This window comes from Rhipicephalus microplus, chromosome 1, assembly GCF_043290135.1.
Source record: "Rhipicephalus microplus isolate Deutch F79 chromosome 1, USDA_Rmic, whole genome shotgun sequence".
Classification (NCBI taxonomy): domain Eukaryota; kingdom Metazoa; phylum Arthropoda; class Arachnida; order Ixodida; family Ixodidae; genus Rhipicephalus; species Rhipicephalus microplus.
In genome coordinates, this window is record NC_134700.1 from 104,614,681 (window position 1) to 104,858,473 (window position 243,793).

The window sequence follows — 243,793 nt, forward strand, 5'->3', positions numbered from 1 at the left end:
GGTGACTTGCCACCTTCAGGTAGTTTGGCACTGGGGTCGAAGATTTCATCTCCATGCGAACGTACCGCGTCCCAGTGGTCACGGTGGGACGCGTCCCCATACGTTTTCTGGTAACGTTGAGTAATTTTAGGCTCGAAGCTCCTTATAGCGGCACCCGTTCGTCCCTCGTGGCCGTAGTAGTAGTGTGTATCAAGTATTACATTTTGACCTCCAAGGTGGTGCCGGTGAGAGATTTCTTCTATGCGTTGTTGAACAATAAAAGATAGTGCTCAATGTACATGCCTATGGCTGCTAAGGGGGAATGAGAGACAGGAGAATTCGGCGTTTAGTTAACGCGCACGCTGCGAATTTTTTATTGTTCAACAACGCACAGAAGACAAGAAAGGGTTGCTACGCTATACTCGCTGGGCGTAACCTCCTAGGTTTTAGAAAGGTTTAGCGAGCGTTGGGCCGCAGTGCAATGAATACAGTGAACTAGTATATACCATGAACCACATACCGTGGTTAAAGCTGGGAAGTAGACACGAAGTGCAAGCCATAAGAAAGTGTGCGTGTGCCTCCTCTCGTTCAGTTCTTGGAATGTCCGCTAGATGGCGGTGCTTCCATTTGAGGAATATATGATGAAATGATGCGAGATGGTGGTACTTGGAGTGTTGAATAGGTGGACGAACGGACACACAGACAGATGCATGGGTGGACGCCCGGATGGCTGCACGTACGGATGGACGCATGGACGTACGCAAGAGCGGATGAATGAACGAAAGCAGGGACAGACGCACAGATTAACGTGCGGACGCACGAACAGACGCACGCGCGGACGGGCGGATGAACGCACGCGTGGCCCCACAGACGCATGCATGGATAGACGGAAGCAAGAACAAATGGACGGACGATGCTTTTTCAGACCAGAGGAAAACGCACGCGCATCTGTGGTTTTTCTCGGGGCAAGATTATGTGGAGAAGACACAGACATGCGAAACCGTCGGGCGTCGCAGACTTGTGCTTCAAACAGATAGGTACTATGAGCGATGCCTACGCTTAGAATAAGCTTCACCTTGGGGGTGTATTAAGACGTTGGCGACGTTTCACTTTTCTTAGCGGAAACGCACCGAATGGAATGGGCGCTCAGAAACGACGTGTTGAAGGAAATAATGGTGAATGATACGGTCACGGTGCATTTGTGCACTTTACCGAGAATTCTTAGAGAAGAAAGTGGTAGATACGACAGGCGCGTTTTTGAACTCTATGAAGTTTGAATCATTGATGCAGTGGAAAGCGTGCTCAATAGTTGTCCTGAATCGAGAGAATCGAGAGAACATGGTTTCAAAACTCAATGGCAGAATTTTATTTTGTTTTCTAGCCCGTTGCATTTTTTCAATGCCATTTCATTGACTGGAAAAGCCTTAGTAGACCCCGGCAAAAACACTTTTGGATTGAAAAAAAAATTGTAGGGTCGCTAAACGCCACACACTTTTCGCTGCCGGATCGTAAGCGGTTGCAGTTGTTGTAGCCGACAACGGCTCAGTTATCCACCTATCTGGAAACTGTAGGAATTCTACAGCCATGGCACCTCTAACCTGGTGTCCGCAAACAATTAGAGCTCTATAGACAAGCTGAATCTTGCTCCTACCTAGTTCATACAGTGCAGTGCTCACATAACTGCTTTGATGCTCACATGTACATGCGTTGGAGTAGTATGTCCTTCAGAAGGAGCATCCCCCGATATGAATAAGAGGCCATTGTCAATAAGAGTCCAAGAGTCAATAAGCGTGCATTGCTCCACGTATACGTTCCACACCATTACAGATGTCCGATGTAGCAACTTCACTAAATTTTTCGATAATTATCAACCAGCCACTGTAAAAAATGTTTGGAGTGAAAATGTTTCAGCATACATAATACTGAGGCTGCTGCAAATCTGATGGAAATTGCCTACTCAGTACTCAGTTGACGACAAAGAGAACACGAACAATATCGCAGCCACAATCGATAATTGCGAAGTGATTAAACGTTTTGTCTATAGTAATAAGGGTTGCAGCACAAGCACGAGGGTGCTAGAAGAAACGTGCTACGAAAAGCGAGGCGAGGAAAGCAAAGAAAACAACACGAGCGCTGAGTTTTGTGTATGATTTCCAGAACCCTTCCGGCTTTTTGTCCTGTAGACGCCAAAGACAAGTAACGTATTTTGACGAGCGAAGAAACGAGTAATGGCGGTGCTCAACACAGGAGAGGAAAGAGAAGGGCTTAAAACATGTCAGAATGTGGCAAATTATGCGTATTGCCTTCCAGATCACTTGTTAGTATTAGTTAGCGAAATAGGTAGACTACGTCACAAGCCGCCGATTGTGGTCAGAAATAGCCACTGCTTCCTGTCACAACATTAGTGCATATCATTACACTTTCTCTCACGGGGCAATTCAGTTTTTATTGCACTAATAGCCGGTTTTTGTACACTAAAAATAGGAAGAACTGATGCAGTTTTCCCTGCCGCGGTGGTCTAGTGGCTAAGGTACTCGGCTGCCGACCCGCAAGTCACGGGATCCAATTCCAGTTGCGGTGGCTGTTCTCGAAGGAGGCAGAAACGCTGTAGGCCTTTGGGCTCAGATTTGGGGCATGTTAAAGAACCCCAGGTGGGCTAAATTTCTGGTTCCCTCCAGAACGGCGTCTCTCGTACTGATATAATGGTTTTGGGGCGTTAAACCCCAGATATAAATTAGTATCAGATGCACATATTTTCTGTAACCACTCTTTTACGTGTGCAACCGCACTAATGAAACAAGGTGTGAGTCAGTTTGTAGATAAAATACCAAGCTTAAGAGAAAAACTGTTAAGGCAACAGAATCAAAGTTTTTCTTAACCAACCAATCGGATGTCCGAATAGAGTAGTAGTTGGGAACTGTGGTTAAATGTATAAAGAATAAAGAGTACACAAATGTGGGAATAGTTTTTTCAAGCGACCGTCCAACCTTTTTAATTATTCTTCCGGAGATCTTAAGACAAACCGAGATTCCCGCCAAATTCGATTTAACGTTTTTATTCACACGCAGCATAGGTTGCCAGATGCGGCTCGCACCTTTGTATTTTGAGCCGTTAGTGAAATAATAACTATTCAAAATATTGGAACAAAGTTTTAATGTCTATTCAAGGCCGCAACAGTCTACCTTCACGGTGTACTTTAAAAAAATTGTAAAAGCTTGTAACCACTAGCAAAGGGTTAGTAACAGGAGCTGTTGCTAATTTTCTTGGCCACCTAATATTTGTGACGTTTTAAATGTGAGGCATTTCTTAGCAAACTTCGGCAACTTTGAGCGTATCTATCTATCTATCTATCTATCTATCTATCTATCTATCTATCTATCTATCTATCTATCTATCTATCTATCTATCTATCTATCTATCTATCTATCTATCTATCTATCTATCTATCTATCTAGCCGCCTACGACTTTTAGCTCATCTAGCCGTCTCGATAATGGTATCTATGCCAAACTTGACTGCTTGATTGATTGATATGGGGAGGTTAACGTCCCAAAACCATCATATGATTATGAGAGACGCCGTAGTGGAGGGCTCCGGAAACTTCGACCACCTGGGGTTCTTTAACGTGCACCCAAATCTGAGCACAGGGGCCTACAACATTTCCGCCTCCATCGGAAATGCAGCCGCTGCAGGCAGGATTTGAACTCGCGACCGGTGGGTCAGCAGCCGAGTACCTTAGCCACTAGACCACCACGGCAGGGCAATACCAAACTTGGTATGGCATAACATGACTGTACGAAGAACATAGTTGGCTAGTCATAACATGAAAATCATGACATGTGTGTCATGAATGTAATGATTTACAATTCAAGGTCCTGGAGCTCTTGGGGTGGTTTCGTTCTTATGGGATGCTGAAAAACTGGTATGGTATGACATGATTGCATTGAGAACGCAAGCGACAGACCTTAACATGAAAATCATGACATTCGTATCATGTAACAACATGACTACATGCCGCGCTCATCATGCGCTCGTGGCTGTTTCGCTAGCGTCACATATACCAAATTTGGTATTACGGTACGTGAAGAGATGACGAAGATATGTGACTGGTACAAACATGATAATCATGAGATGCGTGTCATGTAATAACATGACTATATGCCACGCTCATAATGCGCTGGCGGCCGTTTCGCCCGCTTGACCTATACCAAATTTGGTGTTACGGTACGTGAATGGATGACTAAGGTATCATACTGGTCCAAACATGATAGTTATGAGATGCGTGTCATGTAACAAGACTACATGCTACGCTAATGATGCGCTCGTGACCGTTTCGCTAGCTTCACATGTAACAAACACGGTATTACGCGATGTGAACTTACGACACAGGTAAATGACACATTTAAACATGATAATCATGACATGCGTGTCATGTAAGAACATGACTAAATGGCACACTAATGATGCGCTCGCGGCCGTTTCGCCAGCTTCCGATGTGCCAATTTTTCTATCACGTGACGTCAATGATTGGAGAAGGTATGTGACTGGTGCAAATATGATAATCATGAGATGCGTGTCATGCGAGAGCATGACTACATGCCACAGAGCTTCATCGATTTACACTTCCCGGACGGCTCCGGACGGCCCCGGACGCCGGCGCCGCTTTCGTTTTTCTCGAGGACCAACTGGAAGCTCCGCCCACTGCTCCGGGATCGCTCGGACGCATGTTCGTTTTTCGCGTGCCTAGCGGTCTGCGGGCGGCCCGGGACCTCCCGAACAATTTCTTTCGGGCAGCTGGCAGACGACAGCGCAGTGCGCATACATTGCGGCCATCTCAGGTTAGACACGGGAAATTTTCGACGCGCTCTTGCTCTCTCTTTGCTTTTCTGTCCACTTCTCGCATCTTTCTCGATTTCGCATTGTTTGCGCACCCAGTTCTTGTCATCAGTGTTTTGAGCCACGTCGAGAATGTGCGTATTCCCGAATGTCGGGCAAAAGCGTGTTATACTCGCTAGGAGAAACAGCGGTAGAACGACCGCGCCGGTCTGCTCGAGTAGTTCACTTACAGTAAGTTGCATCACAACAGAAATAGGTATAATTCACTATCTAACTGCTTTTGAGGTTGGAATTGGGTCAGCGTTGCGGCCTGTGTCACAGCTATGGAGAGAGCAGACGGCATAGCCTGGCATAGCAAACGTCACAGCGGATGCAGTCAAGCGCGCAGATGGCCCGAGCCCACTCGGGCTGGCTCGGGACATTTAGATCACGTGCATGTGACGTAGCCGCCTGTGAGCCAAGGCGTCCGCGGGCCGTCCGCGAGTGATTCGGGACTCGGTAAATCAATGAAGCTCACAGTCAAGGCGCCAATACTTTTGCACGTCACGCGGTGCGTGTGCTCACCGGCGTTCATTTCGTGGCGTCATGCCGGCCACGCCAGGCGACGGTCCTGCCATATACTAGCAGACACGCGCCGTGCTTTGTTGCTTCGACGCATGTGCGTTTCAGCGCGTGAGTCAGGAGACGCAGTGTTGTCTGGGTAACGCATCGGTGCGAAATGCAGCATGTCGCATTTCTTGCCTGTTGCCGTGGGGCCACGCCGGCGAACGCTGGTCGCGCCTGGCGACAGGCTATAGAGTGCTCGTGTTTTGGTAAGTTAGCGTTGCTGTGCCCAGCGTGCGCTTGGGTCAACGGTACACGGAAATACGTTGGGCCATTCATGATGCGCTTGTGGGCGTTTTACGAGCTCCACGTATTAGAAATTTGGTTTTAATGACGTCAATAAATGGCGTAAGTACATGACTTGTGCAAACATGATAATACTGACATGGGTGTCATGTAAAAACATGACAACATACCAAGCTCATAGCGTGCTCACGGCCGTTTCGCTAGCTTCAGATATACTAAATTTGGTATCACGTTACAGGAATAGATGACGAAGGCAAACGACACATCTAAACATGCATGATAATCATGACACATAAGTCTTGTTCAGCATCTTTTACCTCAACCTCGTAACAATGTGCTGATTTTGAAGAGACATGTCAAGCTTTCTCATCCGTGCTTCGTATATATCATCGATTTCCACTGTACGTGAGGTCTACCAATTTTTTCGATAACCAGTTTCAGACGCTTCAATGTTGGAACGGTTCTCGTGCACTCTGTTACGAACGTTTATAGCGAGAGCAATTATATGGACACTCTCGGCTGGAATTGGCCACCGTAGCCCACATCGACGCTGGTAACCAAGGTCATTCTTTGTATATGTACACGTTCCTACATATATGAAAACGCAAGAAAGAAAATAATCCAGAAAAGGTCTCCGTCGCGCGGGAATGAGCGTCCGACCTTTTGCTGGTGGATGCGTGGCATTAGACACTGAGCCACAATGGAGCGCCTTCTGCAACGTTGAAACAGCAATCTATTCATATATACCACTTACCGCTGTCGATGGCAATATCTAAAGCCTATCATCTTTCCGGCATTGCCATCGAGATGGTGCAATGAGCACGCATCGCCAGATTGGCACAACGCCACAACGCTCGCTGATGCGTTCATGTACCATGCGTACTATGTCCCACGGAATGGGGGGTAGACGCTCACGCGCGCGCGCGCTTGGGCTTTTACTGGAAAGAGTCTGTCACCGTTATTGGGCACAAAAATGTTACTACACGTTTGCACTGTCTCTGTTTGTGAAAAGGGCACGCTTTTCAGACTCATAAAAATAACAACTGAGACACTTATTTGTGTCCTTCTGTACCTGTGAGTGCGTTTCGTGCCGTCATTTGTGCGTGAGCAAAACGGGGCATGTTTCGATATGCTTGTCATTTTTCGCTTGACATTCCAATTTTGTTGCCATGAACCGTTTTCATGACTTTGTCGAAGCCATATAGGTTAATATTACGAGCGTCCAACCACCTATGACTGGCTTGGAGATCCGTTCAATTTCAGTGGTGTGCTATATGTAAGCTTTGTTATCCCAAGGAGGTTGACAAATTGGCATTTCTTCATATGGGGTCTTGCATATTGTACATCTCGAGGCGGTATTATGCAAATAAAACATAACATATTGTTTGTATAATTATTTCAATAAAGGTCTGACGCTAACTTACTTCGACCATTTCATATGATTGTACACTGTGTAAATAAAGAGGAAAATTCCAATTAATAAATATAAACATAGCTGCCCATCGGCCCCAGTAGCGTTCCCCAAACGAAGGGCTGTGGGTGTTCCTGGACGCGTCTATGAGCTAAGCGTGTCGCGTGGAAATTTAGGCTTTATTCTGAGTTGTAGCGGTCTATCAATTTACGCTGACGCTATGCGGTGAGTGACGCAAATACGTCATTACTTTCGTACAAAGTTTTCTTCCTTTCACCACTTTTTAGAACTAGAAAAAATTCAATCTGCATCCGTTCATCTACTATTCCATGTTATTAGGCTAGCCGTAGATGTATTTATTATTACGTATATCTGACTACTAACTGGGGACCACTGTGTACTACTATATCTATTTACAGGTGCTTTACTTACTGCTGCAAAATGCCAACAAATATGATAAAGCCTTTAGGGCAGTGCCAGTCTATCATTTAGAAGTTAGAAACATTTCGCGTTTGCTTTTTATGCTCTCAAACTACCCGTGACGTAGACAATCAATGTAACAATGGCATAAATGTAGCCAATTAGTTCTCAAAACAAGAGCGCGCAACTCGCCTCTTGCCAGAAAACGTCAAAGTAGGAGTGCCGCCTCTCGAAATAAGCAAAGCGTCGACTATAGGAAGAGTTTTAAATCAACAATGCCAAAATTGAGCAACACAGTAAGAAGTTAGTAGAAGATAAACGTGCGAGAAGGAAACTCATCAAAAGCACCAAACCGGGCTAAGGTCACACGCTCCGTTCAAAACTACGCCGAGTATTTTCTAGCAAGTATGGAGTGTTAAATAGTTTAAAAAAGGTTAGACGAACTACGAGTAGTGTGAAGTTGAGAACTGACAAGCGATCAGGTGGTGTTGATAGGCGATCAAGCGGTGAAGTGGTACTTAACCTTACTTAGAGATAGTGCAGCAGCCTAGCATGAACTGACTGAAATTCGGTTCGAATGCGAATACCAGACCATTCAATGTATATTTGCCTAAAACACGTCATAGAAGTGGTTAAAAAGAGACAAGAGAAAAGGTCTGAGGTGCGGCCTCACTGGCGGCCACCTGCCGGTAATGCACTCCCGCATCAGAGCAGGATTGGCCACCCTAAGGCAGTCGTTGGCCACTATCTGCCATAAGAACACAGTAAATAACTTTTGGCCCTCAGTTCTCCGTGGCTGCAAAACAACCATCCAAGGCGGCAGTCAAACTACGTCGTAGTAGAGGGTGCTTAAAATCTCTGGGTCCGGACCGGCCACCATTGAAATCTGAACTTGGCTGCGTTTAATGCTAGAATGCTATTTAGAGAGGCCAGTCCAGCTGTACTATTTGCAGATTTAGCTGGTCTGCAATGGGATGTATTAGGGCTCAGTGAAGCTAGGAGGACCCTTGAGGCATATAGAGTGTGGAAGAACACGCACTTCCTATGGTATCGTGAAATAATTGACAGATAAGAACAAGGGTAAGGTATATTATACAAAAGAAAAGCGCTAGAAACATCGATGATTACTACAGCGTCATTGAGGGAGTGACAAGTATCGCAGTTAGTTTTTAACAAAAGCTACATTAGGAAGATGGTACAGGTCTACGTGCCTACATTGAGTCATAAAGATCATTTGGTTCGACGCTTTTACGAAGACATAGACTCAGCAGTTGATCAAGCAAAGACACAGTACGCAATACTGAAGGGTGACTTCAATCCCAAAATAGACAAAAAACAGGGCGGACACCATGAAGAGGTGGAATATGGCATCTTCTCTGGAAATGCTCGAGGGGAGTTATGAGTAGAGCTCGCAGAGCGTAATAATTTACTGATCTTGAATACCTTTGACAGTAAATGGCCGAACCGTAAGTGGCCATGGCGAAGTCCTAATGACGAAACTAAAAATGAGAAAGACCACTCTGTGTGCACACCCAAACATTTACAGGATTTAGAAGTAGTTGACAAGATCCGATGCATTTACCTTCAGTGTAAGAGCTGGTGTTCACCCAGATTTAAAAGGTAAATGCGATAACCAAAGCACAAGAAGTTAATGACTGAACTAGCGGTGAAACAGGAAGTACAGGAATTTGGGGTAGCATAAATTCAAATCTCTAAAAAGGTAACCCACGTTACCGTTGGCACAATGAACGATAATCTTGCTAGTATCCTCACAAAGTGTTCAAAAGATGTCCGAGATACAGTCACTGAATATGACACTGGCGCAGTATCTATGAAGATGATAAACCTGATTAAGAGACGGCTAGCCACAAAATCCGCAAATGCAACCAACAAATTAAAGCTAGTAGAGCTTTCGAAGTCAATCAATCACCGTAAGGTAGCGGACATCAGATGGTACAACATGGAGAGAATTTGGAAAGCTATAAAAAGCGGCTGAAGTCTGACAGCTGCAAAGGCAAACTTGTGCATAGGCGAAAATTGGTTGTTAATAGAAGACGAAGGGAATGTCATAACCGTTTTAAATAGGATAGTTCAGGTGGCGAAGCAGTTCTACAGAGAGCTATACCGAAGTCAAAACTTATAGTGTGATATCGTAGGAAGCAATTAGAAGTTCTATTAGTGTTGCCATGAAAAACTAAGGCAAACCCTCGAAGGAATGCAAAAATGTAAAGCCGTTGCTGAGGATAAGGTAACAACGGACCAGCTGAAAGATGGCGGAGAAATTGTGTCTAAAAAACTGGTCCTCGTACACACGAAGTGTCTCTTCACGAGAACGGTGCCAGAGTGTTGGAAGAACACCAACATCATCTTAATCCATAAGAAAGCATACGACAATGACTTGAAAAATTATAGGCCGATGAACTTACCGTCCGTTCTCAACAAATTATTTACAAAAAAAAAACAGCTAAGAGAATTGAGACGACATTAGAATTCAATAAACCAAAGGACCAAGCAGGATTTCGTATAGGCTCACTCACAATAACCCATATTAATACTAGCAATCGGGTAATGTAGAAAAGTACCGAATACAACGAACTACTACATATCTCTCTCATGAATTATGAAAGGCGTTTGACTGATTGGAAACATCAGCAGTGATGCAAACACTACCAAATCAGGGCATCCAACAACCCTACAAAACAAACTGCAAAAAATCCACAGCGGATCCATATCCACCGTAGTTCTTCATGAAAGAGCTACAGAATCTCAATAAAAAGGGTGGCAGCAACGGAGACGTGATCTCTACAATGCTATTCACCACTTGTCTACAGGAAGCTTTTCGGGCCCTTGATGGGGAAGAGTTAGGGATAATGTTAGTGGATATTACCTAAGTAGCCTGCGATTCACTAATGACATTGCCTTGATGAGTAACTCATGGAACGAATTTCAGCTCATGATTACTTAACTGGACAAGGGAAAGCACAGGAGTAGGTCTAAAATTATTACGCATATAACTGAAGTAATGTGCAACAGTTTCGACAGAAAACAGTGCTTTGCGATATGTGGAGAGTCGCTTTGAGTTGTAAAGGAATACTTCTAATTAGGACAGGTAGTAACCGTGAAATCCAACCATGAGAGTGAAAAAAACTGGAAGTATATTGAGAGGGTGGATCACAATAGGCAAATATTCTCAAATAATAAATGGTAATCTACCGCTAACCCTCAAGAGTAAGGTATATAACAGCCACACTTTGTCAGTGCTTACCTACGAGGCAGAAACCTGGAGGGCAACACAAAGGATTCAGCCTAAATAAAAGACGATGCAGCAAATGACGGGGAAGAAAATGATAGACTTAACCTTAAGATACGAGAAGAAAGCAGAGTAGAGGACGGAACAATCCTAGTGGAAGGCTATCATATTTGAAATCGAGAAGAAATTAGCATGAGACCTGCACATAGCACGTAGACAGGATACCCGAGGGTAATTATGGGTAACAGACTAAAAGTTAGGTGGGCCACTGAGCTTAAAAAGTTCGCAGTTATAACTCTGCGGCAGAAACCACAAAAGTGGTTTGGTTGGCTGATGATGGGAGACGCCTTTACTATGCAGTGGGCGTAGATATGCTGCTGTTGATGATGATCATGATGAAGCTCCCGTGTTGAAAACTGCATCATTCATGTTTTTTGGTTATTTTCATTGCTAATGGTCATTGACCACGCAAGTAAAGAAACAGTAAAAACAAACCAGCCTGAACACAATAAAGAGGTGATAGTTTCATTTGCGCATTCCGGTATAAGCAGAGATATCGTTGCTGTGTGTTACTAAATAACTCAAGTTTGTAATATGCATGGATTACACAGTTGCAGAAGTGATGCGCATTATTAAAATATGTGAATAAATTGGCAATGTTTCTCATTTTTCATGCTTCCATGAAGTGTTATTGCAAGTATTTACGAAAAAGGGGTGAGCACACTTTGTGGAAGCATTATTACCTGCATTAGCTGATAGAAAATGCAGAATGACATATCACATCTTCCTTTATAGCACCCACCTTCTACATCACATGGAAACATTAGACGACAAAGAAGATCGTGACTTCATGGACGCCTATCTAAGAAAATGCAAAGAACATGACCAGCACTCCGCTTCAACCCACAATTGTGAGTTTCAGTTTTTTTGCTCTTTATTGTTTCCAACGGGGCCCATGCCATGCGCACCACTGCTGCTTCGCATCTCTTTAGGGCTACCTTTGGGTAGGTAGTTCATAGTTTTTTTATGTCAGTCTAGCTGAACGAGTCGTGCAGTAGATTCGTACTGGTCAATTACGCCTAACCGAAATGTCAAGTATGGTCTTTGTCTTAAATACCAAAAATATGTGCTAGTGGGGACCAATATTGCATAAATAGCTGGATGTTCTTTTTTATCGGCAAACTGAAACGCAATGTAAAGAAACGTGACAGTTCCTCAGAGTAACGGTATGGATAGTTATATCATGGTACTAATTATTGCGGTGTGAAACCATAAACGTGAGTTTCAAAACTATGCTGCATAACGGGGGTAATAAAAGTTATCGCTATAAAGCCTGCAATGTATTCTAAGGGTATACGCAGGAAGCTGAAAGTTAGTTCTACCTTTTGTTAAGAGTTTTTATTTTCTTTCGTAATGTTATAAATGACTTTTTCAAGGACTAAGGCTGTATAGAATTACTGATTTGCGCAAAGGTTGGTCCCGATGGTTTACAGAAGTCGGACTAAAATAGCAGCCATAAAGAAAGCTACATTTGTTACTTTTTCTTACTATTTGTTGCATGAAAAATATCGATTCGAAATTGCATAGTTTTATACTGAATCAATACAGAAAGACGTGGGTTGCATATTGATGTTTCAGTTCAATAAATGTTACTACTTAACACACGTGACAATTTTGGTTTGTGCCTGAAAGTTCGCAAGGAAAACTACACAAACCTTTCGAAAATCCAGCTTTGCGAAAAATGCCTAAATCACGCTGGAGTACACCTAAATTTCCAGATGTGTTAACGAAACAAAACAGACCCCACACTTTTTTAGAAAACATGAGTATCGAATTGTGATGATAATTATGACAGATAAAGACATTTTCTCCAAGTTTGAGACGCAATCCCAAAATACAATTTTTAACCAAAAGAAGGCTTATGCCACATAATACTTTCACACGCGCTGTATTTCTTCGATGAGTTAAATTACGTGATCAGGGCTTCCCAAGCTACATAGTTTTCAAGGATCATGCATTTTTCTATGCAAGCCACAAGTTGAAACACTACCACTTCGTAAAAATGTTTTAATGCTCTTGAGAAACACTATTGTCCCGTGGAACCTTCGTATAAAATGCTCAACAATCAAAGCAATCTGCCTAACTAAGCGTTAGGCACCAATCGGTAATAGTAGAAGTGGCCAGTTATTATATATTTTGCTTTGGATACATCAGATGCTTTTATCTCCATTGGGCGACACAGCTTTCCGCTTTTGGGCAGAGTTGCCAGTTCTGCTTATTATAGGCGGACTTGGTCTTCTCTTTTTGTCCACTGAATCAAAGCATTTTTCAGCCACTTGTCCAATTTTTCGCGCTTAGTTGCATTTTCCAGTAGATATGGTCATTTTAGTGATCATCAAATTTCTCAATGAGCGTTTGTCGATGACTTTGAGTAGCTGAATGTTAGAGTTAAGGGCATTAACCAGTATCGCTGATCGTGCCCGAGCAAACGTGCATGCATTCAACCGAATTGGGACTACCCTGAAGAGAATGTCAAAAATTTATTGTCTGCTTGCTTCCTAGTTTAGGATACATTATCAGGAAATATAACTAGGAAATTTTATCAAACTATCTTCCATGTTTGAGGTGGATGTTCTTTATATTAATTAGAATTGTTTTCAATAGTGGGCAAACTATGTTGTACCCGCTTCTGTTGGGCATTTCATAGTGAACTTAGGCGACATTGAGCATATCTATCTATCTATCTATCTATCTATCTATCTATCTATCTATCTATCTATCTATCTATCTATCTATCTATCTATCTATCTATCTATCTATCTATCTATCTATCTATCTATCTATCTATCTATCTATCTATCTATCTATCTATCTATCTATCTATCTATCTATCTATCTATCTATCTATCTATCTATCTATCTATCTATCTATCTATCTATCTATCTATCTATCTATCTATCTATCTATCTATCTATCTATCTATCTATCTATCTATCTATCTATCTATCCATCTATCTATCTATCTATCTATCTATCTATCTATCTATCTATCTATCTATCTATCTATCTATCTATCTATCTATCTATCTATCTCTCTCTCTGTCTGTCTGTGTGTCTGTCTGTGTGTCTGTCTGTGTGTCTGTCTGTCTGTCTATCTATCTATCTATCTATCTATCTATCTATCTATCTATCTATCTATCTATCTATCTATCTATCTATCTATCTATCTATCTATTTATCTATTTATCTATCTATCTATCTATCTATCTATCTATCTATCTATCTATCTATCTATCTATCTATCTATCCGCCTAGCCTAAGACGTTTAGCTCTCCTGGCCGCTCCGATAATAGTATCAATACGAAACGTATGAGGAGCATAAATGACTAGTCATAACATGTAATTTATGACACGTCTGTTATGATTGTCATAATTTACATTCTATGGTTTTGCTGCTCCTGCGGGGGTTTCTTTAATATGACATGCAAAATTGAAGTGTTGTGACATGACTGCAAGGCGAACACAAACGACAGACCCTATCATGAAAATTATGGCATGCGTGTCATGTAACGACATGACTACTTGCCACATTCATGATGCGATTGTGGCTGTTTCACTAGCTTCGCATATACAATATTTGGTATTACGGGTTGTGAATTGATGACGAAGTTACATGACTGGTGCGAACATGACAATCATCAGATGCGTGTCATGTAAGAACGTGACTACATGTCACATTCAAGGCGCCAGTACACTTCGACCTGACCTGGCGTGCGTGCGCGCCGGCGTTGGTTTCGTCGCGTCACGCCAGCGATGCCACGCCAGGCGCATATTTTTGATGCATGCACATGTGAGTGCACCCGGCGTCGCTCCGTCACGAAGAGAGCCAGATGCGGTGCTGTCTGGGTAACCTAGTCACCGCGAAATGCAGCATGCCGCATTCCGCTCTGCTTGCCGCTGTGTCGTGTCAACGAACGCTGCTCGTGCCGGTGCTTGCGTTTTGCTAGTGTAGCGTCACCGCACCCTGCGTGCGCACGCGTCAACGTTACTTCGGAGTATATTGAGCCGTTCATGATGCGCTCGCCACCGTTTCACACTGTGGTTATAAGAGGGAAAAGAAGAGAAAATGAGCGCTGTAACTGTCTGCCTCAGCGTGCGACACCTCAACAGTAGCTCACTAGGGATGGGTGTGAAAAGGGATTAAAAGGATAGGATTAAAGATATAGGTCTCCTCGCCACCGTTTCGGTAGCTTCGCATATAGCAACTTTGGTATTATGGGACGCGAATGGACGATGATGGTATGTGACTAGTGCAAACATGATAATCATGACACGCATGTCACGTAAAACTTCACTGCATGCTACGCTAATAGCACACTCTCGGCCCTTTAATATACCAAATTTTATATCAGATGACGTGAATAGATAACGAAGGTAAATGACACGTTCAAAAATGACAATCGTGACAATGAAGTAATGTACGGCATAATTTACCTTCACGTTCTAACGTTTTGCAGATTTTAATGCGGCATATCAACCTCCCTCATTCGTGCTTTGCTTATCATCGATTCCCACTGTACGTGGAATCTGCCATTTTTTCGCTTGTTTCCTTGTTGCCATATGGCAACACTACGTTTGAGTCAGAGCTTCGTCACCCAGTCACCCATGAATCACTTGAGCACAGCGCTGCATGTCCTCAATGATAATATTTGTGAAGCCATCTGAAAGGTAACGACGTTCTTGGTTTACTAGCCTTTGTGCAGGATCACATTACAGGCGCAGCTTACTAGTTATTCCAAAAGCTATTGCTTCTGGGTTGTTTTGAACGTTTGTCCCCCGCAAAGCTCAAGCAGTAAGTTCTCTCACGCTAATGTATTATTATTTCCCATCATTAGTCTCTGTGTTTCAAAGGAAAATGTCGGGTGTCGTACACTTTTCCGTAACTATTAGGCTGTGCGGAATACGCCTCCTCCGAGAGATAGTGCAAAGCTGTGCCCGCTGCTACGCGCCGCATTTAAGTGGCGTCGCGTCGTGACTGTGCACGCTAAGCAAACCCCGGATGCGTTTATTACAGGGATCCATTCAACAAAATTCTGACTACGTAGAGTACCCTGAAAACATGTACCACTCTCTGAGCCAGTGTGGTGTGGTTCTTGAGAACTTTACCCATTTTAACAGTTTACCTAGCATCATTCCCAGCAAAGTTGCTTTGCGCGTACAGATTTTTTGTTTACATGTGCTCTCGGTTACATAGGTGCCAGGCACATTAGTCACGTGGAGTGTGCTACCATTTCAATAGAATTAGTGATTCTTCATTGTCGTAGTCTATGGAGTCCCCACTTTACGACTTGGGAAGAAAGTTTCTTCAAGATATCAAAACGTGTACAGACGCTCCCGTGTTAACTGAATGGTGAGGAACATTTTGCAGCTCTGTGCCACGCAAAAATACGTACTATACTGAAGCAAAACCTCTATTATTAAGTAAAAAACAGATATTCCTGGTTTTCTCTTCATTACAGTGTCTGCACTAACAGGCAACGTTGTTACTTTCTTGCTGGCTGGGGCTATCACCGCGGCGGCGTCGTTAATGAGAGAGCTGCTGCTGGTTGCTGCCAACGTGGACACCATACAGGCGCGTATACAACGAGAAGTAACTGATGCTGTGGGTGGCGAGCGTAAGCCGTCCTGGGAAGATAGATTGTCGACTCCCTACACGATGGCCTTTATCTGGGAGGCACACCGGAGATACCCCATGCTTCCACTCGGAGTGCCCAGGCGGTGAGGTGATACTCGATGTACGACAGACATGACGGGTGCTTGCACTCGAATACACATTTTGAGAGTGAGTAGATAGTGCAGGATGGACAGAAAGACAGTGTTTTATATTGAACATGCTTGAAAGGGCAGCCAAACAGAAGGTAGGAAGGGCTATTCGCTGGTACTTCGAACTATAAATGGCACAAAAAGGCATACACATTGTCCAGTGCTTCAGTACGAGAAGACCAAATCGGAATTAGGCAAAAAATAACTTTGAATGGATCACAGAAGAAAGATCTCGTGCTCTACCTGTTGGAGCCTAGTTTGGCAAATGGACAAACCCAGCCTTAAAAGACGCGTACACATGAAGAGAAATTATGACGACGAAGATACAGGCTGGGAATAAAAATAGTTTAATGTAACGTCAGTTACAAGACGAAAAAGTCGGGGCACACATGCACCATACTTGATATAGAAAAGGGAAGAGTGGTTGGTATGTGACCAATGAAGGTAAACTGAAACGACTATCTGCCTTTGAAATATAATGCAGAAGGACATAGCACTAGGCACTTTCTGTAAAGATGTCCTCTCTTCTCAAGATAAGAATAAGGTAGGTACGCTTACTCACCACCAATCATATATTTTTTGCATCGGAAATGCCTTGAATTTTTTCCCTGTGGTGTTTTATGGCTACCCTAACGGCCGACCCGGTCTCATAAGAATGAAGGAGCACTGATTGCTTCACAATGAGCATGCATGTTCACGCTTTCTCCCGAAGTGTCAGATGAGGCGTGGTCCTTCCAGCCAGTATTAACAGCACGCCCTGTTTTGCCTACAGATGTAAACTCTACCAGAAGAACGTGGTGTGACACATGGTACATTTGTGATGCAGTCCATGAATGTGTACAGGAATGGCGATGAGTGACAATGCTCCTTGGCTCTCAGTCTACTAAGTTGGCATTACAGCGAGTGTGTTGCCATCACAGCGAGTGTCTTTCATATTGGCAAAAGATGGCGCTTGACTGACTCTCCCACATTTAAATGCACACACACACACACACACACACACACACACACACACACACACACACACACACACACACACACACACACACACACACACACACACACACACACACACACACACACACACACACACACACACACACACACACACACACACACACACACACACACACACACACGCACGCACGCACGCACGCACACACACACACACACACACACACACACACACAGATATATATATATATATATATATATACTGGCATTGCATATAATAACATCTCTGCACTTCGATTGGCATCATTGTGTTTCTTTCTTATTATATTGTTTCTAACAAACAATAGGAGCCCCTTAAATTTAAGTTTTCATAACTTTTTTTTCGTCAGAGTGAATGTTTGGAAGGGCATCAAAATAAAGTTTGCCCGCAAGAGCAATTCGCGCAGTGGGTTAATGACAAACTCGAGTGTTCTACGAAGTTATGAAAGGGGCTAACGTTTTTGGATTGCAACTTGCTCGGCTCTAGAAAACGCTGGTTTGAAAAAATGAGGCAACTGTAGGAAGAAAAGAGGCTTTCGTCCTGTGAGTCATCTATAACTCAAGTAAGCAGTGAGAGCGAAGAATGTACAAGCGTGTATGGGGTGTCTACACGCGTCTCTCAAACTAGTGTACTCGTCAGTGCTTGCGGCAACGTGCTATTCACCAAAGTTCACATTTTTACTTGTACCACGTAACCAATCTCTGAAATGTCTCACTAAACGGGCGTTTCGTGCATTTATTTACTCTTCAGTGGTTTTTTTGAGAAACCTGCTTCATCATGAACCTCAACACATTTGGGTAGGCTTACGAGAAACTTCTCGGCATTGCGATGTATAGTTGTATTGTCTTTGTATACTTAGATATTTGCCTCCTTCCAGAAAAAGCATAGTGTTGATTGATTGATTGATATGTGGGGCTTAACGTCCCAAACCATCACATGATTACGAGAGACGTCATGGTGATGGGCTCCGGATGGACCAACTGGGGTTCTTTAACGTGTACCCAAATCTGAGTACACGGGCCTACAGCATTTTTGATGAAGGCGAAAATGCAGCCGCCGCAGCTGGGATTCGATCCCGCGACCTGCGGGTCAGCAGCAGAGTATCTTAGCCACTAGACCACTGCGGCGGGGCCATTGTGTCAGCTTATAACGTACCGTTGGTGTAAGCAACTTTGGCTCATAATTTGCTTTGTGGTGAAGTGCTTTGGCTATTCTGTGTATATTTTTACTTTTTGGTCTGGATGAGTTATAAGGTACTTCGTCTGGTACTGTCATTTGACAGTAATCGCTAGCCTACTAAATTTCGTCCACTGCGCCAGTACAGCTGTCACTCTTCGGGAACTGAGAAAAGATTTCCTAAAAGAATGCTTCACTCGAGGAAATCATGCCGTGAAATGAATATTCATGATATGTTCAAAACACGATCGGAGAGAGTGGAGTGCAACATGTGGGACGTTGGGCGTGCTGTGATGGAATAATAACCACCAGTAGTGCTGATTAGTGGTCACAATATGGACAGCTTGAAATTATTATCCATTACGCGAGGCCTCCTTTTCAATTAAAATATGTTTGTTTGACAAAACAACGTAATATTACCTGATCACGGAAAAACGCTTTGCAGAGCTTGTCAAGACGTTATCATTGGCGAATACTTCATTCCGGAAAATGCGACTGTGGTGACGAACACCTGGGCACTGCACCATGATCCTGCAATTTGGAAGGACCCAAATAAATTTGACCCGACACGTTTTTTGAAGAGTGATGGCTCATTGTCACAAGACGAGCTTCAGCGAGTGATTCCCTTTTCTGTGGGTAAGTGCTGAAGATCGTGCATTATCTCCCTTTTACACACTTCTCAATGATACAATGAAAGCTATTGCTGTGCGGGAACGAAGATCACCTTACCGTTTCAGTGCTTCACACACACGCATCGTGTGTGTGTGTGTGTGTGTGTGTGTGTGGGTGTGTGTACTAATGCTTCAAAAATGCACCCAACTCTAAAGTTTTAATCTTGTTATTTATTATTTCTTTTTACTCTTTTCAACCCCACTCCCCCGGCCCTTGTCATGTATCATGTTCATCCAACTGCCCTTATTGACTAAGTTAAAACCATCACTACCTCTTCTACTAGCTTCTAACCTGCTCATGCTGTGGCTCCTCATGTTGACAGTGTTTATTATAATTTCTTCGTGCACAGCAGACACTTAGAGCGTATCTATCTATCTATCTATCTATCTATCTATCTATCTATCTATCTATCTATCTATCTATCTATCTATCTATCTATCTATCTATCTATCTATCTATCTATCTATCTATCTATCTATCTATCTATCTATCTATCTATCTATCTATCTATCTATCTATCTATCTATCTATCTATCTATCTATATATCTATCTATCTATCTATCTATCTATCTATCTATCTATCTATCTATCTATCTATCTATCTATCTATCTATCTATCTATCTATCTATCTATCTATCTATCTATCTATCTATCTATCTATCTAAAACTTTTAGCTCTCGTGACCATTCCGATGATGGTATTGATACCGAACTTTGTATGGCATAACGTGACTGTATGAAGAACGTATTTGATTGTCACAGCATGAAAATCATGACATGTATGTCATGAATGTCATGATTTACATGCCGTGATCCTGCAGCTCGTGCGGTGGTTTTGTTCAAATGGCGTGTTGAAAAACTGGTATGGTATGACATGACTGCATGGCGAACACAAGCGACAGACCCTAAAATGAAAATAATCACATGCGTGTTATCCAACAACAAGTCTACATGCAACAGTGACGATGCGCTTGGGGCCGTTTCGCTAGCTTGACATATGCCAAATTTGGTATTACGGTACGTGAATGGTTGACGAAGGTATGGAACTGGTGCAATCATGATAATCATAAGTTGGTGTCTTGTAACAACAAGACTACATGCCACGCTCATGATGCACTCGCGGCCGTTTCGCTAGCTTCAGTTATACCAAATTTGGTACTTCAGGACGTGAATAGTTGATGAAGGTATGATACTGATGCAAACATTATAAACATGAGATGCGTGTCATGTAACAACATTACTACATGCCACACTGATGATGCGCTCACGGCCGTTTGGTTAGCTTCACAAATGCAAAATTTGCTATTACGTGACGCCAACAGATGATGAAGGTATGTGACTGGTGCAAACATGATAATCATGAGTTGCGGGTCATGTGAGAACATGACTACATGACACAGTCAAGGTGCCAATGCATTTCGACGTGACGTGGTGTGAGCACTCGCCGGCGTCATTTCGTCGCGTCACGCTGGCGTTGCTACGCCAGGCGCCCGTCCTGTCGTATACTCGCACGTGTGCGCCGCGCTGCATTGCTTTGACACATGTGCGTTTCAGCGCGTCCGGCCTCCCTCCGTCTCAAAAAGAGGGAGACGCAGTGTTCTCTGGGTAGCGCATCAGCAAAAAATGCAGCATGCTGCATTTCATGCCCGTTGCCATCAGGCTGCGCAGACGGACGCTGGTCACGCCTGGCGTCAGAATATAGATTACTGGCGTTTTGATAACGTAGCGTCGCTGTACCCAGGGTGCGCACGCGTCAACGCTACATTGGAGTATAGGGCCCATTGTGATGTGCTCGCGGCCATTTTGCTAATCTCCGCAAATACCAAATATGGTGTTACGTGACGTCAATGCTGGTACAAACATGATAATCCTGACACGCGTGTCATTTGAGAAAATGGCAACATATCATGCTCATAGCTTGCTCGCCACCGTTCTGCTAGCTTTATTTATAATAAATTTGGTATGACGTAACGTGAATAAATGACGAAGGTAAACGGCACATCCAAACATGGTAATCATGACACGGAAGTTATATACGACATCATTTTAAAGACAACAGAATAAGTAATTTCATTCTTGCTAATCAGTTTCTGTCGTTCTTTCTTCAAGTCTAGGCGTATCCAAGACCTCGCCATTCGATGGTCACTGCATTCGACCTTGTCAAGCACTTTCCCATTCTCCCGATGCCTCGGTGCGCACTCAGTATAAAGTCTGTCTGTTTTGTTCTCAGTTTCGTCATTAGGGCCCCTGAATATACAAATGTGGTTGATTCGCTTCTGGTAGAAGGTATTCAAAATTCATAAATAATTGCGTTCGGCGTATTTTACTAATAACTACCCTCTGGTATTTCTTATACCATTGCCATATTCTCTTTCTGCCTCGTCTCATGTTTCGTCCCTTAATATTGCATTGAAGTGACCCATCAAGTTAGTATACTGTACTTTTACCTTGCTCATTGCTGGTTCTACTTATGCGTAGAAGCTTTATCTAATACGTCATCATGGCTGCATGGGTACATGTCGGTCGGCACCAGCTTCAACTTGTATCTGTTATTCCTTTCGGATACAATATCTACCGCCGTTTCATAATTGCTGAAGTATCCCTCTATGTTACCAGCTATAGTTTAGTGGATAAGGAACCCCACTCCAGTTCTCTTTTGTAAGCCAAGCTACGACGGCAAATGACGTGCCCATTGTGTAGCACTCTATAAACCTAAGAGTTTTTTAAAAACTTCAACCATCCCTATTATATCCCACCTAACACCTTCTAGATCCTGGAAAAGCGCAGCCAGACTTGCGTCACTAGAGAAGGTTGTAGCATGAAACTTTGCCACGTTCAAGTTCTAGTGGCGGCCTGTCCAGACCCAGATATTTCAAGCACCTTGGGCTGCCCACTACACCCTAATCGTCATATTTTTGTGTAGTAAGCAGACATTCATCATGCCCCTTCTTGGTCATATATCAGAGAAGTGTGGTACCCGCTACAGATTTGCAAGAAATATATTACAACTTCCGGTGTTGTGGCTGACGGCGATGAAGATGTACGCCAAAAGTTTTTTTCAGTTTATCTATTAGTTAGAATTTTTTTTAAAACTACCTGTTTTCGGCCGATCTTCCAGTGTGGGTGTTGGCCATGCCTCAAGGTACCACTCTATTGTACTGTGCCTTTATTGGGTTGTAGAATTCGACGACCTCTTTCTTCCACAAAGCACATTGTGTGACGCCTGCTTGCTTCTTTGCTCTTCAAAAAGGCTTTATTACTCATATTGTTGTGATTTCTTACCGAATATCATGACTGCCCAAGGTCAGCTTGCAACGGAGTTTCAAGCACCGGCGTGACTGTCTGGTATACACTGGGCGGGAACGTGTCAGGATCCAGGAATAAATCTCAGCAGGGCCTTAGTGTTTTTATTCACTTAATTTTGTCATATTTTTCGCTATAGCAGTTAGGGGAACCAGTGCCGGTAGTGGCACACAACTACGGTGGACGCGACTCTTGTTGTGATCATGTTACAGCTTTCTCTGTAAATGAAATTACACTCTTAGTGAATTTGTTGCTTCACGTTGAACATATTTAAGGCAGCGCATGACTACATGAATAGAAGAGAAGAAGGGACAAGTCACATAGCTAACTTGCAAGTGAATATTTCTTAGAAAACACTAATAAAAAAGAACACTTGAACGTTTCAACCTTTACACCCATGTGACCACACTAAAGCAAAAAAAAAAAAACGCGTCAGCCGATATGTTGAACAATGAAGAACACATTTTTAACCTGACTTGTACTGTCCAGCAGTATAAAAGTTATGATGTTGTTATATTGAAGAACCTGCCCTTGTGTGAAGGTAGTAGTGTTCTTTTTTCGTTCACGTTTTCAAATAAATTTTGAGTTGCGAGTCAGCGCTGGGGTTCGCCTTTTCTTCTCTTGTGTCCGCGTAGTCGTGCGCTGTGTTTAAATACGTTCATGTGCTGTCACCAACTGGCCCAGCTTTCAGGCCTTCTACTATTTATTGCTTGACTTTGCTGCGGTCATCCTGGTGCACCTGTCGATTCACTAGAGGAAGGATTTTCTCCTGACCGCTTTAGTCTTTTTTTCATAGCTCTCTATAGCCCTCATGAACTACCAAAACAGGCTGTTGAATGTGCTCGTATAACCATTCTATATGGGGGTTGTTAAAATTTTACTTTTGAACTTGACACTTATTTCTAACACAAAAAGTTTGCGGTTCTGCGAGGAAAATGGTGTCCAAAACTTCACTTTGTTAATATAGCATTTTTGACAGTAAAATATATACATGATTGTTGCATGCTTCACATGACGAAACGCTGCAATCTGCCAATTCGATGTAGGTTCTTCAAAAGCTATTCTGCCCGCCTGATTCTGCGCTACCATAAAGCAGATTCAATGGATTTGGAACGAGAGTTGTAGGCACGTCCACTATTCTATCTTCGGACTCCTGTGAAATTTCGGTTGCCTTCCATGTTGTCCCAGGATATGCCTCCTTGTATATTTTTAGGAGCACAAACGTAATCGCGACATTGCATCAAAGTCTTGCACGGAAGTCATATTGCTGAAGTTCACTCACCCAGAGCACTGCCTTTCCTCTCAACTCAAACTTCGGCATGTTGGTAGTGAGTAATGAATATAAGAACAGCGCGAAGGAGGAGGACTGACGATGATAACAAACACACAGTGGTGAGATTCAAAACCGACAACAGCGAAGCGATGCACACATACATTTGTAGATTATAAGCACGCGTTGAAGAGGGCGGACTTCTATCACCGTTCCCTGTTGATGGTGATGTAATAATAAAAGAATTGTCATCTTGTATTCATTGAGCACAAAGTCAGAAACAAATTAATAAAGAGTAACGTGCGTAATTTCTATTTTCAATAGCACATATGAGGGGATCATTCATATTTCAGCAAAGTGCGTATGAAGTGCAAAAATGCATCTTGAACTATGCTAGAAGGCATTTAATCTGGAATTAGTCAAGTTCTACTATACGAAGGGTGCGAGTGCTATAACTTATTCATATTACAGTTCATGTGACCAAATGCAGGAAATAATGCTTAGAAAAATATGTCCTTGTAGGCAATCGTTGCCCTTAAGTTTTCAAACCACGCTTAATTTTGTGCAATATGCAAGTAAATAGTATGACAAGGAAATCTCAAATTGTGTTAGTGTCCTACAATAATATCGAACTGGTAACGAATGATTTACTTTTTTTCTGCAGGCAGAAGAATGTGCCCTGGCGAAATCTTCGCTTCTGCCGAGATATATATATACTTGACCAGCATCCTTCAGAAATACCGCATCGTTCCAATAAGCGGCACTAATGTTCACGTGGATTGCAAGTACAGTGACATTATGAAGCTCGGCCGACACAAGATGCGTTGTATACCACGAACAAACGTAACACAATGATGTGTTCTGTTTTTATTACTATATGGCTTGGTCATTCCATTTCACACCCTTAGAATGTGGGTGTCGGTTTAGCGATCTGTTGTAATCCAATAATGTCTGCCAAATGGAGAGGCCCATCTGGGCTACCATATATACTATCCTTGTATGGCAGCAAGTGAAATTGTTGGTGTGTATTAAGAAATAAATATATTCTGGTTCCTTTCCTTTAACGTCTCGTTTTTTTTATTGTGCAGAGCAGCACAAGTCTTACCTACCTTATGGGCAGCTGTAAAATTATTACCTCTGTATCCACTTCCTAATTTCTTTAGACTGTGAGACACACAGTTAATGTACTGTACACCTACAACACCTTTACTTCGATCGCTTTCTGCAATAATGCTCGAATTTAATATAACAAACCTTTACACTTTCAGCTAATTTGGTCATTGTAATGGCAGGATAAGCTACAGCTAAAGTAATGTAACCTGTGAGTTAAAGCTGTCAGTTAGTTTGTGCTCACGATCTTGTATTTTTTGAGAAAACATGACGACGACGAAGTTTTAATGTTCGGTTGTCAGTTTTCTTGGCTGGTAAAATTTTTATATTTCTATTTGTGCCGTCGTGCATCTTTGGCACCCAGCAAGCCCTGTACTAGTCCTCGAGACCTCTGCTCTGCTGGGGGAACCGTCCCTGCAAGTTTCGCTATGAGGAGATGGTGGTGGACCTGCCTAGCGGCATGGGTAGACCTGCCACTGCAACAAAGCGGCTCAGCTCTTCAGTGACATCAGAACCTGCCGATTGAAAGTCTGATGTTACGTCGGATGACTCGGATGCATTTCTACCTGCGACGGCCAAGACCGAAGTCAGTGGCATCGTCCTCAAGTGAACAGACCATTATATACTACAGCATCATGACAACGACAATTGATTATGTGCCCGTCGACGTCACGGTAAACCTGAACGCTATCTCCAAACAGAAGCTTCATGACTTTTTCTTCAAACTTGCCCTGGTCTGATTCAAGAAGTTCGAGTGAATCTTAGGAAAAATAGCACTGCCAGAGACACAACAGATGAGAAGGTGGTGCAAACCCTGATAGGTCTATCTCAGCTATGCAACGTCAACGAGCGGAGAGGCGGAAATGTTGTAGGCCCGTGTGCTCAGATTTGGGTGCACGTTAAAGAACCCCAGGTGGTCGAAATTTTCGGAGCCCTCCACTACGGCGTCTCTCATAATCATATGGTGGTTTTGGGACGTTAAACCCCACATATCAATCAATCAATCGATCAACGAGCGGAATTTTCTTCCACAGGGCGCTAATGCAACAACTGGGGTTATATCGGATGTAGACCTAGAACTTTCAGACGACGTTTTGAAAAGTATGATAGTCTGCACGCCACCAGGCAGAGTCATGAGCGGTCGAAGGCTTGGAGCTTCGAAGTGTGTGAATATTCTTTTCAGGTGCGAAAAGCTACCTAGTCACATAAAGGCCGGACTAGTGCGGTAACCGCTCCGAGTTTTCATACCAATGCCTCTACATTTCCGCAAATGTCTTAAGCTTGAACATGTACAGGGTTTCTGCACAAGTGTTGTGGTCTGTGCTAAATGTGGCGCAAATCACACCGTAAAGCTTGGCGACAGTGCGACATCTCGCTGCCCTAACTGTAATGGCGAACACTTGGCAACAAACAAAGAATGTCCCAAGCTAAAGAAAAAATGAAAAGTCCTGAAAGAGAAAGCTCAAAAGACAGCGTAACGAAAAAAGACGCCTAGCCATAGCGTCCGTCAAGTCACTGGCAACGGCACAAATGAAGATGCACAAGTAAGTCCAAAGAATATTACAGTCAGAGGGAATCGAAGCGACGAAAGGAGGCACAATTTCAGCATTTGGGCAACATCGTGGCCGGCACTACCATCAAAGCCGTCGGACACAACCTTCTCAAAGGTCACGCCTCATAATGTTTCGGGAATCAGCTTCCGCCAAGGCCATGTCTGCAGTAGAAAATACTGTAAACAGGGCGCCAAAACGGGTCCAGCCAACGATGACACCCAACTTGTCCCCATGGTTAAGATGCTAGTTAACGTCGTCAGATCTCTCATAGCTGGTCGTCAAACGCCAGGAGCATTAGCCGCACAACAGCTATTGGAGGCTCTCGTTCCAGTTATCGACAGTCTTCACTAAAAGCAACATGGACACCTGTCGCAAGTCCCGTTCCTATGTGCTGCAGTGAAACGCCAGTTCTCTACGACCGCGCCATTCTGATCTCGTTCTTAGGCTCCTTGCAATGAAGAATCTGCTGGATGTCATATCTCTCCAAGAAACCGATTTGAGAAATGACGAGCTCAGACTTTTGGGTTACGTGGACGCTCACAGCATTACCTGATGCAAGGTAATGGCGTGTGCATCTTTCCAGTGTACAGACACCACGCATCCACGAAATGCTTCGAAAGCATCATTGTTTATACGATATGATGTTTATTTCGCAGTGATCGACACAAGTGACCTCTGAGACGCCGACTTTGAATGTTTATCAGTTGCTATTATTTTCAGGAATATAACTACGACTGTGGCAAGCATATACTTTTGGCCAACACAAACTTCGGACATCACATTGCTTGAGTGCCTGCTATCTCGGTGTGGCTCGTCATTTTCGCTGTGGGAAGATATCAATTCCCATCATCCTCGTTGGTGTCGTCACCCACAAGACAATCGTGGAGCGGAAATCAATGAGCTGATTGTTAAACATAATCTGCAGACCCTTAATGATGGCTCAGCCACATTTGTCGGCAGAGGAAAGGAACAATCCACCATCGATCTTCCCATATCACTTATTTGGTGAAGCGAAGCTGACCCATGGGGTTCAGATCATCTGCCCATTTGGCTGGTTCCAGAGAATTCCCCTAGCAGTCAGAGTGCTGCATACACAGTGACAAATTGGGACAAGATTCGTCAGCTCACTGCAGGGGCGCCATCACATGATAACCTGTTCAAACTAGTGAGCTAATGTCTGCAGCAAGCTACAGTACGACGACTGCGAAGCATAGACAGGCCAAACACTGACCTAAAGCTCTTGAGACTACGTGCTTGTCGACGACGTGCATACAGGAGGGCACACCGTACCGAAGAAGCTCTGATTAGAGACTTTATAACCGCTTAGATGCAGCCATTATGCGGCACGCAAAACAACTTCATCGAAGAAGCTTGGCCGCATTGTGTAGTTAGTTGCATATGACGCATATTGAAGGCTCTCCGAACACCTTAGGTCTGCAAAAACCCAACTACAGCATTGTGCATCATGACTGGACGGTCTCCAATAATTCTTGCGGAAGATTTTGCCAATATTTTCACCTGTCCTGTGTCAAAAGACAACGCCAGACTTCGTTCCTTAACAACTATATATGGACCCCCATGTAAAATGGATGAGGCCGAATTTACCCTGGCCGATCTGCGTCATGCACTTTGCCTCTGTTACCGTCGCACTGGCCCAGGCGAAGATGGTGTTACGTACCAAGCCTTGCGAAACATTGATGAGGTCTTTCATCAAAGCATCCTGGACAAATACAACAAAGTGTGGCAAACGAGTCTGATTCCTTCTGAATAGAAATCGTCTGTGGTGAAACCAATTTTAAAGCCTGGTCGCCCTGCACAACTCTTGAAGTCATACCGGCCAATATCACTAACTTCTAATGTTATGAAGCTGAGGGAACGTATGGTGCTGTTTCGTCTGGACGCCAGATTACAGGAGCTCACTTTCTTTCCTGATGTCCTGAGCGGATTTCGTCACCATCGTTTAGCCCTCGACAGCATAGCACATCTTGTATCAACGCTTGAATTTGCTCGAGCAAAGAGATTTCCGTGAGAGTGGAACTGGCTGTAGATCTACGTGATGTCTGATGTACTATTTCATTTTTATGGAAGTGGTTGGCAGCATGATACCTACGCTTTTTTTCGTAATCAAGGAAACTATTTTTGCAGTGTAGGCACCCACAAAAAATTTAAACATCATCCGGTGCATTCTGTATAAAAACTAGGTTGCACCTTCTTCGCACTTACCTGGAGAAATTAAATGTCAAATGGCCCTTAAACCTTCGCCCGCGAGTTTATCGCTTTGCTGCATGAAAGCCAGACACACATATGAACTCTATGAGGTCATACTAAGACAGCTGTTGGTAGTCCATGGGTATTAAACGCACCTGAAGAACCTATGAATAAAATTCTTGACGTATGGGGAAAAACATCCCCATGAGAATGGTCTCGGAAAAAGTTTACCACAACAATCACAAAGCGATTATTATTTCCATACTTGCAAAATGACAAAAAAACTCACCGCATCAGCTTTTGTGGTGTTTTATACAGCTCCGTTCAGCATTATTGTCAAGGTTTCTCTGTCTTTATTCTTGCATTAAAAAATGACAGCATATTCACGCAGTGATTGATGATGAGTGGGGCGAAGCGTCCGTCAGCCCGTCCGGGCTTTCTTACGTTTGTTTGTTCTTGCTTCCGTCAGTCCGCACGACCATCCGTGCCTCTATCCATGCGTCCGTCCGTATGCCCATGCATCCATCCGTGAATAGAGAGTATTTTGTCTGGAACGCGGTCATTTTCTCTCGCCATGGCGCTTTGTGGGTACCTTGCATCGCCATCAGCGTCCAAGTCAGCATTAAGACGTTCAAGGCAAAGCAACGGGCAAGCCTAAAGTGTAAGGCGCTCAGCCCTCAAATCTAATAAAAAACAAAGGCTGCGCAAATCCACCCTTTCTTGCCACCACAAGTTGCAACGTTGCCCATCAGCATGGCTGTCTAGCCTTACGTCTCATGTCCAAGTTAAGCCAATGTTTAACAGGTAAACCGTTTTTAGGGTTTTATGCCAAGGCTTGTGGTAGAGCTGATCACGTCGCCCCGTATTTTAACCAGAGTGATGGCCCGCCGTGGTGGTCTAGTGGCTAAAGTACTCGGCTGCTGACCCACAGCTTGCGGGAGTGAACCCCGGCTGCAGCGGCTGCATTTATGATGGAGGCGAAAATATTCTAGGTCCGTGTGTTCAGATTTGCGTGCATGTGAAAGAATACCAAGCGGTCAAAACTTTCGGAGCCCTTCTCTACGGCGTCTATCATAATCATTTGATGGATTTGGGACGGTAGAACCCACATACCAATCCTAAAATGGTTGACAGAGTCAGCCTCAGTAGGAAAGAAAGGCCTGTCTGCGCTTCTAGATGCGAGTGCTTGCTGTTAAAGGTGATGAGGATGGGACAGTATGTCACTGGGTGAACTTTCTGGAAACGCGCCACGATAGGGTGATGAAAAGGCACAGTCGCGTGGAAAATGTTGTATCAGCATCAGCATTCAGAGATTATTCTACCTATAGATGGCGAACATTTCACGTTCTCCCGATAAAGAATATGCCCGACGTGTGTGTTAGGGAGAGTGACACGAGAACGGGCATGTTGACCCGAGCCAACCGCGATGTTTATGCAACCTAGGCTGAACCTAAGCACAAGTGATTGGAAGTACTGAAAAATAGAAGAGTACGCTAGAGCCTGCAGGATGAAGGACGGGCTTTGCTGTTTCCACAGTGTTCGCGAAATGGAGCAACACAAATTTTTCTCTGTTGCCAAACATTTATGAATTCAAGCAGTCATCAGTCAGGCCAAGAAAAACCACAAAAACAGGTTTTAAATAAAGAAGGCAGGTAATCAATTCTTATCGGAGAATTGGTGTCATTTCGGTGATGAGGACATTTACGCTTTAACGTGTCGAAAAACTTACGGCTCGGAGCTTTGCAGAATGATGAACTACCGGTAATTTCGCAAGAGAGCCTGAAACGAAAATGTAGAATAGAGAAGTTTTCATTCATTTCTGTGGCTTCAAAAAAAGAGCGGCGGTAATATATACGAACCATTATTTTGGATTCCTTCGTTTGAGGGTTGCGCTTGCCCCTATAGCTCGCGGTATGGCATGTAGGCAAATGAATTGCCCAAGAATTAACGTCACGGCAATTGTTCTCGCCACTATTGACGTCATCTTGGCTGTCTACTAGTTCCACTGACCAGCACCGTGCCACTGAGCGGAACTAAACTAAGTTGGTATCAGCTGAGCGAGTCAACTTGGCGGAACTTCATAAAACGTCCATAATTATCAAAAGCTGCCACTTGAAAAACTTGCAGCGGCACTGAGCTTTAAAAGAGCACTTCAAGTACTTTATATCTGTCATTTCACCTGACAGCTTCTCTCCACAAAATAAGAGGTTAATCGCTTTACCATCATTAATATAAAATGTTAATATGCACTTAATAATAATCCTGTCAGGCACTGAATATCAGTAATTATGCAGCCGGCGAGTACATATCTATAAATTTTAACATGCTGTCTAGAGCGATATCTTTGCTTCGTTGTTTTAAATACGGTGGTGAAGTATGAATTAAACTCTAATGAGCGATATTTTTTTAGGTTTTTTTGGGGGCTAAGCAATGTGAAGAATGGTGAGTGCTGGAGTCCTAGTAAATCTTCTATTACCCGTGCCGTTCGCGGGCGAAAATATTTTGACATCGCTTTCATCGCTTTTTACGCGCACGTCACGAAGGTGAGAAACTGAGGAGAAACAATTTTACCTATACAAAGACCTGTGTTCTTCCTATAGTAAAAATGTATTCACCAGCTTAGAAACTAGGATACCGTCCGTAGAAGCCGTACGATGTTTCCTTTGAACTGCTTCGCATGTGTATAACTGAACGCTAGTTACAAAAAAATCCCACACTCGCAGGTCATTTTAGAAGGAATAACCACTTGAGGTGTATAGTCAAGCGATACCACATGACAATGACTGTTGGAGCCAAAATAGAAGTCATGCTTTGCGCCGGAGCTATGGAGCCACCAGCACAACTACTTACGCTGGCTGCAGTATGAGCGTGGCTTCAGTCACATGTTTTTTAAAGCGCATAGACTTTCAACGCAAAAATTTTGGTCTGTCAGTCCGTCTGTCTGTCTGTTTAAAAAAAATTATTTACAGCATGTACAGAACACAAAGGCTTCATACCATTCCAGTAATAGCGCACATACACTTTGGCACATCTATGTTTCACAACTAACATCACTACGTTACAGTGAAGACATTTGCTCTATTATACAAGACAATGTTGGCATATATGTACACAAGAACTCAATGCGGTATTATGATACAATGGTATAACAATACAATGGATACAATGAAACACGATATGTAACAAATGAAATCATGTAAAACAACTCAACGGGCACTGCTTAGCACCAAGTCAGTCGAAAAATGAGTTGTATCCTTTCGTGTTCCACCTTGACGAAAGGGCATGACCAATGCCGCAGAAACTCGTGCTCCCCGAGGAACAAAAGCTCCTCGGAGAGGAACGCGAAGATCTCTCGTCTCATTTTCCCCAGTATCGGCCACAAAGTACGCCGGCGGCAATTGGCAGCTACGGCCTCACATCGGTTTCTCCAAAGGCTGAACAGCCCCGCTACTATTAGCAGAGCGGAGAAGCGGCCACGTGAAAATCGGCCGTTGGACATGAGAGTTTGCACACCCTGTCCCCTAAAACCAGCATTAACCGCACGCCAAAAAAGTCGGGAAACCACGCATTCAAACGTCGCATGTCGATTGGTCTCTACCATGACACAGTCGGGGCTAGTGGAAGTGCGAACCACCTGCCATCGCTGCAACCGATCTCGCGTGGGGAGCAAGCTCCAGCCCAACTTCCAGACAAAGTCTCTGAGATGCCCTGGCAACACTGCGGCAGTTATTGGTTTCCAAGCGCGGTTCATTACAGATTGACGATGCTGGGGCAACAAGGGCCGTAGAAGGGCGGCCATTGTGTCCACCACTTTAGAATTGGCCACTTGTATTTCTGGGCACGTAGCTTCTAAACGTCGGTGAAATGCCAGAAGGACTCGATACAGAGATGGTAATTCAGTTGATTGGGGACCTTGGTTTACTTGGCTATCCGGCAAGAAGACACGTAGTGATGGCCCCAGATGGTAGCGAGCCAGTGTCCGAGCGGGCGTGTCATCATTGCTTAGTATTCGCAATAGAGTGCAGAGGCACAATGTAGAAGCCGTGACGGAAACGTCGGGGAATGCAAAACCGCCTTGATCTCGCGGTTGAGCTATCGCTGGACAGCAAATGCAGTGAAAGTAACTCCGAGTATTGAAATCTCAGGAGACCACTATAAAGGTGAAGTGATGTTGATACAACCACTGGGGTTTGCTGGAAAAAATACTGGCTTTTAGAAAAGTTTAACCTTGCACCAGAGATAATACCGAACTCATGGAATGTATCAAAAGCATGTTGCAGCAACTGTTCATTATGTACATATTGCCACCTACTTCTAGTAGTGGGTCGTATGCCAAGGTGGAGGCTCACACCACAGAGAAGAAAGAAGTGCGCGTGGGCTCCACCCCCTGCTCTGGCAAACACTTGTTATTTCCCTGGCGCAGTGAACTGACTAAATCAAGGATGATGGAAGTTGTCATCACGAAATTTCGTTGCCGCGTTACCTCCCTCAATTTTTACTTGCATAGATCAGGCATATTGAATTCCCCTATGTGCATTTATTGTAATCAAGAGGAAACGATCAGTCATTTTTTATTACATTGTCGCCGTTTCGATTTATTCAGGCAAAGCATACTAGCACCACCTCTTCAAAGACTGGGCTTGCAACTATCACAGCCTGATCTTCTTTCATTTGGAGCCTCTACACTGGGTTTCAGCCACAGGGATGTTTTATTCGCCGTTCAAGAATACATCACTGCGACTAAACGATTTTCTTGCTAAATTGCTGTCTCGAAATTTTTCTTATTTTTTTCTGGAAACTTGATATCGGTATTTCAAATCAAAATTAAGTTACAAAAAAAATTGTAGGAATGACACAATGCCGAAAGTTTAGGGCAAATTCACCTTAAAATCGGCCAATCCCCTTCTTTGGGTACGAGCCATTTCTACAGGGAAACAACAACAACAACAACAAACAAGCCCAACCGACGCGCTTGGTTAGAGCCCTGTTGCTCAGACGTCAATAAACCTTGCCGACATCCCCTGGAGTGACGTGACAATTGGTGGAGATGCTGGGTAGCCCCTCACGGATGTTTCAGGCCCCTCCTGGAAGCGGCACCACAAGCCCTGTGCGAGTCAACACTCCCGTTCATCGGACAAGCCGCAGGATCAGGGGATTGCCACCTGAAGCTGACCCTACAGTTCACCCCAGTATGATGAGCACGTCTGTTCAAACCACTTTACTTTAACAGGTACGTCAAACACCCCGGTGACTCGGTACACCCTCGAAAGTCCACAGGTTCCAACACCGTTTCATGGCACCGAGATCGAAGACGTCGAGGACTGGTTGGTCGACTTCGAACGCGTGGCTGCTTTGAACGACTGGAACGATGCGGCGAAACTACGGCGTGTGTAATTCTATTTGGAGGATGGAGCACTTACCTGGTACATGAATCACGAGGAACAGACGACATCGTGGCCCGAATTCCGCCGCCGGCTGTTGGATACTTACAGAAGTGCTGATCCCCATGAACGAGCGGAGCGAGCGATCCAGTCCCGCATCCAAATGCCCAATAAAACTGTCATGACCTATGTGGAAGATATGACGCGCCTGTTCCGACGGGCTGATCCGAGTATGACAGAAGAAAAGAAGGTGCGTCACCTGATGCGGGGAGTTAAGGAGCAGCTTTTCGCTGGCCTTGTACGGAGCCCTCCGAACACGGTCGCCGAGTTTTTGTCCGAACCGTCACAATGGAAAAGATGCTTCAGCATCGATCCACCCTGTATGAGCGGCAAGTGAGCACGCCCACTGCTCAAGTTCTCACGGCTTTTGGGAGCAACACCGAGTGTCTGCGCGAGCTTATCCGCTCTATAGTACGCGAGGAGCTGCAAAAGGCTGCCACACCACCACTACCTACGGCGAGTTCCATTGCAAGCATCGTCAAGGACGAGCTGCATCATGCCCTTCGTGACCCTGTGAGTCTGAACAACGCCACACCCGCCCCGGCTAACTGCCACCGTGCGACGTGTGCGGAAGCCTTGAAGCGCCCAGCTTCCTCTTCCCCGCTGTTTGTTCAAGCACCTCCTACGGTTTCACTTCAGTCGGCGCAGCCTCTACGGTCCTACGAGAACACACGCACGCCCCCACCCCTCGTTTACGCCAGCCCTGTGCATCTTGTGGAACTACCAGCACACTACGTTGACGACAGACGCGCTCCGCCTCGAAAATATGATATTTGGCGCGCTCCTGATCGCCGACCTTTGTGCTTCCACTGCGGTGAAGCAGACCATTTGTACCGCCATTGTCCATACCGCCGCCTCGGGCTGCGCGGCTTTTCAGTATATTCAGCGCCTCCTCGGTATGGCCAGCGACCCCGGGACATTGAGGACTACCTGGCTCAACAGCGCATGCCACCACCTTCTGGACGGCAGCCGCGCTCACCGTCGCCGAGGCGCTTTTCATCTTCGCCACAGCGCCATGCTGGCGCACGGTCCCCCAGTCCCCGCCGGGAAAACTAACGCAAGCGACCCTTGGAGGCGAGGTCGCTGGCAGTCGACGTGCTGAAGACCTCCGATCGACGCTAACAGTAAAAGGTGTAGATAGACTGAGCGATATGTGCGGCTTTCTCTGGATATACCGGTGCTGATAGACGGCTATGCAGTAGGTGCTTCAGTTGATAGCGGGGCTGACTATTCAATATTAAGCGGGAAAATGACCAGACTACTAAAGAAGGTAATCACGCCCTGGCATGGCTCCGTTACTCGAACGGCTGGTGGCCACACCGTCTCTCCGCTTGGAACCTGCACGAGTAGAGTTCGGGTCTGCGGTTATACTTTTGTAGGAAGTTTCCTTGTGCTCCGTGAATGTTCACGCAACGTTATTCGTGGTGTCGACTTCCTGCAGGAGTATGGAGCTGTCATTGATCTTCAAGAGAATCGCATCACCTTCTCAGCCGACCAAGCAATCGACAAGCAGGACGACCAACAACGTGCCGACGTTCTTCGCGTTTCAGCTGAAAGTATAACGCTTCCTCCAAGAGCCAGTGTTATTGTCGACGTCACATGCTGTGGATTGCGAAATGGTGAAGCGATTGCAGAAAGTAATTTTCAACACCTGCTGACACAAGGTGTTTGTGTAGCCAGGAGTATCATACAGCTACGTGATGGCCGCTCTCAACTGCTCATAACAAATTTCAGCAACGAACACCGACACCTTTTCCGTGGCACTTCGCTAGCGTTTGCAGATGAATTAGGAAACGTTCCCATCTGCTTCTCGTCGGACGCAGTGGAGGCCGCCGATACGTCTCTAAACAATATCGATATCAATTCTAACCTCACACCAGAAAACCAGACAGCACTGCGAAAACTCTTGCTTGAATTCAAGTCACGCTTCGCTGCTTCCTCTAAGGTGCGCCAGACTTCAATCACTAGGCACAGAATCGTCACTTACGACGACGCCCGCCCAGTACACCAACAGCCTTACCGTGTGACAGCGATGGAACGAGAAGCCATTCCTACGCAAGTTCCAGAAATGCTTGCCGACGGCATCATCGAGCCTTCAACAATGCGTGGTCCTCTCCGGTCGTCCTAGTCAAGAAGAAAGACGGAACGCTACGTTTTTGCGTCGATTACCGGAAGCTGAACAGCGTGACCAAAAAGGACGTGTACCCTCTGCCACGCATCGATGACTCGTTAGACAGATTACGCCGCGGCCACTATTTTTCCTCTTTGGATTTAAAAAGCGGGTACTGGCAGATTGAGGTTGACGAGCGAGACCGCGAGAAAACGGCCTTTGTTACCCCTGATGGCCTGTATGAATTTCGAGTCCTTCCTTTTGGTTTGTGCTCAGCGCCCGCAACCTTCCAGCGAATGATGGACACTGTGCTTACTGATCTGAAGTGTCAAACTTGTCTCGTATACCTTGATGATGTTGTTTTTTCTGAAACCTCCCAGCAACATCTTGACCACCTCAGGAGTGTGCTACAGGCTATTCAATCAGCAGATCTTACACTCAAACCGCAGAAGTGTCACTTTGGTTATAAAGAGCTCAAATTCCTTGGCCATGTAGTCAATGCGAAAGGAGTCCGACACGACCCCGACAAACTTGCCGCTGTAGCCGCGTTTCCGCATCCTATAGATAAAAAGACTGTTCGGCGCTTTCTGGGCTTGTGCGCCTACTATCGACGATTTATTAGAGGGTTTTCGAAGATAGCGGAACCCTTGACTCGCCTTACACGCGAAGACACACCGTTTGTATGGGCTACCGAACAACAGGCTGTTTTTGCCGAGCTACGACAGCGGATGCAGTCAGCCCCTGTTCTTGCGCATTTTGACGATGGTGCTGACACAGAGGTGCACACTGACGCCAGTAACATCGGCCTCGGCGCAGTGCTCGTCCAGCATCAACACGGCAAAGAACGAGTCATAGCTTATGCCAGCCGCTCACTGTCCCATACCGAGGTGAATTACACGACCACAGAGAAAGAGTGTCTCGCAGTAGTGTGGGCGATCACCAAGTTTCGCCCGTATCTCTATGGTCGTCCATTTAAAGTGGTGACGGACCACCATACCCTCTGCTGGTTGGTAAACATTCGTGATCTTTCTGGACGACTGGCCCGATGGAGCTTGCGTCTACAGGAATTTGATGTTACCATCGTATATAAGTCTGGACGTAAGCATGAAGACACTGATACGCTGTAACGTGCACCCATACCTTTAGTCAATCACGACGAAGAGGACGATGACGGTTTCCTGGGCGCCCTTAGCTCATCTGACTTGAGCAGACGCCAGCGAGAAGATGAAGAGATTCGACCGCTCATCGACTATCTGGAGGGTCATAGCGCCGTTATACCTCGCCATCTATCTCGCGTCGTGACGTCTTTCTGCCTCCGAGATAATGTTCTGTACAAAAAAAAACGCCCGTTCTACGAGCCGCGCTTACCTCCTCGTCGTTCCGAAGGACATGCGGGACGAAGTCCTCTCCGCGTCATGACGAGCCCACATCTGGTCATCTAGGTTACTCGCGAACGCTCGCCAGAGTAAGTGAGGCGTACTAATGACCCGGACTTTCGGCAAGCGTGAAGCAGTACGTCAAAAGCTGTCGTGAATGCCAGCGTCGAAAGTCGCCACCAAGCAAGCCGGCTGGATTACTTCAGCAAATTAATCCACCCCACAAGCCATTTGACCAAGTCGTCATGGACATTCTCGGCCCATTTCCTTTATCGTCCAACGGCAACAATTGGGACATTGTTGCAACTGACCATTTGACCCGCTATGCTGAGACACAGGCGATACCACGAGCCACGGCTTCTGAGGTAGCACAGTTCTTCATGTGCCACATTGTTCTGCGCCACGGTGCTCCATCTACAGTGATAACCGACAGAGGAACAGCGTTCACTGCACAGCTTATTGATGAAGTTTTTCGACTGAGTAACACTAGGCATCGAACGACGAGTGCTTACCATCCGCAAAGCAACAGCTTAACCGAGTGACTAAATAAGACAGTCACAAACATGATCTCCATGTACATCGACGTCCAACACAAAACATGGGGTCGCATTTTGCCTTTTGTGACGTTTGTTTATAACACCACCGTTCAAGAAACAACCCGATTTGCACCGTTTCGCCTTCTCTACGGCCGCGAAGTTCAGACCATGCTGGATGCGATGCTTCCTTGTGAAGGCGCCGATCGATTCACAACTGACGCAGAAGAATTTGCAGAGCGTGCCGAGGAAACTCGCCAGCTCGCCCGGCTACACATTGGTCAGCAGCAACAGGTCAATGCACAAAGTTACAATATGCGTCACAATGACGTATCTTACAGTCCGGGAGACCAAGTTTGGATTTGGACCCCTGTTCGACGCCATGGCCTCTCCGAAAAGTTGCTGAGCAGATACTTTGGTCCGTATAAAGTATTACTCCGCGTGAGGGACGTAAACTATGAAGTGGTTCCGGACGCTACGTCATCACGATGGGTACAACGAAAACAACCGACCTCTGACAACGTTCACGTTTTTGCGCATGAAGCCTTATTTTGCGCGTTCTTAAAAGACCACTTTTCCTGTGTTTTTTTATTTGTGCTCCGACAATTGCCTCGTCATTGGTGAACTTATCGCGTCTAACATTTGATTATTGGTGCCCTTTTTCTTTGTTTAAGCTACCTTGTTTTGGGTTTTTTTAATAACTTTAGAGCATCGGGATGATGCTCTTTCTTTTTTGTTGAGAAGGAATATTGCCACCTACTTCTAGTAGTGGGTCGTATGCCAAGGTGGAGGCTCACATCACAGAGAAGAAAGAAGTGCGCATGGGCCCCCCCCGCTCTGGCAAACAAGCCCAACCGACGCGCTTGGTTAGAGCCCTGTTGCTCAGACGTCATTAAACCTTGCCGACATCCCCTGGAGCGACGTGACAATATAGAGTAATATCATCTGCATATGCAGTGACCTTTACTTGAGTGTTACCGGGTAGAGGTAAGCCACGAATCTGTGGGTGATGTTCAACGGCCCTTAAGAAGGATTCTAATGCAATAATAAATAACACTGGGGAGAGGGGACACCATTGACGGACCACACGCGTGACTCTAAATGCGTGACTCTCTCGGGAATCTAACTAAAGGGTGCTTTCTGAATTAGTGTACATTGCGTGGATGAGGTCAATGAACTTATCCAGGAATCCGTATGCATATAAAACATTTAGTATGGAGCCATGTTTTATAAAATCAAAAGCTTTCTTTTGATCTAATGAAACCAACAGTCCTTGCGCAAATCGGCTAGTGGTGTATTGAATGATGTCACGCGTTAACCACGTATGGGTGTGTATTTCTCGGCCCGGAACAGAACAGACCTGGTGGAGAGTGATTAATGTTGCAAGAGATGGACTGATTCGGCGCACTAAAATGTTGGCTAAGAGCTTGTAATCTACATTGAGCAGGGTAATGGGGCGCCAATCTTCTGGTCGCGTAGACATTGGGTCTTTCTTGGGAACTAGTGTTATACAGCCTTTGTGGAAAGAGGTTGGAAGTGTTATATCTTGGAAACACTTGCGAATGACACATGACATAGTTGGACCAATGATAGGCCAGAGTTGTACATAAAACTCTGCAGGGAGTCCGTCAGGCCCTGGGTCCGATTCTTTCTTCATTGCGTCTAATGCGCCCTTGATTTCGTCATCGGATGGCGGTGATAGCTGGACGTCATGTGACATGTTGGAATCATGAGTTAAATCTTTTAGCAGATGATGCGAAGAAACGGATCCAGGGTAACAGACATTAGCACCAGATTGAGCCATTGACTGAAGTGTTGAGTGAATTCTTGAAAGTCACGAGTACCCGCAGCAGCTGGGGCAGGAGAGTTGAGCGAGTGGGTAGGTGAGCCTGGTGGACGAAGCAGAGCTCTGCGTGCATACCTTAGCACCTCAGGGTGCGCACACGGTGCACGTATACAGCGCCAAGCTGCAGCCGAGAGTGAAGAAGCGCACATAATATGTTGGTACCGTTAAACAAGCTCCTCTTGCCATGCCCGCATTACAGTGGAAGGACTGGGATCTCGATTGGCAATGCGTATCTTCTGAATTAACAATGACGCATCTTTGGACATACGGGTGCAAAGTCCTCTCCACGACGAACTGCAATGATGATGCCACTGTTCTTTGAGGCGATACCAATCATCTACATCCGCCCCAATGAGCGATGCGCGTAACGCTCGGGACAATTTCTCCGTAGCCTGAAAGTCCTGTAGACGCGGCAATCGAGACGACATGGTCTGTGAATCGTTGGCGCCCCCGCTGGCAAGCGGAGAGAGAATATAACCAGCTGATGGTCGCTAATGTACACTGGTGTCGGTGGCAATGACATTACCCCGGTATCGTGAGCGTAGGTAATGAAACTGGGGGACGCTTACACGTGATCAATTCGGCTGCTCGACGCTACTCGACGCCAAGTATAGGCATAATTGCTGCCATACACACTTTCATAGATGTCACTCAATGCCAATTGCTGCACTAGACGTTCGAGTTCTCTGGCATTCCAGTTTGACTGGCCGTGACCCGGACCTCGAACGTCTGCGTGTGAGTCTAAGAGACAATTGGAATCCCCTAAAAGTACCTCATGTTGGGATTTTAGAAAGAACGCACCAACGCATCAAGAGATTGAAAGAATACGTTGGAGTTCACGCGCGCTGCTGGGGCATACACGGCAACAAATCTTATTCTTAACGAAAAAAATGTGCAGTTGAACGCCAGCACGCGTCAAAAGGCATCGAAGGAAACATGATGATCACGTAAAAGACCTCGGTTAAAAATAATGACTCCGACGCCAGTCGAACGCGTGCTTGCGTACGAAAAGAAACAATAAATATTGAACACGCGCTTGAAAGCGAGTACATAAGAAAGCTTGACAACATTTGTTTTTTGCACGAACAGCAAATCACAGTGCACTGAGTGCGCAAAAGCCAATACCTCAGCCTGTTTTTGTGGATTGAGGAAACCTTGAACGTTAAAAGTAATAACTTTTAGAGTAACAGCCATGGGGAAAATTAAAACATCGTATAGGACCACGCAAATGCAGGGGTACCTTTATCAGGCGCGGGAGCCGGTGCCCCGCAAGTGGCTGAGTAATTTTTTCCGGCCAGGCGATCCACCGGAGGCTCGGGGCTTCCAGGATCACGTCGAAGTCCGCAGAGGACTTCTGTCTCTGGTGGGGGCTTCTAAGTCACGAGTAGTTATCCAGTGGCGTTTGGAGTCCGCGTTCTTGAGCGAGGATGGTACGAAGGCGTCTGCACTGTCCTGGCTTATGTCACTGGGGCTGGTGTCTTCGTCAAATTGTAGGGGTGCCTCTCTCGCGGTGCTGTTGGAGTCCCGGTAGATGCAGGCGTGATCGTCTTGAGATGTAGACTCCTCGATGACACCTGAACTCGCGGTCGGCAGAGCAGCAAAGCGAGGAGCGTCAGATTCAATTGCCTAATTGTCTGTTTGTTTGCCCTAAACGGCACCTAAGTGACCAAACGATACTCCTAATGGCTGACCTCATACGCAGTGCCCACCAATATTGCTCAAGTTTTAGTGTTCATACTTGAGTGACTGTCAATTGAAAAGAAATCATTGCGCATATCCTAGGCATCATAAGAACACGCCAATACTCTGTGCGTTCGCATTTACATTAGAAAAGGCATATATAGGTAATTATGAGAACCGTAGCGTTTATCACGCTGCGCTGCTCTAAAACGCTTGCATGAAAAGGCAAGTGTTTCCAACGCTTTGCAAATACGAAACGGGGCCGGCACCTACCCATCGGCTTGCGTTTTACACTTTATCACTTCAGAGATGGGCGCGCACGGCGCGCGCCCTGTTTTCCAGGATAACTGCCAGATAGGGCTCATGTCTCACGTGTGACGCTTCTTGATGCGCTCGTTCGCCTCCGCTGCACGCTCTAGGCACTCTAGCTCAGCGGCTTCAGAATACCATTCACCAATTTTCTTGCGCAGAACATCAAATCAAAGTTTCGTGCCCTCTCTCCAGACGCAATATTATCGCCTTTCGACGACATTTGCTGTGTAACACGCAGATATGGGACCACGTTTTTACTTGGCATTCTCTTCCTGAGTTGTGCTTGTGCGCCCATCTCTATGTGGAACAATGAAATCACCACTATGAGAATAGCAATCCATGGGTAAGTAGAACACAGCTGGGCTACCTATCCAGAGTTCAGACGTGTGCGCTGTAGCCTGGCGTTGAAAGACACCAGAATAACAGAAGTCTTCAGTGGCCTGTCAGTTCACCGAGAGCTTCTTGATTCTCATTACACTATGGTGGAAGTGTAGTGGTTTGAAATTTAGTCCTAAGTACCAGTGCTCCTTGCTTTGTAAGTCAGTGTTGTGCAAGAATTAGTTTCAGCTCAGTTCTACTTGGTCCTTATGAAAACATTGTGTTAACATCGTCGTCAGAAAAGCACAGATAATGCTACTTCGCAAAAATACCCCAAAACATTTTTAATGGCACACCCGCCAGAGTTATTAAGCGATAATAATAAACCAGACGTGTGTGAAAAGAAATCAAGAAGATGCAGTTGGATATTAGGAGCCACGTATGTGTTGTATTTCCTCAACTGGCATGCTTGAAACGCACGACGGAACTACCGTATTGAATTGCTACGGGTGAGTAAACGAATAAATGTGCTTAACAGATAGCGGCTTATCCAATATAGTAACATTGATGACACTTTCAAACCGAGCACGCAGCACAAAAACGGGCAAGCAGATTTTAAAGCGGTGAGGAAACGAGTACGCGTGGCTGTTCAGACAGATCGCGTTGCATTCTCCCCGCTCCTCCACGGGCACGAGGCAATCCACCAATACACGTTGGGCGTGTCACCATATTGCGGCTGTACGCGATACTGCGCGAGCGCGTCTCAGGCGCTGATGGGCTGCGGCTAAAGTTGCCAACATTCCAGCGCGAACAAAACCAGTCTGGAAGTGATCCCGAGAAGCGGCCGCAAATTTTTCGCTTTTCCGGATAATCCACGTCCGCTTTCCGGATCCACCTCTCTGTTTTCCAGGTCCACACTCGGTGTGAACGCGCCTGAGATTACAAACGCACTGAAACAGTGAATATGCATATACTTACACTGTATAGGAGAAATATCAAAATATATAGTAGCCAATTGAAAAAGGTTGATGGGATTAAGCAAGAAAGACAACAGCGTGAATGCTTTGCAAATTATATGCTTTACGTGTCATATATACTTCAGGGAGGTATATATGACACATGTGCGTCATTTCGGTGAAGTTGTTCTCACAAAGAAAACGTTGAAGCTCCAAAAAAGGCACGAAGTAGGGCTTCTACGTTTGTGCAGCGAAAAGGTGGCTCTTACCTTTATAACACGAGGTTAACCCGAAATGCTGCTGCACATTTCCTGTGTGTTTCATGTGATACGATTTGAGAGACGGTGATTTCAGAGGAGAATAGAAATTCATTTCTGTTGAATGGGCCTTCCATCGATATTGCACTTCCCTTTCCTTGCTTTCGCGGCGGAAATGCCAGCAGCAACGAATATTCGGCGACCAGCATCACTGAAAGAGTTATAGGTTTTTTTTTCTTCAATTTTAGTCACTACGCTTAAAAGCACGCATATAGGAAAGTGCGGTGCCGTTGTTTATAGCGGACATTCCAGCAGCAACAGATGTTGGTCGACCAGAGTCACTGACAGAGTTATAGGCTTCTTTTTTGTTTTTAATTTTAGCACTATATGCTCTAAAGCACTGTCTAGGGAAGTGTGGTGTCGGTGTTTACGGCGGACATGCCAGCAGCTATGGACGTTTGTCGACCTGTGTCGCTGAAAGATCTATAGCCTTTTTTTTATTTAGCACTGTAAGCTCTAAAGCACGGGTCTAGAAAAGTGTGGTGTCGGTGTTTGTGGTGGGCAAGCCTGCAGCAACGGATGTTTGTCGACCAGCGTCACCGAAAGAGTTATAAGCATTTTTTAGAGGCGAATAAGGGTCGTGCATCCACGATGTATTCAGTGGTAATAGGTGTAGTAGAAGCAGCAGTGTAGCAGTAGTAGGAGTCGTCGTAGTAGTATGTAGCCACCTCTCGTTTATTCCATGGAATGTTCACCGGATCGTGGTGCCTATACATGATGAATACAGTGTCATGGGGTCCTGACATCGCCGAAGGAAATATACGACGAAGGGATCAAAGATGAAACTGTTTATTTGGGCTGAACTTGTGGCCGACAAACAAAAAGTAAAATTGCAGCGATACACACTGGCAGTGATAGTGGCAAACAAATCGTCGGCCGTCGATCAACTGATCAGTGGTGAATTGTGTCAGCATTTATACACGAGTCATCAAATCTTCAAGCATTATTCCTAGCAGTCACGCAGGTTCCAAATAATTTATCATGTTCGCGAAGTGGACGGGATCTTAATGAAAGGATCCATGACAGTCTCCAAGCTTCTCGAACACTGCAGGCGTGGTTTGCGCTGAGATTACGTACAGTATAATGAGGCGATAACAAAACTTGAGGAAGGAACATCGCAATGTGATAAAAAGATACGAGATGGTGGTACTTGGAGTGTTCTCTAGATGGAAGGACGGACGTACGGATGCACACACAGACTTGCAGATGGTCGGATCGATGGACAGACAGATGCACGGACGTACAGAGGAATACACAAACAGACGGACGCATGGACGGACGGATGAATAGACGCTTGGACGGACGCACACATGTACGCATGGACAGACAGACGGACGAATGCAGGGAAGTATGGACGGACAGATGCATGGATGGGCGCACTCACGAATGGATAGATGGACACTTGAATGGACGCACGGATGGACGGAAGGATGGATGGCTTGTGGCGACTTATGTTGCTGTGGGTGTTCTGCAAACGGCAAGATTTTTACAGCAGGACAACAAAACAAGCACGGCATTCTGTTTGACAGACAGCTCATACAGAGGGCAGCAATGCCGACGATAGTGGGGGAATGAGTTTATGTGACTAGTGGAACTCTAGAAGTTACCTGCCCTTGTTATATTGGTTCCAAAGTCACAGGCGGGCTAGTTCCAAGTTTTCTCTGGCTTCCCGCAAAGTGTAGCTTCAGCGAGTGAAAGGTTTTGCATGAACGTTGCGTAGTTGCAGTGTGGTAATTCGAAGTCATGGGTAGGCGCATTTTCGATGGCAAATTTGAGCTCACGACCCGAGAGAATGGCTGCCGGAGTGAAGCCAGTAGAAGGATTCACCACTGTTCACGTGGCGAATGCCATTTCCTGTGCGCGGGCTTCCCAGTTCCTGTGGCGGTCAGTGCAAGCCACCAACATTGTTTTAAAGTTTCTGTTGACGCGCTCAGTAATGTTTGCCTCAGGGTGGTAAGGTGTCGTTCTTTGGTGTTGTATACCAAGAACTTATCAAGTTTCAGGAAATATTCTGCCTGTGAAATATGTGTTATTGTCTGTTATTAGGTGCTTAGAAAAACCGAAGTGAGTGAACTTCTGCAGCAGACAATTCCAAATTACTTTAAATCCAGTCGGCGTAACGGGTAGGGCTCTATCTATTTCGAAAATTGGTCAGTGAATATTAACAAGTACCGACATTTCATAGCTGATCTCGGATACGGGCCCATTGCGTCACAGGCAACGATTTACCACCGGTTGCTACTTTCCACAGATTGCATGAGGCCCAGTGGTTTGCCTCACCTCGGTTTTGCGGTCTGGCAGGTAGGGCAAGTGCGAACGTATGTTATAACGTCCTTTTTCATGTGCAGTCACGTGGCGACGTGAGTAAGCTTTTCAAAAGTTGTCTTGGTATCACTGTGACCAGCGGGGCGTCTGTCATGAAAGTGCGCCAAGAAAGTTTTGCGTAGAGTCCGATAATGACGATGATGATGATAATGATAATGTTTGGTGTTTCTTGCACATGGGACATTTAATGGCCAAAGAACGCCAGTTCATGAAACTAGAGATATGAACAATGATTGTGATAAGCGGGTGTATCAGGGCCTTAAAGTTGCTCGCGCTAAGGCTGGTAAAAATATAGAAGTGATCAAATCATGACCATGCCGTGAAAAGTGTATTGTGGTAATAGATGACAAAATTTTCTGATAATAAAAACCATAGTTGGCATGTATGGCATTAGCACAAGTGCCTCAATTGATCACACCCTTGTTTACGAAGGCCGTGAGGCAAGTGCTTTGTTGAGTGTAGCCACCGCAGCGGAGACCTCTCCGGAGAGGTCGTGCTACGGAATGCCCTGCTATATGATATGAAAGGTACGAACTTCTCTCAAAAAAGGCAACAGTGATTTATGTGTGAAAAGTGGTTCCCTACAAACGGAAATTGCAGGGTGAAGTGGTATCTGTTGTCGGTAGGGTTACGACCAAGTTGTGGCTTGATGACATGCACTTTATTACCTGTGTGTGTGTCCCATGTGCTCTGCCAATAACCTCTGAGCTTTCGTTTTAGAAAAGGTTTCAAGTCGAGTGCCGAGATTGCTATTGATTTATTGGTAGTGGTTTTGTAGGCAGATTCAGCTAGCTGGTTCACCAGAACTTCGCTTTGTGTTTCGCGGTGCACTGGCACACATTAGGCTACAACATGCTGCTTCGATTAGTAGACTGTAAATAGCAGCGAGTAAAGCGACCCAAGGACATAGTTTTTGTGCTTTTAAAAGTTTTCAGAGCTTTTATGATGCTTAGGGAATCGTTATATATTATTGCCTTCTGTGGTTTTATTGGTTTAATGTGTTTAATGGCCGCAAGTATCGCCTAAGCTTTGCTAGTAATAATGCTTGTACCAGAGTGCTAAACACCGGCTTCCGAAAAAGATGGGCCGACGGCTGCGTACGAAACAGAAGTGTCGGACTTTTAGGCATCCGTAAAAAACTCTGGACATATGTATTTCTGTTGTAGTTCTAGAAAGTACGTCTGGATAAGTGAAATTCGTGCATGCTTTGTAGCCTCCAAGAAAGACACGTTGCAATATATCGCCTGCCACTGCCACGGCGGCAGGCATACTGCGGGAGTTATCAAATGGTGTTCAAGTGGCACACTGGTTTCTTTCGCTAGGCCCCTCACACGGAAGAAGTGGGGCTGTCTCATAGAAGGCCATTTCTCGAAAACAACAAGGCTTGGCATGTCAATAATTGTGGAATGTGATGGGTGATCCTTGTCTGCGTTGACATAAAAATAATATTTAAGCGACATGTAACATCTGTGTAGGTGGGGCGATGAATTCCATTACACGTACAGGCTTTCCTCGGGGCTAGTGCGAAAAGCTCCCGTAAAGAGGCTGATGCCTAGATGATGAACAACATCAAGATTTTTAAGGGCAGTAGGTGTCACAGACAAATATGCTATTACCCCATAGTCTAGGCGGGTGCGTATGAGGCTTTCATATAGATTTATTAGACACTTCTTGTCACTTTCCCACATAGTGCGTGAAAACACTTCTAGAACGCCCATGGCTCTTATGCACTTGTTTTTTAAATACTTGATGTGTGGTATGAAGGTTAGCTTGGTGTCCAAGATTAGGCCTAAGAATAAGTGTTTGGTATTTCCAGAAAAACGTTGCCCATACAGTTGAATATCATGTTCTAAATAAATGCCTCTCTTGCTAGAGAACAAAACACGCGTGCTTTGCTGTGCATTCAGTTGGAACCCGTTTTCTTTTGCCAATTTGGAGACTCTGTGTAAACCAAGTTGAACCTGCCGCTTCAACACGACCAGATTGCGACATTTAAAGCCAAGCTGGACGTCGTCAACATATGTACAATAAAACATAATTCGAGGGATGGGCAAGCACAAAGAATTTATTTTGATAATAAAGAGTGTTTAAATAAGTACACCACCTTGCGGCACGCCTGTTTTTGGAGAAAGATTTGGGAAAGAACGGTGCCTACTAGGGTGCGGAATTTCTGGTTTGACAAATAACTTTCGAATATAGTAAACATTCTGCCACGCACGCTAAGGTGAACAGGTCTCTTATGACTCCAAAGCAACATGTTATATCAGATGCCTTTTCGATATCGAGGAACACAGAACCTATTGCTTATGAATGAAGGCGTTTCTTATCTGTGCCTTGATATGAACAAGGTGGTCGGTGGTGCTCCTACCTTCACGATACACGCACTGGAATTGGTCGAGCAAAATCTTTGTTTCAAGGAAATGTACAAGTCGGTAGTTTATCATTTTTTCGAAAAGTTTGCACAGGCAGATTGTAAGTGTGATAGGCCTATCTATCTATCTATCTATCTATCTATCTATCTATCTATCTATCTATCTATCTATCTATCTATCTATCTATCTATCTATCTATCTATCTATCTATCTATCTATCTATCTATCTATCTATCTATCTATCTATCTATCTATCTATCTATCTATCTATCTATCTATCTATCTATCTATCTATCTATCTATCTATCTATCTATCTATCTATCTATCTATCTATCTATCTATCTATCTATCTATCTATCTATCTGTCTATCTATCTATCTATCTATCTATCTATCTATCTATCTATCTATCTATCTATCTATCTATCTATCTATCTATCTATCTATCTATCTATCTATCTATCTATCTATCTATCTATCTAGCCGCCTACGACTTTTAGCTCTCTTGGCCGTTTCAATAATGGAATCGAGACCAAACTTTCCATGACATAAGATGTCTGTATGATGAGTATGACTGACTAGTCATAACAAGATTACCATGACATGTATGTCATAAAAGTCATGACTTACATTTCATGGTCTTGCTGCTCTTGCGGGGCTTTCGTTCATATGACATGCTGCAAAATTGGCATGGTATGACATGACTGCATGGCGAACACTAGTGACAGACCCTAACGTTGAAATCAGGGCATGCATGTCATGTAAGTCATGAAACATCACTACATGCCACGCTCATAGTACGTTCGCAGTCGTTTCGCTAGCTTCACATATACCAAATTTGGTGTTATGTGTCGTAAATGCATGAACAAGGTATGCGACTGGTGCAAGCATGATAATCGCAAGATGCGTGTTTTGTAACATGGCTACATGCCACACTCATGATGCGCACGCAGCCGTTTCGCTAGTTTCACATGCACCAAACTTGGTATTACGAGACATGAATAGATGACGAAGGTATGTGACTGGTGCAAACATAATAATCATGAGATGCACGTCATGTAACATCATGACTACATGCTACGCTCATTATGCGCTCGTGGCCGTTTCACTAGCTTCACATGTAGCCAATTCGGAATTACATGGTTGACATGCGTAAAGTATACGTCCAAAGATGATACTTGTGACATGCGTGTCATGTAACAACACAACTATGAGCCACACTCAAGCCGCCAGTACACTTCGTCGTGACCCGGTACGCGTTGTGCCGGCGTTCGTTTTGTCGAGCGACGCCGGCAATGCAACGCCAGGCGCCGATCTACCTGCCTTATGCTCGCAGGCGCGCGCCACGCTGGTGTACTTTGGCGCATGTATGTTTGAGTGCGCCCGGGGTCCCTCCGTCACGAAGCTAGGCAGACGCTGTGCTGTCTTGGTAACATCATCGGTGCGAAATGCAGCGTGTCGCATTTTGCGCTGGTTGCCGCCAGGCCTTGCCGACAGACGCTGGTCGCACCTAGCGTCAGACTATAGAGTGCTCGAGGTTAGCTAGCGTAGCGTCGCTGCGCCCAGCATGTGTGCGCATCAACGCTACGTGCGTTCGCCACCATTTCGCTGGCTCCACATATACCAAATTTGGTATTAGACGACGTGAATAGACGACGAAAATAAATGACACGTCCGAACATGATAATCATGATATCCGTGTCATGTAAAACATGACTACATGCTACGCTCATAGCACGCTCGAGGCCGTTCTGCTAGCTCCACATATACCACATTTGGTATGAGGTGACGTGAATAGATTACGAAGGTAAATGACACGTCCAAACGTGATAGTCATCACATGGAAGTCATATACGGCATAATTTACCTCCGCCTCGTGACGTCGTGGTGATTTTAAAGTATATATCAACCTTCTTAATTCGTGCTTCGCATGTCTTCGATTCTTACCGTACGTGGGATCTGGCAATTTGTTTGTGTTTCGATTGGTAGGTTTTTAACATTTCATACACCACACGGTACTAAGGACGCCATGACGCCTGCACCAACTGTCGGAAGCCTGGTCACTGGTACGACGTGTGCCCCCTCCCAAAACTCTGCCCACGATGCGGCGAGAAACACGAGAAGCAAGAGATCCTTTGCACGCCGACATAAATCTTCTGTGGAGGGAGCCATCTTACCACCGCAGGCTCGTGCAAACGAAGGACACCCCAGCCTCGACGACAGACATCGCCGAAACCTCAGTCACCAGTGTACACGACAAAGAACTTTCTACCTCTAGTGCCCCATCTAAATGACCAGCGAGCCTGGACCAAAACCACCAGTGGGCACAAAACATCACTGCGGGAAGAAGACGTAGCACTCCTGCGGGAAGAGGTAAGACACCTGAAGGCAGCTATTAACTCATGACACCCAACACGCCTCCAACCCACCCAACATCAGCGACCCAACCTCCCCCCTATCCACTCCTTCTACCATCAACACCCGAGCCTTCCATACCCCCTCCCCAAAAGAAACGCTGGCCAGATGACACCTCAGAAAAAAATATAGACTTCAAACTTAACGCATTCGCCAAACGGCTAGAAGCCAACATTACGGTTAAGACACGAAAAAATTGGCCGATCCCACGTACAGTGGGAATCGATATGCGAAGGAATGAGAAATATTGATATGTCACTTTCAAATCAGCAAAACGGCACGAGGTGAAGGTAAATGACGCCGTACATGAGTTTCATGCCATTATTGTTATGTTTGTGTGTTGTTTACCTTCATCATCTATTCACGTCACGGGATACCAAATTTAGTATATGTGGAGCTAGCGATATGGCCTTGAACACGCTATGAGCGTAGCGTGTTGTCATGCTCATACATGACATGCGTATCAGGATTATCATGTTTGCACCAGTCATATAATTAACCATTCCTTGACATCACGTAACACCAAATTTGGTATATGTAGAGCAATAAAACGGCCACGAGCGCATCATGAAGAGCCCATTATGCTCCAATGTAGCGCTTACGTGCACACGCTGGGCATAGCGACGCTACCTTAGCAAAACGCGGGCACTCGATAGTCTGACGCAGGTGCGACCAGCGTCCGTCACCGCGGACCGACGGCAACCAGCGCGAAATGCAGCAGATTACTAAAGAGTTTTAGTACTGCGAATGCTGCGTACGTGGCGGCGTTGTGTACGTAAGGACGCCACGTTCTGCGTAGTGCGCATGCGCAGACCGCAACGCGCACGTATCGCGTTACGTACGCAGCTGCTACGTACGCACGCATGAGATGCATGTGTGCGTACGTATGAGGTGATCGCACCGCTCTCGAACAAATTCGCGACAGCGCGAGACTTCGTTTTGCAAAATGGCGGCATCGAAGGCAAGCACCGACCGGATCTGTGGCCCAAAATATGGCCAGAATCTGGCTATAACACTTGGATGGGCTCACATTGGCTGTCAACAACACGTACTTCTATTTTGATATACCAGATGACGCAACACGCTTCGCGCTCGTTACGTACGCGGGTACTACGGTGTACTAAAAGCCGATTAGTGGCAAACGACGCCACGTAACGCAAGGCGCTTGCGCGAGGCGTACGTAGCACCATTCCACAGTACTAAAACTTTCTATTTTTCGCGCCGATGCGTTATTCAGAAAACAATGCGTCTCCCTTTTTTCTTGATGGAGGGACGCCGGACGCATTGAAACGCACCTGCGAGTATATGGCAGGACAGGGGCTTGGCGTGGCAATAAATGCGTGACATGACCAAATGAACGCCGACGAGCACGCGCACAGCGCCACTTTGAAATGTATTGGCACCTTGACTGTGGCATGTAGTCATGTTCTCACATGACACGCATTTCATCAATATTTTGCTTGCACCAGTCACATACCATCGTGATACACCTCCGTGACGTAATACCAAATCCGACATATGCAAAGCTGGCGAAACGACCACGAGCGCATCATCAGTGTGGCATGTAGTCATGTCGTTACATGAGACGCACATTGGGATTATCATGTTCGTTGTGTCATTTACTTCTGTCGTTCGTTGACGTCACGTAATACCAAGTGTAGTACATGTGAAGCTAGCCAAACGGCTGTGAGCGGATCATGACCGTAGCATGTAGCCATGTTGTCACATGACATGCATCTCATGTTGGTCATGTTTGCACCAGTACCACCTTCGCCATTCATTCACGCCCCGTAATACCAAATGTGGTATAAGTGAAGCTAGCGAAACGGACGCCAGCGCATCATAAGCGTGGCATGTAGTCACGTTGTTACATGACACGCATGTCATAATTTTCATGTTAGGGTCTTCCGCCTGTGTTGGCCATGCAATCATGCCATACCATATCAGTTTTGCAACATGCCTCGTAAACGAAACCACCGCAAAAGCTGCCACACCAATGATGACATTCGTAATCTACATGTCATGATTTTCATGTTATGACTAGTCAAATATGTTTTTCATATTCATGTTTTGCCATACCAATTTCGATATCGATACCATTATTGCAACGGCCAGAAAAGTTAGAAGTCGTAGGCGGCTAGATAGATAGGTAGATAGATAGATAGATAGTTAAATGATAGATAAATAGATAGATAGATAGATAGATAGATGGATAGATAGATAGATAGATAAGCTCAAAGTCACCAAAGTTTGCTAAAAATGCTTCGCATTTAAAATGCATTGAAATTGCCTTGGCCACGCTCACAGAGTGGGTTGTAGGGGAGGCAACCACAGTCATTTTGAAACAACTTCCTCAAATAATTGCTGGAGTGTCTTCACACGGCCCTACTGCGACTACCATGGCGGCTTCCATCCTTCGCCGTTCTACCCTCTGATATGGCGTTGCTGACGGCCAATAATCAACACCTACGCATTATGCAATGGAACTGCACGGGTTTTCTCCACAAACTAGACTGACTGAAGCAGCTCCTCTCTGCTTCTTCCACACCCCCTAGTTTAATAGCACTCCAAGATGCCAGCCCGAACATGTCGCAGCCCGGATACGCTTTGGTGCCTTCTGACTTGATTCCAAACCCGAGAATTACAACGTATGCTCAAAATTTTGTGCCATACACTTGTCATGTAATGAAACCCCAGTTAGCTCAAACATTTCTCGAATACCTTCTGCTCACAGATCTCAACCCTTCTATGTCCTCAACTGTTACCTTCTTCCGAAACAACTGGTCTCAGAACTTATCGAGCTCGTTAAAACCGCCTACACCGATGCAAAGATGGACTTCTTCATTATCTTAGGGAATTTCGATCGCGCGCATGTAGACTGGGAGTATATACGAACCAATAAGAGAGGGGTAGAACTGCAGAACACGCTTCAGATGCAGAGCCTATCCATATAGTACACCAACTCGAATCGGAAACAGAATGACCGCGGGCACTAGACCAGACCTTACCTTTGGCCGCAATCTTTCCCGGCCGGTCTGCGAAATTCAAAGGAAACTTTAGAAAGTGATCATTAGGTGATTACTAATGAGCTTGACTTCAGTAAAAGCTTCTCACCCATTGTATCCGTCACTCTCGCTGGGATAATTTTTATACACACGGAGAGGGCAAACCTTTTAACCACAGAGGTCACCTTTTAACCTCCACACGTGGCTGACGGAGCTCAAACAGGATGTCCAGGCGTTTACAAAAACGTTCGACGTCACCCCAAAGACTCGTGCAATAGGCAGTAGGTTAGCGCATCTACTTCAAGCGGAAACTAGTATACTCACGCGTTTAAAAACGCAGAAACCAAATTGAAAACTTAAGCTCAAACTGGTGCAGCCTCGAAACAAAATAGAAGCGCGCAGTGCCACTCTCCGTAAATCTAATTGGAATCAATTATGCAATGAACTGCAACATAATCTCTCTTCATCAAGGGCTTTGCACTTTCTTCGACACATGATAAGCCCTGGTCAAACTAAAAAAGCAAATGCGGCTCACACTCAAAAGGCTTGCCCACCAAAACCAACAGAATCACCAGGCACTGTTAAACCTACTCAAATCAAGTTATACCACTGTAGCCCAAGCGATATCATATGCCGACTACGCTGGTTCCGATCAAGCTTCCCTCGACTCCCCGATGAAGGAGGCTGAAGACAAAAAAGCGCTCTTTAAGCTCAGGAACTCGAGCCCTGTAGAGGACCAGATCATCGATGTCGTGCTCAGGAACCTAGATGATCGTTCTATTTCTGTTCTCACCGACTATTTCAACGAGTGCTGAAAAAAGGCGAAATACCAGCTGGATGAAAGCACGCAAAGATGATTTTCATCCCTAAACCGAATAAGCCAAAAGTGTCCACAATCTCAGCCCCATATTCCTAACTTCTTGCCTGGGCAAACTATATGAGCAGGTTATCCTAGCCTGTCTCATGCTACACATGGAACTGCACAGACTGTAACCCCATGGCATTGTGAGATTTAGATCGCGCTCTCTGCCCAAAACGCGCTGTGGCAGATTTCACACACCATTCTCCATGAAATGGAACATTATACAAGAGAATTTCTGGCGATAGACCTCACCAAAGCGTTTGACAAGGTTACGCACAGTGTGATCCTACAGAGAATCCAAGAGCTGCGCTTGGGGCCTAGAACCTATAACTACATCCGGGACTTCCTAAATAGGTACACCGCTTCCCTGCTTATTGATGATGTACAAACGCCGCCGTTCTGCCTTGGTAACATTGGCACCCCACAAAGATTGATTTTATCCTCGCTCGTTCTTAATATCACCCTGAGTCCCTTGGCGGAAGTTTTAAGCCATATCACACATATTACACACACACTGCTGCTTTTTCATTAACTTCCTTGAAGCAGTCACACTGCCTACACCAGAGCTGAGTGTGTGGACAGTAGTATCAGCAGGCGAATATCCTTGAAGCAGTCAACTTATGCTTGAGTAAAACATAGTGGAACTACAGGGCTAGAATGTTTCTAGCATCTATAGCAGAACCCTGCCCATTCGTTTAGTGTTAAACTATAGAGGCTATGCAGCTCTCCTGAGTAGGGTGCTGCAACGCACGTTGGGGCATTCGCCGCTGCCACCGAGGCGATTTTCTTCAAGATATATATATATATATATATATATATATATATATATATATATATATATATATATATGTATATATATATATATATATTCAATTAGGCAACATATGCAAGACCGTGTTTACTGCTGATGAGGCAGTCATGTGTTAAAATAACTACAGGTTGTGATTCGATGACCAAATATAAAAATTGGACCAGGGTTTATGAAAAAGACAGCTAAAGCAGGGATCCTACCTCTAGGATGAAAGTGTGTATTATCCGAGAAGCACATAACTAATTCTGTACATGCCGAAAACGTATGCACTCTAATGAGGGATGTCAGCATTTTCACTGAAAATTGAAAATGAAGTGAGAAATACCACAACTACCAAATTCTTATTGCAGACTATTTACTATTTACTGTCATGTAAAAATTAGGCAAGTGTCCAATCTAGGCTGTGCCATGGCTCACTGAAGCACACTATGTTTTGGAATAGCTCTCGCCCACAGCACAAAGTGAATATATGTGTACCTTATATATAAAGTAGTAATATATATGAGTGAGCTGCTTATTTTTGGTTATTAGCTAATTATTTTTGTAAACAACCATTGTAACAAGCACCTGTGTACTATAAAAAAAAACCTCGTCTGTTTTAGCGCTATGCAATGATAGTGCTAAATCAGCAGCGATGAAGTAGTGATTAGATCCGCCTCACATGCAAAAGGTCCATGGTTCAAATCCCGGTGCCGCGCAGTTCCCAACCGGATAAAAAAAATCCGCATAGTGATGGAACTGCATTACGAGGCCTGGGGTGCGGCCTCACCGGTAACCACCGCCGGGAACGCACTCCCTCACCAGAGAAGGATTGGCCACCCTGGTGCAGTATCTGGCCGCTACCACCCACATGCAAACGTCAAATAACTCACGGCCCTCAGTCCCCAGCAGCTGTGAAGCAACTGACCACGGCGGCGTTCAGATCTGCGACGCAGCAGAGGGTGCTAAGAATCGCTGGATCCAGACAGACCGCCATTGGAACCTGAACTTTGCAACGTTTAACGCTAGAACCTTATCCAGTGAGGGAAGTCTAGCTGTACTATTCGAGGAGCTAGAGGGTGTTAAATGGGATATAATAGGGCTCAGTGAGGTTAGGAGGACAGATGAGGCCTATACGGTGCTACAGAATGGGCACGCCCTTCGCTATAGGGGCTTGGCTGACAGAAGAGAACTGAGAGGGGGGTTCCTAATTCACAGAAACATAGCTGGAAACATAGAGGAATACTATAGCATTAATGAAAGGGTGGTAGGTATCGTAATTAAACGGAATAAGATATACAAGATGAAGGTGGTACAGGCCTACGCGCCTACATCCAGCCATGATCACGCTTCAGTTGAAAGCTTCTATGAAGATGTGGAATCGGCAATGAGTAAGGTAAAAACACAATGTACAATACTGATGGCAGACTTTAATGCAAAGGTAGGGAAGAAGCAGGCTGGAGACCAGGCAGTAGGAGATTATGGCATCGGTACTAGAAACGCCAGAGGAGAGCTACTAGTAGAATTCGCAGAACGCAATAATTTACAGATTTTAAATACCTTCTACCGAAAACGAGGAAACCGCAAATGGACATGGAGGATCCGTAAAGGCGAAAATAGGCACGAAATATACTTTATAATGAGTGCACAACCAAGCATCGTGCAGGATGTGGAAGTGGTTGGCAAGGTACTATGCAGTGACCATAGAATGGTACGGTCTCGAATTCGCCTAGACTTGAGAAAGGAACGACAGAAACTAATACGCAAGAAGCCAATCAATGAGCTAGCACTGAGAGGGAAAGTACAGGAATTCAGAGTCTCGCTTCAGAACAGGTACTCGGCTCTTAGTGAGGAAACCAACCTTAGCATAGATACAATAAATAATAATCTGACGAGTATCATTATGGAGTGTGCAGTGGAAGTTAGAGGCAGGGTAATTAGACAGGACACTGGCAAGCTTTCCCAGGAAACGAAGAATTTTATTAAGAAGCGGCAAACCATGAAAGTCTTAAGTGCAACAGACAAAATAGAACTGGCAGAGCTTTCGAAGTTGATTAATAGGCGTAAGGTATCCGATGTAAGAAGGTATAACATGGAGAGAATTGAACACGCTCTGAAAAACGAAGGAAGCGTCAAAGCAGTGAAGAGGAAACTTGGGATAGGCAAAAATCGGATGTATGCACTAAGGGACAAAGAGGGCAAAATAACTACCAATATGGATAGGATAGATGAAATAGCGGAGGAGTTTTACAGAGAGCTGTGCAGTAGCAGGGACAACCACGACTTTAATACTATAAGAACTAGCAGTAACCCATATGACACCCCACCAGTAATGATAGAAAAGTCAGAAAAGCTTTGGAGAGCATGCAAAGAGGCAAAGCTGCTGGTGAGGATCAGGTAACATCAGATCTGCTGATAGATGGAGGACAGATTGTGTTAGAGAAACTAGCCACCCTGTTTACGACGTGTCTCCTGACGGGAAGAGTACCATAGTCTTGGAAGAACGCTAACATCATCTTAATACATAAGAAAGGAGATGACAAGGAATTGAAGAATTACAGGCCGATTAGCTTGCTCTCTGTAGTATACAAGCTATTTACAAAGGTAATTGCTAACAGAGTAAAGAAAACATTAGAATTCAATCAACCAAAGGAACAAGCAGGATTTCGAACAGGCTACTCAACAATCGTCCACATTCATACTATCAATCAGGTAATAGACAAATGCTCAGAATATAACCAACCACGATACATAGCTTTCATAGATTACGAGAAGACGTTTGATTCAGTAGAAATATCAGCCGTCATACACACACTGCGGAATCAGGGCGTAGATGAAGTATATATAAACATCCTGGAAGAAATATACAGGGGATCAACTGCTACCATAGTGCTTCATAAAGAAAGCAACAGAATACCAATCAAGAAGGGTGTAAGGCAGGGGGACACAATCTCCTCAATGCTATTTACCGCGCGCGTACAGGAGGTTTTCAGAAGCCTAGGATTGGAGCAGCTAGGGACAAGTGTTAATGGAGAGTTCCTTAGTAACCTGCGCTTCGCCGATGACATTGCATTGCTGAGTAACTCAGGAGACGAATTGCAACTCATGATTACGGAGTTAGACAATGAGTGCAGAAAGGTGGGTTTTAAAACAAATCTGCAGAAAACGAAAGTAATGTACAACAACCTCGGAAAAGAGCAGCGCTTCGAGATAGGTAATAGTGCACTTCAAGTTGTAAAAGACTATGTCTATTTAGGCCAGGTCATAACCGCGGAGCCGAACCACGAGATTGAAGTAACAAGAAGAATAAGAATGGAGTGGAGCACGTTTGGCAAGCACTCTCAAATTATGACAGGTAAATTGCCACTATCCCTCAAGAGAAAGGTATATAACAGCTGTGTCTTGCCGGTACTTAGCTACGGAGCAGAAACCTGGAGACTTACAAAGAGGGTTCAGCTTAAATTGAGGACGACGCAGCGAGCAATGAAAAGAAAAATGGTAGGTGTAAACTAAAGAGTCAAGAAGAGAGCAGAATGGATTAGGGAACAAACGGGGGTTAAGGATATCATAGCTGAAATCACGAAGAAGAAATGGACATGGGCTGGGCATGTAGCGCGTAGACAGGATAACCGCTGGTCGTTAAGGGTAACTAACTGGATTCCCAGAGAAGGCAAGCGGGTTAGGGGGAGACAGAAGGTTAGGTGGGCAGATGAGATTAAGAAGTTTGCGGGTGTAAATTGGCAGCAGCAAGCACAGGACCGGGTTAACTGGCGGAACATGGGAGAGGCCTTTGTCCTGCAGTGGACGTATTCAGGCTGATGATGATGACACACTTAGGACATACACTGTACGCTGACGATATAACGGTCTGGACCACGTATGGCTCGGATGGTGATATTGAATCGACCCTTCAGGAGGCAGCTACATGTATAGCTACACAAGCGGCAAGCATCGGTTTTGATCGCTCCCCCACAAAGTCAGCCCACCTCATACTCCGACCGCAGTGTGTCCCATTGCCCCCATCAGAAATTGTTTGCAAAACACCCCCATTCTGCAAACATCGCTCCTCCAAATTCTCGGCCTGTACTGGCCTTACACAGGAAAAAACCACGTTACAATAAAGGCCCTAAGGCAGCCCACTTACTCAGTCATCCAGCTTCTAAGAAGGGTGTCCGGTCCACAAGCAGGCTTTCACGAAGCCGGCAACCTCAAAGTACTACAATATTTTGTGCTTAGTCGCATTCTTTATGCCTCTGCTTACTTGACTCTACCTGCACAGACAAAGATAAACTACGTGCTCTATCCGCATGGCCACCAAAGTAGCGCCTAATCTTCCAAAGAACACATGCCCGGATAGGATCCTAAAACCGGGAATAAACAACACCGTGCAGAAACTGATAGATGCACACAGACAATCACAGTACCTTCGTCTGGCTGGGTCACAAACAGGGAAGCATATAATCGATTTACTTGTAATCCTATAGCCACACATACTACAGAATTAGTCTAGCTCGCTCGTGACATACGTGCTGCACTTGTTGTCAAACTTCTCTCCAGAAACGTCCACCCAGAATACCACCAAACCCGCCACGTAGCGCGCGCACAACCTTTCCATAAGGCCTTCGGCACTTTAGAGGATGTGCGCTGGGTAGATGCAGCGTGCGGTCCAGATCGTTCCGCAGCTGTAGCTTATCATGTTGCAGTCATCCCACTCATCTGATTCTTTGACCCGCCCTGTACCTCGGAAGAAGCAGAGGAGGCTGCTATTGCATTAGCAATAGCCAAAACCAACGCCACTTACATACTAAGCGACTCCAAAACAGCCATTATTAACTTTTCCCGTGGCTGCGTCCATTTCCCGGCGTGGCAAACATCAAGGGTGTGTACCGTGAATTCCGATAGGCTTATAGAACTTGTGTGGGTACCAGCTCACTCTGGCAATCCTGGAAATAAGGCCGCCGATAACATAGCCCGAGGACTTTATATCTGGGAAAAATGGTGACCCCAGCCGAGATTTCTCGCGAGAGCGGGCACACAACTCACCCAACAAGCACGTCTTGCCAGTCTTTTCTACCCCTCTACCAACCCCCGTCTTTCTTACTCGCAACACATCGTCTGGAGTCGACTTCAGGCAAGAAGTCTCCTCGCTCCTCAGGTCATATCCCACTTTCGCACAATTTCTCCGTAGTGCACTCTCTGTGGAGAGTCGTCTGCCACCCTAGACCACATTCTCTTTGGCCGCCCTGCCGGTCCTCCCCGCAGAAACAGCCCACCATCAGCACATAGGAGGAATAGAAGGCCATTCTTGCTTCACAGAGCCTGGATTCACAACTTCGCTGTGTGAACCAGGGTGCCAGTGCACCAGCCCTGCGTGGTCTGAACACCGCGACATGTGATGGCCGTGTGGTGGTCCAGGGTCCATAAAAGACCCAAACTCACTTGCCCGATAAACATTTTCCCCTCCTCTTCCTCAGTTGCTGTAGTTGAAGTAAGACGGTAAGTTGGGCCAGTTGATTGGGATCCATCGTGAACTTACAGCGCAACGCCAGAAAAAATACAACACAGGGAAGGAGCAAAAGAGAAAGAAAAGACGGCGCTGACTCCCAACTGTTGTTTATTGGAAAAAACTGGGTGAAAAGTTTACATATATAGGTACTGGCAGCCTACATCACAACATGCGCAGAATACGAGGTGCACCGAGGTAGCGCTGTCACACTCATGGCAATAAACAAGATTGGCCTGGGATGCGCTGAGGAACAAACAAGCCAAAGGGAGATGCGCTGTGAATCATTATAACAAGCACATCGCATGCGTAAGAAAGCTGTGTATTTAACTTCATTATCGTGTGGTAGGGAGTACGTGGGACAAACGAAACGATGTGTGAATGTTCGTTTAAGGGAGCATGAGTTATCTTTTCAAGGGATCGCGCGATTTCATCTGCCGGAACATTGCAGCTCATGTGGTTGTCGTCCCATTTTTGAGGGAACCACCATCATCTTCAAGAATCCTAACCAGCTAACAAGAGAAATCACTGAGGCATATCATATAAAGATTAGGCGTAGCAAGTGCGTTAGTGAACCAACCGTCACACTGCATCAAAAAGATTTAAGTTATTTAGGCCAATCATGTTCATTGCCATGAGTGTGACAACGCTACCTTGGTGCACCTCGTATTCTGCGCATGTTGTGATGTAGGCTGCCACCAGTACCTATATATATATATATATATATATATATATATATATATATATATATATATATATATATATATATATATATATATGTATACTTTTCACCCCGTGTTTTCGAATAAACAACAGTTGTGAGTCAGCGCCGCCTTTTCTTTCTCTTGCTCCTTCCATGTACTGTATTTTTTCTGGTGTTGCGCTGTAAGTTCATGAGGCTGTAGTTGTGCTCAAAACAACAGGGAAGTGGTAACTTCCGTAGGATTGACTGATGACTTTCCACTGGAATAGAGACACAGGAGACGGAGGTACTATGCTCAGGTCTATGGAGGAGTAGGTATTATTAGCGAGATTATATTAGGTTGGTTCTTTTCGATTCAGAAGACGCGCGCTCATCGAGAACAGGAACTGTTCAATCAGTTGATCTCGCGCGTCGCAACGAGAGTCATCCCATAACCTGCTATGCACATTCAAGTCTCAAGGAGAACATAAGGCTCCGGAAGTTCATATATTAAAGGCTGGAAGTCATGTTCTTGTAGGTGATAGCTCAGAGGTACGTAACGAGTACAAATTGTGATCAGTTTGTTGAAAAGCACAGCTCGAACAGCCACTGCCTCAAGAGGCGTCGGAGTTGAAAGTGTGTGCATGCAATCCCTTGATTCACCATAATGGCAACACCTTCGGATGATGTCATGGGCTCATCACGGTCCTTTCGGATAATAACGTATTTACAGAGAAAGTTGGTGTATTTAGAGTTTAGGTGTGTTTCTCGTACACACAGCACTTTTGGGGAGTGTTCGCGTAAAAGTTCTTGGACGTCGTCAAGGTTTCTGAAAAGGCCCCAGACGTTTCAATGTATATTTTGAGTGTTCACGGTGAATGTAAAGTAGTGTTGTGTGTACGAAAAGCAAGTGGCTGCTTAGGTGGAGAGTTTGAGTAGGAGGGCCATAACCAGGCCCTGTTATCTGATTTTTTGTTTGCTTGGCGCGCTCCAAGGAGCCACGCTGATCTTTCGGCACCAAGGGCACCGACGTATCCATTGCCTCCTCAGAGACACTGGATGCTCGCACATGCGAGCTGGTGGTTCAAATTCTGGGCCTCGCCTGGGGATGCGAGGCCTTGAGACCTGAGGACTCTGGTGTCTCCAGTCTCTGCTCGCGAGTAGGTGGAGTAGTCTGGATTAGAGTCTCCTTGGAGGCAGGTGCCACAATCGCCGGCTCGCTATGCGCGGCCGAAGGAGTGAAGAGGGCTGGTGCGGCGGTGCCCCTGACGCTCCGCATCAGCTTATGTGTGTCCATAGAATGATGAGACTCTTGGCTGTGCTTTTTTAAATGAAATTTTCTTCTTCAATTTTAATTTAATTATCTCATTTTTCTTCCATTATTCGCGAGAGCTTCAATATGTGGCATGGTTTTCTTCACAGTTAACTCAGTCGGACGGTTGTCTGCAGTTCTCAGACACGTGGCCTAGGACTACACTTTGTGCACAACTCTGGCGCTCATGACAGCTTTTAGAGCCATGGCCATACCTCTGGCATTGGAAGCAATGGCGTGGGTTTGGTAGGCATGGCCTGAGAGAGGTATTCGCGTACCCTGTTTGAATGGATACTGGCAGTTTACTGGAACTAAACGTGACTATTAAGTGTTTGGTGTTTCCTTGTTATCTGTTCTGATAATTCTCTGTACGCCTTCCACTCCTCCAAAAGTTCAGTTTCGGTGAGGTGAAGTAAGTATGCGTCAAATACCACTCCGCGAGTTATGTTCATTGATCTGTGTGGTGTTACAGTGATCGGTACGTCACTGAAAGTTGAGAGGCCACCTAATTTTTCAAATTGTTCTTTCTCCCGAATTTCGAAAAGGAGGTTTCCGTTAGCCATTTTGGTTACCTTGTATACAGCCCCGAGAGTTTCGGGTAAGACACCTGGCAACTACGAAAGGCGATAGAGTCATGGCTCGCTTTCCAGTTTTCTCACAGTGAATGATGTGTAAGTTAGGAATTGTTTCTATTGGCTGGTTGAAAAAATGTCACCAGTGTGACCCTCTTTAAGCTGTAACCATCGGTAACTAGGATGGATGCTCTGTGCATGCCAGTCTTTAATCAGCAGCGTTGGCGGCCATTCACTATGGAGCCCAGCAAGAAGACGCTGCAAGTTTGTGGATGCTGAAAGCTTGCAGACGTCAGCCGGACGACACTCTCGTACGCCAATGCACCTAGACCAAGCTATGCTGATTGCTAAGGGTTAATCCTTGCTAAATTGGAAGTAAACAAAAGAGAGGAGGAGACAGGACAGACTAAAAGGGAGAGGTGAAGATGAAGTTGTAGGGGAGAGACACAGGAGAAGGCGAATGCTGATTTACCCTGGGTGGGTCAGCCCAGTGGTGCCGTCTATGTAAAGCCGGGGCCAAAAAAGTGTGTTGCTTCTGCTGGGGGCCTAAAGGTCCGATCACCTAGCGTTGACTCAACCCTCCGGATCCCCTTTTCCCCGAACAGGGCTCAGCCACGCGCGGCTGGGCGTGGGAGAGGTCGAAGCCTTCCAATGGCTCGGGTCCATGGTGTCGCTACACACCAAACGCCTGCTTGCGCAGACGCCCCCGCGGAGGGCGTAGAGTCTGAGGAAAGAAAACACGGAATGGAAGAAAACACGAAGAAACACGGAATCCTGCGTTGCAAGAGACCCTTTTCAAAATTCAGTGCCTTCTATTGAACGAAACCGAAAACACATATTTCCCGCTATGTCTTGTTCACCTATGGGACGCTCATTGGCACACCGTCCAAACACGGTATAAATTCTGCATGAACGCAAGCGGTGTGCGTGTGCGCAGCAGGGAACGCTAATTGGCGTCGCTGGGGCACACAGCCCGGCAGTTCACACGAGTGAACAAGATATGGCGGGAGAGCCATGTTGTCAGACTAAATTCTCTAAAGTGTCTAGTGAAGATATGTAACGCAAGAGCAGGCCGTCATCGTCTTGCAAGTATCCCCCCCCTCCCCCCCCCCAATGGGTGTTGGCGGATCGTGTGTTTTTGGTGGGGCTGGCAGCGCCCAGACCATCGCAATGCCTCACTGCTGCCATGTGAGAGCCTTCAAGCACAATAAAGCTGCATTGTGTAGCTTTTCCCCGGAAAAACCCGCAACAATTTCGTTGGAAAAGAAAAGCAATTCTGATATATTTCTGATATCTGCTTGCACTGGTTGTCACTTCTTCGAGCGTCAAGGAGCTGCTGTCGTGAGACCAGTGTTCCCCAGGAGTCTTCAGGAATTGTCACGAAAAGGACCTCGGCTGCTGGTTTACCACCCCTGCAAAGTGGCGATCGGGAAAGCGTGTCAGCCACTGTGTTGCCGGTGCCTTTCTTGTACTCCACTCTGTAAGTATACTTCTGAAGAGAAAGAGCCCAACGCGTTAGACGATCGGATTGATTTTATAGCTTTGGTAGCCGTGATGACGCCTGGTGTTCTTTTTGAATCGTAAAAGCAGCTCTATTGGGGTACGTGTCAAACTTTTTCAGTGCGAATACGATTGCAGGGCACTCTTTCTCTATTACGCTGTAGTTCATTTTTGCACCTGAGAGCGTGCGGCTCGCAAATGCTATCGTGTAAAGCATTCCTTGATATTCTTGGCCCGAAACTGCTCAGAGGTCATATTCAATTGCGTCGGTCTGCAGAGTGAAGGAAAAGTTTAGGTCAGAAAGGCGAAGCCGAGCTGTATTAGTGATAGCCTCCGACAAAGCCTAGAATGCTGCCTGCTACGTGTTAGTCCAAGACTAATAGGTAGCCTTGCGCCGCAGCTGATGAAGTGGCCTTTCCAGGTCGGCGCAGTGAGAAATTAAGTGGCATCTCGAAGCACAATGCCCATGACATGCTGATATCTGACTGCTGAATTGCACAACTTGAAAGGTAACCTCGAAAACTCGAATAATCTCTTGTGGTAAGTAAATGCTGTTTTCTCAGCATCACACTCCGCTAATGAAATTCCCACGTAGCCTCTGCTACAGTCAACGATAGTGAAGAAATTGGCAGACCTAAAGAAGTATATTACAGAGTCGATTGATTGAAGGAATAACAAGGCTCTAATGGTGACGGCGTTTACACGCCGGTAGTCAACAAACAGCCGCTTAGAGCCATACTTTTTTTGAAGCTAAAAGAATTGGAAACGCCCAAGGACTGATGAAAGCGTTTACAGCACTGGTGGCGAGCATTTTGTTGAGGGCAGCCTCGAGAAGTTCAAGCTTGCAGATGCTAAGGGGATGCGGATATAAAGCGATAGAGAGGTTGTCACCTGTGTCATTCCTGTGATCCATTACAATAACTTTTCCAGGAGCCTGTGTGAACATTGCTGCGAACGTCTTTAGAGCTGCTTCAATTGTGGCTTTTAGCTCTGATGGCCCTTTAAAGATTCCATAAGAGTCAGAAATTCCTCTGTGGTCTCAGAGAAGCCATGCACATTTGTTGCAAGCAGATTAGACGGCAGTTGCAGCAACGTAGGCACAAATGTGAGTGGTTGCGCATTTATTCCTAGGCTGTAGGTGCCCGTATGGATATTAAGCATGATTCCCGACTTTATTATATAATTGCGTCTCAAAATCACAGGGCAGGAAATTCAGGGCAGCTTCAGGAAACGTTACTGAAATTTTCCCCAGCGAGTGTAACTGCTGAACGAGCTGCCAGCATAGCAGGGATGACAGCAGAAGCAATGCGCAGATTAGTGTTTATACTTCACAAAGCTAAGCCTTTAATCTCAAAGGCGATCTTGTTGCGATCTCTGAAAACGCAAACCGCTGAAGCAGTATTTAAAAGAGCCGAGACCTATCCTTCTTCCATGGAAACTATCACAAATGGTGCTTTGTCTTCATGGGACACAAGGATAGAGAACGAGGACGGAAGATTGCTCACCCTATTTTCGAGTACACCGTGGCTGTAATTGGGTGGAGTGAACTTTGCTGGAGCGTTGGTCGGTTGTTCCTGTGCCGCATCCCTTTCCGAGCGGAAAGGGATGCGGCTTTGTCAGTTTGGGGGTGTGTTGCTTTGTCGAAGGTTTCCCACGGCTGTTCTTCCTGGCAGCAGGATTATGTGAAAACCAAAACACCCAGCGTTGGGGCCTCTCCGACGCACCTGGCTGCTTTTGAAGATACGTTATAGCCAACGAAGAAGTAGCAGTAGGTTTTACAGGACCTGCATAAAGTGAGAGGACCCTAGAAAGTGTTAAAATGCTGGCTGGCGATTGGCATGTGCTCACCATCGCTGGCCCTGATCGTTTCCCTGGTGGCCAGGGTGTGGTCTACTTGGGGACTGACTTCTGTAGTGACGACAACCTCCACACTGGAAGCATATCAGGAGGTTCGCGCTTGTGCCTCCTGCACTAGAATGGACAGCTGCCGCTACGGGCTAACCTTGGGAAGAGGCGCCCAGAGTGGGTATCCCCCGCTCCTTGGTCATTTCCGTGAAGGCGGACGGAGCAGACATATTGTGGTGGCTAAATAGGTCTGGAACTCTTGGTGGGGCCGTTGGTCAGGTAATTGGGTTGGGCCGACCATGCCGCGCACAGAACGGCTCGAGAGTGAATTCGGGTGGTGTGGTGGTTGGCATGTGAGCTCCAGCAACATCGCAGCCTGAATATCAGCCTCTGCTCTAGCGAGAACGTCGAGTGAAAGGAATGAACAACCCCTTAAATACACCTGAAAACGTGGATGCGAGTGCCTAATTGCCCGAGTCACTCTTTACGCTTCAGAAGCTGAAGGGTCCGCATGTTCTTAAAGCTCCTGAAGGGACCTTATGTTTTTCTGGAGGCTTCATCCTCACTCTGCGTACGCCAGCAAAGTTTATCTTTCATGCAAATGACATAGCCAGGTGGAAGAATAATGGCACAAAATAGCTGCTCTATGTGAAATCAACTGCCTGGAGACTGGAGATGACGCCAACGTGCGGCAGAGCCAGACAGGGCGACGGGTACAGCGTGTAGCAGAAAAGACTCATTTGCGAGGGCTAGTGCGTCGCGATAATTTTGAAACTCTTCAAAAAAGTCTGCGACTGATTTCCTGTCCTTGTGTCGCTCGTTGTAGGCACGGCCAGCAGTAAGAGATAACTGTCGTCTGGTGTCACCTGGCGTTGTAGCCATGTGGTAAGCGGCTCGATGACAAGAGACGTGTCTGGCGCAGACGCCTCCTGTTGCACCATGTCGGGCATAATACAAGACTTTAGGTACGTAGGGTTATCACCTTCACGAGTGGCAATTATACCAGAACGCAAGATCATTGCAACTCCTACAAAAAGAATTTGAGAACTGCATGAGAAAAGCACGTTAGAAGGAACAAAGGTAGGGTAAACCATATGCGAAAAAACACGTTGGGCACTAGATGAGGCCCAGCCTCTGCGCAGGATGCTCAGTGAAACGAAATTCGTAGGGCCTGAGCCAACAACGTTGAGAACAAAAACCGTCTTCAATACACGACCAAAAATAATCAAACAGCCTTCCTGACCGGCCTAACACGGGACTAACACACACAGGAGGACCAAAAACATGGAGCAAACAATCACCGCATGCTGGTGGTCAATGGAGCATACGCAGCGAAACAACGACCGGAAAGCCAGCACGAAATGTACCAGCAGGAAATAAAAACTCACTCACCACTCGCTGTAAAATACGAGCCATCGACTCACCTTATAGCGACGCCTTCAAACCGGCGAGGCCAATCGATCTCTTCTGTAGCACGCACGGATGAAACCCCGCTCGCGCCTAGCGCAATAGACATCACCTCCCATCGCTCGTCTGCTACCGAAAAACCCCCAGGGTTCTTCTCGTTCTCTTTTTATCTGCAAGCCACTTTTCAACCCCCTTTGGTTTATTTGGATGCTGAAGCTCGTCCCATACATGTGCAATGCGTATGTTCTCTCCTCACCCTGCTTCCAGCGTGCCAGCTGCAGATAACGGCCTATGGGCTCGACAGCAATTAGTTCAACGTTTTTCACACCATTTGGCGTACAGACCTGGATGCTGCACATTATAATGTATAGTGCATTCATAATACTTGGTGCGAACATGGCGCACCTTCGCCGTGCTCCGCGGGGCACCAGCACACACGGTGTGGCCGCACATCAAAGCTATTGAGCATGCGCACAGGCATCGTCCGATCTCTTGTTATGCGCTCGAGCACCGTTCCCGCTTTGCTGGGAAGCATGCCCAACTATCAGCATGCCAGTAGCGATAGAGCGATCTGCAAGGGCATGGCAAGAAAGCGCGCTTCACTTGCTGTGGAGTATAACCACCGTGTTGTGTATTTCATGATCAAACCATAAGTAGCAAACACGTGGCTCACCGGCCGGTTGTGGCCAGTCACCAAGAATACAATATCTTTGATAATGCTAAATGGGACTCGCAATATTTACTTGGATATTTACTTGGCTAAACAGAAGAATTAAATGACTTCTGCTAAGTTAAAATGACGGGACTTGCTTCAAGCTGTGTGTGTGTGTGTGTGCGTGTGTTTGTGTGTGTGTGTGTGTGTTTGTGTGTGTGTGTGTGTGTGTGTGTGTGTGTGCGTGTGGAACTTCATGCGGTCACCATGTATTGAACCATAACCGTGGAATATAATCACCTCATGTTAGAATCGTTGTCCAGTGTTCTGAAGTGTAGTATTGATGTTTTTCAAGCCCTAACTTAAAGCCGCCTTAAGAAATGATCCACATTTAAGACTCGTGAAAAGCGTTCTTTCAAAAGGAAGCACATTTTGTGGAGTGATCTCAACTCCCTTCTTTCTTCTCCCGGCTCTTGCGGGACTACTCTTCGTGATCCTTCACTTGGTACCAGAGGTGAGATTGAGGCATCTGGTCCAAAACAACTGGGTTGTTCCTCTTTTCACCAACGCAGTCATTCTTGTTCTCATGCAATTTCGTAAACAGCTCAGCATTGTTTTCGTTTATAAGGGATTCCACGCTTTAATGTGACCGCGCATATATGAAGGCATAGCAGTAAATGACTCCGGACAATTTCAACTAGTGTCCCTATTTACAAAATTTCTGAATTCAACTCCTCCTGCTCCCTCCACGTTGTTCAGCTTTACGAAAGCAATATTTTTAAGCATTACTGAATAATTTGCAATGGGAGCCGGGTGGGAACAGCAATGTACATTAAGTCTTAAAATTTTAGGGTTGTCGCAGCATTGGTACGATGAGTAAAATGAGGTCTTACGGCCTAAGCAATAAACAAACTGACCATTGTTTCTTTCACTAAACAAGGAGCATAGCTCGGAAAGCAACTGTAGCTTCTTAGCAGCGTAACCAGCAGTTGCAAGTAAGCTTCGTCATGTCTACGTATTTTCATCGTTTGTGTAGACGTGATTTTGACGCAAGATCGACCATAATAATCAGTAACGAGATTGTCAAATATCAGATAGCATGAGCCACAATAGCTTTAGAGTAGTCTTGAGAAGCCATATTGTGAAAACCACTGAGGGGACAGGCTACACTTGGATGTGTTTCAAAAACTTCAGTATAGTATGCAAGGTAGATCTCGTGGGTTCAGCCTAATGATGACTGAGTTGGCCTCACATTGTGCGGTGTTTAAAAGAGGATGTGGTGAACGAGAGGATTTTGTAGGAGACGTTTGAATTCCGTTCCCGCGAATATTTTGTCAGAATCCTGCTTACATTTCTGCTCGAGATGTTTGACTGGGGCCATGTGTCTATGAATAGTAAAGGAAACCAATAGGAGGCTTTGAACATAAAAGAAGTTAGGGTATCTTCGAACTATCTGCCGCCAGCTTTCTTGATGGAAGTGCGAGGATTTGGGGGTGGGGTTTGATTTCTCTTCGGCACTCCGTTTCTTTCATTTTTTAATTTCCGGATATTTTGGGTCTTGTCTTCTCTTCCTTATTTCATAAATTTCTATATTATTTTTTCTAGCTTTTCCTTTTTCTTTTTTCTCTTTTTCTGTCTCGCTTGCATCCTTTTTTTCATTTTTATACGTGCTGAATCCGGCGTTGCGCGAAGCAATGACGACTCACCAAAGCCACTGCCACGGAAGTGCTCTGCACTTAATATCATCAAGGCGCTCGAAAAACAGGAGGAAGAGTACTTCTTGGCGTGAGCGCGCGCTCAGTATCCTACAGACGGCTACGCTATACGTGGTTTCGCCCACCTTACGCCAAGCGACGACGGCAGCTTGCGATCACAAAATAAAACATCACGTGACACTCTGAGTCGCTACAGTGGTCCACACTGAAAATAAATCATAAAAAGCTATTCCAGGACGTTCGAATAAACGCGCGACCATGGAAAAGTGTAATTGTTCGCGTAACACCGTTGGATGGAAGCATTGGTCAGGGGAAATAAAATAAAGGACACCTAGAAGGCTGCAATAGCAGGATGGACAACTGTGGGAATATAATAGGCAAAGAAAGCTCCGGAAATGGATATTCACGCTTTATACTTTAGCAAACGAGGACACGACAATATAGCTGGGTGCAACAAAACCTGATTATTGGGTGGCTGTCTGAGGAGTCTGGGTAGTTCGTAATATTCCAGTGTAATTAAACACAGAAAACGTCCACATAACTGTTGCGTGGCCGAAACACGGTTGGTTTGGCTCCAGTTTCGTCAGTGCGGATATCAAGCGAGCCTGTGTGTTTCGTTATGCGAGCTAACACTAAAGAACCACGGGTGGCCGAAATCATCCCCAGCCATATTCTACAACTCTCACAGAGGCCGAGCAGCGCTGACATAAACCAAAATAATGCTGAGCAATTAGCAAAGATGCAATGAATTATTTGCTACTGAGGCATCGTAAAAAAACAATCGCTTAAATTGTACCAAAAAAAACTGCACAATATTGCAATAAGCGAAGCGCACTTTCCTTCAAGGCCCTTGCGGAGTGCTCAATCGCTGCTGGCATGCTGAAAGCTGAACGTGCTCCCCAGCAAAGCAAGCACGCTGCTCAAGCGCATCAAAGCCATCAGACAACGCCTATGCGCATGCTTCGATTAGCTTTCATGCGTGGTCGCACCGTGTGCGCTGGCACCCTGCGTAGTGCGGCAACGGTGGTCCGAGTTCACGCACAGAAAGGACGGCCCTGTACATCCCATATACAGAGCTTTGCTGATGCTTCACCATGAAAAACGTCCGCTTTCTCATCGAATAACCGACAGGTGTTTCTTTTGCCCCTGTAATAATGCTCTCCTGCACTAAAGGTTTTTGAAAGTCCCCCAGGAAAAAATCAACTGAGCGTAATCTCACAAAACTTACCGTTGCGCTACAATTAGCTTTTGAAAAATCACCCCATACATTTTGAAGGATGCACGAAAGTGCCTCTTGAATAAACTTCTGCCGGCCAATTATAACTAATCGCGTTGTACAGCATAAGGACCTTGCCAGCAGTAGGCGTCTGAAGTGCAATTACGGAAAACTCAGGTATTGCCCAGTAATCATTTTTTGAAGAACGCTCCCGCTAGAGTTACGCACAGCGCTTCGTCTTGGGGTTGGCATTGCCGTATTCGTCAATTTACCAGATTGCTGGACATACTCCCAGCAATTCAAGACATCGCTTTTAGTTTTTCACTGTTTCTCACACCACGTGGCGTACAGATGCTGTATTTCGTAAAGTACTTCCATCTGTATACATTTGTTGAGGTTTTACCATTATCAACGTCCACTTTCTCATTGATTTATGAACAGGTGAATAATTTACCCCTTTAAAGCTGCTTTACCGCATTATATTGGTTTGGGAAAGCTCTTCAGAAAAAAAATGCCCCTGCGTAATCCCACAAAATCGCAAACACAAAAACAGGTTATCCTACCGTACATGCCACTAAAGTGCAAATAACGAAGAACCTATTGCGCTTCGATTTGCTTTAAAAAATATCACCCCATACAATTCAATGGATGCACAAAAGCGTTTCGGGATAAAACTTGAGCCGGCCAATAAAACTAATCGGGCTGTGCAGCATAAGGACGTTGTCAGAATTAAGTGCCTGAACTGCAATAAGAGAAAAATCAGTCACTGCTCAGTGATAATTTTTTGAAGAGCGCTCCTCACAGCGTTACGCCCAGCGCTTCCCCTAGGGGTTGGTTTGCCGCACTGGTAGTTGTCCCAGATTGCTGTACCTGGTAAAAAGGTGAACTGTTATGTTATCAATTTTACTTAAAAATTTCACCCTTCTTTCTCGTTCCCAAAAAGTGGATATACGAGTCATACATATAGGATATCGTCGTCGTCGTCGTCATCATCATCATCATCATCATCATCATCATCATCATCATCATCATCATCAATGCAAAGGCTGATTCTGCCATCGATCCTTCACCAGTTGTGACTTCTGTTTCATAAATGATTGCTCCTCCTAAACGCGTTGTTTTAGTACTGTTATTAAATGCTATCTATCTATCTATCTATCTATCTATCTATCTATCTATCTATCTATCTATCTATCTATCTATCTATCTATCTATCTATCTATCTATCTATCTATCTATCTATCTATCTATCTATCTATCTATCTATCTATCTATCTATCTATCTATCTATCTATCTATCTATCTATCTATCTATCTATCTATCTATCTATCTATCTATCTATCTATCTATCTATCTATCTATCTATCTATCTATCTATCTATCTATCTATCTATCTATCTAGCCCCCTAGGACATTTAGCTCTCCTGGCCGTTTCGATTATGGTATCAGTACCAAACTTGGAATGGTATATCTTGATTCTATTAAAAACATGCTTGACTACCCATAACATGAAAATTATGAAATGTATGTCATGATTGTCATGATTTACTTTTCATGGTCCTGCAGCTCTTGCAGTTGCTTCGTTCCCATGGCATGTTGCAAAACTGGCATGATATGGCATGATTGCATGGCGCAGACAAGCGATGGATCCTCACCTGAAAGTTATGACATGCGTGTCATGTAACAACATGACTATATGCCGCGCTCATGATGCGCTCGCAACCATTTTGCCAGCGTCACATATACCAAATTCGTTATTACCGTACGTGAATGAATGAAGAAGGTATGTGACTGGTGTGTAACATGATAATCATGAGATATGTGTCATGTAACAACAATACTTCATGCTACGCTCATGATACCTTCGCGGCCGTTTCGCTAGCTTCACTTATACGAAATTTGCTTTTACGACACGTGCATGGATGACGAAGGTATGATACTGGTGCAAACATGACAAACATGATATGCGTGTCTTGTAACAGCATGACCACATGCTACACTCATGATGCGCTCGTGGCTGTTTCGGTAGCTGCACATGTACCTAAATCGGTATTACGTGACGCGAACCGATGACATGGGTAAATGACACATCCAAGCATGATAATCATGACATGGGTGTCATGTAACAACATGAATACATGCCACACTGATGATGCGTTTGCGGTCGTTTCGCTAGCTTCACTTATGCCAAACTGGGTAATATGTGACCCCAATAATTGATGAAGCTATGTGACTGGTGCAAACATGATAATCATGAGTTGCGTATCATGTGAGAGCATGACTACATGCCACAGTCAAGGCGCCAATACATTTCGACGTGACGCGGTGCGTGTGCTCACCGGCGTTCGTTTCGTTGCGTCAGGCTGGCCTTGCCACGCCAGGCGCAGGTCCTGCCATATACTCGCTGGCGCGCGCTGCGTTGCTTTGACGCTTGCACGTTTCAGCACGTCCGGCTTCCCTCCGTCACGAAAAAAGGGAGACGCAGTGTTGTCTAGGTAACACATCAGTGCGAAATGCAACTTGTCGCATTTCGCGCCGGTTGCCGGCGGGCTGCGCCGATGAATGCTGGTCGCGCCTGGCGTCAGGCTATAGAGTGCTCGAGTTTGGCTAGCGCAGCATTGCTGTGCCTAGCGTGCACGCGCGTCAACGCTACATTGAAGTATAATGGGCTGTTCATGAGGTGCTTGCGGCCATTTTGTGAGCTCCACATTTACCAAATTTGGTGTTACGTGGCTTCAATGAATGACGAAATATATTTCTGGTGCAAACATGCCTGACACGTGTGTCATGTAAGAACATGACAATATACCACGCTCATACCCTGCTCGTGGCCGTTTCACTAGCTCCACATATACTAAATTTGTTGTCAGTTGATGTGAAGAGATGACGAAGGTAAACGACCCATTCAAACATGATAATCTTGACACGGAAGTCATATACGGTATCATATACCTCCATTTCGTAACATTGTGCTGATTTTAATGTCACATATCCACTTTTCTCATTCTAGCTTTGCATATTATCGATTCCCACTGTACGTGGGATCTGCCAATTTTTTTCCATACGATGGTAAAAAAATCGAAATGCTAGCTTAGTCTCAAACAGTTTAAATAAATAGTATAATGAGTGTTGTCATCTGCAGCCTAATAGACACTTGTCTAACTTTGTTTTGCATGCAAATGCGAAACCATAAAAAATTTACACCATCACCCGCTAAAGGAAACAATGTGCAGAGGCAAATAAGTGGGTGCGCGCGCTTCTAATGGGAAATGAGAGACAGCAGACTCCGATGGTACACAGAGGCCCGCTGTCCGCTTCTAGTGAAAGTGCGAGATGCGAATTTTATGCAACGACGCACAAGAGAAATCACCCATCGGCAGTAACTTCAGAACCCGCCTGACAACACTCATTATACTATGCGTCAGCAACGCCGGAAAATCCCAGGAGTGAGGACAAGTTATGGCAAGCAACACGTTCAGTATCAAGTACCCACAATGGCAAATCGTTTACACGGTCTCATAGATTTCAATTCCGTACCTTCGAACACCATCATCAAGTCCATCCTAATGAACCATGATGTTGAGTATACTTATTAACGTTTCTGTACTTAATTTGTTAGATCCTATCTATCAATTCGAGTTATGTGTTGTAGTTGCTTTCCTTACGCTTTATTTTACTGTCTGTATTGAAGTTTATTTTCAGATGACGCTTTTGCGTTAAAGTGATTTTTCTAATGTTTTTCCCTGAAATAGTGTGACAAGGCCATGCTAAATTTTGTTGTCTTATAGTTTATTTATTGTGTCATTTATTTATTCCTGTGTGTTATTTGTTGCGTTATATATTTATTTCTGAAAACATATGCGACAGATTGAGCGGCCTCCGTGCCGAACTGTATTTAGGAGCAGAGGCCCCATGTCAGGCTATATAGCCTTTAGCCTGTGCTCCTGATCCTGTAAGAATTTCAGGACAAGTAAACTTCAATTCAATTCAATTCAACTTGGAGGTCAAGATCCAGTGCATATATATTCCGGGTGGCCAGTAAATGCATTGTTGTAAACCACGACGACCACGAACAATCAGTGTTTCGTTCATTCACTCAATGGACAAACCACGTGTTTTCAGCAAGAGGTTAAAAAATTGCTGGAGTGGAAGCTCCCGCAAAGCCTTCCCAGCAGCGAACTGAAGCCAGCTTTTGTCCTCCCAAGACGTCGAAAACATGCTCTTTTCTTGTAGCGCCCGATTAGATATCAAGTGGATTTGATATGTGTTGTAAATGCAAGGTTAATCTTATAATAAAAAAGTAGTTGTTCCCGACGAAATGACACACCGAAACGAGTATGGGTGACTGAATATCCAAATAACTTTGCCCCTACTTAGTGGCCTACTAAGGAAAACTAGTAAATAACACTAAGACGCATTTGGAGCACTATGTGACCCGAAAACATTTCTACATTAAACTCGTTCAACGTGCGAAAGAAACGCTCTTCCATTTTGTATTATGCTTCTATCGGCATTTTTCAGCGCGAGCAGCGTTCCAGTGGCGTCGCCGCCGGTTGTTCACTCCCAACGTTGCCAGCCAGTGGCTTTGATTCGTGATCCCATCGTCGTACACTCCTGCCGAGAGCAGTGAGGAAGGCGTCAGGGCCTGCGGCGCTCCCCTTCAAAGAGCACTGCTTAAACTTCCGTCTCCTGGACGGGACGACGTTTTTCGACGAGATCATCGATGGTCTTGAAGACGTCATGGGGTGTGAAGGGGTGCTGTTCCAGCAGCACCTCAGAGCTTCGAAGTTTCTCGTTGCGGCTCCGTCCACAGCACAAGCAACCAATCTGATGGTAAACCAAGGTTTCTAGTTACAAGGTCACAAGGCGCAAGTAGAAGGAGTGGGGGCGCTAAGTGTGCAAGTCAGTATGTTTCGCCTCCCGCCGTGCGTGTCTGAAGACGCACTTTTTTCAGCTGTTCAACCATACGGGAAAAGTGTTCGGTATCGCCTTCGTCACCTTGCAGTGACATCACTCAACGTGTACTGGTGTCCACATTGATCGAATCGAGATGGCCCAGCCCGCCTCTAGCTTCCTCTCGATTCAAGTTACCGCGTGATGCTTGAGTATTGCGGTATGTGCAGGATGCGCGCGCCCCACAGCAGAGAAGGTCGCGTTGCCGGTACTTGTACGACGCCCTTCTGTCTACGATGTGGCACATTCAGTCATACATCTGAGGATTGTGTGTCCATGTGTAAGCACTGTAAAGAAGACCACGCGACGAAAGATCGATTCCGTCCCAAGTGATACGCATACGCAGCCTTATGGCCCCTGAAAGAATTCCCAGAATTTGGACAGTCTCTTTCATTGAGGATGACCCAAGGTGATACCTCCAGGCACATGATAGTTTTGCGACAGAAAACCGAGCCACTACAAGAAAAGATTCCATATTATTGAGATGACGACAGTGGAACCGACAAAGAGTTTCATGACGCCAAGTCAGAAGATGGAAGTGGCGTCGATGCCGCGTAGCCTCGCACAACGAGAGACAACTACGTTTCTGCACTGACTGGGGACACGACAGCGTTTTTCGTCTCCCACAACGTCGCCAGAGGAGCCCAGCAACGTTGCAGAGACACCACGAGCGTTTGCTAGGAGCTCAAGGCCACAGAAAACGAACAATCATCGAACGCATCACCACTAGACGTAGCGTCCCAAGCATCTCGAGGCGCTGAGCAACCGCAACAATTGCTCATCATTATCTGACCTCCCGAAACAACGAGTGCAAGTGATGAGCTCAATGAACGCCCGCTTGCGTGCCTGGAAGGTATCGTGAAGATGGTGTTCGCGAAAGAAGGAAGGACCACGTTTTCAAAGAAACCTAAAACGTCTCTTACACAAGCTGTACAGGCCCAAGAATAAGCATCCAACAAGACATCCTGTAGTATTGATATATGACACAAGCAAGAACGCCAGTGAAGGAAGAGAAGAGTGTTGCTTCTGCTCGTGCTCGCTCCACTTGACAGCTGGTTGGTTTCAAATGCGAAGCATTTCTTGGCGAACTTTGGCGTCTTTAAGCGTATCTATCTATCTAGCCGCCCACGACTGTTAGCTCTTCTGGGCGTTTCGATGATGGCATCGATACTAAACTTGATACGGCATAACATGACTGTATCAAGAACGTATTTGACTAGTCATAACATGAAAGTTATTATATGTATGTCATAAATGTCATGATTTACTGTTCGTGTTCCTGCAGCTCTTGCGGTAGTTTTCGTTCACATGACATGTTGTAAAACTGGCATGGTATGACATGATTGCATGGCGAACAAAAGCGACATGCGCTAAATTGAAGATCATGACATGTGTGTGCTGTAACAACATCACTACATGCCATGCTCATGATGCGCTGGCGGCCGTTTCACTAGATTCACTTATACCCCATTTGGTATTACGGGAAGTGAATAGATCACGAAAGTATACTGGTGCAAACATTATAACCATGAGATGCATGTCATGTAACAACATGACTACATAGTGCGCTCATCATGTGTTCGCAGCCATTTCGCTAGATTCACATGCACCAAACACGGTAGTAGGCGACGAGAACGGAACACATAGGTAAATAACACATTCAAACGTAATGATCACGACATGCGTGTCATGTAACACTCATGATGGCACACTCATGATGCGCTCGAGGCCATTTCGCTAGCTTCACATATGCTAAATTTGGTATGACGTTACGTCAATGGATGGTGAATATATGAGACTGTTCCAAACATGATAATTATGGGATGCGTGTCATGTGAGAACATGATTGCATGCCACAGCCAAGGCACCTGTACATTTTGACTTGGCGTGGTGTGCGTGTTCACCGGCGTTCATTTCATGGCTTGATGGAGGCGTTCCCTTCATGCAGGCGCTGCGTTGCTTTGACGCATGTGCGTTTGAGCGCATCTGGCGTCCCTCCATCACGAATATAGGGAGGCACAGTGCTGTCTGGGTATAGCATCGGCGCGAAATGCAGCATGTCACATTTCGCGCTGGTTACCATCGGGGCGTGCCGATGGGCGCTGGTCACGCCTGGCGTCGGACTATAGAGTGCTAGCGTTTTTCTAACGTAGTGTCGCTCTGCCCAGCGTGCGCATGTGTGAACGCTACATAGGAGTAGTTTGGGCCCTTCATGATGCACTCGTGGCCGTTTTGCTAGCTCGACATGTACCAAATTCAGTGTTACGAGACGTGAATGAATGACGAAGGTAAACGACACATACAAACATAATAATGACACTGAAGTCATGTATGGCATCATTTTTTTGCCCCTCGCAAGGTTGTGCTGATTTTAAAGGAACATCTCAACCTTTCTCATTTGTGCTTCGCATATCATCGATTACCACTGTACGTAGGATCTGCCATTGTCTTTATTTACCTCTGTGTTTTACCTAGTAAACGTGTCTTCGGCTCACCGGTAATGGCGCACTATGAAGTGGTGGAGATTGCTGGATCCTTTTTCCATCCTGGAACTCCGCAACCGAGCTCTACCCTGCGATTAACGATGTCCGAACTACGCCTTCGCGATCAACGATGCTTGCTGATGTTGCACAGGAAACCACTCCTACATCCCCACCTGCCCAGTTTCCCGGCATCCAAAGAGGGTGAGACCCAGTCATCTTCAACGGCACCGATGAGCAAAATGTCGAGGACTGGCGATCTTCGTTCGAGCAAGTAGGCGTCAATAATAGATGGGACGAAAACAACAAACTTAGCCACGTTCACTTTCTCCGTAGAGGAGGAACTAGCTCTGGTTCAGCATCCACGCAGCTGAGCTTACCGGCTCGGCCACTTTGACAACCACCTTCTCAGACGTGTTTGCCTGACTGACAGTAAGCAAGCTGCGCGCATAACAGCGCTTGCGGGATCGCACCCAACTGTCTCGGGAGGGCTTCACGTTTTACATTGAGGACGTCGTAGGCCCCTGCCGTCGCTTCAATCCTCGCATGTCGCAAACCACCAAGGTAAAGCATTATATGAAGGGCATAAAGACGATGCCTTGTACAGGCTAGTGGCGAAAGGCCCGCAAACAGTTGCGGAGGTTATCGAAGACTGCCAAATTACCTTGAGCTGCGAAAACAGTGAATTTCAATGCGACACTTTGCTTTCGACACAACCAGCACAAAGCATTGACCGTTGGTGCAATTTCTCCGAAAAAAATGGTATTGACGCCGCAAATCTAGCTGTGCAACCGAGAGAGTGGCACGCCAGTTATTTTTTGCGCATTTCCTCCCCAGCAATACTCATGGGCTGACCTCGTTACTGCGCCAAGCCATCGAAAAACAAGTTTCTGAGGCACTAACACCCACGTACCAGCCACCACCTGTGTACGGTTCCCTGACTTACGCTGACGTTGCGCGAAGGCAGATACATGCGCCGACAAACGCCACCGACTCAGCTCTCCAAACAAATGGCTTCTACGCAACACACGTACCGGCAGGCTCGCATGTTCCCATTCACTACTGTCCGTCAACGCTTCCCAACAACCCTTTGCTCATATCGGATAACAGATCCACCTGTTACTACTGTCATCTGCCTGGTCATGCTGAGCGCTTCTGTCTCCGGTGCGTCGCTCATTCAGATACCACAGATGAAACCTGCGGCTACGTCCACACAGATCCACCACAGACGCAGCCACTTCATGCTGCTTCGAGCACTTCTTCGCCAAGACGCCGTGCTTTCAAACCACGCCAATTGCCTTCTCCACGCCAACGTTCGTCTTCATTGCTGCTTCGGTGTGCACCACCTGCCCAAACAGAAAACTGACCATCGTAGTTCTGGAGGCAAGAACTGCGCCCCCGTTGAATTCTACAAGGTCTCGTTCTCTACCCACTAATGAAATAACTGTCTTTATTGAAGTTTTCGCCGTTTAAGCAGTATTAGATACCGAAGCTGTACTGTCTGCTTTGAGTGAAGCAATGTGTCGCAAGTTAAGAAAAGTTACGATTCCGCTTTCTGGTCTGTCTCTGCGTATGGCAACAGCGCGTCACGTAAACTCTTCAATGACGTGCACGGCTTGGCTACTCCTCCAGGACGTTCTGTACGTAGTTCGATTCATCGTGTTTTCACACTGCTCACAAGACGTCATGTTAGGCTGGAACTTTCTTTACACACATCATGCCGTTGTTGATTGTGCCTGGGCTGAGCTAGAATTATCATCACTCTTCGACGACGATTCTAATAAGCCTTCTATTTCTCGTGTTGTCGTTGCCGCAGAGACGCATATCCCACCTATGTCTTCTTTTATTGTGCCGATCTTGTCCGACCATGCCACTTTTTCGGACGTCATATCATATTCACGCCGTTAAAACACTTCTCTTCTCGAAAAAAAAAACGTTTTCTACCTTTGGCTCTTTTGATGGTTGAAAACACTTGTGCAATCATTTATGCCACGAATCTTTATTCAGTACAAAGCACATTATTTCATGGCGAATGCATCGGCCGCTTTGATGACAATAAATGTGTTTGCACCAGTCAACTGCCCCATCATGCAGCAAGCCTTCAGATCGCCAGCGTTACTCCCGCTCTCACAACCTCCACCTCTTACTAAGACGCCTTTCTTCCATCAATTGATTCGGACTTTTCTGGTGCCAAGTAAATCAAACTTTCGACATTTCTCGACCACTTCCGGACGTCTTTCGACTTCAAAAAAACCATTCTGGGCCGAAAATCTACAATGATTCATCGTCACACACGCACGATTGCGCCCCCGTCCACACCGGGTCTCTCACGCTAAACGCCAATTTATTGACGATCAAGTGTCTGATATTCTCAATTATGGTGTGATACAGCCGTCCGACAGTCCGTGGGCCCCCTTGGTAGTATTTCTAAAGACACAGATGGGAGCATGCATTTTTGTGTTGATTACAGGTGCCTTAACGAGATAGAGAGCGAAGATGTTTATTCGCTCCCCAGAAATGACGATGTTCTCAAAGGTTTGCAAGGAGCAGAGTTCTTTTCCTTGCTGGATCTTTGATCGGGATACTAGCAGGTACCCATGAATGAAGCAGTCCGCGCCAAGACTGCGTTTGCAACTTGCGACAGCTTGTACGAGCTTAACGTGATGCCGTTCGGCCTTTACACCTCTTCTGTCATTTTCGAGCGTCTGATGGACAAAATACTTCGAGGCGTCAAATGGCAGAAGTGTATTTGTTATCCTGACGACGTTATCGTTTTTTAAAGACGATAGTCTTTCTTGGGAACCTTCGACTGAAAAATTTTGGTCTGTCTGCCTGTCTGTCTCTCTGTCTGTCTGTCTGTCTGTCTATACATTTGTCTGTTTGTCTGCCCTAGCGATACTTCAAACGGCTCCGAACGGCCAACGCCATTCGCAGCATACACCAATATTGCTCAAGGTTTAGCGTTCATTGTTGTGAGATTCTCAATTAAAAAGCAACTATTGCGCATATCTGAGGCGCCAAAACAACACTTCGAAGTTTTGTATGTCTGCCTTTATACTGGAAGAGGCACACACAAGTAACTCCAAGGAATGTAGCGTTTTAGCGCGCTGCGCTGACAGTGCAACGCGATGCTCAAAAAGTTGTTTCCAACGCTTTGCTACAACGTCACGGTGGTGGCACCTCCTGTCACTTTGCGTTCTACACCTTATCACCTCCAAGACTGGCGCGCATCTTTTTCCTCGGGCTGCACGCTTTCGTTTTCGAAGATAACTGCCAGATGGCGCTTGTGGGTAACTTGCCTCGATTCGCTCGTTCGCCTCCACTACATGCTCGAGGCACTTAAACGCAGCGCCTCCAGAATATACTTCACCAATTTTCTTGCGCAGAACATCAAATAAATGTTCTGTCCACTCTCTCCAGACGCAAGGCTATTGTCTTTTGACTGCATTTGGGATGTAACATGCAGATTTGGAACCAATCTTTTAAAAGGTTTTGAGGCACATATTCTGCGCCTCGCAAGTCACCTGGATTGCCTCACACATGCTGGGCTCCAACTATATTAGAAAAAAAAAACACCGATTTGCCCCCGAAGCTCACTATTTTAGGCCGTGTTGCCAGCAAGGACGGTGTCCTCTCTAACTTAGGAAAACTTCGTGTCATCACCCAGTTTCCGAAGCCATCGACACTAAATGTACTCCAGAGCTTCATCGGCTTATGTTCGTACTTTCATCGATTTGGCCGTAATTTTGCATCTGTCATGGCTCCTTTAACAGGACCATTTTTTGACAGCGAGGAAATTTCGGCGTGGTATTCCAATTCCAATGACATATTCGTGAAACTACGTCATTTGCTGTCATCTCCATCAATTATTCGTCACTTTTATCCAGATGCCTCTACCGAAATACACACCAACGTTGGTGGAGTTGGCCTTAGCGCTATTCTTGCTCAACGCAAGTCTGGTTTTGACAAGTAGGTCATTTCTTATGCCAGTGGCACTCTTACTAGGGCTGAAGAGAATTATTCAGTCACAGAAAAGGAATGTCTTATTATCGTTTGGCCAATCACAACAGTTTGACCTTACGTTTATGGCCGTCTATTTGACATCGTGACTGATCACCACAACCTCTGCTGGTTTTCGTCACTACTCTGGCTATCTCGCTCATTGGGCATTTTGCTTCCAAGACTCAAATATCCGTGTCATCTGAAGGTCAGGCCGCAGACATTGAGATGCCTATGCTCTTTCACGCTCTCAATTTCCCAAAGAAATGCTTCAGTTTCTAGCCTCGATGCTGCGGCACTTTCGTACACCGACATGCCCTAAAGCAGCGCCAAGAAGCTTGGATAGTCTCTGTGGTAGAGTTACTGTCTCAGCTGTCTAAACTTACCGCCAATCGTTCACTGGGACGCACTCCTCGACACTTCACCATCTGCAATAGACTCCTGTACTGTCACAACTACATTTCCGACGGCCGCAAGTGGTTGCTTGTGATTCCTTGCAACCTACATGCCGATATTTGCGACTTCTATCACGCGGATTCTCAATGCGGCCACACTGGTATGATAAAAACGTATGCACGCCTCCGACAGCGGTACTATTGGCGCGAAATGTACCATTTTGTCCGACAGAACATACGTTCGTGTTCCAAATGTCAATGCCGAAAATGCCCACCGCACATAGCCAATGAACAACTGCCGCCGTTGCCTTGCCCCTCCCAACCTTTCAACCACATCGGAATTGACTTGTACGGTCCCCTTCTCTACACGCCTCACGGGAACCACTGGGTTATTGTCGCCATTGATCAGTTGCCACGCTATGCTGAAACTTCTGCATTTCCAGAGGCCACACCACGTGAAGTTGGCGTATTCACCTTTCACTATCTTGTTCCACGCCATGGCGCCTTTTGTGAGCTACGCAGCGACCGTTGACATACGTTCCTTTCTGAAGCTATACAAGCCCTTCTTTGTGAATGAAACTTTGTGCAACCGACTATCAGCGCGTACCATTCAAAAACGAATGGAATGAATAAATGGTTTAAACGCTCACTGGTTGACATGTTAACCATGTACGTGTCCGCTGACCACACCAAGTGGGTCCGCTTACTCTCCTTTGTAACTTACGCTTACAACAGCGCCACTGAGTCTACGACAGGATGCTCTCTGTTCTTCCCCTCCTACGAACGCGAACCTTCTTCATTCACGGACACCATTCTCTTGTATCGTCCGAACGCTTTGGAATCCACAACTGTATCCGAAGTGGCCACCTATGCGGACGAATGCAGGCATCATGCAGGTTCTTTACCCACACATAATCAAGCGTACCAGAAGGACCATCATGAAGAAAACATATCTTCGCAGTCACATTCGCCTGGCATCTTGGTATGGCTTCGGGTTCTCTCATTTGTGCCTGGTCGTTCCACCAAGCTACTGCCGAAGTACGGAGGCCCTTACCGAGTTCTACGTCAGGCCTCACCGGTTAACTTTATTGTTGAGGTGGATCAACCATCGACAGACCGACGCCGTCCCAGCTGCGAGACTGTTAATGTCGATCAATTGAAGCCGCACTCGAACCCACCTGTCCTGCGCGTGTCATAGGTCACCAAGATCGCTCATTTTCTCGTGGGGGCGGGGGGATTTGTAGTATTGGTATATGGCACCGGCAGAAACGCCAGCGAAAGAAAAGAAGGAGGAGAGTTGCTGCTGCTCGTGGCTCCCTAGTATTGCAACAATAATGTTATTTATCAGGGAGCGCATCTGCCTATACTGCTCTCTCGATTCCGCCTGTTAACAGTACAGACATTTCTAAAATTTTACAGCTTACTAGTGAGAAGAGCTGATTACGTTTTCATCAGTGACCCACATTAATTCTTTTTTTGCTCATTAGCCTCTCTTTCATACACCGCAGATGATCTATGTACAAATAGAACTGACAAGTATAAATGTCAAAATTAGTGAGGTAATTGCATCTAATAGCTCAAACCATATTCTTAATATAGAGTATCATGAAATTTTTTCTCCACGTTCTAAATTTAAATCTCGCCAGTTCTCAGAGAACAGGCTAGTCGATTTCCTGCAGCATACATGGACACGTAACATAATGGCCACAGATGCTTCCGTTAATGAGGAAAGAGCAGGCGTAAGAATAGTCTCCCAATCACTTGGCGGCTCATTTGCCGTGAGGCTACCTGATTTTACTCCTATATTTGATGTGAGGCTAATGGTACTCTTCATGGCACTGCGAAAACTTCCGAGGAATGAGAACAAAGCAACAATAATTACTGATTCACTCTCGGTATGCACAGCTCTTACAACTTCTCATACCTCTCGTGCCATCACAAGGTTACGATCTTTAGTTCCGTCATAGCTGAAATACCCGAAATAAGTATGATTACCAGGCTTAACATTAAATGAAATGGCCAACTTCTTAGCCTGCTCGTCGCTAGATCTCCCAAAAATTCAGGCTATTTGGAACAATATTTCACCGCAATCGGGTTTAGAAGATCTGCTATCCACACAGATAGGATGGAAGCAATAAACACGTGGACGGAAGATAATCACCTGAATATCTATAAAAATCGCGATGGAGCCATTCTAGATAATCAAAAGTGGTGATAACCAAATTTGGATATCATGTCTCCCCATAAACTTTTACTGGTACAGGGCTGGTCTGACGATATTACCTTGTCAATTCTGCGGAGAACTGGAAATTATGGTACATTACTTTTTGCTGTTTGTAAGATATTCTGCTATCAGAACTCGACTTCTAATTACTCCTTTAGCAAAAGCAGGCTTGATCTTGTCGGAGGAAAGTGTTTTAAGCTTCGGTGCCTCAGGTTTGAGGTACTGCCACAAGGATTCTTTTGATGCCGTGTGTAATTTCATTAAAACTACTTAACGAGTACCGTTTTGGTCTGGTATTTATTAAACTATTCGTCTTTTTGTCAAGTAAGAACTTAGGTTTTCAAAATTATTCCATCAGCTTATTACGGCAGTCTGAGTTACATACTCAAAAGCATATTACCTGCAGCTAAATTGAATATTTTACGTATTATTGCAATTCATTTTTTTGGTTTTAAATTTCATAGCTTACCTAAAATAAGATTTAACATTCTCTACATTGCATTCTTGGCCAATCCTTCAAATTGGCTACGTGCCATGTATCTAAAAAAACAAAGCGAAGCAAAGCACTCACTCGGCTTGACAGCTGGACGGTTTTTCTCTCTGCGTTTTCTCTAGTAAACGTGGCTTCGGCTTGCCGCCAAAGGCGCACTCTGAATCCAAACATTGTATGAACAAGTAACCATCACGAAAATTAGGGAGCGACAGCTTCTTGCAAGCAGCACGCTCGACGTCGTTATCTCCTGAAAAAACGTGTTCTGCGGACAACCTCTCTAGAGTCACCAACTCGCAGCGTTTCTGCAAGCCTCGTAGCTCAGGTAGAGGAGAAGTGACATCACCCCCTCCGGAACATTCAAAAAGACCCGAGTGTATTCGGCAAACCAAAATCCATCACCTGATGAGGGTGAAGATTCAGTATATTCGTTTTAGTGAGAAGCATTTCTTAGCAAACTTGGGTGACTTAACAATATCTATCTATCTATCTATCTATCTATCTATCTATCTATCTATCTATCTATCTATCTATCTATCTATCTATCTATCTATCTATCTATCTATCTATCTATCTATCTATCTATCTATCTATCTATCTATCTATCTATCTATCTATCTATCTATCTATCTATCTATCTATCTATCTATGACTTCTAGTTCTCCTGGCCGTTTGGATAATAGTACCCATAGCAAGTTTGGTATGATATAACATGACTGTATAGAAACCATATATCACTAGTCATAACATGAAAATCATGATATGTAGGCCATGAATGTCAACATTTAGATGTCATGGTCCTGCAGCTCTTGCGGTGGCTTCATTCACATGACTTGTTGCAAAATTGGTATGGTATGGCATGATTGTATGGCAAACACAAGCGACAGACCTTAACAAGAAAATCATGACATGCGTGTCATGTAAGAACATGAGTACATGCCACGCTCATGATGCGCTCGCGGCCGTTTCGCTATCGTCACATAAACGAAATTTGGTATTACAGTACGTGAATGGATGACGAAGGTATGATACTGGTGCTAACATAATGAACATGATATGCGTGTCATTTAACGACATGAATAGATGCTACACTCATGACGCGCTCGTGGACGGCAAGATAGCTTCACATGTACGAAACTCGATACTACGCGACGCGACTGGACGACTTAGGTAAATGACACATCCAAACATGATAATCATGACATGCGTGTGATGTAACATGCTACACTGATAATGCGCCTGCGGCCGATTCGCTAGCTTCACAATCGCGAAATTGAGTATAACGTGACGTCAATGAATGACGAAGGTATGCGACTGGTGCAAATATGATAATCATAAGATGCGTGTCATGTGAGAACATCACTACATGTCACACTCGAGGCGCCAATAAATTTCGACGTGACGTGGTGAGCGTGCTTGCCGGCGTTCCCTTCATCGCGTCACGCCGGCGTTGCCACGCCAAGCGCCGGATACACTCGCAGGCACGCGCCGCGTTGCTTTGACGCATGCGTGTTTTAGCGCATCCAGTGTCCCTCCGTCACAATAAGAGAAAGCGTATCGGCGCGAAATGCAGCATGTCGCAGTAAGCGCCAGTTGCTGTCGGGCCGCGCCGACGGACTCTGGTCGCGCCTGGCGTCAGACTATAGAGTGCTCGCGTTTCGCTAATGTGGCGTCACTGTGCCCAGCGTGCGTGCGCGTCAACGCTGCATTGAAGTACAGTGGCCCTTTCGTGATGTGCTCGTGGCTGTTTTGCTAGCTCCACATATAATATATTTCGTATCACGTGACATGAATAGATGACGAAGGTAAACAACGCATCTAAAACTGACATTCATGACACAGAAGTCATGTACGGCAACATTTACCTCCCTGTCGTAACGTTGTGCTCTGGTGGCCGTTTCGCTATAGCTTCACTTATACCTGATTTGGTATTACGGGACGTGAATGAACTACAGAGGTAAATGATACATCCAAACATAATAATCACGACCTGCGTGTCATGTAACAACAAGACGACATGCCACACTTATGATGCGCTCGCGGACGTTTTGCTAGCTTTACATATGCCAAAATTGGTATTACGTGACGCGAATGGATGACGAAAATATTGGTCTGGTACAAACACGATAATCATGAGATGCGTGTCATGTGAGAACATGACTACATACCACAGTCAAGGCACCAATACATTTCGACGTGACACGGTGCGCGTGCTCACCGGCGTTCATTTCGTCGTGTCACGCCTGTGTTGCCACGCCAGGCACTAGTCCTGCCATATACTCGCAGGCGTGCGCCGCGCAGCGTTGCTATGACGCATGTGGTTTTCAGTGCAGCCGGCGCTCTCCGCCACAATAACAGTGAGACACAGTGTTGTCTGGGTAATGCTTCGGCGCGATGTGCAGCATGTCGCAATTCGCGCCGGTTGCCGTCGGGCTGCGCCGACGGACGCTGTTCACGCCTGGCGTCAGACTATAGAGTGCCCGCGTTTGGCTAAGCGTCGCTGTGCCCAGCGTGCGCGAGTGTCAACGCTACATTGGAGTGTATTGGGCCCTTCATGATGCGCTCGCGGCCGTCTTGCTAGCTCCACAAAATGAAATTTGATGTTAAGTGACGTCAAAGGATGACTATATATATGACTGGTGCAGACATAATAATCCTTAACACCCTGTCACGTAAGAACATGACAACATACCGCGCTCATAGCATGCTCACGATCGTTTCGGTAGCTCCATATGATCTAAGTTTGGTATCATGTGAAGTGAATAGAAGACCAACGTAAACGACGAAATCAAACGTGATAATCATGACAAGAAAGTCATGTACGGCATCGTTTACCTCCACCTCGTAAGGTATCGCTGATTTCGAAGCGACAAATAAACATTTGTCTTTCGTGCTTCGCATATCTTCGATGCGTAGTTTAAGTTGGATCTGCCAACTTTTAAAATGCGAACCATTTCTTAGCAAACTTCGGCGACTTTGAGCGTATAAGCCTATCTATCTATCTATCTATCTATCTATCTATCTATCTATCTATCTATCTATCTATCTATCTATCTATCTATCTATCTATCTATCTATCTATCTATCTATCTATCTATCTATCTATCTATCTATCTATCTATCTATCTATCTATCTATCTATCTATCTATCTATCTATCTATCTATCTATCTATCTATCTATCTATCTATCTATCTATCTATCTATCTATCTATCTATCTATCTATCTATCTATCTATCTATCTATCTATCTATCTATCTATCTATCTATGGTATGGCATTGCGTGATTGCATGGGAAACAGAAGCGACAGACGGTAACATGAAAATCATGACACGCGCGTCATGTAACAACATGACTACTGGCCACGCTCATGATGCGTTTGTGGCCGTTTCGCTAGCATCACATATACCAAACTCGGTATTACGCGACGCGAACAGACGACATAGGTAAATGACACATTCGAACATGGTAATCACGACATGCGCCTAATGTAACATGACTACATGCCACACTGATGATGCGCTTGTGGCCGATTCGCCGGCTTTACATTTGCGAGGGGACGCCGCCGGCGCCAAACAGTGAGAAAGGAAAATATCGGCTCCCCGTCTCAACACCTATTTCCGCCAGTTAATCAAGGTGTGTCATTGAAAGGATTACATCGATTGATGCATAACATTGAGAAGAACAAGGCTACATCAGTTTTTTGCGATGGGTGAACTTTTCGTCATTTTGCGAGACTTTTTGGGCCGACGACACCGTGCTTGATCTAGGCCTACGCCGAGCCGGATCAACGCCACACGGATGCGTGCCAAGTGGCGTTCGTCGGGGGCAAGTGGCCGCACGTTCGACATACAAGTAATGATGGACGGGGAGAGCATATCCCCCGATGAGTGTACCGAAGAGTACGGGTGGCAAGCAGCAGTTTCCAAGCGAATGTCGACCAAATCCGCTTCTTGCGGGGACTCAGCCGGAGCTGGGCTTAACCCGGACGTGGCGTCTAGAACATTCGAGAAAGGCAATCCTGTCAGGAACAGAGTCACCAGGGTGTCCTGCATGCCCTACATGCCTAAGGATCACTTCAAGATTATCTTACGACCACGTGGTGGCATCAATATTAGCAAGATTGGTTCCGCAAAGGTAGGCAAAGCCGTCAAAGCAGCTGCAGGGTTGGGCTTTGATCAGATGGCGTCAGACATCATCTGCCCGAACATCAGCCAGAACAAAATGGTGGCAAGTACACCGGAGCGGGAAAATGCTGAGAGGTACGTGCAAAGCAGTGATAAGAAACATCGACATCGCCGACAGGCTGGTGGAGCTTGAGAGAAATATTGTCAACCCAAGAAACCCCTTGGCATTTGTGGCGAAAAGAATTAGGAATACCGGAACGGTGTTCATCGCCTTCGATGGTTACAAGGTTTCAAATTTCGCCAGGTATGGTCCGATTCCGGTGAAGTGTTCGCTATGCAGGGAAAAGATCGATATATGTTATGCTTGTGGCCGGCTGGGTCACAGCTGACGTGTGCCCCACCCCGGAAGAGACCGTGTGTAGAGGATGTGGCGATATAAACGTGATTAAGGAATTCAGGTGTCAACCCAGATGTGAACTTTGCGGTGGTGCACACGCCACGGCGGACAAAATGTGCCGACAGCGTTACACGATTCTATACGTTGTCAGAAGATGAAGTGAAAGAGCAATAGCAGCCAACGCTGAAAAAGAACAATTCGACAATCCATTGAACCTGCACTCATCCGAGCTGTACTCCACGGCATCAGCTCCAATTGACGACTCGAAGCCAACAGCAGCATCTCGCGGCAGGTCCATGTCTCAAAATCGCTCCCGATCCAGAGGAAGGAGTGTATCTAGATCCGGAAGAAGGAGTGCATCCAGGTCCGAATTCGTGGTGAGGTCTGGTAAGCGGAGTTCATTGGTCAACACAGAATCCGAAGGAGGCATTCGTTTGACGAGGGTCGACAAAGTCAAGGGATTGGCAATGACGGACAAGACGCCAACTACCAGAGGACAATCTTCCAACAACAGACGACTCTCCTGGGCCGATGGTGCGCGAACCGAAACCGGTAAGTGTCATGCTTTGCGACCCACCCCTAGAGCAAATTAGGAAATTAGAGAGGCTCAAGAAAGAAAATGAAGAGCTGAGGGAAATGAACCAAATATGCTTACAGATTTAGGAGTAAATAAAAAACCTTTAAGTGAAATTAAGCAGAGCAAGAACAAAAACACGCCCATGGCAACGCCAGTTCCCGAACCTGTGGGGGACGGGGCCATGTCGGCCAAGCGCAGAGCCGTAGAAAGTAAGCTGAAGAATACTGAAACGCACAATGGGGAAATGAAAGAGACACTAGCCTCACTTGCTGAAAAAATGAAAATTATCATGGACAGCGTCTCACAGCTGACAATGAGTGTGGGAAAAATGCAAAGTACATTAAATGATCCTAGGGAAGGGCTTAAGGCATTTAGCGAAAGAGTGAAAACTCTTGAAATGATGACTATGTCCGGCAATGACAGAGTGCAGTGTGGACCATCGTTCCACACAGCCCCCATGATTCCCCAGGCAGGGTATACGAGCATCCAATATGACCCACACTTAAAGAGAATTTCGAGTGGGGCAATGGAATTGCGGGGGGTACAACAACAAACGTGCCACACTCCAGCAATATCTCAGATCACTACAATCTAAGCTGGATACTATAGCACACCAAGAAACTAGGTACGGATACGTCACGCTCACTGGGTATAGAGCTATAAAAGTGCAAAAACTATGGTAGAGGCTTATATGCGTTTGTAAATAGGCAGCTGACACACATCTCTCACGATCTGGGCATTCGAGACAAGGACTTAGAGTATCTCATGGTGGAGCTATTAGTGTGGGTCTCATACAAAAATGAAAGCGGCAACAGCTTATTTTTTATCAATATTTACAGTAACCGGAAGCGCTACAAGCAACAGTTCAAGATAATTTTGGAGAAAGCTACGAGACTCGTGGAAGCTAGGCCTATAATCATATTAGGGGACTTCAATGCTGCTCATGAACTGTGTGGATATACTGCGACAAACCCCAAAGGCAGGAATAGATGGCGTTATGCTGACGAGGAAGACCTGGCATTGATTACAAATAAAAGGTATCCCACAAGAATCGGCAATTCTGTCTGTAGAAACACCGCACTCGACCTAACTATTGTCAAAAACGTAGAGCATCCTATATGAACAAATACCTGTCATAACTTCGGCAGTTATCACTATGTTCTAGAGGCTAAGCTGGACGTTGAGAAAGGCCACACTCGAGAATTCGAGGTCGTTGATTGGGATGTCTTTCGCAGAATAGGAATGCAATGCAAAGCAAATGCTGCCAAACCAAGCCTCAAAGAGTGCTCAGCGTTCTTTCTGTCTACCCTGTCCTTTTTCCTTTTTTTTCCTTTGTTCGCGCGCTGAAACACCTTACTAATATGAATACGCACCAACTAGCCCAAGCTTCCACTCTTGTGACTCAAAGAGTGGTGCGAATTCATCAGGATTGATATCGAATCAGCCACCAGAAAGCTTCTCACTGACGCTAACGTGGAGGCCGTGGATTCCAAACTAGACCACTTAATTGAAGCAAAGCAGGCCATTACTAAAAAATTGTGGACTGAAAGACTGAATCGTAAACTAAGGAAGAAAATAGAAGAACTGAATAAACAAATGGAACTGCACTGCACCAACCTATGTAAGCAGCAGTGGGATGAATTTTGTGAAACGATTGATGGGCAGATCAGGAACGGGAAAGCATGGAAACTTATTAAGCACCTCCTAGACGAGCAAGGCAGTAGGTCCAACCAGAGACACTGTCGAGCCCGGGCCATACACACAGCCCTTGAAAATTAAGTTATTGAAACAGTTACTAAACAACTCATAGACAAGTACCTACCAGTCGCTAAAGAGCCAGAATGATTTCCACGATCGGAATACTGGGGAGTCCCTCTGCCGGAGCTGGATCGACCCTTTACTTTATCTGAAATCAGAAGGGTGTTGAGGGAGTTAAACAGAAAGTCTGCCCCTGGCCCAGATGGCGTCACCAAAACGTCACTCAGGAATCTCGACGAGCCCTCTATTGAATCACTGAATGATTTTAATAACAAAGCATGAAATTCGGGTGAAGTTCCAGATGAATGGAAACTTTCTCAAGTCATACTAATACCGAAACCGGGTAAACCTCCAAGTCTAAAGAACTTGCAACCAAAATCGCTAACATCAAGTGTAGGAAAAGTTGTCGAGCACACAATTCTCAACAGGCTTAGGGATTTCTTGGAGGACAACAACACATACGCTTACAATATGGTAGGCTTCAGATCCTCACTATCTACTAAGGATGCTATGAAGCAGAATAAACACGACATTCTGGAAGGATACTCTAGAGATACCAAAACCGTCCTTTGACTAGACATTGAGAAAGCATTCGAGAACTATAAGCACAAATTCATCCTTCAAACGATAGAGAAAACCGTACTTGGATCGAAAATGTATAGTTACATAAAATCTTTCTTAGGGGCACGTACGGCGAGGTTAAGAGTAGGAGACACCAACTCAGACGCGGTTCAACTTGGTGATCGTGGAACGCCTCAAGGCTCCGTGATCTCTCCCGTCCACTTCAACCTGTGCATGATCGGCCTGTCTAGGAAACTAAGCAATATCAGCAACATTCACCACACCATCTATGCTCACGACATTACTATATGGTGTGCTGGTGGTAGAAAAGGACAGATACAAGATGCACTCACAGAAGCGGTGCAGACAGCGGAAGAATACTTGAGGTGCACTGGTCTCAGGTGCTCCCCACAGAAATAGGAGTTATTACTTTACAGAAAAGAGAAAGGGGAAGAGCTAAGGGCTGGAAGCCACTATCCGAAAGTGACATACATATATTAACCGAAAACGGGGTAAATATACCCAGAGTCAACACAATGAGGGTACTGGGCTTTTTTATTGATGCAAATAGCAGGATTCACATGGCGCTCAAGAAAATTATCTTGAGGACAGAAAATGCATACCGGATAACCATACAACTTGGAGGGAGACAAAAAGGCATGAAAGAGGACAATCTTATCAGGTTGATCAACTTTTTCGGGGTATGTCATATTTCATATGCAGATTTTATGGATAACTGGACACAAACCCAACTAAAAAGCTGGACGCGGTGATCAAGAAAGTCATCAAGAGTGCACTGGGTCTTCCGCTTCGCACCAGCACTCAAAAATTGCTCAAGTCAGGGGTACACAACACGACTGGACAAATTGCGGAGGCTCAAGAAAGGTCACAAATAGCAAGATTGTCTACAACTTGCACGGGGATATCGATCCTCGATAGAATCATGATCAACCCTGTCATCGACCAGGACACGTACATCGAGATACCACAGGACTTTGATGAGAGCATCATTGTTGCCCCGTTGCCAAGAAATATGCACCCAACCTTCAACGTCGTCAGAAGGGTAGCCCGGCCTAAGGCTTTATTGAAGAAGTTGGATAAAGGAGGCAGCGGGGCTTGCTTTGTTGACTCAACCTCATATAAAGAACGAAATAAGTTCGCCGCGGTAGTAGTTGACCACCAGGGCAGGTGTACTAACTGCGCCATAGTTTATACTTCCAAACCGGAAGTCGCTGAACAGGTTGCTATCGGGTTGGCCCAGACGGATGATCGATACACCGAGATATACAGTGAACCAAAACCAGCCTTCAGAGCCTTCAGCAGGGGCAGCATCACACCACAAGCAGTTGAAATTAATAATAGCAAACAGGCCAATAATACACATTACATATATTGGTTCCCAGCGCATCTTGAATCACTCGATGACTTTCCCATGAATCCAAATGAATCGGCCAACAGCATTGCCCGCGAACTTACGGACGAGGGCGCTTTTACACATGGCTTTTATTCTGCTGGATTCGATAATCTACAACGAGATACGCCCATGACATATAATGAAATTACTAAACATTACTACCTGAGGAGGAGAGAGTTTGCACCCCCTCACAGTTGACTAAAGAGAGCAAAAGCGGTCACACTTGGACAAGTACAGACACAGTCCTATTACTCACCGGCAGAGGTAAAAGAATAGTACGATATAAAAGATATGCATGTTGTTTGCGAGGCATGTAAGAAAGAAGTATGCATGCTTGATCATATGCTCTGGGAATGTGGGTCGCTTGGCCGTAGCATTTCCCGGGAACGGTTTACAGGAATGATAAAGTCTCACGACCATATCCCCCAAGTCCTGGCTGTCCAGTACGCCCATGACAGGGCTAGGAGGCTTGACCTCCCAGTCCCAACGAGGGATTAGCCAGGCAAGTGGCTACACCCTGTACAGGACGTATAAATGAAGTTTCCAGCCATCCATCCATCTATCACATTTGCGAAATTTGGTATAACGTGACGCCAATGAATGACAATAGTATATGACTGGTGCAAACATGATAATCATAAGATGCCTGTTAAGCGTGTCGTGTGTTTCTTTCGTCACGTCACGCCGGCGTTGCCATGCCAGGTGCCAGTTCTGCCAAATACTCGCAGGCGCGCCCAGCGCTGCGTCGCACGCACGTTACAGCGCGTCCGGCGTTCTTCCATCACGAATAGAGAGCAATTCAGTGTCTTCTGTCGAAATCATCGGTGCGAAACGCGGCATGTCGCATTAGGCGCTGGTTTCCGTCGGTCTGCGCCGATAGACGCTGGATGCGCCGGACGCGCCTGGCGGCAGATTCAGGGTGCTCACGTTTTGCTAACGTAGCGTCGCTGTGCCCACGGTGCGCTCGCGTCAACGCTACGTTGGAGTATATTGGGTTCTTCATCATGCAGTCGCGGCCATTTTGCTTGCTTCACATATACCAAACTTGGTGTTATGTGACGTCAATGAATGACAAAAGTGTATCACTGGTGCAAGCATGATAATCATGACAAGCGTATCATGTAAGAACACGACAACCTTTCACGTTCCTAGCGTGCTCGTGGTCGTTTTGCTAGCTTCACATATACCTAATTTGGAATCAAGTGACGTAAATAGATGAAGGTAAACGACACGTACATACATAATGATCTTGAAATGTTAACCTTTTACGGCATCATCCACCTCCACTTCGGAACATCATGCTGATGTTAAAGTGACATATTAACCTTTCTCATTCGTGCTTCGCATATCATTGATTCCCACTTTGTGTGCGAACTGCAGTTTTTCATAATTTTGCTGCCCACATCCGTTCTTCCCACTTCCTGGTGCTGGCACTGCGGAAATTTTCGCTTCTCATCCTGCAATCATCATGCGTTTTCTGTCTGTGACGTATGCAAACTGTCGAGTAATACAAATGTCACTCTCTTTTAAGATGACACTTTCAAGTGCCAATTTATGAGATCTCGGCCGTGGCGGCAATGCCCTGTTATAGTAATTGCATCATGCAAGTTACGTTGCGTGCTGCGTGTGCTTTTGCTGGTATTGTTGCTGCTGCCTACTGTTGTTGTTCCATCTGTGCGCGTGAGTAAATCGCCGCGTCAGTCCCTCGAGTTTCATCACGCTGACCATCTTCTGCCACTTCACACAGGAGATGCCGTGAAGTCCCCTTACTCATTGTTTGTATGGCAAAAGCAATTGCTTCTTTTCTCCCTAAATTTATTTGAAATGAATATATAAGGTCTCTTTCATGAATTTAATGTTCGTCGTTTCCTGGATCTTGTCAAACAATAGAAGATAATGCACCTTGCGCGCTCTTTCAGGGTGGACGAGCTTTTCCTGCAAGAGACCAACTTTCGAACGCAGCAAGACGTCATGATCTTGTGTAATAGGTTTGTGGTGGAGGACTTCTTCTCCCTAACGCAAGCAAAGTCTAGGAGAACCGGTGTTCTTTTCTCATTCCGCGGTTCAGGCAGGGTGCGCATTTCCTCTATAATGTAGTAGGCCGTGTTATCGCTGTGTACACATCAATAAACGACCAGAAAATCCAATTTACCAACCTTTTACGCGCCCATGAAAACGTCTCTTGTCAATGACGTCCATAAAGGGGCCGGGTCGTTTCTGCTAGATACAGCGCCGTGCGTGTTCTTAGGTGATTTCAATTGCGTTTTAGATTCAATTCGAGATACCTGAGACCCTAGTTAAGGACAATGCACTTTCTATTCGAAAGAACTGCATAAAATATGTAGAGGATTGAAGCTGCTCGATGCACGAACAACGCTTCACGGGAACAACTTTAAAGCTACGCGCTTTCAGAGTATGTCTCAGAGTAGGATTGGTGGAGTCTACATCTCTAACGAGCTCTTTGTGAGTTTAGAGACATGCAATGTCATTCCTTTAGCGCCTGGGCAGCGCAAGTTCAGCGACCACATGCCGGTGCTGTTCATCTTTAAGGCCCAGCGGAGAAGGCATTGCTCAAAGTTGTGGTGAATGAATTTATGAATTCTTAATGAAGTTGCGGTATCTGATAAAAATCTCTGCATCTTTTGGAGACACGCCTCAAATTACGCCGACAAAATGAGATATCTTGAACGCGTTATGCCTGCGTGTCCACGCCGAACGTCCATGCCTCTGAAAAAGGCAATCTGTGTCAACGCCAGCACGCGAGCCTGCCTGACGCGAACAACTCGACGGCGTCATCACGCCGCGGCGCCTTTCTGTCGCGCACAGTGAGCCATCTCAGCGCACGAGCCCGTTGCAGCATTAGGCGCCTTCCAGTCCAGCGAGTCTTACGCAATGTGTGGCGGCGTAACTCGTACTTGCGTGAAGCCACGTGCAGTGCAGCGCCTCCAGATTTGACGAGAATGACGCGGCCCAGCGGTGACCCCATTGGAGTATTCTGACTTCACGACCAGCGGCGCTTCTTGTTGTACATTTGGTTACTCAAAGAATCCACCCGGTGCATATAAAAAAGCCCTGTGGCGTGTCGCGAGCAGTAGACCTATGTGTCAGAGAAGAGAGCTCGGCTCTTCGAGTCTCTAAACTGTCGGCCCCAGTGCCGAAATTGTAATGCCTTTGTATCTATGCTGTCCATAAACCTTGTTTTGCTCATCATCGTCTCGTCTGCTCGTCTATCAGCTCTGCGTAGAAGCAACCGCGAGCTGAGAAACCTATGCTACCAAACGGCTGGTGACCGTGTTGTGGAGATCGGAGCAGTGGCGCCTTTGGGACCGTGTTGGCGTCGCGGCCTTTCGTAACAAAGGCGAGATGGCGTGTGATTGCGCAGAAGGCAAGGAAAACGCGCCATTAACACTTAGCATAGCAAATGAAAGAAAAATCGGGGCGTATTCAAATCGTTCAGCGCACAGGTACTCTAACGTGCTCAATGAAAGAGTACATTGGGGCAAAAAAGCTAAATTCTTCCTCTTGTTGAGGCAAGGACTGGTGTTTTTAAGCGCACAGAGGAACTGCATCTGCCTACTGATGGATTAGGTAACTTGGCATACGCTCAGCGAGTAGGGGTAAGGAAACACCAGCCCAGAATTATAAGCGCAGCGCGGACAGAGTGTGGTAGCATTGTCACAGATGTCAAACTAATCGAGGAGGTCTTTTTTAAGACAGCAACAAGAATCAAAGAATCCCAGACTTTTGTGAAAGCTTCCCACGATCTGTCCTGAGGCGTATAATACGCTCTGCACTGAGGCGACAAAAGAAGTTCGGCAATCACTTAGGAAAATGAACACTACCACGCCTCCAGTTCGAGATGTAATACTGACGAGGTTTTATATAACTATCTTCGACGTACTAGGCGATCCACGTACTGGCATGGCAAAGACGGTGAATGAAAAAAAAAACTTTTGACGGGCAAAAGCCGAGGTCCTTCAGTGGGGCCCGTAGTCTTGCTGCTAAAATAGGGCATAGATCCTGCAGATCTATGGTCATGTAGACCGGTCACCCTCCTTAACACAGACTGAAAACTTGTAGCTACAACCCTTAATTTGAGGCTAAAACCTTGTTTGCCCATTATAGTGTCGCCTACGCAAACGTACATGCGCAGTGCCGGGTAGGTAGGTTTCTCAAACTCACTGATAAGAGATTTGTTCTCCTATGCCAACGCCAAAAAAGTTACCGGTGCTTACGTGTCATTGCATCAAGCGAATGCCTTCGACAGGGTCGGACATGATTACCTATAGTGCGTTCTTAGAACATTTGGTTTGCCTGAGCAGTAAATCTGTTGAATAGAGCCTCTATACGGTACATGACCACCAAATTGTTCCTCAGCAATGAGGCGGAGGCAAGCTTTCGATTAGCAAGAAATGTTCGCTAGGGATGCCCAATTGCACTGGTGCTCTTATTTCTTTCCTTTGATCCTCTCTATAGAAAACTGGCAAAATGCCAGAATATTCAGGGCTTTCCAATTACCGTTCTGGGCTCAGTTAGCATCACCGCCTATGTGGGTGCCATCTCTGTGTTCGTGCGAAATCAATCCATTTACCACGCTTCCTTGGAGCTGTTTGAAGAGTATGCCAGTTTGTCGTGTACTTTTTTGACTGCAGAGTAAAGCGAAGCCCTGCGTTTCGGTGGCTTCCGTGGCTTTTTTCCGGGTGGTATTCAGTATCTGAATGCCGCAAAAGTTTCGGGGCATATTTTCAAGACAGAGAAAAAACCGAATGAAATATGGAGGATGCCTTATATAGAGCCACGGAGGTCTTCGCGTATGCTGCTGACTTTCAATGCCACTTGACGCCCTGAATGACAGCTGGCCATGAATGGGTAATGCAAAGAGAGCCGTCCACAAGCGAACGTGCATAAGCCTTCCTGTTTCGATGGTCTTGAGTCGCGGTTTTTTGAAAATCAAGAACCTGGCGAGCTTATTCCTGGCGAGCTTATCCAACCTCGCTTTAGAAAAGTACAAAGCTCATCAAAGGGAACTGCGAGTGCAATGTAAAATTGTTTCAATTAGTTTCGGTGTGCTGCGATTCACGTGCAAGCGAGGATCGCATGACATCAAGTACGAGGCAAGCACTTCAGCGTGCATTTTTCAAGGCCCAAATACGTTAAACTTGGGCATAAGAATGACGCTGAAGCAATTAAGTACATACACAAGCAATCGATCTTACGATCAGTGGTGCAGAGCTCGCTTTATGAGTGAATGACCCTGAAGATTATAGTTTTTGCAGCGGCATTCGTTATCGATCTTTCGCTTCCTGTGCATTGAACTGTAGCTAGAGTGTTAGGTTGACGGTTGTATGCCGTTTCTATATACTGAAAATGAGAATACATGCGTGTCCACTTTTTCAGTGAACAACGAAAGGCAAAATCGAGGTCTCCGAGATAGTTTCGGAAATCACGGAGACAAACAGCAGAAAAAAAAAGCCTGAGTGTGGCCGCGATCAATTTGCGACACACCTGTGCTACGTACGTGTTCACATTTCTTAGGTACTTAGAGCCTTCAAAGCCCTACATGCGCAATGCTGCGCAGTGGCAACCACTTCAGATTATCGGTGCTCATGGTGTGTGCGATGTTTCTTGCGCGCGTCACCTGTTTACTATTGCACAGCGAGTCTCTGTTAAACTTCATAGAAGCTCTGTTAAACTTCATAATAAAAGTTATCATGGTTCTCCGTGAAAACGATCAGGCGCTTTGTGATATCACTACTATTATCACACCATTCTCATGCAGTCAGCTGTGGAAATTGCGAGTAATTCGCTTACCTAACACGTTTGCGACGGCCCGTATTCAGCGTTCTCATCGTTCTGCTTTGTAAAAACTGCAGAAACCAACAAAACTGAACTCTTTTACGTCTGTGGTAATTCGCAACGCAACAGTAACATCGATTGGGGTAAGTTTTGTAGATATCGGAGCAATTGCGTTGGCTCTTGTTCTCGCCATTGTTCTGGCATGTGAATCCGCAAGCACTTGATGGTGTTTCAGTGACGCGTCCAACTAGCGGAGAGAAATTCGCAGCTATTTTGAATTGTTCATTGCGCAAGTACACCTAATATTTAGACTAACCTTTTTTTCGCACGCTGTAGTTGCACCTGGTTGCGCAGGAAACTAAGCATGAGAGTCGGGCTTTGCACTACTTAAAACGACGTCGACAGCTGACGCAACTGCTTGTCCTCAAAACTCCAGAGTTGGAAGTCTTTTTCTGCTGGAACTCTTGGAGTCGCATTCGCGTCGGAAAGGTAGCGGTGTCGTCAGGCAAACTTCCGCATGCCTTTTAAAAAGAAAAAGTGGGCCTCAAGCGTTCGGTTGACGGCGATGCCACCGAAGAATACTTTGCGACGCTTGCATCCACACGTATTAGAGAAATGTTAATCGGCTACTCGATTACTGACGAGGCAAAACAAAGATTATGGCCGAGAGTGTGGAAAATGACGGAACAACCATGTGGCAATCGTCTTTAGAGAATTTTTTAGCTGCGGTAGTGAGACGCGTTTCCCACTCGTCAAAGATTCTCAGGGTGTAGCTCCCAATTGTCACTGCCCCAACTGCGGCAAAAGAGAAACGATACGCCATACGATGTTTGAATGTGTAGTGGCCAAAGGCGTGTGGCACGTGATGCGTCGTCAAATCCGAGTGTCAGTTCCTTTACGGAGACAGCACATGAGGGGCTCATTAAAAAAAATGTGATACTTCACGTCACGATGTTCGTCTTGCAGCATTGGCGCTATATGGCCACAGCACGCTGATGACTTCGACGAGCTCCATACTCAGCGCTACAGAAAAATAGAATGATAATGGTTTGGTACGTCACCGAACATAATGAAACGCATGGTGAAGAAGCTTTCACCATAAGGTAGCATATGCGTTTTTTTCCGAGTTCGAAACGGGAATATTGAATTTCGTTTTTTGTCATTTTTACTCACAGGCAAGGACAAAAACAAAATCTTGGTGCTCGTCGCACATATTATGTGATTCTGTCCGAACTTAGTGCGTTTTGAGTTTTATTTTCTCTTTATTTCCTTGAGAGATTTGTGATCTGTGAGAGTATAGCTGTGCTGTGTGTCACACTGTGTCTATTTTCTCTTGATTGCCCATGCCACTGAAGTGATTTGTTACACTAGACAGTTGTACTCACCTGAAATGTTACTCGTTTGCAATAAACGTTCTTGCCTTAACTGCTGAATATTGATACTTTGTCATGCTCCTAGTAAGATGCCTGCCCCAGCCGCCATCTTGCCATAGGCATGGCTTCACTCATGCGCAATAGTTTACACTCCAGCAATTTTTCAAGGAATGAAGCTCCTAAAAGCGTGGGCAGTGTGTCTTGTCGTGATTGTATGTAGCCACCTCTCGTCAGTTCTTGAACCGGCCGTAGATCATGGTAATTGTACATATAACGAAATGCATATACGCTGAAAAGAGCAAGCAACACAATACTAGAGGACGTTACTTGCAGTATGATACATAATGAAAATCACAGCATATCATTGGAGTGAATGATGATGACTGGGGCGAAGTGTCCGTCATTCCGTCTGTGGTTTCGGCCGTCCATTCTTGCTTCCGTTTATCCGTGCACCCGTCTACTCATGCCTCCATTCATGCACCCATCCATCCATCCGTGCATTCATCTGTGCATTGGTCCATCCTCTCATGCGTCTCTCTATGCATCTGTCTGTCGGTGCATCCATCCCTGCATTCGTTCAAGCGTTCGTGCATGCGTGAGACAGACAGACAGACAGACAGACAGACAGACAAACAAACAGACAGACAGACAGACAGACAGACAGACAGACAGACAGACAGACAGACAGACAGACAGGCAGACAGACAGACAGACAGACGACGATGAACCGATGCAGCGAGCGAATCATTTACAATTCGCTGATAAAAAGTGAGATACGCGCAAGGCGGCGGCGGCTGTTGCTCGAAGACCGTATCCGATGGGAAAGCGCGCGAGAAAATAGTGATGACGACACATGACGGTGTTGTCAATCACGTGTTTATACACGGTGCCGTAGTCTAGGGGGTATGGCGTAGTAAAATAAAAGCTGTACTGGCACGCGCGCGCATTCAGAAGGTCCGCGGAGGGACAAGGCTGCACAGCGGTGTTTGCGCAAGGCAGTGGCGGTTCTTGCTCGAAGATGAAGCCGCGGTGTGCGAGCGCACGATGCAGAAGCATGCCGTAAAGCTGCGTGCTGGCGCAGACAAGATCCCGGCGAACGAGAACGGGAGGCTGAAGTGGCGTGGCAGCGGCGTGCGGAGCCAGCTTCGCTTCACTTTCACTCCGCGGATATGCTGTCATTTTTTTATACCTCCTCAGTTTTCAGTCCTGTGTAACGTGACTGATACTGGTGACCAATTACCAAGCTGCGGCTTCATAACGTGTCGTTTGCTATGTGTGTTTCTATCTAATGTTCTCAGCCCATAAACGCTCAGACTTTGTTTGAGGACATGCTTCCAGTCGAGCACAGGGGCAGCTACGGATGTACGGACAGCGCCGATGCAGCGAACTTTTCCGCGAAGGCGTATCCTCGTATCTTGCGATGCCCTGAACCGCAGCACACAACGGCATGCTATGTGAGTGTGCATACTAGACACAGATGTGAGCAAAGTGAGAGTAAGACGGTTATTTTAAGTGCGAATGTATTTCTTAATTGGGATATGTCTGGCATCCGGCGTTATCCGCTGCGGTGTCCGCGCGCCCACCAGGTGTTATCTCTCCGCATTTACTCCCTATCTCATAGAAACAGCTGCGGGAGTGAACGCTTTTTCTCGGCCCTAACCACCGGAGAATGTGAAGCCAGAGAGATTAGAAAAAGAGAGATGCAGTGTTTCGCCACTCCTTCTTTCGCCGTTCGTTTTCTGTCCTCCCTGCTCCCAACTCCCTCATTCGCTCACACCTCACTCTCGAGTGTCAACCATTTGCTTCGTGGGCGCCTCTCAAGAATATCTAGATATGTGTGCTCAAGATGCTGCTGTGAAACGCCAACGCCGAGCCGAGAACGCTGGCACACCACTCTCGCATCCGCTCACTGCTCACTCTCGACAGTTCGCTGGCTGGGCGCCCCTAAATATACTAGAAAATGTATGCTCGAGATGCCACTGTGAAACGCCAACGTCGAGCCAAAAATGCTGACACCCCTCTGTCCCGTCCGCTCACTCCTCCCTCTCGACCATTTTCTGGATGGGTGCCCCTAAAGGCGATGCAGAAGACGATGAATTTGAATGGCGGACTGCAGCTGTTTCCTCTCTCGGCACAAATATTGCCTTCGCATTTCCTCAGGATTCCCTTCGGCGAGTTCGAGGCATTTTTGGAGTCTAAAGCTCTTACCAACCTAACTATTGAATGTACATTACTGCACTTTGTATGTCTAACAGCCACAAGTATTGCATGAGCTTCTACTGTTAGGATGCTTGTTTTAAGATGAAGAATACCGGCACCTGAAAAAAAAGATGGGCCTACCGCAGCTCAGGAGAGAGAAGTGCTAGTCTTTGAGGCGTCAGTAAAAAAACTACGGATACGAGTATTTATATCGAATTTCGAGAATGTGTGTTCGAATAAGGCCAATGGGTGCGTGCAACGGGAGTATATGTTTCGATCCTTTCAGGGATCAATTGCATTGCCATTCTCGTTACTCTCCCAAAGGGAGTAACTGCCGGGGGATGACTATTGCTCTCTTTTGAGTTCCTCGTTCGGGGAATGAACAGGTACTCCCTGCAGTTGCTCCCCGAGTACCAACCATTACTCCAACACGTGGCTTCTACTGCCCTCTTGGTCCTTGCGACGGGTTGTTGTTGCTCTTCCAGGTCCTCGAGGGCGAGCTTCGCCTCCAATGTTTCGGTTAGGTCTTCGTTCGTCCGTCCTGCTTCGTTATCAGTCGTGTGTTGCTGCAGATTACGTCCGGCAATACACTGGCATGCAAGAAGCAAGTGCGCCAGGGTGTCCGGTACGTTGCAAAGCGGGCACATTGAGCTATATCTCGTTGGGTAGAGACGGTGCATTAGGGCCCCATTTGTGTATGTGCTGCTTTGCAGTCGTCTCAGTATTACGCTTTCCTCTTTTGTATGTTTTGGGTGTGGTGGAGGGTATACTCGTCGCTCCAGCCTGTAATGCTGGAGTAACGACGAGTAGGTGTTTTGAACAACTTCCGTTTCTTCAACGCCGGGTCGAATGTCCTGTGGGCAGGGGGCAGCCCAGCTGACGTGCTCGCGGGCAGCGGCGTGGGCCGCTTCATTTCCCTGCAGACCCTCGTGTACTGGCACCCATAATAGGCAAGTGTATGGGAGTGGAGTGCTTCGCTGTTTCAAAATATTGATGGCATTGGCTGAGATACGGCCCTTAGCAAAATGCTTTCAGGCGGCTTGTGAGTCGGTGAAAATCACTGCGGCGTCTGTACCTGTTGTGGTTGCTAGAGTGATTGCCGATTCTTTTTCGGCGTCTGAATTGAGTGCGTTGACCGTGGCCGACGCTAATTCTCGGCCTTGAGAATCGACGACGCCGACGGCGTACGAGTTTCTATGCAGATACTTGGCCGCGTCAGTGTAGCGGGCGTCCGAGTCTTGCTTGAGCTTTCATCGAATAGCGTTAGCTCTAGCCTTGCGTCTACTTTTGTGGAAAGTAGGATGCATGTTGCGTGAAATATGTGCGATGGACAGCGACTCTCTAATGTACAGTGCGATGCGCTTTTCCCGGTCTGCATCGGCGATGAACGTGTCGCTGTAGTTGAAGTACCGGAGCACGGACCTCCCCGTGGGCGTCAGCTTGAGCCTCTCCAGCTGACTGTTCCTATGTGCTTCGATGAGCTGTTGCCACGTGTTGTCGATGCGCATCTTTAAGAGACGTGTGATAGAGGCCATTGGCGGAAGTCCCAGGGCTACTTTCGTGGCCTTTCTTATCATGATATTAAGTTTTTCAATTTCAGCGGTTTTCAAATTCAGGTACGGCGTGCCGTACGTAATGCGGCTGGTGAACAGAGCATGCATTACGCGTAGCGTGTCGTGCTCTTTGAGTCCGTTTCGTTGATTCGCGATCCTCTTGACTAGGTGGGTGAGTTGTGATAGTGTCCTTTGGAGTCTCGATATGGTGGCAGCTCCCGATCTATCCTTTTAGATATGAACTCCAAGCACTCGCAGGGTCTCGACTTTTGAAATTAAGGTCCTTTTCAGCGTTACGCTAGGGTCGGGCTCGTCGTATAGAGGGGGTCTGCCTCTTGTTCTCGCTTTGAGGACGAGGGGCTTGGATTTCTCGGGGACACAGCAGAGACCGCAGTTTCTGAGGTACCGTTCGATGGCATCTACGGCGGTTTGTAGGCAGATCTCTTGTATCCCAGTGTTCGAAGCCCTGGTCTAGAGCGTTATGTCATCAGCGTAAATCGCGTGCCGTAAATCAGGTATTTTGTCGAGAATTTTTGGCAGATTGATCATAGCCACATTGAAAAGTAACGGCGAGATGACCGAACCCTGCGGCGTTCCTCTTTTGGTAGTTGAAAGCTTTTGCTGGGGATGTTGCATATGCCCACAGTTGCTGTACGGTCTCTCAGAAGGTCTGGGACGTTAAACCCCACATATCAATCAATCAATCTGTCAGAAGGTTTCTTACATACGTGTAGGTTCTGATGCCGCAGCCAACGCCTTCGAGGTTGTTGAGGACCGCGTCGTGGCTGACGTTATCGAAGGCCGCCTTGATGTCAACTCCAAGTACGGAGTACTTTCTTCGATGGGCGAGGTGATCAAGGAGGTCTTCTTTGAGTAGTAAGAGCACGTCTTGCATCGAAAGATGCTGCCTGAAGCCAAACATAGTGTCCGGTAGGTGTCCACTATCTTCCAGGTACCGGGTTAAGCGGTCGTGCATCATGTGTTCGAACAGCTTTCCCACGCACGAGGTGAGAGAAATCAGGCGTAGGGTCTTGATGCCGACTGGTTTATTAGGCTTAGGGATAATGGTGATTTCCGAGTGCTTCCATACCGCAGGTAGCGCTCCTTTATCCTAGCAGTCGATGTAATATCGGAGAAGAGCCGTGGTGGCCTGGTGCGGTAGGTTGCGTGCTTGTTGACAATCCTGTCTGTTCCGGGGCTGGTATTTCTTGTCAACTTCGTTAGGGCTGTGTGCAGCTCAGCCAGGCTGAAGGGCTGGTCGAGTTCAGTGTTTGGTGCGCCAGCGTATTCTTCGATGTGAATTGAAGCGCTGTGAGTGCATCGCCACAGAGCTTCTTTGTAATTCTTCTAGGAGGTGTTCTTATGTACCGGAGTAGTTTTGAATAAGCCTCTGACGGTGCTGCTTCTGTGCTGCTTTGGAGGGTTGCGTGGATAGAAGTGTGCGTAGCAGATGCTAGGTCTTCTTGGTGCTCGGAGTCCCCTGCAGCTTGTCACAGAAAGCATGCCACTTCTGCCTGGCCAATTGGTTCGCATAATCCTGTGCTTGCTCGGTGAGGAGAGAAATGCGTTTCCGCAACTTTCTGTTTAGTTTTTGCCGCTTCCACCGTTTAGAAGTCCTCTTCTACCCTCCCAAAGGTGGAGGAGATGTGCGTCGACGGCGGGTGTATCGACGTCGAGCTGTATGTCCTTAGTGTACCGTATGGCTGTTTTGAGCACATTCATAAACCAGTCTTCAATGTCGATTATGGTGGTTTCAACGTCGAGGTCATTCCTAAAAGATTGCCATTCCGTTAACCGCGCTATTCCAGTCTTCGTCTGTTTACGAGTGTGCGCTACGGAGAGTTGGATTATGTGATGATCACTACCTAAAGTTTCCGGTAGCACACTCCACTCTGCCCTAGTGACGTCCACCGTAAATGTAAGATCTGGATTTGTATCCCTGGAAACGCTGTCCCCGATTCTCGTCTTCTGAAGAGGGTCGTTCCACAGGGTTAGTCTGTGATGTAAAGCTTTATCATGCACCCTAGAACCCTTCCTCGTGGTGATATGATAGCCCCATGCCGTGTGAGAGGCATTAAAGTCTCCCATTATTATATTCTGGTGGCCATTCGTGTGCTTCCTGATTTCTCGTATGAAGTCATCAAAGTCTGGTGGTTGGTCTCGTGGGGGGCTGTATATATTGGTTATGAAAAGAGTTTGCTGCGTCTTTCGTTCCGGCAGAATCTCTATTAAGGTATGTTCTATCTGAGTGTCCTCGATTTCGTGTTTTTGCGTTGGAAGTGCTTTCTTGACAAGTATGGCAATGCGTTGGGCTTGTGCGCAGGTCGTGTACCCTTGCCGTCGTACGTTCTGCGTGTTGGTTTCCTGAAGTGCAATGATGTCTAGTTGGTTAAGCTTGATGAATTCTTGTACGCTTGCGTGTCGAGGGTGGTATGACCGACAGTTCTATAGCCATATGCGTAAAGTGTAATGCTGGTTCTTATACGTATGGTTAGGGACTGCCATCTTCAATCGATTCGATGTCACGCCTGCCATCGCGACTTGGCGAGACTGAGCGAGAGGCATTGTGACTGTTCGCTCGTGCCTTCTTCCGACTCATTTGGCGTGGGTTGTTCAAGCTGTCGAACTGTGCCACGGGTACGTAAGTTTTCTTCACGTGCACGATGAAATTGTTGACTTGCGCAGAAATCCCATCAATTTTGGCTTTAAGCGTTGTGATCTTGTGTTCAAACATTGAGGCTGTTTTTTCTATTGCAGACCGGACAATCTTTTTCATTGTGGCGTGCATGTTATTCATGAAAGATTCTTCAAATATCGTGCACCTTGCGTTCACTAGGGCTTGGACGCCTACCTTGGTCAGCGTCGTTGCCGGCTCTGTGCTTGAGTTTGATTGTTCTTGATATTGTTGTTCTGCATTGTCCGAATGTCCTTGCTGATGCGTGCACTTTTCAAGTAGCTTGTCAATGAACTATTGTTGTCGTTTTTGACTCTGAAGCCGTTTATTTATGAGGCTTTGTTGGCTTTGCAGTTGGCTGTGCTCATTATGGAGCTTTTTTTGCTGGTTTTTTAGTCTATCTTCGTGAACCTGTATGGATGAAGTGTCCGACTTCGAGGAGGTTAAGCTGCTGCTGTGATTAGATAAACTTGCCATGGCAGCGTAGCTTGCACGTTTAACGGAACGTGAGCACGTGCGAGAGCGGGAGCGCGAACTGGAAGGCAGTATTGATTTGGATCTACGGCGCGTAGAGACAGAACGCGTGCGAGAGTGGGAGTGCGAACTCGAACGGAATATTGACTTGGAACTGCTGCGCGTGGAGACACGGCCCTCATTGTTACTGTTCGAGGTAGCGGCTGATATGCTAACCTCAGGGAACTTTTCTCCGCTGGCGTTACAGTTGTCTATTTCTTGAAGCCTCTTGAGGCGCTGTTGTCTTACGTTGAAGGGTGGTAAACTTGGCTTTAGTCTCCTTTTGCATTCTTTACTTGCTGTTTCGTGTCCTTCCACGCAGATATTGCAGATGGGTGGGCATTCATGTCTCTGCGTTTGTCCGGCCTTGCCACATTTATAGCAGAAATCCGGGATAGGTTTCGAAGAGACGTCCTGGCGGTGACCCGTATTGCCACAAGCTCGGCAATACTGCACTGGCTTACGATATGGTCTGCAGCGGAAGTCTACGCTCTGGAAAATTCTGTATTAGGGAACGTGCGGTCCTTCAAAGAAGACCACTGCCGTGGTCGATTGACCTAGAATTCGGGTGTGAAGAACTGTGTATCTTGCCGGTGCGCGAATTCCAGCCATGAGTTTTGCGGTGCTCGTACCGGGTATCAAGCCACTGATGACGCCTCTGGAGACATCGCCCGGTGTTCTGATGTTGCCGGTCGCAGTATAAAAATTTCCTCCAAGCTGTATTTTCTGGATGCTTACCAGCTTCTTGGCGTCTTCTTTGGCGGCGGTGCTTGCGATGATTAGGTTTTCCATTCTCTGGACATGTACGCGTACCTTGTCGTTAAAGTTTTGCTGTGATAGTCCCCTCACTCTGCCGATGGCATGCGTGACAGCGACGGTGTTCCATTTGGCGAGGTGCTTGCGGGCGGCAGACGATTGCGGGTGACCTGCTTGCGGGCGGTAGACGATCTTGAAGCCATCGAGCGGCAGAAGTGGCATCTTGGGCCTGCGTTGTTGCTGCGCTGGTGATGACTTTAGCGTCTGCTCATTGATAGGTGGCTGCTCTGTGGGTTGGTTGGCCGGTGTCCTTGGATTGGCGACAGCCTTCTTGTCTTTCTTACTTCTCGTGATCCAAGTGCTTTCCGTTGCAATTGTTCTGCCACTGCCAGCGTCATAGGTCCACGAAATTTCTGTTGTTTTGTTTGCCTCCACTGGGTTAGTTTGCATAGTATATTCTTTGTCTTGCTGGTGTCTTTGCATTTCGCTTGCTGCGGCTGCTTTTCGGCTCATTCTAAACTTTTCAGCACGGCGAGTGCGAGCGCTCATGCCGTGCCGTCTGGAACGCCTGAGCGCGTTGTGCACGCGCCACGCAGCTTTGCCCAGGAACGAACTTGGCGTTAGGCTTAATAAACTGGACGCGCTCTTGTCGGGAGTTAAGTCTTATATTTTGAGACAGGATGCACTCACCCAAAAGAAGCTGGTGTCCGCCGATTCCTCGTGTCTTGGTGGCTCAGGCTGTGAAACTCTTGGGTTCGTCACTGGCCTTGTTTCGGGTTAAAAAGCGCGAAAAGCAGGAGCCCATGCGAGACACGTCTGGTCTATACGGCCCCCTAGCGGTCACCGATTTATCGGAAAACACAGAAAAACGGGTTATAGATGAAAACGCCACAAATAAGAGCCTTGATATGGAGGAGGGGGCCACTTGTGGATTTAGCCTGGTTATGTGCGCAGTTGTACGTTACAAATGGATTCTCTCAAGTAAGTGCATTGTTAGGCTTTTTATCAACTTTTCAAAAAACTTGAAAATACAAACAAGTTGGGCTGATGGGGCAGTAGTAGCTTGATACTCTGGAGAGGTCCTTGCCCTGTTTTAGGCTAAGGATAGCAATGGCTTTTTTCGAGGCTGAAAGAATCACCGCCAAGGTCCGCATTAAAGATGCTTGAACCAGTAAAAGAGCTTGCACTACGGCTGTCCAGCCGTGTTTTGTGAAGGAACCCAACAGTCAGCCTGTATGTTTAGACGAACCAGTGATCATTAAACTGAGGACGCGAGCTGACAAGCGGCACAAATGCCACCAAGGTGCTTTCCCATGTCGACCATTCATGTCGTGAACCATCGGGCTAATGTACAACCGATGGCGGCACTGCGAAGCACGCTTGTATTACGTCAATTCAAACTTTCGTGACTGTGGAGGCGCAGCGCTGTATAGAAACCACCTTCGTGATAAAACTCGGCAAAGACGCAGTTAGATTCACTGTCTTGTGTGGAATGGCTACCGACGCTGTCTTAAGAACCATGGTTTTCCGCTTTTAACGCTAATTTTAAAAGCACAGCGTTTGTTTCTTAAAACTGCGGCCGTCTGTTTCCATGGTGAGTGCTGTGCAATGATGGAGTACTGCTCTCTGCCTCTATATAACTACCCACCCGTGAAAAAAACCGTAAATTTTTATCACTTCCTGAATGACCCCAAGCTGAGGAAGCAGGGCATAGTGAAACTCCGAGAGGAAAAGTGAGCCATGCTATTATGAATAGTGTCAAGCAAGCACTTTGCTGATGGTGACGTTTGCAATATCTGCCCTACGCTGCACTTTTCGATAAGCTTCCAACCGAGTTTCACCACTTCGCCAGTACACCAGACATTCACCAGGTGAGGTGCCATCCCAAAACCTACCACGAAGGCCCCTAGACAGGGACCAAAGACGCGTTCTCGGAATCAACTGTTGAGCATGGCAGAAAAGCACAGAACAGCTGAGACTACAAATATATTTAGTTTTGGTACATGCATATATACGTAGTTTACTGATCAAGACATGCGCACGCCTAGCACACTGCTTAACGTAAATTCAAATGCGAAACCAGCTGCCGCTGTTTACTGCACATTCATTAAAGCTTGTCACAATTTTTGTGGCCCTCTGCGTGTGGCCCTGTGCCTACAAGTGATAGGCATTTTTTATATTCTGAAACCTGAGCGACAGCCCTTTGTTGTATTATATAAACTACTTCATGATGCCCCGCCTCGGTGGTCTAGTGGCTAAGGTACTCGTCTGCTGACTCGCAGGTCGCGGGATTGAATACCGGCTGCGGCGGCTGCATTTGAGCTGGAGACGGAAATGTTATAGTCCCGTGTGCTCAGATTTGGGTGCAGGTCAAAGAACCCCAGGTGGTCAAAATTTCCGGAGCCCTCCACTACGGCGTCTCTCATAATCATAAGGTGGTTTTAGGACGTTAAACACCACATGTCAATCAATCATGAAACTACTTCATGATGTCACTCTCATTTGACAAGCATGTGAAACAAATTGTAGCCAATTGTATGAGAAAAGAGCTGAATTAGGAAAAAAATTGCTCCATTCCTGACTCGGGCCAGTACCAGGCGACATTGGCTTGGTACGTACAACAACATGGCCTGCGTCGTACGCCACTGCGCCATCGATAAAACCCCACGACATTTCACTAGCTCTGTTCAACTTTCGCCAGCAAATACATGCTTATATACGATGGAGAAAGGCACGCTCGTTGAAATTGCAAAACACCGGGACTAGTTAGTATCGCACGGCGGAAACTGCAGTTGACGAGCGAGAACACTCACACATAGTTTCACTTTCTGACCAGCAATACGGTTGGCGGCAATGGCATGCTTATCGGCCGTCTGAGATGTTTCTTGGCCCTGCCAATTGGATTTAAAACAAATTCACAACTGCACTCGGAAACAATCTTTGTGGGAGTCAGTTCACACTCGCGGGTCTGTTTGTTCGACAATGTTCCCGCATGAAGCAGACGGTCCGCGCACAAGAGTAGCCGCTGCTGCAGCGTGGTTCAGAGCGGAGTCCACAAACTGACGTGAGATGTGAGAGGGCTACTCTCCAAGATCTTGAAGCCAATAGCAGGAGACAAGAAAAGCCCAGCTGTTTTTGAGTAGCCCGTCAGTTACGCTACCACATCCTACCAGAGGGGCCTCATGCTTTGAAAAATTGTCCATACCTGTCTCTAATATTCAACTAAGGCCCTCATAAGGACACTACGACACCACAGAAAGGGCCTGCTGATGAATGTTACATGCCATTTTTAAAGGTATTGCCAGTTCCAATACACTTCATACACTTGCACGCAAAATATATGCGTGAAGAGTACTACATTGGTGCTCCTAAGTGCTCCGCAGTCGCATGTGGAACATATGGTTCAGCGTTTTATGAATCTATAGCAAAGAATCAAAATGCTAGTGCCTTTATTGCACAATGATATTACATACAGATCCATGGCACAATTTAAAGAAGACAACCAGCATCCACCATATAAGAAGATTTCCTGAGCACAGTGGCTGTGTTGTCTTCCGCTAAGACACATATTTACCCAGCAGCTAATAATACTCTAAAATGCATAATGTAAGTCCACAAATACAGACTTTAAAGTACATAAATATTCTGCAAATATTATTATTCTAATATTCATAATGAAAGTCGAAAAATACAAACTTAAAAGTATGCTATCCTGGATTCTTGGACATTGCGACATAACTGGCAATGGGGCAGCGAACATACATGCAATGTCACCTGCAATCCGTTCAGCAGCAAACGTGGGTGACATCCCGTATGAGGATCTGAGGCCACTCATCAGAAGCCGATTGCGTAGGCAATGGCAAGAGGCATGGAATGCAGAAAATGAAAACAAATTGCATACAGTAAAGCAAACAATATAAATATATGCTTCTTAAACACGTGAAGGGACCAAATGGTTGCACTTTGTAGACTCGAGATATGTCATACACATGCAATACACTCACATCTTGTAACGATGGTCCCATTAGGTAACCACCCTTCCTACATTTTTTGTCTCTTGAAACATGTGAGATAGGTGCATCGGATTTTAAATGGCACATATTTTAAGGATTTCTTCATTACAATATCGGTGAGACTACTTTGTCAGGACTTCAATGTGACATCATGTTATGATAGGTATGTTTTCTAATGGCAGCCGTCGTTCTCAAGGCGCACTAGACTTTGTAAAGCCCAAGGGTTTCGCCCTTTTGAAGTTAATCTCACGTAGTCAATACAATTAAGTCAAGTCGTATGCACTACGCTTTCACCGTTGTCATCTTCATTAGTTTTTTACATAACGGAGTCAACCATCTTGTTTGGCACTCTTTGGCCTGAGTTGCCCTGACGCCATCAAACTCTACTATCATCAACTTGCGCTCGGGCAGTTCTCTTCTCGGAAAACCACAATAAAGTCTTGGCCCATAATAAATTGCAGTTTAAAAAAGCAAAAAAGCATGAATTTTCACAAAAGAAGGATAGAATAAAAAAGAGCACGGCATATTAGGTATAAAGGTTCGATTCACAAAGAGCTCAGTTTCAACACATGGAAGTGATACGAAAATAGCCATAGATGCGTAAGTAAGATAGCTCCACTACTGTACGTTTTTTTTACTATACGAAAATCAAACGCAAATATCTTCGATATAGTGAAATACTGAACAGACTGGGCTCAGTAGGACATGCAATATATATGCTCATGAGAACAGTAATCAGAGCTCACACAAATGGGGCACTTTCAGACATTCACACAAATTTCTTGCAATTATGAAAAACATGGATGCGAAACTTCCACCATTGGTAAGAAAAGTCATGATTGCATGAGAACTGTGCCTATCGAATATCTAAAAAGTACACCTGTACAGATTAAGTAATAATTTATTGCTTATGAAGAGTAAAGCTTCTTGTTAGTATTTACTTAGGAACAGCCGTTGTCCTAACTAAGTAGCTTGAGGCACTCAGTTGTAATGTAGGACGAGGAAGATATTTGCTTTTGCTACTGTACTGCTAGAGCTGGGTGTCATTGCGTTTTTTTTATTCGTATCGGTACTACTTTTCATTGTTTTGATTCTTTAATGTACGCACGCTCAGTTACATTTAGGAAATTCGTCTTGGATGCCCACTTTACTTATACGTTATCATAAGCACCTAATAAACAATGTTACATGAAGCTATTTACCAACTATTCCATCTTGGCAATCTTAGTATATTAATGGTAGTTTAGAGGAGCAGGACCCGTGCAAGCTTTGGCCTCTTATTTATCTTTTTATGCTGACGAGTCTGGATAATTGGTGCGGACATCATTAGCATATTAAACCTTCTGCTTCTATTGCTTCACTCAACCAAAAATGCTGCCTTGCCAAATAAAAATTTGGTTTCTCTTTTCGTCTGCTTCAATTAGCGAGATCCATTGTATACAGACGGGTGCCCGGAGCAGTATAAACAATACAGCAGCGTTTACTTCAGCGTAATACAAAACATCACTATGAAAATATTCAACAATCACCGCTGACTTCTTACTTTGTTCAAACTCTAACACAGTCGATGGACAGGTACACATTCAAGTAAGGAGAAAGGGAAAAGGGAAAGTATATTTCAATGTTCTATGTGATTAAAGGCCAAGCTCTGGTTGGTCTTTCTATAATTTGTGCTTTATATACCTGCGTAATTTTCTGTTGCTCAGCAGTTGCGGCAGCGAGATTTCTTCTCCGAAAATCTGCATTCGCTGAACAACCTTGGTTAACGTGCAATGTCACTAGGGGTCCGGCTCTCGAGCTCCACGCGGCAGACTTGGCTGCATCTTCAATTGTGCAACTCGAAACTAATGTCTGTTCTCTTGGCTATACTTTCGTTAAAGAGCGTGTTTGGGCAGCCTTCAACTTGGCCTCATTTTATTATCAGTGGTGAATAATTTAACCATCGCAGCACAAAAAAAGGCCATAAAACGATGTGTCGCAGACTTAGCCCTATATATATATATATATATATATATATATATATATATATATATATATATATATATATATATATATATATATATATATATATATATATAAGGGAAAGAAGTGTATACCTAAGGGCTCGTTTTTCCGTGTTTTAACACAATATGAATGAGATGTAACAGACAGTAATGCCAAGGAATGTACAGGGGAAGTTATTAGAACCAATGGAATGTAAATAAGAAGAAAGAAGTAAGAAAAGTGGATGAAAAAATAACCAGCCGCGTGCTCACGGCTGGTTATTTTTTCATCCACTTTTCTTACTTCTTTCTTCTTATTTACATTCCATTGGTTCTAATAACTTCCCCTGTACATTCCTTGGCATTACTGTCTGTTACATCTCATTTATATATATATATATATATATATATATATATATATATATATATATATATATATATATGTATATATATATATATATATATAGATATATATATTTATATATATATTTATATATATATATATATATATATATATATATATACCAAAAACCAAACTGATGCTGGGTCCAGGTAAGACTAACAAGGATCCTGATGAAGGCCATACTCTAGGCTGAAACGTCGAAATAACCCACGTTGTGACCGCTCACAGAGAATCTGCTTGACTATATATAAATATATATATATATATATATATATATATATATATATATATATATATATATATATATATATATATATATATATATATATATATATATATATATATATATATATATATATATATATATATATATATATAATAAAGACGCCTAAAACATGACTGCTTATGTTTTCAATCTGCTCAATAAATAAACAATTGCTATGTTTTTCACTGGCATCAGTTTGCATGTGAAAAAAAAACGCCAGGCATGAGCGGAACGTGCAGCACTGTCACAGGGAAGGCTGGAAAAGTGGCATTTCAGAGTCTTCTCTTGACACTCGTTGAGTAACAGCTACAAGCACATTTGATGGGTATGATCATAACCTATGTGTATTACGCTGGCATTATGTATGTTATATTTCATCATTCTTCGGAGAAGCGTGATAGCAAGCACTGCTAAAGCACATCTCACCAGCCACTAACGGCCGTGTTCTGTCATGTTTATTGCGTATTGTATTATAGTTACCTCGTCATCCCGTGTGTGAAGTTTAACCGGAGAAAAACAAAAGAAAAAGAGAAGCGTGGTATCCACTACAAAGTTGCTAGGAAAATTGGGCAATTTTTGCGCAGTGGCTCACGACGATGAATAATTATTCCTGAAGTGGATAAGAGCCACAGTATTTAGGTGAACAAGAACAAGCTTTTTTAATGGTTTGGGTCATTGGATGACCTACTCTTGACGCAATTCGCATTGTGTGACGCCTGCTTCTTTCTTTGAAGTTGTTAAACGCTTTACTCCTCATAATAACGCCAGTCCTTTCCCGACATCAAGTCTATAGGGCCCGTTTAGAAATGAGTAACAAGCACCCTCGTGGCTCAGTAGTAGAAGTGTGGACTGGCACGCACTAGTCCCGTTTTTGAATACCATTGTGTCCTTGGTGTTTTGTTTATTTATTGAGTCTCTTTTTCTTATTTCTGGTGATACGGGTTACGGACACCGGTGGCGGCGTTGCTGGCGGCTGACAACAACGGCGGCGCACATGCCCCGTGTTCTGATCTGATAACACTTTTCGCTGTAAACTGGGTACACAGAGCGGAAAACAGGAAATGCAACTCATTTTCACGTACGTCAAACGCCACATAAAATGATAAAACGGACTACCCTTTCAGGCACTAACTCAGGCGTTTCAAGGAGAGCATTTCAGCTCTCATTACAGGTGGAGAGACAGCTGGCTTAGGCTAGAAAATGGGCATGTAGAGGATCATGTGAGCAACTCTTTTCTGACGGCGTATAAAGCACTCGTTGCCCTTGTACAGTCAGGTAACCCTGTACAACTAGGTAGCTAGGCAGTCTTGCAAGGCAGGGAAATTCTTATGGCTCTATTTCAGAACATTATACTCAAGCTTTTGAACGTTGTTACAGTCATAGTATTCTTCGAATTGCCACACAAGGTTCTCTACAACTCGTTGGTATTGGAAAAAGAATACGACTATATCATTGGTAAGTACTGCCAAGTTTTTCGCTGGGCCCATCAATTGGAGTTGAAAATAACTATTTGAGGTGTCGATGCTTATTTACCTCTCGAATAGCTACACATCACAACGTTTCAAAATACACGCTGCTGCCTGATGATACGTCGGTAGGGCAAGGCAAGCACGTACGATACACGAGTATGAATGATTGAAAGAATGAAAGAATGAAAGAATGAATGAATGAACAAATAAATGAATGAATGAATAAACTTTATTTAAAGTCCAGCAGTTTTGCCGGGCGAGGAGGGGGAAGAGGAGATTAACCCCTGTCCCTTCCCACTCTCCGTCGATTATGATGGCGGTACCTGAGGTGACCGCTCGAAGTCTTTGCACTCGGACGGCATCTGCAGCTTACCGGACGGCTCAAAGCTGGTCGGCCAGCTCATCGCTTGTGAGCGCCGCCTCCTAGAGCGGGAGAGCAGCTGACGCCGCCGATCGGCAACAGTGACCGCAGCCGCGACGTAGGCCGGCCCCCTGCCCTCGCGCGGTGGTGGCAGCAGTTATTGGCCTCGGAGTTCGTCCCTGCCTTACAAGCGTCGCGAAGGGGCGGTGGCAGTGACGTCAACTTTTCCAGCACACTCGCAAAGCATGTGCCGCAGTGTGGCCCTTTCCCCGCACGCTTTACACGCGTCCGTCGGGTATAGGTGAGGATAACACAGGCGTAGGATCACCGGGCTGGGGTACGTATTTGTCTGTAATAACCCCAGAGTTACGGCCTGTCTTTTGTCCAATTTGTTGTGTGGTGGTGGGTAGTTGCGTCTGTTTAGTAGGTATTGTTGTGTAATGTCGTTGAATGTAGTCAGGCGATCACCCCACGACCATTCCAGTCGTTTTTGTGTGGATGGTGCCATCGCCCCGCTCTCGGAGGTGAAGGCAGCCACCGAATGGGTCGCGGCTCGGTGAGTGAGATCTCGAACCGCGGTGTGGGCCACCTGGTTACCGGCGTATGAAGCAATAAAAAAATCACCTAACGCTAAAAAGGTACTTCAGTCATTTCACTCTCGTTCAAAAGTCACTTCGTTTTTTAAAGGGCGTATTAACCATGAAACGGAACATTTCGATATGTGTGACACGTTGTTAAGTGTACTATTTATTCCTGCGGCCAAAACTCGACTGTCGCGTTGATTAACCGTGGTGAACCTGCGCTTTCACTTAAGTAGTTAGTGAACAAGAGACCTGAAAATAGCTCTTAATACCATGATCCGAGCCTGTGAATTTTATTCGGTAACATTTCTGAGAGCGGCTGAGAATTTTATTTTGTAATATTTCGTCACCACTATTTTTGCTTTTTTACTGCATTGAAGGATCATGGCTTCATCTATGGTATTCCTTACGAGAGCAATAAATTCCTGTTCTCGCCGCTGAAAAAGATTGACAATATCGAATTTTTCAATACGATACTGTCAATCAAATATTTCATTCATTCATTCATTCATACTTTATTTAAGGCAATTTGCCTTTTTCTTAGGTGTCATAGCAAAAGATTTAAAAAGTGACTAACTAGGCAATATCACCGAGAGGGCAGTTGCGGGAGTGCGTTGTGTCATCTACAAATTACGAAACTGCATTAGCAGTTGTATGTAAGAGTTGCAGAGCAGTAAGAAAAACTAATAATTTAGCGTTAAGAGCCAAATAAAAACGAAAACGAAAAACAACAGGCCAGTTGTAGAAATGTGGAAGTATTTGTTTAACAAGATTGTAAAATATACAGTACACAATACTTCACAACTTACCTGAGCAGTATACACCCTGAAACTCAAGGAATAACAGTTTCTTACTTGCTTTTTGAAATGAGTAGGGGGAATTCTATTTTCAGTAGTTTTTTTACACCTTGGTATCTGTTGAAGAATTTGGTTTTAATGTTGCCAGTTTTTGAAAGCCGTAGTTTGATCGTGAGTGACATTTGACAATTTTGCTTTTACGTATTTCTAGGGAGTTTAATGTGATAATTTATTTCGAAAAGCGCTTTATTATCTGTAAATTGGCACATTAGTTTTATTGACAACCTTAGTTTCAAGTGCTTTATCGGCACTACAATATGATAGTTGAAGTAGTGCGTTGTACCAAAAGTTTATGGGATGTTTCCAACTGCCCGTATTGCTCACATTCGCAACCATAAAAGAGAACTTAAGTTCATCTCTGTTGTTGTCGACCACACCAGAGAGGCGTACGCGAGGCGTGACTGTATAAGGTCAATATAAATCTATGGTTTATTTCCAGGGGGAGAAAAGTGCTTTAATTTATTTGCCGACCCAACCTATGTTGAGACATTAGTCCTTAGGAAATTCATACGGAGTGTCCACGAGAGGCTCTTTTGAAATAATACTTCTAGAAATCAGCTGGACTAAAACTATGTGGACAGGAATTGAACTTTACTACTTAAGTAGCCTATTTATTGTTTGGCTTAGTATATTTTCTAATGAGTTAAGAGCTTGTGGCAGTAAGTACATTAGTATTTGGCGGCTATAGTTTGCACGAGTGTAGAGGATGTTCTACGTGTAACTGCTTCGTGTATAGCGTATGCTTTTGCAAATGAATTCAGGGTGGCGAGTTTTTCTAGAAAAGAGTCACTATTTTTTGGTATGCATGATGTTGTAGTAGAAGTGTATTGAACAAGTTTGGCAATGTCGTTATACCAAGATCTTCAAATATATGCTTTGTGTGGACATTATATGATTCATCAGAGATGATTCTCCCAGCCTTTTTCTGCAGGCGATGGATAAGATGCGCTTTGATAGAACGTAAGAGAGACGTGTTCGAATACCGATTATTTGCGAAGTTTTTGAGTGCACAGCATTATTGTGTGCTTTCTATTGCATAATTTCTTCAAAAAGAACACACAAGATTTGTATTACTAGTACTAGTTCTATTACTGAAAAACCAAAATGCAGTATAGTATATGAAATATTTGACTTAATTTAGGGTGAAATAGACTTGTTTTTGTCCTTGAAGCAATGATAGGAAGGGAATTGACCTGACTCCAAATATTCAATATAGTGATTTGATTTTTTTCCAAACAGAGGGAGACTGTAACGTGTCAAAAGTAAGCTTATGTCGTCTGCATAAGTTGCAAACGATGAATTGATGTCTATATTGACATGATCAATAGGTTGAAAAGCAGGGAGCCAAGAATGCTTCCCTGTGAAACGCCAAGTAGAAAAGGTTTGAAACGTGAGTTTCAGCTTTTAATACGCACGCCTTGATAGCAGTACTGTAGGTACGACTTGATCTCAGAAAGGAAGAAACCTCTGAAACCGTAATTTTCCAGTTTCATTTTAAAAGTGTGACGTGATTTACGCGATCAAATGCCTTTGAATGGTCAATAAAAATTACAAGCGCGTACCATTCATTAAGGCAAATTACTACGGCATATCGCATCCCTACTTTGTTGAACGGCCCCTCAAAACATTTGTAGAGCGATTAGACGAATTCATGTGCCACTACGGGTTCTCTTATGTAACACATGATGAGAGAAGACACAGCTGCGTCTTCAGCCTTCGATAATCATTTAAGGCTCTATTTACAACACATAATAATGTTGCTGTAATCTTTAGCGTGTCCCTTACAGCTGTGCTAGGTCTAAACGTTCAGAAAAATACACGTTGAAAATTCCTGATATAATCTACCTCAAAGAAATGTAATTGACCACATGATAGCCCGCATTAAATCTCTCAAAAATATAAAATGTCGAGTGCGAAGTACTCACTTTCAATGTTTAGGAAACCTGTTAATGACTTTGTATTGCTGAATCAGTGCAGAACCATCAGTACCAAGGCGCTGTATAATTGCGATATGGATCTAACATTGTTTGTTATCGGCCCGGTTGATCAGCATCTACATCGTGGGAAATATTTCAGCACCTAACTTAAATCATGTTGCGATTCTGTAAAAAAGCATGAAATCCCAACCAGCTTCCAAATTATGCATGAAATCCCAATTACGCATAATTTCGCAGAAAGCATAACTCAACAAAAACACACAAGTGCTGCATACACAATTTTAGTTCATCATTTCATAAGAAATGGCAGGATAAACTACTTCAAAATTCCGTTTTATTTCAACAAATAATACATAGCATGGAGTACACTTGATCTTATGAATCCTCATGAATATCTCACCACATGGCGCTCTAGTTCAGATTGAGTCGAAGTTGTTACCGGCGCACTGCAGGGTTTCTTACACAGCTAAAAGAATAACTCTCTCCGAGGTCACTGAACACAATTACCTGGATTGATAACTCACAAATAATATATCATAATCAGAACGTATACATGCTTTGACAAATAAAGCATTACGTAAGGTATTGCTGTTGAAGGGACTTTTAAAAATATCAGCTCTCTTTGCTCACCTACTTGCATACCCGTCAATTTTACGTTCAGTGTTTCAATATGCAGTGCAAATGTCACACCTATTTAACAAAAAAAAACAGCCATTTGGAAAGAATACAGAGAAAAGTACCGTGCCATCTATAAGTAATTATTACGATCGTTCCTGAGTTACTAAATTCATACAACTAAGTGAGCTGTTCCACGTCACCATAAAAACAGAGTTTGCCATCAGAAACTTTGCTACGAAATTGTTAAAACTCATTAACAGATAAACACGTGTTTTATTATCACTTATTTTATTCGTTATGCGAACAGGCAAAGCACTTTCTTCACTGTTAGTTCTTCATTTACACGAAATAAATGCTTTAAAAATTGTTTTTCCCCGAATTTATTACGATGGCTTGTAATGCTGTTACACAACACTCACTTTCTTCATTTCAAAATCATTACAGCGGTTTACAGCCGTTGATTTTCTTTCTGTGTTAATCACTGCTTTTTAGTATGATGTTTAAAAAAAGATAAATAATTTGACGGCATTTTCGCTTTAACTTCATATTTTGTTTTGCTTACTTTCGGCTCGATTGTAGATTTCCAAGGTAATATTCACTTTTTTCTTCATTTGTACTGTTTACCCACATCCTTTGTTTTATCATTTTGCCTTTGTGCACTGTGTTCTGTGCGTTCCGCAGTTTCTGTATATTGATGATTGCGACTGTTAAAAAAGAATTCGTAATGCAGCAGCGTTGAAGAGCACGTTTTGAAGAAATTCACGTGTCATCGTCAGCGTTGATGTTGGCGTTGTTAGTTGTAACCGAAAAATCAGCATCTTATGCATGACCAAAAAATCGAGAACGATGCAAATAAAATAATAAATGATGAAAATTGTGGAGTGGAGTGGGGACCAAACTAGGACTGTTCGGGTCTAAGGGAGAATCGAACCCGGGTCCTTTGCATGGCAAGTGGAGGTCCTACCACACGTCCACGCTTCTGTTGAGAAGAGAACTCCATCTGCTGGGAATGCAGAGGAAGTTTCTCGGCAGAGGAAGTGAGAAGTTCCTCTGCTCAGAATGCAGTGAAAGTAGCTTTCATGCTTCACAAACACAAGCCTCCTGTATATATGCTTCACAAGAAAACATCAAATATTGCAGTATTAAGGTGTGGTCAAGCGTTCAGTGTTGAAGGGTGTGAGAGTACGTAATTATCATAATGGCTTCGTGGTTGAAAACCAGTGCCCCACTAGAGAAGGCACACACGCTTCTACGCCTATTGCTTAAGGCCACGTGACGGGTTCATAGTAAAATCGAAGAGGTTTCATGCATTAAGCGTTCAAAGTACGCACTACGAACAGAATGTCATCATGGCATTAAATTCCTGAACGCAAAGCCTTAAGGTCAGCTAATTTTTTTTAAATCTGACCTCCCATGATCAATTTTGAGAGTGGTGTATATGTGAATACGCATAACGATTAGGAGACCTTATTATATGCAAGTTTCGAGGCACATCATATTTATTCTTCAAAACAAGCAATACTGCTACATATTTCTAACACGAGGACCGTACGGCGTTTTTCTATGTTCACATTCTATCCCTCTCGGGAAAACACAAAACATCACTGAAAAAGGTCCCACCCTTAATTTAGGTTTCTCTGCAATACAGCACTTGTAATGCAGAGAACCTAAACCCGTTTATGCATTGCAGTACCAGAAATGTAGAAACAAGTATTGCGCAGTCCATGCAGAATACTCGTTTCAAATTCCATTTAGTGTTTCGGCTCATAAATATATCCATGCATGCCCCTCTCCTAAATGCGAAGCATTTCTTAGCGAACTTCGGTGACTTTGAGCGCATCTATCTATCTATCTATCTATCTATCTATCTATCTATCTATCTATCTATCTATCTATCTATCTATCTATCTATCTATCTATCTATCTATCTATCTATCTATCTATCTATCTATCTATCTATCTATCTATCTATCTATCTATCTATCTATCTATCTATCTATCTATCTATCTATCTATCTATCTATCTATCTATCTATCTATCTATCTATCTATCTATCTATCTATCTATCTATCTATGATTTGTGAAGTTTAACGTCCCAAAACCACCATATGATTATGAGAGACGCCGTAGTGGAGGGCTCCGGAAATTTTGACTTCTTATAAAATGATAATCACGAGATGTTTGTCATGAATACATGGTTCACTATTCATAGTCTTGCTGCTCTTGCGGTGGTTTCGTTCACATGACATATTGCAAAACTAATAAGGTATAGCATGAACTCAAGGCGAAAATAAGTGACAAACCCTAGCATTGAAATCATAACATGCATGTTGTGTAATTCATGACTACACGCCTTGCTCACGGTGAACTCGCGGTCATTTCGCTAGCTTCACATATACAAAACTTGGTGTCACGGGCCGTGAATGGATGACGATGATATATGACTGTCGAAAGCATGTTAATCATTAGATGCATGTCATGTAAAAACATGATAACATGGCACGCTCATAAACGGTCGTGCGCGTTTCGCTAGCTTTACGTATGCCAAATTCGGTATTACATCACGCGAATGGACGACGAAGGTAAATGACCAGTCCAAGCATAATAATCATGACATGCGTGTAATGTAAAACATGGCTACATGCTGCGCTAATAGTGCACTCACGGTCATTTCACCAGCTTCACATATACAAAATTTGGTGTTACGTGACGTCAATGGGTGACAAAGTATATGAGGGGTGCAAACATGATAAACATGACATGCGGGTCATGTAAGAACATGATGCCACACCACAATCATGATGCGCTTGCAGCCTTTTTGCTGGCTTTACATACCAATTCCGGCATTATGTGACGTAAATGAACTAGGTGCAAACATGATATCATGGCACGCATATCATGTAAAACATGACTACATGCTACGCTCGAAGCGTGTTCATGGCCATTCCCATAGCTCCTCATATATACCAAATTTCGTATCAAGTGACGTGGATAGACGACGAAGGTAATTCACAAGTTCAAACATAATAGTCATGACACGGAAGTCATGCACGGCATAATTTACCTCCGATCGCAATCTTGTGCTGAATATAAAATGACATATTAAACTTCCTCATTCGTTCTCCGCATATCATCGATTCCCACTGTACCTGGAACCTGCCACTATTTCTCCTTTTAAAACCGATAATAGCACAGGCACAAACAAAACCGCAGAATCAAATGCGATAAGCACGGCGGTGCAATTATTTGGCCTGGGATGGTGGAATACGCCTGTGCTGCACAGCTTAAAGAGTTAACAATGCGCTCTAAAGCCGCGCCTTCAGCGTACACCTTGTCTGTTCCGTGCATGCTTTGTGTCTTACTTTGGTCATAACGCACTACTGCATGATAGTGCGGGAGTTCTCGAAGGAGATAGAAATATATAATAAAGCCACGCACTCTAATTTCGTGATGGCCTGGTTCCCAAAAGAACATTACCTGTCTGAAACAAAGGCATGAGAGCTGTGTCAAGACAATGCTTCTGCAAATACTGCGTATAGGATCCGGATATTTTCCAACAAACGCAAAAACTCATAGAAACGTAGAAAATTTCTCCTACAGCCTTGATTGGTACATACCGCAAAGTCTTTCTAAGAGGGCGTCCGTTGAACAGTCCAAATCCAAGTCTATAGCATTCACTCCACTACTCCTATTCGTCTTTCAGTCCACACCTCGCTCAATTGCCGTACACAAAGATCACAAGGCGCAAACATCTGCTGTCTCTGCTAGAATTATGTAAATGAAGCTGTCGAGGTGGAGGACGGAGAAAACTGCACGTAGGACAAACTAAAATTGGAAAAAGAGCAGTGGGGTAGAAAACACGCTACGTTGTGAACTGTTCAACAGACCCCTCGTTGGGACGGTATTGCGCACGTTCAAATAAATGTCGCGGCAATAACTTCCATGCCGTTTTTTATGTAAATCTTATTTGGCTTGTTCGTCAAGGCAATATGCTTTCTGATTAAAAATAAGATTTGATTCAAAAGCAGGACGAACGCAGATTACGCCGAGGTGATGGACCAACTTTCGAGTAAAAAATCTTTTCAGCCGTGTTTCCGACAATGAAGTGAGCAGTAGGAGAGGTGCATTCATTGTCAAGGTGACTACTTTGAATGGAGCTAACGATTAGTACATAATAATAAATAAAAATATATTTTGTCACTGAAGACTTGACAATGTGTAAGAGAACATCTCAAGCATCATAATGGAGCAACACTATAAATTGAGCTGGAGCACTAACTGGTTATGTGCTCTCCAACCCGAAACTACACCTAATTTGTATTGAAAAAGTTGTTTCACTCATGTGAAGTCAAAACATTGCTGCGTCAAGCAACAAAGTGCTCCGGGTGTAATTTTACGCATCTGCATTTACTGAAGTAACCTCTTACTACGGAAGAACTAGACCGAAAGAAGCTGCACGTGAGGGCATGATAAGATTACGAAACGCCTTTTAGTTGCCCTAAATGTAAAAATCAGTATCACAATAAAAGTACAGTAGGCAAAGATTTATACGTTTAAAATATACCTAATAGCTGTTAGAATGGGAAAAAAGATTTGTTCAAAATGCCTGAAGAGTCCTCGCTGTTGGGTTCACGATGGAACTGAAAGAGCCATATCAAGTATTGGCTTCAAAGGAGACTGCACTTGTGATACAATAGCAAGTCTGTTCCGAAAAAAAAAAGGCTGTGTGAAGCGACAATATTTTACGAAATCACGCTAAAAACTATTGCAGGTAGTTCAAGACGTTCATTAAAGCTTATTTTTGGTATTATCAACATATCTGAAAATTAAAATTAGTGTCTTAAAAAGACAGTTAGTGTGGTGGTTGTATAACTATACGCTGATTATTAGAACAGGCATGATTGATTTAGCAGCCACTTTTCCACAATGAGTATGTAAAGGCGTTCTTTGCAAGATAAGTCCTGAAATTCAATACATTGATCTCAATGGAGTTGAATAATGGCATACTTGACGAATAGATTTGAGGTATATTTGTGTGTTAAATTGCACGTTTCTAAAGTGCTAGATAGCATATATGGTAGATTGACTATTACTTGTAGATGGCTATCTCCCGAAACACCAAGTTAAAAGGCCTTAACCCAGAAGTGGTGTAAAGAGTGAACTTCACATAAAGGGCTGCAGCGGGACTTCATTTGCTTAGTGAGAATTTTTCAGTACGTGCACAACCATACAAATATTGTTAAAATTTAGCTTGCTGACGGTGCTTCATAGATTTGTTTTAAAAGTCATACTATTTGGGACGAATTCCCCAAAGGTGACTGTATGAAAAAAACCATCTCCAGCTTCTCCTTTATCTTCAAAGTCTTCTACTAATGGTCGAGCGACAGAGGTAATTGTGATGCGGAAAGGTGGGTTCGGTAACCGTGAAACAAGTACCTGGTCAGTTACCCTGCACATGGGAAGGAGAACAGGGAAGACATAAAGGCAAGGATGAGAAAATGGGTGAGATAGGAAAACATAAGGACACACACAGAAACTTCAAAAGCTTCTTTATTACTTTCCGACGTGAACCTTGACCTTTCCGGCATGTCAAAGTTGATTTCTCAGAAAGCAGAGTTTTGATCAACCTCGACATTGTTGAAGATAGAGGTTAATGAAAATCTCTACGGAGCTTCCGCCATTTTTAAAGAGTATGTGCAAGAGAAATTGAGGAAGCGCCACTGCTCACCTCGCCTCATAAAGATATACCTAACCAAAGGTGGAGTGCTAAGCGAAAGCTATAGTCGTGCGCTCTACGGAAGACAGATAGATATATAGATCGATAGATCCATAGATCGAGGGATCGAATGATAGATAGATAGATAGATAGATAGTGCTCAAAGGAAAGGGCACGCAGAGTAAAACAGTGCAAAACACTCGGTGTTACATTCAAGATACTTTGAGTTTTTCCCAGGATTCTGCTTGCGCATTATGTGCAAACGGCAACAGTGCCAGGAGAAGTTAATGAATGAAGAAGCCTGTTCGTTTATTGAGCGTGCTTCAGCCCACCTGTAGTGCCACTGAACTGTACATATGTTGCAAAACTGTTCTGTGACGTTATTGGGGAACAGGGGGTGTGTGTGCAGATGGTGGCATTGCTATCATACAGCAAATTTTTAGCTGGGGGTAGGCGTGCCATGAAATTAAGAAGCCATAACTGTGGTGGTTTCTAACATTATACAATCACACTCCACTCGGAAGTTCGGGCACAGGAAACGTTTATAGTATAGTTTGATTCACTTCTGGAGTGTGCCTAATTGCTCATTCTCCCTAACTGCTCATCGCGATCCAACACTAGTGCGTCCAAAGCTGGTGTAGTGACGTTATACCAGATCGGTAGTGACGTGGGTGACCTCCGGACCTCCTCGAATTCTGCTGCGTACGTACCGGCAAGTAATCAGTTGCTGAACCAATCGCGGCTACAGGTTTGTCATGACAACGTTGTTTTGCTGCCGCTCAACAACTCATTTGTGCGTGCGAGAAGAATATACTCAGCACGACGTGCGTCACAGCCGCGTGCGTTCTCGTCACCGAGCCACCTACACTGCTACGTTGCTGCTAAAATCGGCACCCAGAAACCGAATCCGAATGTTTTCTATATAAATTAGGTGATGTTAAATCAGTTTGCGAGAATCTTGGTATGTGCTTCCTCGAGCTGTATGAAACGCGTGCAGCAGAGAATGCGCAAGCCGCCACGGTGGTCTAGTGGCTAAGGCACTGGGCAGCTGACGCATCTCTCGCGAGATTTATTCTAGGCTGCAGTGGTAGCATTTTCGATTGAGACCAAAATGATTCAGGCCCGCGTGCTTAGAATAGAGCCTCATCCTTCCACTACGGCGTCTCTCATAATCATATGCTTGTATTAGAGCAATTGACCACAACAATAATATTGACAAATAAGAGAACACGCAAGCCGCAAAGTTTGTAGCGCCGCCCCTGGAATATGCGAAGTAGCTATGTCATCTCCCACTGCGGTGTTTGTTTTTTCGTTGTGAGGTTCACTGAGGTAAGCTACTTGAAGCTTATTTTGTTTTTGTCAGACAACCTTATTAATGATTACCCTTACCTATGAGGCTTTTTGAAGCTCGAGTGGCGTTCAAAATCTCTCGGTATTGGTCCGGCTTTGTTCAAGTGGTGATTGCATGTAATGGCATCATCATGTGGTGTCACGTTATACGACTTCATATTGTTGTGATAATAACTCCACAAATTCAGGTGATTTGTTGCGTCAATTTTAGGGCATCTGTTACGTATTGACACTGGCAGACACTTTGGGAGTTTGAAAAGGCATCTGAGGCTTCGCCTTAACCAGACCTAAGATATCTGGGAGCGACCCGCCCACGATCTCGATCTAAGAAGTCAGTTTTTAGGACAGTTGTGCTCCAGCGCCTAGAATGGTCCGTCAGCATACAGGATGTGCTGCCATCTATATCCAAAACAGATTGCACATAGGCACTATCGTCTTCTGTTCTCCTTGTATGGGTCGTTTAATTGACAATCGCCAGAAGCTTTAGAACAGGAAAAATTGACATTTGTTCCAAATTTTCGTAACACCCTGTATGAATCGTTCAGAGCATGACTTGAAACTTTATAGGGGCCGAAAATAAGCTCTTCATTCGTAGAAAACTAAGTTTTAATGAATGTCTATTTGTTCACGATTATTAGTCACTGTCATTTTCTCATCTTTATCATCATCATCTTCAGCCTGACTACGCCCACTGCAGGGCAAAGGCTTGTCCCATGATCCGCCAGTCAACCCGGTCATGTACTTTCCGTTGCCACGTTATACCCGAAAAATTTTTAATCTCATTGACCCACAAGAATCTCTGACTCCCCTTCGTGCGTTTGCCTTCTCTGGAAATCTATTCAGTTACCCGTAACGACTACCAGTTATTCTGCCTACGTGCTACGTGTCTGGTCCATGTCCATTTCTTTTTCTTGATTTCAGCTATGATATCCTTGACCCCGGTATGTTCCGTGATCCACACTGCTCTCTTCTTGTCTCTTAAGGTTACACCTATCATTTTCCTTTGCATTGCTCGCTGTGTAGTCCTCAATTTAAGCCTAACCCTCTTCGTAAGCCTCCAGGCTTCTGCTCCATAGGTAAGTACTAGCAAGATGCAACTGTTATATACCTTCTTCTTGAGGAATAGTGGCAATCTACCAGCCATGATTTCAGAGTACTTGTCAAATGTGCTGCACCCCTTTCTTATTCTTCTAGTTACTTCGATCTCGTGGTTCAGCTCCGTAGTTATTACCTGTCCTAAGTAGGCTTATTTCTTAACAAAGTCCAGCGCCTCTCCACGTATCACAAAGTGCTGTATTCTGTCAAGATTGTTGCACATTACTTTAGTTTGTTCATAATAATTTTAAGACCTACTTTTCTGCTTTCCATTCCCAGTTCAGTAATCATGAACTGTAATTCGTTCCCTGAGTTACTCATCAAAGCAATGAATTCAGCCAATCGCAGGTTACTAGGGTACTCTCCATTACCTCTTATCCCTAACTCTTCTCAGTCCTGGGTCCTGAATACCTCCTGTAAACACGCAGTTATTACCATTGGAGAGACGGTGTCTCTATGCCTTGCTGCCTTCAATGTTGGGATTCTGTCGCTTTTTCTATGGAGGACTATGACGGCTGTGGATCCTCTGTAGATTTCTTCCAGTATGTTTATGTAGGGTTCTTCGATGCCTTCGTTCCGTAGTGCCTGCATTACTGCTGATGTCTCGACTGGGTCAAACGCCTTCTCGTAATTTATAAAAGCTCTGTTTAGGGGCTGGTTGTATTCAGCGCATTTCTCTATTACCTAATTGATAGTATGAATATGATCTATTGTGGAGTAGACAGTGCGAAATCCTGCTTGGTTATAAGGCTGAGTGAACGGTAGTATCATCTTAATTCTATTACCTATGATTTTTTTAGTAGTTTGTGGAGAACGGAGAGTAAGCTGATCGGCTTGTAATTTTGCAAGTCCTTCACGCCTTCTTTCTTATGGATTAACATAATCTGGGCGTTCATCCAAGAATCTGGTACCCTTCCCGTCAAGAGACACTTTGTATATAAGGTGGCTAATTTTTCTAACACAATTTCTCCGCCATCCTTCAGGAGTTCCATTGTTACTTGATCCTCACCAGTGGCTCTGCTTCTTTGTATTCCTCCTAGGGCTTTCCTTACTTCTCCTGTCGTTACTGGTAGGATGCCGAATTCTCTTGGACCATTTATCTTATTATTTATTTATCACTGTTATTTATCACATTTTCTGACAGGAGGTTCCCCTTCAGCCAAGTGCTCTGGGACCTCCTTCTGTATGTTTATGTAAGCATGTATGTTTTGTACGAACGTAAAAATAAATAAACTGAAACTAAAACCATTAAAATTCTCGCCACACCATCCTGGTTCTCTTGACTTCTGTACAGCTCTCTCCAATATCCTCTCTTGCCATCTCGACTATCCTATCCATATTGGTTATGACATTGCCTTGCTTGTTTCTGAATGCATACATGCAGTTTTCGCCCATGAACAAGTCTGCCTTCGCAGCTTTTAGGCTTCTGCCACTTTTTACATCCTGTTCAATCTTTTTCATGTTATACTTCATGATGTCGGCTACATTGCGCCTATTTATTACTTCGAAAGCTTCCCTAGCCGTGTTTTGTCGATTGCATTTGAGGCTTTCATCGTTTGTCGTTTCTTAATGAGATTTATTGTCTCCTGAGATAGTTTGCCAGTTTCCCGTCTAGTGACTCAACCTACAACTTCAATTGCACACTCTTTGATGGTACTTGTAAAATTATTGTTCATTGTGTCAACGCTAACGTCGCGTATCTCCTTCAGTGCCTCGAATTGATTATGAAGCAAAACTTTTTATTTTTGTAGTTTTCCTCTCACCGCCAGTTCATTAATTGCCTTCTTGTGTATCATTTTTTGAGTTTGCTTTCTAAATGTAGGTGTTTACAAGCTCTCACCACTTCATGGTCCCTGCATCTAATCTTGCCAACTAATTCTACATTCTGTACAATGTCTGAGTGTGCACACAGAATGAAGTCAATTTCATTTTTAATTTTGCCATTAGGACTTCGTCACGTCCATTTACGGTTATCCCGTTTTCTGAAGAAGGTATTCATATTCAGTAAATTATTGCTTTCTGTAAACTCTACTAATAACTCCCCTCTAATAATAACTCCCCATAAAGCCGATGCTATATTCTCCAACTGCATGGTCTCCAGCCTTTTTCTTGCCTACTTTGACATTAAAGCCGCCCGCAAGAATAGTATACTGTGCCTTTACTTTATTATGGGGTGACTCTACGCCTCCATCAAAGCGTTCAACCAAATGATTATGACTGCTCGATGTAGGCGCGTAAGCCTGTACCACCTTTATCTTGTACGTTTTGTTAGACTTAATTATGATACTTGTCACCCTCTCACTGAAGCTATAGCATTCTTCTATATTTCCAGCGATATTCTTGTGTATGAGAAGCCCCACTTCCAGTTTTTTTCTGTCAGCTAATCCACGGTAGCCTTGGACGTGTCCATTCTTCATCACTGTACGTATAAGCCTCGCATGTCCTCCTAACTTCGCTGAGCTCTATCACTTCTCATTTACCACCCTCTGATTTCTCGAATAGGGCAGCTAAACTAGCCTCACTAGATAGCGTTCTAGTTTTGAAGGTAGCCATGTTCAGATTCCAATGGTGGCCGGTCTGTAACCAGAGATTTCTAGCACCCTCCACCACGTCAAAAGGTCTGACTGTCGCCTTAGACTGTTGCTTCAAAGCGGCTGGGGACTGAGGGCCAAGGGTTAACTGCTGTGTTCATCGGAGGTTGTGGCCAGGTACTGCAGCAGGGTGGCCAAACTTGCTCTGGTGAGGGAGTCCATTACCAGGAAATAGTCACCAGTGAGGCCACACCCCTTACCTCTTTCTCTTTCTTCGTTCTAACTATTCCTTCTTCACGTATTTTAAGTACACATAGAATTTTGAATGGTTCGACATCTCTATTAGGGCCAAATTTTGTTATGGCATGCTTGACTGCTGCGCTATCTCTAAGTTTGTTGCACTTTATTAGCAATGTAGAAAATCTCCTGACCGCTTATAAGCTGCCAACTTCAGCTGGCTCGTCGCTCACCTAACATTTGCTTCTAGTTGTCGGTAAATGAAATTTTCCTATTTAAAAAAAGACAAAAAAATGGCTGATCCCACGTACAGTAGGAATCGATGAATTGCGAAGCACGAATGAGGAAAGTTGATATGTCACTTTAAGATCGCCACAACGTTTCGAGGTGGAGGTAAATTATGCCATACACGACTTCCATGTCATGATTATCAAGTTTGAAGTGTCGTTTACCTTCTCCATCTATTCAAGTCACGTGATACCAAATTTATTAATTGTGAGCCTCGCGAATCAGCCGGAAGCACTCTATAAACGTGGTATGTTGTCATGTTCTTACATGACAGGCGTGAAACGATTATCATGTTTGCACCAGTCATATACCTTCGTCATCCATTGACGTCACGTAAGACGAAATTTGGTATATGTGGAGCTAGCGAAACGGCCATGACAGCATCATGAAGAGCCCAATATACTCCAACGTAACGTTGACGCGCGTGCACGCTGGGCAAAGCGATGCTATACGTTAGCACAACGTGAAAAATCTATAGTCTGACGCCAGGTGCGCCTGGCGCGACTATAGTGTCCGTAAGCACGGCCCGACGCCAACCGGCGCGATATGCGAAATGCTGCATCACACACCCTCTACGTTACCAAAACAGCACTGCATCTGCCCCTTTTCGTAGCGGAGGGACGCCGGACGCGCTGAAACGCGCATCCGTTATAGCAACGCATCGTGATGTGCGCCTGCGAGTATATGGCAGGACCAGCGACTGACGTCGCAACGCCGGCGTGAGGCAGCGAATTGAATGCCGGCGCGCACGCGCACCGTGTCACGTCGAAGTGTATTGGCGCCTTGACTGTGGCATGTAGTAATGTTGTCACATGACGCGCATCTCATGATTATCATGTTTGCACAAGTCACATACCTTCGTCATCCATTGACGTCACGTAATACCAAATTTGGCATATATGAAGCTAGCAAAACGGCCGCGATCGAATCATAAGTGTGGCGTGTAGTCATGTTGTTACATGACACGCATGACTTGATTATCATGTTTGGATGTGTCATTTACCTATGTCATCCATTCAGGTACCATAAGATCAAATTTCGTATATGTTACGCCTACGAAATGGCCGCGAGCGCATAATCAGCGTGGCATGTAGTCATGTTGTTACATGACAGGCATCTCGTGTTAATCATGTTTGCACCAGTCTCATAACTTCATCATCCATTCACGTCCCGGAATATGAAATTCGGTATAAGTGAAGCTAGCGAAACGGCCGCCAGCGCATCATGAGCGTGGCATGTAGTCATGTTATTACACGACATGCATCTCATGATTTTAATGTTAGGGTCTGTTGCTTGTGTTAGCCATGTAATCATGTCATACTATACAAGTTTTTCAAGATGCTATGTGAATGAAACCTCTGTATGAGGTGCAGGACCATGAAATGTGAATCATGACATTTATGACATTTATGTCATGACTTTCTAGTTCCGACTAGTCAAATATGTTCTTCATACAGTCATGTTATGCCATACCAAGTTTGGTATTGATACGATTATCTAAACGGCCAGGAGTACTAAATGTCGCAGGCGTCTAGATAGATAGATAGATAGATAGACAGACAGATAGATAGATAGATAGATAGATAGATAGATAGATAGATAGATAGATAGATAGATAGATAGATAGATAGATACGCTCAAGGTCGCCGAAGTTCGCCAAGAAATGCTTCACATTTAAAAGCACCCTGTGCGGTTTTAAACTTGTGAGCTTGTGTGCTTGTGAGCCTGTGTCGGATTAGTGTCTTGAATGACCCTCCTTCCCGCGCCTTTGTTCTCTCCTACCTTCTTCCTGTCGCGCTCGATATTGACATTGTCTGTGCGTTTGTGCTGCCTTCGCATCGCCTAAAGACAGTGTATCGCAAACGCGTTTGTACAGCATTGGAGTCGGTGGCAAGTCAAGTTAAAGTCAAGCAGCGTTACTGAATATGGGGGTAAATCTACGCTTGTTGTTTCAAGCTCTCTACCATTTTTTGTTTGTTAGAGTGCTAACGTATGATACAGTGATTCGGCCGTGAATAGACAAGGGTTTGTTCGAATGCAGTTCAAGTTTAACGAACTTCTCAGAATGCAAGAGTATGGGCCGCATCAGTCAACTTACGTTGTGGGTGAAATGAAAAAAAAACAACCACGCTAGAATATCACACAGCGGGTGGCATGAATACTTTGACGTAAATTCAAACCTTGCGAGAGTTACGCAATACAAAGCGAGTACAAGTTATTTCCTTTTAAATATATTTGTACTGGACATGTGCACCGTTATTATAGGCAGCGCTGTGTAGCTTAACCTTGAAGATGTTTTGTCCCCGATTATTTAACGATTCATATGTTCATATTATGTCTGCTGTATAAAACAGTCTTCCAATTTCTCGTAGTTGGCGCAGGATCCGCAGGATGCGTTCTGGCCAACCGTCTCACAGCTGATGGCACGAACAAAGTGTTGCTTCTGGAAGCCGGTGGACTGGAGGGTGCAGCCGTGCAGGTCCCATTTTTTTCACCTCTTTTACAACGAACCAAAATTGACTGGGACTACACGAGCGAACCACAGCAGGAAGCCAGCTTATCTGTCGATGGCCGGGTGATTCTGCATTTACATTTTTTCCCTATAAGACGGGCCACAAGAAGATATGTATCTAGATGGACAAGTATTTCTTGCTCTAGCAGTATTACCGATATTTTCTTAGAAGGTCTTCGTGTATGTACTTAGAAAAAAAGAAAAAAAAATTACCACCCATTCACTGCGTAAAAATGATTAACCAGTGAAAGCTGAAACGTGCGGCCTCGGCCTATAGGACTATAGGTTCAACCATACGCTGCACTGAAGCCTTTCACTATTATAGGTTACATGTCGGTGCTCCTTAATGAGGTTAGACAATGGTTTGGCTTGGGTTTACCACGGTCTTTATATCGCATACCGCAACTTCTGCCTCGCATAATCAGTCATGGAGAAGTGTAATGAGCGGTTAAATGCGTTTCGCAATATGTTATCACAATGGTTGTTCTCGAACCACAGGCAGTCGGAGAAGTCGCAGCCGAAGCCACTATGCCGCCACAGAAACTCCCGGCAAAAGCAGGCGTTCTCCCGGCGAATACGCTCCCGCAGTCATCACGTTGACTCTATCGTGCGCCCGCAATGACGCTTGTCCGGTGTGGCATTGTGGAAGCGTTGGACATCTTGACATCAATTGGCAGCGCCTTTTAGAGCATACGCCCGCCATTGACGCTTGCATTCCCGTTCGCAATTTAGTGCAGCTTGGAAGGCTGCCTAATCATGTTACGCAGTTCTCGCCGGCACGCTGACCCCTAAGCCTGTTTTCATGCCCAGACTGCACGCACCATCGGCCCGGTAAATGCGAACTCTATCACAGTTTCCTAGTCGGTGCTATTTTAGAGATGTCTGTGCGTTTCCATGTGAAAAGTCTTAGTTGAAACTGATGCGTACGTTCTTGGCGCTCTGGTGCGACGGGATGAATGACGTCACTCACAACAAGGCCAATCACGTGCGCGCTGGGGTACGACACGCAAAACGACGTAGCTGATAGTACAGCCAATATAGACCACCCGTGCCACCGATACTGAACAGTCTTTCTTTCCCCTATGCATATACAGCTTTCGCTGTTATATCAATCAATAGCTCTGCTTGGCTATGCCAGGATACACGTAGCGTCACCTAATAAGTTGCGCTAAAATCTGCCTTTCATTCATGGCAGTCATTACTGGTGTCGAGCATTTTATGTGTTACATACTTTTACACACGACGCATACATATCCAAATGGGTTACATTTAGATATGTAGCCTACATAATAGCAGGGCACACTTTTTTGATGTGGTATTGTTACCTTCTGCTTTGCGGGGCGACAAATTGGCATCACAGATAACCCTTTGCAATCCATTCGTCTTCTTTTCAAGGACGGCGCCGAGTCCTGGCTGCGGGTGTTTGTGTGTACTTCTGTTTCGGAATGTTTGTCGCATCGTGCAAGTAACGAAGGCGCTTTCAGGCATCATTTTATGTCTGAAAATGGTTCCCTCTGCGGAATTTTCCGCTTGAACTCGACGTCGGTTCGCGTAAGCTCGGCGATGGTTCGGTGATGCGGGCAGAGGTTTTGATGAAATACATGCACTAGGCACACAGGGAGATAAATCGACATGCGGTATTGTGAGCGTATGGCGGGAATGTAGTAATAGCGACTGGCTTCTGCGATTCAAGGCGTCCTCCAGACTAGTTATTCACACTGCCCAAGATCATAAGTTCATCTTCCACAAAGTGGCACTTTACTGGCATCAGGTTGAGTTGAGAGGTATTCATTACTTGAAGTTCAGCTTAAAGCAGTGGATGTGTTTGTCGAATTGGGAGGAAAAGGCAATAATGTCGTTTATATATACAAAGCAAGGCTACCACTTCAAACCTTTAAGTAACGTATTCATAATGCATAGGGAGGTCGTGGGGGCCGAGCAAAATCGAAAAGGCATGACCTTGAACTCGAACAGGCTGCCAGATGTAGTGAAGGTAGCCTTTTTATGTTTTTTTGTCGACTTCAATATTCCAGTAGCCTAGCTGTCTTGAGGCCCATCGATGAAAACTACTTCGCGTTGTGAAGTGGATTCAGGGTATCGTGTACCCGTGGGAGGGGACACACATCCTTCTTCGAAACTTTGTTGAGGGAATGATAGTCGACACAACAAAGGAGCCTTCCGTGCTTCTTAAAGAAGACCACGGAAGGCACATAGAGACTCTAGGACAGTTATATTATGTCTTCGCGATGAATTTTGTCAACATGTTTTTTAATGGCTTTGAGATATCCCGTCTAACCTTCATGCGGCCTTTGAAGGACGGGGTTGAGCACTTCCTTTTGTTAAGCTACAATGCTAGGCGACTAAGGTTTCTTGAAATCGCGACGACAACGGGTAGTCCTGAAATTGCAAGATAAGATTTCGGTGCTAGTCTTACTTGTGCTCTAGGAGGCCTAGGTTAACGGAAGAAACTGTCTTGGAAGGCCGATTCAGTGAAGCAGGTTCGGTAGCATCAGAGAAGGCGAAGGCGTTGATAGAGTCTAGGAATTTGGCGATGTAGGCGACCATCGTACCTATGTTCTCATGTCTATAATATGGTGCCTATTAATCTGATGCACGAAAAGCGCACATGACAACAGCTTCCCCCGTGAAAGATCAGTCGGCGGCGGCTCCTAAAAAAGCAGGAAACCTACCACTCATCTTTTGCCGGCCGGAGGAACATGAAGGGCCACTAGTGAGTGGGCGCCACATTGCTCGAGAGGCGACTGCAAACATTGGGTCAGGAGGCCATGGTCGCAAGCGCTATTTCGACGGGCAATAGTAAAAGAATCTTCTGCTCTGATACGCGCGGTGTACTTTCCACCTTTTCCCATAAGGACTACAGCAAAAAAAAAACTGCTACACTTCATCAAGTGACCATGTTACACGAGCTTCTTGTAGAATTAGGTGAGATCAGATTCACAAGATTAGCTGTTACGCTTTTTCATCTAGCATTTATTTAGTCGTTATTGTATTGATTCATACTTCCTCGGACGAAACGCGGACGTTGGCTATCAATATTTTTCTGCCTATTACAATTATTTCTCTAGGACAAACAGAAAGACAAGGTACTTCATTAAGGTCCTGAGGGGCCAGCCAGTAGAGTTGAAGCGATGACCTCTGGCTATATGTTAGCTAATCTGATATTAGAGGCTCAAACAACGTTTTTTTTCTCAGATTAATAGATTCCCACGTGGCAAAGTATTTGGTGGCTCGAGTTCAATCAACCATGTCATCTACTCTCGAGGTAACCGCAAGGACTTCGATAATTGGGCGTATTTGTATGGCGCCGAGGGCTGGTCTTACAAAGACGTGCTTCCAGACTTCATCAAGATTGAAACATCGTACCTAGGAATCGACAATGGTAAGTGACAGACACCAGAAATATAGTGCAGGTGGGTAGTACCTATAATTGCTCTATGAGTGCATCAGTTAGAATACCTTTTTGGCCCCCTTAGCACCAGAAGCATGACGGTAGCAAGGAGTTCACAGTCAGTTTGGACGATTCAATACCTCATCATACACAAAGCGTGAAAAAGGAAGTTACACAGTAACAACAACAGCTACAGCTAGCATTCATTCACAACACAAAGCATATAAGCTGCTTACAACAAATGTGCGAAAATGCATTACATTTTGTATATGGCTGTATTAAAATGCGTAAACACAAAAAAACTCACAGGCTTTGCCTAAGACGACTGAAAGGTAATACTCATCCCCTTCTATTTCTTAAAATATCTGTGTTGATGCTCGCCTGCATCAGTACAGAACTTTTTGTGCCAAAAATGGTTTTTCATTGAGTCCAGTAGCAGAGACGAAACTCAGAGGCGCTGCAAGTTTCCCACATATGTGCCAGTTTCGTCCTTCCTTCATCAATGGCCCCCTTTCGACGAAGCGACTGTGTCACGTGATGACGTTTTCATGTGATGTCGCGTTAGGTGACGTCACATTTATGTCAGATCTTGGCGTCATCGCATCATCATAATTTTACACCAATAATGTTGAGGCGCGTGACACCTACGGTGACTTGTTTATTTGTATGGCTGAAGCTCACTGAGAAATTCCTCACACATTGTTCCCCAAGTTCTCGAGGAACAATTAGCCCCAAGAAGTTGGAGCAGCGCTTGCAGAAGGGAGGCTTAGGTGACTTCATGGCACGGACTCTTCGATACTCCCCACCGCGCCCCTACAAATTTATGCGTTCGCCTCGTGCGCTCTTCCACTCTTTCCGTTCACTGTCTGCTCGTCTGAACCTGCAGATGAAGGATCAGAACACCTTCAGTATTGTTCCTGTTAAAACAATAAATGTTCCCTTTTGCATCTGCACGATCGCGCGCTCAATTCTATGCAGTGTTAAAGGGGTGAAAAGGTTTGTGTTGCGCTGTTAATGCTTAATATGATTTATTACAATCTTGGCCACGGCAGCCTCATACCAATGGGTGTGAAAAGCAGAAATACAAATCTGCTTGGCGCATAGTAATGTGATCTTGAGACGCAAGGCACAACATATGCATTGTTAGGTTGAGCGGTTCATGTGTGATTCCTTGATTGATTTGTGGGGTTTAACGTCCCAAAACCGCCATATCATTATGAGAGACACCGTAGTGGAGGGCTCCGGAAATTTCGACCACCTGGGGTTCTTTAACGTGCGCCCAAATATGAGCACACGGGCCTACAACACTTCCGCCTCCATCGGAAATGTAGCCGCCACAGCCGGGAATCGAATCCGCGACCTGCGGGTCAGCAGCCGAGTACCTTAGCCACTAGACCACCGCGGCGGGGCATGTGTGATTCCTATATAAGACATAAGGGTTTACCCTCGTCTAGGGCTGTTTTTGTTGGAGGCATACACGTATTTAAAGACGCTGCTGTAACTGGTGTGTCGAGACCCGCGCTGGCTTGCATCATCAAGTTAGAGTGACCTAGAATGCTACGTCACTCTAATCAAGTCTCGCAAAATATATCGTATGCACTCGCCCTAGAATACCACCGCCACTTTTGTGTCTGTTTTTCTCTGGTACTTGCTCACTCAACGCGTTGTTCAGTTTTATGTTTCTCACGAAATAATATTACAGCTTCATTTCACCGACATTATTGAGGTTAAGCACGGTTGAGGTTGTGTGAAGAAATTCTGACTGCTGTCAGATTATATCTTCATGCAGACTTGTAGCAACGGTGCTGTTGCCTTCGTAACTACTAGATTGGATAGCCACCTCATATATTTTTTTTCCTTGCGTCTGATCACCTGTTAATGAACATGACATACGAGGCCAGTTGTCGCTTCATCTAGGCGAACGTTGTTTAACTGTTACTTGGGCCACGTCACTGGCTGGCCATCAAAAACTTTCATTTCAACTTCCTAGCATTTGTGTTAGAATGGTTGCTATCAGTGGAACTCCGATGTGAAATGAACATTCCTGCTGATGACGTCATAGTATTCCCCCCAGCATTTGATGCAATGCAGAGTATACGACTACACAGTCTCTAGGCAGCTGTTGAGAGGAAACATGTATATGTGATCTGAGTAAATGGACATATCCAAAAGCCTCCTAAATCGTTGTGTAGGGCGGAACCATTTCGTCTATTTTCTGAATATGTCAAGTTTGGGCTTATGACAGTCAGATTCACGTGAAGTGAACCATTGAAAAAATCTCAGTTCTTTCAAATCAATTAGAATATTCGCAGATGCAGGCGCAACTTTCAAGGTAAAGCACAATGTATTTAGAGAATTAGAACCATGCTAATTTCTTCTGTGATATTTTGGCACACATATTTTTCTATCCTGGAGTCTAGGCCTTGATACAAACACGTTTGCACTACTCAGCACACTTTTCTAAAGCACTCATTTCTGAGCAAAAAAGAAAAAAGTTTCGCTATAAATCTGTCGTTCGGATGGGAAGCTGCCTCTCCTAAGCTAAATTATGCAAGCATTTTAAAGCCTCAGTAAGCTTATTTTTTTATGAAACCTTCCAATTTGTGTCTTGAGAAATTTGCGTCACACAACTGAGGAGTAATCACTGAGGTATCGCTACAGAGTGGGAAGGTGGCGGGCGTAGAAAAAAAATACAAGTGGCGGCGGAGAAGGCGAGTCCATGCCGGGTAGTCCCCTCGCCTTGATTGTAGCGACGCCAGTGTTCGTTTTCAGTGCTAATAGGTGCATATAAACATTGGTATTCTATCCCAAGGTCAGGACATGCTCTCAGAAACGCGATATACTTATTGCCGATATTCTGTTCTCCAACCTCATACCTGAATATGTTCGAATAAAACTAATAAATGATCATTTCGTATACATCACTAGCTTCTGTAAAGTAGTGCTGTAGAAACGATTTCGTAATTTCAGTCATGCTTTTATGCCTATCAATACCATGATCATCATATTCATCATCATCATCATCATATTCATCATCACCAGCCTGAATAATCACACTGCAGGGCAATGGCCTCTCCCATGATCAGGGTTGCCATTGGTGCCTACTTACTTTTTGCCAAAATGGCGAATTTCCGAGGCTGATCGAGACCTAAAATTGCGGATGGTGACGTGGCGAATTTCTGGCTAATTCTGGCTTACGTCTCGACTTAATTATGCACTTTATACTCACTGTCTTCAAAACGAACAGGTGACAATGTTTTCAGTATTTTTCGTAGATTTAGAACCACCAGTAAAAGACACAATTTACGTGGAATTCAGAGCGTTCGTACACCGAGAGAATCTGGAGCAACAAGTGCAATGATGCGTCCGCCAGCTATCCCCCTGCTAACTTTAGGTCAGTGGATTGCTTCATGCACCACGATTGATTGATTGATTGATTGATTGATATGTGAGGTATAACGTTCCAAAACCACCATATGACTATGAGAGACCTTATAGTGGAGGGCTCCGAAAATTTAAAACACCAGCAATTTTTCAACCTGCACTTAAATCTGAGCAGATGTGTCCACAATATTTTCGCCACCATCTAAAATGCAACATTCGCAACCGGGATTCGATTCTGCGACCTGCGGGTCTGCAGCCGAGTACGTTAGCTACTGCAACACCACGGCGTAGCTTCATGTGCCGCCAGACGGTGACAATATACTGAGTGCTTTAAGTGATTTAGATCCTTAATTTATTGTCTCGCTTCTGAAATGGCTCGATCACGGTTAGGTTGCATGCATTCACCATAGCTCCAACTGTCCTGATTAGCTTGTTGGCTTCTTCACCTAGGGTTTATATTTGTTATTATTATACGTCATTGACCGGCACAACTGCTGGCTTTTTTAGGCAGCCATCAGAAGCTGCACTAAGGCTGTTTATGTAGGTAATATCTGATGTGTAAAAATCAATACACCGAAAGCGTAGTGTAGCCATTGCGGCAGGTATGCAGTACTTGAGGATTAATTTTCTCTTGCATTGTAAATAGGTTGTTCAATTATTCGACACGTGATTCCACCGCAATGAAGTTTTCTAAAGCTGCAGAAACACTAAGCACATTGTTTTCTTTTGTTGTAGCGACTACTTTCAATTTATTGCTATTGTGTTCGTCGCTTTGTTTTTGTGGCAAAGGGGATAATATTATATTTTATTTGAATTTTTTCACTTTTTGATCACGCGAAAATGCTCCATTTTTAGTCACGGAAAGATGACGATTTTTTGCTCGCAACAAAAACTTTGACGCCGACAGCAAAATTTCTGCGAAATGAGCTCTATAACGGTACTGCGTTATTAGGCACTACATGACTATTTACACACTTACTGCTCATGCCCTACTTAGCAACTAGTTTGTCTCTATAGTTGACCATAACATTACAGTAAGGTTGTGCCTAGAATGACGTTGTTCTCAAAAAACCACGCCTTAATTTATTCACAGTGGCAGAATATAATTTTTAGTGCGCTCCTCGGCGCAACCGTTTGTTAACCGTGCTTGAGAGTGCAGGGTATCACCACCGTGCCACGTCACCATGAGGTCCCCTTAAAAGTAAATATGAAAGCTGTAATTGGATAGACAATTTAGCGTGTGTCACAAAATTTTGGGCAAAGATCACTATACCTTATTCTTATATTGAAACAAAAATTCACAACGCGGCCCAGCTAATAATTCTTTCCTCAATATACACTATAGAAAGCCGTGACGCTTGTGTCTATAGGAGCTGCAACGCACGGCGCTTCAGTGAAAATGGGAATGACGGGTAGTAAACGGATTTGCCTCTTTTTCACGCTTTTGGCTCCGTTTGCGTTCGTGTGGCTTGCAGCTATTTTCGCATAAATCAAAAATCTACAACTGTTGAGAAGTTGCTCTTCACGTTCCTATTCTTTTAGACTTACCATTTCAAATCGGGTAATGAAGTGTAAAAAGGTTCGTTTTTAACTTCGCAACAAAACCGAACCACATCAATAAAGAAAGCCACAAGAGCGATTCGCCACCCGCAAGTAGGACGTCTAGACAAATGCGTGTACGAACCACTATTTCTATGATACCTTATAGGTAGATGGATGAATGTAGCCGACTGTACCCTTATAGATCAGTCAGCGGCTAACACCACCTAGGCATAAATTCAAGCACTATCGCGGTGAGTTGAAGGATTGAATTTCACTCACTCCTCGATTCTTCACATTATTCAGCTAGCCTCCTCCTGGCTATTTCTACCAGTTTAAAGTGTATTTTGTCTTCACTGTCCCTAAACCCCAATCATTTGAAGAATTCTGCGTCATTATCTTAGACTTTAGGGAGGAGCCCTTAACAGAACATTATCAAATGTTCAGCCATGTCCTCCTCCTCTCCACACGTACTGCATAACGTGCATGTGCCTTCGTATTTGGCTTGCTACGTCTTCGTTTGAAATACTCCCGTTCTGGCTTGGAACAGCACAGAACTACTCCGAGCATTATTGTACATCTTTTCTTTTGAAATTTCCTGCTTGAAAGAACGATAGTTCTTTAGTGATGATTTCGTGAGCTTTTTAATCTTCCACATGTCCCTCTCTGTTTCCTTCACCTTCTTTTGGTTTGGTATTCTCCTGTTGTCGAAAGACTTGCCTGACAATTTTCGGGTTCGCTTCCTCCATTTAGTATTAACATTCTTCATGTACAAGTTGCTGAAAACTTTCCTAGCCCAACGCTCCTCTCCCATTTTTCTCAATCGCTCCTCAAGTTTTATCTTGCTGCTAGCTTCCCTGCATTAAAACGATGTCCATTCCATTTCACCCTGTACCCCATGATTTGGGGTATTCGCGTGTGCTCCCAAAGCAAGTCTACATATGTCACATTGTTTAATTTCCAATCTTGCTTGAGCCTCTGATTTCATGCACAAGACCGCATTGCTGAATGTCAAACCCGGGGCCATGACACCTTTCCAAATCTCTCTCACGACGTCATACCTATTGTAGTTCCGCAGCGTCATAATTTGTATTACAGCTGCATTCCTGTTACTCTTAGTCACTACGTATCGTCCGTGCTCCCTTGAATACTCATCCCCGTTGAATATATATATGCCTAAATATTAGTATTTATCTAGTATTTCTACGTTACTATGTATTTATCTAGTATTTCTAACTTATGTATGCTAACTGCCTTAGATATCAATAAAGTTTTGATTTCCAAATTTTCGCTACTAAACTTTAACTTAACCTATCTTCCTCGTTGCAGTGTATGTCTATTAATCCCTGTGGATCTTCCTTGTTGTCGGCAATTATTACGATATCACTTGCATACAGCAATGCTGGCAATGAGTGTTGAACGTGTTTCCTTTCTTGGCAAAAGACGGGCTGAAGCTGAGTCGACTCGTCGCTAACTTGGCTTCTAGCCTCTGTTGATTTAGCATAAATAACAAGAGACATCCCTGTCGATGCCCGCGTTGTATCTCTATAGGTTCAAATACCTGTTCTTCCCAATTAACACATGCCTTGCTACTTTTATAAATATCCTTTAGAAGATTATTTATTCCATTTTTTACATATATTGTGTCAAGTATTCCCCACAAGTGTTAGGAAATCACATTATCGTAAGCTCCCTTGATATCCCGGGATTCAGACACAGGGGCCTCTATTCTTTTTCCGCCATTTCAATACACTGCATACATGAAAACAGATTGACCTCAAGCCTCCTTCGTTCATGGAACTCAGTTTGTAGTTCTCCCAGCACCCCCTCAATTTCTACCCATGTCTTAGTCTTTCCTTTACTATCTGCGTCACCAGCTCTGTAATATACTGATGTCACTGTTTTGTGATGGTAATTGCTTATATCAGCTTTGTCACGCTTTCCTTTATAGATAATGCTTATCCTGCTTAGTTGCAACCGTTAGGGGCTTCACCATCCAATATTGTTTTGTTCGCTCCCTCTCTTAATGTTTGCCTAAAGTTTGATCCTAGTTTCATTATTAGCATAATTGTGTTGCCACCAGGGCCTGTTAATATGCTGATGGGAACCCTCTTTGCCTTTTCAGACTCTCATTTTCCCACTGGAGCCACTGCGCCAAGTGGTTCATCCTCATCCTGTATGGTGCTTGCAGTGCTTTCTTGATGTTCAAATGTTTCTGTCATCATCGTTTTTATATATTTCATTGTCTCTGCCCCTTCTAGCCTAACCACTGGAACTGCAGTTTTATATCTGTGCTCATTGCTTGTCTTATTACATAGAGAATTCAGATGGTTCCAAAATTGTGCAGCTGCCTTTCTATCCTTTAGGATTACTTCCGCCATTCATTGGGCCTCCTTTCTTTTAATGTTTTCACTGATCAGACTGTACACTTCTCTTTTGCAACTCAAAAAGTTACCCCATTTCCTTTAACATCGTGTTCCGTTTAACCCCCCTGTTTAACACAGCCGTGTTCCCTGGAATGAAAGCTTTCTAACGTCTTACGATGGCTCTCCTAACTCCTCAACCCACCATTTCCTGGATGTATGTCTTTTTTCCGTTGATCTGACTGGCACCTTGGCAAGCTCTAACTTAAGTTATAATTGTGTATGACCATTCTGTTTCAGTATACTCGGTGATTTTTTTCTCAATCTCTTCAGTTGCTATTTCAATTTGCCTTTTTAATGAATATTACCGCGTGGTTGCTTATAACGCCTCTTTAACATTTTCATTTCTCTTACGAAACTCAGGTTGATACGTTTGTTATCACTACCTAAGCTTCTTGATCCATAATCGTCTGGGTTCATCATCATTAGCTGATCATACATTTTATGTGACATCATTCCGTAATTTGTTGTCGAGTGCAGCCTTTGAACCTTCCATGCTATATGTCCTTCGCACATCTCGGTAGCGTTGTAAACGATTAAATCATACCTTTCACACATGTCCATTAGCATTCTGTCCAGCCAGTATATCGATCTATATCTTCTATGTGTGCATTCGTATCGCCTAATATAATTACTGGGCACTCTTCTTCTAGTTTGTCAATGTGTAATCTATGCACTGTTCATTTCTTGAGTTTACTCTCTGGCTTTTGCCCCTGTCCATAAGTATACAGAACCTTGAATCGGTATCTGCCCGGCCACTTTCCCTTTTAGCCATAAATGTTCCCTGCACTCCTGCTTGACCTTTTGCCACTCTGTACTTTTATGAATGAGTGCCTCAATATCATTCCCCTTTCGGCTGCCTTCTGTTCTATTACAATATTTTCATGCGTTGTCTGGATTGCTAGGCGGTTGTTCCATGCCCCAAAGATGCGTTTCTACAAACCCGTATACCATCAGCTTCTTCTCCCTTAGCTGTTCTTCTATCTCTCCCCACATCAACCTATTCCTGCCACCCTGCATGTTAATATACTCTACGTGTGAATTTGCTGGGCCCTCGTGCCTACGTCAATTTCTCCCCCGGACTCTACGTGTCTTAGATATTGGTGCCACTTTGGAATCGTATCTGTCTATACCACCTGTCAAAGAGTACCCTTAGTTGTTTTCTGCGTTACTAGCTATACTGCACGCCGAAGGCCCGTGCCCCCCACCCCCTAAAGCTACTTCGCGTCCTGCAAGTCGCCAACCCACCCTAGCCCCTATCGCATAAATTCTCTCTTGTTAAAAACCACTCTACTTGTGCACCTCTCTCTTTATTTCCACTACCTCAAAGCATTTCTCTCATTTCATGTGCCATTTCTGTTTGTTTGCGTTGAAACCAGTTTTTTCCGGTTGCCTTCATGCGCCTGTACCTTTGGTATCGTGCATATCAATACCTGTACCTGAGGGAAAATGGCGCGCAAGCCACTAGCTTCTTTCACTAGTGTGATTACTATTCGTGCCAATTTTCAATTTAACACATCGTTGGTAGCGCTCGCAATTATCACGATGTTTAGTACATTAGCTTTTGTTGTGAGTTCTACGCTCGCTTGCCTCATGACTGCTTCTAGCTTATGTCCTGGGAAGGTCCCTACTTAAACGTTCTTGTCGCCTCTCACCCCTTTATGATTGCATCTGGGCATCAATATAAACTCGAGTCCACAGTAATTATCACGTGTTGTGACTTTTCTGATAGAGTGGCTCACGCCCAGAGGTTACCTGCGCCTGTGACGCCACCATATGAACATTTAAAAACGCTTGTCTCCGCATTCGATCGGGAGCCCTTGCAAAACACGTTCATACACCATACCAGTCCGAACAAAAAGAAACAATTGTAGCGCAGGAGTCCACATTAGTAAATATTAGGAAACTCCAAGCAGCAAATTGCTACTTTTTAACCTGGGAGTGAACAATACAAGTGACGACACACTCTTTCGGCGCTTGGTCTTTTAGCTTTAGCTACAAGAACGCTTTTCATGCCGTTTGTGCTTGCCTACTCGAACCGAACGAATGAGACTTCAGGTTTCTTCTTGCGTGAGTACTATTGCCGGAGCAATTTTTTTACCCTAAAAAAGTGGCTTCTTTATTTACATTAACTTCTGTCCAAGATAACCTCTATACTTGCTGATCTGATCGGTTCGAAAATAATTCTTGCAGTGCCTAATTGAATGTACCTGTTTTTAGTATCAATATGAGGAACAAAAAAGCCTCACTAAATTGTATAATTAACTCCACGCCAACCCTTCTCAGTAGGTATGAGACAAGCTTGAGTTATTACTGTTGTATAATGCGTCTGACGTGACGCACGGAAAACAAGGGACGTCGCGCCAGGAGCGCGGATGGAGGTTAAGACAGCAACAGCCGAGAAACGAGCGGAAAGTCCCGTCATTTTCCCATATCAAGGCGTAAATACACCCATGAAGCCGCCCCTGAAGACGACAAACCTAAAATTGAACCAGAACCCCAACTTGCCCGGTACCATCATCCTTATCATCAATATCCAATGTCTGCGAAGTGGTGGTGTTGGGGCGATGATCCTGTGTACAATGAACGCCACGATGCCAGAGATCTAGAAAGGTAGTGGCGGCTGGTAGACGAGCCCTAAGCGACTGAAGTCCAACGGTAACGAAGACGTGCCCCAAAGTCAATTAAACATGTGAGTACTTCGTTTCAGCAAAAAGTGCTCTCACTGATAGGTTGATGTGGGTATTATTTCTCCGATTGTCAGTCAACTCGAACGTCTCTACGATGAGAATCAAAGTAGAAACAACCTAACATTCCCTACATAAAGGGAAGCAATGACCTAAAAGCAACGTAGAAATAAACATGAAGGAACCAGATTACTCTTCAGAACCTTCCGTTGTTTTAAGCGTGGGGCGGCTTAGTGCTACCTTGACGTTTTCTTTTTGTTGGATATGTACTAACGCTAATCCGTTCATTATTTGTCCGTTGACCCCGTTGCTGACGCAAGCAAGCTATATCTTTGGTGAGTGGTTCTTAAGAAAGAGAAAGGAAGAGAAGAGTGAGCCCCAATATTGTCTGCTTCAGTGAGCGACACCGCCACAGGGCTCACAAGGCATGGGGGTGAGGAGGGATAAAAAGGGTAGAATTAAAGGTATAGAAAAGAGGAAGAAGAAGCAACAACAAACTGAGGGGATAGGAGAGACAGGAAAGACGGAAGCACGGCCGAATCCTCCTAAGCATACGCATATTATTCTCACTGTGTGCTTCAAATGCATTGTATGAAATATGCTACTTAAATCTCACTGTATCCCGCAATACGAAGTACAGCGACAGTGTTATAAGTAATATTTCACGGCATAGGACGCGACTGAAAGTTTACATTACGGTGGGGCTTATCTTGATAAGGAGGGCTGTGGAGGCTGTGCTCAACTCTTTTTAACCTGTGGATTTAACTTTTTAGGTAAGCCCAGGTATTATCCAGCCGCGGCACGGAGTGAAAGTGCACCTTCATGTGTTGATCACCTAGGCAAGTTTCTGGGTCTTGTGTTCTTTTGCATCTTCCACCATGCACGTGGGTAATTGAACGTACGTTTTATGGTCTGATTTTAAATTCAGTATTGCGAGATACTTGAGAACACCACTGCAAATACATTACGTATGCAGCTGAGGGACGAAGTCGGGTGACATTCGCTGCTTACAACAATATGATAAGCAAATGCTGAATAATAAACGTCGTAGTCGCCGCAATGACCATGTTAGGTTTAGAGCGAACGTTATCGGTTTATAACAGCTGCTCATACTGACGCAGTAGTTATCCAATGCCACTGCCGGTGTCTGTCACGAACACCGGTGGTGGTGGCCAAAGCTCCGAAGGTACATCGGAAAACCTTGAATCCTTCGAGAATTTTACCCAGTCGACAAGCCATGTTCACGAAGTGAATGATTATGAGGGAGCTTGCTCCATTCTTCCGCTTGTCTGTCCATGTATTCGTACATCTGTCAGTGCGTCCGTCTGCCCATCTGTGTGTGCGTCGTCTACCAGTCAGTCTGCCTGTCTGCCCGTCTGTCTGTGCGTCTGTCGTTTGACCAAACCTCTGTCTGTCTGTCTGTCTGTCTGTCTGTCTGTCTGTCAGTCAGTCTGTCTGTCTGTCTGTCTGTCTGTCTGTCTGTCTGTCTGTCTGTCTGTCTTTCCGTCTCTCCGTCCGCCTGTCCATCCGACCGTCCGTCCATCTCTCCGCCCATCTGTTTGTTTATCGAAACATCTCAAACGCAGCCCACCCTTCGGCGGCATCTAGTGAACAATTTAAGTACTAACGTTCACGATGCGAGCGCCATCTAGTGAACACTTCGCGTATAAAGGGTTGCTACAACAAACAACTACTACGGCGAACCAGCCTATGCAGTAAGGAGCTTCGCCCCTAAAAAGCTTGTGCTGAAAACAGATTAACCGTTTAGAGCGAAGTCTGCGAGTACTTCGCGATACGTGTACTTCGTTTGCAGCTACACTTCGCGATACGTGTGGTAGTTTGCAGCCGGGCGTGGCATCGCCGGCGTGAAGCGACAGAACGAACGCCAGCGAGCACGCGCACCGCGTCACGTCTGAATGTATTGGTGCCTTTACTGTGTCATGTAGCTATATTCTTACAAGACACGCATCTCATGATTATCATGTTTGGACCCGTCACATACCTTCGTCGTACATTGGCGTCACTTAATACCGAATTTGGCATATGTGAAGCTAGGGAAACTACCGCGAGCGTATCATCGGTGTAGTATCTAGTCATAATGTCGCATGACACGCATGTCGCGATTATCATATTTGGATGTGTCATTTACCTATGTCTTCCGTTCGCGTTGCGTAATACCACGTTTGCTACATGTGAAGCTAGCGAAACAGCCCCGACGCATCATGAGCGTAGCATGTAGTCACGTTGTTACATGACACGCATCTAGTGTTTATCCTGTTTGCACCAGTATAAAACCTTCGTCATCCATTCATGTCCTGTAATACCAAATGTCGTACAGGTGAAGGTAGCGGAACGTCGCCAGCAGATTATGAGCGTTGTATGTAGGCATGTTCTTACATGACACGCATCTCATGATTATCATGTTTGCACCAGTCATATACCTTCGTCATCCATTCACGTATTGTATTTAAATTATGGTTTATGTGACGCTAGCGAAACGGCCATGAGCAAATCATGAGCGTGGCTCGTAGTCATGTTGTTACATCACACATGTCATTTTCTTGTTGGGGTCTGTCGCTTGTGTTCGCCATACAAGCATGCCATACCATGCCAGTTTTGCAACATGCTATTTGAACGAAACCACCACAAGAGCTGCAGTACCATGATGTAAATAATGACATTCATGACATACATATCATGGTTTTCAAGTTATGACTACTCAAAAAGATCTCCATACAGCCATGTTGTGCCATAGGAAGTTTGGTATCAATACCACTATGGAAACTACCAGGAGAGGTAAATGTCATAGGCGGCTAGATAGATAGATAGATAGATAGATAGATATATGAGAATGAGAAATGTTGATATGTCACTTTAAAATCTGCAAAACGTTGCGAAATGAAGTAAATAGTGCTGTACGTGACTTCCGTGTCATGGTTATCATATTTCAATGTGTTGCTTACCTTCATAATCTATTCACACCACGCGATATCAAATTTAGCATATGTGCAGCTAGCGAAACGGCCGCGAGCACGCTAATAGCGTGGTATGTCATTTGTTATTACATGACACGCGTGCCAGGACTATGAGGTTTGCACTAGTCATATATATCGTAATCCTTTGACGTCGCGTAACGCCAAATTTAGTATATGTGGAGCTAGCGAAATGGGCGCGGGCGCATCATCAAGGGTCCAATATACAACAAAGTATCGTTGAAATGCGCGCACCGTGGGCACAATGATGTAACTTTAGCAAAACGCGAAAACTCTACAGTATGAGGCCAGGGGTGACCAGCGTCCATCGGCTCGGCCCGACGGCTTCCGGCGCAAATTGCGACATGCTGCATTTAGGCCGCGTTCACACTGCGCAATCCGGCCGCCGAAAGTGCTCCGAATCCGGTTCGGCGGCGGCGAGATCCGCCGAAAGGGCCCTCTCCGCGCCGATCGCTCTCAGACCGATTTTTGTGGCGTCTGCCGGCGAATCGGTCTCCGCGGATCAATAGGAGCGCTAGTCAATGAATTTTGAAAATTGGCGGACAAGCCCTACTCACTTGTTATGCCGCAATGCACGTAACTGAATGTTGAAACTAACGGGAGTTTAACCTACTCAGTGCCTACTTCGCCTCCGTATTTCGTGAAAGGCGTGACCGAGCCTGCAGTTGGCGTGACCGAGCTTGTTGCAGCCTTGCAAAGCAAAACGAACCTACCAATGCTGCTGGCGTCGGTGGTTTTTCTGCTATTCGTGCATTACAAGACAGCCACTTGCAAGCAAACTATACAGTACTGTCTTTTCTTGCTGCTTACGTACGAGAATCGTCGAAGTATACACCACCGGATAGCGTAGTAGCGTTTGCGAGCCGCGACAACAACCGGCTGACAGCGCATCCATCCCGCGTTCGCCCAACACCACCTAGACTTAGAAGTGTGGCAGCTTGGGCTAGTTGGTATGGCATGACGATAGTTATAGCGCGAGACCAAAACGACGACACAGAGACAACAAGGACTATTCACAAGGCCCGTTCATACCCCTCTCTCCAGACGGCATACGTCACGCTTGTTGTCCGATGTTATGACCAGCACAGCAAGGAGGTGGCTTGCAAGGGACGCTCATCGGCGTAACGGTCAAACGCTGTCCGCGTCCTGCAGGAACGCGGGAAACGTCTGTGTGCGCCACAGGAAATGCACATCAGCGTCGCTGGGACACACAGCCAGCGTCTAGCGCGTGCACGGACGGCTATAAAAGGAGCATGTCGGGAGTGCGCTGTGCTCTCTCTCTGGACTTCGCTGGCCCGCTCGTTTCGAGTGACTTGTGATGGAAAGGCGCGTCGGTACGCTCTCGTTGCAATGTACTTCTCTTGCAAATATGTGAAAAAAACTCCCAAGCATTTCACCGAGGGTGAACATGGTTAAGTGCGAATACACGGGGTGATGCTATGAGGGGTATTTATTAATTCGCACTATGGTGCCTTTATGGTGTAGTGGTTCCTGGGAATCGCAATTTGATCACACGGGGGAGTTTACGTTAACTCACTGGCGAATGCCAACGGATTTTAACTTGACTACCCCTCACGACCCGCTCTCGACGAGAGACTGAGAGAGAAGGCGGGCGCGCGAGAGAGAAGGGTGCGTGCGCAGCTGCAGCGAGCGAGGAGAGCGGAGGAGCGAGTGAAGGGGGAGGGGGTATAAGGCGCGTTACTGACACCGATATCAGCGTCGCGTCCGTGGCTTATTCGGTAGAGTGTCGCGCTGCAGCCTGCCAAGTCCTCTTTCTTTTAAAGATAGAGTGAAGACTGCGGACGCCGCCGACGGCGGTGGATGGTTTGGGGTCACTTATAAAACACTTAAATTTAAACGCATCTTCGACTTGTTCGTGAGACGCGTCGCAAGAGTCGTCCTTCGCAGGATTCTGGGTGGCAGCCTCAACCCCTTCCCGGACATATCACCGACTGTCCAGTGGCCGAGGACGCGCGCGTCGCTCAGGTGGTGGTGTTGGTCAACCCACGCACTTTTTTTACCCCGAACGGCGGACAAGCCACGGCAGGTTTGCCTTTCATCGCTACCTGCTTCGCTGGTTAGACTGCGTTAGGCTTGGTGCTGCATCGCACTGCTCTGAGTCTTCGTCCGCTGCCACGTGTCCTATTTTATTGGTGTTGTATTTGTGAGTATGTGATTATACGTCGATCAGTGTGACATCGGACGTTGTTGTGTTCCCGGGTGCCGCGGCAATTATGACAGTGGTCCCAAAGTGCATGTTTTCGCATTCCCCAAGGATGAAGCTCGGAAGAAGTCTTGGATAAAAGCCATTCTGCGAAAGAATTTCACACCAAGCTTACACTCCAAGGTGAGAAACTGCTGAAGTTTGTTGTCTTACCGGCTCTACCGCATAATTGGCGTTCTGACTCTGTTACTGTTGAACGGAGCGAGTATCGTGAGTGGTGATGGTAGTTTTGTCGCGCTTCAGGTAGGGCAGTGCGGTAAAATAGAACAGAAATACTCAGGCTCGTGTCAAAGTTCCCATTAGCCCGTTTCGTTTGAAAGTAATGAAGTCACTGTTATGCTTGGCGCAGGTCTGTGAACTCCACTTCCTCGAGGCTGATTTCATCACAAAGCTGTTACATTTCGACGCAGCGTCGGGACGGACATTGACAGTCGACAGCGAGAGGGTGCGCCTAGTGTCAGATGCTATACCATCGGTGTTTCAGAACTGTCCGTCCTACCTGATCACGAATCGCAATCGTCGAGAATCTCCTGTCTCGAAACGAGCTCGAATGGAAGACGATGCCTTGAGCAAAGCGATTAAGGACTCTATATGCGCAAAAAAAGCGAAAAGTAGAGAAATGCTGTGTCCTCTTTCGAACACTTAAAAGGCAAGCTTTCTGCTGTATGCAGTAATGATTTCTGGACCATCAAGGCCAACGATCGTTGTGTGATGTTTCTCCGCATCGAAGATAATCCTTCACCGCACGTGAGGTTTTCTGTCACTGTGCTTGCTGATCTCTCACTTGCAGTCTCAGCAGGTATGATCAAGCTGGTTTCATTACCTTGCGGAGGCGCAGTTCTAGACGCAGTGCGCGACATCCGGACGTTGTCCTCACTGCTCCAGCAGCTGGAAAACCACACGACTGAGACGCCTGAAGTTGCAAGTCCGTCGAAAACAGCGTCAGTGTTGCAGCATATCGGCTCCTTATTGAATGAACTGTCCCAAGACAGTGACACGACCGAAGAACACAGTGCTTTGTTGTGTTTGCTAAATGAGCAAATAGCTCTCGCACTCGCTGCCCCCATTCGTCGCTACAGTGCTGAAACACAAGTGTTTTCTAGCATCCTGCACTCCATATCTCCGCACGCCTATAACTGCCAGATCAGCATCGACGTTGATTTTACCCCATCCTTCAACCCTGCGTCGCGTTTGTTCCAAGTATGGAGGCGATCCACTGAAGGAGCAAAACGAAGCGAACTTCCTTTCCTACATTCGAGAAAGAGTGAAGTGCATGCAGCCGCACGAAAAGACGGTGACGCTAATGATTGATGAAAGTCATATCAAGAGATACTTCGATTATAAAGGGGGCAGCATAGTTGGATTTGCAGCCAATTTCCAAGAGGCAGCCACAACCGCTCATGTTTTCATGCTTCAGTCGCTCTTGTCATCAAACAAAGATGTGCTTCACATTCTTCCTGTTGCTAAAATGACCGCCGAAATTCTACATGAGTTCTGCAAGAAAGTAATTTTAGAAGTGGAATCTATGGGCCTCAGGGTCATTGCTGTAATTACCGACAACAATTCCCTCAACCTAAAATTGATGTTTTTCTCAGAGAAACAGGAAGTAAGCATTGTATATCCTCATACAGCCGACATTAATCGGCCTCTGTTTTATGTCGTAGACCCTGTGCACATACTAAAATGCATCAGGAACAACTGGATGAATAAAAAAAAACGAAGGAATATGCTTTTACTTTCCTGAAGTGAGCCTGTCAGGAATATTGCCCGACGGGCCGCCCAGAATGAAAGTAACATCATTTGAAGCCGTACGGCAGCTGTATGCACTAGAGCAGACATCGCTTCTCAAGCATGGCTACAAGCTAAATTCCAAGGCAATGAATCCAACACCTATGGAAAGACAAAATGTAAAGTTGGTGTTAAATGTCATTAATCCGTTTGTATCAAACGCACTTGAGACGCGTGGCGATGCCCTTGAAACCACATGTGCCAGTTCAACAGCTCTCTTCATAAACATCAAATCGACGTGGTGAAAAATCGTCAACGTGAAGACCCCTTCGAAAGGTCGCTGACTGAACGACACCCTTCAAAATCGAGTGAATTCTACGGTGGATCAACAGCTGTTTTTCCTTAGTGGCATGGTAGACTGGCTGAATGCTTGGAGCAGTGTCAACATGAGCCGTGGCTGCTTGACAAGGGAAACACATTCTGCGTTGAGACTCACTTGCTACTGCCTTGTTGAGCTGTCGCGGTACTGTTTAGAAGAACTGAAGTTCAAGTATATCTTGCTGGGAAAATTTCAAGCTGATACTCTTGAAGATCGCTTCGGTCGCTACCGTCAGCTTGCTGGTGCACAATATCATGTTTCCGTGAGTCAGCTTCTGGAGTCTGAAAAGAAAATTTGTCTCCAAAAGCTGCTTATGCTTCCACAGCCAGACATCAGCAGCGAAAGTGACACAGAAGTATCGCAACATAAGTTCTCTGTTCACATCTCAAATGATGAAATTTCCAACCCAAAACATGACATGGAGGTCGTTGCTTATATCGCTGAATATTGTGCTAATTCAGCTCTGAAGAAGCTGTCATGCGCATTTTGCAGCAGCGCGCTCGTCGTGGAGAGCAGGAACATAGATGTGGAAGGTAACACAATGATTGACAACTTGTCAAGAGGAAGCTTAAAGTTTTCGCAGCCATGTACTGTGCACATGGTGCTGGTGACAACGCTAGTTGTCGAAAAGCTCACCAAGGGAGAAAATGCAAAGGCGTTCCTCGCATCGAACAACCAACGTGGCATTGTAAGCTCCACTACCACATCACTGCTAGGAGATGTTGAGCTAGAGACTTGTGAAAATGGCCATACCTCCGAGACTATCGTGCGGCATGTAGTGCGTGTTGCAACAGATGTCGCTCTGAACAATTTTGTAGACTTCGAAATGACACCCTCCAAAGCACCGCACAAAAAAGGCAACTCAGAGAAAATCAAAACCTTGAACAAGAAATGAGGTAGGATGGTTTTATCCTTTCGTCCTAATAAAACCACTTCTACAAATGATTTTTCTAACTATTAAAGTTTGATCACTAAAGTGTAAAGGCAGGCGTAAACAAATGCAGACAGCGCAGGAACAAAAAAAAACAAAAAAACTCCGGCTTTCAATAAGTGCCCACAGCAGATATAACGAGAACGAGTGGCGACGACGACCGGGGTGCAAGTGGGCAACTAGCGTGACGTCACGCTCTCCCTGGAGGGGCCTTGTCAATAGTCTAGGTGGTGTTGGTTCACCCCGTAGTATATGGCATATTCGGCGGCACGGGGCGCATCCAGTGCGAGCGACGCTGCGTTTCGGCGGCAGGGGAATTTCGGTCGCTGTAGAAAGTGGATGTTTTAGTGTGAACTAGGCATTAGAGTCGATGCGTTATCCAGACAACAGTGCGTCTCCCTCTTTTCGCGACGGAGGGCCGTCGAAGCAATGAAGCGCGGCGCGCTCCTGTGAATATATGGCAGGACCAGCGCCTGGCGTAGCAACGCCGGCTTGACGCAACAAAATAAACGCCGGCGAGCTCGCGCACTGCGTCACTTCGAAATGTATTGACCATTTGATTGTGGCATGTATTCATGTTCTCACATGAGACGCATCTCATAATTATCATGTTTGCACGAGTCACATACCTTCGGCATCTATTGGCGTCCCGTAATACCAAATTTGGTGTATGTGAAAAAAGCGAAATGGCCGCGAGAGCATCATCAGTGTGGCATGTAGTAATTTTCTTACAAGACACGCATGTCGTGATGATCTCGTTTGGATGTGTCATTTACCTATGCTGTTCATTCGCGCCACGTAATACCAAATTTGGTATATGTGACGCTAGCGAAAGGGCTGCGAGTGCATCGTAAACGTGACAAGTAGTCTTGTTGTTACATGACAAGCATGTCATAACTTTCACCTTAGGGTCTGCCACTTGTGTTTACAATGCAATCATGCCATGCCATACCAGTTTTGCAACAAGCCATGTGAACGTAACGAGCGCAAGAGCTGCAGTAACATGAAATGTAAATCATTTTGTTGATGACATCCATGTCATATTTTTGAAGTTAATACTAGTCAAATATGTTTGTAATATATTCATGGTATGCCATATTAAGTTTGGTATTGATACCAATATCCAAACAGCCAAGGGAGCTAAAAGTCGTAGGCGGCTAGATAGATATCTAGATAGATAAATTGGTACGCTTAAAGTCGCCGAAGTCCGCTAAGAAGTGCTTCGCATTTAAAATTGAGGGTTATAAATTTTGCTTCAACATACCATGGTTCACCTGGTCAATAATATTCATTAGTAGCGGCTGCTGCATCGCCGTCGCATAGAAAGCAAGACGCTTGCACTTGCACAAGGCTGGTGCCCCTACCATGGGCACGCGCACGCTCGCATACGATTCAGTCGACTAAAGAGCTTGTTCTGGGCGCGGAGCTCTTTTTGGTTTGAGGCAAATTCTCCCTCCAGCGTACCCAGTACCCTGTCCTTTATCGTACAAAAATCCCACTGTTTCATAGAGGTGAATGGAAACTCCACTTTGATGACAGTATACTTGATGGAACGTATGCATTTTGTGTGGTCATTGTCAATTCTCGTCTAGTTTCCTAAATGGCGCCGTCCCATACATATATGTGCAATATGACGGTTGGGTGAATAGACACCAAATGGCGTTGGAGGTAGCGCTGCTCTCCGATTGGCTGCTGCGTGGCCTGCTAATGACTTCGCCAGTGTGCCCGCGTTTTCTTGTGGGGACGTTTTCACACAACTGCGCAGATTTCGTCTCATCACTGGATAGCCCGGCGTGACAAGACCACTTTCTGCAACAAGCATCCAATGAAGAACAGCGGCAGCCCAATTTCACCGGAGACTTACGTCACCACTGGTTGTTATGAGGCGCAAGCTGTCATGTCCGGTTTCATTATTGTTTCTATATTTGATCGAGCGCATCATCAGCGTGCTCGCCCCGTTGTTGCTAGCACGCTAATAAGCAGCCATGTTTTCATGTTGGGATCCCTCCTTCGTCGACCCGCCTTGCCATAACTAGAAACTAGCTAACCACACATCTTTGGCCCACTTAGAAGACTTCATTGTTCTCCTCCAGGAGGTACGACAACTTCAAGAGGAACTGAAGATCTAGGAACTGCAGCGATCTCACAACGCCCCCGCAAATGAGGCTGTGCATACTGCCTCCGCTGAGGACGTCTGAGCTCCTACAGAAGCCATCATGCACGCCATCTTGCCTGACGTGTTGCTCTCAAGCTTCCGGCGTTTGGGGTGGACTCGCCCGAGACCTGGTTTGCCCAGGCCGACGCTCAGTTTTCCTTAACGCACATCACTCAAGACTGAACCCACTACGATTACGTCATCACGCACCTAGACACACGTTACCGCAACGAAGTTCGGTATATCCTTGCGAACCCTCCAACGGCCAACCTGTACGAACACGTGAAGAGTGCAATTACGTGTCACTAGTCACTCTCATAAGAACAGAACATACGCCAACTGCAGTCCGGATAGCTTGCTGAGCACAAACCTTCGCGGTACTTTCGACACATGCGTGCACTCGCAAGCAACATAATCCAGGATTCTTCCCTGCGATCACTTTCGCTCCAACGAGTGCCGCCACACGTCCAGCGAATTCTTCAGGTTCAGGACAGGCTACCTCTCAACGAACTTGCAGAGATTGCTGTTCGCGTCATCGATGCCTCTTTGCCGCTTTCGTCCCCCACCACCCAGGCTGTCAACGCACCGATGAACACCACAGAGCTTGCGCGTCATATCGACGAGATTGATTGATGGCTGACCTCCAGTCAGCAACACCTGGGCGAACGTCTTTCAATGCAAAAGCAATAGCCATAACAACACCTCATCGCTGCAACCTGACCTCAATGGTCCGCGCTACTATCACTGGCGGTTCGGTGACAAACGCAATTTGGGTGATTAGGGCAATGTAGATTGCCCTAATCTATGGGACATATAGGAAACAAGAATTACTGTTCGTACAGACAGCCGCAAGCTGCCAACCTAAGCCCGTCGCATAATCGTCCCCGTCCAAATCACGAAGCGGCATTACCTGGCCGACAATGCTTCTGAAATTTGCTGCTATCCGTGATCCAACCTTCCGGGTCATCGCCTACCGGCATCTTTCGAGTTCAGCGCAGCAAACCGGCCCGCAATCAAGACATATGGCTTGTTGCACCTGCACATCCACCTTAAGAACCTACTCCGCGACCTTCACTGGAACTTTGTCATCGCCGACGTCGCCGACGTCGCCGAGCCAATCATCGGCTACAAGCTCATTGGATACAACCTCATTCCGGACTGCTGAAAGGACTGGCTCATCGACGCGACAATGAGACGTTCCACACCAGGCCAGAGAACAGCCGCTGGCCTGGCGTGGAACATTAAGTGGGAAAAGCAACGTAGTCACCGTTTCGCTCTCACGTCTAGCCATCATCAGCTCGGTGCAGATAACAGTTGACGTCCTTGCCGAGGCTCAGGCCACGCACGCTGCACAGCAGCAACTTCTCAAGGGCACGCCCTCACTACACCTAGAAAAAGTCCCCATTCCAGGGTCGGCAAAAATGATCTGCTTCAACATTTCGACAGGACAAAGCAGGCACTATGTGCCCCTGTCTCATCGCCGTGGTCTTTTCAATCAGCTCCACAACCGCAGCCAATACGGTACACGTAGCTCTACACGCCTCGCAGCTTACCGCCACGTCGGGCCCTCCAGGCAGCGTTATTGTCGCAAGTAGGCGCACTCATGCATTTACTGCCAACGCTAAAGTGAACAAGGACGTTACGTCCCTACTTAAAAAGCTCCCTCAGACCTCAGGTTGGTGCGAGCACGTCCACCTCGACATAATTGGGCTGTTTCCTCTGGCTGCACCCTTCCGCTACTTTCTTACTGCCATCGACAGGTACACTGGATGACCCGACCCATGGTTCCTCGACAGAATCACTGCACAAGACATCACTTCAGCCGACCAAGGACGGCAGCTTGAGTCGAACTTCTTCAGGTTCCTCGCACTGACTATCAGTTTTGAACTCTTGAGGACCACAAGTTAACACCCCTGCGCCAATAGAATGATCGAGCGTGTCCAGCGACAGTTCAAGGCAGCCATCATGTGCCACCGAGACACGACCTGGCTTGAGGCCATCTCAGCTGCCATGCTCAGTCTTCGGGCCACCTTTAAGCTAGACACACCAGCAGAATTCATATACGGGGAACCACTTCATGTTCCAGGTGAACTGGTCACCGCACTACTTACCAGCACTATGCCGTCACACCCTGCAGACTTCGTCACCCGGCTCTGGTGCTTCATCGTCACCTGCAGCTCACCACTGCAAGCTTACGCCTTTCGTGTTCAAGAAGCTAGCATCGTTGCGCACGCTTATCTCTGCGATGACACCAATCACCGGCCTTTCCCGGCCCTCTACAGTGGACGCTGCCTTGTTTATTTTGCGCGTGAATAGCAATGACGTCCGCTTCACGCTTGACCGACCGAAGCCCGCATAGACCACTGCGAATGAAACGGGCAGCGCCACTCTTCCACTAGCGTCTTTCTACAGCCACCGACGTCGTAGCCTCCTGTTTTCATGGCACGCTCTGCATGTTTGGTACGCCTCCCAAATTTCTCTGAACTCTCAGGGCTCTACAGTATGCGGGGGCTGATATGGCGATCATTGCGTACATACCTGCGCAGCTTCCGTCTCGTCACTGGATAGCCCTGCGTGGAACGCTTGCTTGGTGCAATACGCTTTGACACCAAAGTTTCACCGGAGGCTCGCGACAACACTGTTTTTATAAAACCTATGCTGTCAAGCCTGGTTTATTGATTGTTTCACTATCCGTTTGATCGCAGCATCGGCATGCTCGCCTCATTGTCGCTAGTACTACACTAAGAAGTTATGTTGCCATTTCGTGATTCCTTCTACGCCGACCCGGCACCCCACGCTTTCATTCTACGGAATATTGAACGTACGTGCTGTTTGTGCGCTTGCCAGATCCTGCTTGCTGGCCTACGGAAGACGAGGAGCGCCCAGTGCGGAAGGCCGCTGCTGCTCGTGCTGATCGGCAGGATGGCGATGTCTTGACAGATGGATGCATGAATGAATGCGAGGACAGACGCACGAATTGATGCACGGATGAACGAACGCATCACAATGCGTTTACATCTCTGCAATGGGTAGAGCGGGGCCAAGCAGTTCAAATCACAGCTGCGCATAAATGTCACGTTGTCCTTCCCCACCTCCTGCACAGGTGCGCGCTGACAGCTGACGCCACCCTCTTTATGACTTGCAGCACACTCGCTAGAGTGCCCACAGCTGCCAGCCCCTGACACCCGCTTGCAACATACTTCTCACTCGCTTCATTCTCTCCATCGTATGCTACGTTCACCGCACTTCGAATGGAAACACTCTTTTCACTCGTTAATCTGTGAGGAAACTTACACAAAACCGACCCACTCTCGTGTCTGCGTTTCAAGCAATTGTTTACTCGGGTAAACGCTACCCAGAGTTTTGATTCATACCCTTGAAAGCACTCGCATCGGCATCTGTTTCGCCCGAGTTGACACCGTGTTCACAGCTGGTGCTTCACATTCGGTCTTGTTTGCTTTCGTAGAGATGATCATATTTTCGTTTGGAGTTTAGCAGAGCATCTACAAGGGCCACCAGTGGTGCACAAGGGGGTATAAACTGTCGCTAGAAATTGACAAATCAGATATCTTGGCGAATCTTGGTCATCGAAGAAGACGACGAAGTTGAGAGTGCAGCTAGCCCTACCTCCGATTTTCTATTTTTCATTGTTTTGTGTTATCTTCCGTCGTTCTCGCGAAGACGTCTGCGGCATCAAAAAGATTTTACCGTTCCCGGGCCCATTCCAAGAAGAAGCGACCGGAAGAAGGGTCCATCTCCGGGACTTCGGCCATGACCCAGCCATGCAAGCGACCAGGACAGACACCTGATCCATCCCACATGCCATCGAAACGACAAGACCAACTAGCGGGCGAACGTAACTATGGCGACACCAATGAACCTACAACCGATGATGGCGCATCTACAATAGTGGGAATCGACGAGAGAGTAGACAATTGGTCGGACATAGAGGACGACAACTTCAAAATGGTAAGCCACCGCAAAAGCAGAACTGTGGGTATTCCGGTGATTATATCACCTGTAGAGAGCGAAAAATACTTAAGACAGATGAACCCTATTGCTTTACATACTGCGGTGACATCAGTCATTGACGCTGAGCCAGTTCGGAGTTATTTCACTGCTCAAGGTTCGCTACTACTTGACGTGGCCACTGAAGATCAAGTAAACACGCTTTTCAGGTGTGGCAAGCTGTGTGGTGTAGAAGTTAGTGTTCGTAGTCCTAATGCCTACCTGCGAAACACCTGCTTGATCAGAGGTGTTTCAAAGTGGAACACAGAAGCGGGTCTTCTTGGATATACGAAACCTCAAGGCGTAATTCACGTCAGGAGGATTGTTAGAAGAGAAGTTTCTTCTACGAATGAGTGAAAGCTAGACCCACGGACGTGGTGGTACTTGCGTTTACTCCAAAAACCGAGTGACCTCTGACTATTAACCTTGGCTTCACTCGACATGAAACCACTGAATACATGAAGCCATCACCGAGATGCTTTAAATGCCAACGTTTTGGTCACGTGGTCAAATTCTGCAAAGGAGAGCTGCGATGCAAATGGTGTGAGGGTCCGCATGACTTCAAAACTTGCAAGGCAGATTTCAAATGCGCAAACTGCAATAGTGACCATCCCGCCTGTTATAGTGGGTGCTCATTCCGAATGAGTGCGCTGCATAGACCAAAATCCTTTCTTACAGTGCCCAAACCGACTAAATCAACCACTGCCCGGTCAGTTGCTCAATCACCTGATGATTTTTCACCATTAACGAAAGAACAAATATCAACTAGTACAAAGAATGTACGTAAGGTGCAATCAGAAGAATGCTCCCCGAAAACACCGGGCAATGCGAGTCAAGCAAAACAAGGAGCCATGCCAACTGAGTCTACTCAGAACATTCCTACAGAAGCTACCTATGCCAGAGTACTGAGACAAGAGTTTGAGCAGAAGACAAAGAGACACGAGGAAAATATACACGACACTGAGGAGATTGTTCGTGTTCTGTTTGCCGCTGTACGTTTTCACCTAGTGACAATGCCACCAGGTACTGCGAAGACCATGCCGCAGGCCGTACTGACTCTAGTATCAGTGCTGCTTAGTTTTTTCGGGCACAACCAGCAGTAGGATGCCGAAGGCCAAGCGTCAGTGTACGTTAAGTTGCTGAAAAGTGCCTTTGATGATGCAGTGGAATTGTGCCGGTATTGTTTCTCGCATGAACTAACTACGCCTGTTTTTGAGAGAATATCAAATACCGATCTTGGCTCTGTCGTAGGCCTGATTACCGAGACAAAGATCACTCACTGGATACGTCACTCACAAGAACTCCACCATAACGACTTTCCCAAATGGAAGCACCGCTATGTATAAACGGAGTGAGATACCACACGTAACACTCAATGTAGCGGACTTGTGCACAGATGTTATAGAAGTTTGTGCGATCAGGGCACAGATAGGAAACCGCACAGTCAGCATTGCATCAGTGTATGCGTTTCCTCACAAGAAAATTTCCATTGAAAAGTTTTTGGAAGACCTGTGTCATCGTTGCCCAGCTGCGTGCTTCATTTGCGGTGATTTCAATGCGCATCACACGTCATGGGGGACAAGAGTTCGGATGCACGTGGACATTGTCTGGGAAAGGCTATTGATAAGCTAGACTTATGCATTGAGAATGAGGGCAATGTAACATTTTTTAGGCCCCCCGCTTGTACAAGTATTATTGACTTGATGTTGCATTCAAGTGACGTTCAACTCACGTGTTGCACAGCTCCGGATAGAATGGGCAGTGATCATTGCCCTATATTGATCAATGTTGCTGGCTACCAATTGACGGTAGCTAAATCCTGCACAGTAACTGATTGGGACCGCTACCGAGAGCACCTGTATCACCGCTCAGGAAATATGTTTCATAATATGCTGGCGAGCAAAGCTGCAACCACTGTACTTAAGCTACGTGCACATTTTCCAGGGCCGGACCTAAAGCTCCGTAATTTGTGTGCGGCTAGAAAAAGGGCAGAGAAAAGGCTTATGCGAAGAGGTTGTGTACCTGCTAGCAAAGCTCAGTTCAACAGACTTAATGCAGCAATACGGCGATACAGCAACAAACTTCGGAGGAAGCAATGGGAAACGTTTTGTGAGAGTATAAGTGTATTTACTCCACCGTCAAGGATATGGCGAGTAGTAAATAGGGTCGGAAGCACGCCCGAGCCTTTGAGACCATTTATTGCCCTCGCGTTATTCAAGAATACATATATGCCGTCTGTAGCCGAAGAGTTTGCTGACGTGTATGTAATTAGAAGAGAAAATGAACCACCTTACCCACTTCTGCCTCCTTCTGCATCTGCCATCGACGCACCTTTTACGCTACAGGAACTTACGTCAGCCATAAGTTGTTTCCGTCGGCGCTGTGCTCCTGGACCTGATGGAATTTCAAACCAAATGATCTCAAATCTGCCTGCAGAAGTGAAGATCAGGCTTCTGGCGCATTTCAATTATATTTGGGAGTCGGGAAACATTCCTCAAGCCTGAAATATAGCCTGGGTCGTGCCAGTGCTGAAGCAAGGTAAAGACAGAACAGAACTGGCCTCACACAGACCTAACGTCGTGCGTAGCGAAGCTGATCGAGAAGCTGGCCTGTGTTCGGCTGACATGGTGGATGGAGAATCACAAGACCCTTCCAGCATCTATGCCTGGGTTTCGGCAACGGTTGAGGGCACAGGACAACATCTTGGACGTGGTGAGTCCCATAGAACACCAAAGAGCATACGGCTTTTCAACTCGTTTCAAAAGCATACGACTACGTGTTCCAAGGTGCGATAATTTGCGGTCTTGCATCTATGGGAATAACGGGGCACCCTTTACGCTTTGTTCAGACGTTTCTTAGTGATCGCTCGATGCAGGTGAAGTTAGGGACAGTGCTCAGTAGCTCAAGGAAAATCACCAGAGGAGTGGCACAGGGCAGTGTCCTGTCTCCGATGTTGTTCAATGTGGCCATGGCTGGTTTACCTAATGCTCTCAAGACTGTGGGCAAGACCGTACAAATATTAATTTATGCCGACGACATATGCATCTGGCTTTCTGGATATCAGCATAAGCGATTGGAAACGATTGGCCGAAGAGTTCTACACTCCGCACAATCCTATCTTGAATCTATTGGACTAACAATATCAGCTGAAAAGTCTCAATTCATGCTATTCCCAGGTATGCGAAGACGAGAAACAAGGATGAAAATATTCCTTCCAGGGGCATCAATTAAGCAAGTTAAGTCCATGAAGTTCCTTGGAGTCACACTAGACAGCAGAATGCATTGGCGACGAGCAGTAGACAAGATGATGTCAGTGCTGACGCCCCGTGTAAACATTCTTCAAAGGATGGCAGGAAGAAGTTGTGGGAGTCACCCAACATCAATAATAAAATGACAAGAGGCAGTAATTGTCAACCGTGTGCTTTTCCAATCGCCTCTAATCTCTCCGAGTGAGTCACAGTACGAACGGCTGGAAAAACTTCATCGTAAAGGCCTCAGAGTTGCTTTGGGAGTGCCAAAGTTTGCAGCGAGAATAAAGGTGCTTCTTGAAGCTCGTCTTCCGCCGTTACGTCTTCTCGCCTCTCAACGACTGCTGACACAGCTTTGCCAACTTGGCGAATCGAGCCCAGGAGGAGCACTACTCAGTCGCCTTCGGCGACGTACGGAATCCCGAGCTTTCGTGGCCTTGAATACCCTTCGCCATCTTATCATCGATTTCCCCAAACAAAGACAACTTTAACAAGACCCACTTTGGTCACATGAGGGTGTCGACTGCCAGGTGACGATTCCACGGATGGCGTTCCACACCCACAGCAGAATTACTTTCCTTGGTACTTGAATACATTGAAGAAAAGTACGCCGAAAATTTCAAAGTTTTCACCGATGGATCATTCGACATAGTGCGCGGAGCAAGCGCTGCAGCGTTTGTGATCCCATCTTTAAAGGTTTCCTGGGCAGCGAGACTCGAGTGCGTTGTTTCATCGACAGCATGTTAAAGCGTGGCAATTCAGGCAGCCCTGAAAAAACTGAAGTTTTGTAGGCAGCAACAAGTCGTGCTGTTCTCGGACAGTAAGCCCGCTTTGCAGCGGCTAAAACATGGTTTGATTTTGGATCGATGCGCTCAAAGATTACTGCGAATCTTTAAAGACCTGCATGGCATGGGTATAAACATTACGTTTCAATGGATTCCATCACATGTGGGTATAGCGGGTAATGAGGCGGCTGACAGACTTGCCCGGAGTGCTCTGGAGCTTACACCAACGAAGAAGGCTCCGAAAGACAATCAGCGTATCTTACGAGAAGCTGTAAACAAGCGTTTTCACTCGTCATGGCTGACGCCTCACCAGCCATGTGTGACACAAGGGCTATCAAGGGAAGAGGCCTGCTTTCTTCATCGCATTCGAACGGGATCAGCGCATGGCTTCGCAAGGTCAGACTGTCCGCGACGCCCTTGTGGCCGAAGTGCAAGGAAAACGGTGATATAGAACACTATTTGCTTAAATGTTGTGCGCTTAAGAAGGAACAGCAAGGTTTATTTGAGGAACTGCAACAGTTAGGTTCATCATGCGACAGCGTGACTGATATTGTGTTTCCGCGTGGTTCCTCAATCTTTAGGAAACAAGTGTCGTGACTTCTCTTAAAATTTTCGATTGCTACAGACCTCGCATGTGACTGGTGATAAGTGGCAATTATGTTTGGTGTATAGTTCAGCGAGATAGAGTACCGGCAAAGTACTGCACGCTTAATAGCACAAAGGCCGCTGTCTTATGCAGGCTTACATCGCGCTATGAATGGAATAGAATAAAAAAACTTTATTTCAGTCCTGCAGGACGCGCTTAGCGCGTAGCGGGCGTCTCCCACGTAGGGACCGACAGGGAGCACCTGGCGGCCGCTTCGTGGGCCTGCTGGACGGCCCATTGCTGGTCGGCGAGAAATAAGCTCCTGAGAAATCTCTCCCACTTGCTTGAGGCATAGTCGGGAGGAGTTGTTCTACACTCCCAGAGCATGTGTGCTAGTGTCGCTGTGTGTCCACATGATGGGCATGTGTCGCTGGGGTATGCATCGGGATAATAAACGTGAAGCGTGGCAAATTTTGGTTACGTGTGTGTCTCTAATGGGCGTAGGGTTAATGCCTGCGGTCGGTTAAGTTTTGAATGTGGGGGTGGAAAAATGCGGCATTCCAGGTAAAAGTGCTTTGTAATTTCATTGTACGTAATTGGTGCATCCCGATTGGTATCTAACCCAACAAGTTGCCCTGTGGCAGTGCGGTCGGTTAGTGCGTGCGCTGCATCATGGGCGATCTCGTTGAGGCTGGATAGGGCACCCGGCACCTGGCCGAGGTGGGCGGGGAACCAGATGACAGTATGGTGCTTCAGGGCACTCGGGTCCACATTGCGCAGGATACGTAACGCCTGGTCGGAGATGACTCCGCGTTCGAAGGCTTTGATGGCCAGCCTGGAGTCGCTGTAGATGAATTCCCGTTTGCAGTCGAGCATGGCTATAACTATAGCTACTTGCTCCGCTACTTCGGGGTTTCAGGTGAGGATTGTGGCTGAGTTAAGAGTCTGCTGCGCGGATGATAGCGCGACCGTGGCGAAGGCTTGGTTGTTGCGATAAACTGCGGCGTCCACGAACGAGACGTTGTCCGCTTCCATGTCTATACGCTTGAGAATAGCAGTCACCCGCGCAAGGCGCCTGCCTCTGTTGTATTCGGGGTGTACATTTCGTGGTATGGGAGCAATCGTGATAAGGTCGCGGATTTCACGGGGAATTAGAGTCAACTCTGCGGGGTCCCTGGCCCTCGAGGAGAAGCCAAGCTCGTGCAGAATACGGCGGCACGCTTTGGTGGTAGTGAGTCGGGTCAATTGCACGCGTTCCTGAGCTTCGGCGATCTCTTCTAGCGTGTTATGTACGCCAAGCTCGCGGAGTTTGTACGTTGGAGTGGTAATAGGGAAGCCAAGGACTCGTTTGACTACCTTACGAATAAGTGCATTGAGTTGATCGCGCTCAGCACGTAGCCATTTGTGTATAGCGACAATGTAGGTAAAATGGCACAAAACAAACGCGTGTAAGAGACACAGCAGGTTGTCTTTTTTAAGGCCATGGTGCCTGTTGGCTGCTCTACATACGAGTCGTATAGCATTCTCAGTCTTAGTCCTGAGCTTGTGTACTGTTTGGGTGTTGGTTCCGCGGGACTCGATGATCATGCCGAGGACCTTAATGGTGTCTACCCTGGGTAAAGTACCACCATCTTTGGTGTGGAGGGTGACATTGCGTTCCGCCGGAAGTTTCCACCCTTTGGGCTTGGCACCCCGGCGTTTGGGCAAATATATCAACAGCTCCGACTTCGCAGGTGAGCACCTGAGACCAGTGTGGTCGAGGTAAGACTCGGCGGTGTCGATAGCCTCTTGCAGGGCGAACTTAATGAAGCCGCTATGAACGATTTTTATTTTAAGAGCCTGCTCGTGATTAGTTATAAAACAAACAATGAACACAGCTTCATTTAGCAAAGAGAAAACCGGGCGGGGCAATCGCCTGCAAATTATGCAAGGCTAGATTCGCCGGATACCTACAACATCCTTAACCTTAACCTTGGTTATTGAAGTCGGTCGTGGGGTGGCGGAACTGGCGGACAGATTCGCGGAAGCATGGCAGCCCGTGACTCGTCGAAGGGCGCGTTCATCGGGTCACCATTGTGGCACTTGAAGATTGCGTCCTGTATCACGTCGAGGTCGCCACTGAAGCTAGGGGCAGAGTGACTTTCTTCTCTTCTCTGCGACGATGATGCAGCTGCCACTACAAGTTCTTAAGAGGCCCCTAGAAAGCGCACGTGGTTAGGTGCTTACCGTAGTAAAGTTTGCCAAAAAGTGATGTTGACAAGAGTATTTTGAAATTGGAATCCACGTGAAAAAGCAATGCAGCACCCCCCCTTCGTTGACTAAAATGGTTGTTGCATACAGCGACGTAGCTTCGTTGTGGAATCTATGAGTCGTTTACATGTGCGCACTTAGCCAAGCTTCAGTAATATAAATGGCACAACACTATGTTGAATGAAAAGTTTTTGTGTTGCCCCATACCATCAAAGTGAAATGTGTATTGATAGAAGTTGTTGTTGGTTTATTGTACATTCTTATAGGAACGCTCCCGCAAAGCCCAGAAGCTATGCGTTCTTTTGACGTTTAGTATCTAGGTTGACACTGGTAGACCAGCACACTTTCCGCCCAATGACTAACTTCCTTGATCATGAATAAACTTGAGCAAAGTAGTTGAAGTTGAAACTTTGACACAACTTATCGTGCACCTTGCGCAAAGTTGGCATCAACATGCATATAAAAATTACTGGCACTCAACTCGCACTCATCCGTTGTGTCATCACTTCGAGAGATAAAAAGCAAAGCTGATTTTTTTTAGACTTGTATCAAGCTCTACCTGTTCTCTCAAAGACAGTGCCAGAGAGCGCTTCATAAGCGCGAAAAGTCGAGTTAGTAGCTTAAGCCGTACACGCGTGAAGCCGTCCCACTTCCCGCTTTAGTGTCGGTCGCTTAAACATCGCAATGACTTGCGGCGTGGCACCTGACGGAGAAGGTTTTTAGTCCATTCTATCGCCCTCAACAGACAGGCATAGAAGATCCATCATTAGGGCTGACGACAAGTCGTGACACGCTAAGAAGACGCGAAAGACCATGCTCGTAACTGCATCGTCACTGAGTTATATCGTCATGTGGAACTTATCATAGTGTTTCCTACGAAACAGCACACAAAGCCTGCTCTTTACCGACTGCCAACTTTTTGTTGTCAGTGCACTTTTGATTCGTCATGCAATACTTCATTTAACTGTTCAAACGCGGCGTAGAACGCGGCGGTTCAAACGCGGCGGCCTCCAACCAGGCGCACTACGATACCAAGAACCTGTGAGCGATATCATCATCATCATCAGCCTGACTACGGCCACTGCAGGACAAAGGCCTCTCCGATGTGCCGCCAGTTAACCCGGTCCCGTGCTTGCTGCTGCCAATTTATACCCGCAAACTTCTTTACTTCATCTGCCCACCTAACCTTCTGTCTCCCCCTAACCAGCTTGCCTTCTCTGGGAATCCAGTTGGTTACCCTTAACGACTAGCGGTTATCCTGTCTACGCACTACATGCCCGGCCCATGTCCATTTCCTCTTCTTGACTTCAGCTATAATGTTCTTAACCCCCGTTTGTTCCCTAATCCACTCTGCTCTCTTCTTGTCTCTTAAGGTCACACCTACCATTTTTCTTTACAGCGATATAAGGCAGGACAATTAAGCGTTGTATATGTAAGTCAGTGAGAGTAGGTGCAAGGGATGAAATGCATTGGCACTGATCTAGAAGCAACGGGATTCACACGTAATTTGCGTAAAAACCTTTCGGTTCTAGATTTCATTGTCCTATATTGGTGCGCTTTTTACGTGCGATATGTAATAGCAGTGACTGACGTCATTGAAGTCTTGGTAGACCCCGGCATAACACGCTTTCATACTTATAATGGCCTGGTTTTAGTTTTCAGTATTTTTCACCTAACATACAGAATGGAAGCCAATACTTAAGGCAAGTCTTTTTTACAGGCTACCATGGAGACAGTGGAGAAGTGCCAATTACTTTTCCCAGTTCACACACAAAGGCCAGTGACCTGTTTTTGGAGGCTGGTCGGGAACTTGGTTACAGCAACGACGACTATAATGGGCCAAACCAGACAAGTAAGATATTCAGCAATCAAAGCATGTGCTTTTTTAAGCACGCTTACAAGCTCTAAACAGGAAAAAATAAAGTTTCAACCATAACGCGCTATGGTTAACACAACTACAGCGTACTAGAACAACGGGGTGTTCGAAACAAATTTTGAAATGTGGTGTCTGAACAGTATCAATCACTTCGGGGGCTGCGAGCGGTCGCCTGAAATGTGTGATCGTCGTTTGAAGGGCTGCACGTGGTTGCGCCAAGGTGGTGCAGAAGTACAATAAACTGGGAAGTAGAATAAAGGCTCAAATCACAGAAGAAAACGTTCAGTTTTAATTTTTGTAGTGTAGCTTGGTATCGCCTCATTATTTTTAAATATTTCGAGAAGATAGCTTCAGTTGCTGAGCATTTCGACAAAAAGTAACTTCAGATGCGTAGCAAAGTGGAACAAATTTGACTGCTGGTGTAATAAGTTGCAGCGCCACCACACCGTACTCAACATAAACGAAAAATTCCCCTCCGAGATCTTTGCGAATACAAGGAATCTTAGAGGTCATATATTACGTTTTTGAACAACGCTGTGTTGTGTTGCTCAAAATAGTGAATCGTGTCATTCCACACTGTGAATGCTTCGTTGCATCAACAACTAAAGAAGATTGCCATTTTTCTCCATTGCCATATGAAAACGGTAAAAAAAGGTTGCTAGAGCATCCTCCTGAGTTTGTCGCAATACTTCACTTCGGAGTTAATATCAGCTTGTTGTACGTGATTTAGTATGCTTTCTCACTAATCTAATTTCGTTTTCTTGTCTTCATTGTTAAAATATTTTACCAAGCGATTTATTAGGTGTAAGGTTGACTGAACAACAAGCTATCGCTATTGGCAGACGAATTTACTGCCCACCAATAAGTTAAAAGTTCGACTGCACAATAGTCCGCGGCTATTTGCACAAAACGTTAGTCATCCCCACATATATTGCAATTAGGCAACAGAGCGTTCTGTCGCTATGCGCAAAGCAATTTCGGTTCTTAAGTTATGCCTACAAAGCAGCAGGGTAGCGGAATCCTGAAAAAAATTCGTAGGCCCCACGGAAACAAGCAAGAGATTAGCGGTTAATATGGAGGTGGGTATCGCTCATATCCGGGGACACTCATACGTATGATGAGGACATGAACGCACTTCAACACACACAACACAAACACTTCAGAGTCGTGAGAGTCTCTTTTGCGTGCCTCCGAGCCAGAAGACTAATGCCGGCTCATCCAGCACGCGGTGGAGCCTGCAGTATCCCAGGGGATCCCTGCCGACTTCCTCTTAAATAGCGCAATCAGTCCCTTCCCTGGTCCCTTCAATTTTATGCTTCTTCCTGGGACGAATACAGATATCACCACCACAGCACATTCGCTACTGGCGGGTGAAAGACGTCATTAGCCTACCAGCGCGCATGGGTGAAACTCTCAGTGCGCACTTTATGATTCTCTCTAGATGTCAGAGCACCAATCATAAGCAGCAATTTTTTTTCAGAAGTGCTGTATCCAAGCTTCACGCTATTTCTTACCCTGCGGCTACATGTGCAGTCGCACGGGCTGCTTTGCGTATACCTGGTTTAGAACAGAACGGAGCACTGCTCTACTGTACAAATACATTTAGGGAGATCGACTACATAATTCAGTGTCTTCGAGTGCTGTGCCACGCACAGCCGTGGCGGCAAAGTCTGCCCTCTAAATTGTAAAAACAGCGCAGATGGAATTCAGAGTAGACGATGCATCCGCTGCGACCAAATCATGATGTATAGCACTTCACGCAATGCGGCGGTGTCAACTTTCTCAAAGCTAGCCCTTGCAGCTGATATTCTTTATTATGAATAAACAAGAGAAATGCAAACTTATGCGTATGCACTTTTATTTCTTTCAGGTTTTTCCCGCGTACAAAATAACGTAAAGAATGGAGAGCGCTGGAGCTCAAGTAAAGCCTTCATCCCCAATGACGTTCGCAGGAGGCGCAACTTGGACGTCGCACTTCACGCGCACGTGACGAAGGTGCGAGGCTTATTTCAATCAATCTGTTTTCTTACATATATAGTCAAGTATATCCTCCGTGGGCGGTCACTACGTGATTTATTTTGACGTTTCGGCCTAAAGTCTGGCCTTCACCAGAATTGAAGGTACAGTTTGTTGGTGCTCAGCTTTATACAATCCAAAATCAATGGGAAAGAGGGAAAAAGACAGAAAAAAATGAAAAAAAAGAAAGAAAAAAAGAGAAAAAGAGTATAACATGGACTCCCCCCGGGCGCCCCCCCTTCCACTCTTCATTTCACATCCCCCTCCATCTCTCTCCCTCTTCTACCCTTCACCTTTCTGATGTCAGCGTTCTGTGTATGCTTCTTTTCACTCACGCATTCTGCTCGACCAGATGGTGCCTCTTGGCTCTGGCGGTTCGCTGTGGGACCAACAAACTGTACCTTCAATCCTGATTAAGGCCAGACTCTAGGCCGAAACGTCCAAATAAAGCACGTTGTGACCGCTCACGGAGGATCTGCTTGATTATATGCAATGCTACGGCCATTCAACCATCATGCGTATATATATATAAATATAAATATGTATATATATATATATATATATATATATATATATATATATATATATAGAGAGAGAGAGAGAGAGAGAGAAAGAAAGAGAGAGAGATTCATTTATATTCATGAGCATGAAGCTGAAAAATGACTACTCACACCTTCCCGTGGGCGGAACTCGAGTAAATGCTTCGCACAGTGGTAGGGGTATCGTGTATATGTTGCGTAATTGGGCATGGTTTGGGCATCCTTAATAGTTATTTTGTCTTAACTACTCCTATTTATTGAATAATGGAGAAGTGCTGCCTTCAACGAATGGTGGGACGCTCATGTTGGGTTGTGCCTCACTACTCGTTGAAGGTATGGTTGCTTTCACCGCATTTACTCGAGTCAAGCAAAGCTTCAAGTCAAGCGACAACCAAGTAAAGACGCCCTTGACTGAACTCTAAAAGCCAGCCATGCGCACCCAGTCCGCCCTTCTCATACACACCGCCCGCGTTCGAGGAAGAAAAGTCGGCTGAGAGGTCCACACCCCTAGTGCCCTTGCTCGGCTTGCTGGGCGCCTGGTGGCTTATGAAGCGACAGTATTGCTAGTGTCTTCTAGGGCCGGCATGAGAGGTGAGTATGAGCAGTGGTGGTGTCGACGGCAGTGACGCAAAAGTGCGACATGGTGCGACTAAGAAATGCTGCACATTTAAATTGTTCTTTTCAACATGTTTATCTTCAATTGAAAAGGCTGAAGCAAGCGTCACAAGTAGGAACTTTTTTCAGGTTATCTTCGAGGGAATGACAGCTGCAGGCGTGGAGTACAGGCGATACTTCAAAACACGTACTGTTCGAGCGAGAAAAGAAGTCATACTTTGCGCTGGAGCGATTGCTTCCCCACAGCTACTAATGCTATCCGGTATCGGACCTCGGGAACATCTGGAGTCCTTGGGGGTAAGAAATCTCTTTGGGTCACTTAGATGCCATTGTTCATTATTGATGCTTCTCAGGTGGCTGAAATAATTGCGTTTTGAGCAAATCAGGGGATCTAGTACTTTCCGACATATCATTACGTCTTCAGCCACTGAATCAGCCTGTGTCTCTGAAGTACACTCCCATTCAGAATTTCTCCACATCTGTCAATGCTGTACTTTTATTATGTCTAAACACTGCCTGTGCGAACAGCTTACAGTACCGATTCAGTCAAGCAGCGAATCCGAACTGCAACAACTGCGGCTTCATCGAAACTGTGGAACACAGGCTGTTTATGTGTAGAGCATATGCGGGTTACCGTGCACGCTGGGAACATTGCATAACTTCAGTAAATAAGAGAGCTTCCTCACTTGACTGTGTATTCGCATCTTTAGCCTGTGTCACGCTAAAGACACATGGCATGTAACTTTGATTCGCGTATTCGTACATTATCGGTGAGCTCAGCGAACTCTAGCATACCTTGAAACCCCACAATGAGAATCTAATACTGCACGTTCTCACTCAATGGATAAAAATTATGGTCTTCAATTTTCTCTCTTTTTTATTTTATTATTTCATAACACCATGCCTTCTATGCACTCGTTACGTCTCTCTATCCCCACTTTCAATCTCCAGTCCCCTTCCACACGAAGAGTAGCAAATAAGCGATTGGCGTATTGTGTATAAATTTTCTTCTTTTCAGTAAAGAGTTATCTCTCTGTCTTATATGCTTTTCTCAAACTTCTGCTCCCAATACTGTGTGCGCTGGGCTACAACTCTAGGTCTGCAGAAAGCTCTTCTCCACTGGCCTTAAAAATTAAACATGCGAACAAGGAAACGTCTTTCGAATATTCGCAAGTTTCGTCGCCTATAGAGGTCGCACAGGGTGGTTCAATAACGCACACGCAGAGTGTATCGGAGTCGCTGAGCACATGGGCAACCTGCAATGCATTGTGTGTTTTTTTTTGGCTTCGCGATGGCGTTACCCTTCTTGCAATTTCATACCGAGAGCCTTCAGAAACTCGGATACAATGCCTCGTTGAAAGCAAAGAGGTGCTGAATGCCAAGCACATCACTTGTTGTGGCGTACGATGCCCATGCACGCGTTGCCTTCCACTAAAGAACTGCCTCACAATTATGACGTGGTTCATCACGCAAAACCGAAAATAGTGTTACAACAATCTGTATTTTCTTTCGCGTCCTCAGCTTTTTTTAGTCTGCATCACCTGTCAACATTGCAGTCAGTAGGCGCTTGTGCTCATGAAGTCAAATCTTCATGTAGAGAAAGAAAATAACACATTTTTACAATACTTTTGTGGCTCTACGCCTAGTGGAATGTGCTGCACTGGTGAAAACCATATGAAACGATGTTATTGGAGCTAGGATGCCATGTCAAATTGTCCCGCGTGGATATATGGAGATATGTGTTTGTCGTGCACGAGACATGCACGAGAACTTGGTAATAGTGACTGCTTCAAATCTATTTTTGTATTTATTGGTATGTGGAGGCTATGAAATAATACAACACACTGCAGAATTGAGGTTCTCTCATATTCTAGTACATAGTTTTCACAGTGTTCTGCTACATCTTTAAATTATTTTATTACTAATAGTATCTGTTGGGCAAGTATGGTATGACAGTGTATGTAGCATCTTGTACACATCATCTGTCGTAAAAAGCTTCGTGTTAGTTTATATAAGTATGTATTCTAAAGTAAAATATACACACAACTACATGGCTTCCGTTTTTGTGGATTTTGTCGGTCATCAGTTTCACAAAGTCTACAGATTTCGCGTTCACAGTAAATTGTAGAGCTGTCTCGTGTTCTTTGATGATCTAGAAATCACCTGTACAGGCTAGCTGTGTTGTGCCGCATAAAGATGTGCTTTGTGCAAAAGAATATGACATACTAAAAGGGGTTATATGTAAGTCAACAAACTTACTCATGAGTCAACGAGCGCATACTTATTCAGATCAAGCAGCAAGTTTGAGTCGGAGTAAGTTTGTGTGAGTGTCAATTAGGAAAGTTTCTGTCCAAGAATCTGGTTCGGAAAAATTTTGGGAGGAGTTCGAGTAAGCCATAAGTACAATGTTCATTTCTTTAGTGAGCATGCATGAGCTTCAATTTTATGTCAAATTAGGGTAATATCTACTCAACTTCATCACTATCAGCATTATTCCGGCTTATGATCATGGCCCTGCCTACCCACATGATTCAGTGCATGACAGTTTCATCTAAAGACTTGTTGATCACAGGCCTAAGTTACATAAGTGTATCTTTGGCCTCAGCCCACAATCTATCGCACAGGACAATATTGGTAAAACTATCTCGTGTGAGTTGGCTTTCGATAAAATTGTGCTTACTGAATTGCCACTGATAAGTCATAATGAAAGGTACGATGTGAAAATGGAGTAAGGAAAGCACCAATTAGGTTAAGTATAGGCATCGAAGGAGTACTACGAATTTCAACAGTTTCTGTATTCTTGCTTCTAAGAAAAGTTGAGTTGCCAGAAATGTATAGCTGTTTGAAGGGTAGGTAATGAATGTTTATAGATCTGCTTCTTAAAAATATTTTTGGTTTTGATATCGAGGTGGTGGTATTATAGTGATAGACAGTGTGGTGTATGTCTAAGTCAAGAGGGTACAGTAACAAGCACGGAGTAGATAGGTGTAAGTTGTACATGTTGCGTGTAAGCAGTGAAGAGTGAATGGACATATATTTGTTTGAAGAGAAATTTTGGTTGCACACAGACAAAAAGTTTGCAAATAAAGTGAGCTGTTCTATCTTGATGCGATAAGCTCTATTATGGGTGTTACCTTACTGATGCGGGCATTTCAACAAAGCTTCGGAAACAATGCACGTATGCCACAATACATTGAAATAGTGCTGCAAGAAGCATGCCATTATGGTTTATGTAATGAGGCGGTGTTTCAATAAGCTGCATGGGCCAAGTTGCCTTGGTTATTTTTTCGTTAAGGGTCTAGCATACTCTCCAGGGAAACGAAAGCTTCAAAATGAAACCAAATTTTGGTATACGTGTTCCTGGTTTCAGTGTTAGTCGTGAGTGTTGACACTAAATGCCAAGGAAACTAAAGAGCAATGACACCACTGTTGGAAAAACAACTTATAAGTTAACATACTCATGATTCAACTCACTGAAAATGATTGAGCCACGAGTCTGGGAGCGACCAGCTGAGTAATATTTTGGTGAGCTTTAGTATGAGTCTGGTTGAGAAAAAAATATTAAGGGGTCGGAGTTTGAGTGAATATGGTTGAAGAAAATCTTAGTGCAAGACACAAATACAAAATATATTTCAGAGCCCACCTGAACACATCCAACCAGAACGAATACCACCAGTGTGTTCTTTCCACTGGAACACATCTCACCTGAACAAGTCCTACCAGAACATACCACTTTGTTGGCGTTCCCACCAGGACACACCAGAGCGGGTCCATATATCCACCAACACACAGCACACTATGCTGATGTGTACACCTGGACACAGCAGTGTTTTGGTGTATTCAGCGGATCACAACAGATCACACCAGACGCACCCTATTGGGTTTTTCAATTTGGTGCGCCATATCAATTTTATTATGGATCCCATCATAGAAACAGCCAGGAGAGCTAAAAGTCGTAGGTGGCTAGATAGACAGAGAGATATATACAGTAAATGTTACCGAAGTTTGCTGAGAAGTACTTCACATTTAAACAGTGTGCAATTCTAACATGCCCGTACGTACGAGCCCTTGACAAAGGAAAAGCAAATACATTGTCCTCAGGAACAGAGTGGCTTTGCTGTATCACTTGTGCACTAGAGCGCAAAATCAGTTTACACTGTTACTACTTTGATTAGGACGATTCCTCTGTCAACTTCTCTGTATATATGATTTCCTACGTACGTAGTAGAACATTGTTATTTACATTGCCGCAGCAAGTATGAAGGTAAGTGTAAGGTTTTCTTCTGCGATCTGTGAATTCTCGGGCGGAAACATTCCTGACATTGTGATAATGTTTCACAAAGCAACCACACGTCCGAACTGGAAGAGCCTTAAGCTTCGCATTTATGAGTTTACGTGATAGTCACATGCGGTATTTAATGCGCACATTCAACACATATGCAGAAATTATATATGACGTTGCTATGCACCCTATACGTGGCCTTAACGGAAAATGTGCTGAAACTTACAAGAGTGGAAGCTTGGGCTAGTTGGTGCGTATTCATATTTGCAAGGTGTTTCAGCGCGCGAACAAAGGAAAAAAGGACAGGGTAGACAGAACCCTGTCTACCCTGTCCTTTTTTCCTTTGTTCGCGCGCTGAAACACCTTGCTGAAACTTGTTTGGGGTTTGATGTGGATGACCAGCTATAAAGACACCCTGCAATACCTTTTGAGCAGGGTCGGAAAACGTTGCCGATCGGTAACAGAGGGTCCAGAGAACACGCGAACCAAATGTTGTAGCGCAGCACACGGGTTGCGATTACAATAAATTCTCATATTGAGCTGGAAATTGCTTTCTTTTTTCTCGAGAAATGACAGATGAAGCTCAAAAAACGCAAGGCCTGCGGGGAAGGCGCAGCACACTCACAGTGAAAGGTAGAAAAGCGGCCTTTCAGAGCCTTTTAAACGACTCAAGTCAAGTCAAGTGAAGATCCTTGACAATGCCGCACATACCCACGCTGGGAAATTGGCCAAGAACAGAATAGTTTTCATAAAATTCTTCCTTAATAACAGGTTTTATATTAATCTATTTGCGAGAAATAGAAGGAAGACGCAACAAGACGAATTTGATAGTTTAATTGTAAATAATCTGTAGTGTAATGCAATAAAGCGTCGTATTTGATTTAATATGAATTTGGAAATTTGAAAATCTACCGAAGAATGATTTGAACACTCAAACGTCTTTGAACTTTTGCCGAGCCCCTGTAATCGTCAACATCTTCCCGTCGCTGTGGCCTAGAGACAAAGCCCCGAAAGAAAGCAAATTTTGAGCATTTAAATCTATTCCGAGAAGGTGGCAAACGTCACCTAAAGTGTTTTGACGTAAGGCAGAGAATCTATTACAATAAATGAGGTAATGTTCAGCTGACTCATTTACTTGAAAACAGGACAATGAGGAGAGGCTGCCCGACATGCTCTGTGTAAATATAAATTTAGCTGTGAAATTTGACAGCGCAGTGTAGTGATTGCGACTTCTGTTTCACGTGTTTGACATATTTTACTGTTCCTATGGTAAAACAAGTGTTTGACTTCTGGTGTGGCTGTGAGTGAAGATGTAGAAAATTCCTCTAGTAGTACTCTTCTTTTTCATCTAGCGCCTATCAAGAATTTCCATGCCGGTAATACTTCAATAACAGGCCCATTTAAAGATGACTTGGCCAGGGCATCTGCCATTTCATTCATATAAATGCCCTTATATCCTCGAACCCAGACCCACTTGATCAGATTGAGACGCGAGAGAACTAATGCTTTCAAAGCACTCTGAGCACGAGAGTTCTCATTTGCAGTAACGGAGGCACATACTGATAGTGAATCCAATAAAATTATTGCAGACCTTACTGAAGCAGTTATTTTACGGAGAGCTAGAATTATGGAAAAAAATTCTGCTTCAATTATGGGCACAAAATCTGGAAGGCGAAGCAAAAAGGAACAGTCTTGGGCAGGAGAAACAATACCAATTCCACATTTTTTTTCCCTTTGTGACGCATCAGTTGCTAGGAATGCTTGTATTGAGGTATGTGCCAGGTAATCTCTTGATATAGCTTCTAAAAAACTGAGCGACATCAATTTTGAAATTATCGAAAAAATATCATCAAACTGTAATTTAGTAGCATTGTTAATGGTACTGATTAAAGGAACAGCATTAATTTGAACGTCTAATTTATCTAGAAAGCGCTGTAGAACCAGAATTTGGGGTATAGGAAATGTCGACCAGTATTGTCCAAAAACAAGTCAGGACGGTCAATAAAAGCCGTTTTTAAGCGCCTTACCGGCCATTGATACAGCCTGAGAAATGCTTGTGCCACTAAAAGTTTAAAACGGGTCGCAAGTGAGGGAAGCCCAGCTTCTAGATACAAGATCTTCATTAATACAAACTTAGGGAGACCTAACAATAGTCTCAAAACTTGTCTCTCTATGACTACCAGAGGATGTATCTTGTAGGCAGGTGCCCCCGCGTATAACACGTACCCAAACTCAAGCACTGGGCGAATATACATACAATACACTGAGGTAAGAGTATTTCTCCGCATACCTAACCGACTATTACTAATTTTGCTTAATATTCCCACCACACGACCTCCCTTTGCTGCAATGTACTAAATGTGTTTCTTCCAATTGGTCATAGATCACCCCCAGATATTTCACATTCACTACTTTAGAGATAGGATCCAGATGATAGGAGAGCGAATTGTAAAAAGGGTCTTTGAGTGGAAATGTTAAAACAGAACATTTCTTGAAATATAAATACAGATGTAAGCTATCAAGCCACATTTACACAGCAGATAGGTATGTCTGTAATATTTGAAATAGCTTATGAATGTCCTCTGCTGCTGAAAAGAATGCGATGTCGTCCACATACACATGTGTGGACGTATTGGTGCCGTGGTGCAGAGCTCATCAAGATATTGAACAACACCGGGAAAAAGACGGCCCCTTGCGGGACACCTCTTGTTTGCACATATTCAAAAGACGAGATACCGCTTTTTTAACAGTAAAACGTTCTATTGCGTAAAACTGTGTATAGTTGTGTAAAACTGTGTATTGCGTAAAACTGTGTATTCTATTGCGTATGACTGTGTATAGTTTGGGAAGTTAAGGTTGTACAGCTGGTTGATTAACACTATATGCGCAACGCTATCATACGCTTTTGCTACATCGAGAGTGACGAGCGTAGCATATTTTCCTTCACGCTTAGCTAATTTTATGCGACTTTCAAGGTCTATATGGGCCTGCGATAAGGAGCATCCTGATCTGAAGCCAATTAGGAATGGATTCAGAATATCTCTCTCATTAATGAAATTTGTTATTCGAAAGTTTAGAATTCTCTCAATTACTTTCACAGAGTTTGAGGTTAACGCAACAGGCCTAATGTTATCCAAAACGTATCCTTTACCTAGAACTTTCAGTATTGGTATTACCTTTGCTATTTTCCACTCCAATGGAAGCCATGCCATACCTAAAGAATAGTTGAATATATCCAATAGGTATTCTTGGCAGCCTTTTTACATCATTTTCAACATGAACGAGGTAACTCCGTCGGAGCCCTGAGCCACTGGGGGCAAGTTAGCTAACACTTGCGACACTTCATACCTGGAAACTTCTGTGAAGTCCTCGTCCCTTAGCGCATGTGTAGAAGGCGGTGACAGTTGGCTGGAAAAACGTTACTCCAATTCCTTGCCAATCACTTCTAATGAAGATTTTATTTCTTTGGCCAACAAAATGATAGAGTCTGCATTTATTGAGCGCAGAATCATTTTCTTTTAACGTAGGAATATAAATAACGTTTTTTTATTCTTGAATTTAGAAAGATAATCAAACTTCCGCCTTTCGTAATCTTCTTTTCACTTGGCCACTGTACGTTTAAAAACACCTGCAACGAACTGGTAATGTTTCCAATTTTGGAAGCACTGATTGTACAAAAGCTTTTTCTATGCTGCCTTCCTGCGTCTATAGTCCCTCGAGCAATCGTCATTCCACCAAGGAGAATTCGAGTTATGATTAGCTGACGACACTACGAATTCAGATTTCTCACGGGAATTCTTTATTAAAGATTATAAGCTCTGAGCCTTTGGCATCGTGCTATTATCTGACAAAAAACCAAGTGAAAAAAGGAGGGAATCCTTAAATTATGAGTAGCTTATATGCGTACGAGTAATAGAGATTGATGAGGCTATCTGAATTTATATTTAGAAACTTATCGATAAATGGTCGCTGTTTGTTGCGCAATCAATGACTGACCAAGATGAAACATGATGATTGGAGCTTGTAAAAGTTAAATCTAGCGGTGAAGAAGTATGACTGCCTACGTATGTTGGGCTTCCCAAATTTTGACATAAAATATGATTATCTTGGGCTTAATGCCACAACCAGCTGCCACACGTATCAGTTTTTACTCCCCATGTAACATGGTGGGAGTTGAAGTCACCTGCTAGTAAAATATTTCTTCCACACGTGGTTATGAAGGTATCTAATGGCCAAGTGTCATATACGCCTGAAGGAAACTAAGCATTTACTGCTGACAAAACCTGCCCGGTCTGGAGAGCTAAGCCTACAACTAATATTTCGTATGCCGGGGTGAGGAACTTTAACGTCAGTTTGGCTTTGTGGCAAAGTTTGTTCGAAATCATTGTCACTATTCCGCCACCGCTCATAGGGGGGTATAGTCTGAACAAACAGTAATTTTAAAATGAATTTTAGTATCAGAAGCAATCCAAAATTCTTAAAGAAAGATTAAATGGTGATTTAGTTTATCACACAGGAAATGTAAATCAGTAAGAGTAGCTAATAGAGAACGACAATTACACTGCATAACTCTCAGGGAAGCTACTTTGATGTCAGAATGGTTGCGGAGATAACTTTCTCCAAAATACTTTCTCGAAGTATTTTACTAGACGGAGTCTTTTTGGGATTTGACGGAAGGGAATTTGAAACGTCATGGTTCAACAGGTACCAGCGGCGTTTCTGTGCCTGAGCATCAAGCTCGACATCACTAGACACATTTAGGTCTAACACTTGTTCTCGTTCAATGTTTGTCATGCACTCTGAGGAGACTGGATGTTATCCGCGTTATTCACCTCATCATTACACGCTGCAGTAGCATCACTGGCAGTCGGTATTTTATTGGCAAGCTAGTTAGAGGGAGACAGAAGGTTAGGTGGGCAGATGAGATTTGCGGGTATAAATTGGCAGCAGCAAGCACAGGACCAGGTTAACTGGCGGAACATGGGAGAGACCTTTGTCCTGCAGTGGACGTAGTCAGGCTGATGATGTGATGATGATTTTATTTGGCTCAGAATTACCCAAAGCAACTGAAATGAACAGCTTAGTAATTTTATTACTGAAAATTTGTGCTATGCATTCGGAGATGCTAGCTATCAATTGGTCCAAAACTGTAGCCATAGCTCTTCCGACCGCAACCTCAACGGCCTGCGCAATATTAGTGTCCTGACATGAATGACGTGCTGTAACGCCAGCATAGTCATGGGCTCTCTTTTTAACAGCTGCAATGGCTTCCTTTCTAGAGGATCTCTTTTTGTCTAGGATTTCTAGAACTTGTATTTCTTCATGAGGCATCGGGAACTCTGCGAAATCAGCTGCATGATGTCCACTGCACAAGGAACACAAGCCATCTTGTGCCTTACATTCTTGATCTGAGTGGCGTACACTACATCTACGACATTGACCCTCCAATTTGCAGCCACGAGAGCTATGTCCGAACCTCCAGCAGTTCTGACGTTGCAATGGGTGGGACGCGAACTGATCTACTCTAAACACTAATGGCCATGCTTTAATTTCTGAAGGGCACGACGTAGCTGCAAAATTCGTAATCACTGACTTTGTGGGATGTTGCTTGTTGTAAGCCAGTTGATTGCACCGGTCAACAGCCACCACACGTGCAACCGACAGCTTCCCGAGCGTCTCTGCAGCGCTTAGTTGTGCGTCAACCCCACGCACATTGTCTTTAGTGCATGCGAGATGCTGCAGTATATACGCACTTACCGGGATCTAAGCAAAAGAAGAACACTTAAGAAGATCCTTTACACATTGCTGATTTGGTGTTCGACATACAATGCCACCGTGTCCAAGCTGCCGTACGTCGGTTATGCTCTGGTGGTTTGGGTTACAGCATGGAGATGTTCCCTTGTCGCCTTAGGGTTATTCAGCTTAATGAAATTTCCACCCAAAGGTACCAGAGCAATGGGCATATTTCTCACGCCACTGCAGAAAAACATGTCAAGAGGTAAGTCATCATTGTGTAGCGAGGCCGTCTACAGGCAATGATCCTGACCTGGATAATTCCTCGACATTAGTAGAGCCTCAAGACTAGATCAAGAAAACAAAAATGACCCTGCATAAAATAATGAAAAGCACACGAAATACTAGTCGAAAATAAAGCTACCTAGTACTTAGCCCCTGAACCAGCAACGAGAACCACCTAACCAGATCGAACGCCACTTGCAGATTAGTGCCACGTCCACAAGCTTCAGCGAGGCTCGACTCATTGGGTAACTTCTGCAAGCAGAATTGCTTGATACCAACTAGGGCATTATTATTAAAATGCTTTAGGTAGTAGGCAGGCATTAGCTATGTTTTGTCTGTTATTTTTTTGAGAAGCGTCGTATCCGCAAAACACTTGCAAGGCGTTTTGAGCCAATTGCTCATGTAGTAGCTGATGACGATGAGAAATCTTGGCTGAAAAGGTATGCGCCACAGTTAATAGGCGAACAGGAAGTGAGGTAATTACATCTGATATCTCAAACCATATTTTTATTATAGAATATGAGGAGATATTTTGTCCCCAATCTAAATTTCAATCACGTAAATTCTTACAGAACAGGCTAGCAGAGTTGCTGCAGCATACACAGGCACGTAACATAGTCTCACTGATGCTTCCGTCAATGAGGAGAGGGCAGGCGTAGGAATAGTCTCCCAATCACTTGGCTGGCCATTTGCCGTGAAGATACCTACCCGATTTCACTCCTGCTTTTGAGGCGGAGCTAATGGCAGTCATCATGCCACTGCGAAAACTTCCGAGGAATGAAAACAAGGCAATAATAATGACTGCTTCGCTCTCAGTATGCACAGGTCTTGCAACTTCTCATACCTCTCGAGCCACCACGACGTTACAATCTTCAGTTCCGTCTCAGCTGAAGTACCTGAAATTAGTATACGTCCCAAGTCACTGTGGGTTAACATTAAAACAAATTGCCGACGCTTTAGCCCGCTCATTGCTAGATCTCCCAATAGTTCAGGCTCTACCACTGGTAGAATACTTCACGGCTATCAGGTTTAGAAAATCAGCCATCCACCAAGCAATGAGTGAAGCAATAACCACGTGGACAGAATATAATCACCTAAAATATCCATGGAAATCGCAGTGAAGCCATTCTCGACAATCAGAAGTGATGATCACCTGATTTCAATGTCGTGTCCCCCATTAAACTTTTACGGGTTCAAGGCTAGTCTGAGAATATCACCCCTCTGCCAATTTAGCGGATAACTGGAAAATACGGCACATTACTTTTTGTCGTGTGCAAGATTTTCTCGTACCACATTTCGACTTCTAATTACTCCCTTTGCAAAAGTAGGCTTGACCTTATCGGAGGAAAAGGTTTTAAGCTTCGGTGCCTCAGGTTTGGGATACTGCCACTAGGGTGGCTTCCATGTCATGTGTATTTTCAGTATAACTGCTCAAGGAATACCATTTTAATCTGGTATTTAAAATTCTTTGTCATTTAATTAGGTTAAAACCTAATTTTTCAACATTACTCCCGTCAAGTCAATTATCAGTCTGGAATACAAGCACAGAAACATATTAGTTGCAGTTATATTGAATATTTTACCCTATATTGCCATTTCATTTCTTATTTTTTGTTTTAAATTTTATAACTTAACTAGAATAACATTCACCAGTCTCTACGTAGCATTCTTGGCCAATCCCCTAAAGTGGGTACGTGCCATGTTTCTAGGGAAGCAAAGCAAAAGGTTGGAGCATTGGAACATCGATTCATCACGCTATTCACATTGTGCGACGACTGGTTGTTCTGTCGCTGTTTTATAACGCTTTATAGGTCGTTTTACCACGATTGCTTTCCCGGCATCAAACCTGCAGCCTAAGGCAAGAACAAAAAGAAGCCGTGTGGATCGACTGTGTTCGAAAATGCTATTCGCTGAGTACAGCGTATCGGCCACAAGCCGAGAATAATCGACCCCATTTCCTGATGAAGACGTAAGCTACAAGGCCGTCCTTCTGCGTCTGCCAACCGGTAATGACGATTTGATCTCCGTTTTTCTCCATGCAGACTTAGGTGGTAGACCATACCAAGGCCCAGATTTACGTGACGCTCTGCTTGAAGTACTGACTACTGCAGATGTAGTAGATGTAAGACAGAATTAAAGCAGCCACGTATGGATGGTTGCCTGTGCAAGAAGAATCGCGAAGCAGAAACTTGTTACTCGTGGTGCGCTGCGTGTTAAAGAGCGTATATGCATGGTGATAGATCCGGAAACCAAGGATAAGAATCTAAAGCTGCAATGGCTTACACCTCACTTGGAAACTAGACGTGTGGAAGAGGCGTTTCAGATTATGGTTTCGCGAAGTCCATAGAGACATAGAGATGTGCCGGTATAGAGCAATGGATGATAACAAACAAGGATGTGGCCTTAGAGCTCAAGAATGGCGTCACTGTCAGCTCAATACCACACATTATGACGATCTTTATTCAGCAGTGTGTAGTGCTTATTCCTGGCATCAGTACAGCCTCCACTCTGTCTTCGTTGCAAGCGAGTGGGACACATTCGTCGGCAGTGCAAAATACCAAGGTGCTTGCTGTACCAAGGCTTCAAGACAGGTGATGTTCGCAACGTACGGAGCCCTCCGCCTGCCTCGGACAACAACTGAGCTTCTCTTGTTTCCGAACTGTGGCCGCGCGCATATCAACCCTGCCCTTTCAGCGCTGCTCGACTTTGTTGATGAAAGTGCACTGCGTGAGTGAATTCAGATAATTCGCGCCCCGTGATTTTGGTAGACGACCTGTGCGCCTCCCCTTCCTTTTTAGTCTCTTTGCTCGCTCGCTCTCTCCTTCCTCTTTCCTCTCTTCAATCAAGTCTATTACTACCCCATTCCCTTTCCTCTGTGAACAGTTGCTGGAGTGTCGCATTTATCTGGAGACAGTTGCGGAGTTCACTTTTCCATTATTTTCCAATTCTAAGAACCACTTCCCCCATCTGTCGGATGCTTGCGAGTCAACCTACGCAAGCAAGCTGCGTTCAGGCCACTCTAGCACAGAAGAGCCTCATCTTGAACACATAATAGACGTCACAGAGGTCGTTGAGGCATCCAGAAAAGAAGTGGGTCGCATCAACGAAAATGAACGCTTGGCTAAGGAGACCATGCCAAGCAGTCACAATCGCGCTGTCAAAAGCACAAGTCATGACACCCGGGAAGACGACGCTGGCATTCAACGTGACTCGGAAACACTACAGGAAAATCTCCTGATGAAGAAGCTGCAGAAGAGGCAATGAAGAGCTGCCGGGCAAAAAAACGCCTTGCACCGAAGAGTGACGAAGCAATAGTGGTGGCGTCAGATAAAGCAGAACACGCGTCTTCATGTGCACAACGTGTTGTGTCTTTAGGAAGTGATCGAGAAACGCGCCACCTGTGTCAGCATACTCACGAAGGTGACAGAAAAAAGCGCAAGGGAATTGAAGCCATAAGTTTGCCTGTGGCAAAATGGGGTCAACAAAACTTTAGGTAAGCAAAAGGGCTACTTCGCTTACCTTCCCCCAAGTGTAGCGACACTGAACGTAGGTGGCTTAGGAAATGTAAGGTGTCAGCGGCAGTTACAACACGTGCTTAGGCAACATGACGAGGATGTTCTTGCAGTGAATTAAACATAGATTTCGTCAGATCGAGTTTCAGCTCTGCACTGCAAACGTTCCCAGATTATAATCTTCACAGTAGCAACGCACGTACGCACGTAGTGCTTCTACTGGATGCTTCTTATTAGTTAGAAAGCAGCTGGGTCACTCTTTGGTGTCGCTGCATATTAATGGGGAAAGGCGTCCTATTTACTTTGACATCTCTTTTAATTCTGAAAATTGGAGATTTTTTTGTGTTTATGACCCCTCAAAAGTGAATGAAAAGAATACTTTCTGTCTTTTCTAAGCTTCGTTGCTAAATTGTGATAGGGGATTTCTATTTTTTTGTGACTCTAAGGATCAATCATATTTAGGAATTCGTTACGATGTCATTGCCCCTTTAATGAAACAGATCATGAGTGTCCATAATCTGACATGTGAGAGAGCATGTGCCTGCCTTATTGAGGTTTACGATTTTAAAGGCCGTCTATCATGCTCGGCTCGATCGTACTTATGTCTCTATAGGCCTATGGTCACACATTCACAGCTATGATGTAAAGCCTATATTTTTCACAGATCATTGTTTAGTGCCAGTTACATGGGGCCCCAAAACATTTTGCAAGATTCTATCAAATTGGGAATGAGGGAAGCTAAATGTACAGCTCTTGCAAGAGGAATGTTTTGCTAAAATAGTCAAAAAAATTGCTCCATGACGTAACTCAACATTGACAGCTGCCAATTTCTGCTCAATGGTTAATTATCAAAGAAAAAGTTAAGAACGAAGCGTTAAGCGTGCCATGTGAGCTAGCAGAAAGGAATAAAGATAAAAACGTTATCTTTACGATTTAATTATCGGTTTCATATTTTTGAAAGCCAAGAGCCGGAGTTATGGGGATGATGTATATATAGTTTGGGCCCAAATACAGAAATATGAGACAGAAGCATGCAGAGGAGCAATAATTTGCCCTCGTGTTATTCGTTTTGCTGAAGATAAGTCCACAAAAAGAGCTCTTGGGGATGAGAAGCGATACGCACTTTTTAAGCTGATAGTACTAGTTGAGTCATTGCACAGACGCAGAGCAAATAACAGCCGCATTTGAAGATCTTTACAGAAGCCTGTTCACCGCGGCTGAGGTTACGGATGACTATAGAGAAAGATCTGAACCACTCATTGGTTCAATGCCAATTTACAGGAAGATGATCGGCTCACTATTGATTGACTATTAAATCAGGAAGAAATTAAGATTACAATCAGAATTTTTCAAAGAAACACAACTCCCGGCCAAGATAGCCTTAGCGCAAAATTTTACATAACATATCAAGAACTTTTTATTCCTTTCCTCTAGACGCTTTTTGAAGAATCCTATGAACTTGGGGAACTTCTTCCTTCCTTTTATCAGAGCCACACTACTTTGATCCCGAAAAGTGCCGAAAGCGAAGTTTCAAAAAAGCAACTGGATATAGGCCTATTTCTTTAAGAAACGTTGATTATAAGATATTTGCAAAAATACTCACGAACAGGTTGCAAACGGTGAATACTAATTGTGTAGGCGCCTATCAAACATGTGGAATAAGAGGCCGCTCATACAGTCAAATATCTATGTAGCACAATAAGTTCTTGAATGCATTGACGATAGCATGAATCAGGTAGCTCTTCTTCAAATTCACCCTGCTAAGCCTTTTGACAAGGTGCGACATGATTCTTGTTTCGACTTCTCAGACATCTCCAGTTAGAAGTTGCACTGTACAATGGCATATCACTATATTATAAAAAGTGCACAGAAAGTATACTTGTGGATCACACGCTTTCAGTTATAAAAGAGGCAAATTCATCAGTGCGTCAGGGGTGTGCGCTTTTGCCTTTACTTTTTGCTGTATGCTTGGAACCGCTTTGTGCAAGTGTACTGCTTCATTTAGGTATTAGAGGCTATAGATATGAATCAGAGGAAATAAGAGTCTTATCCTACGCAAATGCAATGCCTCGTTCTGCCTGGATAAACGGAGTGTTGAAGAAGCAGTGAACAGTTTTTTGTAAAATTTCCGAAGCTTAAGTAAGTTTTGATAAAACCAGATGGTCTTGATTGGGCACATGGGCACTAACTCCCTCGGTGTTTGCAAATATTTGTGGTAATAGTGCTCCAGTTCGTTATTTTGGTGTGCCTCTTGATACCCACTGTAATAGTGACCCTCATTGGACGTCCACCTTAACCACCATCAGTCGAAATGCGTTAACTTGGCAACGGTGGGATCTTTTCGTTTTTTTGGAGATCTGAAGCATGCAAAATCTTTTTTTTTGCATCAAAGCTTATCTATATTCTACAAGTATTGCATTGCTCTCACGTACATATCCAGGCGTTTTGCTGGATATTTGCTTGCTTCGTTTGGAATTCATCATAAGAAGCCATGCGAAGAGACAACCTTTTTCCTCCGCTTCAGAAGGGGGGGGGGGGGCGCTTAGTCTTGTGCGTTTGTTTGTACGGCAGCTGGGGATGCAATTTTTTTTTACCTTGAGGACGTGTGTCACCCGTTCCTTTTGAATGTTATCGGGAATCGACTTGCTTACTAGCTCTCTTTTTTTGTCACGACATGAGTGGCTAAAAAGCGCAATTGTGGAGTTTTTTTTAAAGATTGTTGAGGCCATGCAGTTTTTGAAAGCAAGATTCTCTTTAGAATATCTCTACAGTGTAGAAAGAGTGACACTGACTGCTGCACTTGTCAGCACCCTCTCCCTTGAACCTGTTTACCGACAGCCATATTTATCTCGAACTGTTCACGATGTGTTATACCGTATGCTTAAAATGCGTTTATCGCCAGCAGGGAAAACAATTTTCTTTAGGCTACACACCTCCACATTACCTGTAAGGACGTGACTTCATGAAAAAGATATATACGTACCCTTGTCACTAAATTCCAGACTGTGGAACGAGCCTGAAACAATCGAGCCTTGTTTTATTCATTGCTGTGATGCGTGTTATTTTTGGGACATTTCAAGAGAACCATCAAAAAAGAATTTTTTTCCTATTACAGCTCATGGTGTTAGGCTGCTACCTTTCAAATAAAAAACTCTGAACAATTATGCTCAATACGATTTAATTATGTTATTGGGCCGTTAGTCATTATGGAGGAGCCGCAAGATTCACAGACGTGCTGAGCCACCTCGCTCAACCGAGTCTGTTTTCGAGAAGAGGCAGCCAACGTGCGTATTGTTGTAGAGGCGTCCGACCCTGTTCGGGAGTGGCTTGAACTTCTGGACATGCGTGTTTGTTTACCAGACTTTTGAAAGTTCCTTGTACTGTATGAAAATGTGTCTTGTGCATGTGTACACGTGAGCATATAGTTGAAACGATTGATTTTATAGCTATATATCACATCCTTTGATTGCCACTATTTCCATGCATGAACGAAAAAAATCACCGGCGTGGCTCAGTAGTAAAATACTGGGCTGGCCCCAGCAGACCCAGGTTCGAGCCCCGCTGTGTCATTAGTGCTAGTATTTTTTATAATTTTGTGTGATGTGGTTATGGACACCAACGGTGGCGGTGGTGCCACAAAACTGTGCTTGACCCTAGTTTTAATCTCATAACAGCTTTCAGTGTAGTATCACTTGTAGAAGACCTTCTATTCGCCATTGGCTGATTTGAACATGGCGCGCTCGGTCGTTAAAAGGACCACTGTGGGAGGCCACCACTTGTCCACGCGTGCGCAAGCAATCACACTGAGAGGTCGCGCATTGGAATTAAAGGAAAAAGTTCTCAAGGTCCCGTGGAGCGCGTTACGTATTTTCTTGGTCTATGCTGTCCCTCCCTGCTTAGCTTCAAGCTCTTATGTTGGGACAAAAAAAGTGAGAATGCGATTACAGATTGCGACAAATGTTTGTAACTCTGCTCGTACTGGACCAATCCCTAAAATTTTAGCAGCGTATAAATTGGGAGCCAATGAGCTCTTTAACTGAATCTGTTTCATGGTTTCTTGAAAAAGTATTTGAGGGCCCCTTTAAACCATGAAGTCATTGGAATAATCACATGTTTTGACACCCCATGACATTTGACACTTCTACCACAAATTATTGCTGCAATATTTAGTGTTGTATTGTGAAGGATGTTTACAATTTGCGTGTGTTGTAAAGCAAGAAATTTTGTATCACTCTACTTTCAAGCACAAAATAGTATTCTTCTGCAATCACAAGCAGACATATGGCTCTGAGGCTGAACACGTGCCTGCCATGAATATGAACCAGGTTTCATCCCTACTCGGATGGATTTTTTGTTCACGCCTAAGATGATCATTTCTGGCTCAAAACTATTGAAATTCACAGCAACAACGCCGACGCCCGAGTGTCTGCGAAACGAGCTCTTTACCGCCGTCGCGTTAAAAGACAAGTGACCTTGAGATGGCTGCGAGATCTATTACCCTTTGGCCACTTCAAAATGCATCAACTTGCATTCAACAGGATAATGTACACTTCAAACTTTTGGCTGAGATGCTGGAAACTTTGTGACATTGCAGTGGCGTCTATAACCGCGGAAGGATATATACTCTACTGAAACATGTCGAATGTAGATAGAGCATGTGTTTTATAACAAAAATGATCCTCATTAAAATACACAGCATACTTTGAAGAGCAGTTTTGAGATAATGAAATCCCATTGCCACTTCTTTGTATGTTGTATGCAGATATGATGCACGGATATGATAAGTTATAACTGCCAGTTTTGCTGTAAAAAAAGGGGGGGCTGCCATGTACTTTACAGTTTTTATGGTTGTAACCAATTCATAGTATACCAATTTATCTTAAGTGAGGTTGATGAACACCCTAGCCCAATGTACTGAGCTGTTCGCTTTCGCAAAAAACTTGAGACAGAAAAAATGTAGGTCACTATGCTGAAACTTGTTATTGTAAGTATTGTTTCGATACTTCGGTGTTTCTGGTATAACATTATTCCATCATATCAGTCAGTGCACGTCTTGACTGATCCACGCTTCGAATCACGTATCGCAATGTGTGCAGTGAAGCAAGCTTTGCGGAGTAGAAAATAAGATTTTAGGTACTTGTCAACATACTAAAATACCAATGAATATTGATTTTCATGGTTCAATAAAGCTAGTTTACAAAGCAAATAAATAATATTTTACTGACTCTGGTTTGTGTAAACCTTTCACTCATTATTGTAAGATTATTCCTTACTTTTTATAGTAAATTGTACGTTGCAGGGGCACGTGTATTTTTATGTAAATTTTCATATGGTGATATATTTTTCTGTCACCATATTATATAAAAACGCCGCGGCCTTCTTATCAGTTTTCAGCGTTCATTCCCGGCTTCCTCTTTTATATTAAAAGACGAAAAACATGCTTTAAATTTAAAAGAAAGATACCATTTCTTTTCGTTGTTGTGCCTTTATAGAGGTTAGGTATTGAGGCAATATTGTTGGGAAGGTACATGAGCGAAAGTACACATATCAAGAGAGTGCGACTTCAAATCCCTGTTTGTACCTATTAGTGGCCAACTGTCTGCACACGAGATTATTGCTTTGACGAATTTTTTCAGAGAAATGCTCTCAACAGCAGACAGTTCACCTCGAGACGATGCAGAGGGCAAAAGTATATGGGCAGCAAGAGTCCTTTTACTTCGGTGCAAGGGTGTTCCTAACTTTCCTTTGTTGTTGTGTTTGATATTGTGTACGCATTATGACGATCATTCCTACGCATCAATATTCGGCTTTTTGGGCTTTTCAAAGGATGAACACAACATACCTTGTTTCAATACTACTTTTTCTTGCACTTCGTCACTCGTGTTGTCATTTAAAGCAGCCGTTAAACATCAGTAGTGTTCATTATAAAAATGTAGGCATGCTGATGCGGACATCGGAGATGAAAATAACACAAATATTTATTAATTATGGCGATATTTTGTTATGTGATATTTAAGTGCCGCTTCCCGGGGTGTTCGGGTATTGCGATATTTTGAGGCAAATATTTCTGCTTCAGCAGCGCACTGCCCTGGACTATGGCAGTAGTGGCGCTTAGCCTCTGCTAGCGAGCTCGCTCAGCAGCTGTGGCCGACGAAGCTCTTTTGCCACTTGGATCAGTGTATATTGGGAAGAGCTGATGGCACTTTTTTGTACATAAGTACACGGATTACAAAAAGAAAGACCAAGAATAGCATGACTGGCGTGGACCATTCCATGCAGCTCACTTCAAATCAACTGCCGTACAATTAGCTTAGCGCGACGGCCTCACTAGCCATGAGAACGCGGAAGGTTGCGAATGGGTGCACTCCGTAACAACCAACGCGTGACGAGGCTTACTACTGCAGCATCACGAGTGACAGGCGCGGAAGTTGTTTTCTCAGCACTGGCGTGCCTTCCTCCTTAAGCGCTTCTCGCCATCACCGACTACTGTCATCTTCTGCACTGCATTCCACGATCACTATCATCCTCATTCGCTCTGCCATTTGCGACGATGCTGACGCCACTTAACGCAGGAACGGGTACCCCGAAACTGTGTGCCAAGAAAAAAGAACGATTCATTTTCACTTCATTATAATTAAAGAGGTTTTACTGTTGAGCTAGTTGGTTTCTAGTTAAAAAATACAGGTAGGGCACAAAAAATACAAAGAGGTAGTGAAACTACGAACTAACAAATGGCGCCCATGTATATCAGTTCGTGTCTCTGCTTGGTCTGCGTCTCTCTGGGTCCTCACCTGTTTTGTCCTCATCTTTCTCCTCCTTCCACCATTTGCGCCAGCCCGCACTACTTTGTGGTATATCCTTGCAAGCAATCTAAATTCTTGTTTCACTGAAAAAGTAAATTCCCGTATATTCAACCTTTCACACTGCTCACTCTGATCCGCTCCACACATCTTTCAGATCAACGTCATTGCTGATCTTCCCGTAGGCGAGAATCTGTACGACCACGTCACCGTGAACGGAATCGCAGCATCATCAGCGGAAAACATAGAACTTAACTACTATTTACCATCTACATTGTCAAAGTATGTCCTATTTAGAACAGGTAAGAGCAGATCAAGAGCATTTTAAAATTTCATGTGCGCTTATGTTTTTAGGAACAATATATTGCGTTTTCTTTTTCGAGTTTTCGCACTGTTACAATATGTAGAAAAATTATCTTATATATAAATATATATATATATATATATATATATATATATATATATATATATATATATATATGTCTTACATTATCTGCAGAGGGTCAGGGGTGTTTTCCTGCCAGTTAAATACCGCCAGCGATACATTCTAATGCTATATATTATATTCTAACGGTTTATATGAGCGCTATAGTATTAGGGGCAACATAAAACAAACAAAATAACAAATAGGATACTATGCACTGATTCATAGTGCGCCTGCAAGATCTAGTTCTCCCAAGCAGTTACATGAATGCTGAGAGATTGTAAGGGGTAGGGCCACTGCGTATTACTTAGCACAGTACACAGGCCGGAACGCGCTAATACATGAGCGCGTTCTGGCAGCGCTCGGGCCTGCTGTTGCGTATGCGAAAAAACATGCACACCGAATAAGCTGCTTCGTATCTAAACAAAGCTTCGCAGAATACAGGTGACGATGAACGGACTAGTACCTGCACCAGACTGATTATAATTGCTTCTTTCATTCGACTGTGAGTATTGGTTACTTTTTACAAGATTATGTAAGGTTTTGCGTCCCAAAAGCAAGATATCATTTTGCGAGAGGCCGTAGTTGTGGGATCTGGACAATTTGACTATGTGACCTTCTTTAACATGCACTGACTTTTCATAGTACATGAGCTTTTACCATTTCGCCTCCATCGAAATGCGAATGCAGTGGCCACGTTCGAATATGTGACCTATGAACCTTTATGAATCAACCTCACAAGTTTGCGTTTGTAATAACATGTTAACACGATGAATCTGGCATATTTTAGAATGAATCTGACTCTCTGCCACTGGCTACATTTCAGTAATGTTCCCCTACGTAGCTAACGCTACACTACATGCGAGTATTCATGGCTCGATTCGAACCTTCTAAAGAGATAAAACTCTACACGAGAAGGTCAGTTTAATAATGAACAGATGCAAGGGCCAATGATAACACTAATTTTCACCATTCTATCAAGTTTTCTACATCTAACAGTCATTTTCTTCACTTTTGTTGCTGTAATAAATGTGCAAAAAAGTTGTAAAGATTTAAGTGTTACTCTCACACCAAGATGTTCGTTTGGTCTTGATATACAACCGTCCGCATAAACGCTTCAAATGCCTTGGGTAGGTTGGTTGTAAATCACGCAACTGGCTATCTAACGTCCATTTATTACAATTCTTAACACTTGCACGTCCTCAACTCGAATTTGCGTTCACTTTAAGGTTTCTCAATCTCTGGTTCTTCAAGATATCTAGGATTGAGTTAGTCGAATAGTTTCCCGCTATGACAACAATGAGCCAAGTGGGACTAACATAAAACTCGGCTTTTCTCTTTGGACACTTCTAGCCAGTGTGTCACAGCACTCCTATCGTTGAGTATGTTAGTCCTATTAAGCCACCAAAATTTCCCTCGAACTTGAACCTTGAAGAAATGGTTATGGTGCTTGCCTGCTGACCCAAACATTGCGCGTTTGAGATTTTTTCAGGTGACAGCATTTCGATGAAAGGGGATTACGAGAAGGCCACCTACTTTGCAATGTCAGTGCTCCTCAAAAAACACCAGGTAGACAAACTTTCTTGAGGCATCCACCAGACCGTGTCTCAAACAAATCCTGGTTTGGGATGTAAAGCCATTCATACTAATAATAGTGAATGGACATCGCTCCCACAGTGTCGGCAATCATAATTCTCTAGGTCGACTATCCACACCTGAAAAAATCACACAAAATGACGTCAATACTTTTTTTTTGCATCCGAGGATGAGAGTATACCAACTTGCTGGATCCACTCCATCAGTTACGCATTCCAAAGCCCTGTATTGGTTTAGGGCTGCTAAATATTCGTCTTGCTTAACTGCATGACGTTCCCATGCTTTAACTGCATGGGAACGGGTGGAAAATTAATATGAACATAAATATTTGGTGGTAAAATGAGCACACTAGGCGATGTAGATTGCGATGTCAGCTTCAAAGCACGATAGTAAAATTGTCCAGAAGTGCACCTATTTCTATGCGCAAAAAACATTTTAGGCTTAATTAACGTACAGTATTTTTTGCAAACAGAGAAGAAAATGCACACCAATATTGTGAACACTAAATATTATCACATATTGAGCCTGCAGAGTATATTAAACTCAGAAGATATAACACAATGAGTACGTAATGCATGGGGCAATACTTATGTTACTGCTGTTATACAGACGAAGCGTGTGATTGGTATTTTGATTTGTCGGAGAGAACATCGCTGGAATGTAAACACACACGTAGTTTTTTTAAACAAATTGCACACGCACGAGCCAAGTGTAGGAAACATCCTGCTGCAGAAAATCCAGAAAAAGTCTGATTTGAAATTCGTCTTGCCATTATATTTTGAATTCTCTGTGAAATGCACAATTAAATTGCGATGCAAAACTATTTATGGAGCCCTGGCGTTTATATGTTGCTGGCGAGAAGAACTTTCCGAATGGCTATCAGCGATGTGAACTGCACATCGAATCAGAACATGGTGTCTACAGCTGCAGTCCTTGTAAAGTAAAGCTAGCAGTGCTACGAATTTCATTCCACCCACTACGTGTTAGAGCAGTAAGGTTCACTGTCCACTGGCTGCTGGTTGTCGTAAGATGAATCTTCGTTTTTTTCAGCCCTAATGCTCCCGCACAAACTGCAACTCAGCATTCCCTAATGCGTGCACTAGCAGACGATTGCGTGCCTTAACCTAACGAAACAAGATAGACAAGCATATAGTGTTGACACGTTCTTTATCGGGAATCATTTACACCGCGGACAATCATAAATGTAGGAAGCTAGCGTTATACTTATTGGTTGAAACCAACTTACCAACTTTTAGGCTTTATTTCATAAAAAGCTTTACGTAGACACATTCACTACCTATTTTAGTTATGTACGCATTAATATATATTGCAACAGTGTAAGTTCACCGTAATTCTGCATCTATGATTGTTATTATGTATCAGAAAATTTTATAGCTTCATGTTTATGTTATACATGTTGCTGCTTATTTAAGTATTTATTACACATCTTTAAATGCTTTTCTTGACATATACTCCTGCTGTATTTCGTGCACAGATATGACACGTTTCTCACGTCTTGTTTTGCAGTTTTGCTTTGAAATATAGCCATCCCTTCATGTAATAGCCTTCTAAAAGGACCCCAAATGATATTTTGAATGGGTAATTAAAGTACGAAAAGGTTCGTTGTTGGTAGCTCTGTGCGTTTACACATGGAGTGCTTTCTATGATAAACCCACGCACTACAATGAAAAGTGTGCTCCTGTTTTCGTGGGCAAACTCAAAGTATGTTGTCATAAAACATATCTGTGTGTTTTCGCGGATAACAAGTTAATTTAAACAGAAAGTGATGTCGAGAGTGTAAATACTTGTAGGCTTCAGGCTTTACTAGTATTTCTAAGGATAATTCAATGCACAGCTGTACAGTTGCATGCACCAACTTTTCCAGCTGCCGTTCGGACTAAGTTTAGGTGATGAATCTATCTATTCTTTCAAATTGAACGCTTCATTTTGTCGTAGAGATTAGTGCTTTTGTGCGCGAAAGTCACGAAAATGTTTTTCCAATAAGATGGCAAGCTATTTTATTCTGATTACAAGTAGTTTATGACATAACTATTCAGGCTTAGCCATCTGACAATAATCATGCAGCATATGACTGACCCAGTATTGATCTAGCGAAAAACACGAACAAAATCTTACTGGTGAGTAAGAACTGCAATAGCTACCGGCTACTAAGGAGGTACCCTGAATTTAGTGAATTGGGCTCAAAGATAGTAGACGCTATCTTTTTCTCTATGTTTACTAACCTGCCAGAGCGTGCAGCCATAGTTCCCTTGTCATCATTTGGCGAGGTTCTGTTGGACGTTTAGGAAACACACGAAACTGTACTGAATTCTTGTTTCAGGGCCACTTATTCATGCATACGGTGTTGAGTGCGTCGCGTTCTTGAGCACGCCAGATGCTGATCCGACGCACCCAAATATTCAGTTTCTTCTCGTGACACTCAACCCCACGACTGTCGAAGCAGGATACCTAGCTGGTCTGATAGGCGTATCACAGGTGAGCTTCAATTTTTACTTCAATATTAATGCTTTAAACCTTTCTTCACCATGAATATATGCGAAACTTTATTGAACTTGAACGAAAATAGTTTTGTGTTGTTCCTACTTGTTTTTTTGTAATCAAAACGGCATAAGTTTTCAATTTAGTAAGGCAACTTCAGTCCAGTAATGGCCTTAAAAAGAAAATGTAAAGATGAACGACAGATTGGGATCACTATGACAACTGAAAATCTGTGGAATGTAGCATCAAGAAACAAATTCCACCTTTTGCATGTCTTCGCAGATCATGTGCAAAATAGTGCGTTTACTCTGGAAAACGTTGTGCGCGGCACCGTCATACACGCTGCCTCTATTTCCGAGGAAGCATTGGGGGTGGAAGTAGTGTTGCCAGCGGCGGAGGTACATTATATATATATATATATATATATATATATATATGTGTGTGTGTGTGTATATATATATATCAATATTATTAATGAGATCTAACAGACAGTAGTGCCACGGAATGAACAGGGGAAGTTATTAGAACAAATGAAGTGTAAATAAGAAGAAAGAAAAGTGGGTGAAAAAAATAACCAGCCGTGAGCAGACCGTAGTCAGCTACCCGCTCGTAATAAGTTCACGTGCTACGTGACGCCACACATGCGCATAAATGAGTGTTTCACACTCGTCACTTGGCTTATAGATGGCGCTGACTGACACCCCTACTTCTAAATTCACATATAAACCCAAAAAGTGGATGGAGGGAATGCCGCTGAGATAGCTCAGTGGTTAGAGCGTAGAACGCGTTATTCGAAGGTCGTAGGTTTGTTTCCTGCTCACCGCTGGTTATTTTTCACCCACTTTTCTTTTTTCTTATTTACATTCCATTGGTTCTAATATCTTCCCCTGTACATTCCTTGGAATTACTGTCTGTTAGATCTCCTTACTATTGTGTCAAAACACGGAAAAACGAGCCCTTAGGTATACACTTTTTCCCCTAATATATATATATATATATATATATATATATATATATATATATATATATATATATATATATATATATATATATATATATATATATATATATATATATATAATTGCTACATGCCAATGCAAGGAGTTGAAGAAGACAAAGTATATAGACTGGCGCGAGCTATTCTGTGTGGCTGGCGCTGCTAGCCTAACCAGCTGTAAATACATCTCTGACTACCCCTCCGAGTCAGTCTCATTCTCGTAACATATTTGGTGAAATTGTATGATGCCCGTCCTCGCCACGGAATTCCGAAGCAGACGCTCCTTCGCGGCTTTCAACATGACCACTCAAGACTCAGCTACATCCTCCCCGGTCACCCGCCATTCTGCCCGGCCTGTCAACCCAGCGCCTGCAACAACTTTCGTGACGCTTCCCACCCTCAATGACCCAGGCGTGTTCTCAGGTCGCGAGGGTCTCGACGTCGACATATGGCTACGCCTCTACAAACGCGTCAGTGCTACTTACAGGTGGGATCCCACACTTATGCTCGCAAACGTCATCTTTTATCTCGACGGAACCCCTCGTGTTTGGTTTGCCAACCACGAGCATGACATAACAAGCTGGGACAGCTTCAAGGAAAAGATCCGTGAGCTTTTCGGCAACACTCCTGGTCTTCGTGAAGCTGCAAAAAAATAGTTGTCGAATCGCGCACAATCTTCCGCGGAGCCCTACATCGGTTACATTCAGACTGTCCTCTCACTATGCCGCTAAGCTGACGAAAACATGCCAGAGCCCGAAAATGTTGCCCATATCCTAAAGGGTATCGCCGACGATGCTTTCAACCTGTTGGTATTCCACAATATGTCATCTGTTGATGCGATCATTCAAGGATGCCGCCGGTTCCAACAAGTTAAAAGCAGGCGCATCTCCCATCAGTTCCAGTGCCTTCTGAACACCGCTGCAACGTCCTCGTGTCCCGACACATATCATTCACCAGACACCTTTGACAACTTCACGCGACTCGTCAGGCGCGAACTTGAAGCGGCTGCTCCAGCTAAGGTGAGACCAACGTCTCCTGACCCCTCTCCTCCAATAAGGTTGCCCCTCATTCAAGCAGTCGTCCCGCAGAAAATCGCCAGCATGGGAATTCACACTATCTCACCGCCTCCCCGCACCGACTTCCAGCCCCAATACACGCCTGCACGTCCCTTGCCAACCGGCTCTCCCTCAACGTTCCGTAATCCGTCCGCATGGCGAACACACGATGACGAGCCCAGCTGCTTCTCGTGTCACCGAATCGAGTACATTTCTCGCCATTGCAGAAGTCGCTGGGGTCCTCTTGTACAAGCCTCCTGTTGTCCCATCTATGCACGTCCTGCCTATTGCCTTGAGACCAGCCGCGACCATTTTGCCAAGACACCTGCTACTGAACACCGCTACTCCCGCTCTCCATCCCCCCAACGTCACCAGTCTCGCTCCCCACAGCCCCGCCGACCGTCTTCCCCGCCTTCTCACGAGGTTCCCCGACAAAAACTAAGTGCTGCAGCCCCGGGAGGTGGCGCTGCCTCGCTCGGTTTGAGCGAAAATTCTCTCTTCACGATACCGACAAAACGGAACCTTATAGACGTACATGTAGACGGCGTACCTGTCACTGCTCTTGTCGACACCGGCGCTCAACTTTCTGTGATGACGAGTGATTTTTGCCGCAAGCTCAAGAAGGTTCTCACACCTGGGACCACTCAGTTCGTTCGTGTTGCGGATGGCGGAATAGCAACTATCGTTGGAATGTGCTCCGCTCGTGTAAGCATTGCGGATCGACACACAGTTGTTCTCTTCACCGTCCTTGATATATGCCTCCACGACGTAATCTGAGGCCTCGACTTCCTGTCAGCGCATTCTGCCCTCATAGACTGTTCGTCCAGTACGTTCCGTCCACACTTGCCCGCAACAGAACCTCTTGCACAACGGCCGAGTCATCTCTGCACAACGGGACACATGCGCCTTCCTCCACAGACACTGACCTACATGGAGCTCGTCCCAATACCACCAGTTCCCGACGGTGACTATGTTCTGACCCCTATCACCAATGTCCTCATAAACCGTGGCATTACATTACCGCACACCATTTTGTCTGTCACAGGAAATTGTACGTGCCTCCTAGTTGTGAACTTTAGCTTGACACCTCAAGTGCTGCCACAAGGGATGTCTTTGGCATTGCTCTGCACCTTAGAAGACAATGCGGTAGATGTTTTCACGATGGCCGCTCCTTGCAACCCCCACGCTCAACATCAATCTGCCACTTGCTCCGACGGTGCTATTAAGCGGATGATTCCTTCCAACTTAACGCCGCAGCAGACTTATGAGCTCCAGCGCGTTCTACTTTCCTACATCGACGTTTTTGAACTCAGCGGCCGTCCGTTGGAGAAAGGTACTGGTATGACCCACCGCACAAACACTGGTAATGAGCATCCTATTCTTAGGCGTCCATATCGGGTGTCGTCGGCCGAGCATCACATTATCCAATGTGAGATCGATAAAATGCTCTCCAAGGACATTATTGAGCCATCGTGCAGTCCTTGGGCTTCTCCTGTAGTACTAGTCCGCAAGAAAGACGGTGCATAGCGTTTCTGCGTTGATTATTGACACCATACCAAAATTACCAAAATGAACGTGTACCCTTTGCCACGAACAGATGATGCGCTTATTGCCTCTATGGGTCCCACTATTTTTCCTCCACAGACCATTGTTCCGGCTACTGGTAGATAGAGGTAGATGAAATGGACCGTGAAAAGACGGTATTCATCACCCCCGATGACCTATATCAGTTCAAGGTCATGCCCTTCGGCCTTTGTAACGCGCCCGCCACCTTCGAGCGAATGATGGACTCCCTGCTATGAGGATTTAAATGGTCCACCTGTTTGCGCAACTTAGACGACGTCATCGTCTTTTCACCGACATCTGAAGCTCATATAGAGCGCCTCTCAGCCATCTTGAGAATCTTCCGTCGCGCAGGCCTGCAGCTCAACTCTTCAAAATGTCACTTTGGACGCCATCAATCACAGTACTTGGCCATTTAGTAGACGCTAACGGCGTACAAGCAGACACGGCAAAAATGAGCGCCGTCAAAAACTTTCCTTTAGCACGGTCTGCGAAGGATGTACGCAGCTTTATCGGACTATGTTCCTACTTCCGAGGCTTCGCGAAAAATTTTGCGCACATAGCGAGGCTGCTTACGTAGCTCCTCAAGAAAGACGTCCCGTTTTTCACGGGGCTCCGCAGAGGCTTCTGCGTTCTCGACTCTCATCGCTCTTCTCACTACTCCTCCGATTCTGGCACACTTCAATCCTGCTGCACCTACGGAAATCCGAACAGATGCAAGTGGACATGGCATTGGTGCAATGCTGGCTCAGACATAAAATGGTCATGATTGCGTTATTGCATATGCCAGCCACCTCCTATCCGCCCCTGAACGTAACTGTTCAATCACAGAGCGTGGGTGCTTGGCTCTTGAATGGGCAGTGGCGAAATTTCGACCTTATCTATACGGACGCCCATTTTCGGTAGTTACCGACCACCACGCGCTCTGCTGGCTTAACTCTCTGAAAGATCCATCAGGCCACCTTGGTCGCTGGGCTTTGCGCCTACAAGAGTTTTCCTATTCGGTGGTCTACAAATCTGGCTGCCTACACCATGATGTTGATTGCCTCTCCCGATACCCCGTTGATGATCCTGAGGACACTGACGAGCCCACGGAGAACTCTATGTTGTAAGTGTCCGACTTCCTTAATAATGGGGAAGAACAGAAGCGTGATCCAGTGCTGCTTGACATCATCAGCCGTATGCAATCTTCCCCAAATTACGCTTACGTCCGCTACTTTGTCATTCAAAAGGGTGTGCTATACCATCGCAATTTCCGACCGGACGGGCCCGACCTTCTCATTGTTGTGCCTAAAAATTTGCGCCGCCGTGTTCTCGCTGAAGTTCACGACGCTCGCAGAACTGGACACCTTGGCGTATCCCGAACGTAGGAGCGCGTCCGCCGCCGTTTCTTCTGGCCAGGCCTTGCTCGCTCGGTACGCTCAGTATATATATATATATATATATATATATATATATATAAGGAAAAGAAGTGTATACCTAAGGGCTCGTTTTTCCGTGTTTTGACACAATAATAATGATATCTATATATAGATATATACAATTGCAGGAAATAAATTCTTGGACGCCGGTAAATAGTAAGAATAAAAAGAAGACACACGTCGAAAAACAGAAAGGTTTCTTTACGTTGCGGCCGTGGGACCGGCTTTCGTCAAAATAAAGTATATATATATATATATATATATATATATATATATATATATATATATATATATATATATATATATATATATATATATATATATATAGTCCAGTAGATCCTCCGTGAGCAGTCACAACGTGGTTTATTTCGATGTTTCGGCCTAGAGTCTGGCCTTCATCAGGATTAAAGATACAGTTTGTTGGTGCTCAGCTTTATACAATTTCAAATCAGAGGGCAAGGACAGAGAAAAAAAAAGACAGAAAAGAAAAAAAGGAGAAAAAAGAAAAAAAAGAAAAAAAGGAAAAGGAAAGAAAAAGAATAAAAAAGAGAAGAAGATGAGAAAAATAATATACGGTGGACGCCCCTCGGGTGCCCCCCTTCCACTCTTCCTTCCAGTTCCCCCTTCACTCTTCCCTCTACTTCCTCTTCACCTCTCTCCCCCTCTCCCTTTCACCTTTCTGATATCAGCGGTGTGTGTATGTTTCCGTTCACTAACGCATTCCTCCCGATCAGACGGCCCCTCCTGGCACTGGCGGTTCGGTGTGGGGCAAAAAAGTGGCCCATTTCCAAAGACCAGTGGCCCATTTCAAAGAGTTATGAAACGGTTGGAAGTGACTTAGACAATCTTAGAACCTTGCGAGTCACAATACGTGCGCATTTCGAACATTAAAGTTAGGACTTGCCCCGCCGCGGTGGTCTAGTGGCTAAGGTACTCGTCTGCTGACCCGCAGCTCGCGGCCCGGCGGCAGCAGCTGCATTTTCGATGGAGGTGAAAATGCGGTAGGCCCGTGTACTCATATTTGGCTGCACGTAAAGAACCCCAGGTGGTCGAAATGTTCGGAGCACTCCACCACAGCATCTCTCACATTCATATGGTGGTTAAACCCACATATATATCTAGAGTTAACACTGGAACTTTCGTGGTTGCTATAGATAAGACCAGAACATCCGATTATGCACGTATAAAAGCTGAGACGCTAGTGCACTTTTCTCTTTATCGACGGCCGATGCTGTGTTCGCTGCTATCAGTGTGCGGTGCGCATTGATTTCCGTTTTGCAGCCACAATTTCTTTCAAATAAAAAGCTTGAAGTCGGAGACGTCAACCGTTGCCTTCGTCAGTGCTATGGCCCCAGGACAGTGTATGCCTTTGAAAACATATAAATTGTTTTAGTCAATGCAATTAAAAGAAAGAACAAGGCAGTTGCTTCCCTACATTGAAAGCATTGTATCCTCTGTCTGTTTTTCAAAAGATATTCTTAAGTTTTGGAAGTTCATGGTCGTTATAAGTGTGAATAATGCGTGTGCAATCGGAAGGTGCAGTTACCCAAATGTATGTTTCAAGTATTCAATTTTACCGCAACATAAAATGCACTACAAGTGTGTGACGTTTTATTTGTGTACTATTGCAGATATATGAAAACTACTACAAGCGAAAGCGTGGTGACAACGTAATAATGATTGTGCCAGCACTTCTGCGCCCCAAATCATCAGGCTACATTCGGCTGAGGAGCACCGATCCCGAAGAGTATCCTAGTATTAACCCAAGATTTTTTACCGATACATCAGACCTTGAAGCATTAATTGAAGGTGAGTATTTGTAACTACATTTTGAGCTTCGTGTCCGGGCACGACCTGTTTTATTATTGCACATTTATAAAGAAAGAATCCGAAAAGGAGACTACACAAGGTGTCATTAGAGATGCCACAATTTTCTGGGCACTACATGGAATCAAGTCGTTTCACCCGATCTTCAAGACAACTAAAGTTTTCTGTTTGAATGTAAGTGCGAGAGGCCTATGGTTGCTGAGTTAGTTACCGTGAAGCTCAGAGTTTTTTAGACCTACGTAAAGCTCAGCTCGAATGGAGGAAGACGGGAGCCGCACACCTATTCAGCTTCTGGATACTGATAGCTCGTACGTTTACGTTATAAAGGAAGTTAGGACGTAGAAATATGGACACCAAGCAGAGCAACGCAAGTTTAGCTGTCCTGCTGTTCTGCTGTGACTACGACTTGGACTACTACGATGAACGAATGGGTGCCGCTTTAAGAAGGTTCACCCCTAAAAGGTTGAGGGGAAACCTCGATCGGTTGAAAAGGTATCCGGCTGGTAGAGAAGATGGCTCTTTACGGCCCTGGCAGGGCTCACAAACGGGTAAGTATACTGGTTACACACTACGACTACGTCTAAGAATACTACGATGAACGAATGGGTGCCGCTTTAAGGAGCTTCGCCCCTAAATGGGTATGTGTCCGCTGTTCAGCTGTCCTGCTCAATCATTCGACAATACCTTGGGCTTTACGCTCCAACGCATGATATGATTATGAGGGACGCTATGATGGAGGGCTCGGGAAATGTTAACCATGTGGTAGTTAACGCGCTTTGATATCGCACATTATACCACTCTGTCATTTCTTCCCCACCAAAATATGATGGTTGCGGCTGAGGTAAAACCCATAATCTTGGAGGTAGCAGCCGAGCACTGTAGCCACCGATCCACCATGGCCGACAATTGTTGAGTCTTCTCTCTGCGAGTTTACACAACAAAACTTGTGTCGTACTTTATTTCGCATACAATATTCTGCTTAAATTGCCTTGCTATACACAATGGTTATCAATGTGTGCGTCTTGGCTACCAAGCCTATGTGTTGCCGTGGATAATCGGCGTGCTGCCATTATGCTGGACTACAATATTTGGAGGTATGCAGCCCGAAATACCCAGCCACCACACTCCATCAATGGTGTTGGAGAATCAATGTCTAAATTGAATCCACCGATTTCAAACATGTATTCTGAGACCTGTTTAAGAGTTAACACTGGGTAATATTTTTTTTAGTATGAAAGTGTTATGTGGTGGTCATTGTAAAATTAAGACCTTGCGCAGTTACCTAACCCCACATTTGTTTTAAGAAAGAGTTCTGCCAGACAGTCTTCATAAACGGCGTTCCACTAGAGAGGAGAGCCAGGGGAAAGTGTCTGAAAGACTACGACAGCGCTAAATGTATTGCTCAAATACATGAGTTACGGCGTTGAATAAGCGACCAGCCCTGGCAGCGGGCGATACCGTTCTGTATAAGTCTCGAGAAGAAACACTGGCGGCGTGGCCGTCGGGGTGACGTGACGTCACGACAACGACTCGCTTGATCCGCGGCCGATTATCACCTCTTTCTGCGCTCACCGTGTGCCCGCTCTTACGCGATAGGGTGGTGATAACTGCTCATAGTTGCGATGCGTATCTAGCAAGGTAGATTGACTTGATTTGAGATGTGGGGTTTAACGTCCAAACTACCTCATGATTATGAGAGACGCCGTAGTAGAGGGCTCCAGAAATTTTGACCAACAGGGGTTATTTAACGTGCACCGGAATCTCAGCACACGAACCTGCAGCTTCTCCGCCTCCATCAGAAATGCAGCCACCACAGCCGGCATTCGATCTCGCGACCTGCGGGTCAGCAGCCGAGTACCTTAGCCACTCGACCACCGTGGCGGGGCAGCAAGGTAGAATGCGGCTGTTTACACAGCTTGCGACTTTTAAATGAGCTGCAGAAAACTGCGATACTTTAACTGGCAAACTTCCTTCTGAACGGCCGATTCACTTTGAAAATGGAGGTGCATTACAGCGAGGCATTGATTGTTTCCACCGCTTGCGCCTGGAAATCGGAGCTAAAACAGTTACGCTGATCATTCTAACTTCATTACAATTTGGCGTGCACAACAGCTTCGGAACACGCATCCCGAAAAAATAATAATAAAATTAGAGTGCTTTTGAATCCACTGAATACATCGTGGTTTTCGTGCAGATCATTCAGGTGATTTGACAAATTTTCGCTTTTCGCTAAAAGAGATGTTAGATGAATCTACCGAAAAAAGCTTTTATTAGAACCAAATACACGCTCCAACACAATACGTCCAGGGAATAGCTGAGATGTTAATGCACTTGAATTGCGTAAATATTAGTTTTAAACAGCTGTTCGCTGTTTAAAATGATGCGGCCATAAATTCTGATTTGCGCAAACTGCTGGTCCGATCAAACACCGTGTCACAAGCTGCATACTTATGTCACGTGCGAGTACTCTTTATATAATAGTTTCCAAAGAAAACGACTGAAACTTGAAATAAGCGTTCTGAGTGGTTTTGGTGGCGCTCTCAGCGGCGTGGCCCACGTAATTATTAAACGAACTTCACCTCAGTGAGTCAGTGACTGGATTCGCTCATCATATCCACGTACAAGATAATGAGGGTGCAATCAAGTGCAAGGAAAATATATCCATGAGTGAGCTATCCAAACCGGTACTTGCAAGTGTAACAGCGCCGTTGCTAGGATGCTGTGTGAAGTTTTCCCGGTTAACATCAACTCACTTTTTACTGAGGTTAAGCCCCGAGATAACTGCGAGGAAAGTGTGAAACTGCATGAAGAGTGAGCAAATACATAAGAGAAAAAATTCAAGAGCTGCCATGGTATTCTCGGACAAGCGCTTTCAAAATACTTTCTGATAAATTTTCGCAGCTGTGCGTAGAGGTGTGGCAGCTTGGGCTAGTTGGTATGACAAGACGATATTTATAGCGCGAAAGCAGAACGACGACACAGAGACAAGAAGTGCACGAAGGACACGTGTCCTTCGGGGCCTTCACTCTAAGGCAAGAAGGTGTTAAAAGGGTGTGTGGTTTGTCCTTTTGGGGACTAATGGGGCTGACTCAACCATAATCCCTTTAAAGACTAACGGCACAGGGTCTTACAGTTAGCCCCACAGACGAGCTCAAGAGACTAACATTTAGTCCTCACCATTGCACCTTATAGGGCTACTGTTAATCCCCACATTTACGCCTTACCGGGCAACTTTTAATCCTCACAGTTGCACCTTGTCGGACGAATGGTTGATCCACTCAAATACTCCAATTGAATGGACTTTTTGCCCCCAGTTCAAACATTGTTTTTGTTTATCTCCACCAGGCCTATTACTTTTTTCGCCTGTTTTTCTGCGCAATGAGCAACAAACTGCGCAGAAAAGAACACGCGAAAAAGTAGTTAGCCACCTATGTGTAACTGCTTTCGCAGTCACGGCAACATCGAAAGACAAAAGTGAGACATCGAAATATTTTATTTTTTTCTACACACATATGAAGTTTCTCCATTCTTTTAACTAAATTCATGGTGAAGTGCACAAGTCCAGTCTTGTTGTCACATCTTGTTCACTTCTTGTGGAGCTCCTCCGACGGAAGCGATAGATGACAGGCATTGCAGACGCCAGCGGACGCAGCCTTCTGCCTGTTGTGTTCCCACGGCTGTGCGTACAATAAGATAGTAAAAATAGTTAGACACACGTGACAGAAGATGAAGATGCAGGCATTTCACAAGTACGTCCACGTTAATATAAAAACATGCGTGTAAAATATGACACACAAATAACTTTACCTTCACATCTCGCACAGTTCTTCTGAACCTGCTCTGACAAAAGAGATGGGTGACAGGCATCGCAGGCGCCAGCGCACATAGTCTTCAGCACGGTGTGTGCCCACGGCTGCACAATAAGTATGTAAAATAGTGAGTCACACGTGACAGAGGATGAATACGAATGCATATGAGAAATACGTGCAAGGTGAAATGAAAACATACGTGACATATGACATGCTAATAATTTCACCGTGATCTCACACATCGTCAAAGACTCATTTCAATCCCCGTAGCGCAACAGCTTAGGAGCCGCGGCCGCAGGCACAACTCCGCGAACCACCGTGCCACTAACAATTCGACGAGCTCTAAGCGAGTGGCGTCGTACAGCTCCAGCAAGTGAACGCGAGAATAAACACGGCACTGCACGTGGAGTGTCTGCCGCCAGCGAACTTCGAACAGGAGAGCGAGCGTACGCTTGGCCGCCGCCACGAACAGCGCCGAGCTGGTTTAGAGCTTGCGCCGAAGAAATCGACAGTAATGCGGCCTTTTTTCGCAAAACTCGAGCGAGTGCAGCGCGCAAACGTGAGTCTGCCGCCGCGGCCAACGGACGGCGCTGAGCTGCTGGTGACCGACTGACGGGAAAGTCAACTGTAATGGCGACCAATTTTCAGTGAGTTCCGACGCTAGCGAAAGCCCCGCAAGCCCGTTCTGGTGCACTTACAGCAAGCGACATACTACAACCAAGTTCTTTACAAGAACCCGCAACGTGTTTTTGACGACTCCCAACGGAGCGACGAGGTCTCAGCCCAATATCGTGTGCCCGGAGCTCATCGCGATGGCGAAGACAGGCGAGCACTCGATGAGCGAAGGTACGGTAGGCCGACGGCAATGGTGGCCGATTTCTGGGCGGTCGCAAAGCACAGGTGAACTGCAGACGGCCAAGCTAACCTTCGCGGAGCATTTCGTGCGTGCGATATACAACACGACCGATCCCGTTGCCGGCAAGCGCGATCCGTATCGCACACGCGACAAGTAGAGTTGAACCTACTTGTACACATACTTGCTTAAGAATCCAGTGCTAAATTTTGCCCCTAGTCAGACTGAAGTATATATCCGATAGGCCTGCTGTCTTCTCGGTCGCCATGTTGGCCTTCCCAACTCTTGATGTCGTGTATTGGTCGTGACTATCTCGAAGCAAGAGATGTACAGCGCGGCGTGGTGACATGTCGAGACTTGCTTCAGACTTCATGGGTGCAGCGCAACGTAAAAGCAGCAGCCCACGCTAATTCAAGCGTACACACAAGCACCAAGTCGTAATTCCTAGATCGTCGAATCCAGGCGGCCGTGGTCGAACACTCCAAGCGCGATGCAACGTGAACCATTGCTAGTAAAATATGGGGAAAGACGGATCCAGCAGAGGAGGATAAGGACGGCTGGTCACCTTGGCAACGCTTTTCGCACTGCCTGCGATCTCCGGGCGGCTCATCCTATTGGAGCATGTTTGAAGACTAAGTGGTTCGCGCGGCACGCTTCCCTCCGTGGTTGCTCCTCAATGGTCTATCCATTCATCGCACGCGCCTATTGGGCTCCGTTACTCCTTTTTCGGGTAATTTTGCCTTAGCGTGTTCTTGTGAGAGGAGAACGACGACACAGAGACAAGAAAGACACGAAAGACATGTGTCCTTCGGGGCCTTCTTGTCTCTGTATCGTCGTTCTGTTCTCGCGCTGTAACTATCATGAGGAGCGTAGAGCTTGGGACACTGGCAAAAAAAAAAACGGCCAGATAGTCGCTTATGTCTGAAACAAAGAGAACTTTCAGATGTGATTACATTATACCTCTGAAAGGAAGCGCTCGTGACGAAAGCTACCTATTATTGTAAATGTACTGTCTTATCAGTAAAAACCACTACTTGAATACCAGACAGAATAAATTTGTATTCAAGCACAACTATGTTCTCGCTCTTCACTCATGTCGGAATGCGGCTGCCGCAGCCGATAATCAAACCATACTCGCGCAATAACACAAATCTGATAAAAGCGTGTACGGTGAGCGCGGTAACCATTCGTAGCTTTCCTGAACACAAATTTATTTGTTATTTTACTAGGAACATTACCAATGCCGTTTTCGTCATTTATCTGAAGCTTGAGTCAAGCAAAAAGTGGTCGCAAAAAGCGCACGATGCGAGCGCATGTTGTGTAGGCGCGCCACGGCAGGCGTCGAAGCATTCTTACCGTGACGTCATCTAGCCTCCAGCCAGGCGGCACCAACGCAACTTTTCAGAACTCATAGGTGATTGTAGAGGCCATTACAATCGTGAAAATTTGCGGTCGAACGCTACAAAACGCACTGCTGCCATAAACACCCAATATTTTTCCGCTTGGTGACGCTTTGTTAGGAGTTTCACGGTGTTACGACCGGCCCTGGGGAGCCAAGCAGCAAGATTTTGGGGGAGAACCGGTTCTTTACCTGACGGTGTCGTCCACCCCCACCTCCCCATTCGGGTTCCTCCTCGCCGGGAGAGCTCCGGGGTCTGCTGTGCGTTCGTGACCATATTTGGTAACATTTTAGGGCGCCGTGACCATATATGGACCTCGTGTTGGGATGTGCCACTCCATGTGTTGTGAGGTGTGTTTCCCCCTCTCTCGTGGCCGAGGGGCCGGAGACACCGTATTGGCTGACGATGCGGACGGGGCGCCCAGTGTCAACGGCGCGGCGCTATAAAATGCCGAAGACGTTTTGTATCACACTCACTCTTCTCTCTTTGGGTCAGTTGACCACTTCTCCACATGTAAATAAATCTCTGTTGTTCGTTCGGGCGCTTCTTCTCGCTGAATTGTTGGACGATGGATCCTGCGACGGGGCCAGCTACCGAAAACGAGACCAGCTGAACCCGGAGTCCCCACAACTGGATGGCAGCGGCGGGAAGCCGATAACCCCGAAAGCGACCACTGGACGGAGTGAGCCCGAAGTTCAACAACGGGACGACAGGAGAAGGAGGACACGAGCTGATCGACTTCCAGAGGGAATCGAACGGCACTTCTGAGAGGCGCGACGCCGGAGACATGACTGCGAACGGGGTGAGTGCCGGCTTTCTCTGTTAAATTTTACCAGGCATTTACTCTATGTGTTAAGTAAAAGCTGGTAGAGAGGGGCTGTCTTGGTCATTGGGTTAACAGGTAACTTGCGTCAGGCAGAAATTGTGTGATAGCTTGGTTAAGCTCTATCTGTCAGTGGCGTCAAGGTTAACAGTGACAGGGCAGGATTCCGTGTAAGAGCTTTTAAAGCTTTATTTGTAGACTAAGTTAACGGAAAACTTGAGGCAAGGCAGGTATCTAGAGCTGTCGTTGCCGTCAAGGTTAATTAGTTGCAGGACAGAAATCTTTGTGGAACAGAGACAGCGGTACTGGAGGCAGCCATGAATCTGAAATCCCTGCGAAAGTCCATGTTGTTGCTTCTTGCAAGGGAGTTGAATCTGGAGGTGTCGGACTCTCAAAGAAAGCCAGAGCTGATAGAGGCGATTCTCGCATTGGGGGCAGAGGATGACGAGCTGTCAGAATGTGTCGAGGAGATTCAGGAGAGGCAAGCGGCAGAGGCCGAAAGAAAGGTGGCCGCGGCCGAGGCCGAAAGAAAGGCAGCCGCGGCCGAGGCCGAAATAAAGGCGGCCGCGGCCGAGGCCGAAAGGAAAGCGGCAGAAGCCGAGGCAGATAAGATGCGAAAGCACGAGCTTGATATGAAGCGCCTCGAGCTAGAGATTAGCCATAATAGTAGAACAGGAGGCAGCGAGGCATCCGGTACCGCAGAGCGGGTCAGGTTCAAAATGACGGACCTAATGAGATCGTACAAGTTAGGGGAGGACATTGGGCTGTTTCTCGTCAACTTTGAGAGAACTTGTGAAAGGCAAAGTTTCAGCCAGGATACGTGGCCTCAACGCTTGTTTTCCCTACTTCCGGGGGAGGCTTCAGAAGTAATCGCGCGCCTCACGAAAGAGGAGGCTGACGAGTACAGTGAGGTAAAGTCGAGCCTTCTCAAGAAATACAGGTTGTCAGCGGAAGGTTTCAGACAAAAATTTCGCAACGCCGTAAAAGAGAACAATGATTCATACCCGGAGTTTGCTTACAAGTTAATGGCCAACATGGGGGAGTGGCTCAAAGAGGCAAAGGCGTATGGGAATCATGACAAGGTGCTCGAGTGTATCGGTCTGGAACAATTCTATCAAAGGTTACCAGAAAAGGTGAGGTTCTGGGTGCAGGATAGACCGGACGTGAACACAGTAACGAAAGCCGCAGAGCTCGCTGAAGAATTCGTTACGTGCCGCGCCCTCGGGGCAAACAGCGAGCCTAAAAGGGAAAAATTCCTACTACCGAATAAGGCGCCGTTTAGAAAACAACCAACAAGTCTCGCACAAAAGGGTGAGGAAAACAATTCATCTAACCCTGGGGCGTCGGCAGAGGCAAGCAAAAGGAAATTTGAGGCGAGAAAACCGGCTGCTTGTTTCAATTGCCACGAAACAGGGCACTTCGCGAAACACTGCCCGAAAGAAAAGGTGGCCTTTTTATCTATAAATGAAGCCAACGAGAACATGAAGTTGTTAGAGCCCTATATGTACGACCTTACCGTGAACGGCAAGCAGTGTCGGGTTATTAGAGACTCCGCAGCCACTATGGACGTAGTTCATCCATCTTTTGTTCAGTCCGGACAGTATTCATGAGACTGTGCCTGGATTAGACAAGCCGTAGAAGCAAACAGTCAGTGCCTCCCCGTAGCTAAAGTTGTCCTTAAAGGCGCATTTGGTACGTTGGAAACGGAAGCCGCGGTATCGCCATATCTACCCCCTCAGTATCCTTACTTATTTTCAAATAAGTCAGATCAAATGCTGAAGGAGAAAGGTCTAACGTTGGGAGAAGGCATAGTGCAGGCACTGACTAGATCGAAGGCACGTGCGCTGGCTGCAAGAGCAACATTCACTGAGGCAAACAAGCCTCAAATCGACAACGGGCCTGGTTGCGAGTTGGACACCACGGTAACAAATCGACTTGTGCGAGAACAGGCTGCAGAAGCCGTAGTCGCGGAAGCAACCATTCCTAAAGGCGACGATGAACCTCCTCCCGAATTGAAAGGGGTCAATTACGCCTCGTTGACCGAGCAAATAGAAAATGCCGTTGCTCCCAAGCCGATTCCTGGTTGTACAGAGGATAGCACAGAGGGTGACACATTCCAGATACTAGGAAATACAAAAGAGTTGTGTGTCATGCCAACTTCGAATAATTTCAGTCGGCTGCTGCAGGTGAGTCCCGCTTCATTAATAACCGAACAAAAGGGGGACCTGACGCTTAAGCAATTCCAGGACAGTTCGAAAGAGGGAATCGCCAAACGAAATGTGAGCTTCCAAGAGAGGAGCGGCATACTCTATCGAAAATATCTAGATAGGCGAGGAGTAGAGTTTGACCATGTAGTCGTACCTCAGGCGTATCGTCAGGATTTGCTTAGTTTGGTGCATGGAGATTCATGGTCAGGCCACTTAGGCGTAAAGAAGACGAAAAATCGTCTTTTACAGGAATACTACTGGCCTGGATGCTTTAAAGATGTAGAGAGGTTTGTAAAATCTTGCGATGTGTGTCAGCGAGTAGGTAAGCCGGTAGATAAGGCGAAATTTCCAATGAAGCTGGTACCCGTAATCACTGAGCCCTTTCGTCGTTTGGTAATTGACACAGTAGGTCCTTTGCCCAAGACAACTTCAGGCTACCGTCACATCCTGACCTTAATCTGCCCAGCTACTAAATTTCCAGAGGCGGTCCCGCTAAAAGAGCTAAGTTCCGTGGAAGTAGTGAACGCACTTCTGTCCGTGTTTGCCCGGGTAGGCTTTCCTGCCGAGATACAATCAGACCAGGGCACCATTTTCACGAGTGCCTTAACGACAACCTTTCTAGAGCGGTGTGGCGTGAAATTATTGCATAGTTCAGTCTACCATCCGCAGTCGAACTCGATAGAAAAGCTTCACTCCGTGATGAAGCGAGTGTTAAGAGCCAACCTGTGCTTAGTTCACCGGACTACTCGAGGCCTTTCATAGTCCAATGCGACGCTAGTGATAGAGGCATGGGGGCAGTTCTTAGTCAAAGGGATGAGGGGGATCAAGAGCATCCCGTCCTCTATGTTAGCCGGAAACTCACCCTTCGCGAGCAGGTTTACAGCGCTAGCGAAAAGGAATGTGCGTGCTTGGTTTGGGCAGTCAAGAAATTGGCTTGTTATATTGCCGGAAGCAAGTTCATTGTGGAAGTGGACCACTGTCCTCTCACCTGGCTACAGACCATGTCCTCTAAAAACGGCCGCCTGCTGCGTTGGAGCCTCGTTTTGCAACAATATACGTTTGAAATACGCTACAAAAAGGGTGTACTCCATGGCAACGCTGATGGCTTAAGTCGATGGCCTTGACGCGAGAGGATGTCTCGAGAACTCTGGCATTTTTTTCCTGACCTAGACAAGAGCTAGTGATTGTTTTTTTTACTCTTTTAGGTGTACTTGTTTGAAAACGTTGAAGACACGGCTATCCAGGGTTTCGGGTTCGGTGTGCTTCCAGTGTTGTTGTTTTGTGTCACCTTAAAGTGTGAGTAACATTTTGAATAAATTGTGTATTTTCTTTAATATCAGTTAAAGGGGAAAATTGCCTGGTGGAGTTTGGCGGAATTGTCCGGCGCTCACCGGCTGAGTAGTTGTGTTTTCATGTGCGTATGTGATGTCTGTTGAGCCCTCAATGAAGCAGGTGTTGCCCTCTTCTACTTCATCAAAGACGGTCGTCACCAAACCGACTGCCGGCGCTGATCTCTCCGGACAGTGGCTGCAAACCTCAGCCCATCGAGATCTTCACCCCCCCGCGCGAGAGACTGTTACGACCGGCCCTGGGGAGCCAAGCAGCAAGAGTTTGGGGGAGAACCGGTTCTTGACCTGACGGTGTCGTCTACCCCCACCTCCCCATTCGGGTTCCTCCTCGCCGGGAGAGCTCCGGGGTCTGCTGTGCGTTCGTGACCATATTTGGTAACATTTTAGGGCGACGTGACCATATATGGACCTCGTGTTGGGATGTGCGACTCCATGTGTTGTGAGGTGTGTTTCCCCCTCTCTCGTGGCCGATGGGCCGGAGACACCGCATTGGCTGACGATGCGGACGGGGCGCCCAGTGTCAACGGCGCGGCGCTATAAAATGCCGAAGACGTTTTGTATCACACTCACTCTTCTCTCTTTGGGTCAGTTGATCACTTCTCCACATGTAAATAAATCTCTGTTGTTCGTTCGGGCGCTTCTTCTCGCTGAATTGTTGGACGATGGATCCTGCGACGGGGCCAGCTACCGAAAACGAGACCGGCAGAACCCGGAGTCCCAACAACGGGTTACCTAAATTCAGCCAAGAGAGCAACTGCGCACGTATCGTGTGCTTGTGTTGCATCGTAAAATGATAAAACAGCAGCTAGACTCAAGCGTAACTTCTGTTGTAAAAAAAAACAACGTGTCTCTTCGCGCATAAAACGCTTCTTGGTGGCCGCTAGAGGAGCGAATTGGTTCTAGCAGGTTAGACAATATCGCGAGGCTCTGGTATTACCTCGTTTTCTTAAAATCACACGTGCTTTTTGGCTTTTCTTGCATGAATAGGAGGAAGAGAATATCTTCACGTATCGTTTCCGTATTATAACAATATTTAAAATATACAGTGGTTGTCAGTAGTATTGCACCTATGAAGAAAATGCGAAAATCTGTGAGCAATTGCTTCCGCATACGAAAGCCTTTGTTTCCGGTTCATTCAGTTAAGTCTTTTTATCTATCTTTTTTCACAGTATCATATATATCTTTTTTCACACTATCAGCTGTTGCTCGGCAGCAAGTTACAGGATTGATAGTATAGCAAAAAAATGTCCCTATTTTTTCGCACATGACTGTAGCGTTATATTTTCCCCCAAGCAAAATATTTATCGAACCCACAGATGACCGTCAAATGCCGAGCAAGCAGCCCCACTCCCGCAGTCGAAATTGCGGGCAAAGTGGGCAAGGACAGAGCTATCTTCGAACAGCATCAACTTCCAAATGGCGGCAAAGTTTTCGCGCCACAAAAAAATCTTAACATCTTTACAAAGGGTACTGTTATGCCTGGGAGTCCAAACCGAACGTCAATGCCTCTGCAAAGGCAATCTGTGTCAAAGCCAGCGCGCGAGCCCGCCTGACGCAATAAACTCAATGACGTCATCAAGCGGCGGCGCCGGTCTGTCACGCAATGCACAGCGAGCTCCCTCAGCCCACGAGCCCGTTGAAACAATCGGTGCCTTCCAGTCTGGCGTGTCTCACGCAATGCGTGGCAACATCCCTCCTGCTTGGTGAACCACGCGCAGCGGCGGGCCCCCGTTGGAGGATTCTGATATCACGGCCAATGGCGCTTCTGGTTGTACGTTTGGTGACTCAAAGGACCCACCCGGTGCCTTAAAAACAGCCACGCGCCGCATCGCCAGAGACCTATGCGTCAGTGAAGCCTCTAGTTGCTTCGAAACCCTTCGCAGTTGGCTCGGCTGGTGTCCTTGGAAGCGGAGAGTTTCGTGGCGCCCTTCGTAACCTCGTCGACGGTGCGTTTCGTAACAGAGAGAAAAGCCGACGGATGCGTGCGAGAGAAGACATCTCGGCTCGTCGATTCCATAAGCTGTAGGCCCCAGTGCCAAATTTATAACGCCTCTATTTCTACGCTGTACATAAACATTGCATTAACTCACCGTCCTCTCGTCCGCTCGTCTATCAGCTCTGCGCAGAAGCAGTCGCGAGCTGAGTAACACACGGTACCAAACGGCTGGTGACCCTGGTTGGCACTTTCGCGACAGTGTTGGCGTCGTCGCTTCTTAACAGTAGATGGCAGCGGCGGGATCGGTCGCCGTCAGCGACATCAATGCGGTGAGTGCCCGATGTTTCCCCTCAGTTCACCAGACTACTCTAGCACAGGTTATAGTAGTTCAGAGAAGGGCTGTGTGAAGCATTAGAGTGATCTTTGATCATTTCAAGCAAAGTTGAAGCACTTTGAAACCAAAGTTAAGGCGGACGGTGTACACATGGCTAAGTTAAACTTGCTTTTGCGTCTTGCTAGTAGACTTATAGTGGGTGCGGCAAGTAGATTCTTAACAGGGGCAAACAGCTAGAGGCTAGTGTGAACGATGGAGAACCTTAAAGTGAAGAACTCATCAAAAGTTGTGAGGAACTTGGCCTTATTTTGGGACGTGCGAAATGAAAGCATGCAATCCTTGAGATCATGAGGATGAAGGAGTGTCGGCTGAGGAAAGCGATGAGGCCTGGGCGGATATCAAAGCCCGCCGCGAGGAGGCTGAAAGGCGAGAACGTCGCGACCGTGAGGAAGCCAAAAGAGAGGAGCGCCTCGAGTCAAAACGAATAGAATTGGAAATCCTACATTGTTCGCAGGTGCCTAGCGTAGCTTCTGTGACAGTTCAGGTCAGCGGTTACAGAATTCGGGACCAACTGACACTGTACGTAGTAGGCGAGGACATGGCGAAGTATGTCGACAAGTTTGAACACTTCTGTGAGCGAAATGCTTTGGAACGGTCTCTTTGGGCGCAGAACCCGTTAGCTCTTCTTCCCGGCAAAGTGTTCGACGTGATAACGTGTTTGTCGAGGGAAGCGTTTGAAAGCTATGACGAAGCTAACGAAGTACTCTAGAGACGTTATAAGTTGTCACCCGAGGCTTTCAGACAAAGGTTCCGGTATGATAAAAAGGGGAATCAGTCACACATTGACTTCGAATTTCGTCCTAAAGCCGATTTATTTGGTTGGCTCAAGGGCGCAAATGTGTATGACGATCGCAATAAAGATGTAGAATGCATTGCATTGGAGCAATTCTACTGCTGCATGAAGGAGGATGTCAAGGCTTGGCGGCAGAACAAACTTGGTGAAGTACAGCTAAACACAGCAGCAGAGTTAGCTGAGGAACAATATACTCACCGAAAGTTGCATAGCAGGGCAGTGCGCGTTGAAAATGATGAAAGGAAAGAGGGCTTTCAAAGAAACCTGATCAACGAAATTCCGCTCCGTACCGTATTTTTAGGAAGGACCCATGTCTTACGAAGGACACTGTAGGGGAAGGACAAATGGAAGCGAAGAAATCGAGTGAGGTTCCTAAACAACGCACTGATACCACACGGGCGTTTGAATTACGGAAGCCACTAATTCTACAACTGTAAAAAGGAAGGGCATATCGCGATAAACCTTAAGCAAACGTTTGTTTTCGCAACAATCCGAGAATTGGAAAAGAACATGCGGTTGTTAGAGCCGCATCTCCAAGAAGTTAGTGTGAATGGTAAAACGTGTCGAGCACTTCGAGACTCAGCGGCAACCATGGACGTTGTCCATCTTTCGTTAGTGCCTCCGGATGACTTTACAGGAGAATGCGTGTGGATCAGGCAAGTCGCCGAGGCGCAGAGTGCTTGCTTAATCGCTACGGTTGTCATTGAAGGCCCGTTCGGTAAGCTTCGCACCGAGGCGGCTGTGTCTGCCGCGCTTCCCCATCGTTTTTCTTATCTTTTCTCTAATAACTCAGAGCAGCTTCTCAAAGAGCAAGGTAATTTGTTCTTCTCCAATTTAGCGTACATGGCCCTCACGCGATTGCAAGCGCGGAAGCTTTCGCAGGACCTTGATCTTGTTCAATGTGGTGAAGCACCAAGTTCAAAAGCTGCTGATCTGTGTGACCTTGGCGGCAATTCGACGGAACCTCAGACAGGAAATTCTCCGTGGGAGTCATTTGAGCTGTCGCTCGAGCAACCCGTCGCCGAAGCGACTGGCGCGGTCTCCGTAGGCGGAGGAGACGACATGGCGCCATTGAGTCAGAGCAAGAGGGGTGCAATGCTCTCGCCTGTAGCAGAAAGTTGTAGTGAGCTGTCGAGGGTTCATCGTGAAACGCCCCTTCAAGAGCAGCGTGAGGACCTCTCGATTAAAGCGCTAGTGGAAAGCGCAAATTTGGGAACCAAGTAAAAGGATGTTTTTTTATGAGAAATCAGGACTTATATATTGTAGTTACACAGATGTGCAACGTCGCAAATGAGCAGTACTTGGTACCGCATAGGTATCGTCGCCTAAAGGTGGCGGGTTACTGAGGTGGAGCATGTTACTCCTACAGCACAACTCTGACGTTCGTTACAAAAAAGGAAAGCTAATGCTAATGCAGGCGCATTGAGCCGTGCGTTTTAGTTAGTACCTTCTCCACCTTTCGGTCTCTCGCTGGCGATTCGGGGCAAAATTTTGTCCTCCTCACGGCCTTAGCTGAGCGCTCTCGTCCAGGGTGATCTCAAGGGGCCACCTCTGTGTTGTATTCTATTTCGTTACGTTGTTGTACGTTAAAAAATTTGAGTTTTCTTTTTAAAAGTCTTGTGTCCCACATGTGCCTCTTGATGTAGAGAGAACAAAATTCCGATACACACGTAGCTATGTATACGTTTTACTATACTTTGTCTGGCGTTCTGTCGGGTGACCGAGGGCACTTGCTTGTGTCGTGTGTTGTCTGTTGTCGAACCGTTCTGGACAAGTTGCAGAACCATCGACAAGTGCTGACACCAAAAATCGTCAGAAGAGACGAGTGAAGCTGGCCGACAAGTTGTGGTGACAAGCTAGTGGAGCTGGGATTCGTCCTCAAGGAATGTATGTGTTCAAGGAACGGAGTCTGGAGCTGCATTCTCCCCATGGCCCTGGAGGCAAACCTGGAGGGACTTGGCAAACGAGCGCGCCCGACATCCGAGCCACGTGGAAGCAGCTCGTCTGTCCGGCGCAATGTCTGGTGGCGGTGGTGCTCTTACGCCTGGGAGCCCACGCCGAACGTCAATGCCTCTGCAAAGGCAATCTGTGCCAAGGCCAGCTTAACAGCACCATCAAGCGGCGGCGCCGGTCCATCACGCAACGCACAGCGAGCTGCCTCAGCCTAGTAGCCCGTTGAAGCAATCGGCGCCTTCCTGTCTGGCGAGTCTTACGCAATGCGTGGGAACGTCACTCGTCCTTGACTGCAACCACGTGCAGCAATCGGCGCCTTCCAGTCTGGCGAGTTTCACGCAATGCGTGTCAACATCCCTCGTCCCTAGTGTAATCACGTGCAGCGGCGGGTCCCCGTTGGAGGATTCTGATATCACGGCCAAGGGCACTTTTGGTTGGACGTTTGGTGACTCAAAGGATCCACCCGGTGCCTTAAAAACAGTCCTGCGGCGCGTCACCAGAGAGCTATGCGTCAGTGAAGCCTCTCGTTGCTTCGAGCCCCTTCGCAGTCGGCTCGGCGGGTGTCCTTGGAAGCGGCGAGTTTCGTGGTGCCCTTCGTAACCTCGTCGGCGGCGCGCTTCGTAACAGAGAGAGAAGCTGACGGATGTGTGTGAGAGAACACACCTCGGCTCTTCAAGTCCCTAAGCTGTCGGCCCCAATGCCGTATTTATAAGACCTCTATTTCTATGCTGTACATAAATCTTGCCTGAACTCACCGTCGTCTCGTCCGCTCGTCTATTAGCTCAGGGCAGAAGCAGTCACAAGATGAGTAACACATGCTACCAAACGGCTGGTCACCCTAGCCGCGGAATTCGGAGCAGTGGCGCCTTCGGGACCGTGTTGGCGTAACGCTTTCGTAACAGTATCTTGATGGGATGCAAAGCAGCAGCTTTGTGCACGGGTAGCGTGAATGGTTGTACGACGCATACGCGGCTGCTGCAGTTAGCGCTGGAAGATGCGTTTGAAGTCATGGCTGGCGTTGGTCTTGTTGTTTCTTCAGAAAGGGTACATAAGCGTCGGACCGGAGCAGGTGCGTGTCTCACCATGACTACCACGAACTTGTGATCCTTGAAGTGCACACAGAGAGGGTCCTGGAGATATTCGATGTCGATCTTGGCAATGGCCCCATTGATGCACAGTCCCCTAATCGCGGCGGGTAGAAGTGGCTTCTCTGGTTCGTGCCTCGTCGGTGTTGCAGGCGTGACGTCACCATTCACCAACACGATCGGCTTCGCTAAACCTCGCAACACCAGCGACGGCCGCGTAAGGCCTAATCGCTCTGGCGTATGTTTCGCCAGGCGAAGGAGCTTCATGTTCTGCCGTCATCTATATCGCAGATAAAAGCACCGAAATAATGTCACCAATCAATGTGCACTCCAGTGGTGCGAGTGATGAACAAGTGAAGTGAGAGAGAGGGGACACGTACAGACATGTTTGAACGTGTACGTTAGGCACACGTCAGGGTTATTGCGCGTGAACCGACAAGTCAGTGGGTAGTGAGCGGAGGTCACGGTGGTGGAGCGTGTGGTACTAGTGGCATTTGTTGCGCCATTGCATGGAACTCGTTTCTACACTGGTTTTAGGCAGGCTTGATGTTGGTAAATAAATCGTGGTAAATGAGTAATACAGCGTTTTGGAACATTACTGGAACAACCAGGCATTACAAAATGCAAATTGCGTAATGAGTGGCTCGTCGAGTGCTCAAACCCATTAGAAAATTTCTTCTTGATCACGGAGTAAGTGTGGCGCAAACCCAAGTTCGGCATAATTATTCATTGTTGTCAGCGACTGCTCGGGAAGGATAGCAAGGGAACGCTGGCTTAATAAAAAATACGAATATTTATGGTGTAGTGAGTATCTTTCATTGTGCTTGCAGCAGCTACTCGAAGAGTGTTTAAAAAGGTTATGAAAGGTCACTGTTCTTGCGTTCAGTTTGACTGTGCTGCGCGTTCAGCGCACACCTGGTGCTTTTTTGTGGCAGAGATTGATTCATTGATTGATTGATTGATTTGTGGAGTTTTTTTGTCCCAAAACTACCATATGATTGTGAGACACGCCGTAGTGGAGGGCTGCGGAAATTTAGACCATCTGGGGTTCTTTAACGTGCACCGAAATCTGAGTACACGGGCGTACAACAATTCCGCCTCCATCGGAAATGCAGCCGCCACAGCCGGCATTTGATCCCGCGACCTGCGGGTCAGCATATGAGTACCTTAGCCACTAGACTACCGTGGATGGGCTTTCGTGGCGGTGAGACGAGCATTTGCTTGGGAAGAAAAGTCAGCATTGTGATAAAACAAACTAGGTGACAGTGTGACCCTTCGCCCCCACCAAAATATAGTATTCCCTTCTGGTATGCGAAGACTCGCAAATGGCCTGGCTGAAGTTTCCCCGCTTTGCTCCATGAAGATAACTAAGGTCTTGAGCTTGTGGCTGGTGGCGCGAGCAGCCAGGGAAACCGTGATGCCTCGCCTGGCACATCCTGTGTTGTCAACCACTATATAGTGCATGCTTTAGCCAACCATGTTGTTTGTCCTGTAGTGGGGTGTTCTATTCGCACCATGGTCTGATCCAAGGTGGCCGTATTATATAAGGTGTAGCCGTTGCACCATCGCAGCGAGTTCGCGGATGACAGAAAGACACTTGTGGCCTCCTAATGTTTTTCGGGCGTCTCCTGGCTCTTGTTCATAGTGCGGTGCATTGCAACGCTGAACCGCTCTTTCCTGCGATTCACGTAATAGCTGGATGCGACAAACTTTCTCAGCTACATGCTGTTGGCAATTTCGACGGCCTCTTCAGAAAGAATCCGCTTGCTGACGGGATGTCCTGCACTGATTCCACGCTAAAGGTACTCGATGAGCGCACGCTTCACATTTTCGGTGAACACCGGTGCGTCACTACTAAGCTTCAACCAAAAGTAGCCTTCTCGTAGTTTAGCTGCACCTAATTATCAAAATTCTTCTGCCATTCGCGCATCCACTTCTGGTCGAACTTAGCATGTCGAGACGTATAGTGCACGCTCCTTGCGTTTTCTCAAGGCATTCGAATAACCTTTATTTTATTCGCCACAGTATAGGAATTTTAATGGCATGGCTGATCACTCGCCGCAAACACGAAGCAAGAAATGGCGCAGAGCAATTGGGCTACTGTGCAAAAAAGAACTGGCATGATTTGAATCGCAATCATGGCAGCCGGTGTGACTACAAAAATAAACACAATATTCTGTAGAAACTCTACGGAAACTTTTTTTGTTCCAATGGATGTGGCAGTACAGTGTCTGCCTGGGTGCGTTGTGGTGGAGCAGTGAAAGGGGCCAGGGTGCTTTCCCGGAACGGCATGGAGATTTGAATTAGATAGTGTTCTTGGGGGGTGAAGGGGGGTGTTGGAGGCACTTGCCCAGAATTTTACAGTTTAGAAGTCGCTGAGTCCCACTCCAGACACCACAACCTAACTTTAGGACTAGCGTAAGTACTTGCCATGAAGTGAGCGCGAATAAATACAGCAAGTGGAACACTCTCTCGACTTTCCACCTGTTCCCCTAGCGCAGAGAGGCCACGCACACTATAATTACAGTACAGGCTCTTTCCGAACTAGTAGAAAGTAATGAAGACATCAGAGTTTAGATTTTTTTTGCGTTTATGCTTGCTCGCTGTTTGTTTTTGAGTGAATGCTAATAAACTAGCTCAGATCTTTTTATTGCAAAATTGAAGGGATTTGACGCAGCAGTGCTGTAGGCCGGCAGTTCACAGCTCAAGCCTTATAAAAAACCTGAAGCGTCAGCCCTACGTGCTGTATTTTAGCTTTCTCTTAATATCTTATAACGATCCAAACTTAAGCCATCATACATTCATTTCAAACTGTAACTCCGTCGCTCTACTTCACTTTTGCTACACTCCAGGGGTTTTACGAAGGAAGCTGCTATTAGCGGACAACAGCCGACATTCATGGCGTTGTTGTCTCTCACTGCTACCGCCGGTGTGTCTCCCGGCTGTCTCTGGCGCACAATATTAGGCTTGATGCGGGCTCAAATCCAGGCTCTCTACGATGCATGACAAGTCTCTATCCCAAAGCCACATGAGAGCTTGATATTGTCCGGGAAAAGACTAGCATCATACTTCGCGAGGAAACGCGCAAACACCCGCAAAATAGATGTGCCCAAACTGCTGATTACACTCATAATACAGCACCGCAGCTGCGAGACAGGGAGCCACTACAAAGGTGCGCATGTTGCCTCGGAAATACATACTGATTGATTTGATATGCATGCTTCTTAATGTTGCTCACGCATTGCTCCAGGCTCAAAGATTGCCGTCCAGACGCTGACTACGCAAGCCATGAGGAATGCCAACGTGACAATTTGGGATATTGCGCTTCCGGCTTGCGAATCTGCAGGACCCGTATGGAGCGAATCATACCTGCGTTGCTTTGTGCGGCACATTTCGCTCAGCGGTTGGCACCCCTGTTGCACTGCCCCGATGGGGACGCATCCTCAGGCTGTGCTGGATCCGAGACTCAGGTACATATACGTAGCACATAATTTATTCTTATACTTACTACTCACTGTGGGCACGAATTTCATAGTTGGTTCAATACTGTGTAACGCCGCTGGTACGGGTTTGAAGAAGCTGTAGTAAATGATGCAAGATCCCAGAAATGCAAGAGCCAAAAAGCAGGAATACAAGTAAAAAAGAGAAAATGTCGAGGTATAAATTTTCGTTTCGGGGAGTCCGCTTGATAATAAACATTGAGTTTCCTTGTTGCATTTACTGACACTCCATTAGCACAAAGTATCTTTCGAGAACCTTTGAAGTCATGTCCTTTTATCACGTGTAGCACCAACAAGCCGACAACAGGCAAGTACACAATTTTGGCGATACATTCGCGAGACTGTCACTGGTTACTCGGGTGTGTCCGAAAAATGTTGTAGCATAGTTGTCATATATTTGTTGATGGCCGCAAGCCTTGAGAGAGTCAAAGGACTTCCGTAAGCAATCATCGAAGGAAATGAGCGTTCTCCCATCGACGTCTAATTTCGTCACTCTTGCACGCGCTGGCTCACTAAGCCATGATAAAGTCGACGGATTGAAGCGTTGAGGTGAAAACGGTGCTACCCACAACAGTGCGATCAACGTATGCGATCATATTACCAATAAAGGTTTTGGTGATCGTACTTAGCACATGCAGCATCATCAGTGCGACGAGTCCGGCTATGAAATGCCTTTAGTCCGCCGAGAGCTAACGGTTATATTGAGTTCATGCTGCCGCGACAACTGAAACAAATGCGAATCAGGAACGCCTTACGTACGTGAACAACGAAAATTCCTCTTAAGAAATTGCGCCACAGACGTCAGTTTCGCGACGCTATTTCGAGGGATGTTTCTGCTAATGATTACCAAAAATATTACATGCGTATTGCTTGGTGTACTAATGCGGGTAATGTTAGGCACTATGCAGACCACGCTACATGAATAGTCGATATGAACGCTTTTTTTCTTGCTGGTTGGCTGGCCTGGCATGCACATATGCAACTTATTTATACTTTTTGCCTTTTATTGCGATAGCAATTATATAGACACTGTCGCGTCACTCACAATATATGTATACGTATCTATATATACGAAAACGCGAGAAAGAAAAAAATTCTGAAAAAGATTCTGGCACGCGGAATCGAACGTGGAGGCTCTGAGTCGTGAATGCGAGGTGTTAACCACTAAGCCACGGAGAAGCACGTCGTTGAAGTTCGATCGGCAAGCTATATACATCTACCATTTACCACTGGTAAATGGTAGATATATATAGTGGTGATACATTGATTGGCATTTGGTGATACATTGATCGGCATCTCGGGAGGAAGGGGGGGAGGACCATCTTGTTTTCAGCATTACCAGCAATATGGCGCCATGAGCGCACGGTGGCACGCGCTCTCATTTCCCATGCGTACTTTGCCCCACAGAGAGAAGGTGGCCGCTCACTCGCGCGCCCTGATCTCGCGGCGGGGAAGATCGTACGTCTTGGTTAGCATGTGCCTCTCACCGGAACGATTCTGTTGCAGTTACTGGGTGAAGAAAGCTCACTGAAATGAATGCACAGCCTCCGTTTGCGAAAAGAGCGCGCTTTTCAGACACAGCTAAGCAACAGATATGTTGGGTTTAACCTCACAAAGCCACAATACGATTAGTTGAGACGCAGCGAAACGACAACTGTGTGTACATTTTGGGCGTTATTTGAGCGGCAGAAACACGGACACGTTTTGATCTGCTTGCCAATGCTGTTCGTGACCTTCCCATTTGTTACTACCGCGTTCATTGCTTCCCCTTTGCCGCAAAACAGTGACATTATTTATTTATTTAATTATTTGTTTATATTACCCTCAGGGTAATATAAACAAATAATATACCTTGCATAGGGAGCGGGGTGTACGTAGTAAAAATAGAAAAAAACGCTTAACAATAACAGTGGATTGAAAGCATTATACAGGACGACAAAAATTTTGTTAAGCACGTTAGAAAACCTCTAGCGAAGAAGTTATAGGATATGTAAAGAAAGAAACGTGTAATGTTATAGTAGGCGTGATAGTACACTTTTGAGTGCAATTGTATCAGTTATATCTGTTATGAGGACAGGTAAGTGGTTCTAATCTTCAGCAATCCTGGGAACAAATGCGTTAGGGCCTCAGCAGTTGAGAAATATGGTATGGCGACCTAATGATGATTATGATGTTGGTGTTGGCGAAACGAACCTGTGTCTACGAACAAGGAAGGAAGTGTGGGGTTATGATAGTACACATTGTAAAAAAGAAAAATACGCAATTGCTTCTTACGGGTTGCTAGAGAGGAAATAGCGGCTTTCATGTCTGTCTCACTAGCATTCTAATTATAATTAATGCAATAAAAGGAGCACAGCAATTTTGCACTGCCTAAATGCTTTCTACTATTGTATAGCTATGCGGGTCCCAAAGAGATGAGGCGTGTTGTATTTGTCGGAAAATGAAAGCCAACCACTGCTGCTGAGTAACGTTAATTGAACGACCCGTAAATAACCCGCGGCGACAAGGCAGAAAAAGGGCCACTTGGGAGGAGACGTTTCAGATGAGCAACAGCAGCGGCCTTTTCTAACGAGACAATCAGTGGTCTGGGAAAATAGGAGAGCATCCTTGACGTCGACGTGCCTCTACGATCTATACGATCACCCATTGAAGAAAGATAGAAAGCCGCAGGGATCGGCAGTGTTATGTACCTCAGTTGCTCGAAAACGTTTCACGTTCCGGGTTGCAGAGGAAACTGTTTTACCTATAGGTATACTTGTGTTTCTCTTGATGTTTCTCAGTGTCCTTCTCCTCTCGAAAAGAGTGTTGCACATTTTGTAGAATAAACTTAGTCTTTGTTATGGACTCGTACTTAAAAGGAGTCTTCACCTCTGTGTCGGCGCTTTCTAAAGAATGTTTTTGCTGTCCTGCTATTTCACTAAAACAAAGCGTTTCGTTGCCGAGGACGGACGTAGGTAGAATAAAGCAAAAGCTTTAGTGACAATGAGACAGGGTGAACGTTTCTTTTTAAAGAACCTAAAGTTTGATTTGCTCTAGCCAATAATAATAAACGGGATGTTTCCATGATAGGTTACTACAATTGTGGATTTCAAAGTAGCGATAGGAAGCGGTATGCTCCAATAGAATATTGTTAACAGAAAAGGACGGAGGGGCAACACTTCGTTGGGTTACGCACATGTTCGGCACTTAGCAACATTTAGTTCCAAGTGCCACATTTGGTACCACTGTAATACGATATTTAGATCTATTTGTAATGATGTCACATCTGAATCGCTGGTTAGTTTTCGATAAATGACACAATCATATACAAAAGCGTGGGGAAAATATTAGCAAGAAAGTCGCTTATATAATTCAACAATACCAAAGGACCAAAGACTGACCCTTGGAGTACGACGGAATCAACACGAAGAACCAACTGGTGCCAACAAACGTACTGCACACGGCATGAACAAAATTCTTGATTCGAAGCGAGTACTTGTTTATGCACTTAGTTTATGTAACAGTAACTAGAAATTAACTTCATTGAAAGTTTCAGAAAAATCTGAAAAAAAAGGCAACCTACAATAAAACCTGAGTGCAAGTTGTTTGTTAAAGTCATAAATTTGCTCTTACACGAGAAAGATTTTGGGAAGGCAGGTTGCGAGTTCGTGAAAAAGCTTCTATCTTCAAGATAATTGCCAAGATCCGTGAAGATGATTTGCTGAAAGATTTTACGTGGAACTAACGTAAGTAAAATAGGTGGAAAGTTCTAAGGATTATTTTTTTTCCGGATTTGGAAATTGGTATGATTTTAACTACTTTTAAAATATTCAGGTAAAGAACTGGGTTCATGAGATTGGGAAAAATACATTCGAAAATAAGTGAACAGCTATCTTTTGTGTTTTAAGGAATTTTGTGTTGAAGTGATCTGTCCCCAAAGTGGAGCTTAGTCGTCGTATTACTGCCCAATTTTCGCGTCTTCCCAACACGGCTGCCACGTCTACCTGGGAAGGCGCCCATCTCGCTTCAGCCACTGCTACTACCACAACATTGTGCGCATCGTCCGCCGTGAAGTCGAGGCCACATCTCCTGTTGTTGATCATGCCCAGGCCACTGACGATTCTCGTGCAACAATTTATTTAATACGGACTGTTCTCCACCAGGAACTGGCCGACGCCGGACTACAGACGCTCTGCCCAGTTAACAGACCTCACCAATTACCCAGTGTACCTGATATGCCCCGTGGTCCGTACAACCGTCCACGTTTCCGGAACTCGGCTGAATGGTGAACCTCTGATGATAGACCTATATGCTTCCACTGCGGACGAGTCAGCCACATTTCCCGTCTTTGTCGTAATTCCTGGAATTGGCAGCCATGGCCCAACTACGCCAACACCCGGCGCCCACCTAATGGTTCCCGCATGCCAATATACGACGACCACGACAATGCTTCACTACCCATGCCCGCTCGACCAAACCGCTCGCCGCCACCTTCCGGACGCCTGTCGCGCTCACCTAACCGTCGCCGCTCTTCTTCTCCCTCCTACCGCCATCAGTCCTTGGAAAACTAGCGGGCGCAGCTCCCAGAGGTGAGCCTGCCTTGACGACCCGACGCGAAATTCCTCTGCACACGCTACCCGGACACAAGAACTTGATCAACGTAAATGTAGACGGCACAGCTGCAATAGCACTCATTGACACTGGCGCTCACATATCTGTCATGAACTCTAGTCTTCGTGCTCGGTTAAAGAAAGTGCTTAAGCCTGCTCCTATCACTGTAGTCCGAGTAGCTAATAGAGCAACCTCAACTATCACTGGTATGTGTGCCGCTCGCGTCACTGTGGCTGGATGTCATACTTCTGTTTTGTTTTACTCCTGGACCACTGCCCACATGAAATCATTCTGGAATTAGATTTTCTGTTGGAGAATTCCGCCCTAATTGACTGTTCTGCTGGTGTTGTTCAACTTGCTTTACCCCACGCCGTTGACCATTCTGCTCCTGCACCTCCAAGGATATGCTCCATCGAGCACATTCGCCTATTATGTAGAGCTGTGACGTATAAGGACGTCTCTTCCGATGCGCCTGTGGCCGACGGAGATTATGTGGTGTCACCTAACGCTACCGTCCTCTCTTCGTTAATTGTAACGTTTTCGCACACGATTATCACTATGAAGGACAACGCAGCACGTCTTCCTATTGTCAACTTTGGAATTTGCGTGCAAGTACTGCCCCGAGGAATATGCCTTGCAACACTTGCCTCGGCCAGTGACTAAAACATTTCCGCTTTAACAGAGGATACACCGTCACATCCCAGTTTGGAGTTGGGCACTACCCGAGAAGGCATAATGAAAATAATCGCATCTCATCTCCCTGCCGAGCATTTGCACGCGCTTCGTGGCCTTCTTGCGTCGCATGAAGACATATTTGATCTGCACGACCGACCACTAGGCCAAACGACTGTCGTAAAACATCAAATTAACACCGGCGATGCAAATCCGGTACATCGGCGGCCTTATCGAATATTCTCCACCGAACGCCACGTGATTCAGAAAGAAGTCGACAAGATGCTTGCTTGGAACGTCGTTGAGCCTTCTTCAAGCCTATGGGCTTCGCCTGTCGTCCTCGTCAAAAAGAAAGATAACAGCTGGCGTTTCTGTGTTGACTCCCGGAATCTTAACAAGGTAACGAAAAAATACATGTATCGCCTGCCACGGATAGATGACACGCTTGACTGCCTTAGTGGAGCAAATTAGTTTTCTTCCATCGACCTTCGGTCCGGCTACTGGTAGATAGCAGTTGATGACATGGACCGTGAAAAGACAGCATTCATAACTCCCGATGAACTATATCAGTTTAAAGTAATGCCGTTCGGGTTATGCAATGCCCCAGCTACATTCGAACGAATGATGAACGCTCTCCTTCGCAGTTTCAAATGGTCAATCTGCTTGTGTTACCTTGATGATGTCATTGTCTTTTCACCTACTTTTGAGATACACCTCGAGCATCTCTCGACTATTCTGTCTGGTTTCCGCAAAGCAGGGCTTCAGTTGAACTCGTCCAAATGTCACTTCGGCCATCGCCAGCTAACTGTCCTTTGTCACCTTGTTGATTCTTACGGTGTTCGTCGCGACCCTGAAAAAATCCATGCCGTCAAATATTTCCCTTTGCCGACCTCCGCGAACGACGTTCGGAACTTTCTGGGCCTCTGTTACTACTTTTACAGATTTGTGCGGAATTTCGCTCACGTCGCGCGCCCACTCACAGAACTACTGAAGAAAAATGTGACTTTTGTGTGGGGACCTGAACAAGCCAGAGAATTCGCTGAGCTGACCGCCAGACTTATGACGCTACCGATTTTCGGCCACTTTGATATGTCCGCTCCAACCAAAGTGCGCACCGACGCAAGTGGCCATGGAAGAGGAGCAGTTTTGGCACAAAGACAGCATGGCTGCGAGCGCGTCATTGCATACGCTAGCCATTTATTATCGCCAGCGGAACGAAATTACTCAATCACTGAACGTGAATGTCTTTCGCTCGTTTGGACAATGGGTAAATTTCGGTCATATTTGTATGGACGGCCATTCACAGTTGTCACTGACCATCCCGCCTTATGCTAGCTGTCGTCCTCAAGAGATCCTAGTGGACGTCTGGGCCGGTGGGCTCTACGGCTACAAGAATATTCGTACACAGTCGTTTACAAATCCGGCCGCCACCATGAAGATGCCGACTGCTTGTCGCGTCATCCAATCGACCCACCGGACGTTCCTGAGAGCGGCGAGTCTACTTGCGTGCCGGCACTTTCCGCCTTCGGTAAAATCGGAGATGAGCAACGTCGTGATCCTCACTCGAGAGATATCATCCTTCGGCTGCCTGGTCCCACAACTACTCCGTCTCTCCGTATGTTCCTGCTCCAAGACGGCGTATTATATTGCTACAGCATACATCCTTACGGACCTGAGCTGCTACTGGTCATACCCCAACATATGCGTCAGACTGTCCTCGCGCAGTTACATAACATTCCAATGGCTGGTTGCTTAGGAGTCTCAAGAACTTATGACAGTGTTCGACGTCACTTCTTCTGGCCTGGTATGTACCGATTCGTCCATCGTTACGTCGCTTCTTGTAAATCCTGTCAACACCGCAAAGAGCCAACAACCCTTCCAGCAGGACGCCTTCAGCCCATTCAAATACCATCGGAACCATTTTATAGGGTAAGTGTCGACCTACTTGGACCTTTCCCTTTATCTGTCAATGGGAACAAGTGGATAGCAGTCGCCATGAACTACGCTACTTGGTTTGCCATCAAGTGGGCCCTTCATACCAGTTTGCAACCGACGTCGCCGACTTTCTCCTAAAAAACGTGATACTACATCACGGTGCCCCTCGACAACTACTTACCGATCAGGGTCGCTACTTTCTATCCCAGGTTATACAAGAAATACTGCACTCTTGCGCTACAAGACACAAGTGCACAACAGCCTATCACCCTCAAACCAACGGGCTCACAGAGCGGCTAAATTGAACTATCCCAGACATGCTCGCCATATACGTTTCCACCGACCGTCGTGACTGGAATGCGGTCCTGCCATTTGTGACATTTGCCTATAACACGTCCCGGCTTGATACTGCAGGTTTCGCGCCTTTTTTTCTCATGTATGGACGAGAACCCACGCTTCCTTTTGACACGCTCCTCCCAACCGTTACCCACACATCGGACTACGCCCGCGATGTTATCTCTAAAGCTCTACAGGCACGTGAAATTGCTTGCCTGCGCCTTAGTGATTCGCAAAACCGCCAACGACTGCTGTACAATGCCCGCCACCGCGATGTCAACTTCCAGCGTGGTGACACGGTCCTTCTCAGCACGCCATCCTGGCGAGTTGGCCTGTGCGAAAAGCGGACTTCGCCATACTTGGGTCCGTACCGTGTCGTGCGTCAAGCTACCGACGTGACCTATAAAATTGAACCACTTCACAGCATCAGCGCCCGCTCGTGTTCTGACGTTGTGCACGTCTCTCGGCTGAAGCGATACCACTCGGACCAACCGAGCACCGAGACGGTGCCTTCGCCGCCGGGGGGGGGGGGGGGGGGAAGGTGTTGCTACGTAGCGCCACGGATAACTCGAAACTCGATAACGAAGAGGACGATGTCAGAGCTCTCGTGCAGACTGGGTTCCATCTTGTATGCCTGCTTGTTTTCTCGATAGTAAACATATTCCTCCGACGCCTTTTCCCCATAACAATATTGATACATATATATCACCACTAATAATAAGAACTGTTAGTAAAACGCAAGAGGTCGAGCGTTTTCATCTATCTATCTATCTATCTATCTATCTATCTATCTATCTATCTATCTATCTATCTATCTATCTATCTATCTATCTATCTATCTATCTATCTATCTATCTATCTATCTATCTATCTATCTATCTATCTATCTATCTATCTATCTATTTATTTATCTGTATGTCTGTCTGTCTATTTATATTGCCGCCTACGTCTCAATTCTCAGGTGATCACCTCCTTAACAGGGTGTAGATGAAAATTAGCATGGCAGGTTAGAGAAGTGGGACAAAATTGAGTGTATGATCTTGACGCGAATAATGCTAAAATCTTGTCGCTTACACTTGATTGATTGTGAGGCACACTGTGGAGGATGGCTTCAGAAATTCTTTTTATCTCCTGTTATTCATCTGCACTGTTATCGAAAGTAAACATGCCTCTCGTTTTTGGCAACTATCCAACTATTGGAAGCAAATCCTCGAATTTTGGATCACCAGCCGAGGACTGTAACCACTACACTACCGCTGATGACGACGACATTATCCGATCAATAAATATACAGGTGCTGCCCGTTATTATATTTTTAGTTGATTCAAAGGTAGGCAAGGCTTTACAGCTAACACATTTGAAGGTTTTTTTTTCGGTCAACAAAATATTCACTTGTAATGTTATTCAACATGACGTTGATTGCAGGGTGCTTGGCGGCGTGAAAAATTTACGAGTTGTGGATGCGTCATCGATGCCTTACCTTACAGCCGGAAACCTTAATTCACCGCTAATGATGATGGGTCACCGTGCTGCTGCCATGATCATCGAAGACAACTCTTAGTAAGCATGCACAAAAACAAAATATTACGGTTGTCAAAATGTGGAGCCGCACTCTAAAAATTACGTCAACTACTAGGATAACGTGCGCAATCGCACAGTTTTACATCATCTATTTATTATTGCTGTTGTGCTTTGTTTGTGTTTGATTTACGTTCCTGGCGTTGGACAAGCACAATATTCTTGCACGACTGCAAAATTATAGCCTCAAGTTATCACCAATTTTGAATGAGCACATCAAATGTACTTTGTGCCAAACTAATTTAATCAAGCACGTTTCCCGTCTAGTTTCGCGACCCTGCCCATTTCCTTGTTTTATTGCTGCACCATTACCAAAACTCGGAAAACACTACAGGCCTCCTCACATCATCACTGATCTTAAGCAGTAGTTCAATAGCGACGACTCAGTGGTTGTCCTGCATATCACATAGGAAAGTAATCACGAAGCCTAATGTCTGGCATTCAATATTTTTTATTCTTTTGTGCCGGTACCGTTGATTGTTTAGGGACAGTTGCAGTCGTAAGATTTATCGCAAACAGGTGTATGATTCACAACACTCAAGACAAAAACTGTTACACAATGGACGTCGATCTATGTAATGCTACTTGACATATGATAACGTAGCCTACAGGGTTAAGTCAACAAAGTAAATAGGTCATTTTTGTGCTCAACCGTCCTTACGTAGTTACTGCAACGTTCATAGCTCTTTACTCCATGCCTAGAACAGAATGCGCTCAGTATTGTACGCTAATAATATTTCATTTCATTGATATTATTCTCAATCGCACATAGCTTTTCAGAGAAAAGTGGGTTACATAAAATATTTTATGAAAAATACCAAACAAAGTAACATTAAAGATGAGGTTTACAGAACATAAGATTTTGTGTTAGGCCTTCAAATTTATTACAAGTGTGTGTATGATCAGAATAGATGCGACAAGGAAAGTACAAAAACATACATACAATACATATTTTGCATGTCATCACGCAAGTAATTTTGTATGGTAGATGAAAACATGTCATGATTTTAAATGGGAACTATGTCGGCGGGAAGGTGGTGTCAGTCGCTGGATGTGCGTGGGACGAAAGAATGATGGAAAGTGTTAGTGCAGCACTTAATGACGTGTACCTTATGGGGATGATCTAAACGAGCTGAGCGATAGGATAGATTTGTTACGAACTAATCTTTCTAAATCGGATGATCGAATATCTTGTGACAAAGTAGAAGCCGAGGTGCTGTGCGACGCAGTTCAAGTGACTGCAGCGAGAGTGAGTGTTTCATTGAGGAGACACTGCTGGTGCGATGTAGTTAGAGGATATGAAGGTGTTTGTCCATATGAAGCGTGCTGAGTTGCTCTGTATCATTTCGAGGGAGGGAGTAAAGTTCAGTTGCAAGGGGTCCCCAACCGAGCATGCATATTCGAGCTTTGGATGAACTAGCGTTTTATTCATTATTAGTTTTAAGGCTTGAGGAGCGCGACTACACTTACATCATACGGTTGTTATCCCAGCGTACGGTTGGTATTGTTTATAACGTAGGTAATGTGATGCTTCCCGCTCAAGTCAAATGTTATTTGAAGTCTTAAGTATTTATGTCATGTAGCGGAATCTGGAGCAGCGTGGTTTGGGGTGTAGTTGGCATGACGTGCCGTAGTTTGTGAGATGCGTAAAACTTGGCATTCTTTATTGTTGAGTTCCATGCTTCAAGTTCTGAACCAGATAGAAATAATATGATTGTCAGTTTGCAAGGTACTATAGCGTCGGAGTTAGGTGCAATATTCCAGTAAACAACGGAGTCGTCTGCGAAAAGATAAATAGAAAAAGTTACAACTTTGGGTTTGTTGGTAATATAAATAACAAACAGCAAGAGGCCCAACACAGATCACTGAGACACATCTGCAGAAACAAGAGAAGAGGGTGAGATGTGGGCATTAGCAACAATAAATTGTGAATATTTGCTTAAGAAAACGTCAATCCAAGTAAGAAGGCCATCATCAACTTCCAAGTAAGAAGGCCTCCGTCAGCGTCTGTAGTAATATGTGAGAATTATCTTGCCAAAAGCTCTCAGAAATTTTTAAAATTTAATTGATCATTTAGCTTTGACACAAGATGGTGTGTAAGGAATAGGTGAAACAAAGCACCTGTGCTTCACATGAGAATGACTTCCTAAATTTGTGCTGTGACGTGCTAAAAAACATCTTTGATTCTAGAAAGGTGACCATGTTAGAGAAGATTATGGGCTCGAAAAGTTTACGTGCTATAGAGGTAAGTGAGACGGGTCGGTAATTAGCTACAAAAGCCCGTTTTCAGACCTATGTAGCAGAATCGCCTGCGTCTCTTTTCATACGTGTGTCACCACACCTTCATTGTAAGAGTGCTGAAATATTTGAATTACGAATTATGAAAGAGACGGGACATGTTTACTTTTTGAAGAAATCTTGCATTTACATTGTCAACAAGGCAAGGAGATCCCACTCGGAGTGATTCAATCACTTTTACGATTCCATGGGCTCCAGTCACTAAAGCAGACATTGGTGGATAATTGCGCATTGGTAAAGAGGCGGTGACAAAAGTATTTAATACTGAAGACTTCTGCACAAAATTTTTGTTCAGATGAGCTGCACAAGACATGAGAAGAGCGTGTGAGTCCACAAGTACAATTTCGCTGTCATTGGTAATCGTAACCATTTTCCAAAACTTTCTCGGGTTGCTAACAAGTATTGATGGCAGAGTGTTAGATGGAAAGTCAGCTTTAGCATCTGAAACTACTGACAAATAAACTGGCGCGAAGCTTTCAGAGGCACGCCAGACATCTTCCGTGCCATAGAGTTTTGCAGCACGAAACAAGCATTTCTTTTTGTTGGAAAGGCGCTTTATGTATGTGTTGTACCAGTGAGAGCAAGAGCTTACAGCTATACCGAGGCACAAAAGTGCGAGTAACTTTGTAAATGTTGCTAACAAAGGGATCCCAGTTTTTCTGCACGATCTTATAACAAAGTTGCTCAGGTAAGTGCCAAAGAATACAGAGTTTGTAGATGATTGCTTCAAAGTTTCCCGCCTTTCAGTTGTAGATTACCTCACGATTTTAGTAGCAGTTGGCATGCCGTTGCGTTTGTAAAAATTTAGCAAACAGTCATCGCTGAGACAGGAAGTGTGTTTAATGAATGAGTGGTCTCTGGCATCGTTTTGAGATTAAAATCAAGATTGCTCGATGAAGATCTGATGGCGTGAGTCGGGTTAATCACCATTTGCGTAAAATAAATGGGTTGCAAGTATCAAGAAAGCATTGACCATTTGAAGAAAGTAATACAACGTGTGGGAACAATGACGTCCACATTATGGCAGGATTGTTTAAGTTGCCGAGAATTGTTAACGACGCTGATGGGTACCACATCAGAATTTTATTGATGTTATCTTGAAACACCTGAAAAAAGCTGACGTCGGTATTAGAGGGGTGGTAACAGATGCCAGAAAGAAGCATTCTGTTATACACGACCACTCCGACATATATCATTTTTAATGTAGATGTCACGTTATAAGGAAAGGCTTAAAACGCTTTGAAATTGCAATCAAAGTAGCAGCACCCGAGCGTTCTTTCCAATCGCAGCAAGAAATGTTCAATGACTTGGAAATATAAAAACTTTGTTATCGCAAACACGATCACTTAGCCAAGTGTCGGTTACAGCAATTACGTCGGCCTCACAAGAATTGATAATGGTGTCAAAAGCGTCATACTTTCTCATGATGCTATGAATGTTCGTGTAAGCACCAAAATACGAAAAAAGGGCGCGGGGTAAGTTGTTGCTGTAACGTGGTTAGCCATTTCTCCTACCGGCCAACCATCAGCGTATATGACTCCCCTGTGTATTTATTCATGCCATCTTGCATTTGTTTAAATTCTCACTTCGCAAAACGTCTGTTTGAAGTCAGCACCACATTCATTATGTATGATGTACTAACCAGACAGATCTACTGCTCGAACAAAACAAACAATGCATGAAGGACTGTTCGTCAGAGATGGATCTTCTTTGTCCGAGTTTGTTTCACTAGTGTTAGCTAGACAATACAAAGTAAGAACCATTTTTTTCCATTTTCTTCACAGGTAACTAAATAGGGAGGAATAACGAGGTCATGATGCAATTAAGGCAAAAGTCTACGTTATAAAACCACTGATCATCGAGCTCCTCAACCATTCGTAATACTTCGTAAGCGAAAAGCTCGCCAAGAGCTGTGGGAGGCTCCCATGCACCTTTAGAATACTGACCTTCAGGAGGCTACCAGGAGTGGGCTGAGTAGTGGAGGAGCCCTACCAGAAAAGATGCCCGTCTACATTCTTGCTGTTTTTTTTCCCGAAGATGGGCCTAATAAAGCTGTTTCTACTTTTTGCTGAGGCATGCTGGGTGCACGTTGTATACTTTTTGTAGACAAGTTTCACATATGAACATATGAACATATGGCATTTCACATATGAACGCAAAAAGAGAGCACTTATTTTGTAGACGCGAAAAGGGATGAATACCTTGCCGTTCTAAACTTTAAAGGAACACTTAAGTCAAATAACAATTTACGCCAGAGTGAAAGCTCAATGTACAAGATCTAAAACGAAAATATCTTCAACAACAGTGCCCTACTTATCGAGAAATTAAGGTAAATGAACAAGAACCAAGCCCTGCAGTAGGACATTTTCGAAATGGTCCCATGACATCAGACCGACCGTCTACAATTAATGACTAGTAATTGATCGAACTGCACTAAATAAAGTACCTTCCGTACATCAAGAAACGCAGAAAACGCTGCTTGTTCGTTTCTGTTTAATTCATGGAAAAAAGAACCGACGGACTTTACTATGGGGATTGAGGCGAGTGAATAAAAAATTCAATTTTCCCGTGGTTACACGGGACAGGTGGTGCCATCTAGAGGGGCGCACTTCAAACGAAAAACATTTGCACTCTCGAAGCGAATGCGGGAAATTAATCAATGGCCGTTGCTGCTGCTGTGCCCCCGCTGCTTTCGGTCTGCTGCTACTAGGGCGGTGAACCAGGCAACGTTGTGAATGGCAACAGTGACGTGAGTCAGTCCAGTCTAGGGAGCCTTCATTTGCGCGCGTCTCCGTGTTTTAGGGTGGTGACAATTTCAATCATGGTTGCTTACAATTGGCTAAAACGGCCGCCATAGTTGATGGACTGCCATGTTGATTGTTAGCGGCCTCTCATATACATTGAAGGCAGCGCGCGTTTCAACGAGAAGGGATGGTTCTTTAGGGGCGAAGCTCCTTGTTTAGAAAAAGTTTATTTACAGCATGTACAGAATACAAAGCTTCATACCATTCCAGTAACAGGGCACATACACTTCGGCACATCTATATTTCACGACTAACATCACTACGTTACAGTGAAGACATTTGCTCTAATATACATGATTATGTGGCATACATGTACACCCCTTGTTTAGAAAAAGTTTATTTACAGCATGTACAGAACACAAAGGCTTTATACCATTCCAGCAACAGAGCACATACACTTCTGCACATCTATATTTCACGACTAACATCACTACGTCACAGTGAAGACATTTGCTCTAATATACATGATCATGTTGGCATACATGTACACAAAAATTCAATGTGATACCACGATACAAGGGTATAACGATACAATAGATCCAAATAAAACACAATTTGTAACAAATGAAATCAGATATAACAACTCAACGGGCGCTGCTCCTTATGCGAAGCTCCTTATGGCGTGGCTTGGGCGTCTCTCGTAGAACGTAACCACCAGTGGCACATACCCGAAATAGGTATAACATTTGACCTCCAAGGTGGTACCGGTGAGAGATTTTTTGTGTGCGTAGTTTAACAATAAAAAATAGTGCTCAATGTACATGCCAATGCTGCTAATGGGTAATGAGAGACAGGAGCATTCGGCTTTTAGTCAACGCGCACGCTGCGATCCCCATTAGCAGCCACTGACATGTACATTGAGCACTATCGGACAAGAAAGGGTTGCTACATTATACTCGCTGGGTGTAACCTCCTTAGTTTTAGAAAGGTTTAGCGAGCGTTGAGCCGCAGGGCCATGAATACAGTGAACTAGTATATACCATGAATGAATTCGAGGTGGTTAAAAGGGGGAAGCTGATACGAAGCGCAAGCCGTAAGAAATTAAAAGCTGAATCCTCCTGTCTCTCATTTCACACTAGCAGCCACTGGCATGTACATTGAGCACTATCTCACAGGAAAAGGTTGCTACGTTATACTCGCTGGGCGTAACCTCCTTGGTTTTAGAAAGGTTTAGAGAGCATTGGGCCGCAGTGCCATGAATACAGTGCACTAGTATATACCATGAACTCAAGGTGGTTGAAGGTGGGAAGTAGACCCGAAGCGCAAGCCGTAAGAAAGTGTGCGTGTGCCACCTCTCGTTTAGTCCTTGGAATGTCCACTGAATGGCGGTGCTTC

General features: G+C 45.2%; 2 protein-coding genes across 10 annotated transcripts in view; both read left to right on the forward strand.

The window, feature by feature from the left end:
* The window catches only part of LOC119172020 (cytochrome P450 2J1), a 273,137-nt gene extending 248,089 nt beyond the window's left edge, over nucleotides 1-25,048 (forward strand). For 7 of the 9 annotated variants that reach the window (XM_075886667.1, XM_075886659.1, XM_075886662.1 and 4 more), the window contains 4 exons: nucleotides 11,540-11,655; nucleotides 16,238-16,523; nucleotides 19,184-19,374; nucleotides 24,649-25,048. In XM_075886667.1, the coding sequence (XP_075742782.1) occupies nucleotides 11,540-11,655; nucleotides 16,238-16,523; nucleotides 19,184-19,374; nucleotides 24,649-24,839 (784 nt within the window). In that variant the 3' untranslated portion in view covers nucleotides 24,840-25,048. Of the gene's footprint in view, nucleotides 1-11,539; nucleotides 11,656-16,237; nucleotides 16,541-19,183; nucleotides 19,375-24,648 lie in introns of those variants that run through there. The other 2 variants (XM_075886673.1, XM_075886682.1) reach the window with 2 other exon arrangements.
* A 93,023-nt stretch (nucleotides 25,049-118,071) lies between these two features.
* LOC119185536 (glucose dehydrogenase [FAD, quinone]-like) lies at nucleotides 118,072-241,730 on the forward strand. Its single transcript, XM_075886695.1, has 12 exons — nucleotides 118,072-118,276; nucleotides 136,235-136,437; nucleotides 139,588-139,774; nucleotides 172,824-172,955; nucleotides 174,850-174,974; nucleotides 176,279-176,446; nucleotides 196,919-197,063; nucleotides 201,123-201,277; nucleotides 207,948-208,125; nucleotides 227,996-228,215; nucleotides 237,204-237,338; nucleotides 241,439-241,730. Coding segments are annotated over exons 1-12 (1,776 nt in total). The 5' UTR covers nucleotides 118,072-118,149; the 3' UTR covers nucleotides 241,440-241,730.
* Nucleotides 241,731-243,793: the final 2,063 nt, after the last annotated feature.

Excerpts from the sequence above, each read along its gene's own strand:
- LOC119185536 (XM_075886695.1), top strand. The coding sequence starts at position 118,150 with ATGGCTCTATTTCAGAACATTATACTCAAGCTTTTGAACGTTGTTACA. Across the intron at positions 118,277-136,234 it reads AGAATACGACTATATCATTG|TTGGCGCAGGATCCGCAGGA; the intron begins GTAAGTACTGCC and ends AATTTCTCGTAG. Across the intron at positions 197,064-201,122 it reads GTATGTCCTATTTAGAACAG|GGCCACTTATTCATGCATAC; the intron begins GTAAGAGCAGAT and ends TTCTTGTTTCAG.